The sequence below is a fragment of the Homo sapiens genome, chromosome 6 (genome assembly GCF_000001405.40).
Source record: "Homo sapiens chromosome 6, GRCh38.p14 Primary Assembly".
NCBI classification, from domain to species: Eukaryota; Metazoa; Chordata; class Mammalia; order Primates; family Hominidae; genus Homo; species Homo sapiens.
Window position 1 is genome coordinate 18,491,092 of NC_000006.12, and position 288,358 is coordinate 18,779,449.

Consider the following 288,358-nt stretch of genomic DNA (forward strand, 5'->3'; position numbering starts at 1 on the left):
ATGGGTATACTGATGGTCTGAAGGATAAGTGAAGAGCCCAGGCCAGATAGAATTCAGACGTAGCCCCAGAGGCCCTGGCTACTCAGTCTTTTCAAATACTACTGGGTGGAAACCACTGTGAGGGAAACTTTTCTGTCTAACCTTTTTTGGCTTCTGTTGCTAATGGAACATATTCTAGGCATCAAAGCCATTGTCAGTTCTGAAGGAGAAAAATGCCTCTCTTCGGCTTTTGTAAATATCCTGGCTGGGGGATTCACCATATGCAAATGCCTTAGGCATCCTGGCGGTGAGGGCACAGAACACTGTGTCCATCTGTGACTCAGCCAGGCCCCACAAAGAGCAATCACCAAACCCGCAGAGGGAGAAGGAGAATTGGAAGGAGCCTCGGCATTGTTCTGGCCATGGGAACGTATGTTGGGAATATTGTTCCAGCCACTGCAAAAGGGCTCCCAGCATTGCTTCCCAGGAAACATCATGCGTTACACTGGTGACAGTAGCAGCCGCACAGGTTGAATGACCACTGGGGGAGCGGTGGATAGATGCTCACATAGCAGTGTGGGCAGTTATGGCTTTGCAGGACACCATCCCCCTCCACAGGGGCTCAGCTCAGCACGCCTCTAAAGGCCTGAACGGAAAGAATTGTGGGTGGGAGCCAAAGGAACACATTATTTAAGAGAGATTGGTTCTTTAGTTAGAAAATGCTTAGAGATATGGCAGAAAGGATTCTAAATTGAAATGCAGTGACATTCTCATTAGATCCAGGAAGTCTTTGAAACTTTCAGACTGAGTTAGTTGCTTTTCAGGTAAAACCAGTCCCCAAGCCATAGCTGAATTGGTAGTGCAGCATTAGGCAAATAGGCAGATGTGGCATACAAAGAAATACGAAAGACAGCTATGAATGTTGGAGAAGAAAGCTTTTTTCTACTCTCTACCTTCCTTACTTCTCTGGATCCTTCTTTCTTGTCTATTAACAATGCTGTCTCTTGGCCGGGTGCGGTGGCTCACCCCTGTAATCCCAGCACTTTAGGAGGCCGAGGCGGGTGGATCACCTGAAGTCAGGAGTTTGAGACGAGCCTGGCCAACATGGTGAAACTCTGTCTCTACTAAAAATTAAAAAAATAAATAAAAATCAGCCAGGTGTGGTGGCAGGCCCCTGTGACCCCAGCTACTTGCAAGGCTGAGGCAGGAGAATCACTTGAACCCAGGAGGCAGAGGTTGCAGTAAGCCGAAATCGAGTCATTGCACTCCAGCCTGGGCAACAAGAGTGAAACTCCATCTCAAAACAACAACAACAACAACAACAACAACAACAACCTCTCTCCTGATATTATGGCAAAAAAAGAGTTCCCTGAGACTTGGTTTTAGATACAAATGAACAAATGAAGTAGTAGGGATTCTGTTCAATCTAGTTCAGCATCCTCTGTTGAATGTTCACTATGGGTGGGGCATTGTGCTATGGATGAAGGTCAGGGGAGGTGGTAAAACAAGACACAGTCCATATTCCCAAGGTGCTCACGGTCTATGGTGGAAGACGGGCATCTTTTAAAGTAAATGTTACACAAATCAAACTGTAGTAAGTGCTCTAAGAAAGGTATAAACAAGATAGAAAGACAAGTGAAGGTATTCTGACTAGAGACATAGGAGAGATGCAGGAAAGAACTGAACTGGGTAGAAAGATGGAGTAAGAGGGAGTGCAAGAGCAAGATGGCAACAGTGAGAGATAGACAAGGCACTAGAATGTTCTGAGAGTAAACGTCCCCACATAAACACTGCTGGGTTGGGTGGCATGGCAGAGAGCCCCCCATGAATAACTTGCTTCTCTCAGGGTATTGGAATTGGGACAGTTGCTCTTCCATGTTTAGAAAAGTTTAACACCTGACTGAGAGTCTGAGACAGGCTAAAGAAGGGCTGCTCCTCTTTGGGGATGGGGGGGTTCCCCAAGAACAGACTAAACACAAAGGCTCCTCTGACCTTTCACAGTTAAATGACTGTGCCAGGACAGGAGAAAAGTAAGAGTTTTTCCTGGTCTGTCTTTCCTTAGTTAATATTTATCAAGAGTCTTTCCCGGGTGCTGTGGAAACCCCCTGATCACAAGGAATGTGAAGTAAGATGGAGGAGATACAGAAGTTGGTTTTATCGCTTTAAATATGACACTGATGTTTTTCAGAGACCCTGGAGATCCTGAAACCATTCATCTATCAAAGCCTTTCTCTTAGGCCTCTATTCTGTGCAAGCCATGAAAGAACAGGCCTTCATGAAGTCTTGCTTTATATATTTTTTGAGACATGCATTTCTGAAAACTGGACTAAATTATATGCTTGCCTGATTTTGATTCAGCGACTGCCTCTAGAGATGATTGGGTTGGAGTATTATGAGGAATTTTCACAGTCAACAAAGCCCAGCCTAAGAAAAGTGGAGAAATGCAGGTGCCAACCCACAAGTCCTACAGAAGACGAGGGGTGGGGTGTGGAATGTGGACAGGGCAGAAAGTCACATTTCTTGAAGAACTTTATTCACCAGGCACTGTGCTAGGTACTTTAGAGGCAATCCTTAGTCTCCACTGTGTCCTGAATGAAATAGGTGGCGTCCCTATACAACAATGAAGAAACTGAGACCTGAGTGGTTAAGTAACTTGCCTAAGGCTCATCTACTCAGCAACGATGCAGCCATTATTTGCAGGCCAGAATCCAAGACTTACTACCTGCTCAGCTGCCCTGGGGAGAGAGATGCTCTATCAGAAAACAAACAATGCTATTCTTTCATTGTGCTAATACCAGGAAAGGAGGAAGTGCAAACAGTACTACCCCTCCAACAATCTTGCTGCTGCTAGGGCAAGACTTCTCAAACTTTTTTGTCCACCACTGTAGTAAGAAATACATTTTAAAGGAAGACCCAGTGCAGTTGTATATAAATCTTCACATTTTAATATGTGGAATTAAATGAAGCAAGTCTTATGTTAAGTAAGTGGGTAGTGCTCTGACTTCTATTGAAGTAATTTGATCTATTAGTTCATAAAAAAATAAAATGCTGATCCTGATTCTGCAGGTTGGGGGTCGTCTGCACAGTAAAAGCATTCTTTGGGTGTAACAGATTGGAGATTTGTTTGCACTTTTGGACAAAGGAATTTTCACAGCGTCTTTCCTCTTTTGCATTCATTTCTCTGGCTAAGGACCCAAGGTTAACATTTTATGACTTATTTTTCCCATAAAGGCTGTTTGGTTCTATGATCTCCAAGAGCCTTTCACTCTACTTGTGTGTAGGGTTACATCCCATAATATATGCTACATCTTCACGTTCCTGAGAACGAAGGGCGCTAGTGTAGCCCTAATCTGTGGACGACATTCGCACAGACACAGCTCTGAGGGTGTGTGCATATCAGGCAGGTTAACGCTTGAGGAGGGCTCCCTGGTCCTACCCCTACTGTGGGGCATAGACTATTTTTAGATGCAAAAGGTTGGAAAAGCAGTTGCTCATTCCTGTTAAAGTATTACATCAATTTTCTTTTTAAAGGAACAGCTAAACTATATTCTCTAATGTGTACACAATCATAGAGGAATTTCGAATGTGAGAAAGTTGATCATGTCTGCTTTTTAAAAAATTTTCCATTATCTAGGTTAGGTTATATAGATTTCCCCCTTAAGACTTCTGCTTTTTAAATCAGCAATTTTAAACTTCATCCACTGAATTTTTTGCTAGAGTTGGTGGTCCCTGGTGCCATCCCACATAGTGTTGAAGAGGGTTGGGGAGAGAGGTGGTGTTTGATGAGCTGGGCTTTATGGTCTATAAAGGGGACCCCATCTGAATATCATGCTTCCCAGATTTGTGGGAAGGAACCTGCAGGCACAATCTTTTTGAAGCAACTTTGTGTGCTATGACGTGCCGGGCAGATAGAAGCAATGATCACTATTAGATGTGGCGCTAAGAGAAACGCTCTTTATCCTGATGGTAAAAGATGGCAGGCATTTCCACGGCGCAAATGAGGATTGTAACAAGTTGCTGCTCTATACCTGCTCACAAAACCTGTTACTCTATACTTGACCAATAAATCAAACATTTACTGATTCCTTATTATATACTAAGCATTGTGCCAGGTTTTTGTGGAGGCTGAAAAAATACGAGATATGCTCTCTGCACTTTAGGTGCTTATAATTGAGCTTCAGGGAGAATATAAATGAAAAAAAAAGGGGGAAAGTCCATCATTACAGGATGGCATGTAATTTAGTGCTAAATGGTGTGCTGCAGACCATGAGAGAAAAACTGAATGGTCAGAAGAGTCCGAGGAACTCAGACCTGCCTCATGGTCTGTGAAGGAACATCTGTGTTGGAAACCAGAGAGAGGAATGAGGAAGCACCAGAGGTCTGTTTATCTGAAAAAACTCTACTGAGTAACCTGTAACCCTTGGGTTTTATCTGAACTTCTTTGTGGTGTGGATTAAACTCAGGGCTCAAGACAACCCATGCACTATAGCACCGACTGAAGGTCTTGGTAAATAACTTAATTGAAGGACCATGACTTCTGCATCTTGGTGTCTTAGTCTGCACAGCCTGCATAACAAAATGGCTGAAACAATAGTAATTTTATTTTTCCCAGTTCTGAAGGCTAAGGAAGTCCAAGATCAAGGTTTTGGCAAGGAGGGTTTCATTCTGAAGACGCTTCTCTTCGCTTGTAGGCAGCTGCCTTCTTGCTGTGTGCTCACATGACCTCTTCTTTGAGAGAACTCTGGTCTCTTTCCTTCCTATAAGGGCACTGATCCCATCATGGGGATTCTACCCTCATGACCACATTTAAACCTCCCAAAAAACCCCACTTCAAAATATCAATACGTTGGGGACATCAACATATGAATTTTGGAGGGACACAAACATTCAGTCCATAACACTTGGTATGCTCAAGTTGTATGATGGAAAGGAGAAAGGGAGAAGCTTACCAGAGGGTCCACTTCCTCAGTGAACTTTGCTACAGAGAAAGTGCATCCTAGCTACTCTATCCTTATCATTTGATGTGCTCAGTTCTTTCAAGGGCACACTGATTTCAGCATCTTCATCACAGTTGAAATCAAGGCTCTGAATGTTAAATTGGAAGGCTGCTGTGCACCAATTTTTGTGTTTAGTATTAAGGCCTCTTGAATGCATGCTTTTGAGAAATGTATACTGCTCTGTGCAAATCATACAATTTATCCATCAGCTTCCATCATTAATTTAACATATGGGTAGCAGAGAAGCCACTACTCACTCAGTTCTCAACTGACTGCCTTAATGATGCTTTCTCCCCCGTCCTTGGTTCTTCCACTTAGTATTTCTAGTGTCATCTTCCTCCTATTTGATTCTTCTTCACTGCTTCTTCCTCCTTGCTCAGGAAGACATGAATAAAGAAGCAGTGAGTTGTTTGTTTCTTTATTTTCCTGCCTGTGTACTAGAAGGAGCCAGACCTGGTACATTCATTTGAGATAAGCAGGGTTGGGTTGTAGTTAAATGTTTGCAGAGAATGTTCCAAGGAAAACAGAGTATGGGGGTTTAGATGGGGAAAGTGCCCTCTGAGTCAGTATCAGATGAGGCCTCTGTTGTGGTGCTGGGAAGGTGGTGCTTGGGCTATGGAGAAACAATCCCACAACCTGAATAATAGCCTGTGGCCAACAGAATTCTGTGTCTTTTCTTCCAAGTAAAGCCGGCTACTGGGCAAATTCCAACTCGGGTGATCCCATTGTTTTCAACATTAATCATTCTCAGAAATATTGAGTTTTCTAAAGTGTTTTGCCAAGGCGGCCCTTGGAAACCTGTCTATGCTTCTGGATGAACCAACCTAAGTCACATCACTCCAGATATCATGGAGGATATCCATATGGTTATATGGAATCATAGAAACTTGTGGACGGAGGAGACTTAGGGATTATCTAGTCCAACCTTCTTGATTTCAGGTAAGGAAAGCAAAGCTCCCTGGCTGGTATCTTTTGCCAAGTGGCAAAAGAACTGGGCCTCTATCTGGGCTTCCTGACTCTCACTCAATTCATGGTTCTGTTGAATATGCCCTGGTTTGGAAAGTCTATGTTTTGTTTTGTTTTTCTGTTGCGATAGGCTTCCTTTGAGGATTGCCTGGTATTTTAGCAAAATGCTGGGAATTTTACAAGCTCATGGTTTAATAGCCAGGGTTGGCATTGATTTCACCTCTAGCAGAGCTAGTAGCGGATATAGAGGTGATAAATAAAGCTTAGAAAATGTGCTGGGATAAAATCTGTTAAGTCAACAAAACTAAAGCCATGTTTCATTCAAGACTGAATTTTGTTCTTAATTCATTCTGGGGTCAGACTGGAACATAGGCTTTCCCTAGGCAGTTTTCACGGGCAATGGTATGAAGAGCTTCTCTGTCTTTAGGCATTGCGATATATATTGAGGGAGGGGAGGGTATGGTATTAGAGAGAAGGAGAGAAGGAGAGAGCAGTGTAGCCAGGAAGGAAATGACATTTATGATTTGTGTCAAGAAACATATTTTTCTTCTCTATTATGGTCTTTTTATTGAAATACAGGTTATCTAACATCTTAAGGCTTCCTCTGATAAGAAGGAAAATAAAGATTAATTAACAATGTGTTTTATGGCAGGTTGTGTGTTCATAAAAGGTCTTTTGACGGGAAGCCAGGAGACCAAGTAGCCTCAGCTGTACCACTAAGAAGTCAAGAGCACCCAACAAGTCATTTCTACGCCTTGACCTCCAGTTTTGATTGTTTTTTTTTTTACTATGTTGCCCAGGCTGGAGTGCAGTGGCACGATCTCGGCTCACTGAACCTCTGCCTCCTGGGTTTAAGCGATTCTTGTGCCTCAGCCTCCTGAGTAGCTGGGACTACAGGTGTGCGGCACTATGCCCAGCTGTTTTGTATTTTTAGTAGAGATGGGGTTTCACCATGTTGCCCAGGCTGGTCTCAAACTCCTGGCCTCAAGATCCTCCTGCCTTGGCATCCCAAAGTGCTGAGGTTATAGGCATGAACCGCCGTACCCAGTCAAACCCCAGTTTCTTTATAGTGTCATGAAGAGGTGCATTATTAATAGATGACTTCTTGGGTTTTTTTCTAGCTTTGAAATTCTAGATTATCACTTAGAGCAAGAGATCTTGTTCCTGAAACCATTCTGATTGGGTTGTGTATTCTGCCACACAGAGCAACGGCTGCTAATGCATACAGTCCAGAATTGCCTGGTTTGCTCATTAGCACCCTGATGATCATGAGTCCAAGGCTGCCTTCCTTCCCCTACCAGAAGCTGATTAGGAAGCTTTCATAATCTGGAGATGGATGGGATGTCCCAGAGACATCTTGTCCAAAGGATTCTTTCATCCCTTGTCTTGAAGGCTTGTTGTGCTGCAGGCACCTTGCTCAGTGTCTGCCCTGGGAGGGTAGTCCCCTTCCTCTCACAGGACCTCTCACCTGGTAGAGGTCATGAAGTGCTCTTGGCAAGTATTTTTGATTGTTTGAGGCAAGACTCAGGTGGTGTTAAATGAAACTGGCCCAGGGACATTCCCTAATGGCTCAGTGCTCAGCCACTTCACTTTTGGGCCACAGATCAGCCTTTTCTGGCTGCCCCTTGGAACTGCTGATTCCCTCAGGCTGCTACTTCAGGTCTTAGGGCTAGCCCTTCTTTCAGGGAGTCTCTAACACTTGCCCAGCATGTACTCTGTTCACATAGCGTTCTAACTACTCGTCTACATGGCATCCAATGGTTTTTGGCCCCAATCTTACATCTTAAACACACACACACACACACACACACACACACACACACACACACAGACACACATACACACACACACACACGCTTTTTTATAAATTTTAATTTTTTTGTTTTTGAGAGACAGGGTCTCGCTCTGTCACCCAAGCTGGAGTGCTGTGGCGTGATCACAGTGTTTGCCACCATGCCTGGCTAATTTTTAAATTTTTTGTAGAGATGGCATCTCACTGTCTCACTATGTTGCCCAGGCTGATCTTGAGCTCCTGGGCTCAAGCGATCCTCCTGCCTCAGCCTCCCAAACTTCTGGGATTACAGGTATGAGCCACCACACCTGGCCAGGAATGTGAGTTTTCTTGGGTCATAGCTTGGTAGAAAGGTGGTGAGGACCCCTGAGACTATGAGAGGGAGGATAGCAGGAAATACCTCTTGGATATTGAAACAAAGAAAACTGTTGATGACAAAAACAAACAAACAAAAAACAAAAAAAACCCCAGAATCCTCTAGGGCAGAAACTTTGAGAACAACACTGCCTAATACTCAATGGTAAGTTTTGTTTAGGAGCTGTACTCTTCTATTAAACCTAAGGTTTTAGTAAAAGTTTGTTCCATGAGGTAGTAGTGATAGTGTTACTTTGAGTGCTGAGAAGGAGGAGGGAAGGTGGTGGCCAAAGGTGTGGGAATGGGATTAGAAATCAGAGCAGTATCCACAGGAAGCAAAGTGAGAAGTAAGACTGAGAAATCAGCAACAGCAGGAATTTGGAGTGGTATGAACCAGGGGAACATGTCTCCTGGATGCCTGGAAAAATTAGGGAGGGTATTGGATGGAAGATGGCAGATAACTGTGAAAAGGGTGCCCTTAGGTAGACTTGGGGACATTTGGTTTATCTAACTGGGACATCCACACACACAATTGTGTGCAAAATGATCTGGCATCATGCAGTACATTGGATGAGGCTGTGCACTCCTGAACCATCTAAGTCCATGGTTGCACATTAAAATGTCATGTTGAGCTTTAGAAAATACTTTGCCCTGTCCCTTCCCAGAGAGTCTGCTCTAATTGATCAGAAGTGAATCCTAGACACTGAAGTTTTAAAAAAGATCTCAGGTGATTCCTAGTGTGCAGGTAGATTTGAGAAAAATCGACCAAATTGTAATTTTAAGGTGAGTTGCATCCAAGTGATTTTTACTCATTTCTAAGTTTATTTCAATTATAGAGACTGAAGGGTAATCTGGAAGGTATTGTCAGCAAAAGTAATTCCCAAGATAGGTTTATAAAACATCAAAAGTTTATACTCCAAACTATACAACATTTTAAAGCAATATGTGTCAGGGACATGAAGATATGAATAAAGCATTCAACCTAGAGTTTCATTTTGATTCAGACCAGCACTGTAATGAAAGTTTAATTTCCTTATCTGTCAAATAGAGCTAATCATGGTATCTGCCCAACCTCACAATTTTGGAACTAAACAATAAAGTAATAGATGCAAACCTATTTGATAGATTTAGAAAGTTTTATTTCTAATACTGTGGGGTATTGTTGTTTTTGTTTTTATGTAGTCCCAGTCATGAAAGATTGTATATGTGTGTATATATATGTACCTATACATATTTAAAGGTATATATGTATTTTAAAAATACCTAATTATATAAATATAACATATTTATAAATGTGTGTTATATATCAGGTATTTATATGTATACTGATAGGTACATTTATATACACAGAAATATATAAAATATATGTCTACATATACACATGTGTATGTATATGTATACAAGGTAGCCACTGGGCCTTTGGAAGCAAGGCCTTTGGAGCCTAAAGAGTGCTATGCCATGCACAGAGAAACCACTCAATCACAGGTGCTGATAATTCCCAGGACTACCACCAGCCTCGCCTTTGTGCTGACAAGACTTCCTGATACGTCCTCAAGGATGATCAAATGAACTTCATGACTTGTTTCTGTTTCTGCCCTTGGACGACTTCTGCGGAAATCATCTCTAGGTAAGGGATTGTTATAATTTAGGATCTTTGAGATGAAGGGCACCGCTTCATTGATTAGGGGGACACAAGATGGAAATAAAGATTTTATTACTTACAGGTACTGGAGGTTACACGTCATGCCCAGAGGGCACACACTGAAGGCAGGGAGCACACGAAGACAGAGAGAGAGAGAGGAATCCACGCACTAATGACTTTACTGGGTCCAGGGTGTTATCCAGGCAGGTCTCCAGTGGGAGTTTTACATGGTGGGTTTAGCGAGCAGGCATGAGTTCAGGAGGTCATGCTGCGATGAGCGGTGGTCGCTGTGACACATCTGCACAGTCTATGTGGGCTGTGGGAGTCAGCAGGGCCTGCCCAGCAGGCTATATCTAGCTGTCACTGGGCAGGGGGTCACCAGGAGGAAGTTGTATAAGGCAGATATCTAGATGGACCACACTGGGGGACTGGGTTTGGGAGTATAGAACTAGAAACTGCACCAAGAGTACCTAAGCCCTGCTTCTGGTATGAGAAAGTTAAATTTATATTCAAAATGCATGTTGAGGCAACATAGAATAAGAATTCACTTCAGGGATATAACCTGGAGGTTAGCATGGGGAATGGGATGCCCTGGAGAACCACGGCCACTTTCCCAGCTCTCAGACAAAAGCATTCACATGGATGTTATAGAGTTTCTTAGAAGGGCCACTGGCAGGAACGGCCCTCCCTGCGCCCCCGCGAAGCCCCCCTGGTGCCCCATGAGGAATGGCCCTTCTCAGTAGCTCTTTTCAATTCCTCTCCATCCCAGGTTACCTCTACGGCATTGAAATTCTCAGTGACAGAGAAGTTCTGGGCTCTTCATCCCTGTTTTGGGGCAGGGAATCTCTCTTTTGGCCTTGGGCTGTCCCTAGTAAGGAAGGAGCTCTAACAAGGCTTTTGTGTGTGTGTCAGAAGACGGCCCGCCCGGCAGGAGCACAGCAGCTCTGTTGTGGGCCCAAGAGGAAGCTCTGTAAGAACAGTCTAAGGGGAGGAACAGGGGTTGGTGGACGTGCTGCTAAGTCACATTAGGGGATTCCAGTAAACACAGGAAAAGAATGTGGTGGTTCCCCTTCTTGCACAACAGCCTAGAATGCACTTTCCATACAGTGCATCCTCAGGAAGGATTAAGAAATAAGGAATTAAGGACATGGTTTTAGGCCCTCATTTCTTTGCTTCTTAGAGCTCTTCTTTCCTCCCTTATCTTGGGGTTTTTCAAGGTATTCAAAGTCCAAGGTTGAAGCTGGGATTTAGGAAGGTCACTCTGGGTTTTGTTCAGCTCAAGGTACACCTTGTCTTAGGTATTCAAGGGAGTTCAAGAGAGGGCAGTGGCAATGGGCTGAGAGAACATCTACCTTCATCCTCATTCCCCTGTTGCCAGCAGCGAGATGACCAATGCTGGCTGTAGATATGGTTACCTTTGGTCCCCATGGAAGGTCTGCAGGCCTGGAGGTGCAGGTGTGGGACATCAGGGCACCCCCCTGGCACTACCATTTTGTTCTTCAGGGCTCCTTTTCCACAGCTTCTGGAAAGCTCTTAGTGTTAGAAGGGAATGGTCTTTGGACCACTGAGAGACAGAGGTCTGCATTGAAGTCTGAATCCTGCTTCTGGTTAGCCCTGGGACCTCAGGCCATTTCCGACATGTCATCCCCTCCCATTCCCCTGTTTACCTGTTGAATGGAAACACTCTGTCAATTATAAAGTATTACACAGAGTTAAAATATTATTGTTAAGATTTGGTGATTACATGGAGGTTAGCTTGATTTCTATTGAGCACATGTATATGTGGTGGGAGAAGAACTTCAACAGGGAGTTAAAGGTCAGAAAATGTAGTATATGTGCTGTGGAAGCGAGCACAAGTTCAGAAAATTTAAAAAGGCGGCTGCTGGCCAGGCGCGGTGACTCACGCCTGTAATCCTAGCACTTTGGGAGGCTGAGGCGGGTGGATCACATGAGGTCAGGAGTTTGAAACCAGCCTGGTCAACATGGTGAAACCCCGTCTCTACTAAAAATACAAAAATTAGCTGGGCATGGTGGCGGGCGCCTGTAATCCCACCTACTTGGGAAGCTGAGGCAGGAGAATCACTTGAACCCAGGAGGCAGAGGTTGCAATGAGCTGAGATTGTGCCACTGCACTCCAGCCTGGGCGACAGAGTAAGACTCTGTCTGAAAAAACAAAGATGCGGCTGCTGACAGGCATAGAGGGAAAAAAGAGCAGAGTGGATACTTTTCACAGAGTGTGATCAGTTATATAGACCAGAGGGAAGAAATTGGGGGACAGAAAGGGGGAAAAGCTATCTGGGCCTTAAGTTAAAATCTATGAGAGATGACTTTTTTAGTGGGAGGAGCTGGTGACTTAAAAACTCTCTCTGCCTACAGGGGCTCCCATTTGACTGTTAGAGACTTTTTCCTTTGGATGAAACATGGTTCTTTCACCACAATTCTCATTTAAAATATAGATATTTCTTGAAGGGGTAACATGTTAAGCTATCTGTTCCTTTTCCTGTTCATTTTCCTACTGACAGGGGCAGCCTGGGTAAAAGTGATGACACAGAATTATCTGGAAAGGGAAAATTGAAATCAGGATGTGGAACAGAGGACTTTAGAGACTCTTCTTCATCACTTTGCTTAGGTTTTAGTTTCACTGGGATTTGCTGAGAGGACAGGGAATGAGTGTCCCAGGGTGTCTGCCTGAGACTGGAATTGAGGAAGGGGTGAAATGTTAACCAGAGAGCTGGGAGGGCAAATCCCTGGTATCCAGAAGCTGAATAGCACTTCTGTTCCCTCACTGTATGCTATTGAGTGTGTTGGCCCAGCATGGTGGAAACACCGCATTCCCAGGCTGAGCACCTCATGCTTCTGCAGAGAAAATGCTTTTCCGCCTCAGCTTGTGTCACGCCAGATGCACTCTGATCTCAGAGGGAAATGTGTGCTACTGGTAATTAATAAATAACCTATCACAGTTTACAAAAACCTTTCAAATCCAGCACGGCATTTGGTTCTCATGTGTTCCTCTCAGGGTGCTAGATGAAATTCTGACTCTAATTCCTCTAGTAGATGAGGAAATGAGAACACGGAGTTTCTTAAGATTACTCACTTGGAAAGTCATGGAGTTACCCGGAAGCAATATGGCTCGCCCTTGCACCAAATCTCACTGTTGACAATGACGATGGTGGGTGCTTCTCTTACTAGAATATCAGTTTATTTCTCCAGCTCTTCTCTGAGGAAAATAATACCCCTGAGGACAAATTTGAGGCACTGTTATGTGAAATGCTGACTCCCTGAGAAGGAAGGGAACGTTGGAAGCCGAGAATGCTTGTGCAGTTCCTCTCATGCTGCAGTTTTCTGGTGCCATCTGCTGCTCTGTTCAAGTAATGGCAGACGAATGGCTCTTGGTTGAAGGAAGGCAATGGTTGTAGTGAAGTGCGTCTTTAGGGTAACAGAATTGAGTTTTTATCAAACTGGGGTGTGTGTAGGTCATTGTACTCATTTCAGTGGTTTATGAGGACTTTTTAAAAGTTGTCTTTTCCCAAAACACTAGGATTGCAAGGAAAGATCTGATGTGCAACTTATGGTATGCTATGCTATTAATTATATCAATGAATAGTTGCATGTTAAGAGAGATAGAGAGAAAGAACAATAATTCATTCCAAAGGAGGGAGCCCTCCAGTAGACTCTGAGCTATTTGAGGGTAAGAACCAACTTAGTTATCTTCGTACCACTAACCTACCAAGTGCCTGCCACCAGTTGTGGGCACCAGTGAAATATATGCTCATTCTGTCACTGATGGTACAATTTTGGGTACAGTGGCATATGCATGAGACTACGTACATCCGCCCTGGCCAGCAGTCTTCTCAGAACATGAGTGAGTTAGGGAATTCTTCTCTTATTTCCACAGAGGCAGGTAGCCTGAGCATGGGGGATATACACCTTTAAGAGACAAATACCAATCCAGTTCTTTACAAAGGACAGGGCTGGATTTTGTTTTTAGAGGCCAGTTAAGGAATGTGAAAAGATGACAGCATTTAATCCATAAAATGAAGAGAATGTGACATAATCCATTTGTAGGCCCCATTCTTAATATCCACAATTAGTATTAGAGACAGGGACTCTAGCCGAGGGATGGGGCAGGAATAGGTCCTAAGTTTAGGAAAGTTTCCAATGGGGCAGAGATTCCCAAGATATATCTCTTGCCTCTAATGAGAAGATACAGAAGGGAGACTTGGAAACAGTTTGTTCTTTGGACATCTTGCTCCTGCTAACCACCTGTGTAAGGCATCGCCAGGCGTCCCTAGCCCTAGATTTCACCCAGCTACTTCTTGTGGGCTGTGGGGAGGGTATGGAGCAGCATCTGCTAATGTGGAATCTAACATTCACGTAGAATGGCTTGAGGCCTTTCTGTTAGGAAGTGGGAGTATCTCCGAGGAGGCAGAGTCTACAAGCCTAAAATGAGAGTGAAGATATTTCCCCTTCATTTTATTTTTACACTTAATTCAGCAAACAGCTATGTGCATGAACAGGTGTGTGAGTTAAAATATGCCTTTACATGTGACTATTTAAAGGAAACTTAATTCTTTTGAAAAGCAAAGAATCTTTTTGCAAAGTAAATAATCATGACACAATTCAATTGATAATCTATGAGTTAGCTAGGATGTATTCATTAAAAGGTCTTTGTTGTTACCCACATTTTATATGTTTAAGGGAATATAGAAGGACATTTAGTCTTAGACCAATAAATGGATTAGCTGGTAAGTATTGAGGCAAAAATACATGTTCTTATTTATAAAATTATAAGATTATCTATACAAAATTATATAATATTAACATTATAAATATACATTATAAATTGGTTTCCAGATCAACTCTCCAAAATCAATTAAATCTATGATACAGATGAAATCATAACATTTGTAACTAAAACAAGTAAGAAGAATGCTGATAGAATGTTCAAAATTATAAAGGAGATAAAAATATTGAGTAGAAATATGTGTTTAGTTCTCGTTAAGATGTTTGAGTAAATGTTTGAGTATTAAAAACACAAGAAGAGATTTTTGTAAAGCTTGAAGAACTCCAAGAATTTGAGATGTTGGTGCCTTGATTCTTGTGGCTAATTCAATCTAAAACCGTGTAGCTTTCCTGTCTGGGTAGATATATATATTAGCTTTTACTTATGAATTAGGCAATTTCTCTCTCAGAATTGAAACAGAGGAAGTAAGGAGAGATTTCCCTGGACTTACTAGGTAAGATCTAGAAGACAAAGATGGAGGAATAGAGTTGGACAAAAATATGTATGGGTGTGATCTTGGTCTGTGAGTGATGACTGGCCTGTAAGTGGAAAAATTAAGAAAATCAGCTCATGAGAGTTTGCATACTTCCCTGATTCCTGAAAGAAGAGAATCTTTATCTGCTGGAGTTTCCATGTTGACTGACAGTCATATATGTTAAAAGGAGAACAACATTTTACATGTTTAATGACTTTTGGAAAGTCATTTGCAAAGTTTTTTTTTTTCTTCACACAGCAACATTATACAGTGGTTTGGGAAAGGAATTTCAATTCAGGAATTTTATTTAAAATCAAAATTCAATTGCCTTCCCTAAACTCCTTTAAAGTTGCTATTTTTTATTCTGATACCACCAGTGAAGGGCCTAACTCAGGCTTCTCAGGATGACATCCCAATAAAATCCCGTGGCAACCAAGCTCTTCGCGACAAGTACTCAGCCGCCTTTCTATCTCTGTGTGTGTCGAACAGGCAGACAGCCGTGAGTCATCAAATACACACTGGGGTCATTTGGGAGCTAATCTTTATAAAGATGAAAACTGCATCTGAATGTTTATTGTTGTCTTCACTTCAGTGCAAGATAAAGAAGCTCCGTCAAGTAACGCAGTGGGCCCTCAAAGTGTGGTCCTGGGACCAGCCATGTCAGCATCACTAGAAAACTTGTTAAAAAAGCAGTTCTCCAATGAGCACACATGGACACAGGGAGGGGAACTCACGCACTGGAGCCTGTCAGGGAGGCGGGTTGCGGAGGGAAAGGGAGAGCTCAAGATAAATAGCTAATGCATGCTGGGCTTAATACCTTAGGCAATGGTGAAGCGGCTACGTTACCTGGGGTATATATCCTGGGGTTCGTTGTGGTGCGCCAGGAAAATTTAGGACACAGACACACATGAGGAGTTTAGGAGCAGAGGTTTAATAGGCAGAAGAGAAAAGGAAGATAAACAGCTCTCTCTATAGGGAGAGGGGTCTCCGAGCGGAAAGGACCCAGCCAGCGGTAAATGTGCCAGGTTTTACAGTCAGATTTGAGGACGTGGTGTCTGATTTACATAGGACTCACAGATTGGCTCGATTAGGTACGATGTTTACATAGTGCATGGGGAAGGCTGGTTCCCCGCCCTAATCTTATTATGCAAATGGGCTTTCCAGTTCATTGGGGACATCCTGTCTGCTCCTCACTGTACACATGGCTGACAAAGAGAAGGGAAGATGGAGCTGCCATCTGAACATGTCTAGTCCCTAGTTCCTGCCAGGATTCACCCATGCAAGCTCCCAGCTTGCTTATTTATGTCTGCAGCTTGACTTTACAGGCTACTCTGTTAGAACATGATTTTGGGCTGCTTTTCATTAAAAAAAAAAAAAAGGTCTTACCGTGGACTCCCATAACCCTTACTATCTGCCTAAGTGATTTCTTCTTAACTCCTATATCAATGGGCTGACAGGTGCAGCAAACCACCATGGCACACGTTTACCTATGTAACAAACCTGCACATCCTGCACATGTATCCTGGAACTTAAAATTAAATTAAAAAATTAAAAAAAAAAAAGCAGTTCTTGGGCCCCATTCCAGACCTCTTGAATCAGAAACTTGGGAAGGAGGGTTCAGTAATCTGTGTTTTAATACATCCTCCTGGGGATTGTGATGCAAGCTCAGTATTGAGAACCACCGAGTAATGTGTGAATGAGGTCAGGAGAGCTAAAGAAGTAGGCTAAGGGGAGAAGTCAATTCAGGCTAATTCACTCCAAAACACCAACGTTATTATATATCTGAAAGAAAATTGAAAGGAATCTTAAGAATGATCTTCCTCAGGGTTAGGAAATAAACTAAACACAGCCTGAGGAACAGTGGGAAAGGATGGTGGATACTACCACCAATTTTCTCTTGGGGTTGAAGCTGGAAGTGTTAATCAGGTCTACCATACCTTATCTAAAATTTCAACGTCACCAAAGCTCTGGCAACTGAGAATTTTACTGTAAGTTTGGTACCAAAACTCATTGGTGGCAAAATCTAACCAGAGTTCATGTGAGGCTTTACATTCATCATATTTATCCCACTTCGAGTGAATATTCATATTTTGCTTTAATTATCAACTTAGTTGTAGGATAGCTCTGCTGGGGAGGCAGTGGGTCTGAGAGCCACTACTAAGGAGGAAGTTTAGCCCTTCTCTGTCCAATGCTCCCCAGATTGCAGTTTCCTTGGGCACAAAGCCATAGCTTGAACCACTTTGAGGCCCAGTAGCTTAGACGGAGCCCTGTGTGCTGAATGAATGGGAAAGTTCCTATCATGAAAAGGTGTCATCAAGGAGGTCCAAGTGACCTCCAGTTTTCAGAGTTGAGGAAGTTACCTCTGCCGTCATCACACCAGGCCACTGAACTCTCAGAGCAAAGACCAACTGGAAGTGAATGTAGAGATTACCCTTCCCCTCCTTAGAAAAAAAAAAAGATTAACTAAACTCTATCCTTTATTTCAGTTGCATAGTTTTTCTGTAATATCCTTTCTCCACTTAGTCACCATGTCTCCTTAGACTCCTCTGGGCTGTGATAATTTCTCAGACTTTCCTTGGTCTTGATGACCCTGACAGATTTTTTTCCTTTTAGTTGGCATGTAATAATTGCACATATTTATGGGGGTACAGAGTGATATTTCAATACCACTAATTTCTTAATTTTTCCACTTACAGACCAGTAATCTACTCACAGACCAAGATACCTGCATCTGTATTATCACACTCAGCCATAATTTTGTCCAACTCTATTCTTCCATTTTTATCTTCTAGATCTTACCTAGTCAATCCAGGAAAATCTCTCCTTACACCCTCTGTCTGTTTCAATTCGGAGGGAGAAATTGCCTAATTGGTAAGTAAAAGCTAGTATATATATTTATCTACTCAGACAGGAAAGCTACATATTTTTTATTATTTTATTTTATTATTTTTTTGAGACAGTCTCATTCTGTGGCCCAGGCTGGAGTGCACTGGTGACATCTCGGCCTACTGCCACCTCCGTCTCCCAGGTTGAAGCAATTCTCCTGCCTCAGCCTCCCAAGTAGCTGAAATTACAGGTGCCCGTCACCACACTCCGCTAATTTTTGTATTTTTAGTAAAGACAGGATTTCATCATGTTGGCAAGGCTGGTCTCGAACTGACCTCAAGTGATCCACCCGCCTCGGCTTCCCAAAGTGCTGGGATTACAGGTGTGAGCCACCGTGCCCGTCCAGAAAGCTACATGTTTTTAGACTGAAATACCCACATACATTGTGTAGCAATCAAATCAGGTTAATTAGCATATTCATCACCTCAAACATTGATCATTTCTTTATGTTGGGAACTTTCAAAATCCTCTCTTCTAGCTTTTCAATATATGCAATAAATTATTGTTAACTATAGTCACCCTACAGAGCTACATAGAACATTATAACTTATTTTTCTTTTTTAGCTATAATTTTGTTTCTGTTAACCAACCTCTCCCTATCCTTCCCTCCCTCTATCCTCCCAGCCTCTAATAACCATTATTCTGTTCTCTATTTCTATGAGCCCAATTTATGTTTTTAGCTTCTAGATGAGTGAGAACACGTGGTACTGATCTTTCTGTGCTTGGCTTATTTCACTTAACATAATTGACCTTGACAGTTTTGAAGGGTAGTGGTCGGGTATTTTGTAGAATTCCCCTCTATTGAATATTGATGTTTTATCCTCTTGATTAGACTAGGATCATGGGTTTTTGGAAGGAAAACCACAGGTGGAATGCCACTTTTATCACACCATATTAGGGGTTATCCTTGACAGGGCTCTCCTTAGCTGAGGTGGTGAACTGGTTGCTATCTCATCATTCTCTGTATATCAGGACCCCTGCCAGCCTTTGATGCTCCAGGGTTATGCCTATTGCCACAGAATTCAGAGTTGAGTTTTGGCTGGCTCAGCTGTGCTGGCCTTGCCAGTGGAAAAAAAAATCCAACTCAAACCAACTCAAGAAAGGAATTTCTTGACTCATGTTTCTATAAAACCCAGAATACTGTTTTTAGGCATGGCAAGATCCAGGAACTCAATCACAAGCATTCAGAAACTCTCATGTATTGGCTGTGGTTTTTCTTGGGTTTCATTTTTAGGTTGGCCCTCTCCAAATTTTAGAAAAGATGATTCCTAGACATTCCGGAATCTTTGTGTGATCCCAGAGCTAGGCTTTTTAGAGAAGAAGAGCATGATAATATGAAAGCCCAGCAGAAACCCCAGGAAAGCACCATGCTCAGCTCAGGTCCAATGCTTATTTCAGGATCAGCAGCAGGAAATGCGCCACTCTGATTGGTCAGGTGTGAGTCATGTGCCCACCCCCCTGCCCCCATCTAAAACCACGAGGACTGAAGAAGAAGAGCAAAGGGAGAGAAAGCTGAATGACAGTACACATATGATGTCTTTAGTGACATCCAAAGTCCTTTGTTAAAATGGAATTAGTAATATGTATAGGGGGACTTTTGAGAGCAAAAAGAGAAAATTTACATAATGTTACCTACACTTAGTTCCATGGAAAGCCAGGTGCTTTTCTAAGCATTTCACATATACCAACTCACCTATTCTATAGAACTGCCCTAGGAAATAGACACCTTTATTAACTTAATTTTACAGACAAGGGAACCCAGGCACAGAGAAATTAGGTAATTCTCCCACAGTTATATGACTGATAAGTGGCAGAGACAAGACTTGAACCCAGGTATTCTCACTCAGTATGTTCTTAACCATCTTATGATACTGTCTACTGAGAAAGTCATATGGGAGGGGACAGGGAAGTGCTGGGTAGAGAAGGGGTGGGTCCCTGGTGAGGGCTCCACCCTCGGGCTTGTGCCCACAGACCTAAGTGAGAAAAGGAACTTCTGTTTTTGCGCCAAAATGTTGCATTTTCCAAGACCACTCTGGCCTGCCATGCCCCCCACCCTGTGCCTATAAAAACCTGAGACCGTACCAGGCACAGGCACAAGCGGCTGGACATTGAGAGGAGCAGAGGAGCAGAAGGCTCAGACACCAGCAGGTGCCAGCAGGCCGTAGATGGCGGGAAGATGTGGAGTTTGGTTGGGGGTGGTTGGAGGAGAGTCTAGCCGCTGGGTGGCCCAACTCCAGGGGAAGACCACCTTACCATTCCATCCCCCTTCTGGCCTCCCCATCCATCTCACTGAGAACTACTCAATAGAACCTTGCACTCATTCTTCAAGCCTACATGTGATCCGACTTTGCCGGTACACTAGGGCAAGAATCCGGGACACAGAAAGCCCTCTGTCCTTGTGATAAAGCAGAGGGTCTAATTGAGCTGATTAACACAAGCTGCCTGCAGATGGCAAAAGCTGAAAGAGCACACTGTAACACGTGCCAGCTGGGGCTTCAGGAGTTGTAAACAGCCAACCATAGATGCTGCTGTGGGGTCGGAGCCTAAAAAGGCTCCCTATGACCTGCCGGTCTGCATGCTCCTCCTAGGGGGTCACTGAAGATGCAAGCCACACCCCTGTCGCATGCCCTGCGTGGGGGATAAGGGAACTCTTCCCGTTTCAAAAGCATTGGACAAAGTTAGTTTGCTGGATGTTTCCTTTGGGACCAAGGCCCATATGCAATTGCTGGGATTGTTGGCTGTTATTAGTTCAGAGCTGAGTCCTCATCTGAATGGAGCAGCCGACCCCAGGGTTCACTCCATTCTTGGGGACAGCCTCCATCCAGTGACTGCCTGATGTGGAGATCAAAGGCCTGTGCTCCTGGTCCCTGTAGGGTCATCGCGATGCCAGAGCTTCCTATCAGACCAGTCAACATGCCCTTCAACCTCTTACAGGTATCATTTCTGGGACCACTCCCAGTAAAACTTTTTCTTGCATAAAAATCTCATTTTAGAGTCTATTTTCCAGAAAACTCAACTCAAAGAAGCCAACTGCTGTTCTTCATACTTGTTCATTCCACAGGGTCTAGCATAATGAAATCGCAAATTGACTCCAAGATGAATGAATGAATGAAGATATATAGGCATTTCTCAGGAGGTGTTAAGATGAGACATATTGACCCCATTCTCTTCCTGATAAAAGGGCCTCAAAATACATAAAATATTGACTTAAGCCTTTGCTTAAGGGTCACTCTACTACAAAGCCTTTCCTTATCAACTGGTATAAAATTCCATCCCCCCTCTATTACTCTCAGTCCGTCTTACTCTGCTTTATTTTCTTATCATAACATTTATCACCAAGTATCTTCCTCTCTCTTTGTATCTCTGTCTCTCAATTTCTCTCTCTCTAAATCTTTCTTTCTCTATATCTATTTCTAAATCTGTATTATCTCTATCACCCATCTATATCTATCTTTAAATCTCTATTATCTATCTATTGATAAATATCTATAGATCTCTCTCTTTAAATTACGCGCGCGCACACACACACACACACACACACACACACACACACCCCTCCTTCTGCACCCAATGAGATACAAGATTCAAGAGAGGAAGAATTTCTATTTTGTTCATTTTATCCTCAGTGCCTACATCAGTCTCTGGCTCATAGTGGGTGCTCATTAAGTATCTGCTGAATGAGTGAAAGCTGAAAACAAGGAGATTAAAGTAAGAGAGAGGGCCGGGCACAGTGGCTCATGCCTGTAATCCCAGCACTTTGGGAGGCCGAGGCAGGCGAGTCACCTGAGGTCAGGAATTCAAGACCAGCCTGGCCACATGGCGAAACCCTGTCTGTACTAAAAATATAAAAATTAGCTGGGCATGGTGGCAGGCACCTGTAATCCCAGCTACTCGGGAGACTGAGGCAGGAGAATCGCTTGAACTCGTGGGGTGGAGGTTGCAGTGAGCTGAGATTGCGCCATTGCACTACAGCCTGGGTGACAGAGGGAGACTCCGTCTCAAAATAAATAAATAAATAAACAAACAAATAAGAGAGAGGCGAAAGGGCAACTCACAGAAAGAATAAGCTGGTAGCACAGAGAACACCAGCAGCAGCCCTGCTGAGACATGTACCATGCTCTGAGGCTCAGACAACAGCTGTGATCTACACAGTGCACCCCTTTCCTCCTGGGCACAGGCTTGTACTCTGACCTTGAGTCTATTTTCTTCAGACTTCCAAGTCTGGATCCTTTTCCACAGGCAATGTCGAGCCTGCTAATTACAGAGTGTGTGATTTTAGACAAATCTCTTCCTCTTTCAGCTTTAATTTTTCTGTCTGTAAAATGAGAATTCTGTGCTTCTTACCTGATAGGGACTAAATGCAATACCTTACATAAAGCTCTTAGGAGAGTCATATACACAGTATGCTCAATAGATTCTCTGATTGATTGTGGTATTTGTGCAATACTAGGAGATGTATGATCTGTTGGGGGTTTTACAGAGGGGATTTATGCTCTGGACTGGAGATTAGACAAAGATTAGACAACTTAGCTTCACTAATTCTAAGTTTGTGGTTTGAGGTGACAATCTGAATGGAAACGAATTTGCTTTTTCTAACCAGAGCAAAGCTCACTCTGTTTTGATCTGAGTAGGGCACTTTTCCTTAGAAACATACATACGTAGTTTTGCAATACAGCACAGGGCAGTGGTTAAGAGCATGAACTCTGGAGCCAGATCACTTGGGTTTAATTTTTGGCTCTATAACACAGTAGCTATGACACTGGGCAGTTATGTAACCACCTTCTCCCTTGATTGTTTTAATCTTTAATATGGGGATAACAGAAAAGGGAGTAGGTCTACTGCACTCAATTTTTCTTAGATCTTATAGATACCTGTTTGAGCCTGCACATGGACGGGTCTTGTCGCAACTGTCATGTGATGGCTAATTTATGATTGAATGTCTGGACAATAAAGCAAGATGATGCCAATGGGATTGTAAGTAAGTGCATTAAGAACTGGATGGTAGGCTGGGCATGGTGGCTCATGCCTGTAATCCCAGCACTTTGGGAGGCTGAGGCGAGCGGATCATGAGGTCAGGAGATCGAGATCATCCTGGCCAACATGGTGAAACTCTATCTCTACTAAAAATACAAAATTTAGCTGGGCATGGTGGCACGCGCCTGTACTCTCAGCTACTCGGGAGGCTGAGGCAGGAGAATTGCTTGAACCAGGGAGTCGGAGGTTGCAGTGAGCCCAGATTGCACCACTACACTCCAGCTTGGCGACAGAGCGAGACTGCGTCTCAAAAAAAAAAAAAAAAAAAAAAAAAGAACTGGATGGTAGAGCCAACTGATGTGGCTAACTAGTGTTAGTTTTTGCAGCCATATAAGGCAATTATTCAGAGCTTCACAGTGGCAGGCCTTCCGGCAATCTGGCAAGATTTCTCCTTGGATGGCCAGAATACCATTGCCCCTGACCTGTGCATAGCTCCTATCAGAAACCAAGGACGCTTGCAAATTCCCCCTCCCCACGCATCACCCCAGTTTGATGTTCTCTATAAACATGTGATGAAAGTGTATCCTTTGAGCTCTGTAGTAAATTGTGGTTTTTAAGATTTTTGTGTCCAGGTACCCAATTCTATCAGGCCTCTAACCTAGTCATTCATAGAATCGCTTCAGTTCTAGGTAGTTCTGGAGTGAACATTTCTTGTTTCTCTAATCACCTTTTACTTATCCTCTCCAAAGGAAGATAAATTGCTGATGGTTGAGTATGAATCTACTGGGCCATGTACAACACAATGGCTAGTTACGATGCCGCCAAAGTGAGAATCTGACTCGACTTTCTCTTGTGCTATAAATCTGTAGGAAGGGAGAGGGATTTAGCACTGCCATTCTCTGGGAGCTAAGTGGACTGAACAGGATCTGCTTGTTTACCAGTGCCTGATGGCATATATGAGGGAGATTTTGACTGCAGGCTGTCAAGTACAGACTTGGCGTTATACCCTGTTTTTATTTTATGTTTTTTTCAAAAAGATTAAACATCAGCCATTAGTGAAGCTGCTATTGCAATTGCCACTTGGGCTGGTGAACTTTGTGAATGTTCTGATAGGTTAGAATTGTGAGAAGTGAAAGTGAGGCAGGAGGGAATATTGATTCCCTAAACTCTAGCACTTCGAGATGTACAATTAAAAAAAAAAATTTTTAGAAGTGGTGAGGGAAACACAGGTTGCTGAAATGATTTATTGAGAGGTAAGGCTAACTACACAGGGACATAGAATGTGGAATGATAATCATTGGAGACTTGGAAGGCTGGGAGGGAGGGTGGGGGATGAGAATTTACTTAATGGGTATGCTGTATGTTATTTGGGTGACAGATACACTAAAAGCCTAGAATTCACCACTATGAAATATATTCATGTAACAAAATTGCACTTGTACTGCTTAAATTTGTACAATTAAAAATTTTGAAAATAAAGGCAAATGTAAGCATGCTTTCTTTAAAAAATTGGGTGTTTCATTGAAAGATAGAAAAATTCTGCATCTTAAAAATTCCAGTTGGCCTTTTAGTTACTTTGTGGTCAATGATATTGTCTCACCTTTCCAATATCCATTGGAATAGTGATGGTATCTAGGAATACACAAATATAAATGATAGGAATGCCCTGATCCAAGGGGCAGAGGTCTGTGAATGGCTCACAGCCACCTTTCATAGTTCAGGATCTGAAATTCTGTGTGTCAGGGGCATGTGGAAGTGGAAAGCACACATTTCCCTATCTGTGAAGTGTCTCTCTTTCCCTTGACGGGTCTGTGACTTCTCTTGGACTCTCAAAGTTCAACCAATCAAAGATGAATTGATTCTCAAAGTTCAATCAATCAAAAATGAATTAATTCAAAGTCATTAAGTTTGTAGCTTGTGCTATGTCTTTAGGCAACACTTGGGTAGTGAAAATAAAATAAAGAAAAAAAGCAAAAAGCAGTGCTTCTGAAGGGTGATATTGTTTCAAGAGATTAACAAAGATTTGTCATGCATTCCAGAGCTGTGGGGTGGCAGTGCACTGCAACTTGTTGTTAGAGCCTGCTTGTTGCTGCCATCAAGGTCAGGCTGTCTTTGCCACCCCTCAGTGCCCATCAAAATAATGCATCGATAACAAAAGCTGTAGCAGCTTGACTGACTTCTGCTGCACCCAGAAATTTTGGGGATAAACTACAAGGGGAAGCTTTGAATTTCTCTGGTGTGAAAGGATACCCTCCATTTCCTGCTAATTAAGCCATATTAGGAGGAGGCAAAGATTTGTGGCAGATGAAATCAAAGCTGAATTGAGAACATTATTAACGAAAATTAATCTCTAAGCTCTCCTTCATTCCCTTTTCTCTAGACTAGCATGGTTTCTTTCTTTCTATATAGCCATTTTAATATTCAGGCACAATTTTCCTCTTAATATTCAACTATTGTTAGCATGATACTTATATTTTTTATAGTATTTACAAGGTCTTTTAAATTAGTCTTTTTCACTGAACATTTATTTTTAAAATAATGTTTTTATTATGAAAAAATTATATGATCATTATAGAAAATTTGGAAGCAAGTGGCAGTGACAAAACGTAATAATATATTAAGTTAATGATAGATACGAAATTTCTATAGCCCAGTTCAGGCCTCAATTCATCAAAAAGGTTGCTTAGGGCCCAAAAGATTTTTTATTGTAGGTGTATTGCTATTATTGCATTTACCATGTTTTAAAAAATCAAATCATTACCCGTAGTCTCATTCAAGAGCAGGTGCACTTTCTTACTCATTTTTCTCCGTAAGTTTCTTTTAATCATCAGTTTTTTGCAGCTTCTTTGAGGTATAATTGACAAATATTAAAATCCACATATTTGTTTATTTTTATTTTGACTTTTTTATTTTTTAATTTATTTTTTCTTTTCATAGGTTTTGGGGGAGCAGGTGGTGTTTGGTTACATGAATAAGTTCTTTAGTGGTGATTTGTGAGATTTTGGTGCACCCGTCATCCAAGCAGTATACACTGTACCCTATTTGTAGTCTTTTATCCCTCACTCCCTTTCCAGCTTCCCCATCACAGAGTCCCCAAAGTCCATTGTATCATTCTAATGCTTTTGCATCCTCATAGCTTAGCTTCCGAGTGAGAACATACGATGTTTCAAATCCACATATTTAAAGTGAACAATTTGATGAGTTTGAAATACATTTATATGTATCTGCGAAACCTTTACCCAAATTGGGTTAATTATCACCTGCTTCTCGCTTCTTCAGGCAACCACTGATTTCTGTCACTATAGATTAGTTTGCATTTTTGAGAATTTTATGTGAATGGAATCTTATTTTTTCTAACCTCTTTCTCTCAGAATAATTTTTTAGAGATTCCTCTATGTTGTTTTGTATATTTATAGCTCATTACCTTTTTTTTTATTTGAAACAGGGCCTTGTTCTGTTGCCTCCACCTCCCGGGTTCAAGCAATTCTCCTGCCTCAGCCACCTGAGTAGGTGGGACTACAGGCACGCACCACCACGCCTGGCTAATTTTTGTGTTTTTGGAAGAGACGGGGTTTCACCATGTTGGCCAGGCTGAGCTCATTCCTTTTTATTGCTGAGTAAGAATATGCTACAATTTTTTATCCATTTATCTATTGATGTACATTTGGCTTGTTTCTAGTTTTTGGCTACTACAAGTAAAGCTGCTATGAACAGTCATGTATATATTGTGTGGACATATACTTTCATTTCTCGTGGATAAATAGCTAGGAGTAGAATGGTTAGGTCATATGGTGACTGCATATTTACATTTTAAGAAATTGTTTCTCAAAGAGGTTGAACAATTTTACATTTTCACTAGTAGTGTATGAAATTTCTGGTTGCTCCACATCCTTGAAAACACTTGATATAATCAGTCTTTTCAATTTTAGCCATTCTAGTGGTTATGTAGTGGTGTAGTTGAACATTTTTTTCATGTGCTTATTTGCTATTTGTATATCTTTTTTGAAGTGTTAATTAAAATATTCTGCCCATTTTTAATAAAATTGTGGTGGTGGTGTTAGAGTTTTTAAAAAATGTATTCCAGATATCAGTCCTTTAACAGATACATTATTTGTAAAGATTTTCTCCCAGTCTAGGGTTTCTCATTTCCTTTTTAAAATAGTGTCTTTGGATAAAGTCTAATTTATGGTTTCTTTTTATTCCTGTATCCAAATCTTTGCCAAACTAAGGTCACTATGATTTTTTTTCCTATTGTGCTCTAGAAGTTTTATAATTTTAACTCTTGTATTTAGGCTTATGTTTTATTTTGAGTTAAATTTTGTATATACTAAGCGGTAAGAATCAAGGTTCATTTTTGTGCATATAGATACCAAGTTGTTCCAGAACCATTTATTGAAAAGATTATTCTTTCTCTTTTAAATTGTCCTGGCACCTTTGTCAACAATCCTAAATATGTGGGTCTATGTTCTATTCTAATTCATTTATTGATCTATTTTTATGCGAATACCACACTGTCTTGGTTAATGAAACTTTGTAAAAGCTTTGAAGTTAGGCAGTACGAACCCTCTGGCTCTTTTTTCAAAGTTGTTTTTCCAAAGAATTTTCTACAGAGTCAGTCGTGTTATCTGCAAATAAAGCCAGTTTTATTTCTTCTTTTCAAATCTGGATGCTTTTCAATTTTATTTATTTATTTCCTATTGCATAGAATAAAATCTCCAGCACTGGATACACATGTTCTCTGTCATAAAGAGAGGTTATAATTCTCAACTAGAGGAAAGATTTATGAAATGTTCCTTGGTGTATAGCATTTTAGATTTCAGTTATAGAATGAGATTGTGTGCTCAGGATTACCTGTCTGCAATGCCTGATATTTTCCTCTTGGGCAGGCATCCAACTAGTATCTGAGAGGGAAATCCAGTAGCCAGAAGGAAGGAATCTGCTTTACATTAATTCTCAGGACAATATTATTTGACTATATACAGATAGGATAATGATGACATGATAATTATAGGCAGGAAAGCTATGAAAAATAAAGCTTGAAGTAGGATCTGAACACCTCGTTTTTGAAGGGTATCTCCAAATATTTTATTGGAATACCAGATATATGAATTTCTCTTAAGTTCATAGGCTTCAAACGTTCTAACAAAGCACAGTCCTGAAAAAATAACTTGAGGGGCTTCACCGAAGAAGATATACAAATGGCAAATAAGCACATGAAAAAAATGTTCAACCACACCAAACATTAGGGTAATGCAAAGTAAAATCACAATGAGACATTACTACATACCCACTAGAATGGCTAAAATTAAAAAGACTGACCACATCAAGTGTTTTTAAGGATGTGGAGCAACCAGAAATATCATACACTACTGGTATGTAAAATTGTTCAACCTCTTTGAGAAGTAGTACACATATGCACAGAGTCATATTAAAATGTTACCTATGCAACTGTCCTATACATTAAAGTTATTAAAAGATCTGAACACTTAGGAAAATAGGACTGAATAAGCAATTAAGTATTTTTTTTCTTTTCCTGCAGGTGAAATTTCTCAGGATTAAAAAATTCTCTAAAAACATCCTAAAGGAAATTTTTTTTCAACAATTTTTCTTCTATGAATTCACTTTTCAGTTCACATTTCTGGAGAAAAAAACTCAGTGAAAAATTGATGAAAAATGTTCATCTAAATGGCAAAATATTCTAAGCTAAGCAAAAAGCATTTTTTAGATGCCAGTGATTGAGTTACCAAGGGTGGGTATTGGTTGCGTAGGATGGAGTGAGCCCAGGAGGTCCCGGCTAGGAGAGTATCACTACTGACCCCAACATATGCTGGGATTGTTGGGTTTGCCTAAGAGCAGCGGGGTTTCAGTTTATAGTACCTATCTCTCCCCACCCCAATCCTTTTGTGATCAATAGAATATATTAAAATGACAGCTTGCAAACTATGAAAAAGCTTGCAAACCTCACAGAAGAGAAGTCTTTAAAAACTATTAAAAATTTTAAAGACACAGGGTCTTTCCATGTTGCTTAGGCTGGTCTCAAATTCCTGGGCTTAAGTGATCGTCCTGCTGTGGCCTCTGTGTAGCTGCTGTGCCATTGTGCATGGTGAAGATAAGTTTTTTAAAATTATTATTTTTGTTTTATTATACAAGTAGTATGAGTTCTTTGGGAAATCAATTTAAAAGCATATTTCGCTATCCAAGTAAACATAAAAATATGCACTTTATTTTTATTTTTATTTTTTTTTTGAGATAGAGTCTCACTCTGTTGCTCAGGCTGGAGTACAGTGACGAGATCTCAGCTCACTAGCAAACTCTGCTTCCTGGGTTTAAGCGATTCTCGTGCCTCAGCCTCCGGAGTAGCTGGGATTACAGGCATGTGCCACCACATCTGGCTAATTTTTGTAGTTTTAACAGAGACAGGGTTTCACCATGTTGGCCAGGCTGGTCACGAACTCCTGACTTCAGGTGATCCAACTGCCTCAGCTTCCTAAAGTGCTGGGATTACAGGCAGGAGCCATTGCGCCTGGACTACATATTATTTTTTTTAACGTATAGATATCCATATATTTTCTAAAATATGGGAATCAATATATACGTATAGATTTATCCTTAAACTTGTTTTATAACATACAATTTTCCATATACTTAAATATTCAAAATCACAAATATTAATATTTTATAACATTATTTCATATGTATATAATTATTTAATCAATTCCCTGTATTTAACAATTAGGTTGTTTCCAATTTACAGCATTACCAGGATTGCGGAGATTGATATTTTTGTGTTTATTTAGATTATTTTTCCATAATAAATTCTCAGAAATGAAAATATTGCTGAAGGATCAAAACACTTTTGAGATTTTTGCACATTTTGACAAATTTTGACCTAACAGATTCCTAGTAGCAGTGAGTGAGAGTACTCATTTCATCATATACCTGACAGCAGTGAGTATTATTTTAAAAGACATACATGCCAAGTTGAGGGAATAAAGTGTTATCTCTGCTTCATCTTTCATTTCTTTGATTACCAGTCATGTGGGACTTTTAAAACATAACTGTGTTAATGGTCATTTCTATTTACTCTTTTGTAAATGATCATTCTTTTATTTGATCAATACTTATTGATTGCCCACTATGTGTGAAGCACTGCAGAAGGTGTAACATTCAGCAGCAAATGAGAGAGAGACAGCCCCTGCCCTAATGGAACATAAAGTTTTTTTTTTCTTTTGAGGACAGAGTCTCAGTCTGTTGCCCAGACTGGAGTGCAGTGGCACAATCTCGGCTCACTGCAACCTCTGCTGCCTGGGTTCAAGTGATTCTCGTGCCTCAGCCTCTGGAGTAGCTGGGGTTTCAGGCGTGTGCCACCACATCCGGCTAATTTTTGTATTTTTAGTAGAGACGGGGTTTCAGCAGGAATCACTGCTGACCTCAGGTGATTCGCCTGCCTTGGCCTCCCAAGTTGCTGGGATTACAGACGTGAGCCACTGCGCCAGGCCTTTTATGGTGGTTTTTGATGTGAGTAAGTGATATACAAAAGTGTAGGAAAATTGGTCTCCCTCTCTTTCTGGTTTATTTTTTCCTTTATCATTGATTAGAAAGATATTTGAAATTCTAGATTATAAATTCACATATTTATTATTTCTTCTGGGTCTCCTGAGTGTAGTTTTTACACTTAATAATTAAATCCATCCAAAATGTACATTATTGTATCTTGTAAGGCAGTGATTTATCTTCTCACTGAAACAGTTAACTCTCTATTTTAACACTATTTATGAAATAATCCTTCCTCCTCTTGAATGATTAGTCATCTCACCTTTATCATATACTAAGTTCTTTTTGAGTAGATATATATTAGGATCCATTTCTGGGCTATTTGTTTCTACCATCAATTTTTATGTGTGTACTACGTTATTGTAGTGTCATAATATGTTTTATTATCTGGTAATGTAAGTTCACTTAATTTATGTGAGAATCATTAATTAAACTGGTTTTAGTAGCTGCTGGAGTTCAGCCTGACTGATGAGATTGCATGGTTTTTATGATGTCGTATAAAGATATATAAAAGCAAAACCTTTTCTTTTTTTCATATGGACTTTTTTCCTTTGACTATAATGTAGCACATGTTGTAAAACTTTGGATCTTCCAGAAAAACACAAAGGAGAAGATAAACATCACCCAATTCTGTCACCAGAGAGAGCCTTTTAAAATATTTTGAATCTTATACCTCTGGCCTTTTAGAGATGCACATGATACATATTATTTTATATTATCCTGCAGGGATTGTGCCTTTTATTTCTAACGATATCTCAGTGGAACACTTTCTATGTCATTAAATACTCTTAGTCTTTTAAAACATTAATTTAATGATTTCATATGACATGTAGAATGTATCATACTATATTTAACCATCCTTAGGTTTATTTGCAGTCTCTATTTTAAATGGTGCCACGATGAACATTCTTAGGGAGTAGGTTAGAGGTTTTTTTCTCTTTTTCACTCATTTTTCTTCTTTCTCCATCGTGTTTGGAAAGAGGTATTTTGGTAAACTGGAGAACAGTGATAGCTTTGATATGCTAAACGCATCAGACTTATCCCAAGGAAACCTGTTGATATGGTTTGGCTGTGTCCCCACCCAAATCTCATTTTGAATTTTAATTCCAACAATTCCCACGTGTCGTGGGAGGAACCTGGTGGGAGGTAATTAAAACACGGGGGGTGGGTCTTTCCCGTGCTGTTCTCGTGCTAGTGGATAAGTCTCACGAGATCTGACGGTTTTAAACACGGGAGTTTCCCTACACAAACCGTTTCTTTGCCTGCCGCCATCCACGTAGAATGTGACTTGCTCCTCTTCGCCTTCTGCCATGATTCTGAGGCCTCCCAGCCACGTCGAACTGTAAGTCCATTAAACCTTTTTCCTGTATAAATTATCCAGAGTTGGGTATGTCTTTATCAGCAGCATGAAAATGGAGTAATACACCTGTTAAGAGTAGCAAGGAATGATGCCATGAGTAAAAGATGGAATCAGGCGGGGCGCAGTGGCTCAGCCTGTAATCCCAGCACTTTGGGAGGCCGAAGCGGGCGAATCACCTGAGGTCGGGAGTTCAAGACCAGCCTGACCAACATGGAGAAAGCCCGTCTCTACTAAAAATACGAAATTAGCCGGGCGTGCGGGCGGATGCCTGTAATCCCAGCTACTCAGGAGGCTGAGGCAGGAGAATTGCTTGCACCTGGGAGGCAGAGGTTGCAGTGAGCCTAGATTGTGCCATTGCATTCCAGCCTGAGCAACAAGAGTGAAACTCCGTCTAAAAAAAAAAAAAAAAAAAAAAAAGATGGAATCAGCTGCCGAGTGTGGTGGCTCACGCCTGTAATCTGTAATCCCAGCCCTTTGGGAGGCTGAGGTGGGTGGATCACAAGTTCAGGAGTTCAAGACCAGCCTGACCAATATGATGAAACCCCATCTCTACTAAAGATACAAATATTAGCCAGTAATCAGAAGTTAAAGCATTCATTCCTTAATCTATTCATCAAATGGCTAAGAAGTTTCTAAAATGCTCTCTTCTATGGAATATGAAGATAAATGAGATTTGACCCCTAACTTCAAAGAACCCGTGATCAAAATTTGTGTCTATGTGTGCGTGTGTGTGTGTGTGAATGAGGGAGATACACAACAGGTAATTATGATATAACACAATAACTGATATACAGAAACATGAACATTTTGCTTGATCCATAATTAGTCAAATCACTAATCTGAGTCTCTTGTTTTTACCCACTATTCCATGCTCCTAATAAAAATAACATTTGAAAATATCAACAGGGATATCTAAATAGATACACATTCATGTCCTATGTTTTGCAGTATGGTGTGCATCCTACATGTACAGGGTCGATTTTTCTACCTCCCTGAGATAAGCTCCCACATTAATCTGCTATGGTACTACTTTCCTCCCTTTATCAATGATTCAAAGAATAACAAGCCAGACATCCTTGGCAACTGAAATCATTTCAATGTATTGAAATCATAAGGTGTACTGGTTAGCTATGGACTGTGCTGTCTCTTAACCCATTCAGAAAGATGAGGGTAGCCGGGCGCGGTGGCTCAAGCCTGTAATCCCAGCACTTTGGGAGGCCGAGGCAGGCGGATCACGAGGTCAGGAGATCGAGACCATCCTGGCTAACACGGTGAAACCCCATTTCTACTAAAAATACAAAAAATTAGCCGGGCGCCTATAGTCCAAGCTACTCGGGAGGCTGAGGCAGGAGAATGGCGTGAACCGGCAGGCGGAGTTTGCAGACAGCGCCACTGCACTCCGGCCTGGGTGAAAAAGAGTGAGACTCCGTCTCCAAGCAAAAAAAAAAAAGATGAGGGTCACCAGCAAAATTTCTTTCATTTTACATTGTTGATATCTCTGTTTTAATCCGTAGTCCTTGTGGAAGGTGGCTGTTGCCTGTTATACCTTGTGAGGGGGCTTAGCTAATCAACCCTTATTAATTAGTCACTAATATGGGCTATGTACCAACAACTGTTTTCACTAAGTGGTGGCAGCACTAATTGATGGGGCATAATGAGCCCCTCCCGAATTACGAAGAAACATTGCTCCTTACCCTCTGTAGATGATCCCTTATAGATGAAGGGCTACCAAGGGAAGGCTGGAACAGGCATGGGATGGCAGGGTCTAATTTGTTTTTAACCTGCTTCTAAGAAGTTGCTTAATTAATATAGGATTAGCACATTTGAAGGCTTGAACAGGTGCAAACACACACTTGTAACCAGCTGTGTAATTGACCGCAGTGCAACAAGCCAGGTCTGAGCATGCAGACCTCACTAATCACCTGCTGACCTCCTATCTGTGGCTGTAAAAAGACCTGTTCTTTTTAGTGCAGGATTCCCTGAATCTATCTGGAAGGCCATGTATGTTGGGATGAGTTGAAATTTTTGGTTTTTGAGCAAACCTTTGTAAATGGGTTCATCTCCACATATGATACCCCAGAAACATTGCTGCTCCCCTTTTCTTGGTTTGTTTCTGTGGCCTTACTAACAATCTGGGGAATCTTGTGGATGTTGTACAGATGCTCCTTGCCTTCGAGGGGTTACATCTCAATAAACCCATTGCAAATTGAAACTATTATAAGGAAAAATGCATTTAATACACCTATAGGTTTATCAAATGTCATAGCTTAGCCTAGCTGACTTTCAACATACTCAGAACACTTATGTTAGCCTGCAGCTGGGCCAAATCATCTAACACAAAGCCCATTTTACAATAAAGTGTTGAACATCTCGTGTAATTTATTAAATAACATACTGAAAGTGAAAAACAGAATGGCTGTATGAGTACTCAAAGTATGGTATTTATTGAATGTGTATTGCTTTTGCACCATTAAAAATGAAAAATAATTGTAAGCCAAACCATTGTAGTCGAGGATCATTTGTATATGCTGTGGTAAATAGGTCTCCAGGCTTAGATCTCAAAGAATTCCAGAGTTCTAGGAGCCTTTAGGAATAGCTACCTAGTTCAGGGGTTGGGAAACTGCAATGTGGAGCCAATTCAGCCTGCGACTTGTGTTTATAAACCAAATTTTGTTGGAAAACAGCCATGCTTATCTATGTATTTATCCATGTTGCTTTTGTGTTACAATGGCAGAGGTGAGTAGTTGTGTCATTGAGCATATGATGTGCAAAGCTGAAATTATTGACTCTCTGGCTCTATACAGAAAAAGTTTCCTGACCCTTGAGATCAAGGGTCCAATCCATACTATATTTTTCAGCTTTTGTAGTAAAATTAAGTAAATTGCCCTTTATAAAAAGTTTTCAAGGAGCTCACTGTCTAGCAGAGGAGATGAAATACCCAAAATATGTGTAAATTCCTTCCAAATTGCTATTTCTCGTACGTGAAATCTGATTTTTAAAAACTTCACTTCTCATTATTTTTTATTTTCCTGCACAGTAGATTGGGATCTAGGCCTAAATCTAGTTCCTATTCAGTCTGTGTCACCATACCTGGCATCAGTGTATCATATATTTGTTAATTTGTTTATTATCTGTCTTCCTCTATCACAATGCAAGCTTCACAAAAGAAAAACTTTACATTTCTTATTCACATATCCCTAGGGCCTAAAATAGCAACCTGAAATATACTGGATACACAAAAAAACTGTGTTTTATGGAATCTAAGAAGCCATCGGTTGTAAGTTGTACCATTATTTTATATACCACTAAGAAAGAAAAAGCACTGGCAATTAGTCTGTAACACATGCTGAGTCTCCTTGATTGAAAAATACATCCTTGTTCCAGAATTGTTAAGATGTGAAACAATATGCACCTTAAAACCAATGAAGAAGGAGAATTGTCAAGTAGGTGGGAGAAGTGGCGATCTTATAATGATTTTCAAGGCTTAGCTAACATTTTGTCTCAAACCAAATCACAAATATTTATTGAGTAATTGCTTTGTGCAATATTCTGGCCTGGTGCTTCCTCCAAATCATCCCTTACCATAGCACCTTGGGGAACTCCTTGGCGTGCATCCCCCAAGCTGTAGAGACTCAGAGTCTGACGAGCCAATTTAGGACTTAATTATATACTCCTTTTATTGATCACCATTGTTTCTAATGACATAGTCTTTTCTCCACAACTAATTGGTAAGCCCCTTGAGCGCAGGAACTGGTTTTTTAAAGAATGATGTATTCTTCACAGTGCTTTCCCTTTCTGTTACCCAGGGAGCACATGGCAATATAAGGGCTCCTGGGATTGAATCTTAAGTACAGAGAAAACCTAAGAATGCTTTTAGATAGACAGATAAGAGACCAGTAGAGAAGAGCAGATTGAAGGTATGTGTGAGAAACGTTATGTAATGAAAAGATAATTGATGACACACACTTCCAGAGGGTGCTGGCGAGATTGATTCAAAAGCACACGGCTAGGGCACTGAGTAACGAGAAAGAAGTTGCAGATGAAGGATAAATGGACAGGAATAAGAAAGGGCTTCATCATTTAAGAATCTGAAAGAGACAAAAAGGTAAGGAAGGGACTAAATGGGAAGAAAGGGAGAAAACAAACCTTTTCTAATCTCATTAGCTTCACTCTTCCAATGTCCTCCCCACCTCTTCTCAAGGCTCCAGAGAATTTGTCTCCAAATGAAGCCCATTCTCTCTTCTTTCTTGTTAATACTGCCTCCTCTTCTCCCTCTCTTCTTACTACTTTCCCTCCTTAGGCCTACTTACATCTTCTTTCCTCATCAATTCAAAGCTTTCAATTGGTCTTTCTTAGTAAGACATCTCTTTCTAGATTTAGACATATTTTAGGAATTATGAGGACAGAAAAGCAATGCAGGGGAATATGGGGAAGAGGAAGGAACCTGTAATTTATGAATCACTTTTTTTTTTTCACATCTCCTAGGATCTTTACCTAGACCTTTCATTTAATCACAGACACCTTCCTTTAAAATTTTAGATACCCGTCCAAGGGTTCACTAGCAAAGCTGTCGCATGAATTCCAGTCCTCTGGTTTCAGAACCCATATACTGTGCTGACTTTTTTATTTTTATAACATCATGTTGCCTTTCTATAGAGGTAGTTCCTTCTTCTAATTATGAAAGGCTCGTGCTTATGTGTATTCTTATGTTTAATGCCTAGTTTTCATTACTTGAAGAGATTTTGGCAAGATTTAGTACTTTTTAAATATATTTAATTGCACAAGTAATACAGGTCCACAGGAAAAACGATTGAACAATCGTGATAGGCAAAATGAAGAAAATGAAAAATTATCCAGCATCCTTTGTGCCACGGCTTTCAAAATCAGTAAGATGAAAACCAATCCTCCTTCATTACAAAGTATTTTGAATAAGAATATAAGCTTAAGTGCTCATTCAGCAGCAGACAGACATGGGCTAATAGCTCAATGGCCTAACATTTCATCCCCGGACCAAAGCATTAGTTTTAGGCCTTCTTGTGTGGGATCTGTGGATTGTTTTATTTTCTTTCCTAATGAGCAATTGGACTAAAGGATCAGGTTTAATTATAACTAGAGTCCCTTTCTGTTTGTACATCACTGCAGACCTAATTGTAGGCTGGCATCCCTGCTGCGGCCTGAGTGGTCATTAGCTTGCTGATAATGAACTATGCTTGTCAACATGGCCTCATTAACCATTGTTTTTTTTTCAGCAACATGGTTGTAAGGGTTTGAACTTGTGATTGAGGATGTGCTGGACTCATCGTGCTGAGAGAAACTTGTCCAGTTACGTGGTTAGAACCAAAGAGTTTTGGCTCAGACAAGTGATGCTATCCAAGGATAACTGGATCTATGCTGCAGCCTCAGGAATGTGACATGTCAGGAAGAACCCTGACCTGAGAGTTAGAGAGTGAGATTCTTATCCCAGCTCTGTGCTGTGTAGCCCTGTGACTTTGGGCTAATTGTATCACTTTCTGTCCTCTAGTTTTCTCACCTGAAAATAAGAAGGTTCTACTCAATGATTGGTGAGATAACTTTTTGTCAATAAAAATAATTTTGCATGATGCTTGTGCAAACATTTTTTTCCTTTTTTTTAATCAGTGATTTTATCTTCTTAGGTTATACACTAGAGGGCAGTGGTACATTAATATTATAAACTATGAATGCACTTGGTACTGCATTCAGCTGAAAGTCATAGACATTTGAATTAGGAAGGGATCTTATCTATTTCTCATTCAAAATATAGGAAGCTGTTCTGTAGTGTCCCCAACAGATATTCTTCATGACCCTGTTGAACATTCCTAGTGTTGGGAACTTTGCTACTTCGCAAGGCAGCTTTTTTTTCTTGTTAGTTCTACTTATTAGAAAGTTATTTCTTCAATTAGTGAAAAACCTGCTTTCCTATAACTTTTATCGCTGGTCTTGCAACATGGCAGAAAACTGTATCGCCTTCTTGTAATGGCATTTCACATCTTTTATAGAGTCGTATTACTGAATAACTGTATTTACCATTTATTGGTAATTAGTAATTGTAAATTATAATTTATTGAGTATCAACTATGTATCAGCATTGCACCAGGCATCTTATTTACATTATTTTATTTAATTCTCACAATAAGCTCTGAGGGAATTTTCATCTTTATTTATCTGTATTTTACAAAGGCTCAGATCAAAACCACGTAACTGGTAAGCCATGTAGGTGGGATTTGAACCTAAGTCTGATGAAAACCCCCTGCCATTGCTCACAAAACAACACCTCCTTTTATAAAGGTGAAGACATAAGACCCAGAGAAGGGAAGCAACCTGCTTGAGATCACACAGTAAATAGGAATAGAGTAGGAACCGGATTCTAGATCTTTGGAGAACACATTCAATTTTTCTTTGCCGTACAGCACAGTGCACTCAAGACCGTTGTCATTTAAGTCCCAAATCCTCTTTTCTATATGTTAAATGTTCCTGTTTCCCCTCATTGTTATTCCAATGGTTTCTTTGCTGTCCTGTCATGTCCTCTGAGTGTGCTCTTAATTTGCTGCATCCTTTCTTTCTTTCTTTTTTTTTGAGACAGGGTCTCACTCTGTCACCCAAGATGGAGCGCAGTGGTGTGATCTTGGCTTACTGCAGCCTTGACCTCCCAGACTAAGGTGATTCTCCCACCTGAGCCTCTCGAGTAGCTGGGACCACAGGTGCACTCCACCATGCCTGACTAATTTTTTGTTGTTGTTGTTTGAGACAGAGTCTCGCTCTGTTACCAGGCTGGAGTGCAGTGCCACAATCTTGGCTCACTGCAATCTCTGCCTCCAGAGTTCAAGTGATTCTCCTGCCTCAGCCTCCCAAGTAGCTGGGACTACAGGCATGCCACCACGGCCAGCTAATTTTTGTATTTTTTGTAGAGATGGGGTTTTGCTGTGTTGCCCAGGCTGGTTTCGAACTCTTGAGCTCAAGCGATCCACCTACCTCAGCCTCCCAAAGTGCTGAGATTAAAGGCATGAGCCCATTCTTTCTAAATTATAAAACTCAGAATTCAAAACAGTGCTCTGTTTGAGTAGGAGAGAAGTCACTGAGACTGTATTTCCTGTCATTTGGACTTAATTTTCTATTAACATTGTCTAAGGTTGCATTAATATTTTAATATAATGTTGGCTTATTTCAAATATAAGGTCAAACATACCTCTTGTTCCTTTTAGTTTTATTTTTATGAAATATAAGAACAAGACAGAGTGGTCCTGTTATGTTCCTATCGATAGAAAAAAAATCCTCCCTATCTGATGAAGAGTCTTTCTGAATTGATAGTAACCTAGAATAAATTTCTGGGTTCTTAAGATATTCAAGGCATATGAACATGAAAATACTTGCATTTCTGGGATGATGATTGGATTCATTTTATATGTCAACATCCATGGTTGTTTTTGCTTTCCTATCAGAAATGCATGCTTGCTGTGTGTTGTAGACATTCATTGCTGTTTCCTTCCTGCCTATTATCTTTTGTCATAGCATGACTTTGACATCCTTTTAAAAAAGGCTATGTGCAGCCCAAGAGGAGCTGTTGATCAAAGGGGCCCTGTCCTTGTCTAGCCAAGAGTTGGGCATACGAAGCAATGCTCTTTGCCTCAGGACTAGAAATCCTGATTCTAGTGGTATGGAATGGAGAATTAGCAGTGACTGATTCATCCTGGTAACACCAATGCCTGACTTTTCAATATTTCCTTTGATCTGTGAGCCAATAATTTTTAAATATATATATGCATATATATAATTTTAAAAGTTAGAATCAGTTTCTGATGATTGCAGCCAAAGCAATCCTCACTCATACATCAATCTTTGGGATATATTTACTTTTTTTGAAATAGCCTTATCAGAAAGTTCTACCTTTTCATGACATAGCAGAATAGCTCATCTATCCAACAGAGTTTGTTAACCTATCTATCATAGAAACTTTTCAAACAATTTTTGGGATGACAGTTTTTAAACTATGTTTTCCACATCTAATACAATGGATGTGTGCTGAAAAACTAGTGAGAAGTGAAATTTCATAAACTGACTTTCCTAAGGGCAATTGCCGGTCAAAAAAAAAATCAACGTTGACATCCAATGTTGAATCATTTTGAATGCTAATCATCCATCTGTTTTATAAATTTAAAATTTGATGAATTTAGCTTTCTTTTTTTCCAAGAGGGAAGCATTCTCATGTTTTTAGTTAAATGCTAATTCATGTTTGAAACCTATTAATATATAGTTTTGGTGGCAATATTATATCTTTATTTAGGCTGTGTATCATAGGCATTAAACCATCATAGCAATGGGACCTTTTCAATTCTGTTTTTCTTACTGTGTTCTTATCTGCACACTGGGCATCTCTTTCATGTGGGAAAATTCCAAATTCATTTGTAGTTTTATTCCTGACTTTCTGAGCTTCAGGTTCACATTCTCAACTTTTTGCATGAAATATTCATTGGATTTTTCTAAAGGCATATACAGTTCCATGTGACATCCTCAAACCAAGTTCTTTATCTCAAAGGTCAGTATTGAGAATATCATTTGCTACATTATAAATCACCTCTTTGATGGTCCAAGGTGGAATTTTCTCCCTGTTTTCAGTACAGAGAAGAAATGAGCTTTTCCTAAGTCACTGACTTGCTCAGTTCTCACGGACCCTGTGGCTCTTCCAGAGTTGTGACTATTAATACAAAGACTCTTTGAGCCAAAATCATGGCCTCTCTGGCCCACTTGTGGCTTCCACTTACTTTTCTATCCCTGTTTTTCTCTGGCTTCATTGTTTTCTTTCTTTTAAAAATTTTTTATCTTGTTATTTTACCTTACTGTATAGTATACATTTTTGGAAGCTTCTGTAAATCTTTTTATTTCCCACTGGATAGTAAAAACTAACCACATGGATTGGTGCCTTTTTTCCACCTGTCTTTTTCTGTTGTTTAAAATTCATCTCTTTGTTAAAGGCATCTTTAAGCTGCCTACCTCTGAGGCTTAAAACTTGGAGTCATTTAAAGTGCTCTCTATCCTTCATTCTCTGTGTCTGGTTGTCCTGTTCTCAGAAGTTGTTCAGTTGTGCTTCCATAATATCTCTTGCAAACTGGAGAAAAAATGGAAAGGTGGTCATCTGTCTGGAAAATTAGGGGACAGAATTTGAGGAGATGTAATGATCTCCATCCCTCAGATCACTGATCTTTTGGTAAAATCAGCTGCTTTCCCCCCAGTCTGTTCTATCTTTTACCTTCTTACTATGATTATTCTACCTGGATTAATTAATTCTTCATTACCAGTCATCTGGATGACTAAAATTATTATATAATTGATTTTTTTTTGTCTTTAGACCAGTGATTCTCAAACTGGAGCATGCATCCACATTCCCTGAAGGACTTGTTAAAACACAGATTTCTGGACCACACTTCCAGAGTTTCTGATTCAGGACATCTGGGGTGAGGCCCAAGGATGCGCATTTCTGGCATGTTCCTCGGTGCTGCTGCTGTCCTGGGGACCACATTTTGAGAATCACTGCTCTAGACTGTCCCCTTCTCCATGCTACACACTGCTCCCAGGGTATAGTTCTTGGAGGAGTGCTACTTTTCTCAAAAGTTTTCATTGCCCCTGGATTGTTTATTGAATTTATTTTCACATGTCAAATGTCCTGCCTTGTATTCAAGACCCTGAATGATCCTAATGCAACTTGTCACTTTCATTTCCTGGTGTTTCTCCCTAGTCTTGTAATACTTTTTCTCTTCCTTTCCTAATCTCTGCTTATTGATGATCCACTCGTTCTCTAGGGCTCTACTCAAATCACATCTACTACATGAAGCCTTGCCTGATATTGCCAGTTGCCCACTGAAGGTCAGCCTTCTTTTATTCTCTTACAGTGTTTTCAGCATTATGCCTTTAATTATTAGTGTAGTTGTCTTCTCTCTTCTACTGAATTTAACAGACTCCAAAACAAGAAGCAGGGACCTCATGCCTTATACACGGAAGGTCTTTAATAAATTCACTTGAATAGCTGCTGTATAGAGGTTTTAGGGTAGGGACATAGAGGATGAATGTTACTATAAAACAGATGTACAGTTTTCCTGAGATCACATTTTTGTGCTAAAAATCATGTCATTGCCCACTGTCAGTAATACAAGTGAAATATTTCACAAAACATACGATAAGCAATTAAGACTTAAAACCCCAAATTATCTCATCATACCATGAGATTTCAACTGAATAGTAATTTTTGTCTCATCTTGACTATTGCCAAAGTTTATTAATTAAATATTATGACCAGTTTATGGACCAAATTATATAGATGAAAGTCTGTCATAGGAGTACACCCTGCACTTGCCAATTTGTAAATAATAAAATGTTATCTTTATATGCAGAAAAGTGAATAACTATATTAAAATAGCCTGGCCACAAAACACTGTTTCTGGTGTATTAATAGGTGCTGTATGTATAAGGGGGTTTTCTATTATATCAAATACTTTTAGAAAATTCTAGATTAAACTATGTTAAATCTTATTGAAGACTCCTCAGAGTCCATATGTGCTAATACGTTGTAGGAATCTTTAGAAGGGGGCATATAATATTTACCACTTTTTAAAGTTCTTTTTTTTTTTGGTTCTAATTATTTTATTGTACATGGCTTTTTTTTTTTCTTTTTGAGAGGTGAGGTCTTGCTATGTTGCCCAGACTGGTCTCAAACTCCTGGCCTCAAGTGATCCTCTCACCTTGGCTTCCCAAAGTGCTGGAATTACAGGTGTGAACCACTGCAACCAGCCTATTTTATTTTATTTTAATTTGCAGAAAAGCTCATCATGATAACTTTCCTTACATCACATTTTGGGAAGTTAGGTACAAAACTGTGTTTGTTTGGAAAACAGGAATTGCCATTGCAATGACCTGAAACAGGTAGCACTGAGCCTTAGATGTGTACCTGCCTTCACCCATGATGAAAATGAATCTCATGGTAACAACCCTGGGTGCACAGTCAGTGGATTTCTTTTCTTTTTTTCTTTTTTTTTTTGAAACGTAGTCTCGCTCTGTCGCCCAATTTGGAGTGCAGTGGCATAATCTCGGCTCACTGCAAGTGTGTTGTTCCTGATGTCATTCCCTGCATTCCTTTGGGGGGTGGGGTTGTAGGAAGGTGGGTATGTGGATTGGTATTAACGCAGTAATGCATGTCTTTAGCCATTTCCTACTGGTTTTCTGAATTATCTGCTCTACACCTAGATTTTCTACTCTAAACCTCATCTCCTTCTATCTCTTTTCTGGCTGTCAAAGAGAAGAAAAATGCTTTTGCATACTGTGTAAATCTTTGATTAAGAGGGCAGCAGCAAATTCTAATCTCTTTGATCTCTTTACCTTTAACCAGTCTTTTTGGGAGCATTTTCTGCGTCTGGTAGCATCTTCTTCTTTTTAAATCTACAGGTTGAGTATCCCTTATCCAAAATGCTTGGGACCAGAAGTATTTCAGACTTCTGTTTTTTTCAGAGTCTGAATACTTGCATATGTACAATGTGATAGCTTGCGGATGGAATCCACGTCTAAATACAAAATGTTTCCTGTACACTTATACACATAGCCTGACAGTAATTTTGTACAACATGTTAAATAATTTTGTGCATGAAACAAAGTTTTGACTGCATTTTGACTGCCACCTATCACATGAGGTGAGGTGTGGAATTAGCCCCTGTGGCATCAATGTTGGTGCTCAAAAAGCTTCAGGTTTTGGAGCATTTTGGACTTTCTTTTTCTTTTTCTTTTTTTTTCTGAGATGGAGTCTTGCTCTGTCACCTAGGCTGGGGTGCAGTGGTACGATCTCAGCTCATTGCGACCTCTGCCTCTCGGGTTCAAGCCATTCTCCTGTCTCAGCCTCCTGAATAGCTGGGATTACAGGTGTGCACCACCACACTTAGCTAATTTTTGTATTTTTGGTAGAGACAGGCTTCACCATGCTGGCCAGGCTGGTCTTGAACTCCTGACCTCAAGTGATCTACCCACTTCGGCCTTTCAAAGTGCTAGGATTACAGGTGTGAGCCACCATGCCTGGCCTGGAGTTTGGATTTTCAAATTAGGGACACTCAACTTGTGCCAACGTCTTCTTTGATGTTGACTTGCTTCCAGTTTGGATCTGGAATTTACTTTACCATTGTCTTAAAATAAAATGTAGTGTGGTGAAATATTTTTGAACTGTTTGTTGTCTGAGTACCCAGAAATGATACTATATCTCTTTCCAGGAATATTGTCTCACAATTTTGCTAATTTATTATCCTATATCCCCTTGCCATTGCTGTACTTGACTCAGAGATCTTTTTTCTGAATCCTACAATCAATGTCCAGATGACCACTACGATGTATCTGTTTCCCTTAATCATGGGGCTAAGGAGCATTTACGAAAGTCTTATAATTATTTCTTCTGACCTAGACATGAGGTCCTCTTTCATCCATGTTCCAACTGCTTTTATCTCTTGTTGGGGGCACACACACTTGTCTTGCTGATTGATATTTGAAGCCCTAGGCATTAAATGTCCATAGTGAACACTTTCTTCCAGTTTGGTGAAAAATGACCAAACATTCTTGAGCTCTGCTTGTAAATCCATGTCCTAGCCATAGTCTGAGTTTTAAAATTGCTCAACTGGGGATTTAAAAACTCCACCAGATTCTCATTTTCCTTTCAGATTTTTGTAAGGTTCAAATGATCTAGTAAATGTGAAGCTACCTTGAGATCTCATATACTTTTCCCCAATATTCTGGGTCTCACTTAGCCTTTATTCTTTGGTCCTTACCTTGGGGTGCCTAACTTTGCAGCCTGACAAACTAACTTCAGAGTAGATCTGCCTCTTGCTCCGTTTCCTAGCAATGATAAAATGGTGGATGGGCCTCAAAATGATGGAAGATTTTTCTATTCGAAACTGGAAACAACAGTGAACCTGTCAAAGTGTGGCTAACGTGTCACTGTCTTCATGACATACAGACAGAAGAAGGAGATGCCAGTGACAAGCAAAGTAACTCCCCCACGGCATGGGAAGAGCCAGCATCTGCTGCTGTCCAGGAATACAGTCTCACTGCTGCAGTCAAGGAAGGCCAAAGAAGCCACCGGGGAAAACCAACCCATCCCGGGGACACTGGAGGCTCACTCCTTCCTCGCTGCATTCTGAGGCTGCTGCTTTGGAGTGAGAGGTAGAGAAACTCTCCTTCTGTCTATAGCTCTTCTAAGAACAACAAAACATGATGCTCCAGGAAAGCTACTTTTGCATCTTTTCTAAGAAAGCCTCCTTCTGGCTCTGTTTTCTCCTAGATTATCCTCTGCTTCTCCTGAAAGAGAAGGTGATATGCCCAGGACCCTTCCTGAGTAAGATGTGTTCCTCAGAGGTTAAAAAAGAAAAAAAAGCCCCAAACCCCTGAAACCAAGAAATCAAGACAGCTCTGGTGGAGAAGCTTTTGGGAACTTGCTGGGGCAGGTGAGGTCTTTCAAAGCTTAAATCAGTCAAGAGGTGAGACACTTTCTCTCTAGAAACTCGGGTCATAGCCACCCCTCTGAGATATTCTTCCCTCTGCTGATGTCATGTGGTGTGGAAACCCTCTTCTCGTGGCTGAAAACAATCCTAAAGAAAGTCAGCCTCATCTGGGGAGGGGGTGCAGCGGGGGGAGAATGGGGGAATGTCCCTGGCCAGGAGGCCGGAGGTGCCCCAGGAAGCTGTTTCCTCTGAATAGTTAAATGGCTGCCTCTCAACTTGCACAATGTCACATTGAATTTGAAACAGGGAACTTTTTATATTTTTTCCCTGATTGTGCTGGCACCTGGCAGATGCCTATTTACCACAGGCATCAATACACATAGTAATCAAAGGAAATCAGAGGCACAGATTAGCAACAGCTGCAAGTCATTAGTGACAGACACGGGAAAGCACAATTCTGCACCCAACTTTGAAATAACCAATATGAGTATTTCAGAGCACGAGGGTTACCGCAGGGCACTCGCTAACATGAGAGCAGCCAAACAATAGCTGGGCTTGTCTCTCCAGAGAGCACTCTTCTCAAAGGCAGCACCACACACTCCGTATTATAAACCAATCAATCACATGATATTGGTCCACTGAACGTTAGCCCTTTGCAGAGTCCATGTGCTGATCTGATCTTCTGACCAAAGGTTGTTGAACTGAAAAATAACCTCTGGCTGGTGGAAAACTTTGTTATCGCCTGTCATAATTTTAGTGGTGGGAGTTTGAGTGTATTTCTGATGACTTAATTATATGATTGACCTAGTTGGAAAGGGGCATATAGAGGGGAAAACAAGACATTCCCCTTTCGCATTTAATCTCATTTTTCCCCAAATTTCTATTTGAAAATCAGCTATGATTGATAGCCGTTCTCTTGGTAGTTACATATTTTCATTGGCAACACTAACCTTAGCCTACTCCAAAAAATACTATTCAATTTTTAGCTTTTCCCTAATCAATTCATTCAGTGCCTCAGTGGAATACAAGTTGGTCATTTAAAAATTTCTAGCTGTTGCCTGATATGTCCCAAAACAAATTTAGCCAGCATGGGTTTCTATTTTAGACCATCTCTGGAAATGCAGATTTACTGTACAACTGGGTAATGGCTTAGAGATAAACAGACACAGTGAGCCGCTGTCTGATTAGCAGGACTGGGCGAAATTTAGCATTATATATATACTGCAATAATTGGACCATTGCACCATAGGATGTAAAGTAAATTGTTCTCAGTGCCATACGTGGGCTCTTCTTCTTTTACTTGATACTAAGGTTGGATTATTTCATTCTGTTTTAGAAATTTCTCCTTTTTCCCTGCTCTCCCTACTCAAAAATTATCTTCTGAAGGTTTTTCTAAAAATTCTTCTAAGTAAGTTGTTTTGGAGATTAGGATAAGAAGGGAGAAAATGCTGCCTTTTATCTGGTGCAGAGCCAGCCATTAAATATCAGCTCTTTAACAACAAGCAAAAAGCTATTATTTTAGAAGAAAGCTGCCAGAGAACATGGATCCCATAGGGCATCTGCCACATCATAGGCATTCAGATGCATGTTGTAATAGTCATATATGTTGTTTCTTTCCACTGTCAGAGTCAACAGATTATTTTATACTTAACTAAATACCATGATCTCTTAGTTTAGGGAGATTTGATTTCTTCAGGTCATTTTGTAAGAAAGAAAAGGTATGGTATTCATTCATAATTTTATTTACTAAAGTCAGCATATATTTTCGGGATGTCTACTATGTCTCAGGGAATGTTTTAGGCACTGTGGATACGGTAGCAATTTTTTTTTTTTTTTTTAAGACAGTGTCTTGCTTTGTTGCCCAGGCTGGAGTGCAGTGGCTTAACTTTGGCTCATGGCAACATCTGCCTCCTGGGTTCAAGTGATTCTTGTGCCTCAGCCTCCCAAGTAGCTGGGACTATAGGTGTGTGCCACCATGCTCAGCTAATTTTTTGTATTTTTTTTCGTAGACATGGGGTTTCGCCATGTTGGCCAGGCTGGTCTGTAACTCCTGACCTCAAATGATTCACCCATCTCGGCCTCCCAAAGTGCTATAGCAGCACAATTAATGAATAACTTGGTTATAATGTGCTCAACTGATGGTGAGGATATAGGCAACTTACATATGAGGTGATAGTTTGACTACAATTGTTCATTGCTTAGATCTTCTTTCCCTCCCTCCTTCCCTTCCTCCCTCCCTTCCCTCCCTCCCTTTCTTTGCCTTGCCTCTCTCCTTCCTTCCTTTTTTTTTTTCCTCCTCCTACTCTCTTTCTTCTCCTTTATTGGTACTTTGTGATTTAGACTTCAGAGGGACAAGGACAACCATTGTTGGTTACACAGGATTATTTAATTAAATAAAATATACAGTTTTGAGAATTAATCTGTATAGTTAGGATAAAGCTTCTGTAACAAATAAAGCCCCAGATTTCGGTGATAACACAGTAGAAGTTTATTCCTTGCTCATATAACTGTCTAATGAGGGTGTCTCCTGCTGAAGGAGGCTTTTGTCCATGCAGTAACTCAAGGTCTTCGACTCCTTCTGCCTTGTGGCCTTTCCAGGACCTGGAATCCTCTACTTCCCATTGGTGCAAAGGGAAACCGAGTGTGGAAAAGGAGCCATTCTTAACCAACTTGGCCTGAAAGAGGGAAGCATCACTTCTGTTCTTATTCCATGGGAGAGCTGCCTAGATGGCCCTATGTAGATGATAGAGGGTTTGGGAAATTCTTAGTCTTATGCTGAACAGACACTTTAAGGTGATGATTCTATGCCATGGAAGCAAAGAACAGGTTTGAATGGACACAATTATGAGTCAGACACTATGCTAATTTCTGGAAAAAAAAAAGTAGGCAAATCATCATCCTTTGGGGGGGTGAGAACCACATAACATAGGTACTCAACTAACCAAACATGATATTCAAGTACTAAATTAAGCCATATGTAAGCACAGATGTAGGAGCAAATAATTCACTCAGAAATGAACTCAGGGCAGAAGCTGTTGAAGGAAAGCAGAGAGGAGGAAGGAGAGAGTGTCCGACCTGAGCTAAGGCATGAAGCTCAGAAGATGTCTGATATGTCCAAAGACTGGTGAGCTTCTCGATGTGTCAGATGACCAAAAACTTGGGGATAGATGGGACTAGAATAGAGAGGGCCTTGTGGGCTATGCCTTGTGCAGCAAGAACTAGAATTGAAATGATAATATGTATTGTGAGCTTGAGGCTGCAAATACAGGTCTCCTGACCCCAGTCCTTTTTTTGGATATTTTATTCCATATGTGGAAGGATACTGATTTGTAAAACTCAAAGTCATGTGTGACTTTTTATGATCAAAGGTGTTTGGTCTCTCACTGCATGTTCTCACTTATAAGTAGGAGCTGAACAATGAGAACACATGGATACAGGGAGGGGAACAACACACACTGGGGCCTATCCAGAGGGTAATGGCGGGAAGGGAGAGCATCAGGAAAAATAGCTAATGCATGCTGGGCTTAATACCTAGGTGATGGGTTGATAGGTGCAGCAAACCACCATGGTACACATTTACCTATGTAACAAACCTTCACATCCCACCCTTGTATCCCGGAACTTAAAAAAAAATGTATTTGGTTTCTAAGAACAAAAATATATTCCTGGCAGCCATGTTATTTACTGGGTAAGAATATGTCATCTTATAAAAGAGGCACATTAAAATGTATTAATTACCTCATCTGATTTCAAGGTTAATATTTCATCACATATTTAAGTTTCCTTTCCTTTCCCCCCAATACTTGCGGTAGTGAGTGTGCTTTCTTATCATGTCAGAGAGAGTTTGAAGTTCCAGGTAGCAAAAGAGGCTGAGGTTGTCTCAGTTGTTGCAGATGGAGATAATCTTGCACCATTCTGAGTAAGCCTGGCCTGGGAGATGGACCAAAAACTGTGTCATCAGAGGATGAAGGTGGGTGACCAGTGGCAGGACATATACATTACCTTCCCCCAAAGTTTTAGTAACCAGAATCAGGGGCCTGGTTACGAGGTGTTGATGTTCCTGTACCCATGGCTTATGCTGATCTATAGCATCATTAATTTTGTAATAAATATTTGCTATCCTTTTTTTTAGGTGATCTCAAGCTAGTTAGCCAATATGATCACTCTTTCCTATACTAATTTATTTTATTTTATTTTTTTTTAGAGACAGAGTCTTGCTCTGTCACTCAGGCTGGAGTGCAGGGGTGCAAATGTAGCTCACTGCAGCCTTACCCTCCTGGGCTCAAGCAATCCTCCTGCCTCAGCCTCCCGAGTAGCTGGGACTGTGGGCATGTGCCTTCATGGCCAGCTAAATTTGAATTTCTGGCCTCAAGTGGTCTTCCTGCCTCGGACTCCCAAAGTATTGGGATTATGGGCATGAGCCACCACACTGGCCTCTAGTCATTTTTATATAAAGAGAGACCAGCATAGTGAAGTAAATTTATATGCTTTTTGTTAACCTAAGAAATATTTAATGAACATCTATTAAAAATTGAGACTCTATCTGGACCTTGGGGTGGAGAGGAGAGAGAGATAGAAATATGAGTAAACTGAGGTTTTTGCCTACATCTGGTAGAGAAGAATACAGCTGTATATAAATCATTCCTAATACCACAAAGAGTGTGAATGTTTCGTAAGAAGGAGTGAATAGAAGGGAAAAATTGTAGCTGGAGAAAATCAGGAAAGGCTTAATGGAGTAGGTGCCCTGGGAACTGGGTCTGAACTTCTGGTGGAAGGATGTTAATCTAGAAAGAGAGGCTGGAACTGGGGCACAGAGATGCATACGTACAGGAGGGAATGTTTATGGATCAGGAGTCAGGGCTGCATTACACGGGGCAGGAGGAGGAGGGAGGAGAGGGCTGTCCAGGATGTTGGCATTGGAACCAGACTGTGTAGGGTCTTGAACACATGGCTAGGAAGCTTGGATCTAAAATGGGAAAGGTCTGCCTCCAAGCTTTCAAGCAAAGAAGGGATTACCCAGATTTTATTGGCAAGGGTTCTGAAGCTTAGAGAAGTTATCAGAGATAGGTCCAAGGTTACCTGGCCAGTTACAGCATAAGGAAGAAGTGGTTCAGAAGAAGTGGCTCATTATGAAATGAATGGGGTTTATGACACTGGTCATAGAGAAGGTTTGAGGACAAAGGCCAGAGGACATGAGCCCTTGGCTTTGTACGAGGACAGCACATTTTTCCCAGTGTAAGTCAGCCAAGTGTGAACACATTTAGGGCTCTTTGAAAAAAGAGATGCCCCCACCCCCTCCAGACCCCCAACACAAAGCTTTGGCTTCTGATTTTTGTTTGTTGTGTTTTTCTTCTGTAAATGCAGGTCCAATTATCCTTACTACTTTGAGCATCAGAGAGAGTTATATGGGTTAGAAGGACTGCTTATAAAATATAAACACAGTGATGATTATCAGAAAAAACCTTTTGAGAGAATGAAGAGGCAAAATTTACTATAACTTCAAATGGATAAGTGCTGTCCAACTGGCATTTTATTTTTTTAAGCTGAAAAATATAGAATAGGAAATGCTGGAAGATTTCCTTTTTAGAACTTGGTAAAAATTATAGCAGATGAACACTAGGCAAAATCAAGGGGGGATTTTGCTCACATATGAAAGTTTATAAGAAATCTAGTTGAGTCTGGTTTCAGTATTTGCTGAAGTTTGTGGCTGTGTCAACAAAGATGGGTTAAAGTAAGCATATTTTAGATCCTAAACAGAGCAGCCTCATAGTCTGGAATAGAGAGTAGCTTTAAAATGCTTTAAAATGGGTTTCCTTTTCTTTCCTTCCAGCTGTGCCTAGAGCTAGGGGAAGATAAACTGGCATGTTCTTTGTTACATAGCAACATCTATGTTGCTATCTCCACTACGCCAGGCTAGGGAGGTGCATAAGAGCACTAAGTCCTTTCAATCAGTTGTAGTGGAGTTGAAGAAAACAGATTGGGAGAAGCTGTGTAACTGTTCAATATGGCACTTTAATACCCGAAACATTGTAGCCAAATTTTCCAAAATAGAACTGACAGTCTCATGGGTAAAACTGGACCAATAAAATGGAGCAGTAATTAAAGTACCCTCACTGACATTTGCTCCTGAATCTTTTGGTCTGACTTGGCTACTGCTATTTTCCTAATACTCTGAATATTTTGAATAGTGTGGAAAAGGGCATTAATATCCATGAACTTCTTCATGTTACTTTTGTGCCTTCTTGATTTTGCTTATCACTCTCTACCCTGATAAGAATGGTCTTTATGTTATTTATTTGACTAGTCTTCTGAGTACCTAGGACCAGGTGACCCTTTAATAACCCAATATCCCTTCGTTATATATCTATTTTCTTCCTGATGTGAATTACATTTCCTAATGACTAGAGAAGAATTTTGATCTTCTCTTTATAAAGTGCTTTGCATTTATTGTGCTTAACAATTATTGTAATATAAATTGTTTATGAGCTTAAATCTAATACTGAAGTTTTCTTGAAATGTTTTGTTTGTTGTCTTCTTCATCCTTATGGTTTGAATTAGAGGAATTTTGTAAAAAATATTTCAGGTCCCATAAGAACAAAGCCTATGCTTTCAAAGCAAAGGATTTTCAAATAGTCTTAATAGTAGGAAAACTTATTAACATTAACATAAAAGTTAATTTCACAGACAGAATTCTGGGAAGACGGTGGTGTAGGAAGGACCAGGAATCTGTCCTCATCTACACAACAACCGCCCTGGCAGAATCTGTCTGATGTAACTATTTTGGAACTCTGGAGTCTCTTAAAGGCTGGCAACTTCCAAGAGAAGGCATGGGTAGTAAATTGTGGTTAATTTCAGCCAATTTTATCTCTTAGCACAGTAGCAGCTACCCATTCCGCACACCCAGCCCCATGGCAGGCAGCCATGCACTAGTTCCTGAAGGGGCTTGTACACAGCTTGTAGGAGCCAGGGTTGGCAAAGAGGACTCTGTCCTCCAAAAATCAGGAATTCGTGCTCTGATTTCTGATTGCAGCTTCTGATTATACAGGTACAGACTAAGAGACGACAGCCATTGTTGTTACACCTTCCCGCATTGTTGCAAGTCTCTCCCTCGCTAGCTGAAATGACTTCAGAGCCCTTTCTTCCCTTTTCATTTTTTTTTCTTTTCCCCTTTTGGAGCCAGACATTAAAGAATAAAACATTTAAAAGTAACTGTATATACAGGAGAAGTCTAGAAAGTGACCATGCATACCCAGGGGAAGGTACAGGCTCAGAAACGACCTGAGACCTGAGAAAACTTTAAATTTACACCTCAGGCTGATCCTTGGCACACAGACAGCCTATAACAATACAGACAAAACCAAAAATAACAACAGCCAGCAAATCCTGGGGAAGAGGGATAATCTGATTTACAGAGGTACCACATTATTAGATCCAAATGTCCAGTTTTCAACAAAAAAAATCACAAGGCATGTAAAGGAATAGGAACATACTTTTCATTCAAGGAAAAAAAAATAAACCAATGGAAGCTGTCCCTGAACTAGACCTAGTGGTGGATCTACTAGACAAAAATTTTAAAATAACTATCTTAAAGATGCTCAAAGAACTAAACAAAGACATGGAGAAAGTAAAATGACAACAACAGCAACAACAAGAAAAACAATGTCTGAACAAAATGAAAATATAAATGAGAGAGAGAGAATATAGAAAGAAACCAACAAGAAATTCTGGAGCTGAAAAAAACAATAACTGAAATAAAAAATTCACTAGAGGGATTCAAAGGCAGATTTGAACAGGAAGAAGAAAGAATCAGCAAAATTGAAGAGAGGACAAGAAATGATTGTGTCTCAGAAAAGGAAAGATTAAAGAAAAGTGAGCAGAGCACAGGAACTGTGAGACACCCTTAAGTGGACCAGCATACACATGAAAGTCTCAGAAGGAGAAGAGAGAGAGAAAGGGGAAGAGAGAACACTTGAAGAAATAATGGCCAAAAACTTCCCAAACTTGATGAAAGCTATGAACATAAACATCCAAGAAGCTCAACAAACTTCAAATAGGGTGAATTCAAAGAGACCCACATTGAGACACATCTTTTTAAAAATCTTTTATTTTGGCCGGGTGCAGTGGCTCACGCTGGTAATCCCAGCACTTTGGGAGGCTGAGGCGGGCAGATCATGAGGTCAGGAGATCGAGACCATCCTGGCTAATATGGTGAAATCCAGTATCTACTAAAAATAAAAAAAATTAGCCATGCGTGGTGGCAGGCACCTGTAATCCCAGCTATGCAGGAGGCTGCGGCAGGGGAATTGCTCGAACCCGGGAGGTGGAGGTTGCTGTGAGCTGAGATTGCGCCACTGTACCACTGCACTTCAGCCTGGGTGACAGAGTGAGACACTGTCTCAAAAAAAAAATCTTTTATTTTAGGTTTGGGGGTACATGTAAGGCTTTGTTACATAGTTAAGCACGTCTCATGGGGGTTTGTTGTACAGATTGTTTCATCGCTCAGGTATCAAGACCAGTACTCAATAGTTACTGTTCCTGCTCCTTTCACTCCTCCCACCCTCAAGTAGACTCCAGTGTCTGTTGTTTCCTTCTTTATGTTCATAAGTTCTTATCATTTAACCCTACTTATAAGTGAGAATATGCGGTATTTGGTTTTCTGTTCCTGTGTTAGTTTGCTAAGGATAACATCCTCCAGCTTTATCCAAGTTCCCACAAAGTACATGATCTCATTCTTTTTTTTATGACTCCATAGTATTCCGTGGTGTATATGCACCACACTTTCTTTATCCATTCTGTCATTGATGGGCATTTAGGTTGATTTCAGGTCTTTGCTATTGTGAATAGTGCTGCAGTAAATATTCACGTGCATATGTCTTTATGGTAGAATGATTTATATGTATTCCTCTGGGTACATGCCCAGTAATGGGATTGCTGGGTTTAATGGTAGTTCTGCTTTTAGCTCTTTGAGGCATTGTCATACTGCTTTCCACAATGGTTGAATTAATTTACACCTCCATCAACAGTGTGTAAGTGGTTCCCTTTTTTCTGCAACCTCACCAGCATCTGTTATTTTTTGACCTTTTAATAATAGCCATTCTGACTGGTGTGAGATGGTATCTCATTGTGGTTTTGATTTGCATTTCTCTAATGATCAGTGATATTGAGCCTTTTAAAGTATGCTTGTTGGCTCCATGTATGTCTTCTTTTGAGAAGTGTCTATTCATGTCCTTTGTCCACTTTTTAATGGGGTTGTTTGTTTTTTTCTTGTAAATTTGTTTAAGTTCCTTATAGATGCTGGATATTAGACCTTTGTCAGATGCATAGGAATAGGCAAAGGTTTCATGACAAAGACACCAAAAGCAATTGCAACAAAAGCAAAAATTGATAAGTGGGATCTAATTAAACTTAAGAGCTTCTGCCCAGCAAAAAAAAAAAAAAAAAAAAAAAAAAAAAAAAGCTATTAACAGAGTAAACAGACAACCTACAGAATGGGAGAAAATATTTGCAAACTATGCATCTGAGACAAATTTTAACTAAACTTTTGAAAGCTTAGTTTCAAAAAAGACAAAAAAAGGAGCTTGAAAGCAGCAAGGGAAGTGACTCATCACAAGCAAGGGAACAATAATAAGATTATCAGCATATTCCTCATCAGAAACTTTAAAGGCCAAAATGCAGTGGGCTGATGTATTCAAAGTGCAAAAAGAAAAAACAAGAATCATTTATCCAGCAATATTGTCCTACAAAAATGAAGGAGAAATTAAGACATTTCCAGATAAACAAAAGTTGAGGGAGTTCATTACCACTAGAACTGCCCTGCAAGAAATGCTAAAGGGAGTCCTGCAGGTTGAAATGAAAGGACATTAGACAGTAACTTGAAGCCATATGAAGAAATAAAAATCTCAGTAAAGGTAAAGAAGGGCGATTATAAAAGCTGGTGTTATTGTAACAATGGTTTGTAACTCTGCTTTTTGTTTCCTCCATGATGTAAGAGACTGATACATTTTTTAAAAGCAATTATTAGTCTAAAACCTAGTAGTGTTATAATTTTGGTTTTTAATTCCACATTTTGTTTCTCTATAATTTAAGAAGTTAATGCATTAAAAATTATTAGTTTATGTTTTTGACACACAATGTATAAAGATGTAATTATGTGGCATGAACAATTGAAAGGAGAGTGGACAGAGATGTAAAGGAGCAGTGTTTTTATGTTATTGAAGTTAAGTTGGTATGAATCCCAATTAGAATATATAACTTCAGGATATTAAATACAGTCCCTATGGTGACTACAAAGAAAATAGAATATATACAAAAGGAAATGAAAAAGGAATTGAAACTATGCAAAATTTCACTATAAAAATCAACTATAAGGTGTAAGGAAGGGGTCCAGTTTCAGCTTTCTACATATGACTAGCCGGTTTTCCCAGCACCATTTATTAAATAGGGAATCCTTTCCCAATTTCTTGGTTTTGTCAGGTTTGTCAAAGATCAGATAGTTGTAGATGTGTGGCATTATTTCTGAGGGCTCTTTTCTGTTCCGTTGGTCTATATCTCTGTTTTGGTACCAGTACCATGCTGTTTTGTTTACTGTAGCCTTGTAGTATAGTTTGAAGTCAGGTATCAGGTAGCATGATGCCTCCAGCTTTGTTCTTTTGGCTCAGGATTGACTTGGCAATGTGGGCTCTTTTTTGGTTCCATATGAACTTTAAAGTAGTTTTTTCCAATTCTGTGAAGAAAGTCATTGGTAGCTTGATGGGGATGGCATTGAATCTATAAATTATCTTGGGTGGTATGGCCATTTTCATGATATTGATTCTTCCTATCCATGAGCATGGAATGTTATTCCATTTGTTTGTATCCTCTTTTATTTCGTTGAGCAGTGGTTTGTAGTTCTCCTTGAAGAGGTCCTTCTCATCCTTTGTAAGTTGGATTCCTAGGTATTTTATTCTCTTTGAAGCAATTGTGAATGGGAGTTCACTCATGATTTGGCTCTCTGTTTGTCTGTTATTGGTATATAAGAATGCTTGTGATTTTTGCACATTGATTTTATATCCTGAGACTTTGCTGAAGTTGCTTATCAGCTTAAGGAGATTTTGGGCTGAGACGATGGGGTTTTCTAGATATACAATCATGTCATCTGCAAACGGGGACATTTTGACTTCCTCTTTTCCTAATTGAATACCCTTTATTTCCTTCTCCTGCCTGATTGCCCTGGCCAGAACTTCCAACACTATGTTGAATAGGAGTGGTGAGAGAGGGCATCCCTGTCTTGTGCCAGTTTTCAAAGGGAATGCTTCCAGTTTTTGCCCATTCAGTATGATATTGGCTGTGGGTTTGTCATAAATAGCTCTTATTATTTTGAGATATGTCCCATCAATACCTAATTTATTGAGAGTTTTTAGCATGAAGGGTTGTTGAATTTTGTCAAAGGCCTTTTCTGCATCTATTGAGATAATCATGTGGTTTTTGTCATTGGTTCTGTTTATATGCTGGATTATGTTTATTGATTTGCATATGTTGAAGCAGCCTTGCATCCCAGGGATGAAGTCCACTTGATCATGGTGGATAAGCTTTTTGATGTGTTGCTGGATTCGGTTTGCCAGTATTTTATTGAGGATTTTTGCGTCGATGTTCATCAGGGATATTGGTCTAAAATTCTCTTTTTTTGTTGTGTCTCTGCCAGGCTTTGGTATCAGGATGATGCTGGCCTCATAAAATGAGTTAGGGAGGATTCCCTCTTTTCCTATTGATTGGAATAGTTTCAGAAGGAATGGTAGCAGCTCCTCCTTGTACCTCTGGTAGAATTCGGCTGTGAATCCGTCTGGTCCCGGACTTTTTTTGGTTAGTAAGCTATTAATTATTGCCTCAACTTCAGAGCCTGTTATTGGTCTATTCAGAGATTTAACTTCTTCCTGGTTTAGTCTTGGGAGGGTGTATGTGTCGAGGACTTTATCCATTTCTTCTAGATTTTCTAGTTTATTTGTGTAGAGGTGTTTACAGTATTCTCTGATGGTAGTTTGTATTTCTGTGGGATCGGTGGTGATATCCCATTTATCATTTTTTATTGCATCTATTGGATTCTTCTCTCTTTTCTTCTTTATTAGTCTTGCTAGCGGTCTATCAATTTTGTTGATCTTTAAAAAAAAAACAAAAATTAATTCAAGATGGATTAAAGACTTAAATGTTAGACCTAAAACCATGAAAACCCTAGAAGAAAACCTACGCAATACCATTCAGGACATAGGCGTGGGCAAGGACTTCATGTCTAAAACACCAAAAGCAATGGCAACAAAAGCCAAAATTGACAAATGGGATCTAATTAAACTAAAGAGCTTCTGCACAGCAAAAGAAACTACCATCAGAGTGAACAGGCAACCTACAGAATAGGAGAAAATTTTTGCAATCTACTCATCTGACAAATGGCTAATATCCAGAATCTACAAAGAACTCAAACAAATTTACAAGAAAAAAACAAACAACCCCATTGACAAGTGGGTGAAGGGTATGAACAGACACTTCTCAAAAGAATACATTTATGCAGCCAACAGACACATGAAAAAATGCTCATCATCACTGGCCATCAGAGAAATGCAAGTCAAAACCACAATGAGATACCATCTCACACCAGTTAGAATGGCAATCATTAAAAAGTCAGGAAACAACAGGTGCTGGAGAGGATGTGGAGAAATAGGAACACTTTGACACTGTTGGTGGGACTGTAAACTAGTTCAACCATTGTGGAAGTCAGTGTGGTGATTCCTCAGGGATCTATAACTAGAAATACCATTTGACCCAGCCATCCCATTACTGGGTATATACCCAAAGGAGTATAAATCATGCTGCTATAAAGACACATGCACACGTATGTTTATTGCGGCACTATTCACAATAGCAAAGACTTGGAACCAACCCAAATGTCCATCAGTGATAGACTGGATTAAGAAAATGTGGCACATATACACTATGGAATACTATGCAGCCATAAAAAATGATGAGTTCATGTCCTTTGTAGGGACATGGATGAAGCTGGAAACCATCACTCTCAGCAAACTATCACAAGGGCAAAAAACCAACACCTCATGTTCTCACTCATAGGTGGGAATTAAACAATGAGAACACTTGGACACAGGAAGGGGAACATCACACACCAGGGCCTGTTGTGGGGTGGGGGAGGGGGGAGGGATAGCATTAGGAGATATACCTAATGTAAATGACAAGTTAATGGGTGCAGCACACCAACAAGGCACATGTATACATATGTAACAAACCTGCACGTTGTGCTCATGTACCCTAAAACTTAAAGTATAATAAAAAAAATAATCAACTAAACACAAAAGATAATAATGCAGGAAATGAAGGTTAAAAAAACCCTTTAAGGTATGTAGAAAACAAACAGCAAAATGACAGAAGGAAGTGCCCCCTTATCCATCCACCTTAAGAAGGAAGGAAATTTTGACCTATGCTACAACAGGAATGAACCTTTAGGACATTATGCTAAGTGAAATTTTCCAGTCACAAAAAGACAAATACTGTATGAATTAATTAATATGAGGAATTTAGAGTAGTCAAAATCATAGAAACTGAAAGTAGAATGTTGGGGGCCTGGAGGTAAAATGCTGGGGCGGGGGAGAAATGGGGAGTTAATGCTTAAAGGGTTTAGAGTTTCAGTTTTACAAGATAAGAGATCTGAAGATGGATGGTGCTGATGGTTGTACAACAATATGAACATGCTTAATACCGCTGAACTGTACTCTTAAAATGGTTAAGACAATAAATTTGATATATGTATTTTACCACAGTACAAAAAATTGGAAAAAAGCTAATGTATTAACGTATTGTTTAGAGCTTTAACATTTTCCAAGTGCTTTTCTATCTCTGCCCTATGTGAGGGCAGGAACCTTGTCTAGTGTATCTCGGAGATGTATCCACAGTGCCTGCATAGAGCCAGGTGCTGTGATAGACATAAAAATCATTGTTAAATATTGCTGAATGGGCATATTTTCTTATTGAAGCATTATACCTGCTTTATGAGACCATATAGAACACAGCTAGTTCTGTGCTCTATAAAGTCATCGGGAATATTGAATTAGTGAATAGTGGATACTGAACCCTTGCTCTTAGGGTAAATACAGAGTGAGGTTTCTTTGAGCCTCTGGTCACAACATTTTCATCAATTAATAAATAACCTTGTGCATTTCTGTTTAAAGATGCCTTACTTAATATATATTGTTGATTCATGAAGATCGAACTCACAGCCAACAGCGCTATAACTCATGCCTGAATGAAGCTTATCTAACACAGGCGTTTTCTCTGTAGGGTACATCACAGCCTTCTTGTGCTTAAAGACGGTAGACAACACTTCAGTGCTATGGTTGGGGGCCATTTTAAACAGCAAAATCACCAAGAAAAAGCACAAAAATGTGAAAAGGTGGCACTAAATAGAACACAAAAAGTGCACCTCTTTTCAGTATCAGGGCTAAAAACAGAAAGCACGGTGTCACCTTGTTCTCCCTCAGCTGAGCACATTCATGTCAGATGACTTCGATTTTTTGCCTCTCTGCATATCTGTGAATGATCATGAAAGCATGGTGAGTATTGATTTTTTTTTGGGGGGGTTATAAATAAATATTAGGGAGTAAGGGAACTTGCAGATACAGAATCTGTGAATGATGAAGATTTGCTGCATGAATATGTCCTTTTTGCATGTTTAGAAAATCCAGAAAGAAAAGTTTTTCAAGTTCAAAAAGATGTGTCTGAGGTCTTACGAGTAGAACTGAAACCTAAGCCTTCTGACTTCTGGGTCAACATCCATGCCAATATCCAATGTTGCCTTCTTAAGAAGTGGAGGGGGGCGTAGGTCAAACTCATGATCATACAGATAACACCTATTTTTGAACAGTAGGTAGTATCTGTGCTTAAAGTTATCAAGTTCTATAATTTGAAATTACATTGATATTCCTACAAGTTATCTATTTTGTAACTTACGTTACTCATTTGTAACAAAAACATACATAGTCACTGAATCCTACTATGACTGTAAAAGGAAAAGTAATTGGGGCTTATTTGTCTCAGATGTGCATTGCACGAGTGCAATGGGAACATCATGACTCACTGCCTTGTTTGTGGTGGATAGCCAGCCAGTGCTTGTTATATACAAGATTCCAGTAGTAGGAGGAGGCTGGAGAAAAGATAAAGAGGAGATGGGCAACTGCCTTCAAAAATATCTTGGGGTTATTCTGTGTTGTTTTGGTGCTTTCATCTTCTATAGAGGCCAGCTAAGTCAGGGTGCTCAGCTCTAAGTACAAAACCCAAATTGGTTAGATTAAGTACTTAATTTTATTTTCTTTTTCATTTTTTCCAGCTTTATTGAGGTATGATTAACAAATAAGAGTTTTATATATTTGTGGTGTACAACATGATGTTTTGATACATGCATATATTGTGAAATGACTACTGTGATCAAGCTCATTAATATATCCATCAGCTCACATAGTTACCCTTTTTGGTGTGTATGTGGTGAGAACATTTAAGATCTACTTTCTTAGCAAATTACAAGTATACCATACAGTCTTATTAATGATAGTCACTGTGGATGATTTTAGTTTTGGATCCATAACACCAAGATGGCAAAACACAGCTGTGTATTCTAATGTTGGGAATGAGAAGGCAATAACTATTCCTTGTGGAATATTAATTTTATGCCACTCCACATATTTTCCAAAAACACTTTCCAAATTGTATTCTGTAGGACATTAGTATTCCATGAGATCTTAAAAGATACACTATAAAAAAACAAAAAGTTGTTTAAGGTGAAGAGAGTTTGGTAAACATTGGGTTAAGCAGTTTTTTTTATTTTTTATTTTTTTTATTATACTTTAAGTTCTAGGGTACATGTGCACAATGTGCAGGTTTGTTACATATGTATACATGTGCCATGTTGGTGTGCTGCACCCATTAACTCGTCATTTACATTAGGTATATCTCCTAATACTATCCCTCCCCCCACCCCACAACAGGCCCCAGTGTGTGATGTTCCCCTTCCTGTGTCCAAGTGTTCTCATTGTTCAACTCCCACCTATGAATGAGAACATGCGGTGTTTGGTTTTTTGCCCTTGTGATAGTTTGCTGAGAATGATGGTTTCCAGTTTAAACAAACAACCCCATCAAAAAGTGGGCAAAGGACATGAACAAACACTTCTCAAAAGAAGACATTTATGCAGCCAACAGACACATGAAAAAATGCTCATCATCACTGGGCATCAGAGAAATGCAAATCAAAACCACAATGAGATACCATCTCACACCAGTTAGAATGGCCATCATTAAAAAGTCAGGAAACAACAGGTGCTGGAGAGGATGTGGAGAAATAGGAACACTTTTACACTGTTGGTGCGACTGTAAACTAGTTTAACCATTGTGGAAGACAGTGTCGCGATTCCTCAGGGATCTAGAACTAGAAATACCATTTGACCCAGCCATCCTATTACTGGGTATGTACCCAAAGGAGTATAAATCATGCTGCTATAAAGACACATGCACACGTATGTTTATTGCAGCACTATTCACAATAGCAAAGGCTTGGAACCAACCCAAATGTCCAGCGATAGACTGGATTAAGAAAATGTAGCAGTTTTCTTTAATGCAGGTTTCTTGGAACCGCTAGTAAGCTTGTATGTGTGTTCACTCTCTCAGAGAATGTAATTGTGGGACACCCAGAAATATCTCTTGTTCTGCAGATCGTCGTTTGGACAATGCTGTTGTGCAGTATTGTATACAAAATTCCAGGGAAAGTGAGAGAAGAGAGAGTTAAAATTTTCATTCTGCTGAGATGGAAAAGTCAAGTGAGATTGAGTTATATTCTCTACCTTACACTACTGGAGAATCTTAGCATGTGAAACTACATCTCTGGCAGCAGTTATGGAGAGACAATGTCTGTCTGCCTCATGCAGTATATAATGGGCAAATCCAGTGAATCTCTTTCCTGAACCTAGAGGGTACTGTGGAGGTTGCAGGAAAGATTTCCTCTACAACCAAGAGTCAAGCCAGGGCTCTTAGAAGTGTGGGGCTTGTAGTGGGTTGAACGGTGGTCTCCCTCTACCCCAAATTATATGTCTAACCAGAACCTGTGAATGCAACCTTATTTGAAAATAGGGTCTTTGCAGATGTATTTAAGTTAAGGATCTGAGATGAGACCATCTTGATCTTGAAATCAAGAAGAGGAAAACAGTGTTCTACATGCCAATCTTCTAGTGTAAGAAAGAGTTTATCTAGATGGACACTAAATCTAAGGATAGACATCTTTATAAAAGAAAAGGCAGAGGGAGGTTTGAGACAGAGAGAAGAGTCTGTGAAGATAGAGGTAGAGATAGAAATTGTGCAGCTACAAACCAAGGAGCTCCTGGAACCACCAGAAGGTGGAAGAGGCAAGGAATGGATTCTCCTCTAGAGCCTTTAGAGGGAGCATGGTCCTGGCACGGTGGAAGAATTGACGGGAAGGTGAACATGGACTGTCTGGAGAGCAAGGCCACCATGGAGGTGGGAAGGATGCTCTACTGCATGGTAAAGGGTTAGAATAGGGCAACTCTGGGAGAGTACTCTGGCAAGAAAATAAAATACATTTCCCTTGCCTTGGATAAATCAGTTGGGGGACTTGGGGACAGGTTCAGAGTGAAGTCAGCAGGAAGCAAGCATAGTCTCTGACTGCTGCTGAGTCCCACATCTTTCAGGACAGTGGAGCACTCCCGGGACACTGCAGTGTGAATTTCAGGAAAATGCACCCTAGTAAAAAGACATTCCACATATGCAGCCGTTGCAAATGAAACAGAAAAAAGTTGCTAACAAAAAAATGTGTTACTGTTTCTACCTTCTAGGAGAATGGCATAATATATTATTTCCAAGGTAGTGACTCTATTGCTTTCAAATAGCCCTGATGGGACTTTTGATTGAGAAAAACAAAACTTCCTAGGCATATTGAGGATGAGTCAGGATGAGACAGATATAATGTGTTACTGCTCTCATAATAGAGTAAAATAGATAGAGGGGGCTAAGGTCTGTGAATGGAAAGGGAAGGGAGGTGTGAGGAGGATGGAGTAAGAGTGAGAGGTCCTAAGAACATGGAGGGAGGCTGTGTGTGATCGATGGAGAAATATGGTCCTGAGAGATTTCTTGTAGTCAAGAATGGCCAATACATGTCTACCTTTAACTGGTATTGGAAGGAAGTAGTTTCCTGCTCTGTGCTCTAAATACTCTCTATTACCCTCAAGATGTCAGCAAAATGTGATACATAGCAATCTTGTGTTAGAGATGCTTTAGGAATTGCAGAAAAACCATGCTATCAAGTGGTAGGGAAGTGAGTGGCAAGAGGATGTCTGTCACAGAAACTAGGGATAGAGGGGCTGGCAATGGCAGAGATGCAGGTGGAGTGGACTGATTCAGGGGAGGCAGAGGCAAACCTGAGGAAGGTGCTAGGCCTCTTGCCATGTGTGGCCTGGGAGCTTTATCTAGATATTAAAAAGAGGGTTCATCACAGAAGAATGGGGGGTCATTCAGACTGAGGGTATCTGGGCTTCTGAGTAAAGTCAGATGTGCTCAGGACTGGGGTGTGGGTGGGTAGAATTTGGGTGTGCTTAATTGAGGCGGATTTGTGAGCTTATACAAACTACTGAGTTCATCGCTATAAGTGTTGAATTTAACATAACTCTTTGGTAAAGCACCTGCCCTATATTTAGAATATTCTCACGAGGCTGTGTATGTCTATGCTTGGATGGTAGATATTTAGGATGGGGAAAGTGGAAGGAAGCTATGCCAATTAGAAAGTGCCATGAAACCAATGCCTTGTGGAAAACTATGCAAGAAGACTGATCCTGGTGGTGCAGAAATATAATCTCATTTGAACAAGGAACAGAGAGAAATGGAAAGGCAGAATGACAAAGGTATTGGTTCAGTGGGAACCATTGAAGATGACTGCAGGAGGAACAGAAAGTTATAACCTAGTAATATCCCATTCAGTATTGTATCTGAAGTCATTCTGAGAAGAGAAAAGTGATTGGTTTGAATCTACTTGGTAAAAACTAATCAAAGTGATAATTGATGTTATGTGTGTTCAGTCTGCCATATTGCCATACTTGTTATTCTTAGATGTAAAGGTTTTAAATATCCAATAATAGGTAAGGGTGAAATATCATCTAAGACTGAGATTCCATTTCACCCAAGGCTGTCAAATTTGTGTGAGTAGAAGTTAACACAAAATTAAATATTACTGTTTTAGTGATTATAATGATATGCTGAACAAGGGCTACTTTGGGAAAAAAAGAGCCCGCTTGTATATAGAGTACTTTATTATGTCTTCCCACATGATTAGGTTGATGTCTGGGTTTCCGATTCCTTCTGAGGCCTGAGAGAAGATTAGATCACTCATTCCCAACTGGTCATTTCTCTCTGTAGATGGGAGAATCAGTGCTAATTGATACTTTTTATATTTAATTATACTTAATTACTTCTGTCTGGCTGCCCTGAAACCAAGAAGAGGAAAACAGTATTCTACATGCAAATCTTCTAACATAAACATTTCTTAACCTTATTTGCTTCAAGATTGGTCCAAATATAAAATCTTTAAGATAAAAGCTGTTTAAAGTGGTTTCTTATCTGTATTTTGGTCCTGTCTCTGGAGCCCCCCGTTCTGGAAACCATTTGTGAGATTTCTGTGATAGGGAATTTGCTCATTTTCTACTTCCCTGGCACCCGACTCTTCTGTATTAGGTCTTAATGTATTCATTTCCTAGTCTTTTTGTTAGCTTGCCTAAACTGCATCCATAACCTTTAGGTCCATCTTTCTCCCTTTGAACCATCAGATACAGGTCTTTGGTCACAGTGCTCTTCCCAATGGCTTGAGAATATCACCCCTCTTTCAAAAGGAAAATGCTTTCTGTTTTTTTTTTTTTCTGGATAAAATTCCCTACCTGGTCCCAGTGTACTGTTCCCAGTTTTCTGCTATTCCCCTGTGCCAGTCAAGTTGTTTTATTTGTCCTCTCCTGATGTCCTACATTTTACCCATCTGGAACCCACTCTTTTCACTCCTCTCTGTCTCTCTGAATCCTAACACCTCTCAAGGGGCAGATCCCATTCTCCTGCTCTGGATGCCTCCCCTGACCAGCCCAAGTCTGATGAGATTTTTGCCTTCTTTAATATCCTAGGAGTTTATTGTCAAGCACATTGATTTGGAAATCTAGAGAGTCACCTAGGGAGTTCAATAGAAAGGAGGCCTTGGCTGGGCAGGTGGGGTGGGGGAGAATTCCAGTAAAAACTCTGCTTCTTACACGTATAAAGAGTTCAGGTAAGTTTACTAATCTTCATTGATTCTCTTTTTTTTATTGCTAAAATGGAGACAAACTACTCTGTCTACTCTTCTTGGTTGTCTTGAGGATTAATAAATGTCATGTATATGTAAAAGTCTTTGTAATCTGGAAAGGGCTACAGAAGTGTAAATTATGGTATCTGCTGTTAGAGATCTCTGTTTTTGAACTGACTCCCTATCAAAACCTTCCTTTATTATTTAATGCCTCCCATATCTATGTTTAATCAGTATAATCCACTTCACCAGCCAGGGTACAAATATAGTAACACCACACAATATTTTTCTAATTAATTTCTTAACTTACTCTCTACCCACTCCTCTACCATGCCTACCATGATTAACAGGAAGTCTGTTCCCTCCCTCTCAGAATTCCCCAATACCCACCTTCTCCAATTGTTTAAGAACTAAGGTTTTACTCAGCCCCCAAAGGCAAGTCTTGTTTTTAAAAGAAAGGCAGAGAGAGAGAGGACTAGAATTCCATTGAGTCCACTGTTGAACATTGGTTTCTCCCGGCTTGGTAGATACTTCTGCATTCAGAAATAATCCTCTTGTCTGGGTGCAGTGGCTGATGCCTGTAATCCCAGCACTTTGAAATGCTGAGGCAATAGGATCACTTGAGGAGTTTGAGACCAGCCTGACCAACATGGTGAAACACCATCTCTACTAAAAATGCAAAACTTAGCTGGGCATGGTGGCATGTGCCTGTAATCCCAGATTCTTGGGAGGCTGAGGCAGGAGAATCACTTGAACCAGGAGGTGGAAGGTGTAGTGAGCCCAGATCATGCCATTGCACTCCAGCCTGGGTGACGGAGCAAGACTGTCTCAAACAAACAACAGAAAATAAATAATCCTCTTGCAGGCCCTGATGCCTATATAGGTGGAAGCCGTGGGTCCCCCAGTATGGCAGCATGGCATTCTGCCAGTGTCTCTGGCAGCCATGGAGGTGACAGCTCAGATCTCCTTCCAGGAGAACATGCTGCAGACAGCAGAGCTGACTGAGGGCCTCTACTATCTCACCTTTAGATGGGGTGGAGGTGGGAGTAGGAGGCAGTAACCAGAATCAGGACATTTCTGCCTAATACAGGTGCTTCTAGCAGGCAACTTCGACTCAGACATTTCCCATGAGCCTGGTAGAGACTTCCTCAGAGCTTCTCTGTGCTCTGGGGCTCTTCCCACCTGACCCACCTTGCTTCCCCTTCTCCTTTCACAGTGTCTGTCCTGCAGCATGGTCTGAAGGCTCTCCACATCATCATCATCATCATCATTTTTTTTTTTTTGAGACGGAGTCTTGCTCTGTCTCCCAGCCTGATTGCAGTGGCACAATCTTGGCTCACTGTAACCTCCACCTCCCAGGTTCAAGCGATTCTTCTGCCTCAGCTTCCTGAGTAGCTGACATTACAGGCATGCACCACCACACCTGGCTAGTTTTTGTATTTCTAATACAGACGGGGTTTCACCATGTTGGTCAGGCTGGTCTCGAACTCCTGGCCTCGTGATCTGCCCGCCTCAGCCTCCCAAAGTTCTGGGATTACAGGAGTGAGCCACCGCACCTGGCCTCACATCTTCTTTTTTCCCCCATCCACTTTTTATTCTATAGGAACATTTCTTCTGACAAATCTCTTCCATCTCTAATCCTGCCTTGGTATCTATTTTTAGGAAGGTCTGAAATGACACAGAAGGGTCTCCAGCCTCACTCCATACTCACCAGAAAGGGGCTTCATGCCCTTTCTTTCCAGGAAATCTTCTCTCTGGGACTCCCCTTTCTTGTCAATGGACCTTGGGAATGGCTACTCTAGTTGTTCTTCACAGATGTTCCATTGTGAATCTCAGGGAGCTCAGGTTGAGGTTCCCAAAAAATCCTCAGAAGACTTCAGATTTCTTTCTGCAGATTTTCTCACCCCATCCACAGAGCTGAGCAACATGGGGAGAGACATCTTTTGTGTCTACCTCCAGTACATAGGTCTTGTTACATGCTCTTTCCAGAGAAGGGGGTGCCCATCACCCCAACATTTTAAAATTCAAGGCAGAAGCAGTTTAAATTACTTTTTCTAAAAATGAACAAACAGAAAACAAAAAGCTGCCCCAGGTGACTTGCTATTTCCACCCTTAGATTTAATAGAGGCTCACGTGGTTTTAGGCATCCCTTGGTCAGCATCCTTTTCATATATTTTGTCTTCACCATATTGCAAGCTTCTTGAGAACTGCTTTTTGGGTTTCAGATTGTTCATTTGTAAAACTGAGGGCTAGATTACATTTAAAGATCCCTTTTAGTTGTGTGATTTCCAAGGAAGATATAATATTAGAGATGGGCTATTAAGTGATTTTCTTCCTTTAGATACTGTGTTTATTCTGTTTGATAATCTATCTTACACATAGCATTTTCTGATTTACTCACATACATTGCATTGTTTGATCCACATACGTAACTTGTGAAATGGCAGAGTAAATATCTGCTGCCTTTTACATGTCAGAAACTTGAGACTTGTTGAAGTTAAAGGACAAGCCCAAGATCCTGGAGGAGGCTCTGGGTTTTGTGCCTGTTGTTGACTAATCCTCTAATCGAAATGCCTTATGATTTTCTTTTCACATCCTGCCCTATAACTATAAACACAGCACCCTTCATGCAGCACCTTTATGTTTCTCTTATTCTCACACATCTGTATTTGGAGGCAAGGGGCAAGTAAAGGTATTACAGATTCAAATGCCTGAAAGAGCCAGGCAGGATAAGATAGTGAAGCAGGGTCAGGCTCCTGCAACAAGAGGGCAGGGGACTACGGCCAACTGAAGAGCACAGGTTCTGTCCAAAAGGGACAGTCCCTGTTCAGCACTACCTCACTGTTGACACTAAGGAATGCTGGCCCAAGGTTGCCAAATTTTTAGTGCTTCAGGAAAGCTGGAACTATATATATCTTAATATGAAATTTGCATTTTAAGATATCAAAATAATTTTAATTTTTGTTTAATTTTTTATTTTAAAGTCAGGGTTGTGCTGTGTTGCGCAGGCTGGAGTGCAGTGGCATGATTATAGCTCATTGTAGCCTGGATCTCCTGGGCTCAAGCGACCCTCCTGCCTCAACCTCCTGAGCAGCTAGGACCACAGGCATGCATCACCACATATGACTAATTTTTCTACCTTTTGCAAAGATGAGGTCTTGCTATGTTGCCCAGGGTGGTATCAAACTCCTGGCCTCAAGTGATCCTCCCACCTCAGCCTCCCAAAGTATTGGGATTACAGACGTGAGCCACTGTACCTCGACAAAATAATTTTAAAAATATTTTAAACCCTGTGAGTCTCAACACACACACATATATAGATGGTGTTTGTTCCATAGATATCCAACTTAGATACTACTGCTTTGGAAGTATGAACTATGTTTAATTGACTTGGGGGGCTGAGGCAGGAGGATTGCTTGAGTCTAGGAATTTGGGACCAGCCTGGGCAACATAGGTAGACCTTGTCTCTACAAAATATAAATTAGCCAGGCATGGTGGTGCGTGCCATGGTCCCAGCTACCCTGGAAGCTAAGCTGGGAGGATTGCTTGAGCCTAGGTGGTTGAGGCTGCAGTGGGCCAAGATTGCACCATTACACTCCAGCCAGGGTGACAGAGAAAGACCCTGTCTCAAAATCAATAAACAAAAACAAACAAAAAAACTAACTTGGCAAGTTTCCCTCCAAAAAATCCTATGAAATGATTTGATGTATTTTGCTACTTTTATTAAAAGTTTGATATAAATAGTAACAAATAAGAATAGCTACCGATTGTTGGATGGCTGCTATGTTCCAGGGAGTATGCTTGATGTTTGACACGCATCATTCAGAATTCTTCTAGTGACCTTCTGAGATATCTATTATTATCCTTATTTTACAGACAAGGAAGCTGAGGCCCAGAGCTGACCTAATTTGTTAGGGGTACATAGTCAGTAAACCCAGATTTCTGGCTTTTTATTTAGTGTGTTCTTGCTTTTTATTTATTACATCATATTTCCAATATCCTCAGAGAAGACAGAAGGAGTGAAATGAAACGTGTGGTAATTCCCCTATTTTGAAACAAATCAAAGTGGTTTCTATATGGACAACTTAAAAGACAGAGTCTTCTTTTCTGAAATGGAAGAGATGTCCTTATCTTTGGCAAAGGCGGAGGAAGGGGAAAGAAAAAGAGATATCTCACAATGTAATGTGCTCTTCTTTTCTTTCCAAAACTCTAAGCTAGGAATAGACAAGGCCCCCAATCAGCTAGTGTCTGTTGGGCTGTTGCATTCAGACTGTCTGTCTGCTTTGACCATAATGTTCTGTGAGATGTCCACTGGCTTACTCCTGCTATCTTTTCCTTCTATTTCCAGAAAGCAAACTTCAGAAGAAAAAAAAAAAGATCTCTGTTTAGGGTCTGAAGTCAAGTCCAAATATAACAGGATCCCAATAACTTCCCCCACCCGCTAGGGTTTAAAACCACATTCCCTCTGCCCAGATGGCTGCTGCAGAAAGAGGCAGCATTCACCCACTGCTTCCTCCTTTTGTTGGCTGCCCCCTGATTACAGCTAATGACTCCCAGCTGTACTGCCTCCAAAGACTTGGGAAAGATGAATCTTTAAAAAATAATCTAATAACTAGACTCCTCCAGGGATGGGCGGGGTTGATGCCAATCCCATTGGAACACTGCCTCATTCAGAATCTAGCTGGGTGGTGTGGTGTGTGCCTTGGAAAGGGAGGAGAGTTGCTATGTGCATTCTGAAGACCTCTTGATGTTCCCTGTAAGAATCTCATTGACTCTATTTTCTCACCTTAGTTGAAAAAAAAATCTGCGAATACTTAGAAAAAAATTTAATGTGTGTAACACAGACTTTGGCTCCTATACAGAGAATCTGACGAAATGTGTTTTAGAGCTATGACTATCCAAACTGGGTGTACTTAAGGATCAGTATCATGGAGAATTTTTCAACATGGTTATATCATACAAAAAAGTAGATATCTACGAAATTTTAAAACTTGGCATTCTGGAGTTTCCATTTGTCTTTGAAATGTCAGGTTCTCTGAAAAGTTGACTTCAAATACAGGGATCCATCAGAAAGAAAAATCAAAACTCAAATGACATCAGTCATGAAAACTATCTGGAATAGATTGGTAGAGATTGATAGGTCTTTTCTTCTTTCTTCTACTTCCCCTCTTCCTCTTTTTCTTCCTCCTCCTCTTCTTCTTTGTTCTTTTCTTCCTCTTTTTTCCTCTTTCTCTTTCCTCCTTTTCTTTTTTTTTTTTAACAACAAAAATAACAACCTGAAATGCTGGGTGAGAAAGGCAGGGAATGAAATTTTACCAACTTGAAATTTGATAGTTTTTCTCAAACCATTTTTATAGAAGTGTTTGAAGCAGTTGTCCCCTAAAACTGCAGATATAATTTATTCCATATGCCCATATTGAACATCTCTGGTGAACTAAGCCAGGTGCTGAGGTTAGATACATAAATAACTCATTGGTTTCTTCATGTTCTTTCAGAGTGCTGATTGAATAAATCACATTCTTGAGCAATTTATGACTCTGTTGTCTAGTTCTGTAATGATTTCTTTGTGGAACACCTTATCTTCCTGGAAGGTAATGTCTAAAAAGAGAGTGAGCTTTGGAGTCAGTGATAAGCTTGAATTGTGACACTGCCCCTTACTGAAACTTTCTTTCTTTCCTTCTTTTTTTTTTTTTTTGAGATGGAGTTTTTAATTCTTGTCACCCAGATTGGAGTTTTTAATTCTTGTCACCCAGATTGGAGTACAGTGGCACAATCTTGGCTCACTGCAACCTCCATCTGCCAGGTTCAAGCGATTCTCCTGCTTCAGCCTCCCAAGTAGCTGGGATTACAGGCATGCACCACCACTCCCAGCTAATTTTTGTACTTTTAGTAAAGATGGGGTTTCATCATGTTGTCCAGGCTGGTCTCAAACTTCTCAGGTTATCGACCCTTTTCCGCCTCCCAAAGTGCTGGGATTATAGATGTGAGCCACTGCTTCTGGCCCCTTACTGAAACTTTCTGAGCTTTACTTTCATCATCTGTAAAATGGAACTTGGAAGATTGCTGTGAGGAATAGCATTCTATTGCGGTCCCGGCAGGCTGTTTAAGTGCATCCTATAGACCTCCTTTTAAAAACCTCCATGTGTTGCTTAATGACGGGGGTGTGTCCTGAGAAATACATCTTTAGATTATTTTATCATTGTGCAAACATCATAGAGTGTACTTATGCAGACCTGGATAATATAGTCACTATACAACTAGGCTACATGATACAGCCTTTTGCCCCCAGGCTGCAAACCTGTACAGCAGGTTACTGTACTGAATACTGTAGGCAATGGGAACACAATGGTATTTGCGCATCAAACATACCTAAACACAGAAAAGGTATAGTAAAAATACAGTATTATAATCTTATGGGACCACTTATGTATACATGGTTCGTTATTGACAAACATCATTACATGGTCCATGACTGTATTTTTATTATGGTCTTTATTATTATACTCCTTATTCATTCTGGATTTTCTACCACAGCCCCAATTTTAGTTAAAATTTTTTTATAGTGGCAATTTGTTACAAATACTATCTAAAATTAATTATTAATAAATAGGTATGTCAAGAGGAAAAGTAAAATTCACCTGATTTGCATCCTGATTTTTGATTCAGAAAATATGATAGTATTTAGCACAGTTTGTTTTATATTCTATCACAATATAATATGGTATAGTTATTTAATATATTTGTATGCTTATATAACACAGAATACTATAACTCAGATCATGTTCCCTAGTCTATTAGGAAATGCGAGAATATTTCATTGCACTTAAAGATCCCTGTGATCCTCAACGTATTTTACTCAAAGAAGATGCTCAATACATATATGTTAAATTGAATTGAATTTGTGAATTGATTTATCAGCCTATTTCCAGGCAGCAATGGAACACACAGTTTTTGGGACTCTTTAACCTGAGAATTAATTGCCCCGTGGAAGCTAAGCTTCATTTTTATCTTAAACATACACATACTTGAATTAAGACTTTGTGGCAATGAGCTTTCATTCACTTCTTTTTCAAGGGATTTAAATGACAAACACAGCGTAAACAACTGTCCTAATTTATCCAGAACTTTTCCAGTTTTAGCATGAAAAGTCCTACTTCTCAGGAACCCCCTCAGTTCCAGACAAATTGGGATATTTGGTCATCTCAGTGTAAAGTGAACTTGCTTTTCTTGAAGATATGCTGAGATTGTCAGGGAAAGTGAAGTACCATGTTAGGATTAATTATCCTGCAACTACAGGGGACAAGGGTTGTTGTTTCTCATTTGTAACTAACACAGACTTTTTTAAAAAAAACACCAAGGTGAAGCAGAGTCTTGAGACTTATTATATACATATATAAAAACTTTCTACATATATACACATCTCTCTATATAAAATACACTTTCTTTGACTGATTTTATATATATGTATAAAATATATATCAACATATAAGAATGTTTCTATATTGGGAGGCTGAGGCGGGCAGATCACAAGGTCAGGAGATCGAGACCATCCTGGCTAAAATGGTGAAACCCCGTCTCTACTAAAAATACAAAAAATTAGCCATGCGTGGTGGCGGGCACCTGTAGTCCCAGCTACTCGGGAGGCTGAGGCAGCAGAATCGCTTGAACCGTGAGGCAGAGCTTGCAGTGAGCTGAGATCACATCACTGCACTCCAGCCTGGGTGGCAGAGCAAGACTCCGTCTCAAAAAAAAAACACAAAAGAATGTTTCTATAAAGATAAGTGTATTAATAAAGACATCTATACTTATATATTATAAATTTATTTAAGTATATGTTTATATATGTATAATTATATGTATAAAATCATTCAAAGGAAGTTTTTATAGTGCTGTCAACTGGCCTAGGGAAAAGAGATAGGGGAATGTGGAATTTCATTATAAAGTGTTTACAGTTTTAACCTTAATTTAATTTAATTTAATTTTTTACTTATTTTTAAAATTTTTGTTTTATCTTATTCTTCACAGTAATCATGAGAGATAGATACCATTAAATTATTTTAAAGACAGGAATTAGGGTTTTAAAAGCTGTGGCTTGGAAGGCATAAGTCCTTTCCAAGGATCAATACCTTTGGAGGATTTTCCATTATTTTCATATTATATAAATGATTAGAAGTCTACAAATTTGAAAATTTGCTCTTCCAGAATTTCTATTTCAGCTTTGAAATGTCAGATGTTTTGAAAGGTTGGTTTCTAACACTTGACCGATTCAGCGTTCTGCTCTGTTCTAGAATACACTTGAGCATGCGTAGTGTAGGCTAATGCACAGGGTCAGCTGAAGAGGCCTGCTGCTTCTTTACAGTTACTACCAAGGCTAAACCCTTAGAATGCTGAGAAAATCATCAGCCTGATTCAAGGGAGGGCTCTCCTGGGAATGAGTTCAATGAAAGCAAAAGAGAACTTACTATGAGAAATTTATTTAAGATTCTGACTTCAATGGAATCTCTTCTTTCTAAATGTGTTATGAAATCCAGAGAAAAATGTTGCGTAGTATTATGAATGGCTACTATTTTTGCCAGCTTACTAAAGGGACAGATACAGAACTCAGCAATTCCTTTACATGAGTAGCTTCCTGCCTCCCTTTCTCCCTCCCTCTCTCTCTTCCCTCCCCGATTCCTGCTTTCCCCACTTCCCCATTCCCTCCCTTCCTCCCTTTCTTCCTTTCTCTTTTCCTCCTTCTCTCCCTTCCTTCTTTCCTTTCTCCCTTTCTTCCTTCCTCCTTTTCTTCCTCCATCCTCCCTCCCTTTTTTCATTTCTTTCTTCCTCTCCCTCCCTCTTTCTTCCTTCTTTCCTTTCTTCCTTTTTCTCTTCCTCCCTTTCTTCCTCCTTCCCTTCTTCCTTTTCCTTCCTTCCTCCCTCCCTCCCTTCCTTCTTCCCTCTATCCCTTTCCTCCTTTCCCCCTTCCCTTCCCCTTCTCCTTCCTTCCTTCTTGCCTTCCTTCCTTCTTGCCTTCCTTCCTTCTTGCCTTCCTTCCTTCCTTCTTGCCTTCCTTCCTTCTTGCCTTCCTTCCTTCCTTCTTGCTTTCCTTTCTTCCTCCCTCCCTCCTTCTTCTTCCCTCCCTCCCTCCTTCCCTCCCTTTTTTCATTTCTCTTTCTTCCTCCCTCCCTTCCTTGTTTCCTTTCTTCCTTCTTCCTTTCCTCCCTTTCTTCCTCCTTCCCTTCTTCCTTTTCTTCCTTCCTCCCTCCCTCCTTCCCTCCCTCCCTTCCTTCCTTCCTCCCTTCTTCCATCCCTTTCCTTTCTCCCTCCTTCCCTTCCTTCTTCCTTCCCTCTCTTTCCTCCTTTCTCCCTTCTTCCCTTCCCTTTCCTTCCTTCCTTCCTTCCTCCCTCCTTCTTCCTTCCTTCCCTCCGTTTTTCATTTCTCTTTCTTCCTCCTTCCCTCCCTCTGTTCCTTTCTTGTTTCCTTTCTTCCTTCTTCCCTTCCTCCCTTTCTTCCTCCCTCCCTTATTCCTTTTATTCCTCCCTCCCTTCCTTCCTTCCCTCCCTCCCTGCCTCTCTTCCTTTCTTCCTTCTTCTCTCCCTCCCTATCTTCCTTCCTTCCTCATTCCCTACTCCCTTGCTCCTTCCAGCCCCTTCTTTCTTCCTTTTTTTTTTGTTATTTGGGAGGGTTGTGTGCCTCACATACCCCTTCTGTAATTAAAATCTACTCCCTGATTTTAGGGGGTGTGGGCATGTGATCTAGATTAGGCCAGTCAGATTCTTCAAACAGGAATTTGAATATTGACATCAGGGACAAAAAGCAACCAGTGCTGGGTCATGGGTGGCTGGGCCATGGGTGGGTGGTTTATGGAAGAGCTTCTATGCTGACCTTTGGAGCTGCCCATGTTTTTTGCCCTTCCTAAGTTCTAGTGGTCACATCGTCCATAATTTGGTGAGATATCTCAGTATCTTTCCACTACATTAATTGCTTTGCTTACCATTAGTCAGAGTTAGTTTATGTTGCTTAAACCAACTCAAATAACCTAAACTGACTAGATATCCATTATCTATCTTAGCCTCTGCACTAATCCTACATGGTAAGCATTATTTTTCACATTTTACAGATGAGAAACTGAAGCTTTGTGAGGTTAAGTAATAACTGTATGATCTTAATATGGTTAAGATCATATAGTTAAAAAGAGGCAGAGCTGGTTGGTGGTCATGTTCAACTTAACCTGATGCCTCAAAGCAATATTGCATCTACTATGCTTTAATGGCTTAAAACGGAAAGAAAATGAACAGTTGGAAAAAACATTCACAATATTTGAGACAATTAACAAAGTTTAATGGCCATAAGATATAAAGAGCCTTTAGGAATCAATAATAAAAAATTTAACATGCTAATGGCAAAAATGGGCAAAGGACATGAATATCTATTTTCAAATAATAACCAATAATTTCTCATACATATGAAAAATGTTTAACCTCACCAATAATACAAAAAAGCAAATTAAAACAATTGCATATCATTTCAACTATCTTATTCATTAAAAAAATTGTAAAACCAAGTTTTCACAAAAATTTAGTGAAAACTTTTATTATATAGGTTAAAGTAGAAAATGGTGCAAACTTTAGAGGGAAAAATTTGTTCAAATACATTTAGAGTCCCAAATTTGTTCAAAGCCTTTGATTTAGACATTTATTCTAAGAAAATAAGAATATACTGAAAGATTTATGTATAAGGACACTTATTTATAATAGCAAAAGTTGGAAGTAAACTAAATGTCTAATGATATAGAAATGAGAATAATTTGGAAAAGCTTATGATATGATGTTAAATTTTTAAAAAGCCAATATTTCACTTTCACCTTCCTCCTCCTCCTTTCCTTCCAGCCTCTGGTAACCACCATTCTACTCCCTACTTCTCTGAGTCAGCATTTTTAGATTCCACATACAAGTAAGATCATGCAGTATTTGTCTTTCTGTGCTGGCTTATTTCACTTAACGTAATGTCCTCCAGGTTCATTCATGTTATTGCAAATGATAGAATGTCCTTCTTTTTAAAGGCTGAATAGGATATCATTGTATATATACCATATATTTTTTTTTTTTTTTTTTTTTTTTGAGACGGAGTCTCATTCTGTCACCCAGGCCAGAGTGCAGTGGTGCAATCTGGGCTCGTTGCAACCTCAGCCTCCCAGGTTCAAGTGATTCTCCTGCCTCAGTCTCCCACCCCGCTCAGCTGATTTTTTATATTTTTAGTGGAGACGGCGTTTCGCCATGTTGTCCAGGCTGGTTTCAGACTCCTGACCTCAGGTGATCCGCCTGCCTCAGCCTCACAAAGTGCTGGGATTACTGGCATGAGCTACTGTGCCCACCCCCATTGTATATATGCCACATTTTATTTATCCACTCATCTGCTGATGGACTCTTAGGTTGCAGTGTCCATAGTGTTTAGTTAGAATGGGGAGAAAGTACATGAGAGAAAATCTGGAGATATTTGAACATGGTTGAATCTAATAGAAAAGAAGTTGACCATACAAGAAGACACACTCAATCAACGAAGTCCTTGACCAAACCAGAGGATGGAATCTGGAATGCCAGTGAAAGAAATGTTGATGTAGGTAGGGATGAAAGGCAGGTATAAATGTTTTTTTGGGAAGCTGAAGGAGTTACTGTCTGATAGTTTCTACTTCTCCAAGAGGTCATCTGCTAGATGATAGAGGAAAGATTGATGGTAGTGGGATGTTGGGAATACTTGAGAATCTGTGAAATTGAAGTGGAGAATGGGAAAATTTGATGATAGGGATGATAATGTTTTGGGGCAAATTTCAGGGGCCAGGTGAAGTTATTAACCATAAATTTATGGTGATTCCAGTCAGCCTGGCTGGGCAAATTCCTCTGGTAATACTTAGCAACTTGTGAGACATTCATTGAGATGTAGGATATTGAATTCATATAGGTTTGGGATTTTGTTAGGCAGGTGCAGCTAGAAGATAGTGGAGCAAGAAAGTTCCTGAAGATGAGCAAGAGAGTGGTTGATATTATTAACCACCGAATTGTAGATAAGAAAGGAAGAAAATGAAGGCTAGAAGGTGTGGAAAAGAGAAAGTAAAGTGGGAAGTGCTCCAGAGGTTTCTATAGGACTGATGACATGTGTGTTGAGAATAACTTAGGGCATAGGTGGAACAGTGGTGGTTTGTGGCCAAAGCTGCCTTATGCTTATATTAATAAGTAGCTTCAGAGATGGTGCAGTTCAACAGTTCTGAGTGATGTCAAGTATGGGAGGGTGGCTAGGTGCAGTGGCTCATGACTGTAATCCCAGCTACTCTGGGGCTGAGGAGGGAGGACCACTTGAACCCAGGAGGTCCAGCTGCAGATCACATCACTGTACTCCAGTCTGAGTGACAGAGCCAGACCCCATCTCTTAAAAAAATTTGGGAGGGTGCTATAGACTGAATGTTTGTGTTCCCCCAAAATTTATATTTTGAAATCTTAACCCCCAATATGATGGTATTAGGTGGAGGAATTTTTGGTAGGTAATTAGGTCATGAGGGTGGAGCCCTCATGAGTGGGATTAATGCCCTTATAAGAGATGCCAAGCTAGGTGCAGTGGCTGACACCTGTCATTCCAGCACTTTGGGAGGCCAAAGTGGGAGAATTGCTTGAAACCAGGAATTTGAGACAAGCCTGGGCAACATAGTGAGACCCCATCTCCACACACACACACACACACACACACACACACACACACACAGACACACACACACACACATACATATACACGCACACTTAGCCAGATGCAGTGGATTGCGCCTGTAGTCCCAGCTACTCAGGAGGCTAAGGTGGGAGGGTCACCTGAGCCTGGGAGGTTGAGTCTTCAGTGACCTATGACCGTGCCACTGCAGTACAGCCTGGGTGACAAAGTGAAACTCTGACTCTAGGAAAAATAAAAAAAGAAAAAAAAAAGAAAAAAAAAAGAAAAAGAAAGATACCCTGGAGAATCCTTTGCTTCTTCTGACATGTGAGGAACACAGTGAGAACATTGTGAACAAAAGCAGGCTCTCACCAGACATCAAAACTGCTGGTGATTTGATCCCAGACTCCCAACCTCCAAAACTGTGAGAAATATTTTTTTCTTATTTATAATCCATGCAGATTATAGTATTTTGTTATGGCAGCCAAAATGGACTGAGACAGAGGAGGTAGCCAAAGTGAAGTGGAAGAGGAAGTTTCTGAAGCCATGAAGTGAGACTGGCTATGAAGATAATAAAGTCACTCAGAATTTAGGATGAAGAGAAAAACTGCAAGCCAGTTACCAAAGAAGTCAGTGAATACAGCCAATATAGTGAAAAAAATGTTGAAATTTGAGTCTGGAGTTCTGGACTATAAATTCTCCAATCACATTCAGTACTGCCTTGATCTTCCTATATTTACCACCTTGAATTATATGATAATAATTTTTAGAGTTTCTCCTTTAACTGATTATAAGCTCCTTTGGGTTCAAAGGTGGTGCCTTGTTTATTGTGTATAACTCAGATTACTTGATGCCAGATGTGCAATACATTTTATCTTGGTTAGATGAATAGAAGAAAATTAAACAAATAGGTGCCATTTTGGAGGATAGAGAGGACATTCCTATTTCCCTGATTGGAGTTTTAGACTATGACAGACCTTGTTCTCCTCCTCTCCTTAATTCCAGTGTAATCAGTTAGGCACATATGTTTAAAAAACTAGAACATTTACAGCTTTGATGAAATTGAATAAAAGTAAAAAAGGCCTTCCTCTTATTTACCTTTGATTCCTTGCTTCTCATTTGCTCTGCCACCTCTCAGCATTGTAACTCAGTTTCTTAGTATCAAGTATAAAGCTGCGAAACAGAATTTAGGGCGACTCAGATTTTAAAAGTCTCATCTTGGATTCAGTGTTCATTCCCCTCAAAAGCCAAGAGGTGGCTAAGAGAGAACAAAATCAGTAAAGAGAAACATTAAAGTCTGCTTCATCTGAATTTTGTTTTACAATGCATCCATCTTCAAAGTTTGTCCATGTGATGATTAAGCTTTTTAAGGACAAAAATTGTTTTTCCATATGGTCTGATTGGTCATTTCCTTAGCATCTTTGCTCATTTAACAAAAGCGATATTAATGCTCTGTACTTAAGAAAATTGTGAAATGGAGAATGACACAGACACACACACACACACACACACACACACACACACATCAATCATATGAGGTCTTATAACATTTGTAAATATGAGTTTTCTTCCTTAAATTTGAATGCTAGAGACAAAAAGAAAGATGAAGATGGAGTAAACTGAGTGAAGGAAAGGCAACACATTGTGGCCTAAAGATACAACCAGGGCTTGATTTCTATTGGATGAATTGTGTTCGTACTTGACATAGTCTCATACTCCTTTTTGGGATAAAAGAGTAAGTTGGCTTTGACAACCGTCACCACATTGGTCTCTGAGGATGACCTTTCTGGACAGGGGAATGTGCCTCTCTTTCTTTGCTATTCATGTGTGTACCTCCTGAAGCTGCATGTTCTATTGAAGAGGATAGCCTTTAATTCAATGTTTAGTTCAGTGCATACAAATATCTCAACACACCAGTCAATATTTCTCATACCTTCCTCTATCTACTAGTACCTCTGCCCTCCCTTCTCCCGGGTTTTCAGGATTCCTTTGTAAACTTTTGGCTGCCCGAATTCCAGTGTTTGGATGCTTCATGAAGTCTTTCTCTTCTCCAGCATGATCCATGCTTTGCATGTAATTATCTCTTTCCCTTCCAAGCCCTCCCTTAAAATTTCCCTTTTCTTGTGATCAATGAATTGATATATGTTAAGTACTTGCTCTGGATTATCAGTTTGGCTCCAATGCTTAAAGAACTTATTCTTTTGAGTCAGAGTTTACTTGCATAAACAATCACAAAAAAGCAGTTGTGGGTCAAATTACATCACCCATAGAAGTAATTTTTTACAGAAAAAAGAAGTCAATATGGGCTAATGCAGTTAAGAGAAAGTTTAATGGAATCCAAATGCACAAGTATCTGGAGATAAAGGGTTAATGTTTTATTTCCCTACTGAATAAGTTATTGGAATAGTTAGAACTTAGTGAAATTAATATTTATGCACTGCAGGGAGGTATTAAGTTGGTGCAAAAGTAATTGTGATTTTTGCCATTAAAAGTAACGACAAAACTGGCAATTACTTTTGCACCAAACCTGGTATTTTTGATCATAGCTACATATGCCCTTCAAATATCACTTAGCTTCCTAAATGGTGCAATTTCCTTCTGTTAGCTGAAGTGCTACAACCCTCAGTCTCTTCCGATTTATGGGGGCACTATGCAGAAGCTAAGAGCTAACATGAACACTGGGGTCTCTATGAGGGTTGACTGAGATGAAGATGATTCTGACGATGCCATCCTGACCTGAGTCTTTGGATGCCTTGTGTCTGGAATTTGGGAAGGGGCTATGGGCTAACGCTTTCAAATGCTTGAAGCTTCTCTGATTTTAGTAGTTTTTCAGTGACATGAAGAAACAGACTTTCTTTCTACAAACCATTTTCCAAGAGTTAGACCGGATACTTCTGTTCCCTCTGGCAGACCAGTTATCCTGCCACTCTCTCTCTCTCTGTGTTTTTTAACTTAAATTTGATTTTTGAAGGATTTAATCTCATTCCCTATCACAACATTGTTTTTCATAACAGCAGGAAGAAATTTGATAAACCATTCTAGTTTCTTACATTTGTGAATTTAGTTCCCACTTCGTCAAAATGGGCTCCTGTCGAGAGAGGAAACCAGATGCACGAGGTTGTTGGAGTCTTAAATGTCTCTCCAGCTTCTTGAAGCAATTGCATTAAAAATCTTAATAAATATAGTTGCTGACTTTCTTGCTCCCTCTGTGTTCCTGCTGCAGTTATACTATTTACACTTGAGTTTTTGCCACAGCTGGTTCGAATTCAATGATTGTCTGCTCCACTCTGCCTGTTTTAAGTTATTATCTCCCTCAAGGTTTCTCTTCCATGCATGGAGCTTCTTGTAATTCCTTTCTTTGATTGAAAAGAGATGGAGTGGTGTAGCAAGAAGAGTATTGGTGTTGGTCCCAGAGATGCTCAGGGTTTGCATCCTACTTCTGGCATTTACTTGATGCATGATCTTGAGTATTTTCACTTTTTTGACACTCATTATACTTACCTTGAAGAGTTGTTAGGATCATATAAAATAACCCATGCAACAGCATCTCCCACAACGACTTGCATAGAGGAGCATTTACTCTGACTATTTCTTACACTTATCTTCATGAATTTGGCTATAATCAAGAAACAGAAATTTTGTATTCAGAGGGGGACTATTCTAAACCTAGTGTTGTATTCCATTTGCACCATATACAGGCTGTTATTTATTTTTCATTCTGATTTTTTAGTTATCAATATTCCTATAGTATTAATATTAGTACTTTATATTGATATAGTACTTGAGGCTTATAATGTGCTCTTGTGTTTTTGTGTATCTTCATGTGCTTTTGTATCGTGCAACATACACAGCCTGAAATACATCTTGTTGGTTCATCATTCTCTATGGGGTATTACATACATGGTCTGCTTATTCTGAGCACCATAATCATAACTGCAGAGTTTACTTGGTTAAGAAAGTCAATTATAACAGAAGTGGAGCTCTTTAAACTGGAACTCCATGAAGACAACTGAACACATCTCTTGAGCTCCAAGGAAACGTGGTAGTGGCCTAGTCTGAATTGTGCCACTTCTCCTCTTGGAAATTATACAGAACAATAAATCAAATTTTAAATATCTACAAATTCCATTTTCAGTGAAACTAGGAGACCCAGAATATTCTCGAACTACAAATTATGTGTACATGCTGCCCCAAACACCTGAGGCCAATGGAGGCTGGCAAAAAGCTGCATGGTAAATGGTGATGGACAATGGAAAGGAGGTGAGGATGCAGCAGCTGTGGTGGGAGTCTCAGAAAACACAGCAGTGTTCACTTCCAGAGCAGAGGGCCCCATCTGGGGTGGCAGCTCCCGTGAACAGAGATGAAATCAGAGTGACCAACTCTTCCTAGTTGCCTGGAACTTTACTGGTTTTAGCACTGAAAGTCCTATGTCCTAGGAACCTCCCCAAACCTGGGCAAACTGGGACGCAGCTCACCCCAGATGAACTGGAACAGAGTGGGCCACCAAAGGGAGATGGCAAAGGCCTGGGACCGCACGGGTGGCAGAGTATAAAAAGTACAAGTGAAAATAGATCAACAAAAAGTGAGGATACTCCCGTGGAAGGTAAGAGATGTGTTCCAGGTGGCAGTGGCTTATAAAGATACTGTGATGTCACATGGGAAGAAGCCATTCTGAGCCTTTTAAAATTTTTTCTGTCTTTTAAAAAATTTCCAATTTTTAATTCTTATGGGTATATAGTAGGAGTATGTATTTATGGGGTACATGAAATATTTTGATACAGGCATGCAATGTGTAATAATCACATCATGGAGAATGGGGTATTCATCTACTGAAGCATTTATGCTTTGTGTTACGAACAATCCAATTATACTCTTTTAGTTATTGGAAGGGGAACATCACACTCTGGGGACTGTTGTGGGGTGGGGGGAGGGGGGAGGGATAGCATTAGGAGATATATCTAATGCTAAATGATGAGTTAATGGGTGCAGCACACCAACATGGCACATGTATACATATGTAACTAACCTGCATATTGTGCACATGTACCCTAAAACTTAAAGTATAATAATAATAAAATAAATAAGTAAAATGTAGTTACTATTGACTATAGTTACCCTTTTGTGCTGTAAAATAGTAGGTCTTATTCATTCTTCCTATTTTTTTGTACCCATTAACCATATCTACTTCCCTCTCAACCACCCACTACCCTTACCAACCTCTGGTAACCATCCTTCTACTTTCTATGTCCATGAGTTCAACTGTTCTGACTGTTAGAGCCCACAAATAAGTGAGAACATGCGATGTTTGTCTTTCTGTGCCTGGTTTATTTCACTTAACATAATGATCTCCAGTTCCATCCATGTTGTGGCAAATGACAGGATCTCATTCTTTTTCATGGCTAAACAGTACTCCATTGTGTATATGTACCATATTTTCTTTATCCATTCATCCATTGATGAACACACGTTGCTTCCAAATCTTGGCTATTGTGGACAGTACTGCAAGAAACATGGGAGTGCAGATATCTCTTCGATATACTGATTTCCTTTCTTTTGGGTATATATTCAGCAGTGGGATTGCTGGATTATATGGTAGCTCAATTTTTGGTTTTCTGAAGAACCTCTAAACTGTTCTCCATAGTGGTTTGACTAATTTATATTCCCATCAACAGCGTACAAGTGTTTTCTTTTCTCCACATTCCACCAGCATTTGTTATTGCCTGCCTTTTGGATATAAGCCATTTTAACTGGGGTGAGATGACATCTCATTGTAGTTTTGTTTTGCATTTCTCTGATGGTCAATGATGTTGAGCACTTTTTCATATGCCTGTTTGCCATTTGTATGTCTTCTTTTGAGGAATGTCTATTCAAATCTTTTGCCTATTTTTGGATGGGATTATTAGATTTTTTTTCCTATAGAATTGTTTGAGCTCTAAACTATAGAGCAGTTTGCAAATATTTTCTCCCATCCTTTGGGTTGGCTTTTCACTTTGTTGATTGTTTCCTTTGCTGTGCAGAAGCTTTTTAACTTGATGTAATCCCATTTGACCATTTTTGCTTTGGTTGCCTGTGCAACCAAACTAATGTCCTGGAGATTTTCCTCAAATTTTTTTTGTAGTGGTTTCATAGTCTGAGGCCTTAGTTTTAAGTCCTTAATCCACTTTGATTTGATTTTTGTTCACAGCGAGAGATAGGGGTCTAGTGTTTATTCTTCTACATGTAGATATTCAGCTTTCCCAGCATCATTTCATGAAGAGACTGTTTTCTCCCCAGTGTATATGTTCTTGGCACCTTTGTCCAAAATGAGTTCACTGTAGGTGTGTGGATTTGATTCTGGGTTCTCTATTCTGTTCCATTGGTCTCTGTGTTTTTATGCCAGTATATGCTGTTTTGGTGACTATAGGTGTGTAGTATAATTTGAAGTCAGCTAATGTGATTCCTCCAGCTTTGTTCTTTTGAGCATTAAAGGCAAAGAAAATGTGGTTGCACAGAGGCATCATTTTTAAAGGAAATAGTCTGTTGTAACAGAGGAGGATGCCCATTATCTGTGAAGCTTAGAACACTGGATGTCCTCAGTCCTTCCCTTCTGTGCACTAGAATTCTTTGTCTAGCTGGTTAAGGAAAATAAAACTCATTCAAATATGAGTAAACAAAAAAGAGCTGGCATAGCATTTATACAGAGATCTATTAAATTGTGGAAAACAATAGAAAAACGTTCCTATAGAAGAACGAAATGCACCAGAAAGCTATTGCCAAGATGCAGATAAAACTTGTAACTTAACATCCCATGAATTAAAAATAAAAAACTTAATGGAGTAATAACTGTTATTATTATTTTTAAATTAAATTAAATGTAATTTAATTTTAAGTTCCGGGATACCTGTGCAGGACATGCAGGTTTGTTACATAGGTAAATGTGTGCCATAGTGGTTTTCTGCACCTGTCAACCCATCACCTAGGTATTAAGCCCCACATGCATTAACTATTTATCCTGATGCTCTCTCCCCAACCCGCCCCACAGACAGGCCCCAGTGTGTGTTGTTCCTCTCCTTGTGTCCATGTGTTCTCATTGTTCAGCTCCCACTTATAAGTGAGAACATGCAGTGTTTGGTTTTCTGTCCCTGTGTTAGTTTGCTGACGATAATGGCTTTCAGCTTCATCCATGTCCCTGCAAAGAACATGATCTCATTCCTTTTTATGGCTGTATAGTATTCCATGGTGTATATGTACCACATTTTCTTGATCCAGTCTATCATTGATGAGCATTTGGGTGGATTACGTGTCTTTGCTATTGTGACTAGTGTGGCAGTGAACATATGTGTGCATGTATCTTTATAATAAAATGATTTATATTCCTTTGGGTATATACCTAGTAATGGGATTGCTGGGTCAAATAGTATTTTTGGTTCTAGGTCTTTGAGGAATTGCCATACAATAACAGTTATTTTAATGAAAGTATACAAAGCAGAAATATGAGGACTCAGGGCTGGACAACAGAAAATGAGGAACAAATTAAAGGAGAAGGTAAAATGGGATTTGGTAGAAACCATGAAAGAAATAAAAGTACAAATCAAAATTATTTCAGAAGTAAAGACTAATAAATTAGATTCAGCACAAGGAAGAGTAGACACCATTGAAAGTACAGTGAGGGACAAAGGAGGTAGACATGAAATGAACGAGAAATACAGAGATAAAGAGGATTAGAGTCAAAATTATAGGAATAAAGTACGAGCAAAGGAGATCAAATACATTCACATAGAGTCTACCAAGAGAAAACCGAAACAAAAAAACAGAACAAATATTTAAAAATACAATATTTAAAAATACAATTCAAGAAAACTTTTCAAATATAAAATAAGGCATGAATCTACGTATTTAAAGAGCTTATAATGGACCAGAAAATTGCTCTAGAGAAGTCAAGACAAATCCTAAAATGATTAGAATAAAGAATGAATATTTTGAATGAGCCTGTAAAAATATCAAGTCACTTATGATGGGATGAAGTTGGGCAGGAGTCGGACTTCTTTAAAGATATGAATCTACCCTTAGAAGATTTTTTTTTTTAAAGAATGAGCCAAAGATTTTATATGTGGTTAAAATATCTTTTACATCTGAAAGATTCTAGAAAAACAGATTTCAATGTGCAAGAACACAGGAGACATTATTCATGTCAGCCCATTTTGAGGAAATGATTAGAGGAGGAACTCCCGCCAACCAAGCAACGGCTGGGGAAATGTCAGTGAAACTGGCAGTGAGAATTAAGGCAGTAGATTTAAGTCCCAAAGCAAAGAAGGGGAAAATCCAAGGGGCAAAGTCTGAAAGCAGTGAAGGGAGTAAGCCCCAGCATATATCTGAAAGGGCCAAACCTTGATTGGCAATGACATGCCTCCTTCATTGGACAAAAGGAAGTAGGAAAAGCTGATTAGATGAAGGAAGACAGTTTCTATTTTCTCTGTGATGTAAAGGTTAAGTCTGTTCACCAAAATAAGGGGCTAGGACTGGGGTAAGGGTCAGCAATGTAAAGAAAAAAAATGTGTGGAAGAGAGTGAGAGATCAAGCTTCCAGAGAATTATAGTAGAAATATGTATAAGCAGACTTTGTTGCTTAAAGAAAATCTGCAATGAATCTCTTAGTTATAGCATACTATTTATTATGAGGTATTTGAATTTATTTATCCTGTAAATTGGATGTTGAATAGTGTGCAGAAGTTTGAAGTAGAATTGTATGTTATTTTGCATCTGTTGATATATTTCTTTCCATTTTTAAGTGCAAATCCATTCACTTAGTTTCATTTTTCTACTGTATTACAATGCACTGAGGATAAGGGATATCTTTTCATGGCACCCAACTCAGTACTCTGGTCACTTCATGTGTTCATTCAATAAATATTTGGTAAATTAATAAATGAAACACAACTATAATATTTCATTCTGCTTAATATTTATTTTCTAACACTCGTCTTTAAAGATCCACATGAAATTAGTCTTACTTTTAATAATAATTTAATTTTCAGGCTCCGAGAAAGTAATATATAAACTTGAAATTCCTGGTGAAGGTTAGAATAAAAATTGCAATGAAATTATAAATGTTAAGCTGCATAAGCTTCTCACTTGATTCATTTGATGGATTAAGGTATATATATGTCTCAATATCCCTCGTCTGGTTTTTTTTGTTTGTTTGTTTGTTTTGACAAGAGTCTCACTCTGTTGCCCAGGCTGGAGTGCAGAGTGCAATCTCAGCTTACTGCAACATTTGCCTCCCAGGTTCAAGTGATTCTCATGCCTCAGCCTACCAAGTATCTGGGACTACAGGCACATGCTACCTTGCTCGGCTAATTTTTGTATGTTTAGTAAAGGAGGGGGTTTTGCCATGTTGGCCAGGCTGGACTCGAACTCCTGACCTCAAGTGATCCGCCCACCTCGGCCTCCCTAAGTGCTGGGATTACAGGCACGAGCCAGCACACTTGGCCTGAATTTTTAAATAAAACAAAAAGTCATGTATGGACTTTATATACAAAAAGTATATGAAGCACTGTGTTCATATAAGAATTGTTCCAGATAAGCCAGCCAGGGAGGGATTCAGTAGCAGCTACGAATTAAAAAAGGCCATTTGCCTGGTAATTTCAGGATGGTTAAACAATCAAGCACCACACAACTGTAGGACTACACTATCCAAGGGTGAGAATAAGAATTATTTTCTCTGGGACCTTTAGATGAACTAAGATTGAATTGTTTGCTTACTGGTGTGGGCAAAGCATTTCCAAGTCTTCTTTTCTAGTTTCCCACAGACCCGAAGAAGATTTTCCAAAGATATTCTCTCAATCCAATTGCAATCAAGCCAACATATACTAGACGCTGTTTTTCTTACAAAATTTGTAATATACATTTTATTTTGTTGTTAATTTACTTTGAAAATGTAATTATTCAATAAAGCACACTGTTCACAATTTTGTGTGAAACAGAAAACACTTGAGGATTAGGCAACATCAAAGATAATTTATAGCTACCAAATTATTGCTTACATAAGCAAAAGGAAGGCTGAGATGGTGAAAAGTAAGCCATACGGGGAAGAACTGAAGAAAGTGTGGCTATGCATTGTGTAATTTATGTCTTTAATGAGGAAAATTTCAGAATGATAATTGAGAACATCTATAACAATAGCTATGGCTTGGTATGAAAGGATTCCACAGCTCAAGAGAAAAGGATGGTCTGATTCAACATGAGACAGCCCTTTCACCTTGACATCTTGTTATCTGACTCTTTAAGAAGAGCCCCAGATCTACTATCCACAGCTTTAATCACTGCATGTTTTGAGGAACAAGACTGTGCTATAGTTGAAAGAGAATACACTTTGGAACCAAGAAGAATGGGGTCCCAATCTTCACTGCAGTATATACTAAACATGAGCCCAGAATTTGACAATACCTTCTCTGCAGAAGTGTTATTTAATATTACCAATAATGTGAGCAAAGCACTTAGCAGAGTACTGGGCACATAGGAAGTCTGGGATGAATGATAACTACTATTATTACTCTTTCATGGAGAGAAATTTTATTAGGGTTAAAAAAAATCTCAGAGTAACTAAACATCCACAAATCTCAAACAGCCATCTGTTTTGAGCAACATTCATATTATGAAACTCCAACTCACTGAAATGATTTAGATACCCTCTTAAAACTCACCATAATGAGATTTGGCCTGCACCAGAGAAAAGTCGTTAATGACCTAATTGTGAAATCTGATGGCCTGTTTTCAGTCATCTTTTTATTTATCTCCTCTGTGGCACATAATGCTATTGACTATTCTTAATTCATTCATTTGGATTCCTTAACAATGCTCTCTCCTGGTTTTTCTCTGATTTCAGGCTCCTTTCCTGGGGCTAAGATTTCACAGAGGACTTTTCTCCACTTCCTGATCTCATTTTCTGTGAAGACTTCACTTAAGTTTGCTGGGCAGAGTCAACACAGTTCAACAAACTTTTATTCAGTAGCTACTACATCCTTGCCTTTCTTTTAGGTATTGGAGTAACAATGACAAATGAGACTGGAGTGATGCAGACTTCCTATGCTCAGCCATATTGAATTCTTCTCTCCTTCCTGAACACACTGGAAGGTTATGCCTCTCAGCCCCTTGCAGGAGATGAGGCCATGCAGCCAGTTCTAGCATGAAATGTGAATGCAATGATGTGAATGCAAATCCTGTGCAGAGGTATTAAGAGCCACGGTGCTGCTTTCTCACTCTCTCGCTCATGGCACCGTGACTGCAGAAATGATGTGTTGAGCTGACAGTGTCACAGTGTGGAGGGAGCCTGGACCTAGGATTGCCAGATGGAGGGAATTCCTACCGACTTGCATCCAATTTTGCATGATTGAAAAATAACTTGCACTAAGCTGCTGAAATTCAGTTTATTACCACACTCTATTCTACCCTATCTGCTCCTAAACTGCTAAAATACAACATACTTGGAGGAGATGTGTATATGTGTATAAGCAGATACTACCAAGAAAAAGTGCTAAAGGCTATCACAGAGTGATCACAGTATATTTTTGGAACATTGAGAAGGGGCAGTGAGCTCATTCTGAGGGAGAGTGTTTAGGGAAGATGTGACTTCTTGGTTCTAACTCATCTCTTTCTTCTCATTTTCCCATCCCTGAACCCAACTTAGAGCAGGTGTCAGGGGAGGGAGGGCCACTCTGGGCAGCAGTTTGCCTAGATTATTATGAGCCAGAAACCTAAGCCTGAGCATCCATTTTTTCTCAGTGCAGGTTCCTGTTACTTGAGGTTTTCTTACAGCCATGATGACTGAAAAAACCAGATGAGATAGTGAGGATATGGAGCTTCATGACTTTTTACTTAGCACTGCCCAGACCAAAGTCAGCCAGAGAAACAACATCGAGCTGAATCTGAAAGCTCTCTTGAATACACAGTCTTTATGGATGGCTTATTCTTTTAATTTGTTTCTGCATTCTTCATCTGTGTTCCTAATACCTCACAAATTTCCTTCCAGATCTTCCCCTGTGGTAGAGCTAATTGGAAAATGTGCAACTTATAGCTATCCTGTATTCATTTACATGGATTTTTTTCTTGTTGTAATGCCATCACTATAAGGTTTGGATCCTATTGCCAGGGAAAATCTTAGTTTAAGCCCTAACCTAATTTATACCTCATTCTATAGTAATGATTTTTCTCTTTGTTCTCATTCTCTTTTTCTCTCCTCAAGGTGTTTCCTTCCTTCCTTCCTCCCTCCCTCCCTCCCCCACTTCTCTCTCTCTCTTTCTTTCTTTCTTTCTTTCTTTCTTTCTTTCTTTCTTTCTTTCTTTCTTTCTTTCTCTTTCTTTCTTTTTCTTTCTTCTTTTTCTTGGTCTCACTCTCTCACCCAGACCGGACTGCAGTGACACAATCTCAGCTTACCACAACCTCTGCCTCCCAGGCTCAAGCTATTCTCCTGCCTCAGCCTCCCAAGTAGCTGGGATTACAGGTGCATGCCACTACTGCCTGGCTAATTTTTGTATTTTTAGTAGAGACAGGGTTTCACCATATTGGCCAGGCGGGTCTTGAACTCCTGACCTCAAATGATCTACCCACCTCTGCCTCCCAAATTGTTGGGATTACAGGCATGAGCCACTGGGCCTGGCCTGTTCTCTAGTTTCTACTGGATTTATTAGTGAAACTCTTCAGTGCCTTCCCCACTTCCTAAAGCTACAGGTTATATGGGTGAGGGGACACTTGAGATGAATATGGAAGACCTAGTATTATTTAGCCAGGTGAACAAGAGTTAAAATATCAATTCAGACAGAGCATGGGCATGAAATACTATGGAGGTATTAACCCTTTCTTCCACTTAGAAAAAAAATAGTGCATCTCATTGCCAGCTCTCATTTAATTTTACATAAACACACTCTTTGAGGCTGAAGCAAATCTGACTGATTTTCAATGTAAAAATAAAATATAAAAACTGTTCTTAAAGTTATTTCTAAACAGAACAAACATCAGAATCGTCTGAATCATTGGGATCGTCTATTTCGGAAAAATCGGATTCATCAAATGAATATTCGGCCAACGACCGCTTGAGAACGATGTTAACATCACGTGTAGGAATGTTACGTTTTCTAGGAGTTGACATTTTCAGCGATCGAAAATTACTATATTTTGTAATGGAAATACTACTACTAAAACCAGAATGCTGTAAATAGAATGATGTCTTTTGTTGCCAAAGTCAATATACTAGAGTGATGTGAAAATAATAATAAAGGTGAGATAGTTCATGGCAAAGTTATCTTGGAGTAAATGCTGCAGCTGCCATACTGCCAGTGACTCTGGGACCATGGGGAAAGTAAGGGAAATACAGGTAATTTGATATGGAGAGAGTGTGTATTTGGACTGGAGGTGTCTTAAGGCCTCACTCCTGGGTGCTGGGGCTGGTTTCCTTGGCTGTTGGTTGAGTTACAACGTGGAATAGAATTGTAAGGGTTTCTAAGAATTAGTGTAGGATGTTCATTCCCAAAGCAAACACAAAATCCAAGAACTGGGGGATTAATCTAAGTCAAAGTCAGTTAGAAGAAAGTCTAGATTTAACAGAAAGATAGACTCTAGACACCAGACTCAGAAGGCCTGAAGTGGGATCAGGTTGGAGTCATAGAGCCAGGGGAAGAGGAGATTGGAGCAGAGTCAGGTATGGATCAGGTAAGAGGGCTGGGGTTCATCCAGAGAGAGAGCTCTAGAACCCAATGGGTATTTGTGTCTTGTCTTTATGAACTGGTGGATTCAAAAAGGGACCATGGTGGCTGGATGTGGTGGTTCACACCTGTAATCCCAGCACTTTGGGAGGCCAAGGCGGGTGGATCACCTGAAGTCAGGAGTTCAAGACCAGGCTGGCCAACATGCTGAAACCCTGTCTCTACTAAAAATATAAAAATTAGCTGGGCATGGTGGCACTCACCTGTAATCCCAGCTACTCGGGAGGCTGAGGCACAAGACTTGCTTGAACCCAGGAGGTGGAGGTTGCAGTGAGTCCAGATAGTGCCACTGCACTCCAGCTTGGGCGACAGAGTGAGACTCTGTCTCACAAAAAAAAAAAAAAAAAAAAAAAAAAAAAGGACCATGGTGGGATTAGGTTGGGTTACTGGCCTAGGGCAGGGATATAGGAGATAAGACTGGTAAGAGAGCTAAAGATCACACCATGGAGAAGTTTTGGCTAAGGGACTTACAACTTATTTTATAGGCCATGCATATAGAGTAAGTAAAGGATCTTAAACAGGAATGAGGAATGGTCTGATTTACATGGATGGTGGCCTTCAAGTGAGTGTAGGGAGACTGGACTGGAGGAGAATGAGACAGGAGGCAGGACAGTCCACTGGAGAAGAGGCCACTGCAGTTGTGTAGGTGAGAGAAGAGGGAGCCAGCCCAGGGCCGGTGGTGGGATAATGAGCATTGAACATTTACTGGAGGGCGGGGAAATTGATGGTACTGATATGTACCCCCGAGGGTGGGGTAGATTCAAAAGCATCTTTGTCTTGTTGTATGTATGATGTGAAGGGAAAGCCGACTAATAGATTTCTAGGTGGTTGGTGTTATCAGCAGCAGAGGCAGAGAGGTCCAAGGGGGAGAAGTTTTCCTGAGGAACATGTTGAGTTTAGCTTTGGACATGATACTTTTGTGGCTCCCACAGGATAGCGAGGTGCAGAGATTGGCAGATCATTGGAACTGCAAGTCAAAAACGACAGTAGGGGAGAACACAGAGATACTGATTTGATGATGCTGTCAGAGAAGAGATGCTCTAATCCAGAGAGAACATAGTAAAAACAGGGTAAAGATGAATCCCAGAGGAGAGTGTTTAGTGTTATTAACCCGGATTTTAGGTTAAAGATATGAGAGAAAACATCTGGAAAGAAGGAGAGGCAATGGCACCAAGGGCCAGAATGGATGAATTGGTCTTGAATGAGAGAGGAAGCACCTTCATCTACTTGGTTTACAGAAACAGGTATATACTTTAATAGGTGCTGGGTCAAAATGTTGAGGGAACTCATCACATAAGTAAGAAATGTTGTTTTTTACCATTCACTAAAATAGGGGTAAGCAAACTATTTTTCTGAAAAGCTGGATAGCCAATAGTTTAGGCTTTGTGGGCCCTAGAGTCTCTGTCACAACTTACTATTCTCGTTATAGCATAAAAGCAGCCATATACGTTAAACAAATGGTGTGTTCTAATAAAACTTTATTTAAAACAGGTGGTGGGCTGAATTTAGCCTGTAAGCCAAAGTGTGTTGACCCCTGTATAAGAGGGTTGAGACCTGGGCTGAAGGTTTGAAGTGAGTGTCAGAGGTTTGGCTTTGTCTTTGCAAAAAAATGGGAGAGGGTGAGTGCCAATCAGAGATAAGGAAGAGGATAAGGTGGAACGGCCGAGTGACATTAGAAAGGATGGGTGGGCTGGGACTCCATTTACATTGTTTGCTAGTCTCCAGTGATCCAGAGTTACTCCCTCTCTGCAATCCCAGAGCATTGCTTATATTTCTGGCTAATCAGGGGTGTCCCTCCCCCTAAACTGTGGGCATTTTGAGAGCAAGGTCCTTGTTTTATGCATTTTTTAAATAGCCTGATTTTCCTCATTTTCCAGCTTAAAGATCACTTTCTTTAACTGTAGACATTTGTCCCTCACTTCCCTGGGACACAGTGAGAGCCATTTCCCAAACCTGGACTGCAAATGCCAGGCCTCTCTCACTTCATGTTGAGTCCACCCAGGCTTGTGTCACCCTTTGAGGGCTGGTGACTAATGTGGTGACTGTTAGCCAGTCAGAGAAGCTGAAGTCATGTAGCAATTACGGCTCTACACACACACACACACCCCCACTGTTTTATCTGTCCCCCTTTATCTCCCCCCATCTTCCTGTCATTGGAACAAAAAAATTTTCTGACTTCACATGGCCAGCACAGCTGTCCAACTGACTGAACACACAGAAGCAAATGAAGTCAGTGGAAGAATGAGTCACCACACAGCAGTGTCTTTTACACTCGCCTCCACCCTCCCCCACCTGCTCCTGACTTGGGATTGACTGCTCCGGAACTAGCACTTCACCCCCTCTCCAAGGGCAATGTGCACGGAAGAGCCCTTTTGAGAGAGGAAGTAACTCACTTGGCAAATTTGTTGTTCATTCCTGGTCCACCTAGTTCAGTAACATCATTAAGATCCAATGAGGAGATAGTGGGGCTTAAGGGGCATAGACAATTGAGCAGCCTAGTGGTGTTTAAATATTTTCTAGAAAAAAGACAAACAGTATACAATTTAAGAACCACATCCATACATTTAGTTATAGCCTGATAATGTTTCTTGAGTCATCACACGGAGTGAATCTATAACCAGGAAAACACATAGGAACCAACGCTAATCTTATTCCTGAAGTTGTCCGTATGAATTCATGAGAAGTCCTGAAAGTAAGCATCTTGCAGGGCAAATGGCACTGCCTGATCCTCTAAGCTGAGGTTGGTAGTTTTCATCATGATGGTTTTATTTGGATCAGTGTTGGCATGGATTTAAAATTTATGAGTCTAGATCTTCAATAATAATAATATCAATGATATGATTAACAAGCAATTTCTTTTCTTGCTGCGATCCCTGTTTTTCTGTTGTGAATTTCTCCTATCTTGAGGATGATGTGATCACAAAATGGGAACCTTAGACTGGTTGATATTTGTCTTATTCTCATGTCGACTACATTTTCTGCTTTTTTGTGCCATTGGTCAACCATCTAATCATAGCCCTTGGATCTTCCTCTTTCAAAGTTCTCTTTCCTCTTCTTTGTAATAGACCTCCCAGGGGACTGTGCTTGGATTCTCAGGCCAAGGAGGAGAGAAATAGACAAGACTGAAGCTGGAGGAGCAGCTGCTGGTTCACCCGCTGCCAAGACTTGGCAGCAGGTTCCTGGGGAAGCAGTAGGCACCTGGTTCACACAGGACCAGCACAGCTGGTCCAGCTTTTGACTGGCAGAGCGTGGCTTCCTTCGTCACCAAAGTGACTGGCCCTGTGATTTTGCTACAGCCTGCCGAAACCGAGAGGGACACAGTGAAAGCCGTACACCTCCGCGAAGCAGGTGCAAGTCACATTTCACTAATGAACAATGGGCACTTTGCACACAGGAGGCTTTGATCTGAATGCTAAAAAGCCCTTCTGTTGGACAGGCTGTTGGCTGAGGTAGGCAGCAGTGAGAAGCATTGGGAAGGATTCTCTATCCAAGAAAGTTGGTGCAAGAGCTGTCATCAAATAATACTTGCAGAGGCAAACACTCTCATTCTCAGGAATTTCCTTGGAGGAAAGCAATGTGTTTATGGGGGTAAAATGTTCATGAAACCATAGATCCCCATGATTGACAGATATAGTCCAGACCTCCATTTATGCCCCTACCACCCATGACCACCATATCAGTACGATCTCTTTGCCTACCCCATGCTTAAATATTTCTGATAAACATGGATCCTGGTAATTCTATTAGTCCATCAATCAATGGATTCTATATTTGGACCATCCCCCAAATGAATAAAATATTTCTTCCATATTAAACTTAAGTCTGTCTTCTACCTATTAGTTTTAGTTTTGTCTCATGGAGTGATACGGGACAATTCATCTTGAGAAAGAGGGCATCCATTTGGGAGCCTTTCAGGTATTTGAAAGCCACTCTCGTGTCTTCCAGCAAATGTTAATAGGGTATCTTTTAATAAAAGAACAAAAGTAAATACATTTATAAATAGAAATAAAATAAGATAAATGGGTACTTTTATGTACTAAATGGTACCTTTCCCCTCCACAGTGATTTCAAAGGCTCCATCCAAATATATTGTCTCCTCCCCTAAAAAAATCAGCATAATTGCAGGCTTTTTACAATGCAAAAGATCTTAGAGATCATCTTGTCTAAGCCTTCATTTCACAGATGGGGACCCAGAGGCTTATCAAGGTGACAGTAATTTAGAGTTGAGACAAGAGGCCAAGCCAGCATAGGGGTTGTTTCTGTAGGTCTTGTTGCCCTGATGATGTCTGTGATCAAGTGCAAGAGTGACTCTGATTCCATGCAAATTATCCATTCCACTCTTTAAGCACATAGGACTTCCATTGTCTCACTTTACTTTCTCTACAACCTGCTCTCAAAGGATAATCTGATCTGAGGCATCATGTGAATTTCAGCCTATGGGTTTCTATTCTTGTGAATATTTGAATTCATTCCTCTCACTTTTCATTGAGAAGTGTAGTGTTGAGTAAGGGATTTGAGGCCTCGTAAAGCAGACGAGGGAGGGGCATTTAGGGAGAGAGTAAGGAGGGTGTGTCTGTACGAGGATTAGGTCTTCTTGGGGCAAGGACCAGGGTATTTCCAAGTCTGTAAGGACATATTTGGTATTACCAATGCCAGATAAACAGGATCGTATTTTGTCCATGTGAATCCTATGGCCAGTACTGACGAGTCTAGAGGCAAACCCCAAAGAAGGACCAGCACAAGCAAAATATTGTTCAAAAGCTGACTATGGGTTGGGTGTGGTGGCTCATACCTGTAATCCCAGCACTTTGGGAGGCTGAGGCGGGCAGATCACGAGGTCAGGAGATTGAGACCATCCTGGTCAACATGAAGGAACCCTGTCTCTACTAAAAATACAAAAATTAGCCGGGTGTGTTGGCGGGCGCCTGTAGTCCTAGATACTCAGGAGGCTTAGGCAGGAGAATCACTTGAACCTGGGAGGCGGGTGTTGCAGTGAGCCGAGATCGCACCACTGCACTCCAGCCTGGGTGACAGAGACTCCATCTCAAAGAAACAAAACAAAACAAAACAAAACAAAACAAAACAAAACACTGACTATGCTGGAGCCAGAGAGGTTCAAGGCAGTGAGAATAGAATCACATGGTCATCGTCCATGGAGCTGTATAGCAGAGCAACATGGCTACAGACACTGCACCTGAGCCCAGTAAATATCATGCCAGAGGCAGAGGAAAAGGAGGAAAAGGCCTAACTGGACATGTGCAGTTGAGAGACGGTTATTCAGTATTGAGGCTTACAAGGAGAAGGGTGTGCGTGTGGAGTAGGAAAGGATATATGAAGATACCCTGAAGGAAAGGTAGAGAGACATGGGTTCAAAGCCTCATGTGGGAAAGCTTTGAGCCATTGTGTGAGCAAGGATCTTTGTGCCTGGGAAGGCTTTCTGTATTTCCATTCTTGGGTAGGCCCAGAACAAGTGGGAATATAACATTTCAGAGAGACAAACATCACTGTTTTCCAATTCTGGATCAAATCTTGGAAGATAAACTTGTTTGGGTGGATAGTCTACAGTAGACTGACTGACTCCAGTGGTTACTCTGCCACCTAATGAGCTGCTTCTCCTCTTTGGAGCTGGCTCAGGACCCAAACAGCATCAAACCCAGAGCTATCAGGCCTTTGAGAATTAGCTGAACAGGGGCTAGGAAAAGCAGGGAATGATATTACAGGTGTTGACAGCTGCACATTTTCCTATTTTTCTCTTTTTCTCACCTTATCAAAACAGATCTGTCCTATGCATCATAATCCCTGGACCTAGCTGTTTGTTAAGGAACTAATCAATTAATTTTGCAGGAACATTATGACTAACTAGAGTATAATGTCATTATCAGAACACATTTGGCATAGATGTGGGAATGGAAATGAAAAGTGAATTTACTCAGAGGAATGGGAAAACGGGATCAGGGTGTATGTGAGTGTGCATGTGTGTCTATGAGAGGCAGAGAGAGAGGGAGAGGGAGAATTAATAAACTTAAGAAAATGATTCCTCCATAAGAACTGGAGTTCTGGAGTTCCTCTGGCATGATACTTCCTGGGCTCAGGTGCAGTGTCTGTAGCTATGTTGCTCTGTTATACAGCTCCATGGATGATGACCATGTGATTCTATTCTCACTGCCTTGAACCTCTCTGGCTCCAGCATAGTCAGTTTTTTTTGTTTTTTGTTTTGTTTTTTTTTAGATGGAGTCTGTCTCTGTCACCCAGGCTGGAGTGCAGTGTCACGATCTCGGTTCACTGCAACATCTGCCTCCCAGGTTCAAGGCTGAAGATATATTACAGATCTCTCTCTGTCTCTTCAAGCTCTGCACTCTTCTTTACCCCCCAGATATTATTGCTCTCCAGGGGTTTGCCATGGGAATAGATTTCCCCACTGCTAATAGGTTTCATGACTGCCCTACCCCTTAGCGATCTTCTTTTGCCTAATCAATTACATTTGATCGGGGGATTATATTTTTTATTTTTATTTTTTGTTTGAAATTGCCATTTTGAATTCAGTTGATATTTGCCTCCGTTTAAAAAAGAAATTTTTGGCCTGGCGTAGTGGCTCACACCTGTAATCCCAGCACTTTGGGAGGCTGAGGCAGGCGGATCGTTTGAGTCCAGAAGTTCGAGACCAGCCAGGGTGACATGGTGAAACCCTGTCTCTACCAAAAATAGAAAGATTAGTCAGCTGTGGTCGTGCACATCTGTAGTCCCAGCTACTCGAGAGGCTGAGGTGGGAGGATCACTTGAGCCCAGGAGCTGAGATCGCACCACTGCACTCCAGCCTGGGTGACAGAGTGAGATCCTGTCTTGAAGTAAAAGTAAATAAATAAACAAATATAAAGGAGAAGATTTTGAGGCTGTAAACTTTCCCTTCACTAGTTTTAGCACTTTAAAAATGCATCACTGAGTCGGCAGTGTGCAGTTTTGCTGTTTCCTTTTATTTTTGGAGTGAACTCTGCTCTTCATTCAAAATTGTCATAGTAAATTTGGGCCCATGAACTCCTAAATATCTCTGCTTTTCTACCTCTTGGTGAGTCACATGCACTGCTTTCTTAGACTTTAAGTTGATGAATGCCAAATCTTTTTCTCCTGGTTTTCTCAGAGAGATTGGGAAGGGGTGGGAATGGTGTTTAGATGTCCTCACAGATTTTACTTTTACTGCTAAACTTTTCATTTCAAAATTTTCTGCCACTTGATGTTACTTCATCCATTTTTAGGGGGTCTCTTTCTCAATTATTTTTATTTCTGCTTTGCTATTGTTGGAAAGTTTGCAGGGGGATTTTCAACCTTTATCCTGATGTTTTGCAATTGGTATTTTTATATTGTTTTGAAATTTGTAATTCGAGTTTTGTTGCAATCCCAAGTTGCATAAATGGCATCCAGCCCTCAGGATTGAGGCTTACAAATAATTTAGATTCATGTTTTGAGCCAGTTCACCTTCATTTTCATCAGAGAGCTCATGGGTTCAAGTGGGTAAGCAGATGAATGCGCCCAAAAGTCTTCCTCATTCATTTTGCACTCACTGGTCAGTTTCTCATTCTTCCTTCAACATGGTTCTGCTTGGCTCTGGTTGCCCTGACAGAGAATTTGGGGACAATTAGAGAAGAGCCCTGAAATCCATTGCATGATGAAAGCAAAATTCCAGGAAGAGCATATTTCATTTTCATGGTAAAGTGGGGAGTGGGTGAAGCGAGTCAGAGTAGAGTGAGGTCGATTGCCCACCCACTGAGCTCTAGTCTCATGTTGTACAAAAAATTATCCTCGGGTTTTTGAGCTTTGAGGTGCCTCCCACCCCAGAATCCCTCTAGCATTTATTGCTCATTTCTCTCCTCTGTTAATTGGAATGTTTTCTATATTCTAGGCTCCAATCAGCTTAAAGTCCTTGCAAAGAAAGAAATTGTGCCCTGTCTCTCAGCGTCGACCATAGCAGAGAGCCTGGGACATGAATGGGTGTCATTATTTATCTGCTGAACAAATAGGTAAATATGTTTCTTTGTTCCCAATGCAATATATGGTAGGCATTCAATAAATGTTTATTAACAATTACTAATAACATATTTAAACCCACTGGCCATTTATACAGCTCCACACTTTTTTGTTCCATGTGAAGCCTGCCCATTTTTCCTTGATTATTCATAATTCTTGATTTTGTTTTTTGGAAACAAGTAAAAAACAACTGGGATTGTTCTTTTTTTTTTTTTTTTTTTTTTAGCAGAGCTTATGAGAGCTGGACTGACAGGCTTAATACCACATTGGGGATGTATTTACTAACAAACTTGGCTAAGATAAATATTAGCTCTGAGACTGTTAGGAGGAAGACGGAAAGTCATCAGTTTATTGTATGTGTGCCAAGAATCGGCTTACCTTGAAACTTTCTGTGATGTGGTCCCATTCATTGATCAGTTAATCAGGCAGCTCACTGCTAGAATTTCTGTTTTACTTCATGTCGTGTAGACCCAGAAAAGGTATGTTTTCTTGCCTATCTTGATAGTAGGTAATTCAGGCTAACTCAGTGTTATCCTTGAAAATATCATGATCACTAGAATAGAAAATCATAAGATGAGCACTTTATCTGAGGTTCCCAAGACTTGTTTACTGGAAGCTAGATGGTGTAAAATGCAGTGCTTTGGAGAATTCTGTTACGAGGTAATCTCCTTGTGTTTCAAATGGTGACACAGCTGCTGTTCTTATCTTTTAGTGTACGTGTCTCCCCTTTTCATTTTGTGTCCCCACCTTCCCCAATCAAATCCTCTTTCAAGCAAAACCTGAAACATGGCTGTCATCTTCTTGGATGAATTTGAAATTCAATTGTAAATTACATCATTAGGCCTATCTGTAGAATTTTGGGTTGTGGGAATAATGAAGAAATAATAAAGAAGTAGTACTCTGAGTACCTGGCACATAGTAGGCGTGCAATAGCTGTGAGCTTCGTAAATGAATATTCGTGCTGAAAACACAACTATAGAAACATAGGCAGCAGCCAAGAATCGTTACCTGCAGACCAAATTCAAGTGCCTCCGTGACACGAAGGATTAAAGGTGACAAAATGCTGTGTGTAGGAAGTAATCCCAGATTGATGAAGGCGGCCCTTCTGAAACCCAGAGAGAGTCTTCCAGAATACATGGAGCTAAGTGGACTCCATGTGAACTTTAAGTAAGTAGTGGTTATGGCTGGAACCATGCAAAGGACACACTGATCTCAAAGTCTTGTTCATCTTTTTTGGCCAAGCTTTTGTTCTTCTTTATATTAAATGTTTTACAACCTTGAGGAGTAGAAAAGCAATATTTTTCAGGAAAATGAGCGCTGAAACTAAAGCATTAACCAAGGATCTCCTCAATTTTCTAATGGTCTCATTGTGCTCTCACACATTGCATCTAGTTTTTGTTGTTGTTGTTGTTGTTGTTGCTATTTTTCTCTAGATTATTTAAAAATCAAGTGAAAAACTAACTTTGCTTTTTTTAGGCGGAGAGGAGTGAATCCCTCGTTCTGATGTTATATTTCTTCAGTTGATCAGTGGAAGATGCTCTCACTCTCCTGCCCACCAGTTTCACTCAAAACCAGTCTTTGCCATTGCTAAATAACAAGTATCTTCATTGTAATTGTACAGGGCCAGATAGAAAGATTGGCTCTGGACCTTGTGCCCCAAGGACCAATAAAGTTGCAGTCATTCAGAAATAGTTCCAGAGCCAAAGCTTCCCTATTTAAAGTGCCTACATCCAATTCTTTAGAGTTAAGCTTGGTACCATTAGTTGAGTCTTCCTGTCACCTCTCAAGGGACAGTGGCAAGCTCTTATGTAGCATTTGTCCTAATTTTCTTGCTGGTATCAATGTCCCCAGAACTTTCCCTTCAGTTGTGTGGGAAGGTACTTCTTTCTTTGTTCTGCCTCTAGTTCCTGGAATGATTTGAACGTCTGTTGCATGCACAGTATGGGCTTTCTTCTGAATCAGGCTTTTTCACCCTGACTTTGTTCTTCTTTTTTTTTTTTTTTTTTGAGATGGAGTCTTGCTTTGTTGCCCAGACTGTAGTGCAGTGGCATGATCTCGGCTCACTGCGACCTCAACCTCCCGGGTTCAAGTGATTCTCCTGCCTCAGCCTCCTGGGTAGGTAGGATTACAGGCACATGCCACCACGCCTGGATAATTTTTGTATTTTTAGTTGACATGGGGTTTTGCCATGTTGGTCAGGCTGGTCTTGAACTCCTGACCTCAGGTGATCCACCTGCCTCAGCCTCCCAAAGTGCTAGTATTACAGGCATGAGCCACCACACCTGGCCTGTTCTTTGTTTTAAGCAGTGGCTACAGAACACTATACAAATAGATGGAAACATTCAGCTTGATTCCAAAATTACTTGTCCATTCTCACTTCCCATTATTCCCTTTCAAGCAGGATTATTTTTTCCTGTCTATGACTCTCAAATTATCGTCTGTGAATTGGAGCCTTTGCTCACATGGTTAACTCTGTCTGGAAGGTCTTCCTCCAACTTTGCATGTTTAAGTTTCTAAACATTTTACAGTGATCAGCTACTAGCCCACCTTCTCCATGAAATCCTTCTGGATGTTTGTAGCTGGAGATACACTCTCCCTTCTTTGCACCCCTACATCTATTCAATAGTATGTTGTGCCAATAGTGTTTATGTCTTGGTGGACCTAGGCTGCCACATTTTTGGAGGCAGGACTTTGCTTCCTTGAGGTTGGTTTCCAACCAAGAACCCTCTTAGAGAAGTTGCTCAAAAAGGTTTATTCAGGCCAGGTGCAGTGGCTCATGCCTGTAATCCCAGCACTTTGGGAGGCTGAGGCTGGTGGATCACCTGAGGTCAGGAGTACCAGACCAGCCTGGCCAACATGGTGAAACTCCGTCTCTACTGAAAATACAGAAATTAGCCGGCGTAGTGGCAGGCGCCTGTAGTCCCAGCTACTTGAGAGGCTGAGGCAGGAGAATCACTTAAACCTGGGAGGTGGAGGTTGCAGTGAGCTGAGATCAGGCCACTGCACTCCAGCCTGGGTGACAGAGCCAGACTCCATCTCAAAAAAAAGAAAAAAAAAAAAAGAAAAAAAGAAGCAGATGTGTTTGTAGGTGCATGTCTGTGCTTTGGAGAAAACTTAAGTTGAAGTTTTGGAAACTGGTTTGAAAAATAACAGTAACCTCATAGTATATGTAGTCAATTATTTCATGCAAAGTATTCTATGTCCTGGGAATAGATGTCTTGGTGTTCTCTAAAACCTGAGAGATATGTCGCCCCTCTAAGTTTTGCTTCAATTCAAATTTCCTAGAGTTACAGCTAGGCCCCTCAGGAGCTGACTCATGATTGCTGTTCACCTTTATTAATTTTTCTGGCACTGAAACATGTACTTTGAGTTTTTTTTTTGTTTCTAAAAGTACATAGTCACATCAGAGAACTTTCTCCGACTTCTTTCCCCTCAGTATCCTCTGTTCCAAAGTATTTTCATAGTGGAAGGTAGCAGTTCTATACCCTCAAAGTTAAATTTAATTGCTATTTCATAAACTTCCAATGCAATTCTCTTTTCTTCTTTGGAAATAGGGGATCTTTATGGCACAAACCTTTCTAGTGATTAGCAAAATTTCAGTAGTAAATTTACATATAAATAAATTTGATTCAGAAAAGCCATGCACTGCACATAATAAAGTGATTTATAACAGGAAAATCTAAAGAACTAAAACACAGACTCTGCCCTCAAGGAACTCAAGGCAGCAACTATGACAGATACATTTTTAAAAAAGAAACATAGTCCTGTGTCATATGTATACAATATAGCTATTAATAAAGAATATAAAAAATGAAGCATTTAAGAGTCTCACAAGAATATTGTCATAATTAGTGAGATACTGTGGAGACACCTTCATGAAACTGAAGGTCCATTTCTGTTTAATGGGGATATCAATGGTCATTGCATAGTAGGCCTCTTTTATGAAATAAATAAGTTAACAGGGCTAAGGCCTTTAAATACTGGCTGGTACATGTTAAGCTGTCAATATGTGCTAGCTACTTTCAATGGTCATTTCTTGTTGCTATGAGCTATTTCAAAGCTCTTCATAAATAGATGATAATGCCACCATTTCCCAAGTAGGGAGAAAGACTTGGTAATAATAGTTATTCAAACTATATAGAATACGTTGCAATAAAGGATTATGCCACCTAGAACTGTGGAGTTATCACTATTGAGAAAAAGAATTCCGGGTCTTTTTTTTTTCCCCCATTACAACTCAACTAAAAAAAGAGACCCTTAGTGTAAAACATGTAGCCTGCACACAAAAACATGTCTGATTGACTTTCAAAGACTCACATAAATTAAACATCTCTTGGATAACATCAAACCTAACCAGTTAGTTCCCAGGTCTCTATATAAATTGCCACATAACTTTGTGCCAAAATGAATGATGGTGGCTGTGTCTCCTGGATGACCAAAATCAGACTTAAGGAGTGAAAAAATAAACTGAGCACATTCTTTATTGCCACATCAACAAAATGAAACAAAATGATTACTTATTTTTGGGGGGTTATGTTGATGACAGATATTGTAGGCATATCCACTCACTCTCAATTTATTTTTAAACACCCAGCACAGTCGGGGTTACACAGTGAGGAAAAGTCCAGCTGAGTGACCTCGGAACAGTTGCTACCAATGCCAGACATCAATTTCACCCTCTTAGATCAGAATATACCTCTCTTGTTCCTTCCTGAACTAAAAAGCTACCACCTAAAGAACGTAATTATATTGTGGATACAATGATTTGGCATTCATTTCAAAGTTTCTTTTAAAGGAATAGTTTAAAGTGTGTGTGTTACAAAGTGCAGAGCATTGCTCAATGTTGATTTGTCAAACGATGACAATTTAGCCCTTGAAACAAACGTTTCCCAAAATAACAGCATTTGGGAAACTTTGAGCTCTATTTCAGTCCTTTCAGAGAAACTGAGAGGTCTTTCACATTCTGAAGGCAGAACACTGAGTAATAGAAGAAACGAGAAGTCCTCTGTCTCCATCCCTCTGCCTGGGGACCCACTGGACTATTATTAGCATGGGATACAAAATAGATTTGGTAAATATTGGAAAAGTCTTGCCAAGCAGCGTCTCAAAGACATATGGTCTTTTGTAAGTGCCATGATCATTATAAACAAGCAAGATGTTCTAATTAAGGAAAAGTCTTTGTAAGGCAACTTGTTTTACAACTTAGCATTGAGGTTCCAAATTAGATAGGCAAAACTTTGGGGGTTGGGTAACCCCTATTCCTTCTTCCAGGCGGACTCTTTAAGACTGAACCAGAAAGCTGCCATCTCTACTTTGACCACTAGAGGGAGGGCAACTACGTGAAATTGCTCAGCGAGGAGGCGGTTTCTCCAATCCACGCAGTCACCCTTCCCTTCTCTCCTCTGTCTTCCCAACAAATCAACCAGCGGTAGAAAAAGATCTTTAGCTTTTTGAGAGAAGGAGAATGTAGGGAATGTGTTTCATCAATGCATATCAGCCCTCTCTTTCAACTTTAGTTGGGGTTATAGTGTGGGTATTACTTTTTCATTTTTACAAACCTCTCTAAACAAAGTACAGATTTGGTGGAATGAGGGAATAAATGGCCAGTCTTCTGAGTCCTGTCTTGTGGAGTGTGCCTGGATTTTCTACTATAAAATGATCTCTTTTGGGTTGTCATTAATCTTTATAATGATTTCATGGGATAAAGGTTGGACTAGAAGAACTTTGATAACTCTTGCAAGCCCAAAATTCTGATTCTGTATCCTTCAACTGGGGTATGAACTTGTCAAGGGTAAGTAAGTAAGTAAGGGTAAGTAAGTATAAGTAGGTGTTACTTATAACACCTACTGCTAAGGCCAATCCCTTATCAGATGCTCACTAAGGAGTCAATGATTGATGAGACTGGTCGGTTTATATGATTACTTGCCATCTAGAAGCACTCATAAAGAATGGGACATAGTTTTTATGCTCAAGATGTATATTGTCTCAAATTTTTTTTTAACTTGTTGAAGCTTAGGACAGTAGTGGTTAAACAAAATGCTTATAAATAGTACTCCTTTTCTTCTCTCTGTAACCTCCTCCCCTGGTATGTACAAATACATACCCATCACAGGCAATATACCCCACACACCAAATACACACACATGAGCACACACACATTCAGGTTCTAAGGCAAAAATCTTTCCCAAAAGACAGTATGCTAGAAAACAAGCAATTGTGGGGACGATAGTCTTCCTTATCCTCCTAAAGCAATAAGGAGTACAATAAATAAGAAAACAGAACTATTTATGATTCACTACAGAAAGAGGTGTTTGTAAGTCTTTTATAGCACCATATAATTATAATCATAAAAGGCAGAGACTTAGAAATAATTCAGAGATGATAGTGATGTTAGAAATCAGCCCTCCTCTTTGGGTTCTTGTTTCTTTGAGACAGGGTCTTGCTCTCTCACTCAGGCTGAAGTGCAGTGGTGCGACCCTAGTTCACTGCAGCCTCGACTTCCCAGGCTCAAGCAATGCTTCCACCTCAGCCTCCCAAGTAGGTGGGACCACAGGTGTGCACCACCATGCCCTGCTAATTTTTGTGTGTTTAGTAGAGACAGGGTCACACCATGCTGTCCAATATGGTATTGAACTCCTGGGCTCAAGTGATCCTCCTGCTTGGGCCTCCCAAAGTGCGGGGATTATAAGTATGAACCACCACACTGGCCTTTTTTTTTTTTTTTTTTTTTTTTCTTCGAAGCAGTAAACCGATGCTGAGGAGCTACACAGGTAGTTATTGGTGTGTGGGGACCACAATGTAGGTCTTTTTGCTCCAAGTCCATTCTGTTATATTTTGCAGTAGAAATATCTGTGCAAGGCCGGGGGTAGTGGCTCATGCCTGTAATCCCAGCATTTTGGGAGGCCGAGGAGGGCGGATCACGAAGTCAAGAGATCGAGACCATCCTGCCCAACATGGTGAAACCCTGTCTCTATTAAAAATACAAAAATTAGCTGAGTGTGGTGGCGCAAGCCTGTAGTCCCAGCTACTCGGGAGGCTGAGGCAGGAGAATTGCTTGAACCCTGGAGGTAGAGGTTGCAGTGAGCCGAGATGGCGCCAATGCACTCCAGCCTGGTGACGGAGCGAGACTCCATCTCAAAAAAAAAAAAAGATCTGTGCAAGCTGTCCCTAGCATTGAGAAGCTGATCTTTCTATTAGGTTCTGAAAGCCAAACTATATAAGTAACAAGAATCTGGAAAGGAAGTTCAGTTGGAAAATATTGCCAAATAAAAAATGAACTAGGACATAAAAAGTAAGCCTTCCCTAAAGAGAAGAATTCTAATAGGAACAAAAAAATGCCTAAAAATAAACTATGAAATGGCTTTATTGTTACTAATTTAGAGCCATTAGTAACAAACATGTAGACACTAAGTAAATGCATGGTTTATATCTTGCTTTTGATTGAACCACAGGAAGAACTATGAATGAGGACATAGAACAGGCTTGAGGCTGCTGTCTTTAATTTGATACTGCCCCTTTAACATAAAGAATGTAAAAATTATCAAAACCTACCACAGTAATCTGAATACTAATAATAGAGTTGCTGTCTGTGTTTGGTGAGACTACAAATTCAATTAATTCCAATGCTGGTTCCAATAAGCTCTTTATGAGTCTAAAGGGATTATTAACACTGTGAAGTCTGAAAGATTGAATCACAATAACAATTTCTTGCAAGATTTTTGAAGCTTTGAGCAGGCTTGCTTTCATGGAAATAATAATCTGTTAACCTAATGCAGTAGACGGAGCAAGCAGGAGAGAGGGAGCAAAGGAATGAGGGATAAAAGGTGGAGAGGGGAATCACATGTCTCATTCTGATTCATCTGCCAAGTCAAAGTCTGAGCTCAGTGCCAATGTCAGGTTTGTTTGTTTGGTTTTTTTTTTTTTTTTTTTTTTTTGGCTGACCCCAAAAGGATGAGTTTCGTTTAGGATCCATTTTGTAAGACTGGGATATTTGACAAAGACTGAATAAGGCTGGGATCTTTTTGAAGTCCACGTGTGCAACTGTAAATAAACTGACTTGGTCTCTATCTAGGCACCTAGACTGGGCAATGTGTCTAATTGGCAGACATGGTGCTGGTGGTGGTGGCACTAGTGGTGGCAGGGAAGCGTCATTCCATAATCTGGTAGTAGAAAAAAAATAACAAATTATTTGAGAATGCCCTTCAAAAGAAGTAGGAGCTAAGTCTCTACTGGTTTGTTAAGTGATTAATTTAGGTCTAAATATTACATTATCATGGGCAAAATACTTCCACACAGTCAGGGTTCAACACAGTCTTCACTCATTTATGGCTAGAGGCAAACCTCATCCTTAGCCCGAGTCTGTACTTTTGTTTTATTTAAAATACATTCAAGGTTTTCATAAATTCAAGGCCTGAATTGAATGACTCTTCTATTTCACCAGAAGCTATGGGGGCCCATATTTTTCCAGTGTCTTATTACGTGGTGTTAGAGTCGTGCTATCCTTGCTATAAAAATACCTTCTCGGCCTGGCACGGTGGCTCACGCCTGTAATCCCAGCAGTTTGGGAGGCTGAGGCAGCTGGATCACCTGAAGTCAGGAGTTTGAGACCAGCCTGGCCAACATGGTGAAACTCCGTCTCTACTAAAAATAGAAAATTAGCCAGGTGTGGTGGCGCGCACCTGTAAACCCAGCTACTAGGCTGAGGCAGGAGAATCGCTTGAACCCGGGAGATGGAGGTTGCAGTGAGCTGAGATCATGCCATTGCACTATAGCCTGGGCAAAAACAGCAAAACTCCAAAAAAAAAAAAGAAAGAAAGAAAATACCTTCTGCAACCATATTGTCACATTTCCTTCTCTCAGCCTTTGCAAATGTATAGATCACATCGCCCTGGGCTGGGATGGGGTTTCTCCTGCTCTACTTTTATAGGAGTCTGAGCTATTTCTTTAGCCCCCTGGTCCCAAGGACAGGTCTCAGGGCATGCCTCCACCCTGGCTGACTGGCCACGTACTGACATAGTCATTGGTCCTGTCTCTCTTTTCTGGTCTTGATAACTCTCCAGGCTTCTCTACCAATACTACCAATTTGCCACCAATTAATCTGTGCCCAGGGTTGAGATGACCCCTCATCTGCTGCTCTGTGGACGTCTCGTGTGTCATCTGTTCTGATCCACAATGTCTGGGAACTGCTCCTCAGTCCACTGGAAACTGTTGGGAGTTTCCTCCCCTAGTGAGGGAAGGGATGGCAGAGCCTGCAGGCAGCAAGCTATTTGAATGACCGTTTCTTAAATACAACAAGCCCTTTCTTTACGCCCTTTCCTGTTTCTCTGCTTCCCAAAGACTCCTTTGCTGTATCTATCCAGGATGAAAGTGTTGCCTCAGGCACCTCAAAGATCATTAAAGTGAAAAGCCAGGGAGGGGAGGGGAGCTTTGAAAATCCTATTGCTCCACCCTTCACTCTGGCCAGTACTGTGGGTCACACAGACCTCACTGATGTCCCTGTGTTTTCTCTCCCATCATCTGTCTTTCTTCCTGGTGTGGGGCAGTCATGGAGCTGGGTGGGTCGGCCAGAGGGAGTAGGAAAGCATTGCCCGAATGTGGAACCGCTTTCTTACAATGCCTTTATTTTGAGCCATAGGGAGGGTTATGGGAATTAAAAATACCCACTATCCCTTGTAAGGTAGAAATGTTATATTTGGGCAAGTTTGACAAATGATGAGAAGGGAAAATGAAAGTGGGGATAGTAAGAAAACAGACTTCTTGGCACTAAGATTTCTTGGGTCTTGGGCAGCGCAGTTAGATCAGCCTGCTTTGCTAGGCTGTGGGCCTTCTGGTTTCTCATAGGAGAGTCAGCTTTTGTCACTGCATTTTTATTCTGGTCCCAGGAATCAGAGAATGGAGGAGGAGAATTGCTCACATGCCACGTGGGCTCCCTCATTTTCATCTGGAAACAGTTGTAGGAGCCATTTCAGCATCTCCTGGCTCTTGTTCGTTCAAAGTCCTAGGAAGAGAAGAGGGAGGAATATGAAACCAGAGGGGGAGACTCTGTGTACCCCCAGAGGCTGCCTGCCCATGGAAGGCTGTCCCATGGGCAATGCCATCCATGAGTGATCTTCTCTGCACCCTTAACTGAAAGATCCTGGAGTTGAAAAGACCCCAGCATCATGATTGTTGGGAAAAGCATGAACATTTAAAGTGTCCAGAAGGCCAGGGGAATATATGAACTATGTGAACAATAAAGTCAAGAAATAGAGAATTGAAGCAAAAACTGTTTAGGCAATCCCTGAAGCCCACCTTCGAAAAAGCCGTTACTTGGAATGACTTGACTACCCATTGCTGTCTACCTGGTCTTGAGCTGGAGTTGCTCTCAGTGAGCCAGGAAAAGAAATAACCTTAAATCCGGGGCAGAGCATAAGTTGTGTGCTTGGTCTCAGCCTGGCTGGTGATTCCAGTGGCCAAGAGGACAGGACAGAGTTTGGAAGAGAGGAAGAGTGCCGAGTAGGACGGGGTGCCAAGGAGATGCTGCTGGCGATGGAGCAGCTGGCATCTTGCTCTCACTGAGATTGTCTGGCCCAGGAGGATCCTAATTACAGCACAACTGCTGCCTCCATAATCACTGTGACAGGAGCAGTGTGGGCCGGAAGGAGATGTGAGATGGAGCTGGTGGCTGCTGAAGAGGATGTTGGAATCATTGTTCTTTGCTGGGGCTTCAAAGGGGGCTGCTGCCAGCTGCCTGCTAAGGTTGAAACAGCTGCCACCAAAAAAGGGGCCAGCCCTTCCTGCCTCATCTCCAGAGGATGCACCAGCTCCAGCCTGCAGGTCTGCCTCCGGGCCCTCTGGCTAGAGGGGGATGGCAGGCTTCCAGATAGGCCTTTGAGTAGTTCTGTTTATGGGAGGCTAGAGGGAGAATTCAACAGTATGGTGAGGGGGTTCCGAAGAGCTGGCTGGGAAATGAACCCAGGTTAAAAAACAACAAAATAATACACTTCTATGGAATTATCCTCAAATCAGAGAAAAGAACTGTGAAATTAATCATTTGAGGATACTGTTTAGGTGATCTTCTGGAGTCGTGTCATCAAGGAAAAACAAATCCCTTCCTCAGCCCTCATGCTTCATCTGAGATTTTTTTGTTTGTCTGTCTGGCAAAGTCCCAGGTTTAAGGGTGAAAAGTCTCCTGAATGGTGACACGAACAGTACCCTTGAGGCCACCTTTCCAATGGAGTGTGAGAATTAGCTGGGGGCATCAGAGATAAACCAGGGGTGTCAGAACTGGGGTGAAATGCATGCCAGTGGGAAGGGAGGCAATTGTGGAGACGGATGTATGCCCTGCTTTGATTTGCCTGTTTTGCTTGGCTTTCAGAAAAATACCAAGACTGGCCCCTTTCAGGGAATTCCAATAAGGCAGTGGTGTTCTCTGCAAGCTTTTACCAGGTTTTTTGACTTTTGATACTAAGGAAACTTCTGGAAGAAGAAAAGGCATAATGCATTTGTTGGCCAGTCATGTTCCCCTTGGGAGACAGGCAACTGGTTACAATGGCGCTGACATGTGGAAGAGTGAGCTGCTGATGCTCAGAATGGGCTCGCTAAGGGAGAATCCTTGCACAGTCCTAGAATTTAATAGCTTCTTCCTCCACTTGATTCAGCACAGCACCCATTTTATTGAGCCTCTGGTTCCAATGCATTACATCATCATACTATTTCCTATTGCAGTATGTTGGGCCTTCAGGCTCCTGTGTGTCAAGCCAGTCATTCTCATGTAGTCTTTTCGGGATCTGGGATTTAGCTCTAGATTATGGCTCCTTTTCAGTTGCTTCACTAGATAATAGAACAAAAGTGGCAAAGCTGGGAGGCTGAGATGTCCACATCCTAATTCTTTGTATAAAAAGCTACTTTATATTTTGAGGGAGGAAACTTTTGTTTCCCAGGCTTTTCTGTTTATTCCTTACAAATCCTTTTCACTTAGTTTATAAGACCAAATGTGACTCTAATAACCATTCCCCTTGAAAAGCAGCCAGTGACAGCATCTCTCACATGTTGTTATCAGAGACTGCAATTTCACCATGAACTTCTAGTTGAGCCTTTGGAGAGCATTTGGAAGAAAAGGGGACTCAAGTTTCTTTTCCACACTTCTGGTAGTATTGTAGACCCTGATTTTTGACATTCGCGGTAGCCATCAGAGAGATTTGGGCTTTGGATAGGGAGGTGGAACTGGAATTTGGAAAGGGGTAGAAGAACCATTTTAATGTGCTGTCACTGCTATAACATTTCATATATCTTCCAGCTTTAAAAATTACAGAATCATTAGAATGATGATATATTAGGCGAATTGGGCATGGTTTGACTGCAATATGTTAGGCTGCATGGCAGCTGGTTTTTCTCTTAAATGATAATCGAAACAAAGAATCTCAAAGAAGACAAGAATAGAATGGCTGTTGGCATTTTAATGAGTGTCGTTTTGGAAACAATAATTAGAATCTTTGCCGCTGTATTCAGGGGGCAAAGATTAATTGAGTAAATAACACCATATACATATATATAGCTTATGGCTGGCCCCAGTGCACCATGAATCAGCTACTATGTGTTCACACATGGAATCATTTATGGCCCTTCGAGTAGGGGGAATGGAAACCATGCAGCCTGGATGGTGTGCTGTTGACATGAACCATTGGAAAGTGTTATTTTCTTCCTCTGGGTATTAGAATCTCCCCACCCCCACACTTGCCCAGTATGGTTTTGGCATTGACTACTAAGGATGGGGTTGAGGATAGAGGTGGATGTCTCCCTGTTCCCCAGATTCACATACAGACCACTCAGACTAATTTAGTTTCCTATAACTTCAAAACTTTGTTTTACATCTAGGCTAAATAAATTACGTAAAGAATTATGTGATTACTTATTGTGTTGTTTTGTTGTGCTTTAATTGGCTTTGTACATACATCTTAAATGTGTGTATACACATTTTTATCATAGCTGATCAAACAGTTGATTTAGTATGGTGTTAACTTGATATTTAATATAATCAAAGTGTTGAACAATAGGTGAAGTTATATAAACTAGTGTATACACATGTGGATTAATATATAGACATTACTACTAATATTTATGAATGCAAAAATGCTCAATATATGACATTAAGTACCAAGATGAGAATACAAAACTATATATTACAGTGATCTCATATCTGTCAAAATATTGCAGAGGAAACAAACATATAGAAAATATGCCAAAGTATGAATAGTGGTTATCTGTTGGTAGTGAGATTGCAGTTGATTTTTCTTTTCTGAAAAACATTTTCTACAATAAACACAATTTTTAAAATCAGAAAGGTATTTTTATTCTAGAACTTTCTCTTGGACAATTTTTAATAAAAATATTTTTTATAATAAAAATAGTTATAACATGGATTTTTAAAAATTTATGTAGCATTGAATATAAGTATTTCCTTTACACCTGCTCAAAGAGTTGACTGAATATATCTAAATAAAATTGGGGAACCAGGCTCTGATCAGGAACATACCACTATTAGAAAATAGTTTCTAAAAAAAATATGGTCTGAGGATATTTTTACTCTCATTGCCTTCTGTAGGCACATAATCTGCCAGGAATTGGGGGCCTGCCAGGGGGCTTAACAAATGAGGTTTATAAGCCTTTCTTCAGTTCATATTGGTAGCACTTCCTTACTAAGATGTAAATACCATGGCTGGTGAAGTGGAGCCGTTAGCATTGCGAAGTATATTGGGGGATTTGAAGAAAGGGTCAGGAGAACCATCATGGGCTATGATTGCAGATCAAAGGCAGGAGATGCTCTTTTCTCCATCCTCTGAAAAGATAGGAAATATTAGCTGTTCATAGGTGGAGAAGAGAAAATCCTCTTGCTTTAAGAGCTGACCACACAATGTCTTTTGTAGGAAAGTGCTATTGTTTGGCTTGACCATTTTGCTTGGGTAAAGAAAGCTGTTATGGCCAGGATGATCTGAGCAAGAGAAGTCTTACTTGAATGACTCTCAGTGAGAATCAGATGGGACATTTGGAGTATAGGAGCAAGTGTAGTAGGGAGGAGAGAGAAGGAGGAGGAGATTAGGGGTGTGGGTATGGTTAACAATGTAGAGTCTTAATAGAAGACAAAAAATTCTGTAGTCATGATAGAGTGATGGTGATATTTGACAGCTGCAGGACTTTTAAGAAGAGGAGCAGGAATTTCTCTTCTGCTAGTGTGTGCTACATTATACAGAACCATCCCACCTCCTCAGCCAATGTGACCTAGAATTTTCAGTAAAGAGTCTGCTATGTGCCATGGCCATGTGTCAGTAGTCGTTTTGCAAAATAAAAAAGAAGGGGTTGCATCCCATGAATGAGTTGACATAAAAAAGAGAGAGGGGGATGACCACAAGAAGAGAGACATTAGGATTTTGGTATAGAATTGGAGCCAAAGACGTCAATATAAAACATAAGCCTCCCGAGGGTCCCCAGAAATACTGAGAGGCTTGCTGGGCTCCCTGCTGCATTTAGAATAAGGTTTGAAACAATTTGATCAGAATCTCAAAGGCAGAATCACCCCAGTTGACATCTGTGTTACATTTGTACTTTTGCAAAAGCAGATATTTAATAGGGAATACTTTCAGGTTAATTGACTAATTGATTTTGGCTAACCAAATGCCTAGTTCAGGAATAGCTCAGTCCAAAGTTTGGACATTTATCAGGTCCAAGTAGGTTTAGTCTTTCACTGCTTGGTTTAAGTGATACAATTTGTAGTTGAGACTTGCAATTGTCAATTATCTGTTCTCCTGGCAATATTTTAAAAAGCAGGCATGGGAAGAAAATAACCATAAAGACATTTAATCAGTTAGAAGAATGGGGATTATTTCTCCCTACTGGGTGATGTTTTCCAAAAAGTCTTCAGAGAGTTTAAGCTGATTAATATCTGTCACATCAAAACCGCATAATTGCAATTCAGCCTATTAGAATGCCCATATCTTATGGCACAGGGCACAGCAATCAACTTGTCACCAAAATTCCATTCGTTTATTACTCAAACAAATAAGAGAGCAGAATTGGATATTATGCATGCTGGTAGTGATTTTTGGGGCTTTTATTTTTCCCTTAGTAATTGAAGTGTTAGATCCGGGATATTTCCAAGTGTAAAAGCCAAATCCATGAGTATGGCAATGGAACACATCCTGGTATCAGCTATTAATCAAGGTACTGAAAAGTGATGGCAAGAGACCTCATTTTGGACACTTCAGTTTCTTATTCATGAATTCAGAGGATTTTCTTTTTTTAAATGTCTTTTTCCCCCCTCTGTCCTCTGTTTTTTATTAGATGATCTCATTTTATTGGGACCAACTAGGAAAAATGAGTACATAGGGATTATCTGTGCTTAAAAATGCACATTTATGGAAGTGTAATTTCAGGTTGAAGTATTATTAGACAAACTAAATATGGCATACTAAAAAAGGAGTAGAGAGTAGGAGGTTTGGCTTTAGTTTATACTTTATTTCTTGCCAGCTCTGGGATGTTGGGCAAGTCACTTAGCTTTTCAGTCCCTCACTTATCTAATCTACTGGATGGGGATAATGATATATGTCCTACCTGCAGACACAGGATTGAACTAAATGACAACCTCCCTGCCCTATCTATACAGCACTTTCCCTCCAGAGCTCCTTACCCCACTTTATTTTTATTCATAGCATTTATCACTACCTGACCTTTTACTATGTATATGCTTGATTTTTTTATTATCTGTTGATCCAAATAGAAAGTCAGCTCCATGAAAACAGAGCTCTCTCTGTGTTATTGCCAGTACTAGCGCAGTGACTCACATATAGTGTATGATCAATAAATATTTGCTGGAAAGACAAATTCTAGCTCTAAGACCTAGGATTATAAAACAGAAAACAGAATCCGGTATAGTCTGGTGGTTAAGCTCAGTTGTCAAGATGCCATAGTTCAAATCTCAGCTCCATCATTTCTGGTTGTGTGACCTTGGGTAAGTTACTTAGCTCTTTAGGGCTTCAATTTTAGCTTTTGTCACAGGTAATATGGACCTAATAATATGCCTCATAACTCAAAGTTGTTAAATAAATACAATAATTCATGTAAAGTAATCAGCACAGGATCTGAGTTTAGGTCACTTGTTGCTATGCGTGTCTGGGTTCACAAAGCATCGACTCACCTTTTCCAAGCTAGGATGAAAAAATTCAGTGGTATCCCAGAGAAGACTTACAATGACAAATGTTTGTTGTTGTTTTATAATGATACCATCTCCTAGTAATCCAATTTTTAAGATGTAGTTATGTTTGCATTTTTGAGGTGGGAGAACAGACTGAAAGTTCTTTTACCGGATGACCTCCTGTCACTATCTTATGGTCTTACTGCATGGTTAAAGTGACAATCAGGATGGGGACAGGCCAAGTTGAAGTAGGTTATGAATTATTTTGAGGCCTGTTGGCTGTTCTTGCGTTGCTATAAAAAATACCTGAGACTGGGTAATTTATAAAGAAAATAGGTTTACTTGGCTCATGATTCTGCAGGCTCTACAGGAAGCATAGTGCTGGCATCTGCTTCTGGAGAGGCATCAGGAAGCTTACAATCATGGAAGAAAGTGAAGGGGGAGCAGGCATCTCACATGGCAAGAGAAGGAGCAAGAGAGGAAGAAGGGAGAAGGGGAGGTACCACATACTTATAAACAACCAGATCTTGCAATAACTCACCACCAAGGAGATGGGCTAAGCCATTCATGAAGGATATGCTCCCATGATCCACTCACCTCCCACCTGGCCCTACCTCCAATACCTGGGATTACAATTCAATGTGAGATTGGTGGAGACAACATCCAGTTGATATCATTCTGTCCCGGGTCCCACAAATCTCACTTCCTTCTCACATTCCAAAATACCATCATCCTTTTCCAATAGTTCCCCAAAGGTCTCAACTCATTTCAGCATCACTCAAAAGTCCAAAGTCCAAAGTCTCATCTGAGACAAGGCAAGTCCCCTTCCACCTACAAGCCTGTAAAATAAAAAAAACAAGTTGTTTACTTCCAAGATACAATGGGGGAACAGGCATTTGGTAAACATTCCCATTTCAAAAGGGAGAAATGGGCTAAAAGAAAGGGTCTACAGTACCCACACAAGTCTAGAACCCAGCAGGGCAGTCATTAAATTATAAAACTCCAAAGTAATCTCCTTTGACTCCATGTCCCATATCCAGGGCACACTAGTGTGAGGGGTGGGCTCCCATGGCCTTGGGCAGCTCTGCCTCTGTGGCTTTTCCATGCTGAGCTTGCAAGCTGTTGGTGAATCTACCATTCTGCGATCTGGAAGGCAGCAGTCCCTTTCCCATAGCTCCACTAAGCAGTGCGCAGTGAGGGAGTCTATGTGAGGGCTCCAACCCCACACTTCCCCTTGGCACTGCCCTTGTAGAGTTTTTCTGTGAGAGTTCTTCCCCTGCAACAGGCTTCTGCCTGGCCACCCAGGCTTTCTCATAAATTCTCTAAAATCTAGTTGGAGACTGCCAAGCCTCCTTCACTCTTGCACTCTGTGCACCTGAAGACTTAACACCACATGGAAGCCATGAAGGCTTATGGCTTGCACCCTTTATAGTGGAGCATAGGCCTGAGCTCCTTTGAGCTGCATCTGGAGCTGGAGCAGCTGGGATATGGGGAGCAGTATCCTGAGGCTGTGTAGAGCAGTGGGGCCCTGGGCCTGCCCTCTGAAATCATTCAGTCCTGCTAGGCCTCTGGGACTGTACTGATCATGGCTGCCTCTTCGATCTCTGAAATGCCTTCCAGGTCTTTTCCCCATTGTCTTGGATATTAACAGTTGGCTCCCTTTTAGTTATTTAAATCTCTCTTACAAGTGATTGCTCCATGACCTGCTTGAGTTCCCTTGGCAATAATGCTTTTTCTTTTCCACATGGCTAGGCTGCAAGTTTTCCAAATTGTAGGCTCTGCTTCCCCCTTAAATATAACTTCCCACTTTAGATCATTTATTTGATCCCATATCTGAACATAGGCTGTTAGAAGCAGCCAGACCACATCTTGAATGCTTTGAATTCAAGGATTGATTGAAGATTAAGTCAGATGGCCCTGAGCTTGTATGGGACTTAGCAGGATGAAGCTGTGCTTCTGCTCAGACCCAATTTCATTCCTCTGCTGTCTTGAAACCACGGAAACCCCAATAGCTGAAGGAGATTAGGGAGGAATAAGGAAGACAGGAAAGTAACATTTACTTAGCACCCCCTATTTGTCAGTTACTGTTCATCATTTTAAAAAGTGGTTATCTCATCTAGTCTTTATAATAATTCTTAAAATAAGAATTTTATTTATTTAATAAAGACCTGAGGCTGAGGAAGGTTAAATAACTCACTCAGCATTGATAGCAAGTAAAGGCCTGTACAGAGGTTTGAATTTAGACTTTTCTGACTCAAAAGACTGTGCTCTTTCAATGTAATAGTCTGATCTCCATAGAGAGGGACAGGACCAGGTGGGCTCAGCACTTAGATCTAGAAGAACTCATGCAGAGCATCTGCAGCAATGGGGAACACTGAGTCAACCTGCTTTTTAGGTGGCTCTTCCATATTTCCCTCCAGCTTAACATCTGAACTGGACATAGCCTTAAGGTAAAATCATATAGGCTGATGGAGAAGCAGAGTTTACAAACTCTGCTTCGTCCTGGCCCCTCACTCCCCAAGACTATGCAGATTTAGGTACTTTTCCTGTGCACTCCTATATGGTACTTTGTGAATGCACCCAGCTCTGTAGTTGACTCATTGTTTTCTTTCTTCTTATGTGTCTGTCATCTGCTCTAGTATGTGATATCCTTGAGTGCAGGGGAAGTAGCTTAGTCATCATTTTGTCCTTTCTGCCTAATACACTGCCTGGCACAGAGTTGGTATTCATGGCTGCTGAAACTTTGAGTGAGGTGAGTGGATGGGAGTCATAGTTGGAGTTGGCCCTGAAAATGTCAGCAGATGTTGCTTTGCTTCTGTTATGATGACTCTGTTTTAGTATTTTGGTTCCATGATCTTCCTTCCTGTCTCTACTCTTTCTTCCTGCAGACAGGAATAAAATGGGCAGCAGTGGTTCTAGAAGCAAGGGCACTCTTCTTTCTGTGGGAGAGTGTGGGAAGAAGCTGGTGGTGTTGAGCCAAGGCTATTTCATGCACAATTTGTCTATCTTGGGCTAGGTCAAGAAGTTATGCCTTGACTAGGAATGGTTTGCCAGAGTTGAAAAATACTGTAGAAGTCACTGATTGGAGAGATGAAGGTATGTAAAAAACCACAGATGGTACCCATGGGAAGGAAACCTATTATGGTGTTGTCTTTGGTCAAGCATCGTATTTTAATTGAATACCAGCAATTTTTATGTGTACAATGTAAACTTCTGCCCTGAAGCTAGAGAGGCGGTTTAGTGGAGTAGTTACATGAATGGACTCTGGATCTAGTCTGCATTCGAACCTGGTTCTCATACTTACTGGCTCTGCTTGTGGTAAATGTTGGTAAGACCCATGTTTTAGTTTCCTCATCTGTAAAACAGCAATGTTTAGATGATTACATACATTAATTTATATGACACCCTTAGAAGTATGTCTGCCACTTTGGAAGCATTATTGAATACATTATTATTATGGGATTGTTCAAAACTTTATAGAAGGATTGTCATACAGATTTCAAAACTTTGAGGATTTGCCTGTCAAACTGGACAGTGTGCGTTGATGCTCACTTTACGCTACAGTTTGCAGTACTAAAAAATCAAAGAAGCAAATGATGGGTAAATAACTAAGTGTAGTGGAACAATCACTAGAATCCACTGGATTCAGAATTGAAAGTCCTGCCACTAATAGCAGCATGATCTTGAAAAAGTCCCTTGATCTTTTGGTCTCAATGTTCTTTTCTTTTATTTGAAATGAAACTGTTGAATTAGATCTGAGATGGCAGGTAAGTACAAGTCAGTTGCTAGTCCACCCACCTGTGGCCATGGAAGGCATGGCTAATAGATATCAGCTCACTTTCCTACTGCTTGTAATGTGGCTGTAGACTGCAGGCCAGGAAGCCATTACCAGTTGATTGGTGTGGGCAAATAAAAAGACGGATTTTCCACTCATCATATCATATGTTCTTGAAGGTCCCTTCTTGCCCTATACATCTGTGATTTAATGACTCAAAAATGAGTGAATATGTTAGAAGTGGATTTTTACAGATTTCATATAGCTAGCATTGGGAGATTTCCAGAAGGCTGAAGGATTCAGGGAGATTGTAAAGCTTTCTTCAAAGTCAGGATAAGAAAATGTTCTCTGATTGTTTATCATGATTCTTATGTTTAAAGGGGAAATCTTCGAAGTAAAAGAAGACCCAGTAAGGAGGAAGTCTGGATGTTCAAAATTCTTTCTTTCTGGTATTGCCCAAACCTGCTTTTTGGAAAGGACTGCATATGTTTTCAGGTAGGCAAGGTGCAGTCACTTTGCCCTTCTGACGGAAGATGTTTGAAGGTACTAATGATAGATTTTGATGCGTTTAAAATGGAGAACTTCCCATGAAGAGGGCTGGCTTCAGATCTGTGAGTTGAAAACAAAGCAACACAGGGGAGTAATCAGAGGCCAACCATCTTTCCTGGTTTCTGTGTATGCTTCCTATAGATATCGTAATCAGATTTTTGACAAGCAACTGATAACCTTGGGTAGAGCCTGGCTTTGTGACAAGGTGCTGTTTATTTGGAATTAAAGTTTGGGACCCTAGCCTATTTGTATAAATATATTTCAAAAAAGTGGTGATGTGGACATCTTTCAGAGAATGGTGTACATTTCAGAAAAGGCTTTGGTGTTGAGTTCCCCTCTGACCCTCATGTTGCTGAAATCTCATTTCTCCTCTGCTTTTGGAGGAAAACTCTGGTGCACGCATTCCTGTTCTTATAATTTCTGAGCTAACAGTTTCTGCATATCTGAGACTGGTAAATAGCAACTGCTGAGAAATCAAGAAATGTAGAACTGAAGAAAGTCACTGTCATCGTGCATTTGGGCTGCTACAACAGAATACCTTAGGCTTCATATTATAAAGGACAGACATTTATTGCTCACAGTTCTTTGATCTGTGAAGTCCAAAATCAAGGTGTCAGTAGATTTGGTGTTTAGTGAAGGTCATTCTCTGCAAAGAATCCTCTAGTATTGCTGGAGCAGTTTTGGGCTTTCCTGAAATTTACATTTGTGGATTTCTCTCACGTGTGTGTGTTTTTTTAAATAGAAAAGTCTTTTCGAGTTTCTTTGAGATGATTGGTGAAACTAGAGCCGAAAATGGTATAAGGAGAAATAGATAAAGTGAACCAACTATTGGAAGGTGGGGATGGTAGAGTAAGATAAGTGAAGTGTGTTTTGGGGACTTTCTAGTTCCATTAGTTTTGTTCACAAAACTGAAGGTTAGCATGTTTGTGTGTCCTCGTTGCTAACTTTGTCAAAACTTTGCTTTCTTACTAGCTCTAAAATATAAGGGACTGGTTACTCTTAAAGTTTCTCCTTGCTTGGACAACATCCCCTCTATTATTCTGAAATCACTCTGGGAGTGATTACCAACCACGATAATCATACCCACAGTGAACACTTTCTGATCACTCATTATGTATTAGGTGCTGTTCCAAGCACTTTCCATGCTGTCTCTCACATCATCCCCCCACTTCCTTATGTGTTTGGTGTAAACTCTCATCACTGTCTTATGGATGGAGCATGTGAGGGCTATCAGATAACTTGCCGGGGCTCACATAGCTAATACGTGGTGGAGCTGGGATTTCAACCAATGCACTATCAATAATGTTCCAGAAATTTTTTCTCAGGATATCATTTGATCAGGGTTGTTTGATGACATAGTGAAATGTTGCAACTGATAAGGAGAAAATGAAGTTGGCTAAGTATTTTGTATGGACCATAAATGAATTATAACCTGTGTGCTTGGTCTTCCACTTTCAATGGGTTCTCCTGGCAAATGTGATAAGACGTCTGAGAACAAAGCAGTCATGGAGAAGACAGGAAATCATGATAGGCTGACAGTCATTGTGGAAATAAAACAAATGTTGAGGTGTCCTTAAAGTCTAATCACTAGTCTTATACTCTAAAGGGAAACTTTGATACCAAGCATGAAGAATTTAACCCTCTTCATAATTCCGAATACTGGGCATATAATTTGTGTGGGGATTACAACCTGAATCTTCTTAGGTACCTCCGGTTTCTGACACAGCAGCAGTCTTTGAATCACGGAGTGTTTTTTCCCTGCCGCTTAATCTTTGTAGCAGCCAATTTATAGACGGGAGGAGTTTTTACTTTATCTGTTCCAACCACACTTCCACTTTATACTTTTGTACTGGGAAGCAGCTTTGGCTGTCTGTGGCTCAGTGTAGGTGTGCCAGTGTGAGTGCACTTTCCTGTGTGTGTATCTGGATATTCCTAAAGATGTTGGAAATAATAGTGAACAAGTAAGGGAGGGAGAGGACCTTTATTGTGTAACAAACTGAAGGCACCAAGGAGGCTGCATTTGTTGTGAGTCAAAAGGTTTATACAAAGATTTTCTTAGTAATGTCTAAGATTTTAATAGGGTAATTAATCTTTTTAAATGTTAGTGCCAGATTATGGGATCAGCTATTATCCCTGGCTGCAGAGTGGTCCTTTGTGTGTTGCTATGAACAGGGCTAAGTGAAGAGAATACTCAGGTTGCCAAACAAAGATATGGCTGCAGCTAGCTTGTTTAGGTTTTTAAATGCATTTTCTTGTGCAGTTAAAAGAACTCCTGTTTCCGTGGGGCTATCATTGCCCTTTAATAGCCATTGAGTTGAGGGGAGAGATAGAGGAATAAAATACAGGCTTTTTGCTTTTTACTTCTTAACAACCAATTATTATTATTTTTAAAATAATGATGGGTATATTCATTCGAGACCTTATTTTAAGTCAGGAGAAACAATTTAACAGAAAGAAAGCTCTAAAAGAATAGGAGTGAAAGGTTTTCATCTGATTTAAAAGTTTGGCCTGTTTCTCTTTCCTTAACCTAAGTTTAGTGAAAATTGCCAAGCAATCCAGCAAGCCAACAAAAATGAAAGGGAAAACACAGCAGCTAATGAGACTTGGCTGTGGCCTTTAAGCAAGAGTGATTATTTAACATAGCTTATCAAAATATTGATTAAAAATAGATGGCTTGTTTCTTTCAAGTTTCGATACATATGAAAGAAAAAAAGTTCAGAACATAGGGCATCATGTAAAAACCCTGTAGGTATAATGATATTGTTGCAGCCCAGCCATGACCTCTGCTCTGGCTTTGCTTAAACTACCCCTTGGCTTCGACTTGGATTTCTGCTCTCGCTGTCTAAACGAGGCAGTTTGTCAGAACCACATGTCTATTTGTTTGGCAATTGATTGTAGTTGCTGCTTATTTTCCAAACTGTTCCAACTATTTTGTTTACATGAACTATTGTGATTCTCAGCTGCTAAATACTGCTGTAGACAAGATTTCTCTTTTGAATTGTAGCTCTTCCCCTGTCCATGGGGCCACACCCTTTGTGTTAGCTCCTGTATTGTAACCAGCTGTGTACCATAGGAAAGATTCCTAGGTTTGTTCTTTCTTGCTCCTTTCCCTTCCTTTCCCTTCCCTTCCTTTCCTTTCCTTTCCTTTCCTTTCCCCTTTCCCCTTTCCCCTTTCTTTTCTTGGAGTCTCACTCTGTCGCCAGGCTGGAGTGCAGTGGTGTGATCTCAGCTCACTGCAACCACCGCCTCCTGGGTTCAAGTGATTTTCCTGCCTCAGCCTCCCAAGTAGCTGGGACTACAGGCACTTGCCACCACACCCAGCTAATTTTTGTATTTTTAGTAGAGACAGGATTTCACCATGTTAGCCAGGATGGTCTCCATCTCTTGACCTAGTGATCCGCCTGCCTTGGGCTCCCAAAGTGCTGGGATTACAGGCGTGAGCCACCGCGCCTGGCCGGTTTGTTCTTTCTTGAATAACATCTGTATTTGGGGCATTAAGTTCTACTTATGTTTGAGGTACACCAGAGGTTGCTGGTGGACAGTGGGAAGACATTCTGTAATTTTCTTGCCGTTTATATTGAAGTGATATGAGAATGATGACTTACACAAGATGTATCCAAGTATTCTCCTGTGTAGAGCAGAGCGGTGTGTTTTACGCAAAGTTTTGAGGAGTAGGGGAGAACTTGGACTGAATGTTTTAGTGGTCTTAGAGTCATATTAGTGCCTTAAACATATCTCTAAAGCAGCAGTCAGTCATCTCTCCCTATCAAACTTACAGTACCTGAGCTGGTGGGAGGAGGGCCAGAGGAAGAGGGAAAGATGCTCATGAGAGTAAGAGGATGGTTGGGATGCATGGGCATGTCACACAGCCTACATGCCAAAAAATGGGTCATGCAGCAGCCTGGGGTGGGGGTGCATGCCAGTGTAGCCCATATATTTTAGGTGATACTTGCAAGTGATATTCCCAGACTGTTGCTGCTCTTGAGGGAATATTACCCAGAGACTTTCATAATATTATTCAATGATGGTCAAATAAGAAATTATGTTTCTCAACAAAAGGGATTTAAAAATGCTCTTCTCATTGTCACACCATGCAGAATGTTGATTATGCTGGACAGGTGAATCTAAATAGTACATGCAAAAAAGTGTGTGAGTGGCTGCAGCATCTGGCAGTCATTCCTGTTAATAACTAAAAGTAACTGCCAACATTTTGCACAGCATATATGTGGGAGAAAAGCATCCTGGATAAATCAATAATACTGATTCAGGATTTAAAATGAGTATTAGCCTTTGTGGATGAAAAGCCCAAGCTTTTGGGGCAATTCTTAGGGATTAGCATACTGAAGCTATTCAAGAGACAGGAAGAGGGTCAGCACTGCCTGGAAGAATCCCAGATGGAGAAGAGGAGAGACAATTTGTTAGATGAGGAGGAAGTGGATATTGAAGTTAGGAAACACTGTATACTCCCTATTAGTGGTTTTATATTAGTGTGTGCACGTAGGTTTTATTTCAATGTATGGCTTGTAACATATCCTTTTGTTTTACTAAAACTCTGAATGTTGTTGAGTATTTGGTTGGGTGGACTGTTCTTGACTTTTCCAGGCAAGATTCTGGGTCCCATATTGGCTCAAATGGAGAAGTAGGAGCTCAGATAGAAAGCTGCCTTGATAAGCCTTACTTCTGAGTGAGTGTGCTCAATGCCAGTATAAGTGAATAGTCACAATGGTAAAGTAAATAAGAAAATCCTCATTTAGATTGCATTTGAAATGTTGCTAAGGACATGCTGTCAATGTGGATAGGTAAAAATCTTTCTATGGCTTTTTTTTTTTTTTTTTTTTTTTTTTTGCTGGCCATTGTAGAGGTGAAAATAATTGAGGGGAAGAAGTGATAAGGTGAGATCGAGAGAGAAGGTGAGCTTCATTCCCCTCGATGGAGAGCAGGTTAGAGTAATACTTTATTCTGTTACAGCCATTTGTCTCATTAGGTCAAGTATCCACAGGTTGGAACTCAAACATTTTTTTTCCAGTGCTTTAGTGGGTTCATAACAGCTCTAGCATAAGTCACCAGGAATAGTGAAAAGCAAGCAGAAATTCAACCTGTTGGTGGGAAGAATGACTACACTTTCATGTAATTTATCATAGTTTCTCATGTTCTGGAAAATTCCAGATACAGAATTGTTTTATGGATGTCAATATATTTATCAACTCAGTTTATGAGAGTCCTAGAGCTTTTTTTCACATCAAGCAGAGGGAAATAATAAATCTCTTTTATGTAGAGACTTTATTTTCTTTTTAATATCTTAAAATTGGGTTTTAGGCTAATTCATGGCCATGGCAAAAAAATCAGAATTAACAAAAGCATATAGTTAGATGTAACAAAATACTGAGTTCTTTTTATTTTAATTTTTTTTGGCAGAGAGTTTGTGTTGCCCTCTTGCATTTTCTAAATAAATAGAAATCACAAATATATGCTTTTAATTTGGAAGCTTCTTCTTTTGCTGTGTTTTATTTTTGTTTTAAAACTCAAGTGTATTGGTTAAATTGGTTTACTTCTTAAGTAAATCGAATCTTAGAAACTCTTCTGTGATCTTGGAAAATGTCCATCAGGTGAAGCTGGAGTTGGGGCCTAATGGGAGGTTATGTTAGGCTGTTCCTGGCATTGATATAGAGAAATACCTGAGACTAGGTAATTTATAAGAAAGTGGTTTAATTGGCTTACAGTTCTGCAGGCCACACAGGAAGCACAATGCTGGTATCTGCTTCTGGGGAGGCCTCAGGATGTTTCCAATCATGGTGGAAGGTGAAGGGAGAGCAAGTGTCTCACATGGTGGGAACAGGAAGGCACAAGAGAGAGATAGAGGTGTCACACACTTAAACAACCAGATCTTGCATGAAGTCACTGACTTTTTCAAGGATAGTATCAAGGAGATGTTGCTAAACCATTCATAGAAATCCACCCCCATTATCAATCACCTCCCACCAGACCCCACCACCAATCTTGGGGATTACAATTCAACATGATATTTGGGTAGGGATAAATATCCAAATCATAATTCTGCCCTGATCCTCTGAAATCTCATGTTTCTCCCATTTTAAAGTACAGTCATCTCTTCCCAACAGTCCCTCCAAGTCTTAACTCATTACAGCATTATCTCAGAAGTCCAAAGTCCAGTGTCTCATCTGAGACAAGGCAAGTCCCTTCCACCTATGAGCCTGTAAAATAAAAAAACAAGTTATTTACCTCCAAGGTACAATGAGGGTCTAGGCACTGGATAAACATTCCCTTTTCAAAAGGGAAAAATCAGCCAAAAGAAAGGGGCTATAGGCCCCACTCAAGTTTAAAACCCAGCAGGGCAATCATTAAGTCTTAAAGCTCCAAAATAATCTCCTTTGACTCCATGTCCTACATCCAGGGCACACTGGTGTGAAGATTGGGCTCCCAAGGCCTTAGGCAGCTCTTCTCCTGTGGCTTTGCAGGGTTCAGCCCCTGCCAGCTGCTCTCATGTTGTCGAGTGTATGCAGCTTTTCTAGGTGCAGGATGCAAGCTGTTGGTGGATCTACCATTCTGGGGTCTGAAGGATGGTGGCCTTCTCACGCTCTACTAGGCAGTGCCCAAGTGGGGACTCTGTGTGGGAGTTCCAACCTCACATTTCCATACCACACTGCCCTTATAGAGTTTCTCTGTGAGGGCTCTTCCCCCATAACAGGCTTCTGCCTGGACACCAAGGCTTTTCCATATATCCTCTGAAATCTAGGCAGAGACTCTGTGGCTGGGATGCAGGGAGCAGTGTCCTGAGGCTGCACAAGGCAGCAGGGCCCTGGGTCTGGCCCACAAAACTGTTCTTCCCTCCTAGGCTTCTGGGCCTGTGATGGGAGGGGCTGACATGAAGGTCTGTAAAATGCCTTTGAGACCTTTCTCTGAGTGTCTTGTCTATCAGCATATGACTTCTTTATGGTTATGCAAATCTTGCTAGTAAGTGGTTGCTCCACAGCCTGCTTGATTCCTCTCTGCAAAATCTTTTCGTTCTTTGTCACATGACCAGGCTGCAATTTTCCAAGCTTTTACCAAGCATTTTCCAAATGCTTCCTTTTTAAATACAAGTTCCAACTTCAAGCCATTCCTTTGCTCCCACATCTTCACATAGGCTGTTAGAAGAAGCCAGGTCACATCTGCTGCTTAGAAATTTCTTCTGCCACATACCCTAGGTTATCACTCTCAATCTCCAACTTCCACAGATCCCTAAGGCATAGACACAATTCAGCCAAGTTACTTGGTAAGGCATAACAAAAGTGACTTTTGCTCCAGTTCCCAATAAGTTCCTCATTTCTATCTGAGATCTCATCAGCCTAGACTTCACTATCTGTATCACTATCAGCATTTTGGTCAAATCACTATCAGCATTTTGGTCACAACCATTTAATCATTCTCTAAGAAGCTTGAAACTTTTTCTCATCTTGTCTTCTGTTGAATTCTCCAAATTCTTCCAACTTCTGCCTGTTACTCAGTTCCAAAGTTGCTTCCACATTTTTAGGTATCTTTATAGCAATGCCCCACTCCTGGTACCAAGTTTTTTGAGTTAGGCCATTCTTGCATTGCTATAAAGAAATACTTGAGAGTGGGTAATTTATAAGAAAAGAAGTTTAATTGGCTCATGGTTCTGTAGGTTGTACAGGAAGCATAACACTGGTATCTGCTTCTGGTGAGGACTCAGAAAGTTTATAATCATAGTGGAAGGCTGAGGGGGAGCAGCTGTCTCACATGGTGGGATTAGGAAGAAGCAAGAGAGAGAGAAAGTGAGGTACCACACACTTTTAAACAAGCAGATTTTGAAAGAAGTCACTGGCTTTCAAGCAGACAGCAAGAAGGGAGTGGTGCTAAACCATTCCCATTCCTGAGAATCCACCTTCATGATTCTATCACCTCCCACCAAGCCCCACCTCCAATACTGGGGATTATAATTCAACATGAGATTTGGGCAGGGACATATAGTCAAACTATATCAGAGATGTCCGGGTCATGGGGATGGATCCCTCATGAACAGATTAATGCCTTCCCTGAGGGAGGGGAAGTGAGTGAGTTCTCACTCTATTAGTTCTCATGAGAGCTGGTTGTTAAAAAAAAGCCTAGCATCTCCCCGTGCCTCTTGCTTCTTTTCTTACCATGTGATCTCTGCACACATTGGCTACCCTTCACCTTCTGCCATGAGTGGTAGCTTAAGCCCTAAGAACTTAGGCTACCTGCCCAGGGTCATCAAAATATGTTTGTCAGAGCCATGTGCAAAACCCAGACTTTGGACACCCTAACCTTTCCCTATTATAACACTGCATTGTGTGTTTGTTTGCATGTCTTTTAGCCAACCTGATTTTGAAAATTAAAAACAGAAAAACAAAGAATGGTACAAACTATGATCACCAATATACCAATATACTCTTCATTATTTGCTAACATTTTGCCACATTTGTCTCTCTCCATATGTATACATATGTATGCATGTTTCTATATATGTATATGCATATGTATATCTTTTCTACACTTTCTTTTTCCTTTTTCTCTAACCTATTTGAAAGGAAGTGGCAGCTGTCACCTTTATATAGTTCAGCATGTGTCTTCTAACAACAAAGGCATTTTTTTCTCCATAAGCACAATAAATGATCACAACCAAGATTTTTAACATTGATACATTATTATTATTATATAATATTTAATTTCTATTCCGATTTTCTAGCTCATCATATAAGTCCTTTAGTTTTTCTTCTTCAATTTAGTGATCTGAGTAGGGATCACACCTTACTTTTAGTTGTCAGATTTGTTTAGTTTCTGTTAATCTGGAATAACTCTCCTGTCAGCTTTTTAAGGGTCTTTTATAACACATTTTTGAAGAGTTAGGCCCTGTTGTCTGGTTGAATTTGGGTTTGTCTGATTGTTTCCCCATGATTAGATTCAAGATAAGCATTTTAAAGGCAAGAACACCCCATAGGTAATGCTATTTTACTTCCCATTGCATTACATTTATACACATATATAGTTGGATTGTCCCATTATTGGTGAGTATAATATTTACGTTTCTTTCTAATAAATCTGTACGAAAAAGACATTTTAGGGCATGAAAAGCACTATGAGAAGAAAATAATCTCACCCAGATAATTCTATGTGTTTGTAATAGAAAAAGTCACACAATCAACACAGACTTAGAAGTAAATTTTGAGTTACTCAAAGCAGTGTGTCTTGCATCTAGGGCATTTAAATCTGATGACTGTTGCTGTAGTCTAAATGTTTGTGAACTCCTCCAAATTTATATGTTGAAACCACAACCCCCCAAGGTGATCGTATTGGGAGATGGGACATTTAGGGGTTGATTAGATGATGAGGGCAGAGGCTTCATGGATGGGATTGGTGCTCTTATAAAAGAGGCCCAAGGGACCTTTTTTCCCCTTCTACCATGTGAGGACACAATTAGAAGACACCATCTATGAATCAGAAAATAGGTCCTCACCAGACATTGAATCTGTTGGCACCTTGATTTTGGATTTCCCAGACTCCAGGACTGTAAGAAACAAATTTCTGTTGTTTACAAGCTATTCAACCTCTGGTATTTTATTACAGCAGCCTGAGCAGACTAAGACAACTGTGTTCCAAGATACCGATTTATCCAAAATTCTCGAATTAGGCATAATTTGAGAACTACACTAAAACTACACTCTCAGCTGTACTAATTCTGGCATTAGCTAAACCCTTAATTAGAAGTTGTCATTCACAGTGGGAAGCAGAGTGGAGTCTGGGGGCAGGGTCCCATAGGAGAAAGATCATGAAGAATTGGGTAGTACTGGAGAAGAGAAAGTAGTAAAAATATTTACATGGGCTCAGGCAATCCATAGGTTTAAAGTTCATCCTTTATTCCTTTGATTAAAATGCAAGTTAACAGTCACTTATCACTCAATCACTGGAAGATGAAATGTAATGAATGGGTCTTTAACATGTAAGTCATGCATTTTAGTTATTTCTCCTAAGTCCAGTATGAAGTCTTTATGGAATACAAGAGAAATCCCTCTATATTATGGAAGAAATTGAATGAATGTGCTACCTTTCCTGGAGTCTTCCACATTACCACCTCTAAGCTTTGTGCCTCACTTTGCTTTCCAGACCATGCTGTCCATCAATCACTTTTTCTTTGACTCATTGGCCAGTTCCATGCAAGTTATCTTTTCCTGTCTTCTTCCATCCTCATTTTACTTCTTTGGCTTGTAGTCCTCTCAGACATCTTTCAGAGAAATCCCCTCTGTGCTAACTTGCCTCTTCTCATATACCTTTTACTCTTACAGCCTTTATCTAGCCCTACAGATAGGATCTGGAAAATTGCCTTAGTTTCTAGAAGTGTGGCATCTGGGCTTCAGTCACCTCACTGTCAATATATAATACTTTTATTAATAAATATCAGATGTTGTGATCACAGTGCAATCTGAGTTTCTCTTTTCCTTCTATATAGAAATTGCTTTCGTTCTTACCTCATAACATGGATTTCTACATTTAAAAATATTGAACATCTCATGTCTTTTTATAACTGGATAACTGTAGGAATACTCAAGGATACCTTGAATGTATTATAAACCCCAAGTCAGAATAGCTTGGCTCATTCCTGCTAAGTGCAGAATGGCATTAGTCCTGAGAGCATGGTTTTCATACAAGGAATACAAAGTGTTAAGGGTGTATTGACATGTACTGCATTCACATGAATCCTGTGTTCAGAACTCACAGGGATGCATTTCAGAAGTGAAGAGGTTGGCTACTTTACATATGGTACCTTGTCTTCTCCTTCTATGTCCTGCCCCCAACAAAATGGATCAGTCTTGGAAGCTGAAGGCTATGCTATCAGCTAGCTATGGCTTAATCACTAATTCATAACTGAAAATCTTGAGTGCTAACCTTTTGGGGAGTAATTACAATGTCTTTATGTGTGGCCATAAAGAACCGGTGGTAGAACACAATTAGGAAGGTTTTTTTTTTTTTTTTTTTGTTTTTTTTTTGTTTTTTTTTTTTTTGGTAGGGGAAGTAGACAGGAGGAAGGCTTTCATTTTGTTTTGTTTTGTTTTGATCTTACAGATCATGTCATTATCAAATAACTTGTATCTCCCTCCCTCTCATATTTAGAATTGAGTATCTGAAAATGTAATTCATTTCATGATTTTTCTTGACTATCTAAATGGCTATTATAAAAAAGATGCCCAAACTCTGTTGATTTTGAAGAAAAAGAACTGCTCAACCGCATTTCAAAAATAAAACCTATTGCTATTCTTTCATTTATAAAAGTCATTCAGACTTTTTATAAGAAATTTTAGAAAATATAGAAAAGCAGAAGGCAGAAGAATTATCATCTAGTCTTTTGCAACCACAATAGTTTTGGTGTATTTGGCCTTTTTTTTTCAGCAAAGAGTTTTGCTGATTTTATTACATAGTCGTTACTATATAGAATATGTACATTTTCTTTTTTAAACAAAACATTATAATTTAAGAATCTATCATAGCAAATTCATAGTAATTATTATTTTAATGGTTGCATAGCCTTCTATTATAATCATGAGCCACAATTTATTTAATATTCTTGTTTGTAATTATATAGTTGCTCTCTAGTCTTAATTATGGGTAAATCTACAATAAAAATCTTTGTAACTAGATATGTTCCTGCATTTTAAACATTTCTTTGGGGTGTTGTGAATATTGATACATAGCTTTGCAAAACAGTAGGGACAGATCATATTTCTGTTATCAATATCTGTCATTACACAATGTATGCATATGTGAATAGATAGGCAATAACTTTACCATCAACATTGTATATTATGTTTAGAAAAAGGCTTTGCTAATTTGATAGACAAAGCTTCCATAATATTGGAATATTATGAAGTTATAGCCTTTCCCATGTTCTGTAATCCAGGTGTATTGCCTTTTTCATGAATTATCTATTCATATCTTTTTTCATTTATCTTTTGGAAGTTTTGATGGTTTAAATATCAAATTTTATTACTTTTTAATAGAACAAAGACAAAAGCCGTTTGTCTATTTTATTTATTATAGACAATAATTTTGTCTTGTTATTTGCCTTTTTACTTCACCCGGTTTTAACTCTATCTTCTCTATCAAGCAGAAAAACATTGTCACTGGAAAGACTGAAACTAACATGAGTGGAAAAGAATTGAAGCTCAAGAAGGTGAGAAGCACTTTGCTTCTTCAAATGAGAGAAACTATTCATTCTTTGATCAAGTATTTTGTAAGGTAATGAAAAAATATGAAAATAAGTGAAATCAATATGTCGAAGAGATATCTAACATCTGTGTTCACTGCAGCAGAATTCACAATAACTAAGACAGAGAATCAACCTAAGTGTCCATCAGTGGATGAATGGATTAAAAAATGTGATATATATACACAATGGAATACTGTCCTGCTATAAAAAGAAGGAAATCCTGTAATTTGTGACAACATGGATAAACCTGGAAGACATTGTGTTAAATGAAATAAGCCAAGCGGAAAAAGACAAATACCTCATGATCTCACTCATATGTGGAATCTAAAAAAGTTGATTTCATAGAAGTAGAAAGTAGAATGGTGATCACCAGAGGCTGGGACAATTGGGAAGAGGTTGGGGAGTTGCAGGTCAAAGGCTACAAAATTACAGTTAGATACGAGGAGTAAAATCAGGAGATCTATTGTACAGCATGGTGACTACAGCTGATCATGATTTATTATATTCTCAAAAAATGCTAAGAGAGTGGGTTTTAGGTGCTCTCACCACAAAAATGATAACTATGTGAGGTATTGGATATGTTTGTAAGCTAGAGTTAACTATTCCACTATGCATATATGTACTTCAAAACATCATATTGTATACAATAAATATGTACAATTTTATTGTCAATTTAAAATTAACTAATGTAAAAAAATTTGTAGATGTAATTAAGGAAACAATATTTCTAATCTTTAAGGAAGAACATATTTTTAAAACCACATAAAAACATGAGATCTAAGCTCAATAAGACAATAATTTGATGGCATTGTGGCAAAATTCTAGGCAAACTGTTTATGAGAACTCTTTACAAGAGCAAACACTGATGAGTTAGGGCCAGAATGCATCTTTAAACAACAATTTATGTTAAAGTAACTATTTTTGCATGGGTTATTAGACTGAAAATAGGAGAAATTTTGTGAACATAAACTATTTTATTTCTGCAAGGCATTCATTGGAAAGTTTTGTAATATTCTTGCAGGCAAGATGGAGAAGTATGGGCTGAGTGATAATCCTGTTAGGTGGATTAACAACTGGTTAAAGAACTCACACAATAGCATGCAGATTGATGGGAGCCTCAAATGTGTTCAACAGGGCTCCAATATGAGCTATAGTTTAATGAACATTTTTCTGATTATGAGGATAAAGAGATCAAAGCCTTCTTATCAAATATGTATAAGCCACAACCTGGAAACCTTAACGAATATACTAGATGAAGAAAACTTGTTCAAACATATCTCGATTGATGGAAATCCTGGTAGTAGGCATGCATGTAAAGTATAACAAGCTTAGTTTAAAACAATGAATTGAGCAAGTATCAGATGGGGAGTCTTCATGAAAGTAAAAGAACTGAGTGCCTTCATTGCCTGAGAGCTCCAAGCAAGGAGCAAAAAAGTATCACCTATTTTTATTTGTATCAGTCAGGATTCTCCAGAGAAAAACAGAACCAATAGGTGACACATATACACACACCTGTACACACACACCTATACACACACACACACACACTAATTGGCTCACAGGATGGTCAAGGATGAAATCAGGCTGGCTGGAAATTCTGGCGGGAGTCAATATTGCAGTCTTGAGATTGCAGGCAGTCTGGAGGCAGATATCCTTCCTCTTTTGGGGACCTCAGTCTTTTCTTTTAAGGCTTTCAACTGATTGGATGAAACCCACCCACAATATGGAAGGTAATTGGCTTCACTCAAAATCTACCCTTCACAGAAACATCTAGGCTGGGATTTGACCAAACAACTGGGCACTGTATCTTAGGCAAGTTGACACATAAATTAACCATCACAATATTATTCATGGAATATTGAGCTGCAGTGATATAATTATTTTATCCAGATTAGTAAGGTCAATATTTATTGTACTGCTCAGAGGACATTTTATATTTAGTTCTGGATAACATAGTTCATGAAGCTCATTTCCAGTGGAGCAAGTCAAGAGATGAATTGATTGAGATGGTGAATATCTAGGAATACTTGCCACTTAAAGAATAATTGGAGAAACTGTGATGCTCCTTAGGAAGGATAAGACTGAGATAAGCTCTATTAGTCAGAACTCTTTTGGTTGGAAATGATTCATATTGACTTAAGAGAAAAGGGAAATTGATTGACTTATGTAACTGAAAAAAACAAAAGTAGACCTGACATCAGGCTCAAATGATATCCGGTTATCAAACCATGTCTTATCTTTTTCTTCTATCTCTTGGCTTTGACTTATTTGGTTTTATTTTCAGGAAAATACCTCTGCATGAGGTGATGCCTGAAATTCTGAGCTTGTATCATTCTAAAACTTTAACCGTGAATAAGAAGAGAGATTCTCTTGCTGAAGGGCTTCATAAAAACAACCAGAATTGTCACTTTAAAAGGATGACTCACCATGATCAAGTGGGATTTATCCCTGGGATGCAAGGATGGTTCAACATATGCATGTCAATAAATGTGATACATCACATTAACAGAATGAAGGACAAAAACCATATTATCATCTTAGCAGATATAGAAAAAAACATTTGATAACATTCAACATCCTTTTGTGAAAAAAATCCTCATCAAATTAGGTGTAGAAGCAATGTATTGCAACACAATAAAGACTATATATCACAAGCTCACAGCTAACATTACACTCAATAGTGAAGAGTCAAAAGCTTTTTCTCCAGTATAAAAAATAAGACATAGATGCCCACTCTCACCACTTCTATTCAGCATAGTACTGGAAGTCCTAGACACAGCAATTAGAAAACAGCAAAAAAAAAAAAAAAAAAAAAAAAAAAAAAAAAAAAAAGGCTTCCGAATCAGAAAGGAAGAAGTTAAATTGTCTCTGTTTGCAGATGACTTGATGTTATATATCAAAAGCCCTAAAAATGCCACCAAAAACTGTTAGAACTAATAAACAAATTCAGTAAAATTGCAGGATACAAAATCAATATATAAAAATCAGTAGTATTTCTACATACTAACAATGAACTATCCCCAAAAGAACCTAAGAAAACAATACCATTTACAATAGCATAAAAATATTTAGCAATAAATTTAACCAAGGGCATCAAAGACCTATACTCTGAAAACTCTAAAACCAATAAAACATTAATGAAATAAATTAATGAAGACACAAATGAATGGAAAGATATCTTGTGTTCACAGTTTGGAACTGTGAATTATATTGTTAAAATGTCCAAACCACTCAGAGCAATCAACAGATTCAATGCAATCCCAACAAGATTACAACGAATTTTTTCACAGTAATAGAAAAAAAATTATTAAATTTGTATGGAAGCACAGAAGACCCTGAATAGTCAATGAAATCTTGAGCAAAAACAACAACAACAACAACAACAACAACAACAAAAACAAACAAACAAAAACAAAGCTGGAAGCATCCCAATGCCCTGATCTCAAAATCTACTAGAAAGCTATTATAATAAAGACAGCATGGTACTGGCACAAAAACAGACATATGGACCAGTGGAACAGAATTAACTGCCCAGAAATAAATCCACTTATTTACAGTTAAATGATCTTTGACAAAAATACTAGGAATACACAATGGGGATAGGATTGTTTCTTTAACAAATAGTGTTGAGAAAACTGGGTATGAATATGTAGAAGAATGAAATTGGGCACATCTTACCCACATACAAAAGTCAACTCAAAACAGATTAAAAAATGATTTCAGTGTAAGGCCAAAAACTGTAAAACTACTAGAAGAAAACACAGGAAAAATCCTTCTTGATATTGGTCTGGGCAGTGAATTCTTGGATATGACCCCAACAAAAGTAAAAATTGACATATGAGATGGTATCAAACTACAAGGCTTCTGCACAACAAAACAATTAACAGAATGAAGAAACAACCTACAGAATGGGATAAAATATTTGCAAACTGTACACATGATAAGGAGTCAATATCCAAAATATGTAAAAAAACTCAAATACAAAACCTGATTAAAAATGGACAAAGGACCTGAATAGATATTTCTCAAAAGAAGACATACAAATGGCCAACAATATATGAAAAAAATGCTTAACATCACCAACCATCAGGGAAATGCAAATTAAAACCACAATGAGATATAATTGCAAAGTTGTTAGAATGGCATTTATTAAAAACAAAACAAAACAAAAGATAACAAGTATTGCCAAGAATATGGAGAAAAAGGAACTCTTGCATACTGTTCATGAAAATGTAAATTAGTGCAGCCATTTTGAAAAACAGTATGGAGTTTCCTAAAAAATATTAAAAATAAAACTACCGTATGATCCAGTAATTCTGCTCTTGGGTATATATCCAAAGGAAGTGAAATTAGTATCTTGAAGAGATGAGGTACCTTTACTCCTGTGTTCATTGTAGCATTCTTCACAATAGCTAAGATATGGAATCAACCTAAGTGTCTTTAAATGGATGAATGGATAAGGAAAATGTGGTGCCGTGTGCGCACGTGTGCGCATGCACACACACACACAGACACACACACAAAATGGAATACTGATCAGTCTTTAAAAGAAGGAAATCTGTCATTTGCAACAATACAGATGAACCTAGATGACGTTATGCTAGGTAAAATAATCCAAGTACAGAAAGACAAATTCTGCACTTGTATGTAAAATTTTAAAAAGTCGAACTCAGAAGCAGAGTAGACTGGTGGTTACCAGTGTCTGGGTTGGATTAGGGGTGGGTGGGAAGAGGGATTGGGGGGCTGTTGCTCCAGGGCACAAAGTTTCAGTTAGATGGGAGGAATAAGTTCTAGAGATCTGTTTTACAGTGTGGTAACTATAGTGAATAATATTGTATTATATACTTGAAAATTGCTGAAAGAGTAGATTTTAAATGTTCTAACCACAAAATAAAAAATAAGGAATAATATTCTCATAGGTATGTGGTGTAAGGTAACCAGTGTCCTGCCCTAGAAGAAGAACCCTCAATCCCTGCAAACTACCACATGGATTAAAATGAGAAAAGTGTGGCGCTAAAGGAAAATTTGATATCATTACCAGCAGGGAGATGAATGGGTTCTGGCTAGGGAAAAATGGCATTGTTCACTACAAAGGACTTGGTATCTATTTTCAAACATTTGTGGTGCTATAATATATGGAAAAGATTAGGATTTTTCTAGGTACCCTCAAAGGGAAGAACTGGCATCAATGGGAAGAAGTTAAGGGGACACAGATTTGGCCTGTACCTAAGGAATAATATTCTCATAAGTATGTGGTGTAAGGTAACCAGTGTCCTGCCCTAGAAGAATTTAAGGAGAAATCTGATGGATATTATAGAGGTTTATTCCTGTTTTGAACTCAAGAATTGCCTAGATACATTAGACAATTCCTTCTGTTTCTACGACTTCTCATTCTGTTCTGCCCACATACATGTGTGTCAAGGCATGCACACAGCTTCGTGTTTATTAGATAACTTAAGAGGGATATTTACTCCAGTTGCCTGATAAGGGTATGATCTAATGTCAGTTGTTTTTGAATTGTTACTTCTGTGCTTGCTGACTTGTCTCCTTATTTTTCAGTTCTTTTTGATATAGGCTTACCCAAGACATAAGTAGCTTCAGATGTGGCATGTGAATTTAGTGCTGATTAGGAGAAATGGAGTGGAAAGATAGACGGGTGGGGTTCACTTTCTCCCTGTGTACAGGTGACTTCCACAAATGAATACAATATTCAATTTCCATTTTATATTTTAGATCTGGTACCGAACACTGAGAGAATGTAGACTATAAGGAAGAAATAACACTAAAGGGAAGCCCTCAAAGATAATTCCATCATCCATAACACTAGGCGCTTCCTGGCATTATGACTAATAAAACTCAGCTAAAAACATGTTCTAAATATTTTTATGTGCAAAAAATAGAAAACTGTAATAATATAATGGCTGTTATTTTAAACCATGATTATAAAATGCCCCCGGGACAAAAATGCCTAATTATGAAATAAAACAACTTTTGTATCCCTCAGGCAATGTTTTCAAACTATTGCTGTCTCTACAGTAGTCACTATAATTAGTCCAATTCCCCTGAAGAAATGAAAAGTGCAGGGGATTTCCTTTAGGGCTGTAGTGCGGGGCTGTGTCTTGGATTAGGACCAAATGGACTAGTAAAAAGTTAGTGTGAAATAAATGTAACAATATCAGGGGTCAGAGGAAAACTTCTATCAGGAATTAGCTAATATTTCTTTGAGTTGTGATATTCATATGTTTGCCTTTCAAGCAGGTGAGTGCAGAGTTATGAATTCTAGAAGCTGAATGACCTTTGGTGAAAGTTTATTCCCAACACAATTTAGCTGTGCCATCTCTCCATGCCTCAGCTTTCCCATCTCACAAATGGGGTTAAAAATGTCTCTGCCTATTTATAAACATGCAGACTTAAAAAACATCTAAGAGGCAAGAATTGGAGGGAAACCTTCAAGATTGCTTCTGTGTTTCTCTCTGAAATATCTTACTTACAGTGCTATAGTATTAGATGGGGCAAATATTCTAGAATTATGATCATCATTATTAGGACAAATTTTTAAAATATTGCTACCTGGAATTTATTCCTACTGAATTATTTCTAAAGATGCTTATTTAGAATTATTTTGTGTATTATTTGTTACAATATATTGTATAATTTTTTTTCTACTCTAAAGTCAGGCAATGCAGTCCCACATTTTAAAATGAGTTGGATACTTTCTAGCTCCCAGAGATCATTGCTGTTTTCTCAAGCTAAGGTGCTGTGCCTTCTATGTGGGTTTCCTTTAGTTGACTTTGGATCTGTAGCTGTTTCCCTTTCTTAATTTGTTCTCAGAATGGTAGTTGAATACAGTCTATGTGTCAGTTGAGGTCCTGGAAGGAAACTGGGTAATTTGAACAGAATTTCACAAAGGGACATTTTACAACAGTGTGTTCAGATGGTAGAGAAATGACAAGGTATAATCCAGAATGATTGAAAGGAGGAGTTCCCAGAGTCCCGAGAGAGAGACTTATATGGAGAGAGGGTTGCCTGACAAAACCTTTGACCTTCAGTCTAGAGACAGAGCCAGCCTGTAGTGACACTGCAGAGAGGGAGCTGGATGAATGAATACTGACCTCCATCTTTTCCTCTCTCTGATTTCCTGTCTACTCTAATGAGCTCTTCTCACTGGAGAATCCAACTGGCTGCCTGAATGGAGGAAGCGTGCTGATGTGGAAATCCATAGAGGTCAGCCTCCCAAGTACCCAGAGGGGAAGAGTGCACAGTGAATTTGGATGGGGCTAGCAGAAAAGGTCCAGTGCTGTCTATAGTAACAACCACTTTTCAAAAGCAGAAATGGAATAATAGGCCGCTACCATATTTGACTAGGTTTGAAATGAAACCTCAGAGGTGGCTATAGGAGAGTTTCATTATCCTATTAGAGAATAAAACACACATTTAGATCTCTGGTCAAGGGATGTAGCCTGAGAGTTTATCAAGCCATGGCTTGTTGCAACAAGCCCCCCACAAGATCCAGTCCTCAGTTTTCCTGCTTGCTTCCTTCTGGTTCTTATTTTCATCTTCTGCAACATGAAAGAAATTTGCCTGGATTTAGAAATATCACATATTAGAAAGGTTTGAAAGATAGGTGTCTTACACTGGGTCAATCATCAAAACTGGCTCAACCAGTTTTCAAAAGACCATGGAGAAGATACGGGAATATTAGACACTGAGAGCACTATAGGTGACAGCTCAGAATATGAGATGATTTAAAAGGTTACCTATGGCAAGAAGGCATATCCAGGGAGATTTTCCCCTGTCTTTCCCCACCCCTTAGCTAATCCTATGAAAATGAAACATTTTTAAGAGGGTAATACTAAGTCCAGAAAACCAACCATCTTATTCTTTTCTTTTTCTTTTTCTCTTTAAAATTAGGTAATTCATTTCTTAGAAGGATTTTCTCTACTTGTTAAATATTGGCTTTACTCAGAAAGGGTAATAATTTCAATAATCATTTTCTTTTTCTTTTTATTCTTCTTCTTTTTTTTTTTTTTTTTTTTTTTTTTTTGTGAGATGGAGTCGTGCTCTGTTGCCCAGGCTGGAGTACAGTGGCGTGATCTCCGCCCACTGCAACCTCCACCTCCTGGATTCAAGCGATTCTCATGCCTTAGCCTCCCCAGTAGATGGGATTACAGGCATGTGCCAGCACGCCGACTAATTTTTGTATTTTTAGTAGAGACGGGGTTTCACCATGTTGGCCAGGCTGGTCTCGAACTCCTGACCTCAAGTGATCCGCCTGCCTCAGCTTCCCAAAGTGCTGGGATTACAGATATAAGCCACCACATGATTATAAGCCCAATAATGATTATAAGCCCAATAATCATTTTATAATTATTATCTGATTATATTATGTTAACTATTATATCACTTATGTTAATTTTACAAGTAACAAATATCTTCAAATAAAATATCTATTTTAAAGGGTCTCCTTAAACACAAAGCTATGTCCATTATTGTTTTCTTCAAAATTTTTATTTCCTCTCTTTCACTTATCTTAAATCTCAAATCTGGGGAACATGGTGTTGACTCACCCATGGTTTCAAAGTTTTCACAATTTACTCTTGAGTCATAGATATGTTTTGAGAATAAATAAAATCATACCTGTAAAAGTATTCTGAGCCTTGATGGAGAGGAGTTATATGAATTCAAGGTGGCATTGTTAACCAAAGAAGCCATTACTCTCCACATAGGAGTACAGGCAGAGCATAGGAAGATCCCTGGGAGGGTGTCATCTTTCAAAACCTGTAGTTCATTTTACAAATAACAAAGTGAATGAGCACTGTCTGAATTGTAGGGTAGATGCCTGCAGATACGAGAGACATCTTGTGTGTGATGCCTTATTTGACAGAAGGGAACAATATAGAAATGCATCTCTAACTCTGAGATTCTTTCCAAGAAGATAAAATAGGATTTGGTCTACTAGAGTGGACATCTAGTTAGGCTATGATCATGATTTAAACTTTGAAGCTGCCCAGGACTTGTGAATTCAGAGATTAGCCCCTGGATTGCTCATCAGTTATGAGTCATAGGACTGTGACCTTTCTCATGTTGTCACGACCAAGAGGTCACAAGAACCAGAAAAATCTAACTGGAGGTTAGTCTTAGCCAAATGGAGACTGACAAACTCATAAGGGGAATTGAGATCAATATTTCTCTTCATGTGTTTAGTTCTAAGAGCTTCAGAGAAAAAAGGTTTATTAAAATCTCAGAGCATAATTGGTCTTACGAAAGCTATCAGTACACTGAAAATCAAATTGTGGAAGAGAAGTTAATTCATTTCCCAAAGTTAGCATTCTCTCTTGCTTAACCTAAGTCAGTAGAAAAGTGTGACATTGGATTGGTATGAAATTTATCTTCCTAATCAGACCAGTGGGTTATTTTGAAAGCTCTTTTGACGTGATGTGGTTGATATAGCATCATTGGAACAGAATTTTTTTCTGGTTCATTTTCCTTTTTTTTTTTTCTATATTTGGAGAGAAGATGCTGAAATTATAAGCTTGTGGCTTAAAGTTTTTTGAATTTTATATCTGAAGGTAGAGCTGTATCTGTAAGAAATTTATGTGTTTTAAAAAAATAAAAAATAGAATGATTTATAGGGACGTGAATGGAGGTGGAGGCCATTTCCTTAGCAAACTGACACAGGAACAGAAAACAAAATACCACATGTTCTCACTTAAAAGTGGAAGCTAAATGATGCGAACACATGGATACATAGAGGGGAACAATAGACACGGGTCCATCAGAGGGGAGGGAGTAGGAGGAGGGAGTAGGAGAAGGGAGAAGATCAGGAAAAATACCTGATGGGTACTAGGCTTAATACCTGGGTGATGAAATAATCTGCACATCAAACTCCCAAGACACAAGTTTACCTCTGTAACAAACCAGCACTTGCACCCCTGAACTTAAAAGTTAAAGAAATAAAAAAAATTTTAAAGTGTGTGGCTATCTAGTTTTGAGAAGATGTAAACCTGAGTAAAGAGATCAGGAGTAGTTGTGAAAAGGGAGGGGAAGCAGGAGATATTATAGAAGAGAATTGCCTGAGTGTTGGGGTGGGGAGGCAAATCAGAGATAATTCCAGGGCTTTGTGTCTGGGTGCCTGAGAGAATCCCATTCACATGAATAGAACAAGGAGGTTTGAGGGCAAATTGTTTCTAGAGGGTGAAGGTAAGATGGGGAAAGAATATACAGTAGAATCTTGACATTCACAGATACAACTTTTACAGCATCTATTCCGTAATGACATTACAATGTTTCATGATGTGTTAGCTTGTAACAGTGATGGTAACTCCCTTATTGAGTTGTGAGGATTAACTGAGACAACGTATATAAAGTGTTTAGGGATGATGATTATGATCATCATCATGGCAAAATGTTAAGCAAGTATTGAACAATGATTATGTGCCCAATATCGCTGTAGGATTGTTGCACATAATAACTAATTTAATTTTCTGATGGCTGTAAGAAGTAGACACTGATAGTATCTCATTTTACAGGTGGGGAGATGGAAGCATAGTATGAGGTGAAGCAACCTTGCTTGAGATTATATTAAGAAGACCTCAGACTCAATTCAGGTAGTCTGACTCTAGAATTCAGCTCCTAATCGCTCTCTTCTAGAGACTCCTGGGCAGAATTTGAACTGACAATTCTACAAGACTGCAGAGCAGTAGCAAATTTTCAGGAGCAATCCTAGCTAATAGCCCTGCATTTGTATCTCAGTTAGTAAACTCATGAATTTGAGGATGCTCAAATGATCCGGGGGAAGTCGATGGGCCTATGAACATAAAAGAAAAGGCTTCAGCACTTTGGCAAATTTATAAAGACACCTAGTCAATTCTTTAAAATACTCAGAAATAAAAGGGTTCACAGTAATGTAATCATAATTTCAGCTCTCTTGGTGTTAATTTATTTGACAAATGTTTTTGGAGCAGCACCTATTGCAGTGCTAAACACTATGGGGCATTTCATGGTAAAGAAGAACATGCTTTCGTTTAGCAAGCTCACTGTGTAGTGGGAGAGACCGATGAATGAAATGCAAATACAATCTTGTGATGTAATGAATAGGTGGAAATAAGTAGTCAACTAACTTGGTCTTAGGAGGGTCAGATGTAAAGCTTTCTGGAAGGAATGATGTAAAAATCTGGAACTTGAGGGATGAATAAGGGATTAGTGCAGGCAAAATGAGAAGGGAAGTGGAGAACTGAGACAGAACAGGCTGTGCTGTGCTTTTGAAACTAAGTAAGTTCACTGTGGCTGAAAGATACAATTTGCGGGGGGTGAGCATCAGATAAAGCTGGAGAAGTGCGCAGCAGCCAGATCACGAAGGCTTTCGAGGATGCGGTGAGGAGTTTGATATCTATCTTGAGAACTAGTAGAAGCTGCTGATGTGATTTAAGCAGAGAAGTGCTATGGTCCAGTAGCATGCTTGCAATATATCCGAAACACACAGATATGCTGGTCTAGTACTAATCTTGCAGGGCCTTTGGAGAGTACATTATTATTTATTCCAAACTCACACTGAGAACTCTTAACATCTATAAAGAGCTTGTAAACTCTATGAAAGAAAGAGAAACCTGCACCTAAATCTTAGCATGCAGCATGCCCTCATTTTCTAATCAGCATATTTTCATTCTGTTGTAAACAGAAGAAAAAATGTGAACAGTCAGATTGTTTCACTGCAAAACCACCAGCTGTTTGTCCGGAGAGGTGATTGAACTTGATTTCTAGCCTTAACTGTGCTCTGTGACATTGGGACAAATCAGTTAGCCATCTTAGGCCTTGGTTTTCTTATTTGCAACATGAGAAAGTTGAAGTGAATGACCATGTAAGTTTTCTTTAAATTCTAAAATTCACCTACTGTGGTTTGAAACTTCCCAAACATCACAGTCACGTGGAAAGGGAATATTTTTTATAACATGCTGCTCTTTTCATTGTTTCTTCCTCTTCCTCTTGGGCGGTTTCAGTGGTGGTTCTTGTTGCAGAAAGGAGCTGAAATGACAATAGGATATTCAAGCTAAACATAAATTTAGAGACTGTCTTGTCCATTATTACATGTGATGGGCGAGGACACTGAGGCTCCTTATTAATGTCACTTATACAAATTTCAGTAGTGGGTCAGCGACAGAGTGAAGTCCAGAACCCCAGAGTCTTCTGACCGCTACCCAGTCCTCTTTCGACTCTTGGGGATCACGTTCCTCACCTCTGCTAGTGATGTAGGGTGACATTGCAGGTAATCAATTCGGAATAAAGTTGGGTGCCATGGATGATTTCAGCTGCTCTTAAGTAGAAGTGACCGTATCACTGCCAGTTAGGGCTGCTGTTCATTTTTCTGGCTTCAAGTTCCTTAAAATTTTTTTTTCTCTCTTAATCTTGATGAGTGATTTTTCCTTTTGTGCTGTTATCCTCTCTAGTTTCTCTAAAAGGATTTTTTTTCTCCTCCCCTCACCCCCAGTTCTCTTACATCAGAAACAGAACGATCTCCCTCTTAGTTGGGGAAGCTGGAAGCCTCCAATCTGCAGCCTTTAGATAACCAGCTAATTAAGGGAAAGCAGGTGTGGATGAATCTATTCAGCCTGTAAATAAGTGCCAAAAATTAAAGTTATTGGTCTGTGAGTGCTAGCAGGTGGAAGCACTGCTTTATACCTTTAATAGAGGAGGGGAGAAGAGGGGGTTAGAAGGCCTTAAGTGTAGGGAAGAAAAAAATTACTTTTATGACTAAAAGCTCTTCAAAAGAGAATGCGTCTATTTCTAAATCATTGTCTTGTTTGGGATTAATCCTAAAGACATATAATTGCCTGCCCTAAGAGTGTAGTGTTCTCTGAGCAGGGCTCCATGAACTGCATGGCTTGAGCAGAAATAATTCATAGTCTCAAGCTGATACTCACTAGCAAAACCCACGATTGACTACAGACCTAAGTGCCTGTGTTCTTTTGTGATTTCTCTTCCCAATTTCTTACATATGCTCAGATGCCCAAAGTTCCCTATCTGCAAAACCCCTCACTTAAATGCTGAGAAAAATGATCTACTGTTGCATTACTTCATGCATTACTTAATAAAGCAATTTGAAAATAAAATTTATATGAGGAATTGAGTTCCTGGGAGCATACTTCTCCCTTTGTCATTTCTTTTCTATTCCTGATTTTTTCTCTTTTTTCCTCCTCTGTGTTTAATAATTTATTTCAGCATTTTGAAACTGGAGGACATTTTTCAGTAGGGTGTTATGGCAGAAGACCACAAAAGCATCATATATCACGCATTTGAAATACATTAATATACGGCTGAAATGCTAACCCGCACAATGGAATAATTATAGTGTATCTTCATTGAAATTGTACACATGGCTTTGTGATCATGCTCATTAATTTAGATCCAAATGAAGCAAAATTATTCTGCATAGCTGCTGAGTTAATTTATGTGATATAAGTATAAAGTTAAATAAAGTGTGGTAGAAAATGAGATTGAGGCTCAGCAATTAGGTTCAGAAGAAGAGGTTCACTCATCTCCCCAGGCTCCCTGGTTCCTCTTTCCTGCAAGGATTATTCATGTTATTGCAAAAATTTGTCCATTTTAATACTGTATCTTAGAATGTCTTGATTGACATTCTGAAGCATCTTCTTCACAGCTAATCTTTTGGGAGGAGGAATAAAGCACCAGTGTGATAGACGCTTTTGCTTGGGACTATTCAAATATCCAGGTAAAAGAACACAATAGTTTTTCTGTTGATGTGAGCCTGAACTCCTGTCAGGATGGGGAAAATGCTGTGCTACTCTGAGTGTTAATTTTAGGGGCTTGAAAAACTTATAAGTGAAGTGCATGTGTGTCTTGTTTCAAAAGACAAAAAATAGGCCATTTTTTAATTTAAAAAGAAACTGTGTCACCACGATTTTCTACTAGGGCAATAATGTATGTAGGACAGGTCTTATAAAATGCTACCCCATTGCTTTCTATCTTCTTCCAGCCCATTTCAAGGTACTTGAAAGTGATAACTAGTTTCAATTTTGTAATCAGTGGAAAAATAATTTATCTTACAAGATAGAGGGGTGATTATATTTCTATACATAGAAATGAGACCGATTTTGAATCTGAATACCATTTAAAGGTGGCATCCACAAAAGCCTCTATTCTTCATTTCTCTGAGAGAAAAGCAGACTTAATTCAATTAGAAAAACGTTCATTGGCCCCAATTCTGGAGATGCAAAGATAAATAAGACATGGCCTGTACCTGCCTGATTGCTTGAATCTAATAGATCAAAAGAAAAGAAAAGGACATGCAAATAGTGAGCAAACTCCTGACATAGCCTGGAGATGGTTCAAACGGCAATAGAAATAGTCAAAGAGAAATACTTCAGATCTAAGTGGGGTGAGATAAGGACAGGCTTCACGAAGAAAATGACCTTTGGTATTGACCTCTAAGGATGGCATGGGCTCTGATAGGCAGATAGGACACAGAGACTGGGGACAAGGGGGACACATAATGAGGCAAAGTAGTCAAGAGTCCTGCAAGTTGTTGGAGTACAGGGTCCGGGGTGGCGAAGCAATCATGAGAAGTGATTCTAGAAAGGTAAACTGGGATAGCACTGTGGTGATTCTGAAGGCTGGGTTGAGGCATTTTTATTTGACTTGGAGGAAAGGAAGAGACAGTGAAAGTTTGTGAGTACGTAAGTACTGTTAGTGATACGGGGGTGGATTAAAACAGATACTTTGGAAGCTGGGAGGTCATTTGGAAATTATGGCAACTCCTCAGGCAAGTGGTGGTGAAGCTAGGAAGATGTCAGTGGGAAAGATACCAGGGAAACTGTGGCAAGGGGATTTGCAGACCCAACTGGTTGGATGCTGGGGGAGGGGAAATGAGAAGAAAGGGCTAGATGGCGGTACTTTAACAGAAATCCAAAGGAGTTGCAGATTGTGGTGGGAAGGTAAATTCAGTTGAAAACTTATGCTTTTTGAGGTGCTTCTGGAACATTTAGGAACGATGTTTAGGAGTCAGTTGGAAGTTCAGGTTTGAGCTACTTTGAGAACTTGAGCCTAGAGGGACGCTTGGAAGGTCAAACACATAATGATAATGGTTGAAGCCATAGGAGTGAACGACATTGCTCTGGAACAAAAAGTAGAGTGAGAATAAAGCAAGATGTAATGACTTTGGAGGGAGATTAATTCACGTAGGGCAAGAAGCAGAAATGGAAGAACAGAGAGGAGTCATCAGAGACACAGGGGACCATGAGGATGTTGTAACTTCAGTGAGATGTGAGAAGAGAATTTCAAGAAGGACAAGGTGAAACAGGGTGGCTGATGAGGAGGACCACAGAGGCAAGACTATTGAATCTGGTATTCCAAAGGTCATGGTCACTTCAGTGTGATGATGGAGATGGAAAACAGATTGTAAACTGCTGAGGAGCAGACTGAATGAGGAAGTGGAGCAGTGGCTGCAGGGTGCCACACCTTCAAGGTGAATAAAGAATGCTGAGATCCACCTAGAAAAAGGGTTCTTTTGAAAAGACTGGATGTAGATCTTTGAGCCTTCTCTGATAGATTTCCACTGAAGTCCCCTGCTCCTTTGGTCATGAACTCCATCCCATCATTGATTCTCTCATCATTTGCTAAGATTATCTGGAGTAGGGAGGTCGTTTCTCAGTAAGAACCCTCTCCTCTCATATATCGACCATGAACATCTTTCTTATATTAAAAGACTTCATTTTCACATCTACATGTTGCTTTTCTGCCATGTTTCTGTAGAATCTCCTGCCATTGGTAAAGTTGAGGGTCATGTTCTGGAATATGGCAGCTCATACAGGTAGGAGTGCATTTAACTGCCACACAAAGATAGAGAGCCAGTTAGCCAAGAACCAAATTTCAAACCTACTCCCACTCTTCTGGAGTCTTTTTCAAGAGTTTGCCTTCCATTCAGTGGGGTTTTATGCCTCAGTCTACTTTGGAACTCTTAGATCTGTTCTCTCACAGGGACCAGTTATAAAGCCTGTATAAAATTTGAGTAATATTTTGATCGGAGGAATAGGAAGGAAAGAGGGAGAAAGATAATAAGGAAAATAATTAAATGGAATAGAGTAAGTACAGATTCCAAATTTATTTGACAAGCGTCTCCTTTCTATTGTTACCATGAATGGAGCGATTGTCCATTGCCTCTTTTGCCTTTCATTCTATCACTCTATTGACAATGTTTGTTGTTAATGCTGCTTTACTTAATGTGGAAAGTACAATGTCAAGGACTAAAAAAAAAAATAGTCAAATCTTCGTTCCCAGGAGTCTAAAGATAAATGGCAATACTTTCTGGCACTAACTTTTTACTTTAACCCTTTGGAATATTTTATTTCTCATTCTATTCTGTGCCACATGATTTATTTAATTATTGCCTTGGTTTAAGGCACTTGAAAATAAGGTCCTCTTTTGCATCCCAAGCAGTGTACAAAGTTTCAAGCATTCTCTCAGATATTATGAGATTACTCAGGGGAAAAGTGCTGCCTCAGCAGAAATGTTGTAGCTGTCACTGATTTGTGGAGACATCAAAAGGCAATGAAGGGAGACCAAAGACTGAATAAAGCAGTCATTTCAAGTATAAGTAATCCCAAGAACAAAGTTTTGCTCATTTATAGTTTCTACAATTTTAGAAAGTTAGTGCCTGGGGATTTTCCTTGGCCCCTTCTGTTTGTGTACAATTATCTTGAGATTGATTTTCTAGCAAATGATATGCTCAAAAATGAGAGTAATTCATGAGAATGTATTTATTCAGTGACTCATTAAAACTACATTCACATTTTTACTAAGCTATACAGTTTTGATTTTCTATGTGAGCTGCTTGGCATAGCAAATATATATATATATTTTTGCTTTGGAATGTTTATATTTAATTTTTATGATACTTTGGCCACTATTTCCTTTAAATTATCAGTCTAATTTTAACTTTTTAAAAAAACCTTAATATAACTCCCTTCCTCTATCTCTGTTCCCTTCTTCAATTAGCTGTAGTTCCCTATCCTCCTCTTAGGAATTTAAATGCCTCCTTTAGCAGCCTAAATTTGCCTACAATTAAAAATTCTGCCTCACAAAGCATGGTTTGTGCCCACTCACAATTCCCTGTGCTGACTCATCACTCTTTTGCATGACCTCTGTATCACCCTATATCTCTAATGTCTTCCTGTGCTGACCTTCCACCCCTGACTCGGATATACTTTGGCTTTAGGTTTGGGGAGTCCATGATAAGTATTTTTTCTCTGTTGTGAGCTGAATCATGTCTCCTCAAAAGGTATATTCAAATCTTAAGTACCTGTAAATGTGGAAATAGGATCTTTGCAGATGCGAGCAAGTTAAAATGGTCATACTGGATTGGGGTGAGTCCTAGTCCAATGATTGGTGTCCTTGTAAGAGAAGCACGTTTGGACACAGACAGATACACAGGGGGAACACTGTGAAAACAGAAGAAGAGATTAGAATGATGTACCTACAAGCCAAAGAATGCCAAGAATTGCCAGAAAACCACCAGAAATTGTTTCTCCTTTCTCCTAGGGAGAGAGGCATGAAGCAGATTCTTCTTTAGAGTCTCCAGAAGGAACCAACCTGGCCAGCACCTTAGTTTTATAATTTTAGCATCCAGAGTTGTGAGGGAATAAATTTCTTTTGTTTTAAGTGATCCAGTTTATACTACTCCTAGGACAGCAGCCCTAGGAAATGAATACACCTTTCTTCTATATATTTATGACAAATTATTTAATGTTAACAAAAATAAAATTAGGCCTCTGGGTAATCAAAGAATGGAAACTGATGTTTGCCATTTTAACTAGAAATAGAATGTATTGGGATGATGGAATCAGCTTATGGAATCAACAAGAAAGCTGGAGAACTGGGCTGGAGACCAGGGCACAGAGGCAAGCCATGGATCAGTTTTGAGGCATCATGGCTACTGAACATACCCTATCACTGTGGCTGAACTCCTTTATCTTCACAGTAAAATCCATCTATGATTTTGCTGACTGTGAACTTGAGTTAGCCCTTCAGGGGTTCATCTACCAGTGAGAGCGTTACAGGTTGAGCCTCGGCCATGGGTCTGTGCCTTGGCTGGGAAGGGGTAGGGACGCATCTCTTGTGACTCCAAGAGTAGGGAGCAGTTCTTTCTGGTGACTCTTATCTGAACTTGTCTAAGAATCTGTGTAAAAAAAAATTCCCACTGGACATTTGTTAAACATGGCAAGACAGATTTTATTCAAGCTATTGCAGCAGGGGAGAAAGATGTCAGGACTTAGCTGAGCTCAATTCTAAATACAGCAAAGACAGCTGGGTACTTATAGCCGGCAAGCAAAGTGAAGGGGTCAGTGGATGAAAAATGACAAGAGGAACTTGATCACATATCAAAAGTGGCGGAACTTAGTAAACTGACTTTAACAAGGAGTCTTTGCTAAAAGTGAGCTCAACGAGACAAAGTTGAGGCCTGGTTGAGCAGAAAGCTCCAAGGAGCCTGTCTAAAGTTTGGCCAGGGAGAGAGTCTTCCTCACCTGTTCACACCCAAGAGATGTGAATAAGAAGATAATGGCCTAGTTGTCTTGATAGTGATCTATTAGGAACTTGAAAGAAAGAGGCAAGCAGCACCTTTTAAAGGGAATCTGCCTTGACTTGAAAATGAGTGTTAATTGTCACTAGTTGGAGTCCGAAATAATGTTGCTTTGATATTATTTACCCGGCATGATTCAGCCCTTACTTAGACTCTCCTGTAATTTGTCTGGTTGGGGGAAGTTGTGTTCCTTTTTGATGTTCCCTTTTTCTTTTAAAACTTCCAACCTTCTTCAGCACCTAAAGAAGAAAGGATAAACCTGTCCCCTGTGTGGGTTTTTCTCCATTTTCCCAGACCAATTCTCTGCCATCCTCTCCCAACTTGTTTCCTCAGGAGGCTCCTCTGCCTGGACTGGCTTCTCACTGGGGTTGACCAGTGGGAGACACTGGTAAATTGAAGGGCAGAGGAGAGAGAGGTCTTGGCTCTCTACTTTGAGGGCATGGTTCTGGCAGCAGTTATATCTTCTGTGTCCATGGCTCCTGGCAAGGATCCAGCTTTCAATGGAGCCCCATGACAGCTTCTTCCATTTACTCATTCAGTCTAAGTATGGAAATTACTTCTCTCTGGTTCCCTTCATCCTATCCATAACTCTGCAAGTAATCTCTTCATTAAAAATCTCTTTTGTTCAGCCATCAGACCTGTATCATTTCCTGTAAACCCGCTGGGCGCTTGGCCCAATTATCTTCATACTTAGCTATTCTCTTCTCTCAACCATTCTTTCTCAAAAATATTGAGAACTATTCTTTCTCAATAGAAAGAACAGAATATTCTTTCTATTCTTCAAAATTCCAATCAAAACCCATTTTCTCTTTAAAGCCTTCCCAGAAAGCCTTGCTACTTCCAAAACATTTTCAATGGGTACACTTTCTTTTGAGATATTTGTATATCTGTGTATTTTTACTTCCAATTTGCTCAACTCTATAATTAGATTTCAAGTGCCTCAAGGTTGGGAACTGTGTATACTGTTTAATTTAAAATACTCTTTTTAAAAATTACCCTGCCCAATAGGCCTCTACAAGATCTTGCATGTGCTGTATGTGGTAGGATAAATTGACTGAAAAAATCAAGTCCAAGAGTATAAAAAGTCACATTTTTGCATATTGTAGTTGTGGAATATGTTGCATTTAATATTTATTATAGGAGATGCTTTGAATTTCTAGAAAGCAAAGTATAGGCAATTATATTCTCAAGGATTTTTATGATTTAAGGAAGTGGGGAAAAAAGTTTGTTTGTTCTTAAGTCAACTACTATGCCCCTTTTAACTAGCTGTGATGAGTAAGAATCATGAAAACCTACAATATAAGGAAAATGCCAGTTCCATGGCAGGCAAGTGTTGCACTATTAATAGTGGATTAGAAAAAGAAGCCAGAGCTTTGTACTTCTCTCTTAGTGCAAAGGCAACCTAGCATGGTAGAATGTACATAGACCTTGGTATTACATAGACTTGAGTTGGAATCCACTTTCACAGTGTAATACTTAGAAGATTTCCTAACTCTCTGGGTTTCAGTTTCCTTACTGGTAAAGGGAGGAAATCCATCTACTTTTCAAGACTGTTATGAAGAATAATGAATCATAACTTAATGTCCATAGACATCTGGCTAATGGAAGGGCTGGCAAATATGTTTCCTTCTCACCTCCTCTTTCTGCCTATGCAACCAGTCAGTGTAATTTCTCAGCTGTCTGTGTTGGGCCCTTGCATTGGGTCAAGTTCTTTGCAAGATGGTTCCTGGTGTCTAATAAGTGATTGTATTATCCATGGGCTGGTGCATGTCAAATGACCCTTTTCACTATGGTAGTGGGAAACTAAAAGAGGGGAATGATTATGTAACAGAGCTTCCTATGAATGTTTGGAGAAGCAATTTTTATGTAGCTTGTTGTACTTCTTCCTTGCTTAGAATCACTGTTGAAGCCTCACTAGAAATGGAAAGTTAGCTTGGGATAGTGGGGAGAATAGCACTTTAAGTCCGAAAGTTTATTTTGAAGTTCAAATGGGATACACACACACACATACACACACACACACACACACACACACACACACACACACATACAGGTTGAGTATCCCTTATCCAAAATGCTTGGGACCCGAGGTGTTTGGGTTTCAGATTTTTTTTTTATTTTGGAATATCTGCATTATACCAGTTCAGCATCCCAAATCCAAAAATCTGAAATCTAAAATGCTCCAATGAGCATTTCTTTTAAGCCTCTTGCCAGTGCTCAGAAAGTTTTGGATTTTGGAACTTATGGATTTTGGGTTTTCAGATTATACACACACAAAGAGTCATAAAAGGAACTGAGGAGGGAAACAGCTGACTATGACAGAATGACAAGCTTCCTGCCATATAACATATGAAGATGAAATCTTAAGCTACTAGCAGTGTGACTCTGGGCTAGTCATTTGTCCCCCATGAGACCCTAATGCAGAGTCTTTGCTCATTTGAATTCAACATGTATTTACTTAGCACCTGACTCATTTAAGTCACTCAGCTAGAATATGAACTCTACCTTATGTCAAGGCTTTCATCCTACCAGGTGGTCTATTGAGTTAATTAGCCATCTTGAATCCTATGCAAATACTTTTACTGAACTCTTATAAAACAAACAAACAAACAAAATATCCTGCTTAGACTGGAACTATGTAACAATAATTTACTTAAGCGTATTCAGATACTTTCTAATTTATGTACTTACTTTTCTTAGTGAAATGAAACAGAACTCTAACTATGTCCTTTCGTTGGATTTCCTTAGTTCCCATAATAGTTGAAGAAATAGTCCCAATCTCAGGAAGCATGGCCCAAGAAGCTCTACTCAGAATCAATTTTCTTGGTTAGGTGGAATTGGTTAGCACAATCTCCACCTCCTACTACCACGAGTCATGCTATGGGAAAAGGAAGTTGGCAGATAGACTTTAGGATGCCCCTCTCTGCTGATATGCACATCCTTATATATTTCCTCTTCTTGAGTGTGGGTGGAAGCTGTGACTTGCTTCTGACCAATAGAATAAAACAAAGGTAATGGATGTCACTCCTGCGATTATGTTATAAAAGATTCAGTCTTACTAATAGTCTTTCTCTAGAGACTCTCTCCCCTAGCTGGATTTGAAAAAGTAAGCAACCATGTTGGGAGGTACATGTGGCAAGTAACTGGGATAGCCTCTACTTGCTGAGGGTAACCTCCAGCTGACCACCAGCAAGAAGCCAGGACCCTCAGTCCTATGCTAAGGAAAAAAATTCTGCCAACAATCTGAGTGAACTTGGAAGTGGATTTTTCTCCAGCTGAGTCTCCAGAGGAAACCTCAGCCCCAGCTAACATCTTGAATAGCTAAGACTTTACAGCCCTGTAAGGCCCAGAACAGAGGACCTGCTAAGTTGTGCCTAAACTCCTGTTCTACAGAAACCATGAGATATAATAATAAGTATGCATTGCTTTAAACCTCTATGTTTGTGGTAATTTGTTACCCAGCAGTAGATAACTAATACAAGAAAGTAGGTAGTCTATATTATGCAATTTGTTATATAGCTGTTTATGATCAGAAAAATACACTGGGAATCTAAATTTCTTCAATATTTTAGAGTTACTTTCTTTTCAGTATAAGAAGCCAATAAGAAAATAATAGCTTCTTTGCAAACATTATAAACCACCCTTTTAAATCTGTTTTAGTCCTTTAAGGATACAAAACAGTTGTGAACTAGGAAAAACATGTTTTCTTCTCTATGCTTATAGTCTGATACACAAACATTTGGGATTAGGAGGGAAAGAAGATATTATTAAATGTCCATTGATGAGTGTTACATTGATTGCATGTGGCAATTTCCCTTCAGCAAAATATAGTGCATCAACCATTTGGAACTTTATTTAATATTTTTTCTCATTATTGATGCTTTTAGTTTGATGACACAGATACATTGGTAAAAACAGATGGTTTGGCAAAAGTCTGGGCTTTTGAGGCCTTATGAGCAAGGCACTGCCCTCATACAGCATCAAAGAGCTTCCATGGGCAGGAACCTTTCTTTTTAGTGATCCACAACAACCTCCCAGAGATAGGAAGCTGGGGCCCAGGCACTAAAGTCTAATGAGCCAGTCATGCAGCAGCAAGGAGAACTAACTCCTCAGAGGCTGAGAAAATTTCTCCTTCATAGCACAGTCACTTAATAAGAATATGTAAAAATTCCCTTTCCTTTTCTTCAAGAGAATGCACAGAATTTATCAGAATAGAGAATATACACTCAAACTCAGAGTGTTTTATTTTCAAATAGTATATCAATGAATATAACCATTTGCCAGTAGCCACAGTACATTTTATCAATAACAAATACTAGTGAGATATTCAAATCTTGTTAATATGAGATATCATTGCTCTGGGAATTGCCATAGGAAGTCTTTGAGCACTACATATAAACCAGTGATTCTCAGTCTTAGCTGCATACTGGAATCTCTGCAGAGCTTTAAACATCTCAATGCCCAGGTTACAGAATTACATTAGAATTTCAGGGGGGATTTGAAGCCATCACAATTTTTTAAAGCTCCCTAGGTGATTTCCAAGGTGATGTAGTATTGAGAACTACAGAGACTTTATAGTTATATTAACACTTTCCCTGTGGTCACACATTTAATGATTTGAACTGAAAGGTAACTCAGGTAAAAATCAGGAAATAAGCAAAAGCACATAAACAAAGCAACAAAATCACAAGAACAAAGCAACAGTAACAACTATAAACTTTTGTTTTTTTACTCCCAAAGGCGCATTTTCTCTTCCATTACATGCTTACTGAACACTTAATTTATACATTCTGCTAAGGGCTGGTAATCAGAACAATGACCCAGACCCTAACCATGTAGATTTTTTTTTTTTTTTTTTTTTGAGACAGAGTCTTGCTCTATTGTCCGGGCTGGAGTGCAGTGGTGTGATCATGGCTCACTGCAATCTCGACCTCCCCAGGCTCAGGTTGATCCTTCCATCTCAGACAGGTACGCACCACCACACCTGGCTAATTTTTAATTTTTTAGAGATGGTGTTTCACCCTGTTGCTCAGGCTGGTCTCAAACTGCTGGGCTTGAGTGATCTGCCCACCTTGGCCTCCTAAAGTGTTGGGATTACAGGTGTGAGCCACTGCACCCAGCCTGAGGTAGAATTTTTAATCTGTTGACCGATACAGATAAGTTAATAATTAGAACTTCAATAGTAGAAAATTTTTTGCATAAAATAAAGGGTGTTGGATAAACGCAAAGGAGAGGGACATAGGCCTAGGGTGTGCAAAAGCTTATTGAATTAGTTGACACTTTATTTGAGTCTGAAAGAAAGGAGATTGATGGAGAAGTGTGGACAAGAACTACAGGCTAAGGGAATAGGATGATACAGACACAAAGGCAAGTAAGAACATGGTCCCTGATGTAGGCCCCTCCCCTGTCTCCTGCAAGATGTCCACGTCCTAATCCCTGGAACCTGTGGATATGTTATGTTACATGACAGAGGAGATTGAGTTTCCTGGTCAGTTAACCTTAAAATAGAGAGATTATCCTGGATTATTCAGAGGGACCCAATATAGTCACCAAAGACCCTTTAAAGTGGAGGAGAGAGACAGGGGAAGGTCAAAGTCAGAGAGAGAAGTAAAATGCTATGCTGCTGTCTTAGAAGACAAGGGAGGGGGCCAGGAGCCAAGGAATACAGTTGGCCTTTAGAAGCTGGAGAAGGCAAGGTAATGGATTCTCCTCAAGAGCCTGCAGAAGAAACATAGCCCTGCTAACACCTTGGTTATAGACTTCTGACCTCCATAACTTTGGGATAATATAGTTGTGTCATTTTAAAACCATTAAGTTCATAGTAAATTGTTATAACAGCAATAGGAAGCGAATACAGTTCTGCTCAGGGAAATGCAAGTGAGGATATGTCTGGGATAAAGTGTTAGTAAACCATTGAATGACTTTTGGCAGGGGAAGAAATGAAGCAGGATCATATTATAGAAAAGCCCTACTTACAGCAATATTGATGATAGTTTGAAATAGGGTCAACTCCAGGCCAGGTGCGGTGGCTCAAGCCTGTAATCCCAGCACTTTGGGAGGCTGAGGCAGGTGGATCACGAGGTCAGGAGATGGAGATCATCCTGGCTAACACAGTGAAACCCCGTCTCTACTAAAAATACAAAAAAATTAGCCGGGTGTGGTGGCGGGCGCCTGTAGTCCCAGCTATTCGGGAGGCTGAGGCAGGAGAATGGCGTGAACCTGGGAGGTGGAGCTTGCAGTGAGCAGAGATCGCGCCACTCCACTGCAGCCTAGGCGACAGAGTGATACTCCATCTTAAAAAAAAAAAATAGGGTCAACTCTACAAGGCAGCAGGATATGAGGGAGGAAGATTAGAGAGGAGACTGATGTAGTAATTTGAGTAAGAATAATAATAAAAAAAGGTAATAGCTGCTTTTTATTGAAGGTTTATGCATAACCCTGTATTTTATAGCTTAAATCTAATCTTTTATTCTTAAAAAAGTCTCAAAGGAAGTATTAATACTCATATTTTATAGAAGAGGTAACTGAGGCTTGGAGAATTTAATGAAGTTCCTGAAGATTATGCAGCTAATTAGTGATGAGCTAGGTGTGGGATCAGGTCTGTTGACCTTAAAGCACGTGTTCTTTCCACTACATCACTGTGCCTGAAAAGAAAGACAGATAGCAGCTCACCGAGGAGTGAATGAGAAAATTTTTTAAAGTGCAAGAAATCAGGGCCATTGGAAACAGTCTTCAGTATCGCAGAAGCATTTGAAGGTTTCAGAATAATAACCGAAGTTCAAGAAAGTGAGCCTAAGTCATGAAGGAAAAATAAAATGTTAAATATTGACTTTCTTTTTCTGTTAAATTCTCAAACCCTTTATGACTATGCCAATAACTTTTACCAATGTATAAAAGATTCGCTGCCATCGGTATCCACACTGGTGCTGTCTGATGGGTGAGAGCTGAGCTGATACAATCAGTGTAGAGTGAGAGGAACTCTGTGTGATAGGTAATAGGCAGAGTGTAACACCAAATCCAAATCAAGAAAGGTGGCTCACTTTCTGGGAAAATGGAAGAACTTTCTGCAGGATACTAAAGGAGATGTTGTTGTTGTTGTTGTTGTTGTTGTTGTTGTTGTTGTTGTTGTTTGAGACGGAGTGGTGCTCTGTCGCCCAGGATGGGGTACAGCCATGGTGTGATCTCGGCTCAATGCAACCTCTGCCTCCCAGGTTCAAGTGATTCCCCTGCCTCAGTCTCCCGAGTAGCTGGTACTACAGGTGCACACCACCATACCTGGCTACTTTTTTTGTATTTTAGTAGAGATGGGGTTTCACCATGTTGGCCAGGATGGTCTCGATCTCCTGACGTCATGATCCACCTGCCTTGGCCTCCCAAAGTGCTGGGATTACAGGCGTGAGCCACTGTGCCCAGCCCTAAAAGAGATCTCGATCAGGGATGCTCCTAGCTCGCTACTCAAATACCTACCTAATTCTGAAAGACAACTAAGTGTATAGTGGATAAACTCAACTTCTTAAGTGTGTCATCAACATTCAAATATTCAAGAGTGCTCATCAAAACTCAAAAAGGCTGAGAATTACTGGAATATGTTTTGTTCACCTCTGTCTCCTCATGCCTAATGGGGGTCATGTTGATATTTATTGACTTCACTAAATGAAACATGTTCAATTTTCATTTTTCTTGTTGTTGTTACTGGTTTGGTTACATATAGTGCCAAGATCTTAGCTCTAATCAATTATAGCTCCTGCCTATTCATTAATGATCTCTAAGGAAAATCCAAATTCTTAGGTTGTACTATTAATTCATAATGAGTATTGTCTGAAGTAAGGGTGCCTTTGATTAGGTTAAGCTAGAATCTTTTCTTTTATAATCCAAGAAGATTTTCATTAAATGATTGTTTCAGTGTGATATGGTCTGTGTTATTGCTATCATATTTGGCTTGAATGTGATTTGGCTCACAAGACCACAAATGTTTTCCTTTTAAAAAAGATTTATTTATTTTATTTTGAATGTGCTCTATTTTTTGAGCAGTTTCAGGTTTAGAAAAAAATTGTGCAGGAAGTATAGAGAGTTTCCATATATCCCCTCTGCTTCCACCCTCTAGTTTCCAGTATTATTAACATTTTGCATTCCTGTGGTATATTTGTTATAATTGATGAACCAATATTGACACATTAATATCAACTGAGTATACAGTTTACATTAGGTTTCACTCTTAGTATTGAACATAATTCAGGTTTGGACAAATGCATAAAGTCAGGTATCTACCATTACAGTATAATACAGAACAGTTTTGTTGCCCTAAAATTATTCTGCATTCCACCTATTCATTCCCTACTCCCAACACCAAGCCTCTGGCAACTACTGAACTTTTTACTGTCTTCATAGTTTATCTTTGTCCAGAATGTCTCACAATTCAGATCATACCAGTATGTAGCCTTTTCAGACTGTCTTCTTTCACTTAGCAATATGCATTTAAGGTTCCTCCTCATCTTTTCATGTCTTAATAGCTCATTTCTTTTAAGTCTGAATAATACACAGCTATATTCTATGGGGGTCATACAAAGAATTAATAAGGAACATCTGAAAGGGGAGAAAACCGCAAATAGGACTTCACCATTGTGGTCTCAAAACTGAACACACACCAATGTGAAGGTGGACAGAGACACAAAATCCCCACAACCATAGAAGGAGAGTGAAATCGATGAGCAGACTTAGAAAGTGCAGAGCAAAACAAAACAGTGCAGACTGAAAAATAGAGAAGCCGTCAATAGGTCAGAGGCTGAGAGATGCTGAGTTAAAGAGATATGACAGACTACTGAGATGGAGAAATTCTGCTCACTGATTGCATGGATCAATATGAGAGACGCTGCTAAAATACCTCCTCCATGTCACGTTATCATAAATCTGTCCAAAGAGAGGCTCCCTTCAATCCCCAAGCTGTTCATCTTCATCTTTCAGATACCAATTTTACTATCAAGCTTAGCTTCTGTCATATTTCCAGTGTATATGCTTTTAGTCTCGGGTTTGCATTAAGTATTTATGAAATGTTGAGATTAATTGAATTCTCTAATTGTTTATATTTAGGGCAACTGAATACATTATACCAGTTTCTGGAGGTCCTTTAGTTCAGTGGTCCCCAAATGCTGGCTCAGAGATTAGCTGTGCCAGAATCCTCTTGAAGGAATATACGAATGATAGCTTTGTAGCTCTTGCCTCTGGAGAGTCTCATTCACTGTGTCTGATGGTGCCCAAGTATCTGTATTTTTACAAAGTGCCTCAGGGGACTCTAATGCGGGGATTTGTGAGCTGAGCTTCTTCTGTAGAAGGCAAGAAAGTGAGTATTTAAGACATTGGGGCTACATGGTCTTTGTTACCACCACTGAACTCTGCCATCTTAGCATGAAAGCAAACGCAGACAACACATAAACAAATGAGCAGAGCTGTCTTGCAATAAAACTTTATTTATAAAAGCAGGTTCCTTAAAAAGTTAAACAGGCCAAGCTCTGTGGCTTACAACTGTAATCCCAGTACTTTGAGAGGCTGAGGTGGCAGGATCACTTGAGCTCAGGAGTTTGAGACCATCCTGGGCAACATAGTGAGTCCTGTCTCTACAAAGAATTAGCCAGGCTTGGTGGCACATGCCTGTGTTCCCAACTATTCAGGAGGCTGAGGTGGGAGGATCACTTGAATCCAGGAGGTGGAGGCTGTAGTGAGCCATGTTCATGCCACTGCACTCCAGCCTGGGTGACAGAGTGAGATCCTTTTGAAAACAACAGCATAAAAAGTTAAACATAGAATTACCATATGGTCTAGAAATTCCACTACTAGATATATACCCCCAAATGATTGAAAGCAAGAACTTGAACATATATTTGTATACCAATGTTCATAGCAGCACTATTCACAATAGCCAAAAGGTGCAAGCAACACATGACCATCAGCAGATAAATGGATAAACAAAATATGGTATACACATACAATGGAATATTATTCAACCTTAAAAAGGAAAGAAATTCTGACGCATACCACAGCATGGATGAACCTTGAGGATAATTGCTAAGAGAAATAAGCCAGACACAAACAGACAACTATTGTATGATTCCACTTATATTAGACACCTAGAATAGTCAAATTCATAGCAGGAGAAAGTATAATGATAGTTTCTAGCAGTTGGAGGGAGTGGAGAAGGGGCAGTTGTTTAATGGGTGCAGTTTCAGTTTGGGAGGATGAAAAAGTTCTAGCGATGGATGGTGGTGATGTTTGCACAACAGTGTGAATGTGCTTGATGCCACTGAATTGTACACTTGAGGAAGGCTAAATGGTAAATTTTTTGTTTTGTGTATTTTACCACAATAAAAAATAAACTAAAAAACATGATTAAGAAGGAGAAAATAGAAACGAAAAACAAATGGAAGGAGGCATGAATTTGGCCCATGGATGTAGTTTACTAACCTCTGGTCTAATGAGCAGCCAGGGTATGGAATCACCAGCAAGAGTTCATTTCCTCTTGGAGTTAGAATGGCAGCCAAGTCCACCTTTATTTTCTTTTGACTGGGAATTATTTCTGGAGATGGAAATCCCTGGTGTTTAACAGCATGCAATCTTTGCCAACTTCCATGGAAAACAAGGGACTCTTAGTGTCATATTCGGATCAAATGGCATTCCATATGACTATGTTCTACTCCAGTCCTCCAAAATCTACCTGGCACCAAATACCAGATAGGGCTTCTCATGAGGAGGTATTCCAAGTGCATTATTTGCCTTCAGAAGTTTTTTATTCCCTGTACATCCCTCTCTGTCTCTGTCTCTCTCCCTTGATTCTTGTGTCAGTTAAATTGCTTTTCTTCCACACAGAAAAACAAGTGAGCACAGAGAGACCTGAAGGGTTTTTCTAAAACTACTGTCTGTTGGCAGTGGAATAGAAGTCCTCATTTGTGGAGACAGGAGGAGTTTGATGACAACCATTCCCCTTCCAAATGCTATTAATTTACTTATCTTTTCCCAATGATAGTTTAATGATCAAACTGTAGCAAAGTGCCTACTCAATTACAAATCTGGAATCAGTGAATTAGTACAAATTAATGAGATTTTATCATTTATAAAGGGATGACATTACTTTTATATATAAAACTAGAATGATATTTAAAATGAGGCAACCATAGACGTTTTATCTATAGAAGTTTCTTTAATTCAACAAAATTTTGTACTTTCAAGACTGAAGTGAACTAAAACTGGTTTCCTTATTCAGAACAGTTTCCTTTGCCCCCTTAATTTTCTGATCAGACATCTCAGAGAAGTCACAAAATGGCATGTCCAATCAGGTTGGTAAAATAATGCACTTATTAGCTAGGGCATAGATTAATGCTTAAAGGAGTATACTTTTTAGGTTCACAGCAAAACCTCATTTTAAAACTAAACACTGCTCTAAAAATGAAGTCTACTGAAAAAAAAAAGAAAGTTTATTGGCTCAATTGATAAGTTTTTATCTTTATCTCATTGCTTGTTAACATACACTAAAGTAGTTTCTTTTTTCTATTTTTGTCACTGAGGCTTATACACCTCAGGTGCCCTTAAAAAAGTGTAGAAGAACAATTAATGGTGGGAGTAAGGAATTAATGGAAGAAGGTGTGTTTGTGTGTGTGTGTGTGTGTGTGTGTGTGCTGAATATGCAGTTGTTGTAAAGCAGCTTAGTGTAAGAGGGGTGGAAGTTTACATATCTTTCCATGTATTACATGAAGTAAGTTTCTGTAGTGCTGTGATCTGAATGTTTGTGTTTCCCCAAAATTCCTATGTTGAAACCTAAGGCTTAATGTGTTGGTATTAGGAGGTGGGACTTTTGGGGTGGTTAGATAATGGAGGCACAGCCCACATGGATGGGATTAGTGCCCTTATAAGTGGCTGGAAAGACCAGAGGTCTTCCCTTTCACCATGTGAGGACCTAGCAAGAAGGCACCATCCGACAAGAAAGTGGGACCTCATCAGATACCAAATCTGCTGATGCCTTAGTCATAAAATTCTCAGCCTCCAGAACAGTGAGAAATAAATATTTGTTGTTTATAAGCCATCTAGTTTATAGTAATTTGATAGCATTTTGTTATAACATCCTGAATAGACTAAGACATCTATCTACCTGGCCTAATCGTGTTCCTACATATTATTTCAGTTTCCCTGAGGGATTTTAAAATGGCATACTATTTTACAACTCTCAGGTAGTCCTCCCAGAGTTGGCTGTTGTTTCAAAACTCCTTTTCCTGAGGAAAATATCTATGGTGGTAGTCAGGCCATCTGAGTGAGCTGTGGTCTACACAAATTTACGTGCTTAAGCACAGGTACTGATGTGCTTCATTCATTCACATGTTTATGCGACAGCAAGCACTTCCTTTGTCCAAGTAGGCAATGTGGTAGAGCTGCCAGGGATGGGGACACAAAGAAGGCATGATTGCAGCAGTAAGGGCCCTGACCTAGATCAGAGGTGGGAAAAATAAAAAAGAGCAATTGAAATAAGGATTAGAAACACAGCAATGACCTCACAGATAAGGAGCTCATCCTATTGGCCAATCCCATGAAAATTGCTTAACATACTCACATTCTTTTAGTTCTTAGCAACACCATGCAGGTCCTATCATGCCCATTTTACAGGGAGCAGGAATAACCATCATTACTGGTAGAACTGGAATTCAAACCCAGTGTTTAATTCTAGAGTCTAAGCTCTTAATCTTATGCTCTTTAGCAAAATGCTGCCATTGTCTTTATATACTTTGGATGGGCAAAAAAATGCCACTACTGGTGGTGCAGGAACTAATGCCTTAAAAAAGTGACAACATAAGGATATCTAGCATGGCAGTAGAGTGAAGATTGGCTCTATGTTCTAACTCAAGGAAGCTTGAGTTACGGTCCATGGGAATATTGCTTAACCCCTCCTGTTTCTCATTGCTTAACCTCATGCTCCTCAAGTGTGATTGGATGTCAGCTATATAGTTCATAGGATTATCATAAGAATTAAATGAGATAGTGCATGAATAGTGCCTTGCTCAGTACTTGGCAGAAAGAATAGGAGTTCAATAGAAACTGCTCTGTTTTGATGATGATTAAGATGAAATGTGCCTGGCTAACTCCATATTCCAGAGTTACTCTGCCATTGATTCTGTATGAGTAAATGATTGGTAATCATTGTTCATAATTTTTTCTATGGGATACTTATTTGTTTGAATAAGGGCCATGGAATTTGGAAGCTGAAATCAAAACCAATACACTTAAAATGAAAGAAAATCAAACAACGATTGAGTAATCTATCTAACCCATCACTGAGTTTTGTTTGGTAACAATGATAGGACATAAAGAGCATACTTAAATTGCATTTCAAGTCATGGCAAATAATTCTTGGTGTTTTAGAGAGCAGATCCCCTTCCCAAAGACTTCTGAGCATGTGGCTGAAATTTCTTAAACATTCCTCAAATGAGGTACAAATTATGGCCATCCTATTTCTCACCTAGTGACTGTGTTGTCCTGGCAAGTCTTTAGTCTACATTCGCTATTTCACTTCATCAAATAAAATAAATAATATTGTTAGACTCTAATGAATGAAGAATATACAATGTGGCAGCTACTTAGTACACATTCAATAGCAGTAAACTTCACCTTTCCTGTCACCTCAAAATAATATCCAATAACAAAAACGTTTTCTTGGGTGGGGTCAAGATGGCCAACTACAAACAGTGGTGATCAGAGGCTCCAACTGAAAAGAACCACAGTTAGCATGTGAATCCTTCACCAGCAACCAGGGTATCCAGATTCTCTCATCAGAACTGACTAGGCAGCTGGCGTGACCCACGGAGAGGAAGGAAGAGCAGTGAGGTGTGGTGGCCCACCTCAGAGCCACAAAAGGCAGGGGAGCCCCCACCCTCTAGCTAAGGGAGGGGGTGAGTGAGCATGCTACCCAGCCAGGGAAACCATGGTTGTTCCACAGAACTGTGCAACCCACAGATTGGAAGATCCCACTCGCAAACTCACGCCACCAGGACCTAGGGTCCCAACCCTGGAGCCACACAGATTCTTAATAGCCTCTCAGCTGGAATATGCCTAAGCCTGCCAAGCTCCTGGGGGAGGGGCAACTGGCACCACAGCTGTGGCTGCCTGCTGCCTAGGCCATTTGAACTCCTTGGGGGAGGGGCAGCAGCCAGCACTGGGACTCATAATTGCCTAACACGCTAAGCTCCCTGGGCAGGGGAAGGGCAGCATCCATCCACCAGGCCGTGCTTTTCCCCTCCTGGAGCCAGGGAACCTGGACGGCTTGGTCCCCAAGAGGTCCCCACAGCCCAACACACTGGCTACGGCAGACTATGGCCAGAGCACCTCTTCAAGCCTGACCCTGACACATCCTTCCTCACTGGGCGGGGCTTCCCTGCAGGAACTCCAACAACTCTAGTCAGAGGCTCAGGGACAGAATCTGGATCTCCTTGGGCCTGAGCCCCTAGGGGTCAGGGTGGCCACAGTCTCTGCGGACCAGCAGACTTAGCCTTTCCTCCTGGTAGTTCTGAGGAATCTGGGCAGCCCAGAAGAGTGGGTTTTCCCCCAGCAAAGCACACCCTCCTCCACCAGGGGACATTCAAAGTGCTTTGTTAAATGGGTCCTGTTCCCTGTGCCATCCAACTGGGTGAGATCCTCCAACAGGGGTTGTCAGACACCCTATACAGGAGTGATATTACTGGCATCAGGTTGGTGCCCCTCAAGGTCAGAGATCCCAGGAGAAGGAGCAGGTACCCATCTTTGCTTCTTTCCAGCCTCCTTGAGTGACATCTCCAGGTATGAGAGCAAACCAGATGAATAGGGCCTGAAGTGAACCCCTGGCAAACTGCAGCAGCCCTATAGAAGAGAGACCTGACCATTGAAAGAAAAAAAACCCAAACAAACAGAAAGCAACAACAATAGCATCAACAATAACAAAAAATCTCCATAAAAACCCCATCCAAGGGTCAGTAGCCTCAAAGATCGAAACTAGACAAACTCAAGAAGATGAGAAAGAATCAACAAAAAACATGCTGAAAACCCAACAGGCCAGAGTGCCTCTTCTCCAAATGATCGCAACACCTCTCCACCAAGGGTGCAGAACTGGACGGAGGATGAGATGAATGAATTGGCAGAAGTAGGCTTCAGAAGATGGGTAATAAAAAGCTTCACTGGGCTAAAGGAGCATGTTCTAAACCCAGTGCAAAGAAGCTAAGAACCTTGATAGAATGTTAGAGGAGCTGCTGACTAGAATAACCAGTTTAGAGAGAAACATAAATGACCTGATGGAGCTGAAAAACAAAACACGAGAACTTCGTGAAGCATAACCAAGTGTCAATAGCTGAATCGACCAAGCTGAAGAAAAGATATCAGAGTTTGAAGACAATCTTGCTGAAATAAGCTATGCAGACAAGATTAGAGAAAAAAGAATGAAAAGGAATGAACAAAGCCTTCAAGCAATATGGGATTTGGTAAAAAGATTGAACCTATAATTGATTGGAGTACTTGAAGGAGACAGGGAGAATGGAAACAAGCCAGAAAACAAACTTCAGGATATTATCCAGGAGAACTTCCCCAACCTAGCAAGACAGGCCAACATGCAAATTCAGGAAATACAGAGAACACCACTAAGATTCTTCATGAGAAGATCAACCCCAAGACACATAATCATCAGATTCTCCAAGGTCAAAATGAAGGAAAAAAATATGAAGAGCAGCCAGAGAGAAAGGCCAGGTCACCAACAAAGGGAAGCCCATCAGACTGACAGCAGACCTCTCAGCAGAAACTCTACAATCCAGAAGAGACTGGGGGCCAATATTAAACATTCTTAAATAAAAGAATTTTCAACCCAGAGTTTCATATCCATCCAAACTAAGCTTCATAAATGAAGGAGAAATAAAATCCTTTCCAGAGAAGCAAAAGCTGAGGGATTTCATTACCACCAGGCCTGCCTTGCAAGAGCTCCTGAAAGAAGCACTAAATATGGAAAGGAAAGACCAGCCACTGCAAAAACACACCAATATAAAGACCAATGACACTATGAAGAAACTGCATCAACTAGTGTGCAAAATAACGAGATAACATCATGATGACAGGATCAAATTTACACATAACAATATTAACCTTAAATGTAAATGGGCTAAATGCCCCAATTAAAAGACAAGGACTGGCAAATTGGATAAAGGGTCAAGACCCATTGGTGCGCTATATTCAGGAAACCCATCTCATGTGCAAAGACATACATAGGCTCAAAATAAAGGGATGGAGGAAAATTTACCAGGCGAATGGAAAGCAAAAAAAAAAAAAAAAAAAACAAAAAAACAAGAAAAAAAGAAAAGCAGGGGTTGCAATCCTAGTCTCTGGCAAAACAGACTTTCAACCAACAAAGATCAAAAAAGACAAAGAAGGGCATTACATAATAGTAAAGGGAACAATTAAACAAGAAGAGCTAACTATTGTAAATATATACGCACCCAATACAAGAGTACCCAGATTCATAAAACAAGTTCTTAGAGACCCACAAAGAGACTTAGACTCCCACACAATAATAGTGGGAGATTTTAACACCCCACTGTCAATATTAGACAGATCAGTGAGACAGAAAATTAACAAGGATATTCAGGACTTGAACTCAGCTTTGGGTCAAGTGGGCCTAATAGACATCTACGGAACTCTCCACCCCAAATCAACAGCATATACATTTTTCTCAGTGCCACATGACACTTATTCTAAAATCGACCATGTAATTGGAAGTAAAACACTCCTCAGCAAATGTAAAAGAACTGAAATAATAACAAACAGTCTCTCAAACCACAGTGCAATCAACTCAGAACTCAGGATTAAGAAACTCACTCGAAACCACACAATTACATAAAAATTGAACAGCCTGCTCCTCAATGACTCCTGGGTAAATAATGAAATTAAGGCAGAAATCAAGTTCTTTGAAACCAATGAGAACAAAGACACAATGTAGCAGAATCTCTGGGACACAGCTAAAGCAGTGTTAAGAGGGAAATTTATAGCACTAAATACCCACATCAGAAAGCTAGAAAGATCTCAAATCAACACCCTAAGATCACAATTAAAACAGCTACAGAGGCAAGAGCAAACTAATCCAAAAGGTAGCAGAAGACAAGAAATTACAAAGATCAGAGCAGAATTGAAGGAGATAGAGACATGAAAAACCAGGAGCTGATTTGTTGAAAAAACTTAACAAAATAGACCATTAGCTAGAGTAATAAAGAAGAAAAGAGAGAAGAATCAAATAGACACAATAAAAAATGAAAAAGGAGATATCACCACTGACTGAAAGAAATACAAACTACCATCGGAGAATGTTACAAACACCTCTATAACAAACTAGAAAATCTAGAAGAAATGGATAAATTCCTGGACACATACACCCTCCCAAGACTAAACCAGGAAGAAGTCAAATCCCTGAATAGACCAGTAACAAGTTCTGAAATTGAGGCAGTAATTAATAGCCTACCAACCAAAAAAAGCCCAGGGACTGATGGATTCACAGCCAAATTCCACTAGAGGTACAAAGAGGAGCTGGTATTATTCATTCTGAAACTATTCCAAACAATTGAAAATGAAGGACTCCTCCATAACTCATTTTATGAAGCCAACATCATCCTGATACAAAAAAGGGGCAGAGACACAACAACCACAAAAAACTTCAGGCCAATATCCCTGATGAACATCGATGCGAAAATCCTCACTAAAATACTGGCAAACAGAATCCAGCAGCACATCAAAATCTTATCCATCATGATCAAGTTGACGTCATCCCTGGGATGCAAGGCCGGTTCAACATATGCAAATCAACAAACGTAATCCATCACATAAACAGAACCAAAGACAAAAGCCACATGACTATCTCAATAGATGCAGAAAAGGCCTTTGATAAAATTCAATATCCCTTCATGCTAAAAACTCTCAATAAACTAGGTATTGATGGAACATATCTCAAAATAATAAGAGCTATTTATGACAAACCCACAGCCAATATCATATTGAATGGGCAAAAGCTGGAAGCATTCCCTTTGAAAAATGGTACAAGACAAGAATGCTCTGTCTTACCACTCCTATTCAACATAGTATTGGAAGTTCTGGGCCAGGTCTATCAGGCAAGAGAAAGAAATAAAGGGTATTCAGATAGGAAGAGAGAAAGTCAAATTGTCTCTGTTTGCAGGTGACATGATTTTATATTTAGAAAACCCCATCTTCTCAGCCCCAAAACTCCTTAAGCTGATAAGCAACTTCAGCAAAGTCTCAGGATACAAAATCGATGTGCAAAAATCACAAGCATTCCTTTACACCAGCAATAGACAAACAGAGAGCCAAATCATGAATGAACTCCCATTCACAATCGCTACAAAGAGAATAAAATGTCTAAGAATACAGCTAATAAGAGATGTGAAAGAACTACAAACCACTGCTGAAGGAAATAAGAGAGGACACAAGCAAATGGAAAAACATTTCATCCTCACAGATAGGAAGAATCAATATCATGAAAATGGCCATAGTGCCCTAAGTAATTTATAGATTAAATGCTATTCCCATCAAACTATCATTGACATTTTTCACAGAATTAGAAAAAAACTACTTTAAATTTCATATGGAATCAAAGAAGACCTTGTATAGCCTAGACAATCCTAGGCAAAAATAACAAAACTGGAGGCATCTGACCTCGAACGATACTACAAGGCTACAGTAACCAAAACAGCATGATACTGGTACCAAAACAGACATATAGACGAATGGAACAGAACATAGACCTCAGAAATAACACCACACATCTACAACCATCTGATCTTCAACAAACCTACAAAAACAAGCAATGAGGAAAGGATCTTCTATTCAATAAATGGTTCTGGGAAAACTGGCTAGCCATATGCAGAAAGCTGAAACTAGACCCCTTCCTTACACCTTATACAAAAATTAACTGAGGATGGATTAAAGACTTAAATGTAAAACCCCAAACCATAAAAACCCTAGAAGAAAACCTAGGCAATACCACCAGGACATAGGCATGGGCAAAGACTTCATGATGAAAATGCCAAAAGGAATTGCAACAAAAGCCAAAATGGACAAATGGAATCTAATTAAAATAAAGAGCTTCTTCACAGCAAAAGAAACTATCATCAGCGTGAACAGGCAACCTACAGAACAGGAGAACATTTTTGCAATGTACTCATTTGACAAATGTCTTATATCCAGAATTTGCAAGGAACTTAAATTTACAAGAAGAAAACAACTCCATCAAAAAGTGGGCAAAGGATATGAACAGACACTTCTCAAAAGAAGATATTTATGCAGACAACAAACATTAAAAAATCCCCAACATCATTGATCATTAGAGAAATTCAAATCAAAACCACAATGAGATACCATCTCATGCCAGTCAGCATGGTGATTATTAAGAAGTCAAGAAACAATAGATGCTGGTGAGGCTGTGGAGAAATAGGAATGCTTTTACACTTTGGTGGGAATGTAAATTAGTTCAACCATTGTGGAAGACGGTATGGGGATTCCTCAAGGATCTCGAATCAGAAATACCATTTGACCCAGCAATCCCATTACTGGGTATATACTCAGAGGAATATAAATCATCCTACTATAAAGACACATGCACATGTATGTTTATTGCAGCACTGTTTATAATAGCAAAGTCATGGATGCCCAAATGCCCATCAATGATAGACTGGATAAAGAAAATGTGGTACATATTCACTATAGAATACTACACAGACATAAAAAGGAATGAGATCATGTCCTTTGCAGGGACATGGGTGAAGTTGGAAGCCATCATCCTCAGCAAACTAACAGAGGAACAGAAAACCAAACACTGCATGTTCTCGCTCATAAGTGGGAGTTGAGCAATGAGAACACATGGACACAGGGAGGGGAACATCACACACCAGGGCCTGAGGGTGTTGTGGGGTGGGGGCAGTGGGGAGGGAACTTAGAGGATGAGTCAATAGGTGCAGCAAACCACCACGGCACACGTATACCTATGTAACAAATCTGCACGTTCTGCACATGGATCCTGGAACTTAAAATAAAAAAAAAATAAATACAATAAAAAGTTTTCTTTATTCTTTTCACAAAGCAAAAAATGTTATAGAAGCCTCAATGTCTGAGTCTCTTGCTTGTCATATTGGTCTTGAAGAGACTCTCAATATACTGCCCAATTGCTTTTTTCAATATTAGTGGTTCCAGCACCTTAATTAGGAATTTTGCTTATAGATTTCATGATTCTTAGAAAAGGAACATGTTTTCCAGTTGAGAGGAAATGTGTCTTACAGCTGGTAGCTCAGCTGTACTAGGGAAGGTATTGTTATCTTGCCCAAAGCAAACTTCTAGGGCCATCTTTGTACCTTGGGGATGGGATAGCCAATGACTGGAAGCCAAGAAAGCAGAGGCAGGAGGAGCTACATTCAGCTTTTTCCAACCCTGGAAATCGGTCAACCCAGCCCAAGCATATTGTTGGTGTTTTATTAAAAGGGTTGATTTGGGGAATGTTGTGTTTGCCATGCAATGTCATGCCTCAAAGCCTTGGTTTCCAGCCTTTATTTATATGCTTAATTGTTGCTATGGAAATTCAATATTTAAAGAGGTAATTATTGCTGATCTTGTTGCATGTGTCCATTTCTGATGTCCAGCTGTTAGCTCTTTAGCTCCAGTCTAGCAGATTAATTACTGCTATTGATTACTTTGAGCTTCTCTCTTCACACCTGCAGTCTGTGTAATTAGCTGGTGGCCTCCTCTGAAAATTAGGAGCAGTTTCATTCTGGCACTTTGCCATTTCCCAGCCATGTGCACTGCACTGATGAACAAAAGCAAATCTATTTTAAATAGAGATATCTGGGTAATGAACTCTTTGTGTTTTTGAACTATCCGTGGATAATTCAAATTACCCTCTGTTAGCAAATATTGTACCTCATTTGATGACTATCTGCAAAGAAAAAAATTCCAAAACACTAGTTTTTATTCCCATTTCCACCTTGCAGAAATTTGCTCCTGTGTGTGGTTTAAAAAAATCAAAACAACTTTCTAATTCTGCTGCTGAGGGTATTGGGGTACTGAAATAGGCTTCCTAATGGAGCCCAGTGGAAGCAGCTGAGTTTGCACTCTGAGTATTGCAAACATCCAGGTATTAATGTGCATCCCTTCATTAGATTCACACTCCTAGTTTGAGAGACAAATCGCCATTCTTGGGAGTCACTGATATGCATTGGGAATAAAAAAGTTTCCTATTAAAAATGATTGAGTCAGAGACATGAGAGAGATATTTGATATTCTTCCCAACTTTGTTCCAGTTAATAAGATTTTTTTTTCCTCCCTGCTCACTGGAAACTGAATCTGGAAATGCCAAACATTCAAATCTAGAGTTCTGTGTCTGATGTCCTGTTTCGATACTTCCTCATCTGTCATGTGTTACTGCCTAAACACTCAGGAAATACAAGTTGGTGGTAGAATTGGGAGTGGACTTCCCAAGTAATGGTATGCAATGATTACTAACATGGCCAGCTGTTCCTTTCCATGCTGACAGGGTCCCACTAATGTTCCCTTTAGCTATTTAACTTGTGTTGAGTTATTATCCTAAGGGTTATTGCTTATTGTAGGAAAAAATAAAGTGTTTTCTTCCTGCCCATGGCATGCATCTGCCAGCTTTCATTTGAAGCTTTAAGTGAGTAAGTACGTCCCAAAGCCCACTCAGCGCATGGAAGGAAAAAAGTTCAGAAAGTTACCACTTGTCAGAATGATAAAAGTATCATTCCACTACCACAAGCACAAATGTGTTTAGTTGGATCACAGCAAACTGGGAATGTTCCATCAGCTCCAAGACAGCCTCTACGGAAGCAAAGAAAGATGACCTTCTGAGGTTCCAAGCAATCAGGTGGGCGATGGTATGCAGCAGAAAAGAGTAGAGAGATAAGGGGCACTCACTCGTCAACTCAATGAAGCTTTGGGGCATCTAATCGGGAGGCTGAACACCGGCCCTCAGACCAGAAGGTCCCCAGCTGGAATCTCATCATTTCCACCGCTTCCAGATTAAAATTTAAATTGTGTGCTGCCATTTGGAGGCCTTCTGGGCAGGGTCTCACAGAGTCACCAGTTATTAGGAATGCCTCCTATTATCACAACCCTAAAAGCTATTTGAACAGCAGCCTAATGTGATTGTGATTTCCAAGGACCATTTGCTGTTATTGCAGCTCTGCTCGGATGTGAGTGGGAGCGACTAACCAAAGTTGCCTTCTCATAGTACCAGAGAGGAGAATCAGAGGCACCAGAGAAAGATTTAACTGGCCATAAATGTAAATTCATCCCCAATAAACAATCTTTTGTTCCCCCCATTTAGGCAAGGTCATCTCTCATTCTGGCAAATAGCAATACTCTTTCCCGTACAAGAGTGTAAACTTTAGAAATTCATATTAATTATAATTTCAACTCCACTGGAAATATGAAAATTATGAAAACATAGTTTTAAAGAGGTACTATAGTAAAATACGAAGGGATAGTTTTACATAATATTCCATACTTATGGGTGATAGACAGGGATTTAAACATGTATGTAGTTTCTCTTTGAAGCCAATGCAAAAATTAAACACACTAACCTTATGAATATCTGAGGCTACGCACAGTATATGTGGTATAATGTTAGACATGCCACAGATCTCTGATGTATGGAGTTACTTCAGTCATTGGTTTTTCACCACCAGCAGAAGAAAAATGCAAAATATCTAGTTTAGTTTTTTAAACCTGATGTTTAAAACCAGCTAAGTATTTTTTTTTTTTTTGAGACGGGGTCTCACTCTGTTGCCTGGGGCGGAGTGCACTGGCGCGATCTCGGCTCACTGCAACCTCCGCCTCCTGGTTTCAAGCAATTCTCCTGCCTCAGCCTCCCGAGTAGCTGGGATTACAGGCTTGCACCACCACACCTGGCTAATTTTGTTTTTGTTTTTGTTTTTTGAGATGGAGTTTTGCTCTTGTTGCTCAGGCTGGAGTGCAATGGTGTGATCTTGGTTCACCACAACCTCTGCCTCCCGGGTTCAAGTGATTCTCCTGCCTCAGCCCCCCAAGTAGCTGGGATTACAGGCGCCGACCACTACTCCCAGCTAATATTTTGTATTTTTAGTGGAGACGTTGTTTCACCATGTTGGCCAGGCTGGTCTCCAACTCCTGACCTCATGATTCGCCCACCTCGGCCTCCCAACGTGCTGGGATTACAGATGTGAGCCACTGCGCCTGGCCAAAACCAGCCAAGTTTTTAAAAACATGATGAAGAATACGTGTGTGCATGTGTGTGTGTGTTCAAAGTTACTGGGAGTATATAACCTGTACTCCATTATACCACCATAGGCTGTAATAAAAAGTTACCTGAAATTACAATTGAGAAATTATCTAGTGAATAATAAAAATAGTGCAGCAGATAGGTATGCAGTACATATTATGTGCCAGGTATTGTGCTAAGTGCTTTGAATAAATCACCTATTTTAATCCTTGCAGCAAATTATCTGGATTTTACAGAGGAAGGAGGACATTGAAGATTAGAGGTTGCATAGCCTGACCATGTTTACATCTAGTAAGTGACTTTTTTTTTCTTCTAAGCCAGACTTTTATCTACTTCTGTTCATTTTATTCCAGTTTTGTAGCCTTGATGATGTTTTGTAGAGCCTTGATTCATTTATGTGAATTCTTTAATATTTTAATGAAATATCCATTCATAGATGTGGTGTCTTTGGGCCTAACTAATATTATATAAGGCTTAGTCTAAAACGTAGTTTTTGCCTTAATTTATTTTTACTTATTGCAAGAAGTTGCATAAGAAGTTCCAAGGTCCTGTTATCTTGTCTATGAGGAAAGAGCCCATTTAACCAAATGGGGAGAGAGCAGAACTGGGCACCTGTGCTACTGTTGCTTGACCAGGGTCAGGAAGAACACTCAGTGACTGTCATCGGTTCTCCCGTGCAGAAGCCTTTTTGCTGGAAGAATGCAGATTATTATTGATTCCATTACTGGAAATGTAGGGAAATCTTCCCCCACAACCTTGCTGCTGTTTCTTTCTTGGTGCATACAATTATTTTTGTTTCACTTGGATGCTTGAAAAATTTATTCCAAGAAAACAACCAAATAATGTCTCTTTTTATTTATGTGTAACACATATGTATGATATGTTTCACTTTTCTACATATATATGGAAAAACAAAAATAGATATCATTATATATAAGTATATATAAAATATATTTACTATATATATAAAGTAAATATAAAATATATTTACTTTATATATATAAAGTAAATATATAAAATATATTTACTTTATATATATAAAGTAAATATATAAAATATATTTACTTTATATATAAAGTATATATAAAAATATAAAATATATAATATAAAATATATATCTGTGTGCATTGCTGTTCCATACACCATGGACACACAAGTGCATGCACAACACACATACACACAATTGCAGTTCCATGCAGTGTTTCTAAGATGTTTTCTGGCAAGGGCCTTTGAAAGAATAAAGGGCATAGCCTTCTCAGTGTCAGTACATGTGTAAATATCTTCAGGTTCTATGAAAACATCTTCAGTTTTTCAATAATAGATTGTTTGGAGGGCAGTTTTATGATCTATAGTACACATTAGATAGCCTTCAAGGAATTCTTCTGCAAAAACAGAGGAAGTCAGAATTTTTTGATCTTATTTTTTCCCTTTCTATGTCTAAAAATGTCCCATCTCCAGAATCAACTCTTGCCCTAATGAGCTGAAACTACATTAGCAAAGTCTTAGGCAGATAAATGGACTCAAACCTTGGTTTGATGATCCTACTTAAGACATTCAATTAATTCTGTTTTGCTACAAGCTAATTTATGACTTTGTATTTATTCAAAAAATGTTGAACATACAAAGCAGTGGGAGACAAAGTAATGAATTATTCTACCTTCCTTCATGTGCTCTCCTGTGTTCACTACAGTAAGGGAGGAAGAGAAACAGGAAAGAAATGCTTTTGATGTAAGATATGTGGGTATTTTCTTGTCATACGAGGCAGCCTTTCTCTGATAAAAACACATATACAAGCCCTCTAGGAGATGCTAATTAATACATTAAATGTTACTTTATTAATTGCTGTTACAATTTTCTTTATTTACCCTGTAAATAGTTTTTTCTCCTTCCTTTCTTACTTTCTTGATTCCTTCATTTTTTCCTTCCTTCCTTCCTCCCTCCCTACCTTCCTTCCTTTTTCCCTCTTTCTGTCCCTCCCTGTTTCCTTCTTCCCTCCCTCCCTGCCTCCCTCTCTGTCTTTGTTCCTTTTCTTTGTGATAAGATTTAGTTTAACGTGGTCATAGAACTTGCTTGCTTTATGGTGGATCATGAGTGGCAGCTTGATAAAACTGTGATACATTAACAGATATTATGATCCACTTTTCTGTGGCAAAGCTTAATAATTGATCTGTATAATTTGAGAGAGAAGAAAAATCTGAGAGCTTTAAAGTAATTTACAGCCCCATGCCACACTCGGTGTGTTTTTAATGAGCTTCTCTAGATCTACAGGTAGTGAAAGTTTTCTCTGCTGATGTGCAGGGCAACTTGTCAAGACATCCTGCAGGGAAGTGTGTTCAAAGAAGGTCAGCCAGGGAATGGAACTGCATGAGGTGATGCTGTGGTATATAATTGACTTCCTGTTTCTCTGGAAAGTGATAGAAGGTGAGGTTGAGAAGAAGCTGCCCCTTCTCAATTCCCTCTCCCTCTTTCTCAGTTTATTAAAACTGCTTTTCTTATCTCCCCTTCTACTATTTATCTTTCCTCTTTGCATTCTGCAGCCTAAAACTCTAATCGCAACCCATGTTGCTTTTGTTGCTGAATTAAGAATATTAAATATTTCTTATAAATGACCCCATATTTCCAGACTGCTTTGTTTTAGAAGGCTTATATTTTTCATCTATTTTTCTGAGGGCAAGCAAAAATCATGTTCCTCTCCCCAGCATGACAGGCAACGTTATTGTGTGAGATGAGTTAGTCTTGCTATGTTGCAAAAGAGAGTCATATTCTTCGGGACTCTTTGCTGTGATATTTTTTGCTGTGTCCAGTCCTGTACTCTGGAGGACTAACTATCTCCACCTATCTTGACAGACTCCTCCTCACCCTCTAATCAATGACCATGCACAAAATATACATTTGTCAAAGTCATTTGCCAAAGACTTTCTGCTTATACCAATATTTCTGCTTATACCAGTTGGAAAAATAAGTGCTTAAAATGAACATATTTCAGTCAATTTAAAATAAACTTCATCTTCATGGTATGAAAGAAAGTAATTGTAGAGTACCTTTCTTTTGTTGCATTTAAAAAATGTAGTTCTAAGTATCTATTATGTTAGACAGCATTCTGTGAACCACTTGCTTTCTTCTCTCCAGAGAATTTCAGAGAGTGAACTTGGATAGAATCAGTCATATGTCAATTGCCAGCAGGGTGATATAGGACCTTGACAATGCTGGTAAAAAGTACAGGCAAGTGAGGATAGTATATGCACAAGGATAGCCAAGGAACTGATCCCCACCCCCCTTTATTCTTTGGTGTATGGAGAAGGCTTCCAACATTCTCTTGCCTGGCTGTGTTTATAGAGGGGCTGTGTGGTGTTCTTGCTGGTCTGGCTTTCTCTTGCATTTTCTTGTTAGGACTTCTGGAAAAGAGAGCTTTCCTCGGTTGTTCAGAGGAGGGCAGAAACCCAACATTCTTTCAGAGCTGTCCAAGGTGAAAGGGGTGTGGAAGAACAAGAACATCGGTGCTCAGCATGAATCTGCCCCATGTCACATTGGAGCTCGCCATGGGAACTGAGTCTCCTATCATATCCTGGTTTTCCAGTTGACAAAACATGGAGTGAATGAGGGGTGCTTCTGATGAGGTCTTAGAAGTCATCAAGACATCAAGGAAGATGTGTCTCAGGTTTTGGCTCAACATTTCTGATTATCTGGATGTTTAAAACATTGAATGTTTGAAAGATTATTTTATAAAGAAAATGGTGACAAAGGAAAAGAAAACATTTTTTTCCCCCAGAGATTCCCTAAGGGATGTGCACGTAGATCTTCTACTCCAGGCTGGATTGCTCTGTGGTCAGTAGAGATAGCATGAGATGGAACAGCAGATGCACCGTGTCCAGGTACTAGGAGGAGCTAGGACACTGGCATCATTTATCTGTACAGCTCACTTCCTGATTTTACCCTTCCGTAATCACACTGAACAACTAGGTACTCACATTTAAGTGCCGTCTTAGGAATTGGCCAAATTAAAAAGATACAAATTTCCCATCTAGGAACCAAGACATTAAATTGCTAATACCAGATGAGGCAAACTTCCATGGGCTTCTATATTGGGTAAGTTTTTATGGATCCCTGACTGGCATTCTTTGGCACAGTTGCATTTCATGTGAATCAAGCTGTGATGACTATGCTACTCTCCAAGGGTATTCAAACTGCTGTTCCTTGCGTAGCTCTCTCAGGCCCCAGTTTTTGGACCCTCTATTTTGGAGACACTGTTTTGCCTGTTGAGTTGAATCATCAAGATGGACTTTTCTGACTTTCTAGATTCACCTTATATGCTGTTTGATCTTTATTACTTGCAATATGAAGCCATACTTTATTTTACCATTTAAAATGTAGCCATAGGAATAGATCATATTTTAGTCCTGATGTTAATCTAGACTTCTCCATAGAGGCAGTATTTTTTCTTCATGGGAACTCCTGCAAATTTTCACAGTTATATTTTTATGCATGATTTTAAAACCCAAAACTTTGAGTTAATGGCTATTCCAGTTATTTCTAGTAAGGAAGATAATGACTATAATTATAAATTATAGGCTGAAAAAAAGTTCATTTTAAGGTGAAACCTTGGGTATTACCTGAGTTCTAAAGTGACCTATTTAAGACTTGGTCTTCAAACTGATGTGTCTAAATTTAATATTATAGTAAACTAGCTATTCTAAAACATGGCCAGGGAATGGATATTTGAGTTAAACAAACTTGGCTCTGGAAAGGGCCATGTAGCATGAATGGTATAATTTTGTGTAGAAGAAAATAATATATACTTCATTCTAAATGTATGTTAAAAATAATTTAAACCTTCTTTAGTTTATAAAACCTTCCTGGAATTTTGCAATGCTTAAGAGTTATTAGGCACAATAATTACTATATTGAATTATAGGGAATGTATGTGGAATGTATATTGAAAGACTTGAGTATTTCTCTATTTAAATAGTTGGGTATTTGTACAAGGCAGTGATGTATAGTGAGAGTCTTCCTTTTTTCCTTCCTTCCTTCCTTCCTTCTTTCCTCCCTTCCTCCCTTCCTTCCTCCCTCCTTCTCTTCCTCTCTCCCTGTCTTCCTCCCTCTATCCCTCTCCTCTCATACCCTATCCCACTTTTCTCTCCCCTCCCCTCCCCTTCTCTCTTCTCTTCTCTTCTCTTCTCTTCTCTTCTCTTCTCTTCTCTTCTCTTCTCTTCTCTTCTCTTCTCTCCTCCATTCCTTTCAGAAATATCAACCAAATGCCCTCTCTGAGCCAAGCATTATGTTGTGGAGATACACAACTAAGACATGTAAGTCAATTACTATCTGCTTTGTCTCTTAAACCTAGAACATAAAAAGTAATTCTTTATTCCTTTTTTTTTTTTTTTTTTTTGCTCTGCTTACACAGCTGTCAGAATGCTTGTTGACTCTACCTCCAAAATATATAACCCGGATCTGCTACACCAATCAACTGCCATACCTACCCACCTTAGGGCCATGCCATCATCACTTTCACCTCATCTATTACAGTTGTCACCTAGCTGGTCTCCTGGCATAGACGGTTACCTTCCTTATCATTTATCTTCTAGTAGCCAAAGTGCTGTTTAAAAATATAAATCCTATCGTGTCGTCTCTCCGCTTTTTGTAACCATCCAGTAACTTCCAATGCTTTGTATTTGATGATGAGTTCTTAATTCTTTCCTTTGTCCTTACATGGCGTGACCCCTTCTACCTCCCTAGTCCCTTGCTGGTAACTCCCTCTCTTGCATACTGCTCTCCAGTGATACTCATGCACTCTTTGATCTTCAGAAAGCTTGTGCCTGCCTCAGAGTCCTTGCCCTTGATTTTTCCTCTGCCCAGAGTGATCTTTTCCTCATTGCTATGGCAGGTTTCATTTCTTCATTCATGCCTTAGCTCAGATGCTAGCTTTCTAGAGAGAACTTCCATCACCTGGCTCCAGTCTTCATCACTCTCTATCACGTTGCCTTACTTTATTATTCTCATGACACTACTGCTAACCAAAATTACTTTATTAATTTATCTGTTTGCACAGTTTTTATTTACGTTTCCCACTAGAATGTAATCTCTATGACAGCTGGTCATTTTCTGTTTTGTTTGTGACTGCATCCTTATTCATGACTGTATCCCCAATGCTGAGGCCAGAGTTTAGCATATTCCAGCGGCTAGTTTCTTACTTTTCTTTCATAAATCTTATGAAGGCTGATGGCTTCTATTTAAAAAACTTATATTAGTCCTTTTACAAAATTTAAGTCTAATATAACAAGGATGTATCAGTCTGCTTGGGCTGCCATAACAAAATGTCACAGACTGGGAGGCTAGAAGTTCAAGATCAAGGTGCTGTCAGGGTTGGTTTTTCATGAGGCATCTCTTTCTGGCTTGTAGATAATTGCCTTCTCCCTTTTTTCTTCTCTGTGCACACTCAGGGGGACAGAGAGAGAGAGGGAGAGGGGTGGATCTATCTGATATCTCTTTCTCTTCTAACAAGAACAATAATCCTATTGAATTGGGGCCCCTTCCTTATGACCTTATTTAACCTCAATTTCCTCCTAAAGGCCCTATCTCCAAACACAGTCACATTGGGGGTTAGGACTTCAAAATATAAATTGGGAGATGAGGACACAGTTCGGTGCATAACAAAGGATGAGGAGAAAAGTCCTTTTATTTTGGTTGTCTAAACTATAATGAATTTGTGCAATCTACACAGGAACAATCTGAGAATTTGGCATCTATATTTTGGCCAAAGTATTGCTTGACTTGTAGTTAGTATATCTCAGTGTATGTTATGTCACAAATTGTATATTTTAATGGGATATTTTAGTGAGCTTCTCCTTGATATGCACAGTGGGGCATAAACATGCTGATAATTTAAATTGTGATTTTTTTTTTCAGAAGGGTTTGGCTAGGTAGCATGCTTAATTGTATGGAGCTCTTCTTCTCAGGAGTTTGCCTTCCAAAACTCCTTGAAGCTTCATGCTTTCAATGAGCATTAATATTATGATGTGCAAAAATTTACCATGGGCCAAGCTTAATTCCATAAAAGCCAGATAGAAGGCTTCAAAAAAAGATAGAAAACAAATTATGAAAAAACTCTTTTTCTTGTCTTCTCTCTTTCTTCTCACCATGTTTTCTCTTTCTCCTCATGCTTTCTTCTTTAGAAGGAAATCTTGGGTGAGATATGATTTCCTTAATTCACTTTATTGCCTATTTCCCTAGGCATGAATATTTAGGAGATACCTAAGGATGGTTTCTAGGCAGTGACAGAAATGGAAATTATTTACCCTGGGAACTCTGCATGTATCCTTGTTAACTCATTTGCATACTGTTAAATGAATAACATATTGGTGGGACCAGAAGACTTGGAAGCTCTCCATCATCCACACTCCATTTTTATACTCTGTTTTTAGAGTGACAATCTTGTTTGTTTACCTAAGTTGCAAGATACCCCATATCTTATACAAATGGGAAAATTAATCGGGCAGATTCATGCATGAATTAAGTTGTTGCCTTGTTTTGTATTTTCAGGAATCTCAGGTGAAATAAATGGGCTTGCAGCAATAATGAGGAGTTTTCAGTCGCTGAAATTTAAATTTCTTATTGAATGATTCAGTTTTCAGTGGCTACATCATTCAATAATAAATTTAAAACATTACATAAATATGGTGTGATTATTATGTGCACACGATAAAACCCAGTACATTTTTAGAATAAGTCAAATTCAGATAAAATTGGAGGGGGATTGCTTAACCACTGAGAAGCTGCTAGAGCATTTGATTGTAGATTGGAAATTTTGAAAACCTTCACATAGACTGTGATAAACTGGCTGCTCTGCTGTAAATGAGATAATATGGGGCAACCACTTGATGTTACTTTCAAATCTAACCTAAGAAGCTATACAAATATTGGGGTGTATAGAGGAATTATCATATGCATATCTCCGAGGCATATAAAACTAAATTTGGTACTGAAAGTGATTTGGCTGGGATGTGGTGAAAATGTTCACCAGGTTTAAATTTTTTTAGGAACCTAAAGAAAGAGAAACCTCATGTTTTATGAGATCTAATCCATTTATTTGGGGGTGGATTTAAATGAATGAGCATCTTATTTAACTGGGCAATCCTGTGTATTCCAGCTGCAGATGAAGAGATTGCTTCGCTTCAAACCTCCTGACTGCCATGGAACCATCTGGCACATACACGTGTGTGGGTAGGTGAGACTCCAGCTAACACTAATTTACCACTTCATACCACATCTGGGTACAGAGGCAGAATTAAAACTCATCTTGAGTCCTTTCCAGCCACCTTAAAGCTCATTCTTTTCTACTTTTTAACTTATAGGAAGCTATCTATTCTTAGATAAAATAGTTGGAATAGAAAAAAATAGCAATTACAGTTGACGACATCTAAACTGGGCAAGATTTTATTTCATTTCATTCACACTTATTGCTTTTAATCAAGGGGAAAAAGGTTTGCATGTTTTTCCCCTACATGCTACTTTGAGCAATATTCATATGTTATGTGAAATGATTATGCTAAATGTATGTGAGAACTTGAGTCTTGGTGTGGATATATATTGAGTCTATGGGACCCAAAAGAGAACAACAGGATGAAGGTAGCAAAGTCAAGGGATTGTGAAAAAATGAAGAACTAGTAAGCAATGGGCAAGTGGGGACTTGAATGAGAAATTGGGTGGTTTGAACAGATTGTGTATATGTTTTCCTCTCTGAGACCCATAAGATTCCTTATATATTGCATGGGGAAAAATAATCTTTGCCTTCTTTTTAACCTCTTAACAATGTACTTTCATCATTGCTGTACATTCTTTTAAGCTTAGCTCAGAAAAGAAGGGGTAATATAATACAGGAGCTCAACTGAAAACTGGCTTTAGATCTCTCCCTAGCCAGGTAAGACACAAAGGAGGTCATTAGTAACACATGTTTTCTTGTTAAACTGGATGTATTACTACAGTTGAAAAGAGTGGTATAATGCCTAGCACATCATTTTCCCTCTTTTTTTTATAAATCATTCCACAAAGAGAAACAGCATCTTTAAGAACCAGACTGTCTGGACATGTGTCTTATGGTGTAAAATGCAGACAAGCATGGCCTAGGGGCTTCTTCTGTCTGGTTGCTCTTCACTGGAGTGCTGGTAGTGCCTGATTCAATTAGTAATCAGAGATGTAGTCATTGCTATTTTGTGACTTTAAGAGACTTGATTGTGAATTATATTCACAGATTGCAAATTTATTTCTAAATATGGCCCTTTGTATTTGAGGACCTCAAGAATCTTACAGTCTGTGATAAAATCTAGTTTCCTCCATATAATAATACATCAGACATCATTGTATTCATCAAGATTTTGGTCAATAGATCCAGGCAAAATCCATGTGTGTGAGTAATTAATTTGCCAAGATTTTGTTTGTGAGAATAATTTTGTTAGCTATCCTCCTCCTGCCCTACCCCAGCTGAGATATCTAATGACTAACACATATAATTCCAAAATGGGAACATCTCAGGTTTTAATGTCTGAAGCTAATTAGTCCACAAAAGTTGAGCCTGCCTTACTGATGATACTGTGTTGTATCTGATGGGGCAACCAAAAAGATAAGACATATTATTAGTCCTGAAGGAATTTTCAGTGTTTGGGAGGTCAAGCTGTATACAGATTTTAAAAATAACTAATTTTGAAAGTTTTGTTACTAAAGTGCCAAGTACATGGTACCTATTAAGTAGTTTTTCTATGAAGGCTTTTTTCTTCACTGCAGAGTTTAGAATGAACTTATCTTAAGGTGGATTTAAGTGTTTTTACCATGCAGTTTGAGAGCCGTTCTATCTATGAACTCGTATATAAACCATTCTGTCTATAAACCAGACAACTATGGAAGGTTATTAAAAGCAAATACCATATTTTAGATGGACACTGTGCTGAAAGTTAAAGAGTTATTAAAGACACCGTGATAAAAGTGGATATTTAAGTCTTCCTGTCTAAAAAGACCCAAGTAACAAACATTTAGGCATTTCCACACTCATGGCATCATTGGCATATGGTCTCATCAAGTGATTTATATTCATAAACACATCAGAAGTTGGAGAAAAGCTGGCAATTTAACCCTTTTTTAAAGTCACTGATTTTGTTCTATCCCGTAAGAGAACTTTGCCCATCAGAAAAACAGTTAAGACAGGTTTTGCCTATTTCTCTCCTCCCAGAAAATTTAGTACATAATTCCCATGCTTAAAAAAATGCATCAAAGAAAGAAACACCAGCTTGCTGACACCCTCATAATGGAGTATGGCCAATGCAATTGTTGATCTCTTACAGCTTTTTGAAGCAGTTAAGCTCTGAATAGGTCCACCCTTCTGTTATTTAGCCAGCAATCTGCTCCCTTCCAATGAATGAAATAAAAGCTGAGAGGCAGGATTTCATTTCTGTTCGAATTAGAAACCTGTCTCTTTAGGACCTGAGTCCTTTCCTTCTCCATTAAATCTTCTACTACCAAGGAGAGAGAGCGAGAGAGAAAAAAAAAGATTTTGGATATGCAGCATAATGATCATTCCATCAGCTAGTAACTTCACTTTGTGAGGGTTTTTTTTTCTTTAATTGAGTACTAGGAGAGCCAAAATGTGAATGCTATAAGCAAATCCATTATTCTTAGTACTGCTACCTATAATTAACACCGCCCAATGGAATTTAAAAAATATTTATAAAAAAGGCAACAGAGTAACAATTACCATTATCCCCAACTAAACTCCTCCTCCTCTATGTTTTTATCAAGAGAGTGGTGTTGTTACTTCAACAGGCACAGTGTTGTGGTGACTTTTGTGATACAAATAAAGCAAGACTAAAATTTTAATTGTGAAATTTAAAAGGAAAGTAATTGCTTAGTGTTGGCTAATTCCATCTTTGTGCGATGACAGCAGCTGCGTTTCCCTGCCTTGTGTATTTTAACAGATGGCATTATTTCTTATGGAGTGTTACAGTAGCGACCGAGGTGACACTGAAGGAAAATTCTGTGACAGTATGTTAAGTAAGATATTACTGACAGCCCTGCTGAGCGGCGATGCAGAACTGCATGTCGTGGATCTATTCTCACCTCTTCAGCCCCCACCAAATGGTCTCCATTTGTGGCATGTGGATGCAGAATGGAAAGATGAATGGAAAATCATGTTCTTTTTTTCAAATTCACTTGTTTGCATTCCATTAATAGGGCTGGGATGGAGGCTCAAATCTGGCATAAAAGATGCATTTATCAATCATGTATCATACTGTTGTACCTTTCTACCAGAGATAGGAAAATGGAGAGGAACCAATAGGCCCACGTTCTAGGCCAAGATCTGCCACAAGTCACTTTTCTCTAGGATTTGTTTCCTTTGCATAAAATGGTGGGATTGGACTATGGCAACACAGTCCCTAGGGCCCTTTTCAGCTCCAACTTTCTGTGATGCTGAAAGTCCTGTGCTTTGTATTTTAATGGCACAGAAGACAAAGCAAAATGCAGGATGGGAACTAGATTTTGCACATAGAGAAAAGATCAGTGGGTCATAGGTCAGGATCTCTGGTCATGGTTCAGCCACGAAACAAGTCCCTGAGCCCCTTAGTGTCAGCGTCTCCACTTCCTTCCCAAGGCTGCAGTCAAGAGCTAATGGGATGCTGCTGCTGAAACATTGCACAGCTGACCTGTGCTAGACACTGTGCCAAGGACTGGGGATTCAAGGGTGGGTAAAGTGGGGTTCTCATTTTGGAGGAGTCTATCTGATGAAGGAGACAGATATGTACATGGATAATTATAGTAAGTGTAGTAGAGGCTTTGATGGGCACAAATACAGGGTGATAGAAAAAAATATGTGGGAGTTGCAGCTCACCTGGTAGGGGCCATAGAAAGCTTCCAGAAAGAAATAGGTTCTAATTTAAGGCAAAGCATAGGTAGAGGCAGGAAGAACACATGACATAACCAGAAGATTCTTGAGTCAGGGTTCAGAAATCATTATGGTTTGCTTTTCCTTCTCCACTGGTCTTAAAAGTAGGAGCCTACCAGCATCTTGGGTCTTGAAGATCAAGGAGTGCTGTTATTTAAATATTCTGCCTCGTTTCTGAAACAAATGGGTTTGAATGTCTGAGAAATGATATTTAAGGAAATACCACCTGTGACTCTCAGACTCTAAATGTGAACTTGGAACATCCTCTCCAGATCTTTCTCTTCACAAATGCTTGTGTGAGGCCCCAAGAGTAGTACAGTGTGCCTTGAAGGCAGGTAGGATGGAGCTACTTTGATTGGTAGATGGAGAAATGATGGTGGCTTTATATAATATGAAGTTTTGCCTTTTTAAAACAACCTTTTCTAAGAGAAGAGCTACCAACCTTCTGCTCAGTGACAAATAAACCTACTCATATCCTCTCCCTATAGGCTGCCCCTCCTCCATACTAAAGTTTGACATTCTACAGTTTAATTAAGATCACCCTCTAAGCAGCACACCAGGAAGAGAATGATGGATTTTCTTCCTGCAATATGATAGGAAGGGCAATTCACCAAGTCTGCCACTGTCTGTGCCACTTTCTGTGGAGCTACTTGAAGACGTAAGAGTGACATCCTTGGTGAGAATGTGGTCAAGTGGGTGATGATATGATTTGGACGTTTGTCCCTTCTAAACTTCATGTTGAAATGTGATCCCAGTGTTGGAGGTGGGGCCTGGTGGGAGGTGTTTGGATCATGGAGATGAATCTCTCATGAATGTCTTGGTGCTGTCCTTGCAGTAATGAGTGAGTTCTTACTCTATTAGTTCATGTGAGATCTGGCTGTTTAAAAGAGCCTGGCACCTCCTCCTCTCCTTCTTGCTCCCTGTCTTGCCATGTGACACTCCTGCTCCCCCTTTGCCTTCCACCATGATTGTAAACTTCCTGAGGTCTCACCAGAGGCTGAGCAGATGTTGGTGCCATGCTTGTACAGACTGCAGAACTATAAGCCAAATCAACCTCTTTTCTTCAGAAATTACCCAGATTTTTTGCGGGGGAGTAAAAACTCACTGTGGGATAATTCTACACCAACTCACTATACCACATAACTACTAATGATGAGGTGAAATCAAAAGGAGCACCATGACTGCACAATAGCATCTCTAGAAGACATGACTGTGGTGGATGCAAGTGGATGTGGTGGATGTAAAGTGGCTCTCGTCAAGAGCTGATGTGTATTTCCCTGTTCTGTGAATCTAAGCTGCCCCTGTAACTGATTTTAATCAGTAGATCATGGAACAAGAGTTGTTGCAAAATATCTGAGGCTGGGCTTTGAGGGACTTGCAGTTCCCTTTTAGACTATTTCTTCTTGGAAGCAAGTGGCTTCAGAGCTACTACTGTTCCCTACGGTAGCTTTCTGGTCTTTCTGAGGCCATAATGCTGCAAGTAATCTCAAGCTAGTTACTTGGAGAGAAAGAAAGGCATATAGAGGTGCACTGGGGCACTAGACATGTGAGTGAGGACTTCTTGGACTTTTAGCATAATACATTCACCAACTGAATGTAACCAAGGGAATGATATCAGTCAACATTACCTGGAGTAGAAGAACCACCCAGCTGAGCCCTGTTTAAAATATTGACCCATAAAATTATGAGCGAATAAAATGTTTGCTGGTTAAGTCATTAAATTTTGTGGTAATTTCTATGACGATATGAAGGTGAAAGGACTAAGCCACATGGTTCTAGAAAAGAGGTTTTCAATAGTTCTGTTGATATTTGACCATCAATACCATAACTACCCAAAGGTATGATGGACTTTACATGACACAGACTTCATTACTTCTATGATCACTTCAGAATTTTTAGCAAAAATTAACTGTTGTAATGAAAAAGAGAAAAAAGTCACTGTATCAAGACTTACTATAAAGCTATCGTAATCATGGCAGTGTGGTATGGGGGTAAGAATAGAGAAATAGATCAATGGAACAGAATAGAATACCCAGAAATAGATCCACATAAGTTTAATCAACTGTTCTTTAGCAAAATGCAAAGATAATATAATGGAAAAAGATAGTCTTTTCAACAAATGGTGCTGGAACAACTGAATATCCATATGCCAAAAAAAAAAAAAAAAAAAGAGAAAGAATCTAGACACATCTTTCACAAAAATTAACTCAAAATGGATCATAGACCTAAATATAAAACACAAAACCATAAAACTTCTACAAGAAAATATAGGAAAAATCCTAGATGACCTTAGGCATGATGATGACATCAGATAAAACATCAAAGCATGATCCATAAAAACATAATTGATAAGCTGGGCTTATTAAAATTAAAAATTTCTGCTGTGCAAAAGACAGTATCAAGAGAATGAGAAGACAAGCTACGATTGGGATTAAATATTTGCAAGACATATCAGAAAAACAAATGTAATGCAAAATATACAAAGAACCGTAAAAATTCAACAAGAAAACAAGCAATCTGGCTGAAAATATGGGCCAAATTAACAGACACTTCACCAAAGAAGACATACAAATGGCAAATAAGAATACGAAAAGATGCTCCATATCATATATCATTAGAGAAATGCGAATTAAAATACAGTGGCATACTACTACACATCTATTAGAATGGCCCAAATCTGGAACACTGACAACAGCAGATGCTCATCAGAATATGTAGCAAAAGGAACTCTTGTTCATTGCTGGTGGGAATGCAAAATGGCATGTCCACTTTGCAAGAAAATTTGGCAGTTTCTTACAAAGCTAAACATACTCTTACCCTATGATCCAGCAATTACACTCCTTGGTATTTACCCAAAGGAACTGAAAACTTATGTTCACCCAAAAATATGCATGCAGATATTTATGGCAGCTTTATTCATGATTGCCAAAACTTAAAAGCAACCAAGATATCCTTCAGTAGGCAAATGGATAAATAAACTGTGGAACATCCAGAAAATGAAATATTAATTAGTGCTAAGAGAAATGACTGAGCAAGCCATGAAAAGACAGGGATGAAACTTAAATGCATTTGCTAAGTGAAAGAAGCCAGTCTGAAAGGGCTACATCCTGTATGATCCCAACTACATGACATTTCTTTAAAGGCAAAATTATGAAGATAGTAAAAAAGATCAGTGGTTGCCAGGGGTTGGGTGGTAGAGAAGAGGAATGAATAAGTGGAGCATAGAGGATTTTTAAGACAGTGAAAATACTCTGTATGGTACTATAACTGTAGACACATATCACTAAATATTTTTCTAAACCCAGAGAATGCACAACACCAAGAGTGAACCTTAATGTGACCTATGGACTTTGTATGAAATGTGTCAATGTAGGTTCATCAGTTGCCACAGACATGCCCTCTGGTGGGGATGCTGATTATTGGGGAGGCAATGCATGTGTAGGAGTTGTGGGTATATAGGGAATCTCTATACCACCCTCTCAATTTTGCTGTGAACCTAAAGGCACCCTAAAAAATAAACTGTTAAAAACAACAAACAACAACAACAACAAAAGTAAACATTATAGTAAAAACTATAGTCCTGATATTAAGAAGCTATATGACAAAGTGGAAAAAATAATGAATATTAGTGTAGTCTTTAGGGTTTACTCAGCACATTTCATTTAATTCTTCTGACAGTTCTCTGAGGTAGACCTTATTTCCGTTTCATAGATGGGGAAACTGATTCTCAAGGGCCACATAGACTCTATATTCAAAGCCATGTATTCTTCTTTTATTTGTTGCTTCCTAAGTAAGTTTGAAATCAGTCAAGGCAAGTCTTGAAATATCTCCCTATTAGTAATTTAACAGTTGTTGAACATGGAGTGGCAGGAACTAGGCAAATCTCTCTCAGTGCTTCACTGAAGCATATCCCCTAATCTATGCTATTGTAATCTGACCAGTTGCTTGAACGAGAAATGGCACAGGTAAAATTGAATCCTTGAATCAAACTAAGTAAATTCAAAACTACTGCCAGTATCTAGCTTGTCTGAAATTTGTGTTCCAAATAATTGGCTCAAAAATTCGCAACAGAGGTTTATGATGGAATTAGTTCTTTAAAAAGAAGCCAGTCATAATCAACAAAATCATCCTCTGAATTTGGAAGAAATTATGATTTCTTAACTAAGGCTTCTTAGTTACTTTTCATGTTAGAGAAAAACATATCTTTTTTGGATCATGCTCAATAATGTGGCATGTACAATTCTACTTTATTTTTATTATTATGATCAATTTCAGATCAAAATATCTTCCCTATCCTAAACCTTGGGATGAACAATTTCTAAGTACGTCGCTTGTAGTGTGACCTAGATAATGTGATGACAGCCCTTTGGAATGATGTCAAGACTGCTCCATGCATGTGCCCTTTATGAGCAGGCATTGCAAAATGACAGATTGAATTACACACAGAGTTTTTCTTAGTTTGCTATATACCCAAACATCTCCCAAACCCACTTCAAAACATGGATCAATCTGAGATGCTTCCTGCTTAATTATACAATTTGACCAACTGGGAAAGGCAGTAATCTTAGATCAAATCTCTGAATGAAGGAGACAAGGCAATAGTACTTGAGAAGTCAAGTAAGTCGAGCCATCATGTGCAGTAGATATGAAGACAGCACTCAATGGCCATTATAAATACGGCATGCAATTCAGTCTTCCCTGTGTGCAGCATACAAGAGGTGTTGACTTGTGATTATCAAACATTTTAATGGCATATCCATAAAGAGCACTGTGGAACTTCTTCACTCTAGCGATGCCACTATTTCTACACAGTTTGGTTCTGAAAACTGTCATTTTAATCAAAGTTAACATTAATAGATTTTAATGATAAACATGTAATGCCTATATTCAAATGTATTTATCTGGCTTCTTATTGTTTGGACATGTAACATACATTCATGATTTTAAAAATATATTTTCTGTTGAAAGCAGTGTTATATTAGCATTTGTAAATAAATTTTTATGTCTGCCCAAGAATTTCTTTAGTGGAAATTTCTAGAATTAGAATGGCTGGGTGAAAGTGTTAGGCATTTGAAATGCATTGTCATAAAGAGTATATATTTAAAGTGCCTGATATTATTTAGGATAGTCATTATCTTCCATATTGGTTAAATTTGCCCAGTAAAGAAAATAATCCAGATTACCATCAATATTTAAGGGCAGAGTTATGGCCCAGACACTAATGTAAAAGACAGCTGACCTCCTTGAACTAACATTAGAAATGAAAATAAGACCTCTAGGATATTTCTTAAATCTTAGAGAGATCAGGATTAAGCATCATGCAGTGCTTCGTGAGGGAAACAAACCTGGGTCAGTGTTGGAACAAGTCTCTGACAATATTAAGGCACCAATAAATATTTAACTTTAATGCTCATCTCAGTGCCAAATATTGCACCTGGAGGTAATATCTGACTGGATTTGGACCAAAAGGATAAATGAATGAGCACTGGCTATGAACATTTGATTTACTTAAATAGTTCTTTTGGGTGGCTCTTCCAAATTCATTCTATCCTGTAATTCTTGATTTTGAATTTTCAATCATTTTCTGTTTTCACCCTTCCACTTAGCATGTCTCATGGATTCCATTCCACCTCCTCATGCTCAGTGCTTTTTATCTTGCTTCCTTCTGCCTCTTTCCCTTCCTTTGCACGCCACACTAATGCTTTGCTTGAACACTAGTGATCCTTAAAACATATCGATGGCATATTACTTTTACCTTCTATTTTGTCTCTTTGTAAATATCCAAAAGGATGCTGACCTAAAATGAAATTCAGTTACTAAAACCATTAAAAAGAAAATGAAATAATGGTTTTATATTTGGATTATTATCAAATTCTTCCTGCTTTCTGCTTCTCCTCTGTCTCTTCCAAAGTGAAGAGGGAAAGGAGTAAAGACATTGATCTTAATAGAAACACAGCTCCAAGAAGACATGTTTTTATGTGATCACTCACATACTATTAAATTCTCATCTCATTGGATGACTCACATTTAAAAAGTAGCTTTATTGCTTTAAAACAGAGACATGCTCATTATTTTAAAAATTCAAACTATTAGAGAAGTATAAAGGTTAACGTAATAATAATCACATAGAATTTTTTCACCAAGAAATAACCACTGTTAATACACTGGTGAAAACTCTTCTAGATACCTCTTCATGCATGCACACATGCACACAGGTGCCTACACACCCAATGTTGTATAATTGGGATCACAATATTCAAACTGTCATACATGTATATATACACACACATACATACTTATAAATAATAATGTGTATATATTTATACAGATTTTGAATATTCATTCATGACAAAATATTTTACATGATCATTTTAACAGCTGCACAGCATTGCCTTGTTTATTTCACAATTTACTTAACATTCAAGAGAAAGAATATTTATTTTTTATATTTTCTTCCTCTCTCTCTGCCCTCCCTCTCTCCTTCACTCACTTTCTTCTCCCTTTCTTTTCTCCTTCTCTCTTCATTCCTGCGAGGAACCTACCGAAATGATCTCTAGAATGGGCATATTAATTGAAATTCTCGTCAATAAATCACGTGTCTGATTTTCTGTTCCCTTTTTAATACAGATTTTGATATTATTCACCTTTGCCAATCTACTGGTATAGATATGGTTGCTTTTATTTGCATTTCTTTGATTATAAGAAAGAACATCTTTTTGTGATTGCTGACTATTTTAAAGTTTTTCCTTTGGGTAATTGCCTGCTCTTGTCCTATTACATGTTTAAAAATCCCATATAATTTGTTTGAACTCTTTAAATATTAAGGCTAATAATCCTTTGTCATATGTTTTACAAATGTCATTTCCCAGTATGCATTTTTATTTTAAAAATTTGTTGACTATGCTTTATTTTCCTCTTATAATGATGTTTTAAGTTTATAGGGTCAATTTATTAGTGTTTTTGCTTTATGCTTCTGAGATTGTATGATCCGTCCTAAAAGATATTGCACATTGTACGATTTTTTTTTTTTTTAGAGTCAGGGTCTCATTTTGTTGTCCAGGTTGGAGTGCAGTGGCGTGATTACAGCTCATTGTAGCCTCTAACTCCTCGGATCAAACATTCTCCCCCTTCAGCCTCTGAAGTAGTGAGAACTATAGGTGCATGGTGCTGTACCTGTCTAATTGTTAAATATTTCGTAGAGACAGTGATCTCACTATGTTGCCCAGGCTGGTCTCAATCTCCTGGGCTCAAGTGATCGCTTATGACCCTAATGACTTTGAACAATGACTGGAAATAGTTTTAAACTCCATTTTGCCAAGTTTTCAAAATTATTAATTTGAAATTTTGAATGGGCATTTGAATACATCCCTAAAAAGTTTTAACTGAATTCAATATAAATTAATTTAGAAGTATTTATGTTTTTATAATGTAATATCTATTCAAGAGAACATTAATTCATTTATTTTTTACATTTTTTTCTGTTGTGTCCTTTAGTGGAATGTTACAGGCTTGCTAGTAATTTTGTCAATTTATTGAGATGATATCTAGTTGCTTGTTTATTTCTTTGATAATCAATGAGAAAGAGCATTGTTGATATTATTGTGGATCATTTTCTTTTTTCTTTGTGGACTTGCTGGTTTATGTCCTTTTGAATTAAAAAATAATTTGTGAGAATTATTTGCATATTAAGGTTGGTAACTCATTGGTATATGCTTTGTAAATATTATTTTCCATTTTAATTTTTGTTTTTAAAATATGTTTACAATGCTTTTAGTTTCCCACTATATGGAAGTGCTTAATTTTATATAGTCAATTTATCAGTCTTTTTGTTTAGTGATTCTTGATTCTTATGACAAAAGAACATTAAGTTTATTCTGTATGGTGAGACCTTTGAATTTCAGCCATCCTAGTGGATATGTAGTGGTATTTTATTGTGACTTTAATTTACAAGTCTCTAATGAATAATAATGTTAAGCATCTGTTTATATGTTTATTCCCATCTGCATACCTTCTTGGTGAAGAGTGTGTTCAAATATTTTGCTCAATTTTTACTGGGTTGTTTGTCTTCTTATGATTGTGTTGTACAGCATTATTATACATTCTAGGTTACTAGCCTCTTTGATGGGTATGTATTTTGCAAATTTTTTTCTCAGTCTGTGCCTTGCCTTTTCATTTTCATTGTATTATTATTTGAAGAACAAAAGACTTTAAACTCAATTTATCAGTTTTTTTCTTCCATGGATTGTGATTTTTGGTGTACTACTTTAAAAAAATCTTTGCCGAGCTGAAGGTCTCTAATACTGTCTATGTTTTATTCTATATGTTTTATAGCTTTAGCTCTTGCATTTGGTTCTAAGTTCTTATTTGAGTTAATTTTAAATATTTTGAGACTTAAGAACGAAATTTCATTTCATTTTTGCACATAGCTATCTAATTAATTGTTCTAGCACCATTTGCTGAGAAGATTATCCTTTCCCGTGTTACATGTTCTTGACATGTTGTCAAAAATCAATTGACCATTTGTATGTGGATCTATTTCTGGGTTCTATTGATCTTTGTGTCTATGTTTACACCAACACCATACTGTCTGGATTACTGTAGCTTTTATAGTACGTCTTGAAATTAGGTAGTGTAAGTCTTCTAGCTTTGTTCATCTTCTTAAAAATTATTCTAAGACCTTTGCATTGCCATATAAATTTTAGAATCAGCATGTCTGTTTCTCTAAAAAGTCCTGCTAGAATTATACCAGTTCACATATTGTATAACAATCCTACAACCATATGCTTCTATTCCCTTCTTCTAACCTTTGTGCTACTTTTGTTACACACTTACTTTTACATATGTGATCAACTCATATTTTACAATTTTTGCTTTAAACAATTATCTTTTAAGCTGATTTAGAAAAACACAAAACATCTTTTGTATCCACTTTTATATTTACTATTTCTGGTGTTCTTCACTCCTTTGCTTAGATCCAGATTTCCTTATCATTTTACTTGAACTATTTTGACATTGTACCTTTTGCTTGAAGAATTTCCTTCAATATTTTTTATAGTGTTGATCTGGTAGCTATGCACTTTTTCAGCTTTTGTATATGTAAAAATGTCTTTATTTTGCCAATGACTTTGAAAAATATTTTGACTTGAAAAATATTTTCCCTGGGTATACATAGGATTCTAGGTTGACAGATGTTTTCTTTCAGTACCTTAAAGTTGGTGTTCCACTGTGTTTTGGCTTGCATTGCTTCTGATAAGTCTGATGGCATTCTTTTCCCTCCACAAATAATATAACTCTTTTTTCTCTGTATGCCTTTAAGATTTTCTTTGTTCCACTTTTTTGAAGCAATTTGATTATCATAATCTTTGATGTCATTTTCTTCACCTTCCGCATGCTTGGGGTTTGTTGAGATTCTGGAAACTGAGGATTTGTAGTTTTCATCAAATTTAGAGAATATTTGACCATCATTTTTTTGAATATTTTGTTTCCTTCCTCTTAACTTTCTTGGACTTCATTTAAATGTAAATTGAAATAATTGAGGTTGTCTTACATTTTTCTCATGTTCTCACAATTTTTTCCCTATCTTTTTTTTTATTTTTCATTTCATGTAGTTTCTTTTGTTATGTACTCAAGCTCACTAATGTTTTCTTCTGGAATATCTAATCTGCTGTTTATCCCATTTGAAATATTTTTAAATCTTGTAAATTATATTTTTTCATTTTTAGAAATTTGTTTTGTTTCTTTTTTATATTTTCTGTATTTCTGCTTAGAGCACTTATGCTTTCCTCTCCCTTATTGAACACATGCAGTATATTTCTAATTGTAGTTTTATTATATTTTCTATTCATTCTGTTATCTGTGTCATTTCTGGGTCTGTTTATATTGCTTATTTTTTTTTCACCATTATGTGTTGTATTTTCCTACTTCTTTGCATTCCTGATAATTTTTTTAAAAGCTTTTATTTTTTATCCTTTTAAAAATTGCATTGACTAGGATCTTCTTTTTCTCTTCTTTTTTTCTCTTTTTCTTTTCTTTTCTTTTCTTTTTTTTTAAGACAGGGTCTTGCTCTGTCACCCAGGCTAGAGTGCAGTGGGGCGATCTCAGCTCACAGCAACCTCTGCGTCCCCATTTCAAGCGATTCTCCCACCTCAGCCTCCCGAGTAGCTGGGATTATGGCCATGAGCCACTGTGGGCCCAGCTGCATGCCTGATGATTTTTATTAGATGTCATATATTGTGAATTTTATATTATGGGTTCTGATAGTTTCATATTTCTTTAAATATTTTGGGGTTTTTGGACTTATTTAAGTTACTTGCAAGGAGGTTTTGAGGTTTACTTTTAAGCTTTGTTAATCAAGACCTACATTTTGACATGAATTCTTTGACACCAAGGGGTTGTCCTACAGTTCAATCCAATTCTGTCCTACAGTTCAATCCAATTCAGTTCAATCCAATTACATTGCTATGTAATGTAATGTCACACTGTGGCTACACATGAGGTCCACAGGCTACCTGAACTTCTTCCTGACTTGGCTACAAATTCAGGGACTCCCATACCTCCAACCCCCCTCATTCCCAGGATCGATAATTAGGTAGAAAGACAAAACTCAAGATACTGCTATACTTACTATTACAGTTTTATTAAAAGGGCTACAACTCAGAAATAGCCAAACAGAAGAGACACATAGGGCAAGATTGTGAGGTGGGTGGTGCAGAGCTTCCATGCCCTTTCCTCAGGGAATCAGATGCGTCATCTTGCCAGCATATCAATTTGTTAACCAGGAAGCACTCTAGAGCCTTAGTATCCAAGAATTTTCATCAAGGTTTCATTGCTTAGTTTGTATCTTAGGTAGCTAGGGCTGCTATAACAACATGCTGTGGACTGGGTGGCTTAAGCAACATACATTACTTTCTGACAGTTCTGGGGGCTGGAACATCTAAGATCAATGCGCTAGCAGATTTGGTTTCTTGTGAGAACTCTTTCTTGGCTTTTTGACAGCTGCGTTCTTGCTAGGTGTACCTATTCTACTTTACCTTTCACATGACCTTTCCAGGTATGTGTGCCTGGAGAGAGGGAAAAATTTATGTTTTTTGTTTTTTCTCATAGGGATACTAATCACATCATAAAGGCCCCACTGTTATGATATGATCTAAAGCTAATCACTTCCCAAAGGCACCACCCCTAAACACCATTTCATTGGGGTAACCAATAAATATATCCCATACATTAAATGAGGTAGAGGAAAGCATAAGTGCTCTATGTAAAATTGTGAAAAATATAAAAAAGAAACAAAACAAACTTCTAAAAATGAAAAAACACAATGTTTGAGATGACATGATCATCGTTTAGTAATGATTCATCAGTTATTATTTTAGTGTACTGCTAGATTTAACCTGCTAATATTTTATTTACATTGCTTTTGCATCAATCTATGAATAGGATAGGTCTTTGTCAAACGCTTGATGTATACATACATAAAAATTTCATACACAGTACTTTATTGTTAGATAAATTAGCACTCTTCATTCTGTTTCTCTCCCCACCCCAGACCACTGTATTTCAGGCACTGTGTTGAGCAAGAGGCATTCAAAAACAAATACCCTGGTTTCTCTCTGGGAGGAAAACACAGTCTGGTAGGAGAGAGAAAAAAGGAAATACATATTTACAAAATCATGTGAAAGTGCAGTAATAAAGGCCTATTCCAGGTGATCTGGGAGTACAGGGAAGGATGTTTTTGGCACAGAAGTTGTTCAATCAATATTTGTTGAACTGAATTCACCTTGTTTAGAAGAGGATTTTTAGGAGAAATTTCACAGAGGTGTTGACTTTTGATATTATTGATAAATAAAGAAATAGAAGCCAAGTTTTCTCCTCTGAGAAAAGTGAACTACTTGGAGAAATAGGAGGTAGAGGTACCTGATTTTAATGTATCTTTCTTTATTGTAAGCAGTATCTGCAATTTCAAATAGACTGATTGTTTTTCTTTCATGAATTTGTCATGAGTCATAGTTAAGCGTCTGAATTGTCTCCCAACCCTTTACTAAAATCAACTACACATGGCTATTCTATGAGTTCAGCAGAATATTTTGGAAAATCGTTTAGTCTTTAAGTAATTTGAATGCCAGAGAAATTTAGCTTCAAGATTCTTCTTACCCATTGATTATTGGAAATGATTTAGATTGAAAGAAAGGATTCGCATGTTCTTGATATCATATGCTCATATTTCCTAGGATGTCAGCCTTTATTTCTACTTTACCTATTTCTTTTATTCTTTTTTTCACTGGTCATATTTCACAGGGCAGGAAGGGGGAGAAAAGACTGAACATGTCTTGATGTCTGTCTTGTGCTGTACATTGCCGGGCAGGTCACAGCATCCCTATGAAGGACGTATTCTTGTTATCCTTATTTTCTTAGCTACATAGAGGCTTTGGGTAGCTTACCCATGGTCATATGACTTAGTTTTGATAAAGCTGGACTTCTAATGCACATGTGTCAGAGTCCAAAGGCTACAGCCTTCCTACTATACCATAGAAAGAATTTTTTCAGACTGAAATATGCATTTCCATACATTTGTGACATACTTAGGCTTTTTAAAATCCATGCAGGTCTAACAACTATTTAGCTGAAATGTAAGACTCACTTGAGGGAGTTTGATAGAAATGCATATTACAAGACTTCATCCTCAGAGACTCTGATTCAGTTAATCATCTGTGATGCCCTGAAATCTGCATTTTTAAGAAATTCTCCTAAAAATCCTCTTCTAAAGTTCCTCAGTTGATTCTGATATCAGGCCAGCTTTAGAAATGAGAAATTTATGCCACTGCCCCCCGTGGCTGAAATTACACTGTGAATCTGAATTCATTAGTGCCTTGCAGCATGATTGCTGCCCTGAGAATGATCTATAGAGTTCATCCATGTGAAGCACTGAAATAGAGAAGGTAAATGTCTCTATGAAGGAAAATGTTGACTACTTATGGCACTTGAGGATCTTTGTGGGAGAACGCAATGTAAAGGTGTTATTCCATAGTTGGGACTCCTGTTCACCATCTTCTAGGACAGGGCTCTCAACCCAGGCTGCACATTAGAATGACAACGCCTGGGCCCCAACCCAGTTCAATTAAATTGGAATCACCGCAGTGGGGCCTGAACAGCAATAGATTTTAAAGCACTCCAAATGATTCTAATGTACAGTCAGGGCTGAGGACACTCTTCTCTCAAGTAGGGTAAAGTGAGTAAGTACGAACTCTTTTCTCTGCTGGAAATTGGAAAAATTCCTACTTAAAAATGCTGACTACTTTCTTCTATTTATTTATATTATTGAAATTTTCAGTATTAAAGGAGTCAAGGATAAAAGAATGACCAATAAAGTAATATGTTTGACCTGAGCATTTATTCTATCAACTTTACTCATCTGCAATGAACACAAAACCATTCCCATACTTTTATACGTTCTGAGATATGTCTTAGGTTTTTTAAAAGGCAGATTATAGGTAATCTAGAAGTAATTTGAATGGCTCTATAAGGAAAATGAAGTTTATATCTGCCAATTTAGGCTTAAATTGATCAACTCAGTATTCCCCTACTTGTGTATTCAACAAATAGCTCATGCCAACCATGAGATAGACACCACTGGGTCTTGGGAATGACTGGACACACTGTACAGTTCCTGCCTTCATTGCTATCTGATGGAACAGACAGAGACCAATGAGATAAATGTCACAGGAAGGTAACTAGAGGATGTTATGAGAAAACTCGGGAGGAGAACCTCACATGAAGACATTTCAGAAATCTCCAAAAATCTATTATCGTGCATCTTCTGTGCAAAGGCTAGAGAAGGAAGAGAAAAATAAAGTGAGCATTTCTCTGTGACAAAGGAATAACACACACACACACACACACAGATACAAATACAACTCTCAATGTATGTGTGTGTACATTCTTGAAAAGTGTCCTGATAATTAATTTCTCTTTGCTGTGGTAGGAATCTTTGTAATGATTTTTAGAAACTATTTTTCGTCTACCTGTACCACGGTTTAATATGATACGATTATCATTATTCCTTGTATACAGATAAGGCAAATAAGATGCTAAAATTTGCACTTATTTTCCTTTCTTTCTCCCCCTTAATCATCTCAAGGGTTGGCAGGTTGGAACTAGAATTCTCATTCTCTGAGTTTCAGAGTTGGGACAAAGCTCACTGTGTTACCTTGACTCACAAAATGCAGTGTTAGGGCCCCATTATTATGTGAATAAATGTCATATGTTTATTTTTATGGTGTGTTCTCTTTTATTTCACACCTGCTGACTATCTATACATCAAAGATACATTGGATCACTTATATTTTAAGTGATATTTGAAGATAGCTATACTAAATGATATTTTCTAAGCATTCCAAGTATCCTTCCTTTTCTTTCCAAGTAAAGCAATTGCCCTTTGTAACACAAAATTCTCATTAATAACCATTGAAATGTCATTTTTTCTCTAATTATTTTTCTTGGAATTTTGAGTTCTGCTTATTGACTTAAATTTTTTTTAATGCCCTGAAGATTTCCCTTTATAATAAAAAAAGAAGACCACATAACAAGGATGGCATTGTCTCTATGAATACCTGTGGCAAAAGAATAAAGTCAGTGTCAGGATTATCATTCTTGCCAATATCCTTTCAGTTATATTTTGTAGGATAAATTGAGAATGAAGGACAAACAAAGGCTGGAAGTCATAAGCACATGTATTCCTTTTTGGCTGAAGATATTTCAAACTAACTAGAGCAGAATTTTATCCTAAAAAAAGGTTTTTCTGATAATCTCTTTGGGCAAAGATAACCTACCAAATGATACCAAAAAGCTTTTTATACTAGATGGGAGTGGAGTTCTCACCAACGCAAAATGAAAGAAAGTATTTTCTCTGAAAAGGCCTTCATATACATACTCTTTGGAAATCTATTTGGGTATCCAGATAAATCTGTATTAATTTTCTTTCTCTTTTTATCAATAAAGATATCATTACAAATTAAACGGGGAAATTCTATGGGGGGAATATTTTGTTGAGTTATAAAAAGTAAAGCCTCTCCTACTCTTCTGATAGGTTTGAGGTAGATGCTTCTAAAATAAAGCATTTTGAACACACACAAGATGCTTAATTGGTTTTGTTACATTGACTTTAAGGATAAAAGGATATTTATTGGACTGTGTTAAAGAGGAAATAACTGTTAGAAATGTTTGCACCTCCATCCAAAATTATATTTTCAAAAATTATTCGACCCCCAATCATGTTTGTTTGTTAAAAATTTATCAAATCAATTTGTCTGCTGGCTTAAATCTCCACACATCTTTTACTTTCACAGCACGATTTTAAAAAAAGTACAAAGGGATTTTTTTGTGATGCTGCAATTATGAAATGTTCTACGGTAAGGAGTTATCGATTGTGGTGAGTCATACAGGGACCACTAGGTTATGACTCTTTTCCAGCCTTCCTTGAGATTTCCTTTGATCTGTCCTCATTTAATGGAATGATACCATCTCAGCATGGACACTGCAGACCGACAGAGGTGGCTACCTTTCCAACCTCTCTGCCTGATTCACACCCTGAAGGGGAACAGAAATGTTGTATAAATAGATTGAACCTCAGAGTTTGCTCTGAGAGAGCAAAAGTTTACAATTGTCACAGCAAAATGAAAAAGTATGAGAGATAGTGAATGCTGGGTGCTTGGAGGTAAGTGCCACCGCCCCCAGTCTAATGGGTAATAGAGTCATTAATTCTGCTGATTAACTTGGCCTTGGGGTTCATGGAAATGACATTCATCTCTTTTTTTTGTTATAAGCGCACACTGTGGAACGAGGAAGCATAAAAAAACAAGCTAATTAGGGAGAAATCAGGAGAAAAGAAGCAGAGAGAAAAGAAAGACAGTTTGAGCATTAATGAGACTTGTTTGGGGAGAGACTGTGACAGGCTCTTCAAAAGTATTATTGTCAAATGTGTCACTGTTTCATAGATGGCTAGAGCTACCTTTGAGCTTCATGCTGATAGTTAATGATTTGAAACTATAAAAAGATTGAAAAGGTAAAAGGGAAAACGTCAGACTCAACTGGATTTTAATGAGCTTATTATTATTTTTTCCTAAGAAAAACAGTGCTGGAAAGTAGAGAAGGTCCGCATTCTTTCTATCCCTTGCTCTCTGGATTTCCATTTCTTTCTTAGAGGTACAGTTGGCAAAGGAACAGTAGGAGAGGAATATCAAAAGTCTAAACTCAAAGACCTGGGACGTTTCACTCTTCTGTGAGGATGGGTGGTGATGAGGGCAGCGGCGGGGTTTGGATGACAACAATAACGAAAGATTGATGGAGAGGACAGCAATAGTGCTTGTTTGTTTTTTGGTGACGTGCTGAGCGGAAGCCATCTTCACACTGTGAGATGTAACAAAGAAATCCAAAGTGATTATGCAGGTTCATTTGTCAGTATCACTGCTCCAGCTATTGCTGTGTGCAACAATGAGATGACAAGGCATTTATGGCTGATGGTTGGTTATTAGTGGCATTATAAGAAACATTAGAGCAGAGTAGGATCCATAGACCAGGGAGACAATAGCTTTCTGGGCTCTGAACTCAGCAGGGTAGCCTTGTCATTAAATTTGGTAGTGCCAATTTAATTTTCTTTTAAATAAACCTAGAAGAAACTTTGAAAATGAATTCTGTAGCCCCATTTTTACCTTAATAGGAACTGTCAGGATTTCAGTCCCTGGGCTCTTAGTTATGTGTTAGTAGGCTGAGCACATAGAGAAGACTCACATATTTTCAAAAGAATTGAATGCTAGTGGAAAAATCAGGACCAAATTTCAATTCTTTTCTAGATGATTTTCTTGTGGTCCTTGAAACATTAAATTCTGATTTTAGTACAGTACCTAGGAACAAATTACTAAGCAGGTATTAGGGTCAGACCAACATTCTTACTAATGAGTTTCTGATGAATTCTTTTCAGAAATAAGACACCTGGTTTACAGACTTAAAAGTGGGTAGCCCAGTTCATTGCGAAGCAAGGGGGCTGCATATAAAATAGAGACCTGAATTCCTTTGTGTTCATTCAGAGTTTGTCAGCCAGATTCCACTGATGCAAATAACCCTGAATTCACTGTGCGCATATATCTGGGCTTGGTATATGCAAAGGTGTATTTTTTTGATCCTCATACTTGTAGAAAGATTGTAAACAGAATAGAAATGAAAATACTCATCTGAAGAAGATCTTGGGTCACCCTAAGCCATTGAGAATATGCAGGAGAGATTTTTTTTTCCAAAAAGTTACTTCTTTTATTGACATTTTTATTCTAGAGCACTGTTAAAGCACTAATTAATTGTCAGACCAATTTCATTTAGTAGAAATTAGTAAGATAATTCTGCTGTTGGGCAAAGAAGGCATGGTGGTTTAAATAAACGTGGACAAGTTTGTAGTCATTAGCTAACTTACGACTCACAGCTTGGAAATATATTTCAGAACTTCTCTTATTTTTGCTCAAGACATTAGGTGTACACTCTTATTAGTTTTCAATGGCTTTCCTTTATACTACTGTGGACCATGAAAATAAAGTTTCTGCAATTACAAGGAAGATGGAGACACATTAGGCATCTCCTTTGAGAAGAAGATGGTCCCTAGAAGAACTAGAAGCCCTGAAAAAGTAACGAGGAAGGAAGAGAAGATCAGATAAGTGTGCTGTCTTCACTGGCGTATACCTTGTTACCTGCTAGAATTCAGGGTTCTGTGTTTTTATCTATCTTTAGGCAGGAGGCTGTAGAATTGACTGGGCTGGTAGAGTGAAGTGGCATGGAGCAAATTACCTTCATTTTGAGATATTCTTATCCTAACAACTCGAGTGTGAGATGACATCGATGTATCACTTCTCTTGCACCAGCAGCATTCTTAACTTGTTGTGTTATTCCCAGATTACACATATCTTAAAAGTCAAATGTTCTCCTGATGGCAGAAAGCTTGATCTCTGACTTCCAGAAAAAAAGCAAAGGATTTTTTTTCCTTTTTGCTATAAGAGAGATGTGCAAATACCCAAATACTTTTGATTACCTTAAAAGAGTTAACACCTGGAACTGAACCATTGTGTTCACCGATGCTGGGCATAGAGAAAGTCTACATGAATTATAGAAGATATTTTTACAAAGTTTATTGGAGGAAATAAGAGATGGATCTAACTGGAAAGTGGACTCTTTCTTGGGGAGTGCCATTTCCCTGAGGGCTCAGTTTAGGAATTTCCTCTTTTGGAAGCCCTTCCTGATTCCTATGAGCTGGATTATAACTCTTTGCACTTTTCTGTGATTGCACTTAGTACATTTTATTATAATTATTTGTTTATATGGCTGTGCCCTTCTATTTGAGGACACAATAATAAGAAAAGAAAATAGGTACAAGTGTTTAAAATGGTTGTTCTTGTGAGCACAGCTTTAAAATAAGAAAATGATTTAAATAAATCAATTTCAATCTTTTTATTATATTTTTCTTGTTCATCTTTTTAAGCTTCCTTCATTTTCTCCAGTTTTTCTCTGGTCTTTTTTTTTTTTTTTTGAAATGGAGTCTCATTCTATCACTCAGGCTGGAGTGCAGTGGCTCTGCTCACTGTAACCTCAACATCCTGAGCTCAAGCGATCCTCCCACCTCAGTCTTGAGAGTAGGTGGGACTACAGGCGTGTGCTACTAGGCCTGGCTAATCTTTGTATTTTTTGTAGAGATGGAGTCTTGCTATATTGCCCAGGCTGGTCTGGAACTCCTGAGCTCAAGTGATCCACCAGCCTTGGCCTCTCAAAGTGTGGGATTACAGGCCTAAGCCACCGCACCTGGCCTCCTCTGGTCTTATTCACAGAAAGTCTTAGAGACCTCCTCCACCTGTCATTGACCTTTAAGTGACTGATATCTAAAGGATACCAAAGAAAAGGTTTGTTTGTAGGAACAAAATTTAATGTTTCATCAGTCTTTTGTGTTTCAAAGTCATGCTATATAATATTATGAGAAAGTTTTTTGGGAACAGAAAATACTTGATTTTAGAAGTGACCAAGGTAAGTCCCTATAAGGAAGGAAAATGGAGACCCACACATTGCCACTTTTTGGAATTGCTTTCATGGGGTTTAAAATAAGATCCTATTTTAGTTAAACAACTTGGATGGCATATGTGAAGTGCTGTGTAATTTACAACCCCCTCCATGTATATTTCATTAGATTTTTTTTTTCCCACAGCAATTCTATGAGCTAGATAGGGTAGGGAATATATTCCTATTGTGCAGAAGTGTAACCTGAGGTATAGAGAGTGTCTTGTCTATGGTCAAACAGGCAAGCAGTTGCTAAGTGACTGGGCCAATGCTTAACCTCTAGTCTTCCTGCTCTAGTACTGCCATTCCAGATGCCAAAATGAGCTTTTCTATTTGCAAAGAGTTTACTAAATGTTATGGCATTATTATAATTGCCACATTTTGCATTAGGAATTCCTCAGAAAAGGGAACTACATTATTCCATGAATGAATCTCAAACCTTGCCTTTTTAGTGCCTATTCCTAAAAGTAGACAAGCTTTTCTAGAGATGTACAGATGTTAAATGGAAGAAATAAAGTCACATTCATAATACAGATGACACTGGATTCAGGAGGAGCTCAATAGGCTGGATATAAACCTGCATGTAATTTCAAGTCAGAGAACCAAATAAAAATATTTCTAAAAGTAGTTATAAATGAAAAATACTGCCTTGACCATTCTGAAGAGAATGAGTTAGTGGTCTTAAGGATGCAAGTGCAAAGCAAGTTGTGTGTGTGTGTGTGTGTGTGTGTGTGTGTGTGTGTCAGCTTTGCCAAATTTTTGCCAGTGGTTCTAAATAGGAGAGTTATTGAGCAATCACAGTGAGGGTTCCAGCGTCCTACAGCTGGAATCTGTGCAGGTGCAGCTTTCTGGTTGCAGGCCAGCATTTTTTTTGCACTACTGCTGGCAGTAACCATTTTAAAATAGAAACATGATTGTACTTTATTTTAATATTTCTCCCTTCCATTTTTTCCCCTACTGTAAATCAATTCTGCTCTGAGCATAACGTCCTTGCCAAGGTTTCGGGTAACAGGTTAAGCCCACTGGCTGAGGCTCTTTTCAGCAGTTGGAAACACAATGAGTAAGTATACTGCCAGTTGGTATGGTACACGTGACTGAATGAGAAAATGTTAACCACACAAAGCAAACTTTTCTTGGGCTTTTGTGACATTCGGAGATGAACTATTTCACTACTCCCAACACCATGGCAGGTAGCAGGCATATGTTAACTACGTGATCATAGTTCTCCTGGTTTGCTGTCTTACCCTATGGGTTCTGGGAAGATTGTAATATATATGAAGTCATTGGGTGTCAAACAGATCTCTCTGCAGAATTGTAATTAAAGAAGCTTACACTTGCGTAGCACTTATCTGTTCCAGACACTATTCTAAAATCTTTACATGTATTAACTCATTAAATCCTCGCACCAACTCTAAGAGAAGGTACTATTCTTATGTGATTTTTATAAATGGGGAAACTGAGGCACAAAGAAATCAAGTAACTTGCCCCAGGTCCTATAGATAATAAGGGCAGGGGGAGCCAGGATTTGAATTTAGGGAGTCTAGGGTTAGAGTCTGTGCTGCTTACCACGTGGCTACATAGGATTCCGTTTTGGAATTTTAAGGCTATCTAATTTCACAACAAGCCAAGGTCAACTTCCCCACTCCCTTCAGGTGCTGTTTGTATACATGTCTATCTCCTCGAGTAAACTGCGAGCTGTGTAAAGGTAAAGGCTGGGCTTTTAATCTTTATATCTGCTCTTGCCATCTAGAACTAGACTTTTCTATAATAAGTATTCAACAAGATACCTGAAGCAGACATTTCAGGGATTCGAAAAGAATATGTGCCAGAATGTTTGATTATAGTACAGAAGATCAAAATAATTAGGAGATTTGTTTTAAAGTTCAAATACAGTAAGTTCAGCATCAAGTGAGTGTCAATTTGTAGCACATTTTCCCACAGGACCAGGCCTCATGTAGTTTCCTACCGGATCTTAAAAAGACACAACCACATTTTCTGTTCTTTGTAACATACATACAAGCCAATTGTTGCTATGCAGGAGTAAGCATCCTTAGCGGTGTTTTTTTCCTGTTGGATGACATGGTCTTTGCTTTTGAAATAACCCTGTCTTCAGTTAGTCTCCTTAGAGCCTGGCTTTGTCAATAAGGACATCTTGACTTAGTTCTTTGGAATACTTATAATAAACCCCAGTTACCCATAACTGATAATAGTTTTCCAAAACAGCTAGTTTTTGCTCCTGGTTCTGTGACCTTAGGTATCGGTAGAAATGACTGACCTTGCATGTTCCTAGAAGAGGTCACCAGGTCTGCCCTTTTCTGGTAAGCCATTAGAGATGCCAAATCTCTATTAGAACCCATGTATTTCATTTTTCTGTCAAGTTTTATAATTGGAGAATACTCATTGAAAACTAAAGGTTGTAAATGGAAAGTCTTGCTTAATACTGTAGAAGACAGACAAAGCAGTGAATTGGGAACTTAGAGTTTGTGATTTCAGTTCCAGATTTCTGGCTAAGTGGCTAGCCAGGGGACCCTGAGCAATCAAAATGAGATAAGTTTCCTCATTACACTAGAGAGTGAAATTAGATAGCGCCTTTTCAATTCTCTTCTTCTAATCTAGTCTGTGTAAGAAATCCCGTCTTCTCTGTATCCTGATCACCATAACTTTCCACCGAAGATCTTGACGGAAAGAGAACTTTAATAGGAAGTGTAAGTTTGTTTTGGTAAGTAAAATCCTTACCATTGACAAGTTGAACCATGACAAGTGTTGAAACTTTCAGGAAGCTGTTGATGGATTTCCCATGAACAAATTTAGATTTTGGATTTTACTATTAGGTTGGTGCAAAAGTAATTGCAGCTTTCGCCATTACAGTATTTACAGTACCATAAATTAAATTAATTTTAGAATTAAAAGTTAAAGGAAGGTTTCTTCCTCTACTGGTAACTTTTTGAATGATCTTAAGAATGTGTGCATGCTTATGGTTGCTAAGGAAGCTTCTAATTCTGTTTATTTGAAGCAGTACTAATATTACTGTGACTCCACTTGGAAATGGACACCGTCTACCTTCACATGTTTGTTCTCCAAATCTTTGCTACTCAAAGTGTGATTATAGACCACCAGCATCAGCATCACCTGGCAGTGTGTTAGAAGTGCAGAACTACTGAATCAGAAGTGGAATTTTAACAAGATCCCTAGGTGATTTGTGCTCACATTAGTGTTTGAGATGTGCTGCTCTAAATCACTCAGATTGCTGAAAGTTTTTTTCTCTTAAAATCTCACAATGTTCTGTTTAATGTGGGGCTACCTGAATCAAAATTTATTAGTATGCAAGAAACTCCGATCTTGAGCTTGATTTCATTACTGAAAGTGTGCGTGTGTGTGTGTGTGTGTGTGTGTAGTAGGAGGAGTAGTAGTAGTGGAGAAGAATATAGCATTATCTTCAACCCATAGAAGGATGATGGTTTCTCAGATTGGCACAGGCCCACAGGAACATTTGGGTTTAGGGTGTGTTATCACTCAGTCTATTCAAGTTGCACATAGAGAGGCATAGCCAAGAAAGTAGAACTGTGGAGGAAAGCTGTGTATATGAGGGGCCATATGTGATCCAATGCTCAGCATAGGGTTAGAGTTGAAGAACTATTCAAAAAGTAAGGAGCAATTAAAAGCCATGGTCACCCATCCTGCGATGTTGTAAATCTTTCATTGTTAATCAGCTAGCCTTATAGAGTATTATTTCACTCTCTTAATTTTTGTAGTTAAGGCTTTTACAAAGGCAGTGTACTCTCATGAGCCATGGGGTGTGTTCTGACTCCTCTGCTAAGTGAGGAAAGAACAATGGGAAGGCTGCCTGCCCATTAGCATACTAGGTCCTTTTTTTGATGACCTCCTCACTCCAGTTTCAGATTTATCTTTTTTTGTTTCTTTTTTGTCACTGCTTTGACAGATATTCAGTCTCTCTTGGTGCTCCTGAGACCTGGCCTTACCTCTCAGGTGCCTGCTGCTTGTTCTCTCTTTCACTCCTCACCATTCTTCCACCCTTAAAGCTCACTCTCCATTTTCTCTCAAATTGTGATATGCAAAGTGACTTGCAAGGCTTGAGCATCTCTCTCTGTCTCTGTAATATCTGAATTTGGACAACAACAATTAAAAATCTTGACTTTCTCTAAGTAATTGCCTCTGCTGGGGTCTTTCAGGCATTAATACAGGTGAGTGGAGGAGATAATATTAAGGGAGAAGGGTAGCAGCCTGTTCTCAATGCCTCTTAAACCCTCTGCCTGGATGTTACCCCCTTTGTGCCGGGCCCAGGTGTCTGATATAGCCAAACAGAGAGTGGGAAGCTTGCTTCATGAAAGTTAAAATGTAAGGTCTTAAGAGCATAAGAAACACTAAGTTTACATTGAAGACGGTCACTGTAGACTATGGATATATATCTTTGACCACACTTCGTATTGGAACACTAAGATAGAAGAGCATTAAGTGGAGTAGGCTATGGACCTAGGGCAAGTTGGCCTCCGAGGATGGTGATGAATGAGAGGCTGAGAAGCAATTCAGTGACTCCTGGGGATGGACTCTACTCTCCCACTGACTGGTGCTCAGTTGGGCTTGAGGATCAGAAGTAAGATGTATATTCATTATTTCCATTAATAACCTAGAGATGGTTTGTATATGTCAATGTATGTTTTCTTCCTTTGTCCAAAGCAGGAAAAGGCTTACACAATCTGGCAAAACCCTTCCCTGAGCAGGCAGTGAATTGACGTGAGTCATTCCCCACTAAGGACTCTGGAGTCCAGGGAAATGGGCTGTGTCTGCCTTTTCCCCCTTTGGCCATGTTACCCCAATACATTTCTAAACTTGAGTAGATAAATTGGGGTCTTAATCTGATCTTGCAGTGAAGTTGTGTGTGTGGCTTCTGCCTGACATTCATGGCCCATCTGAGATGCTGAACTCTTCAGTCTTGAAGAGAATTATTTGGCTATGTACATTTAGAAAATATCTACATAGTTAAAAGATAGCAGACACGTATTGAGTGTTTACCAGGTTGAATACTATCTGAATTATTCGGCACAGCTTCCATATGAGGCAAATACTACTTTCCCCATTTTACAACTAAAGAAGCTGAAAGAAAGGTTCAAACTTGCCTAGAAATCACCAGGCACAATAAAGTTGTTTTACTTAGCCAGATTGTTTTACTCCAAAGCCTATGCCTTAAACATCTATGCTACTCAAATCAGAAAATGATCTTGTGTAACTTTCCTCTGTTGGTATAGAATATTTTTCTCCTTATTATATGGATTACATTAAGACACTTGCAACAAAAATTCTTAGCCCTCATTATTTTAGTTCACTCTAGGGTCACTTCTCATTCAATTCTTCATATGTCCATCTCTGGGCATTTCTATGTCTGAAAAGTTTTCAAGAAGGTGACCTATGCTGTCAGGAAACCTCCCCCTGCTCTTTCTTTTCATTTTTGGAAGCAATTATACCTTTCACTCAAGGCTAACAAAGTTAATGTAATTTATTTTAAATGGTTCATTTGGCTTGGAAACCACTTGGATATTTCTATTGAATACATTTCAGAATAAACATATTTGGAGAAAAAAATCTACATTCAACAAGTATTTGAGTTTCTACTTTTTTTTTTTTTGGTAAGACCCTGAGTTGAGAACTATGGAGCATGCAACATTCAGTACAAAGTTCTGTGACCAGAGGTGTGATGATAAATTTTGTGTGTCCACTTGCCTGGCCCACAGGATACCCAGACGTTTGGTCAAGCATATTTTGGGTGTGTCTGTGAGGCTATTTCTGGATGAGATTAACATTTGAATCAGTAGACTGAATAAAGAAGATTGCCCTCCCTAAGTCAGTTGAAGATCTGAATAGAATGAAAAGGCTGAGGAAGAATCTCAAATTGGGCATCAAAGTAACTGATGCCCAATTACTTTGAACTGGAACATTGATCTTTTTCTGCCTTCAGACTGGAACTACTGTTTTGACTCTTCTTGGGTCTCAAGTCTGTAGACTTTTTGACTGGAATGACACAGTTGGCTCTCCTGAGTCTCCCATCTGCCCACTACAGATCTTGAGACTTCTCAGCTTCTATAATTGCATGAGCCAATTCCTTGTAATGAATCTTTGTTTACATTATACTATGATGATTAAATTTATGTATCAACTTGACTAGGTTGAGGGATGCCCAGATAGCTGATAAGACATTATTTCTGAGTGTGATTGTGAGAGTGTTACTGGAAGAGATTTTCATTTGCATCAGTGGACTGAGTTAAATAGATCTGCCCTCACCAATGTGAGTGGGCATCAATCAATCCATTGACTGTCCAAATAGAGCAAAAAAGCAACAGAATGGCGAATTCTCTCTCTTCGTAAGCCAGGACATCCATTTTCTCTTGCCGTCAGACATCAAAGCTTCTGGTTCTTGGGCTTTCAGACTCCAGGATTATCAGGCTTTTGGCCTTGAACTGGGAGTTACAATATTGGCTTGCCTTGTTGTTAGGCCTTTGGACTCTGAATTACAGTGTGGACTTTCCTGGTGTTCTAGCTCACAAACGACATATGGTGGGACTTCTTGGCCTCCATAATCATGTGAACCAATTCCCATAATACATTTCCATATATATATATGTATAATGTATGTATATGTATATATATATATATTTATTTCCTATAGGTTTTATTTCTGCAGAGAATCCTGACTAATACACCAAGTGTTGCCAAACACACTCTCCAAACACATCCTTTTCTATGGAAATTGTCTGTGCTTGGAAGTCAACTTACCCAAGATGGATTAGATGAATTTCAAATAGGTTTTGTTTAATGAGTTTTGTAGGTATAAATCATGTAACAAGTCAGTCTGGGGAAATATACAATATCAATAATAATTGGACATACTTCAGTTGGTACATTGGACAAAAACCTCTTCATAGGGATCTTTCTGTAAGAGCTGTGACAAGTCTGAAAATCGGAGACAGTATTTCTATTGTTTTCTGAGCTTCAAAAGGAAGGAAGATGTTAAATGCCAAGTGTCAGGCCCCAGAGGAGGAATCATTGTTGACTAACTGATTGCAGGCCAAAACTTCTCTGGTTTGCGAAGATGATTTTTTTAATGTCTCTGAGTATGACTGTGATAGAGTTTCCATATAAGAAGTATAGAAAAGAAAACGTGTTTTCCTATGGACTTGGAGGCTGATTTTTCTAATGAACATAAGCCTTGCCTTTTCAGAATTATCAATTTCATTCTAATATAACTTTGGTTTTAATTCAGTGGAATTCATACAACATAAAATTAACCGTTTTAAAGTAAACAATTCAGCAGCATTTAGTGTATTCATCTCTATCTAGTTCCAAACATTTTCATCACCCCAAAAGGAAACTCCATACTTCTTAGAGTTGCTCCTGGTTCCTACCTCTCCATACCCCAACCCCTAGAAACTCTATGGATTTATCTATTCTAATCTGCTTTTAAAATAGTATTCTGTACAAAGAAAAGCTCACAGCATAGAACATAAGTTATGTAATGGAAGGAGTATATTTAACTTACAGATAGTTTTAATATTTGTTACAGGTACTTATAGAATTTTTATTTTTATTGTTTAGTTTCCTTTTTAAATATATGACTGACAAGAAGTAATTGTACAGGTTTATGGCATACAATGTGATGTGATATTTTAATACATGTATAAATTGTGTAATGATCACATCATGGTAATTAGCATATTTGTCCTCTTAACCATTTATCTGTTCTTTGTGATGAGAACATTTAAAAAGCTCATTTCTAGCTATTTTGAAATATACAACATATCGTTAACTCTAGTCACCTTACTGTGCAATAGACCCCCAGAACTTATTCCTGCTATCTAACTGTAGTTTTGTACCCATTGACTAATCTCTCACCTTCCCGCTTTCTCCCCTCCATCCTCCCCTCCACCATTCTACTCTCTACTTCTATAAGAACAACTTATTGGATTCCACATATAAAGGAGATCATGCAGTATTTGTCTTTCTCTGTCTGGTTTATTTCACTTAACGTAATGTCCTTGAGGTTCATCCATATTGCTGCAAATAACAGAATTTCTTTCATTTTTATGGCCGAATAGTATTCCATTATGTGTATGTACTGTGTATGTACCACATTTTCTTTATCCATTCTCTATTAATGAACATTTATGTTGATTCTGTATCTTGACTATTGCGAATGCTGCTGCAATAAACATGAGATGCAGATATCTCTTCAACAAACTGATTTCATTTCCTTTGGATGTGTGCCCAGTAATGGGATAGCTGGATCCTATGTTAGTTCTATTTTGAGTATTTCGAGGAATCTTCATACTGTTTTCTGTAATGGGTGTACTAGTTTACATTTCTACCATAAGTCCATAAGTGTAGAGTTTTATCTACACCCTCATCAATGCTTGTTATCTTTTGATTTTTTTGATAGTAGCCATTCTAACTGGAGTGAGGTGATATCTCATTGTGGTTTTGATTTGCACCTCCCTGATTAGTAATGTTGGGCACTTTTTCATAAAACAACTGTTGGCCATTTGTATGTCTTCTTTTGAGAAATGTCTATTCAGGTTTTTTGCCCATTTTTAAATTGAGTTAGTTAAATTTTTGTTGTTGAGCTGTTTGAATTCCTTGTATGTTTTGGATATTAGCACTTTATTAGATGTATAGTTTGCAAATATAGTTGCCCATTCTGTAGGTTATTTTTGCTCTGTTGATGGTTTCCTTGCTATACAGAAGCATTTTAATTTGATGTAATCCTACTTGTCTACATTTGCTTTTGTTGCCTGTACTTTTGAGGTTTTATTAAAAAAATATAATTGCCTGTACCAATGTCATGGAGGTTTCCCCTAGTATTTTCTTCTAATAGTTTCAGCTTTTACATTTAAGTTTTCAATCTTATTATGAGTTTTGTTGTAAGTTGTCATAGGTAAGGGCCTAGTTTCATTCTTCTGCAGATAATATCCAGTTTTCTCAGCACCATTTATTGGAGGCCATTCTTTCCTCATTGTGTGTACTTGGCATCTTTGTAAAAGATCAGTTGGCTGTAGATGTGAAGATTTATTTCTGGGCGCTCTGTTCTGTTCCATTGGTCTGTGTGTCTGTTTTTATGCCAGTAGTGTGCTGTTTTGGTTACTATATAGCTTTGTAGTATGTTTCAAAGTCAGGTAGTGTGATGCTTCCAGTTTTGCTCTTTTTGGTCAAGATTTACTTTGGCTATTTGGAGCCTTTTGGGATTCCATATAAATTTGTGGATTTTTTTTCTATTTCTGTGAAAAATGTCATTGGTCTTTTGATAGGAATTGAATCTGTACATCATTTTGGGTAGTATGGACATTTTAACAACATTAATTCTTTCAATCCATAAGCAAGGGATACTTTTCCATTTTTGTGTGTGCGTTCTATTTCTTTCATCAACATTTTAGTCTTAATTGTAGAGATCTTTAGCTTCCTTGATTAAATTTACTTCGAGATATTTTTGTGGTTTTTGTAAAAAAGATTGCTTTTTCAGATAAATTTGCTATTGGCATATAGAAATACTACTGATTTTTGTATTTTGATTTTGTATCATATATCTTTGCTGAATTTGTTTATTAGTTCTAACAGTTTTTTTGTCAGAGTCTTTGAGGTTTTCTTTACATAAGATTATGTCATCTACAAACAGAGACAGCCTCTTTTCCAATTTGGATACCTTTATTTCTCTTGCCTGGTTGCTTCGACTTCCAGCCCTATGTTGAATATAAGAGGTGAAAGTGAGCATCTTTATCTTTTTCCAGATCTTAGAGAGAAAACTTCCAGCTTTTCCCCATTCAGCATGATGTTAGATTTGGGTTTGTTATATATAACCTTTATTATGTTCCTTCTATGCCTAATTTGTTGAAAGTTTTTGTCATGAAGGGGTATTGAATTTTATCATGTTTTTCCTGAATCTATTGAGATGATAATATGGTTTTGTCCTTCATTCTTTTAATGTGATGTACTATGTTTATTGATTTGTATATGTTGAACCATCCTTGCATCCCAGGGATGAATCCCACTTGATCATGGTGAATAATCTTTTTGATGTGCTGTTAGATTTGATTTGTTAGTATTTTGTTGAGGATTTTTGACTTTATGTTCATTAGAGATATTGGCCTGTAGTTTTCTTTTTTGTCGTGTCCTTGTCTGGTTTTGGTATTATAGTAATGCTAACCTCTTCAAATGAGTTTGGAAGAATACTTTACTCTTCAAATTTTTGGAGTAATTTTAGCAGAATTGGTATTAGTTCTTCTTTAAAAGTTTGGTAGAATGCAATAATGAAGCCATCAGGATCTGGGCTTTTTTTTGATAGGAGACTTTTTATTACTGATTCAATTTTGATACTCATTATTGGTCTGTTCGGATTTTCTCTTTCTTTGTGGTTCAATCTTGGTAGGTTGTATGTGTCTGGGAATTTATCAATTTCTTCTAAGTTTTCCAATTAGTTTGCATCTAGTTGTTCATAATAGTCTTTAATTATCTTTTGTATTTCTGTGATGTCAGTTTTAATTATTTCTTTTTTGTCTCTTATTTTATTTATTTGTGTCTTTTTTTCTTATTCTGCTTAAAGGTTTTTCAGTTTTGTTTATCTTTTCACAAAATCAGCTCTTTATTCTGTTGATTGTTTTTGTATTTTTTAGTCTCTATTTCATGTATTTCTGCTCTGAGCTTTATTACTTCTTTCCTTCTACTTGTTTTGGGTTTGGTTTGTTCTTGTTTTTCTAGTTCCTTGGGTTGTAATGTTAAGTTGTTTATTTGAGATCTATTTTTTTGTAGGCGTTAATTGCTATAAACTTCCCTATTCACACTGCTTTTGCTGTATCTCATAAGTTTTGGTATGTTGTTTCCATTATCATTTATCTGAAGAAATTTTAAGTTGTGTTGCTTAATTTCTTCACTGACCCATTGGTCATTCAGGAGCATGTGATTTAATTTCCATGTATTTGTGTAGTTTCCTAAGTTCTTCTTGTTATTGATTTCTAGTTCTATTGCATTGTGGTCAGAAGATAATTGATATGATTTCAATTTTTGAACATTTATTGAGACTTGTTTTTTGACCTACCGTGTGGTGTAGCCTGGAGAATGTTCCAGGTGTGATTGAAAAGAATGTTCCTTGTGCTGTGTCTTCCGCAGCTGTTTGGTGAAATGTTCTGTAGAGGTCAGCTAGGCTGATTTGCTCTAGGGTGCAGTTTCAATTCCATTGTTTCTGTTTGTTTTTGTGTTGGATGATATGTTATTGCCGAAAGTGAGGTGTTATAGTTTCCTAATACTATTGGATTAGAGTCTATTATCTTTCTTTAGGTCTATTAGTATTTGCTTTGTATGTTTAAGTGCTTTGATGTCAGGTGCATAGATAAAAGACTAACTTCATATGTGAACCGAGCAATCTCCACACTACAGCACAATGTGAGTTTGTAAGGATTTCTCAACAACCCCTGGCAAGACAGGGAGGCTGCAGTTGGAGCAACTCTGGCAGGTCCTCTCAAGAAGAAAATACAGGGAAGAATGCCCTTTTGGCATCCTTCTTGGCCACATTTTGGCTGCCAGACACGTCAACATACTGCACACAAGCTTCAGGATGGGATCCACTGCTTTCCAACCATTTCAATTTTGATTAGTACAGAACCGAGAAAGTCTGTGCAAGGACTGTTTTCTATTTCTGATAGACTCTTCTCATGGTCTCTTTTCTCTTTAGCCATCAGTTATCATAGTTGTGGTTTTGGCCCATTATCTGTGTACCTTTCTTTTCTCACTTTAAAATATTCTATTCAAAACACCTAGAAATTTGACTACAAAAATCACTGGTATTTTAATATATGTGGATTCTTGGCTGTGATGAGCTCGTTGCTCTATTTTCCAAGCTGAGGTGGTTATGTATAGATGAGGGATGTCCACTTATTTACCTCATTTCACACCCTAAGTGTGAGGGGCCATTTGTAGTTGGTGGCAATTTTCCTAGAACCAGAGAAAAAAGTTGTTGAAAAGTGGAAATTGCCCAGTCTGGAAAACTATTTCTTGAAGATTAGGAAGGGAAAGCACATATGCTTCACAGGCTTCACAGGCTGTTGGATGGCCATTTAAAGGGTGATGTTTGTAACTCTTGACCCTCTCTACAGATTCATGTACAGGAAAAACTGCCTCACTCAAATAGGGAGAAAGATCTTATGCTGTATAGGGCTGTGCATTGTGTACGCTCTGCATCTCTATTATGGGCCTTTCAACAAAGAATTGATGTCAAGGGCTTCCTCCCAAGATTACCAACTCTTTTCTTTCCTTTTCTGTACTTAAACCTATAATATATTATATTTGAAAAACCACCAGAGATGTTTATAGTCAGTTTCCTAACCAGTTGAAATCTCCCTCCATGTAGGGAGGGAGACAACCATCTGTCTGGTTGTCTTGGTTCTTTTTTCTGCATGGAAAGAGGCAAATGATCTGTCCTAATTAATTTGGGCTGCTGTAATAAACTCCCATAGACTGGGTGGCTTATAACCAGCAGACATTTATTTCTCCCAGTTCTGGTGGCTGGGAAGTCCAAGATTAAGACACTGGCAGATTCAGTTTCTGGTGAGGGCCCACTTCCTGGTTCATAAAGGACCATCTTGGTGCATCCTCACATGGTGGGATAGAAAAAAGGTGTGCTCCCAGGCCTCTCTTATAAAAGCACTAATCCTATTCATGAAGGCTCCATCTCTATAACCTAGTCACCTCCTAAAGTCATCACCTCCTAATAACATCACCTTGGCTGTTAGGATTTTGATATAAGCACTTTGGGAAGACACAATCATTTAGTCCATAGCATGATGCTTCTTCATTGCCAGTTTTCCAGACTTACGAATATAAAAATCATGTCCTCTGAGGTCCTCTACAGGTGTTGCCTAACCAGTGAGGATGAAAAAATAATCACTTCTCATTGCTATTCAATCGGGCAGCATGGCTTTTGCACTAGTGACATCAGGAATTGATTCCCTCCTATTGGGTAGTTTAGTGAAACCTTAAAGGTCTTGTTTCAATTGATAATACTATCTCCTGACTTTTCCTTGATGCTTTACAGTTTACAAAGTATTTTCACATGTCTCATTTGGCATCAAAAATAATTCTGATGCAAGCAGTGAAGATGTTAGTGTATGCATCTTATTGACAGGGAAACTAAGCATCAGAGAACTTCAGCTGCCAGGGCCATATCACCACCACATCCAGTGCTCAAAGAACAGGTGGTTTCTAAACTTCTGTATTATTTTTAATCAGGAATCCACTTTGGGCAACTGTTGTCCAAGTCAGGTCCCCCTAACTTGTACTCGTGCAGTTGATTTGCTGGAACTAAATGCATCCTGTTAGATTTTAATGACAATTTTGTAATGCAATAAAATCAAGGAAACAAGTCTGTGTTTTCCAGAACCAAACTTAAAATTTACTTTAGAAAACAACATTTGTCCTTCTCCAGTCTTCTTTCTTATACTATTTCTTGAGATCACAACTACATAGATTTGTCCTTTCCTCTTTTTAAAAAAATCTGGGCACATTAATTAATTAGCTAATTAATTAATTAAATTATTATTATTTTTGAGACAAGGTCTCTCTCTGTGTCCCAGGCTGGTGTGCATTGGTGTGACCATGGCTCATGGCAGCCTCAGCTTCCAGAGTAGCTGGGACTACAGGCACACACCACCATGTTAATTTTTAAATTTTATTTTTGTAGAGACAGGATCTCACTATTTTGTCAGGGCTGGTCTCAAACACTTGGCATCAAAGAATCCTCTTGCTTCCGTCTCCCAAACTGCTGGGATTACAGATGTGAGCCACTGTGCCCGGCCCACATTAATCTATTCAAATAACTGATTTATTCATTTCAATTTCCTTACTTCTTTTGCATTTCTATTTTTTCCTACCTCTGTTTGTTCTACCTTTCTGAGTTTAAAGGCATAATCTGCATTAAAATGCATCAACATTGATTCATCTTTTTCCAGATGCCCTGTACACCCACAGAGATTTTCACTCTTGTTTCTCTAGTTTCCCCCCTCATTCCAATCCCCCTACCCATGTTTCCAATATCAAATTCATGGCTTTTTATACATGCATGTATCTTCTTTCCATAGAGTGTACAACTTATAACAATGAACTCTATTCAAATCTGATAGCATGCAAGCTAGATTACAATAAAAACATATGTTCATATGAAGAGGCCACAGTCTTGAGGATTTTAGAGTGATTATTATGGGACTGCAGGCTTCTGTTATTAGATGAAATGTTAGGTAAGTTAATTGTATATTTTAAGTCTTATTTTGAGAATAATTTATTTGATGTCATTTGAAAAAACTTGAACACGAAAAAACGATCTGAGAAGATAAATGACACGTTTACAAGTTGGTTTGTAGGAAAAATATCTATTTGCTATGGATCTTGAAGGCCAAAAGTATGTAGTTTCAGACGTTTGGATTTAAACTCTGGATTCAAAAGTTGGGGCAAAACTGAAAGCTTTTGAAGTTTGTGTGGTTTTGGCTCCAGAAATGTTGAGTTTTGCAAAGTATATGGTTTTGCTCTTATTTCCGCTAATGTCCACACTTATTACAATGAGAGGACAGAAGAATTTTATCTTCTTACCTAGGCTGCCAAATACTTTTTAAGAAAGATATACATTTCTCAGGAAATAATGCTTTTAAGTTAAGGGAAAATATTTTGCAAATATCTTTACCAAAAGTTGATGATACCAAAATTTACATAGATAAATGTCTTCATACCAATACTCAAGATGTGTGGTTACATAAAATACCTTGACTAAGTTCTCATGTAGATTATTGTATTCCTTTTAATCTGAGCAGTTTCTTGCTTAATGTATTGTTTAATGTGTCTGATAAATGGCGAAAAGGTCTTACAATCAAATTATGTACCATTGAAAATTGTCATTTTATTATAAATATAGTCTATTACATATAAACTCTACAAGGTAGGCGTCATTCGATTAACCAACTTAAATGCTTACATCATTCCCTAGAGTATTCAGAGTAAGTGTTGGGCCAGGGCTTCAATGTGTGCCCTTTTTCATTTTTAAGGAGTCTGCATTTTCACACTGCAAAGGATTTAATTCTCTCAAGTATTTGTGTCGGGCATCTCTACTTTGAGCTTACAACAGACTTGACATCTCTATTAAGAAAGGAAGTCAAAATACAGCACATGGAAAACAATTGATGATGGAGAATAGCAAGTGAAGAAAAAAAGGCCACACTCTGAGTTCTAATGAACAAAATGCATTCTTATCAAACACATTTGCAGAATGTCCATGACTCAATTTTTGGAGGTTTGGTTGCTATCTTTGCCTCCCTTGCCCCAGGTGGAGACTGTAGTCTCTTCTAAGCTAAGGGAGAAGGGAGAATGTGGGTTAAGACAGCCCCGAAGCCAGCAAGCAGCCTTTATATTCAGGTGTACAGCATGCACTCTGAGTTCTTATTAGAGGACATATCTAATATGTATTTTTTTCTCTCATAAATTTATATTTTCCTTTCCAGGAGAAAAGCAAAACTGCCACAGTGATGTGCAGATAAAAGAAAAACATTGTTTGAATAAAAACTGAGTTGTTCTGGTGGAGGCCGTTGCTCATTCATCTTGACTTTAGACACTTGACTAGCTTGCAAGCCTCTGCTTTTTTGTAATTTGATCAATGATTCAGGCTCCCTCCAGACCTTCTCTCTCCTTCACCTCCTGCTTCTGATTGCTATTGATTGCTTTCTCCCTAATGCATTGGAACAGTATCCAATAGGACTTTCCAATTTGATGTGGAGCCTGAGCAGGCATGCTTCAAGAACTTCCCTCTGTGCGTCCCCAACTCTCTCTGGTTCCTCTCTCCCACCCTAACTCTCTTCTTTAGTATCACCCAGATTTGTATTTACAGGAGCTCACAGGCTGTTCTGCAAGCTGTCTGTCTGCTGCCTCACCCCTTTATCATAGCAACTACTGCCACACTATTTCGTTAAAACGATGCTTGGAAGCCAGGCCACTCGAGTGTGCAGTAAGTTGAATTGCAACTGCTTCCTGCTGTTCCTGTGATAGATAGTACCATAAAATGGAAGTGATGTGGTTATTAGGCTGTGATTCGGTTCATACTGAGCTGTATTGATTGGTGTTGGTTCAGTGCTTGCTATACATTTTATCAATTGACCTTCTAGATTGTATCCTGCCTTTGCTTCTTTTACCTCTAATTCTACTTTATCTCCAGTTTTGTGGCTCCTAATTTTCTTTTGGCTGATTTCTTGTAGTATTTCTTTAGTTTTCTATTACTCAGAAAGACTTTTCTAATGAAACCATATTTTCCCTCTCACCATGCTTATTTACTTATTTATTTATGTAGCTGAGTCGAGTCAGTCTTTGTTATTCTGGGATACCATTTCTGTCCTTTGAGTTTCCAAGTTTTAAAATATTTCTGACTGCACACAGGACTTTTCCTGAAACTTTCCAGTCCCTCAAACTAGCTGGCAGAGCTCAGCAGAGGACGATTTGATTGCATAGGCTCGAAGTCCTATTTGCAGTTATTCTCCATAACAAGCAGTCAGCCAGCCTTCTTTTGCCCTAGTGCCATCTTTTCATTTTGAAGTTCTTTCTTTCTTACTTTTTTTTTTCTTAGTGAGGGTTCTGGGAATTTCTTCAAGTGTTTGTATAAAAATATTAGATAATTAAGCAAAGATAGATATGGAACATAGGAACTTTGTCTGCAGAGAGGGGAGACACGAGGAGAAAGGGGGTAGAAGACGGAAAATGGAGGAGAAAAAGGAGGGGAAATGTCAAGGGAAGAGGAGCAAGCAAAGCTGTTTGAGAGAGTGGGGACCAAGACAGATGTGACCCCTGTGTAGGAGGCTGGATAGAGTTATTTTTGGAATAGAAATATATATGTGAAGATAAAGGGACAAGAGTGAAGGTAAAGAGGGGAGGGGTTGATGAAGTCAGTGTTGGGAAAGTGAGATGAGCATATTTTTATAGATTGTAAACCCATCAGGGAAAGCACATGTTTAGTATACTGCTGAGCACCTTGTCAGGTACCTTATAATTAATAATAATTGCAGCCATTATTTTAAAAAATCACGGAGAAAAATTTGTGTACCTTGAGGAACAGTGTTGTGACACTGCATTACCTACAATCAGTAATTTTTCAAACACTTGATTCTTATGTTTATTGCTTTTATTTTTCATGGAGGCAGGAATTAAATAAAATATATGACCACTTGTTGCCTCTGACACCAGGCAAATATTATTTGACCATTTTGTTTGAAAGGAAATGAGATTTTTATGGCTAGTTTTGTTTACTATGAACCAGGTTGGTTGTGCAAAGTAATTTCCATCTGAATAGTTCTTAGTGGCCCAAGTGGAATTAATATATCTCTTTGAAGACCAACACCTGCTTACCTGAAATTAATTTCTAAATAATAATTTACTAGTCCCTTGTATAATTTACTAGATACTAGTTCCTTGTATCAACCACAACAAAGTGGGTAAGGAGTGATGTCATGAAGCCAAAGGGTTTTCTGTTCCCAAGGAAGCACTTAAAACAAAAAAAAAAGACTCATTAGTATTTATTTATTTATTTATTTATTTATTTTTAAATTTCCAACTTTTATTTTAAGTTCATGGCACATCTGCAGGATGGGCAGGTTTGTCGCATAGGTAAACATGTGCCATGGTGGTTTGCTGCACAGATCATCCAATCACTTGTTAAGTGATTGGTGTTAAGCCCAGCATCCATTAGCTATTCTTCCTGATCCTCTCCCTCCTCCCACTCCCCACCCTCCACCAGACCCCAGTGTGTGTTGTGTCCCTCCATGTGTTCTCATCATTTAGCTCCCACTTATAAGTGAGAACATGTGGTATTTGATTTTCTGTGCCTACACTAGCTTGCTAAAGATAATGGCCTCCAGTTCCATCCCTTCAAAGGACATGATCTTGTTCCTTTTTATGGCTGCATAGTATTCCATGGTGTATATGTACCACATTTTCTTTATCCAGTCTATCAATGATGGGCACTTACGTTGATTCCATGTCTTTGCTGTTGTGAATAGTGCTGCAATGGACATATGCGAGAAGCACTTAAAAAAAAAAAGACTAAAATAGTCCCGAAATAAGGCAACATCTCCTGTGTCTTTATCATAACACATGGATGCACAAAGCTGCTTTGCAATGATCAACCCACTCCATGTGTGAAAACATGTGTAACTTTATGTTCCTTCATAATGTGCCTGTGAAATGGTTAAGGAAGAGTCTCTGCTTTATCAATTGAGAGACATTTTAACCTCCTGTTTCATTGACTGTTCCATATCAAGGGACTCAAATGGGGACCTGGGACACCAATGGATGGCCCAGATATTTCTAGTGTTTTTTTGAAATTGGAGCTATCCTTGGGCTTTGCAAGCACAGGCCACCTCAGTGCACTCCTGCTTTGGTCAGCTACAAGGGGCTTTCTTTACCTGGGCCTTTGACCAGACATTCATTTGACACTCTCCTTTTCATTCCATGAGCATGGAGGTAATGACTTTCTCTGTTTTCTTCCAATTAACACCCCATGAAAAGAATGGGGTGGCATCAACTTTCTTCCCATTCTCCTCCGAGTTTGCTTATAATTGGACTGGATCATTGTATATTTTTGTCAAATTGAAGAACTTGTTTATGCTTTCAAAATAATCCCCTTTTATTATTTACCACAATGACCTCTTTTGCCCTTGAAACTGAAGGCAAACAGCCTTTCTTAATGTGTGAGAACATAGATGTCATCTTGGTGAACTTGACAATTTGTTCAACTGGGATGTGGAACCAACTATAAAAAAAGCAACAATAAGGCCTTCACTAGCATTCCCTCATTATCAGGTCTGGCTTGTGGAGGGCTGAGGCCTAGCAAAAAAAATAGTTTGAAGCATCTAAGTTGTGCTTCCTCCAGCAAAGTCCCTGGAAAGGGCCAGATTACAGAACTGCTGGACTTCGGGGAGGTACCAAGGGATTTATCATAACACTCAACGAGGAACTGCAAGCTTAGAAAAGGGCCTTGTTTTTACCCTGTCTGGGGAGGGGAGATTTGTAGACTACTGTGGAGGGTTGGAGGACATTTATTCATAAAACCCACCATGGTTTTCGTTCCTCAAACTGTTGTTGAAACTCCATGTTCAGCAAATAGAGTCATTCCTGCTAATAACCCTTGGGGTACAGCTCAAGCCTAACCTCCATTGTCTTCATTCAAACCTATCTGAGGATGTACAGGCAAAGAAATCTTCTGGTCACTCATTTTAACTACATGCAAGTTAATCTTGCTGAGAATTCTGGAACTAGCCCACCACATGACTTCTTTCTTGCCTTTATGGCTGAAGTCCTCAGGTTCATGTGTGAGTGAAAAACTAAGAAATATACAGACCAGGGTGTATTATATTCTCAAATTGCTTCCTTATATTTCACTTAGATTTTCTAGTTGGGCACCATGGTAATTGAAATGGGGTTTGTTCATAGTTATTTTGTGATAATGAGGGAATGCTAGTGAAGGCCTTATTGTTGCTTTTTTTATAGTTGGTTCCACATCCCAAAATATTAGAATCCTTGGAAGAAAAATAGTCAAAACACAAATAAAAGAGATTTATACTTTAGTAGTATGAATATAATGCTGCTGGTACACTTTTACTTCTCAAAACTATCTGTTTATTTTTAAATAAGTGATAACATTATTACTAGTTAATGCATTTTTATTGCGGAGATAAATAATTCCTTAAAATGTGATGGGAGTACTGCTGTGAGTTATTCTCATGCCAAATATGATATCACAATACTGACATGATAAGTTGGAATCCCTACTAAGGAAGTTGATACAATTTTTTAAGGAAAAGACACAGACAATGGGCCTCTGCATCCTTTCTGGATCTTCATTCTGAGGCTCAGGCCAGAACCATCATTTGTATGTCTGAGACAGAGTCAATAGTAGGATTCAGTATCATTCCTTGAAGTCACTGTATACTGACATTGCATAAGATGTCCTATTGGTAGCTGAAATTGCTGTTTAAGATCTGATTTCACTCCATGTCATGATGGCTCAAACATTCATAGAGAAGAACCTCAGTTGTTTAAAAATAACAGTTTTCCCGGGACTCGTGGTGGAGTTTCTTAGGCTTTTCTGTAGAAAAAGTGTAACAATGCCTCTCACACTGTTTTTGATTTTAAGAAATTATCACTATAATATAAAATATTGAGATGATTAATTTTGTGTTAACTTAGCTAGGCCACAGTGCCTAGATATTTGGTTAAACATTATCCTGGAACTTACCGTGAAGGTGCTTTTTTGGATGGAATTAACATTTAAATTAGTAGACTTTGAGTGAAGCAGATTGCCCTCAAAATGTGGGTAAGTCTCATCCAATCAAATTGAAGGCCTCATTAGAAAAATATTTACCTCCCTGGAAGAAGAGGGAGTTCTGCCAGCAGACTGTCTTTGGACTTGGACTGAGTACGTCTCTGGGTCTCCAGCCTACTGGCCCACCCTGCAGATTTTAGACTTGCATCTCCACAGTCGTGTGATCCAGTTTTAAAAATACCCCCTCTCTCCATACACATATATGTGTACACATATATACACATATACATCTTGTTGATTCTGTTTCTCTGAAGAACTCTACTAAAACAAGTATTATCAAAATTAAAAAGGAGCTTGAAGTCATGTAGCCTAATGTTCTTCTTTTTAAAGATGAGGAAAAGAGATATTCAGAGAAACAAGTGAATTTACCTAAATTACCCAGCCAAGGAGTTACACTTCCCATATATCATATTTATTGCATATATAAGTAAGCAACAACTTCTCTTCTTTAAGCAACAATACTTAAAGCAGAGAGAATATATGAGTATAGGTGACTGTCTGAAGTTTTTATATAAAGATTGCTGTTAGTGGGTAGATTTGATGAGTGATCAAATACGGCTTACTCTAGTGCTGTTTGTCCACCATTGAATTTAGCACAGTTATCACTGGTTGTCCTTGAAGAAAAGCAAAAAATTAGAAAAAGTTAACCTGCACTAAACTCTGACCTAGTTCAGAAATGCCTTCGATAAAACTTAACAAAACAATTACTTCAAGCATGTATCTGAGGGAACTGGCTTCATTTCAATTTATTTAGGGTTCTTGAAGTACTTTAAAAGTATGCCTTAAAATCCCATTTCAATTATCTTTAATAAGATCAACTTGTCTGATATAGATGCAATATGAGAGGCAGAGCAAAAAATACTTCCCTTTTCAAATAATTCTTTCTAAAACGATTACGGTCCATTTTCTTAAAACCACCTCAGGGTGGTGAGTCATGTTTGTCATTTTAACTTTCTTCTGTCTTAGGAAGAACTCAGATGGAATATCTCTTGGCTCCAAGATGATTTCTTTAATGAATATCTGATGGTGGGAACTTGCTAATAACACTATGATAAAAAGGCAGTATTTTTGTCCCAATCTCAAGGATATATTCCTGGGAGTAACTTGAGAGCATTTTTGTACATGATTATTATTATTACTTTTAATTTTGTAATAACTTTAGATGCAGATAAAGCTTGGAAATATAGTGCAAAGAATTTCCTTAAACCCGCCATTCAGGAGGGATACCAATGTTATAATATTTTTCCATATTTGCTTTATTTCTTTCTGTCTCTCTCTGTCTCTGTCTCTCTCTCTCTCTCTCTATCTGTGTGTGTGTGATTTTTTCTGAACTCATTAAGAGTAAGTTGCAGACATAAAGCTCTTTTTATCACTAAACATTTCAGTGCATATTTCCTAAAATAAAGGCATTCTCTCAAATAACAATAGTATAATGATCAAAATCAGGAAATTAAGCTTGATGTAGTAATATTATCTAACATACAGAGCTTATTCAATTTCATCAATTGTCCCACTAATGTCCTTTATGGCAAAAGAAAAATAATTTTGGTTCAGGAGGCAGATTGAGTTTTAAACTTTAACAATGAAAAAGTCAATGGTTAAAGGTTTGGGTGGAAATTAACCATATTCCTTCTCCCCCACTCCAATTCTACTCCCCCCATATGAATCAGGATCAACATTTCTGTATTCTTCAGTGTTATCTATAGTCATACTCCTACACACATGTAAAGTGTATTTGTTTCTTTTTGAGTTTGTGAAAAATAAGAAATTTACCACAAGCATTAATGCATCATGGCTTTTTCATTCAGTTGCACATTAGGAACATCCTATGAGAGAAACAGATCTATGTAACCCTGTTGTATTTGTTTTTAAAGATCCTTAAAATCAAAGTAATATACACATATTGTTAAAGGCACATGTCATTAAAGGCTTATAATTAAGAACACTGGTATCTTTCTCCACCAGTCTCACTTCTAAAAGAAAAATAGTTTCAATTATTTTGTTTATATCAATTTTGCTTATATTTTGATATATGCTTATATCAATTTTGCTTATATTTTGTTTATATTTTGATATATATTTATATCAATTTTCTTTATATTTTGTTTATATCAAAATAATTGAAACTTTATTATAAATGATATTCTTGTACTACTATTGCTTGGGTCACCATTTTTAGAGGTATTTTATCCACTTCTTTCTACAGTACTTGAGAATTTGGTCTTTCTCTCTCCTCTGTCCCTCACCCTATTTGCTGCCCTTCCTTTCCAATGTAATTATATTTCAAATTTTTTTATTAATAATATTGTTAAGTTTACATTTTATGATTATAAAATAGCATAATATTTCATGAAATATAACTTACTCCAAGTCACATATTAAAACCTATGTCTGAGGATTTTGTCTTCTAAAACATTTGTTTTCCTGCTGTTAAAAATTGTCTCAAATTTTTTGTTTGCTTAGTTCATATGACACTGATTCTAATTCTCCTCTTATTCCCAATGACTTCAATACAACTACCAGGTGAATGGTTAGATCCTTATTTTTCCTCTTTTGCTTTCTTTCTCACTTGCTTCAACCTGGACAGCTTTCTTTCAGGCATCCTGCACAACTGCTGTCCTGGGACTTCCTTTTGCCTTCATTCAGGAGATTATCTTATCCTTTCTCCCATATTGAATATGCTCTTACCCGGGCCCAATCTTCCTCTTTATTGATTTACTCTCTCATTTTGTTGATGCACAACTTTCAATAGCTTTCTTTGTAGAGAAGCTTGGTATACTTTTTGAAATACTTCTTGTTTCGTGTCTAAAATTCTTTTTAGATAAGCAAATGTTAAGGGAATTCATTATCACCAGACCTGCCTCACCAGAGGTCCTTAATGGAATGCTAAACATGGAAAGAAAAGACCATTGTTAAGTCAAGTTTAGCCTAAAGCTGCCTCCTTACATACTTTAATTTTGGGCTAAGAGTTTCTCTGTACATACTGAACTATAACAAGCAGAGGTATAAACAGGCTAGCCTACACTTGTGCCAATCACCGAGTTTTGGCCAATCAAATGTAGCCCACTGTTCAAACCATGTTCACATAAGCAAACGAGGAGCTGTAACCAATCCAGTTGTTTCTGTACCTGACTTCCATTTCCTGTATGTCACTTTCCTTTTTCTGTCCATAAATCTTCCACCACGTGACTGCACTGGAGTCTCCAAGCCTGTGCTGGCTGGGAAAGCTGCTTGATTCGTGAATTGTTCATTGCTCAATTAAACTCCTTTAAATTTAATTTGGCTGAAGTTTTTTTTTTTTTTTTTCAGGTGGCGTCAGAAGTGGGATCTGAAGTAGAGCTTCTAATGACCTCTAGGAGTGCTGAGTGACCAAGTGAGGTACCTGCAGGACCCTTTTGTGTTCAGTGATCTCTTGGAGCAGCTGGGGATCATGGTAAGTTCTCTTTCAGATTTTGGAGCTCCACAGGTTTGTGTTTTGAGCTCTCCAAGTTTCTTTGAGCAAATTTCTGATCCAAACTGGGTTTGGAAGTCACAGTAGAAACTAAACTGGATCCAGGATTGGATTTAATCTGGCAGTTAACTGGCTTGGATCCAGTTAGAGGCTGCTTACATCTGACTGGGTCAGGAAGAAGCTGGTAGTAAATGGTAATATTGCAGGGGATATAAAATTTGGCTTTTGGAAATTCACAGGGATTTTGTGTTCTACTCCTTTGTTTCATTTTTCTTGCATGCTTAGGTAGGAAAAAAAATCATTGGCTAAGTTAATCAAGGGAACTTGAGAGCAAAGCCATTATCTTAAGTAAAAATGGGATTCTTAATTTCTGAAGAGCTGAGTTCCTTCTGGCTTATACATGTGTGTTAGGCCCCAGAAGCAGTGAAGTCTTACAGAAATGGTAAAATCTTACTAAGGATAACTTATAGTGGAATGTTCCAAATGAACAACAAAACACTGAAGTGCATTTGAAAATGAGGGCTCCCAGATTAGTTTCATCTAGGGATGCCTATTGATATGCAGAAGCTTCTAAAAGTATTTCAGTATTTTTATTTAAAGACTTTACGAAAGGCAAGTATAAAGCTTAAGCGACGAATTGATTACAAAAATTAAATCTGCTAACCTTTTAGCTTAGTTACATCTAAAGGAAGTAGACTGCAGCAGCAATTGGCTAACTTTGGGTAAGTAATATGGTACATTTTACCTGGGTAAAGGATGGGATTGGGTTACTGGCCTGCCCCTAGGTAAAGTCCCTTTTGGTTAAAAATGGATTTGGCACTATGGGATGTTAACCACTATTCTCTTTGAATTAATCTGCCTTGCCATCTTGATAGGATTAGGCATGTACAGGATCATGGGACATAGGGAACCTTTTTTTTCCCTAAAGGGGAAGCTTAAGAGCTGGTAGGACTGGTGGAAAAGATCCCTGCATGACTGACAAGTGACAAGTGGCTGCCTGGAGTTTTGATTCAGTATCACTGCAATGAGTGGGTCTTTCTCTGGCCACCCTGAGTTTCTTACCTTCCCCACCCTGCCACAGGCAATGCCTTTTTCCCTTTCTCTCTTTTCCTTTTCTTATCTTTTCTGTTACCCAGGGCAACCATCTTGCCCAGAGTCCACATGTTGAAACTCCTTTATCCACTTTGAATGGATTAAAGATGACAGGACCCATCTGGGGGCAAGTTTGAGTCTGGCCAGTTTGATATTGGGCACTAAGCAGAGTGGCTAATGTCCATGTTTTGTCACACATATTTTGCTCTGGCTGGAATGGAAAATGGTAATTTGCTTACCCCATGCAACCCCTTGGACAGCATCTTACAAAACTGAGAGACTGTTGCCTGTGGTTCCATGAAACAAACAAACAACAAAGATTTTCTTTTGTCTTGCAGCTTGACCTCCACGGCTATAGTGTGGTGAACAGGCTCAGTAGGGCTGCTCAGAGAAAGGGAATCCAGAAGCCTGGCATGCTGGCAAAAGGGTAAGAATTTCTTACCAGTCAGACTTCTCACCTCTCTCTTTCTGTGCAAAATGGTTGGATGAATGGTAAAAATCACTGTTTATCTCTTCTGTAAAGTTCTAATTAATATGAAAAAAGGCTTCTGAGGCTAGACCTAAGCTGTAGCAAATGCGATGTGCTTTGTGTGTCTTCTGTATGGTTTTGTCATAAAGAGGAGTATGTTAGGATAGAACATGGGCTTAGGACCCCATAAGCTCACTATTCAAGATGGCCCAGCAAGCTGGTCAGTAACAAACTTTGTTGCAGTTACCTGAAACAAACAAAAAACTGGATGAGGTTTCCATCTTGTTTTATGTCCTTGGGAATTTGACCTCATAACCATGTGGCAATACTTTCTCTTGGTCTCTGCCATGTAAGGAACAGGAATTGGGGGATTCATGTCATAGCCCTAAAAATTATTGAACAGTAAAAGCCTTTGTGACCACACCACTGTACTCCAGCCTGTGTAACAGAGCAAGATCTTGCCTTTATTAAAAAGAAAGAGGCCTGGTACTGTGGCTCACATCTGTAATCCCAGCACTTTAGGAGGCCGAGGCTGGCACATCACTTGAGGTCAGGAGTTCAAGACCAGCCTGGCTAATATGGTGAAACCCCATCTCTACTAAAAATACAAAACTTAGTATTGGGCATGGTGGCACATGCCTGTAATCCCAGCTGCTCTAGTGGCTGAGGCAGGAAAGAACCACTGAACCCAGGAGGTGGAGGTTGCAGTGAGCCAAGATTGCTCCACTGCACCCCAGCCTGGGCGACAGAGCGAGACTCCATCTCAAAAAAAAAAAAAAAAAAGCTTTTGTGAGCTCAAAATTAACTGCTCTACTCTAGGCTCCTTCTGGGAAGAGCAATGGAAACTACCCAGTTTTGTACTTTAGTAGCTAAGGCTTTGCCTTTTCACAGTGGTAGCCCGGGTTCAGTCTTGGCTTAGGGAATGAGTCTTTTTTGGTGATGTCTGCATGACTTTTACCATTTGTTGAATCTCTTCCCCTCCATGAACCGTCTTGAATTTTCCTCTCTCTCAGCACCTAGAAGGTTACCTTTGGTAAAATTCAAAAGCCAGAAATATTGGCCATTTGGCCTGGCTAAAGTCAGGTAATAAGAGGATTTAAAAGGACTTTTAGAGTACTATGGTTAAAAGCGGATAGATCCCTCTCAAAATTTAAAGCTCTGTTTTGTTTTACATTGCGTTATCTGACAATTTTTGACTTTTGGGGGTATCTTTGCATTATGAGAAAGCTTTGGTGTATAATATATACTTTTGGGGATAGCTAATGGCAGTTGGGGGGAATACTCAACTCTTTGCACCTTTGAATCACAGAAGCATGCTCTTGGCCACCTAGAAAGTATGGAAATGTCCCTACCCCCACTGAGATAAGACTCCCATGGGGGATGGGTTGATCACAGAATCGGCTGATTGGCTTTGGGTTGCTTTGTAATAAAATGCATGATAAAAGCATTGCATTGTCTTCTCCCATAGCATTTCCCTCTTTTTGGGGATCCAGGATGTGATATAAAAGTGGGACCCTTACTTTTGGAGATCTGTTTTTGTCTTCCAGCTGTGCCCACTTATTAGGCTGTGGAAACTGCATGATTTCCTGATTCTGTTCCTCCAAGGGCACCACCCTAAAGCCAGTAATCCAATTAAGAAACTGGTAAACTAAAAATCTTACAACTACTGGATCTTCTGTCTGTCTGTGTATTTATATGTATGTGCTGTGTGTGTGATGTTTATATGTAAAAAAGCTCTGATTAGTTGGCTTAAAAATAATAGGTGTTTAAATCATATATTGTCAGAAAAGTAAAAAGTGTAATGCCTTTTAGTTCATGTGACTTTAGTAATCTTTGGAAAATAAAAACAATTTTAAAGATTATTGGTAAAATAAAGACATTTGGTCTAAATTACACAGGTCAGATATTAGGTTTACTCAATGCTTTAATGTCATAAACCGCTTCTTTGGCTTTTGAAAATTTTTCAGCTTGTCTGCTTTACAGCTAGGTAAGACCTGGGGACATATGGAGTTAGCCGTTAGCCATACCCCTAGCTATGCTGGAAAAAGTCAGACCTTACCTGCACTTCTGTCTGGTGTTCTAGGCTCCAAACCTAGTACATAATTAAAATTGCTTACTAACCATTTTTTCAAAATTGCTAAGAGTTAATAATGTAGCATGTAATTGAGACTACTGAAGAAACAGTTTTACATGCAAGGTGTGTAAGGGAAGTGAAATGTGTTTTTGGTGAAAGCGTATATGAAGGTATGTTAATGTGGATTTTTTTTGACCTAGATTAAAGGGTTAAAGGATTGCTTTTAGTTGGGATAAAGCTGAAGGTTTGAGCTAGTTATGGAAGGTTTGTGAAAATCGATCTCGTAAAAGAAATTCTGTGTGTAAACACATTGGCTAACATTAAAGGAGTATTATTCAGTATTTTCCATAAATTGAACATTGGAACAAAAACACAACAGGGTTTTCTTAGGGCACTGACTTGCTTTTTAACAAGAATTTGTAAAGGGTTATAAAAGGTTTATGAGAATCTCACCTTTTGATGATGAAGGCTGAATAGATTTATCTATAAGGTTTTATTAAAAATTGAGATTGACATTAATAGTACCCTAATGCAAGGGTGAAATTTGACTTTCTCTCTTGAATAAGATTTTCATGTAATATTAAGTGATAATAAAAAAATTTTGTTTCCCTTTTAAATAAACTACCAAAAATAAGAAGGAAAAGACAAGAGACGTATTGTTTGGAAAGCTAAGTCTTCCTTCTATCAATGAGTAAAGGTTTTTGCCTTTTTAAAATTTTTGAGTCATCACTTTGGCTAAATGAATGGTGACCTGGAATTCTATTTCATAATATCAAGTGTTTTAAACCTTTAACGTATTTAATAGGCTTTCAAAAATCAAATTTCACCTTCAAAATTGTCTTTTCTAACCTCTAACCTTGAGATGCTGCAAAGGGTCCCGAAGCATTCAAAAGAGAGGTCAACAGTATTATTTGACATGTTAAATTACACGGGAAGCATTGCCAAAATAAAAAATAATGTTTAATGTTCTTCAGGTTATGTTTTAGTGAATGATATTAATATATGTTCCAAAATTATATGGGATTTCTAAAATTCTAACATGTCTGAGCATATGCTATCAATCATAATTATGATTATTATGTTAAGTTATTGTAGACCACAGAAATGACCATATTTTTTGTCAATTGGGTTTTTAACTATGACTGTTTAAAGTCATTTCCACAGTTAGATGTTTAATGCTGATGCAGTTTCTGCAAACTTCACAAGCATGTAAAATCCTAGAATATGGTATCTCCTAAGAGGTTCATGAAAGGAAGGAAAGGAAACCTGTATTCAAAGCACTCTTGAATACAGGTTTCTGGTAACTTTAAAATCATCGTTTGGACTGTGTAAGAATTCCAGTCTCTAATGAAAAGACTGACTGGTTTATAAAACTGCTAACCCAAATAGAACAAAAATTAATTGAATACCAAGAAAATACTTAGCTAGATTTTTATGCTAAGTCAGCTGATACTGAAATTGTTTAGATATACAATTTGAATGAACTCCATGGTCTAAGTCAAATTACCTATGATAACCTATCAGTTATCAGTACTATGCACCTAAATTGGAGAAATGACCGGTATTCAAGAGAACTTAGATCCAATGTTAAGCATAGACTCATGGAGAACCAGAATGGCTGCCTTGCCCTTTCTGAGTCCTTAAAGCTTTTATTATTAAAGGTTCTGCATTCCATGACTCATCATGGAATAGATAAAATGATCCAAATTAAATATATATTGGTTCGGTGACTTCTAAATTGCTAAAATAGTTTATGACCAATGTTTAGTTGGTTAAACCCATATTCCTGGAAAGACAATCAAAGCTTCAGTACATTTGGCTACCTGATGGGCCATTTAAAAATTTATAGAGGGATTTCATTCAATTGTCATTTTCAATACATGTTTTCTGCTTGTAAAAAAGCTTTCCCATGCAAGAGGGCTGATGTTATAACAGTAGATTATTATGCCATAGACTATTTTCACCAGGTAAAGAATGCTTTTTATGGTTCACTGACTGAGGACAATCAGCTCCTTCACAGTCTAGAACCCGACGATTGGATCTTCTGAGAACATCAGAGAAAGACTGCTCTTGCCATCCACACTGCAACAAAACTTTGGGACCTTGAACTTTGGGTTCATAATCTCACAACTGAAGAGGGTCCCTCCACATTCTTGGAACTGTACACCCATTGGAACCCTTAAGGTAAAACTAACCACATAAATTTCTCCCCAGAAAAGATGGCATCCCTGATGTGAACAGCTTTTCCCAAGGTCATGGATCAAGACTTCTCTACTATCATGAGACTCTTATCTTTGAATATTTTACCCTTTCTTATTCCTCTATGAACAATAGAAGTGAAAAGAGGGTCTGTTGTTTGCACTTATAGAGTATACTTTTATCTGTGAAGGGTTTTACAGCCAGCCTTATACATATGTAACTTTATACCTTGATAAATAAAAGACGAAAGCCCAGTGTAGGTGAGAAACTTCAATGGTACATACATTGCCTCATAGTTGCCAGGAACAGAACACTGGTTCACTCCTCTTAGCCTCCATCATGGGTTAAAGAGAATGCTGCCAGAAGGTCTTCATTCTTCTAGAAGGGCCTCATTTGTTAGGTCCTTTTTCTATGGTATGGAATTAAAGAGGCAATGATTAAAAATGTATCCGTCATGACAGACTCTATAGCAGATTCTACTGTAAAGGCCATGGTTACACAACACACTTTAAATTCTCTTGTGAGAGTTATGCTAAATAATAAAATTGCTTTAGATTACTTACTACTAAATAGAAGTATCTGTGCAGCTGCTGGCACTTGTGGCCTGTGGAGAAAACATTGGATAGTATAGAGATTCATTTGTAGGAGATTAGCCAAGAGACTGCTTAGTTAAGTGAGTAGACCCTTTATCTAGCTCGTTCTTTGATCTATTGATTTTAGGTGGTTTGGTTATAGGAACCCTGGGTAAGAAGCATACTTCAAGCTCTTGGTATTATCCTCCCAGTAGTCATAACAGTAGTCTCCCTGGTGCATTGTATTCTCTCAGAAGTTTTGAATGTTTGCATACAGCCATCGCTAGAATGTCAAATGGTTTTTCTTCAACTGGAATGACTAAAGCTGAAATAAATATGCAACCATGAAGACACTGTAATTTATGAATGACATGCTGAGACCAGAAACCCAAAATGATGGTAACTGAGAGTGGCACTGAGGCCCCAAGTTTTGGTCACGCTCTCACTTAAGTGAGCTCTCACTTAAGTGAGAGCATGACCAAAAAAATAGGGATTTTTTTAAAACAAAATTTTGAGAGGCTATTGTTTTGGACTGAACTCATGCACTAGGCCCCAACAGACCAGACCGAAACAAAATGGAGTCGCTCGTGCCAAATGTGACATGATCAAAGTAAGACTTTAAGGAATCACATAGATTCTAGAACAGACCAGGTTTTGTTTTTCTCTAGGAAAAACAAACAGGACATTCCAGCATAAGGAAGTACCCTCTACTCAATCCTTGTTCCAGCCTTGCAAAACCCACTGTTCTACTGTTTCCCCATGGGTTTTAAAACCAAATAGATACATTTACAATGGTGATAGTAACACCAATGACTAAAGTTTTGGTCAATCTCTCAAAGTTGAGAAGATGGCCAAAGGGGCCAATTGTTAAATCAAGTTTAGCTTAAAGCTGCCTCCTTAGATATTTTACGTTTGGCCTAAAGATTTCTCTGTACATCGTGAACTATAACTAGTGGAGGTCTGAACAGACAGTAGCCTACACTTGTGCCAATCACTGAGTTTTGGCCAATCAAATGTAGCTAACTGTTTGAACTGTGTCCAAATAAGGCAAACACCAAACTGTAATCAATCCAATTGTGTCTGTACCTCACTTCCATTTTCTGTACATCACTTTCCTTTTTCTGTCCATAAATCTTCTTCCACCCCTTGTCTGCACTGGAGTCTCCAAGCCTACTCTGACTGGAAAAGCTGCCTGATTTGCAAATCATTCATTGTTCAATCTAACTCCTTTAAATTTAATTTGGCTGAAGCTTTTCTTTTATCACCATTATTGGCCACCACAAAAACACAATGAAATACATAGACCATTGATACTCTAAAGTAACTATGCAATCAAGTCTAGATAACAACCATTTAACAACATGATGACAGGATAAAATCTACACATATAAATATTAATCTTGAATGTAAACAGGCTAAATGCCCCACTGAAATGGCACAGAGTGGCAGGATGGATAAAGAAGCAAGACCAAATTGTGTGCTATCTTCATTCCTATCTCACATGCAATGACACCTATAGGCTCAAAGTACAGGGATGGAGAAAAATCTGTCAAGCAAACAGAAAACAAAAAAGAGACAGGATCACTATTCTTATTTCAGCCAAAACAGACCGTAAACAAACAAAGATAAAAAAGACAAAGAAGGGCATTACATAATGATAAAGGGTTCAATTCAACAAGAAGGCAAAACTATCCTAAATATGAATTCACCCAAAACTGGAGCACCCAGATTTATAAAACAAGTTCTTAGAGATGTACAAAGAGACTTAGATAACCACACAATAATAGTAGCAGAATTCAACACTCCAGTGACAGTGTTTGACAGATCATTGGGGCAGAGATCTAATAAAGATATTCAGGACCTATACTTGACACTAGAACAAACAGAACTAACAAACATCTACAAAATGCTCCACGTAATAACGACAGAATGTACATTCTTCTCATTTGCACATGGTACATCCTCTAAAATTGATGACATGCTCAGCCATAAAGCAATTCTCAACAAATTAAAAAAATCTGAAATTACACCAGCCATAATCTTGGACCACAGAGCAAAAAAATAGAAATCAAGACTAAGAAGATCTCTCAAAACCATACAATTACATGGAAAGTATACAACCTGCCCCTGAATGACTTCTGGGTAAATAATGAAATTAAGGCAGAAATCAAGAAATTCTTTGAAACTAATGAGAACAAAGATACAACTTACCAGAATCTCTGTGACACAGCTGAAGCAGCATTAAGAAGAAAGGGTATAATGCTAAATGCCCACATCAAAAAATTAGAAATATCTCAAATTAATAACCAAACATCACACCTAGAGGAACTAAAATAAACAAGAACAAACCAATTCCAAAGCTAGGCAAAAAAAAACAAACAACAACAACAACAAAAAAAAACAAAACAAAACCAAAATCAGACCTGAACTGCACAAAATTGAAACATGAATGACAATACAAAAGACTAACAAAACCAGAAGTTGGCTTTTTGAAAGAATATACGAGATTGATCGACCACTGGCTAGACTAATACAGAAAAAAGAGAGAAGATCCAAATAAACACAATCAGAAATGACAAAGGGAATATTACTACCAATCCTACAGAAATAAAAAAAAAAACCCAAACCCAGAGACTATTATCAACACCTCTATGCACACAAACCAGAAAACCTAGAAGAAATGGATAAATTCCTGGAAATGTACAACCATCTAAGATTGAACCAGGAAGAAACTGAAACTCTGAAAAGACCAATAACAAGTTCCTAAATTGAATCAGTAATAAAAAACCGATCAACCAGAAAAATCCCTGGGCCAGATGTATTTATAGCCCAAATCCCCAGATGTATTTATAGCCAAATTCTACCAGACATATAAAGTAGAATTAGGCCAATCCTACTGAAACTAATTGAGAAGTAGGGACTCTTTTCTAACTCATCCTATGAGGGCAGCATCATTCTGATACCAAACCCTGACATGGACACAATAAACAAAAATTCAGGCCTGTAATCTTAGCAGTTTGGGAGGCCAAGGTGGGCAGATCACCTGAGGTCAGGATTTCGAGACTAGCCTGACCAACATGGAGAAACTCCATCTCTACTAAAAATACAAAATTAGCTGGGCATGGTGGCACATGCCTGTAATCCCAGCTACTCGAGAGGTTGAGGCAGGAGAATCGCTTGAACCAGGGAGGTGGAGGTTGTGGTGAGCCAAGATTGCGCCAATGAACTCCAGCCTGGGCAATGAGAGTGAAACTCCGTCTCAAAAAAATATATATATATATATTTCAGGCCAATATCCTTAAAGAACATAGATTTAAAAATCTTCAACAAAATATTAGCAGATCAAATCCAGCAGCATATCACAAAGCTAATCCACCACAATCAAGTAGGGTTTACTCCTGGAATACAAGGTTGATTCAACATATGTAAATCAATAAATGTGATTTCATCACATAAACAGAACTACAAACATAAACCAATGATGATCTCAATAGACACACAAAAGGCTTTTGATAAAATTCCACATCTCTTTATGTTAAAAACCCTCAACAAACTAGGCATCAAAGGAACATATCTCAAAGTCATAAGAATTATCTATGACAAACCCCCAGCCAACATCATACTGAATGGGAAAAAGCTGGAACCATTCCCCTTGAGAACTGGAGTAAGACAAGGACACCCTCTCTCACCGCTGCTTTCAACATAGTACTGAAAGTCCTAGCTAGAGCAATTAGGCCAGTGAAAGAAATAAATGGCATCCAAACAGGAGAGAGTAAGTCAAACTATTTTTTCTTTGTAGATGATATGATTCTATACCTAGAAAACACCATAGTGTCTGTCCAAAGGCTCCTAGTTCTGTTAAGCAACTTCAGCAAAGTTTCAGGATACAAAATCAATGTATAAAAATCAGTAGCATTTCTATACACCAATAATAACAAGCTGAGAGCCAAAACAATACTATGATCCCATTCATAATAGCCACAAAGAGAACAAAATATCTAGGAATACAGCTAACCAGGGAAGCAAGTGATCTCTACGATGAGAATTACAAAACACTGCTGAAAGAATTCAGAGATGACACAAATAAATGGCAAAACATTCTATGCTCCTAGACAGGAAGAATCAATATTGTTAAAGTGGACACATTGCTCAAAACAATTTACAGATTCAAAGTCATTTCCATCGAACTACTAAGAACATTTTTCATAGAATTAGAAAAAATTATTGTAAAATTCATATGGAATTTAAAAAAAGCCTGAATAGCCAAGGCAATCCTAAGCAAAAAGAACAAAGCTAGAGGCATCACACTACCTGGCTTTAAGTCCAGAGTAACCACAACAGCATGGTATGAGTGCAAAAACATGTACACAAACCAATGAAACAGGTTAGAAATCCCAGAGATAAAGCTGCACACTTACAACCATCTGATTTTTGATAAAGTTGACAATAAAAAATAATGAGGAAAGGAATCCCTGTTTATTAAATGGTCTGGGATAACAGGCTAGTCATATGCAGAAGATTGAAAGTGGACTCCTTCCTTTCATCATATACAAAAATCAGTTCAAGCTGTATTAGAGACTCAAATGTAAAACCTAAAACTATAAAAGTCCTAGAAGAAAATCTAAGAAATATCATTTGGACATAGGCCCTGGCAAGGATTTTATGATAAGGACTCTAAAAACAATTGCAACAAAAACCGAAATAGACAAGTGGGACCTAATTAAACTAAAGAGCTTCTGCACAGCAAAAGAAACTACCAACAGAGTAAACAGGGAACCTACAGAATGGGAGAAAGTATTTGCAAACTATGCATTTAACAAAGGTCTTATATCCAAAATCTGTAAGGACCTTAAAGAAATCAACAAGCAAATAACCACATTAAAAATGGGCAAAGTCCATGAACAGACACTTCTCAAAAGAAGACATACATGTGGCCAACAAGCATATGAAAAAATATTCAACATCACTAATCTTCAGGGAAATGCAAATCAAAACCATAATGAGATACTGTCTCACGACAGTCAGAATGGCTATTATTAAAAAGTCAAAAAATAACGGATGCTGGTGAGGTTGTGGAGAAAAGGAAACACTTACATACTGTTGGTGGGAATGTGCTGGTGAGGTTGTGGAGAAAAGGAAACACTTACATACTGTTGGTGGGAATGTTCTGGTGAGGTTGTGGAGAAAAGGGGACACTTAAAAACTGTTGGCAGGAATGTAAATTAGTTCAGCTACTGTGGAAAACAGTTTGGAGAGATCTGAAGGAACTTGAAACAGAAGTAATATTCGATCCAGCAATAACAGTACTGAGTATATACCCAAAGGAATACAAATCATTCTACCATAAAGACATATGCATATGTATGTTTATCATAGCTCTATTCACAATAGCAAAGACATGGAATCAACATAGGTGCCCATCAACAGTGGACTGGGTAAAGGAAATGTGGTACGTATATGCCATGGGATATTACTACTATGCAGCTGTGAAAAGAAAGAAGATCATGTCCTTTGCAGCAACATAGATGCAACTGGAAGCCATTATCCTAAGTGGACTAATGCAGGAACAGAAAACCAAATACCACATGTCCTCATTTATAAGTGGGAGCTAAACCTTTAATACACAGGGACCCTAAGAAGAGACCAATAGACACTGGCACCTACTTGAGGGTAGAGGTGGTAAGAGGGTGAGCATCAAAAAAACTACCTATTGGGTACTATGCTCATTACCTGGGTGATGAAATAATTTGTACACCAAACCCCCAAGACACACAATTTACTCACATAACAAACATGCACCTGTGCCCCCAAACTAAAAGTAAAAGTTGATAGGATAAAAATCATGAAATGTTCCATGTATCTCCAAGAAAGTCTTAGGCAGCAGCCAGATGTGCTACTACTGTGCCAATATTGGTTTCTATTACAAGGTTGGGAACACTGGCCCAAGGCAAAATTACAAAGCAGGTGAATTTATTTTTTGTGATTGACACCTATCTTTGTACTACCGTCATGATCCAATTCCTCCTTATTCCTAGCAACCCATGGACTTTATGTCACATCTCACAACATTCTCTTGATTTGCCTACTTTTTCTCAAAGTTCTCTTCATTTTTTTCCTCTTCTTCCTTGCTGCAAATCAAGTGTCTGAATTACTTAAGTAGTTACTGGAAAGAGAAGGCTCATTGGCACATCAGAGTAATTCCATTTAAAATGTTAATGCGAGCACTTAAGAACTTCAAATCTTAGCCTAGTCATTGCTGGTAATATGAACATTTAAAAATCCTTTAACCTCTTTATAATCATTAGTTTCTTTATCTTTGAAATAGGAAAAATTGTTATGGAAAACCAATAAACTTCTTGGCACAGTGCCTGGAAGATTGAAATCATCCAAATACTATTAACAGCTGTTGCCATTATTATTATTATCATCATTATTATTAAAGATAGGTGAGGCACACTTGCCAGAATATTTTGTATTAAGAAATATGTTAATACCAATAACAATTTGCTGGGGAGAGACTCCTACATGTAATGTTCTATACTGTCTAACAGAAAATCAGGTGTCAGAAAGCTAGTTTCTGAGCATCTGTTCAAAATACTTTGAAGTTATGTTACTTGGTGCATTCATATCATGGGTTGTTATGTTCTCCTGACTTTAACATATTCTGTGTGTTGAAGTCTTTTCCTGATAATAATATAACCATACTTTTTGGTTTCCAATTGTTTGGTATAACATTTTTTATTGTCTTACTGTCAGTATATGTGTCTCATATCTGTGATATATACTTACTAATGTGTTTCCTGTACAAAGCATATACATTTGGGGGCCTTTTTTTGTGATTTAGTCTGACAAACTCTGGCTTTTTATAGACTGTTTATTTCATTTACATTTAATGCAAATGTTGAGTTAAGTCTACCATTTTTCTATTTATACTATCTACTTTTGCTTTTTTTTCTGGTTTCTGTGGCAGAAGCAATTGTGCTTCATGACTTTCTATATGTCATAGTTAGATTCCTGGCACTGGAATGAGTATTTTGATTTAGAAAAAATTTTATTTTTTTCTCAGTGATATGTAAGCCTTTTAACATAATTCAATGAATTCCTTGTTTCAAGCACTATTATGTCTTAAGAAGAAAAGTTGTTATTGATTTTTGACCAGATTTTTCATAGTTGTTGACTAGAGAAAAATTCTCCTGTTTCTCCCAGTGTCCATTTAAAACCAATTTATCTCTTTGGAGACCCCAACTTCAAGTTATTTCCTAGGTTTTATGCTGCAACTATTTCCTTCCTTCCTTCCTTCCTTCCTTCCTTCCTTCCTTCCTTCCTTCCTTCCTTCCTTCCCCTCCCTCCCTTCCTTCCTTCCTTTCTTTTTTGGAGCAAAGTAGTGTTAAGAGACCATGTCTTTACTTAATGGGCATCTATTGGAGTCTACCCAAAACTAAAAAGATTGTGCAAATATATTATAATATTCCTGTGGAACAGATGATGAAATGTGAGATGTATAGTAATGAAACAAGGTGGTTTCATGGGCAATTCGGCAGCTTCATCTATTGTGTTCCCATAGAGATTGAGGTCAATCTGGACAGAGTCCTCTAGCTAAATGCCACTGAGCTTCTGTCTGGGTATGTCCCATTCATTATATTTTGAATTCAATAAATTAAAACAATACTTTAAAAAACATGTTTTTTTTTCTAACCTGTGGGAAATCTACCTGCATTTTAGGGGCATAACATGCTAGTTTAAAGAAATTTTTTTTGTAGGTACCTTGCATAGCATTAAAACTGATACTAAAAAAAGCAAATGCAAGTACTTTTCCCCTAATCATGTTCATCTTTACTCCCATTGGCACCCTTGGTTTTTGGGCTCAAGATTCAAAATTATTTTAATAGGTAAGAGGAATTGACATTGACCAGGTAAAATTTAAGTAGAAAAAGATAAAATTTGATATTTAAGAAATTATCTATGTAAATATTTTTAGCAAATGTATAGAGGTATAGATATAGAGAGAAATATGTAGATATACTTGCATATGCATACACACACATGTGCATGTGCACACACACAGAGAGATGCTTATCAGAAATACCTGAGATTTGTAGCTTTATCCAAATAAAAATAATTGGTTTGCAATCAAAACCAAACATGGGATTCAAGAGTTAAAAAAATCCTAATAAAGTGTTACAATGCACACATAAAAGCATACATAGTTCAGATCATGCAAGAATATCTGGGAATACCTGGAGTATTATAGCTGCCCTATTACTTTTATTTTATTGCAAAATGGAAAGTAAATAAAAAAGTAAGACTGGGATAGTTAAGACCAAAATCTATGTCATATACAGAATAATTGGGGAAAATAAAAATACTTATTGTGACAATCAGAAAACTTATAGGGAACATGAAAACATTGGAAGCCAAATACACGGTTTTATATAGACTATGCAGGCATGTTTTTTCCTGCTACTTTAGATGAGAAGTGATTTTTAGATTTTTCCCAAAGTATTCTTAGTGATACTTGTCAAATTTCTTTGAGAAGTCATATTTCATTAAAATATTATCCGAATTGTTTCATTCTATACCATAATGTGTTTGTGTTGGTATAATGTAAGAAATCTTTTCTCTTCATTCTCTTCATATCTTCAGGGCAGGGCATTTATATTTATCCTGTGCCATCAGGCATAGTCTCTGAAATGCACAAGCAAGTGCACCTAGGTATTCATACTATAGGGTGAGATGTGACCAATGGGCATGCATTCCCAAGAGTTATATTTTTTCATTTATTATTTTAAAAGATCATTCAAAACAAAAACTGAAATATAATTTTCTAAATATTGATTGTGTTTACTTGAAAATTTGAAAATGAGAGACCAGAGCCTGAATAGCCATTTTCACATTTTTTTTGATCAGGTGTAGAAAAGATTCCTACAGTAGATTTAACTTGTAATAGATAATTTGTGAGTTATTTGAGTCTATAATAGCTCTAAGATTGGAGATTACGTATGCTACTCAGAGAAAGAAAAGAAGATGGGAGAAACAAGAAACCTGAAAGATGTTCAATTCAATTAAATGTCAAGTATTAAAATTTTAGCCTGAAGGAATGAAAATTTCAGGTTATAGACAATGATGGAGACCTCCAGGTAGCCCAGGAAAATGACTGTTATTGAATTTGGATCTCTCCACACATCCTCCAGAAACCTATACAGACCAATAAGAAACATAAATGCAACCCACATAACCCCCAATGTTAACCAAACCAGAAGAAGAATAATTCCCCAACTTCAAATTACTTGTTAGTAGAAAAATATAGGCTGAATTTCAGCAGAACATTCAACTTAAGCTCTAGCCACAAGTCTTTGAGTAGAGGGAGCAATATTCCAATTGCCCCACCCCATCTTGTCAAAGTACGTAAAAGAGGAAGAACTGAAGGGCCAATATTAAACCTGCACATAATGAAACGATCTGTTAAACTCTTGAGTGAAATGGCAAAGGCAAAGAGAAATATAGAATTCTTAAGACATAATAATAATGAAAATATTACATATCAGAACTTACAGAACACTTTTAGAGTAGATATCAGAGAAAAATTCATAGAACTAAACACTTTTATTAGTAAAATAGTGAAAATAAAGTAAATTCTCAGCTGAAAAGTTAAGAACCTCTCCCCAGCAAAGTAAAGAGAATTAAAAAACCAGAGAAAGAAACAGTAAAGATAAAAGTAGAAATTAATGAGCTATATATAGAAAGATAGTAGATCTAAGATACAATTAACTTGTTAAAATTCTGTTTCTTGAAAACAATTGGTACATAGAAAAAACACCAGCTAACTTAGTCAAGGGAAGAAAAGGAGAAAGAATACACATACATAAACACAAATAAAGAGATGGTAAGGGTGAAATAAACATTGAAATCAGAAGAAAATAAAAAAACAAGAGATATTATCAAATATGACTTTTTCACACTTCTAAGCCAATAAATTTGAAAACTTAGATGGATAATTTTCAAGGAAAATTTTATTTACCAAAATTGGACTCAAAGAAGACAGAAAGCTTAGAAGGATGCTAGGAAAATGCAATAGGCTGATAGGCTGAATGTGCAGGGGAAAAAAAGAACAAAAAAAAAAAAATTTAATTATGTAACAAGATAGTTGACCTCACAGTAAAAAATAACAAATAAATTTTAAAAATTGAAAAAAGTGTATAAACCATGAGGTTACCAACAATACTAACTGTCTCAGTAATGGCACTAAATATATATTTGTTAATATAAAATGCTCATATTAGGTTTTAAACTAAGCTCCATTTGTAAGAGATTGTTAAAACAAAATAACCAAAATTACTTCAATAGAAAAATGAGGCCGGGCGTGGTGGCTCACCTCTCTAATCCCAGCACTTTGGGAGGCTGAGGTGGGTGGATCACCTGAGGTCAGGAGTTCCTGACCAGCCTGGCCAACATGGTGAAACCACGTCTGTACTAAAAATACAAAAATGAGCCAGACATGGTGGCGTGTGCCTGTAATCCCAGCTACCCAGGAGGCTGAGGCAGGAGAATCACTGGAACCCGGGAGGCAGAGGCTGCAGTGAGCCAAGATCGCGCCACCGCACTCCAGCCTAGGTGACAGAGCAAGACTCCATCTGACAAAAAACAAACAAACAAACAAACAAAAAACCGGGAAAATATATATCAGGGAAATACAAACAAAAAGAAATTATGTGTGCCTCTACTGATTGTTAACTGGCAAGCCACCCTTCGTGTTTCTCTCCTTTTTCTTTAATTCTTACATTGATATCCAATAAAACTGATATTAGTTAAGTTGTATTTAAGGGATGCAAGAATGATTTAGTATTTTTTAACTATTAATGCATCAAATTAATTGATTAGAAGGGAGAAACAAAAAAGCTTACAAACACATTCTGAAAAGGTATTTATTAAAAGTCAATATATAATCCTCATCTTTAAAAAATTTTAGCAAATTAGATACCTTGACATTAAGAATATGTCCATTTTAAGCTGAAGCTAATATAATTCGTAACAATGATATGCTCTCAGAGAGTTCAATAACCGAGGTAAGGATACCTACAATTATTATCATTATTTTACATTATTCTGGAAGTTTTCATTAATGCACTGAGGTAAAAAACCATAGTAATTAAAATACCTATGGGAAAGGAAAGTGCAGAATTCTTACAATTATAGGTGGTAGAGCTAGGAATTCCAAGGAAATAAAGTGCTAATCAAATAGAAAGACAGCTCAGATATTTGACCAGATTGAAAACCACACAGATATCAGTAACTTTTCTATAAGCCTGAAATAACTATTTAGAAAATCTAATAAAAATCTTATTCTGAATAGTAGCAAATATATAAAACATATGCAGGAGTGAATTTCTAAAAAGGTAGCAAAGCGAAAAGTTTGCTAAATGACACAAAACAAAATTTTAATAGAGTAAAATGGTGTGGTAAGGACTGATAAAAAAGTGGACTTTTCCAAATTTACTTATTCAGTGAATACAATTCCAATAATAATCGAAGCCTGAATTTTTAAATAGGCAAAGGACTTAAATTGACCTCCTCCAAAGAAAAGATACAAATGGCCAACAAGTAACTGAAGAGATGCTGAACATCGCTAACCATCAGGGAAGTGGAAATCAAAACAGCGGTGAGATATCATTTCATACCTTTTAGGATGGTTATTATAAAATAAAAGATAATAAGTATTGGCAAAGATCTGGAGAAACTGGAACCCTTGTACATTATTGGTGGGAATGTAAAATTGTGCAGCCTCTATGGAAAACAGTATGGAGTTTCCACACACAAAAAAATAGAATTACCACATGATCCAGCAATCTCACTTCTGGGTGAGGGAGGGAAATGGGGAATAGTTCAATAGGTATAAAGTTTCAGTTGTACAAGATGAGTAAGTTCCGGAGATCTCTACAGCATAAGGATTAGAGTTAATAAGGTATTGGGCACTTAACCATTTGTTAACGGTGTAGATCTCATGTTTTGTTTTTACTACAAAAACAAAGTGGCACACACACAAACGTTTTGAAGGTGGTGGATATGCTTATTATCTTGATTGTGGTGATCGCTTCACAGCCATATGCATATGTTCAAACTCATCAAATTATATACATTAAATATGTGCAGTTTTTAGTATATCAATTATACCTCAATAAAGCCATTAAAAATCTAGGCATGTTTTTCAAACAAAATACTTTCTATGTATGTATGATGTATGTACGTGTGTATCTCTCTCTCTATATATATGTGTATATATATATGTGTGTGTGTGTGTGTGTGTGTGTGTATAATTTATCTTTTTGAGACAGTCTCACTCTGTCACCCAGACTGGAGTGCAGTGGCATGACTGCTCACTGCAGCCTTGACCTCCTGGGTTCAACTGATCCTCCCACCTCAGCCTCCTGAGTAGCTGGGACTATAGGTGCATGCCACCATGCCCAACTAATGTTTGATTTTTTTGTAGAAACAAGATCTTGTTATATTGCCCAGGCTGGTCTTGAACTCCTGGTATCAAGTGATCCTCCTGCCTTGACCTTCCAAAGTGCTGGGACTATAGGCATGAGCCATCATGCCCAGCCCCAGAGTATATTTTGAATAATAAATTGGAAAGAATATTTGGGAAATTCCTAGGAAAAGGCATAATAAGGATAGATTTTTCCTATAAGATACTGACATTTTATATAAAGCTAAAATATTGAAAACATGGGATTCTGTGATGTTATAATAAAATAAACATCAAATTTACTAAAAATTAAAATAATGTTCAATCCTTTTTCCTGGACTTCAGAAGGAAAAAATGCTTTTTCAGGAGTTACTGCAGCCATCCATATCAAGTGTGAAAAGTTACCTTCTAGAATGATTCTGTCCATGGTACACAACAGGAAACACCAGGGTACCAACCATTAGGAGTATCTCCTACATTTTACATACCAAAATATGCAGGTCACATGACAAAAAGAGAAATGTATTTGCAACATGACAAATGGATAATATCATTGACTTATTTGTGTTTATGTATATAACTAATACACAAAGATTACTCACAAATCAATAAGAAGAACTTCCTTTTAAAAAAGAGAATGGTCATTTCATCCTCACAATAATAACAAGTGGTTAAAAAGTTCATTTTTACTAGTAATGTAAAATAAAGTATGTTTACAATTTCTTTTCACTATTTGAAACATGAATGTTCAGTATTAGCAGTTATGGGGGAAATAGACACCTGCTTTTGTACACTGCTGATAGGAGCACATGTTTTATATATAATACGTATATATAATCCTTAAAATATTCATATTTTTTAAATTAATAAATTCTCTCTAAGAGTTATTGAAAGGAAAGAATAAGAAAAGCCAAAATGTTTTTATCTTTTTTAAAAAAATGTATTTATTGAATGTCTTCAAATTATACTAATACATTTCTGTTGTAATACATTAAATGATACAATATGAAAAAGTATAAAAACAAAGTTAATTATCTCTCCCTGCCTTCCTTCTACCTATGCTTCGCATTCCTCAGTGGAAACCAATTTTAGTGGTCTGGTATGTACCTTCATACCTATCTCCTTGTTGAAATGAATATATATAGCATATTATCTAAAGGGGTTTGGTTGGTTGATTGTTAGTGCTGAAATGAACTTTAAATACATGCATTATTCTGTAGTATGCTTCTTTCACATGTCAATATATTGTGGGCATTTCTAGAAGTCAGTAAATACAGATCTAAGCTTGCTTTACTAACTTCCTGAGGTAGACAAAAGCAAACAAATATTATATATCATCATAATGGTATAATCATTTCTGTATTCAGTTGTATCATAATCATATGATTATGTTATATTTTACATACATATTATATATTGTATCATACATAATTATACATATTACACATATTTATATATAACAGTTAAAGTAAATTCATGAATTCTCTTTTTTATCTTTTTTCCTCTCTGTCCATTCATTGAGGAATTATTTAGAATATCAAACATCTACAAAGAGATAACTATCCAATAAAAGCAGAACTACTGTGTCATTTGTGGAATACATTTTTATACATTTTTGTGTAATTTGTGATGGATTACTAGGCAGCCACGAAGAAGCCATGTCTTTTGCTCCATGTTTTCTTAGATTCTGTATTTGACATCTGCTCATCACAGGGCAGATTATATTAACTATATTTTCTTATTTTCTGTACTTTTGATACCCTGGCATTTCTCGCTGAGTAGGGAGAGACTGCCCCTCCCAGGGCTAGGCTTTTCCTAGAAATAACATAGGGCTGGCTGGGTGTGGTGTCTCACGCCTATAATCCCAGCACTTTGGGAGGCTGAGGTGGGCAGGTCATGCGGTCAGGAGTTTAAGACCAGTCTGGCCAACATAGTGAAACCCCATCTCTACTAAAACTACAATAAATTAGCTGGGCGTGGTGGCAGGCACCTGTAATCCCAGCTACTCGGGAGGCTGAGGCAGGAGAATCGCTTGAACCCGGGAGGCGGAGGTTGTGGTGAGTCGAGATTGTGTCATTGCACTCCAGCCCAGGCCACAGAGCCAGATGCCTGAAAAAAAAAAAAAAGAACGAACACAGGGCTCAGTCTGGGAGCGTGTTTTTTATATGCAATCCAGCCAATCCCCAACCATTTTTCAGCCATCTCCTTATCTAATTATCAGATACCAAGCCATGTCCCTGGCCCTAAATTATTACAGGGCTAGGTACCAGGCAACTAGACATCACCCCAATGCCCCAAAGCCCGGTAGAATTCTTTAAGCTAGCCATTCCAAAGATTTTTCCTCTGTCCTGCCTTGCCAAACCCCAGTCAGTGCTCTGCCTAGACTTTCCTCTCACTCCTGCTTCTACCTCCTGACCACCCCAGTGTTTTCTCCTGGGCCTTGTGTGGCATGCGGTAACCTCCGCCTCTGGAACCTGTAAGGATAATAAACTTCTTCCTTCCAAGACTCATTCTCATCTTCTCCTGTGGACACACTGACTTCACCATATCAAAGCCAATGTTTACATTCTTAAGACACTTTTCAATGATATTTGCGTAACAGGCAAATTACACAAAACAGTATAAAATGCAACACTCCAATTTCTAATGAATACATGTGTTTGCATACTTAAGAAAGATGTATTAGAAGGAATTACACCCAAATGTTAATAGAGATGATCAGGGGTGGTGTGATACAAGATAACTTCAATGTTTTCCTTTACATTTTAACCTATTTTCCAAAGTTTTACAAGTTTCATTATAAATGTAAATATGTCCATGTATATGTGTCTCTGTCTCCATCTATCTATTATTTTACATGCACAACACTGAATTAAAACCAGCTTTCTAAGTTCCGGAATCTATTTCATATAACAAAATTTCAAAGTGAAGACTTTTAGAATGGCTTATATGTCATGCCATTGTCTTATCCATCCTAGATTCGATTTTTTTTTTTTTGTATTATGACTCTGACTTCCCAAATAAATAAAAGGGCAAAGAATGACACATATCTCCTGGCCTCTTTGATGCAGAAAAGATACCATTGTGAGTATGGTTTTTGTCCAGTGAACTCAGTTATTTTCCAAAACAAAAACTGAGTAACAGCAGAAAACATTACAAGCTCCAATGCAAGGGTTATGACTCAGTCTTTTCCCTCTCTGCAAAATGTACTCTTTGTAAACTACTACCCATGAATGTTCAAGTACTTGGGAAATATTTTCATATGACTTCTGATTTAATTTTGACTCATGCTTAGTGATTTTTCAGTCCACAATGAGGTAGAGTCCAGTGGCGAGTGGATGCCTGCTGTGGAAAAGGGCTTTATCATTTTAATTGCAACCAACTGAAATAGAAACTTTAATGGACTCTCAAACTATTTGCTATCTCATGCCTAAAATGAACATAATCAAGACTTTTATAGATAAACATAGTAAATAATTTTATGCCACATTCATAATATAAACAGAAATTTTTAAAAAATGATGAACTAACAAATTGTGCCAAACTAAGGAATCTGGAACAGGGTGTACAGGGGATGTCTTTGTAGTCTCCCTGGTCATAGGAGCTCACTTCTTGAAAATCAGAGGCCAGGATATTTTTTCTATCATTTAAAATATTCATTGAATATGAGTCAATGAGAAATAAATGTATACAAAAATGTCAAATACATGCCAATATCAGTCTGAATGTGAGATTCTATTTTAGTGAATTCCCAAAAGATATATATACTTCTTAATAAATTTGCTTTTTTATACAAGAATCTAGGGGTGTATGTATTTGTACATATTTATTGCAATATACAGTAGTAGAACTAATGAATAGAAGTGGGAAAAATAATCTTTGGTGATAAGTCAAACTCTTATAAAAATTTCTTTAATTTTTTTTGTAAAAACTCCTATCAAAAAATAATGTTTATCTACCTCAGGCAATTTGTAATCTCTGGTCATAGTGGTTGGTTTTCTATACATAAAGTTATGTTTCCTTAAAGGAAAGATCTGTGATTACAAGTGTTCTGTGTTTGTGAAAGAAATTGGAAATAATTTATAACACTTATAGAATTATAAGCCAATTATCTGTAGAGATGACCTGATTAAAGAAAAATCAGTTTTAAAAATTATAGAAATATGGATATGCTTTGTATTAACAGTATAGGAGAAAAGTAAACATATATTGAAAATATTCATTTAAGATTCATATGATTTTCTGCTATAATAACCTAAATCTATCAAGCTAGATATTTTAAAATGCATCCTTCTAGGATATTTATAACCTAAGGAAAAAATAAGTATATGTAATTCTTTACAAATGAACGCAGTTAGCTTTTTTCTTCTGAGTACATTTTTTTTCCACCATGCAGTCCTTCTAGTCTCTCTTTTAATACCTTGAATATTGTCAAGAACTATGAAAGTTCTAAGATTTTAAGTCTACTTGCAAGCTAAGGAAGTAGATTAAGTAAGCTTGTTAGTTTGTCACAGTTTTATGGATGCTGGTGGAAGACATGAAACTCCTGGATCCAAGACAAAGGATAGTTCATTACTCATAGCAATAATAGTAGCCAGTCTCTCACCATGTTTGGTCAGTTTCCCCTTGCTTCCATGTTCCATAGGGATGAAGTGAATGGACCCAGGTAGATGTCTTATTCACAGTGAGCTTTATTCCAGGAGAGGAATCCTGACTCGGGAAATCTGAATCTTTTATAATGGCAGGAAGTATGCTTGCCCTTTGCTTTGGAAAGAGGTATAATTATTATACAGACTAGTAATCAAATTTGTTCTTTGCTCTGGAGGAAGACACAGTATCTGTCTTTCAAGGTTGTGTGTGCTACAATTGTCCTTGAAAAGATAGTCTAGAACAAAGGGTACCTCTACTTATAAGGTGCAGAAATGGAACAAAGCAGTAGGTACCTATGCTTATAAGGTGCAGAAATGAGAGACATGTGGAGAATTGCCTTCCAACAAATATGTGATGATTTCCCTAAGGAGTGGGTTTCCCAGTCCTAGGAATTCTAGGCTAGTTGGGATTAAGAATTGTGTGTTAAATACCACAGATGCCTCCTATGCACTACCTCTGTGAATCATTGTTTGTCATAAAATACATTGTTGCCTTCAGCATGGAAAAGCTGTGAAGAGATGTGGTAGACAGACTTCTCAGATGATTGCCAATGATTCTCTCCATCATATGATCCTCCAGTTTAATGTGGGTGGAACTTCTGAATACTATGAAATTTCACTCCAGTAATTGTTATATTTTTTAAAAAAGAGCCTGAGCTAATCAGGTGATCTCTTTAAAAGCTTAGAGTGTTTTCTAGGGCTATTCATAGAGGATGTAGTCTGAGAGAAGGAATACCTCCTGGCTTGGAAGAAAGCAAACAACCATATTGTGATTGTCTTTGGGGGCCATGTGGCAAGGAACTGTGGATGAACTCTAGCTGCTGAGAGCAGCTCCTGACCAATAGCCAGCAAGGAACGGGCACGTCAATCACATACTGGAAGGAGCTGAATTCTGCAGTGAGGACATAACACTGGAAGAAGAACCCAGCTCCAGATGAGAATGCAGCCCGGTCAACACTTTGATTTCAGCCTGTGAGAAACTGATCAGAAAACTGAGCCCTGCTTGGACTTCCACCCTACAAAACTGTAAGCTAATACACAGGAATTGTTTTAAGCCAGTATGTTTATGGTAATTTGTTAGGCAGCTTTAAAAGGCTAATATAAATGAGAAACTAGGAAGAGAATCCCTGGTTTATTGCACATTAACTATAATTTCCTGCTTCTTCACTGAATATTTTGTTATATAACCTATGGTGATGATTCCAATCAACTACAATCCTTTTTGTAGTCTGCTCTTGACTTTTACTAAATTGCAAATTCTTGATCAATTCCAAATAAAGCCACCATTTATTGGACTTCTACTTTGTCATAAGCACTAAGCTTTTAGACATAATCTCATTTAAACCTCACAGCAATCTCGAAAGGGAATGTCTCTATATTTAAGAAAAAGAAACTGCAATTTTGAGGGCTAAGAACCATAATCAGAATCACGCAGACTAATGAGTTGTGAAGTTGGGATTCTCACCTCATTGTGTCTGACTTCAAATCGTATTTTTTTTTTTTTTTTTTTTTTTTTGAGACAGCGTCTGGCTCTGTCGCCCAGGCTGGAGTACAGTGGCGCGATCTCGGCTCACTGCAAGCTCCGCCTCCTGGGTTCACGCCATTCTCCTGCCTCAGCCTCTCAAGTAGCTGGGACTACAGGAGCCCGCCACCGCTCCCGGCTAATTTTTTGTATTTTTAGTAGAGACGGGGTTTCACTGTGTTAGCCAGGATGGTCTCGATCTCCTGACCTCATGATCCACCCGCCTCGGCCTCCCAAAGTGCTGGGATTACAGGCGTGAGCCACCACGCCCGGCCCAAATCGTATTTTTATGTGCTGCATGGTATTACTTTTCAATACTGAAGACAATAACTTATGGTATGCAGTTACTGATCTCAAGTACTGCTCAGATTCAAAGTACAAGTACAGGGATTGTACTTCCCTGCCCTCTTGAAGTTAGGTATCATCATGTAACTAGCATTGGACAATGAAATGTGACACACATCACTTCTGGGCCAAAGCATTTAACTGCGGGTGCTTGATTCCGCAATTCTCTCTTTTCCTGCCAGAACAATCCTGGAAGCCAAGAGTTAAGATATGGCCCACATTAGCCTTGGTTTCTAAGTGGGTCTCATGAGCAGAACTTTCCATATTGGATGTGTCATATGAGCAAGAAATAAACATTTGTTGTTTTAAGCCACTGAAATTTTGAAGTTGTGTTGTTATTGCAGCACAACTTTGTCTTTCTGAGCAGTGTACGTGAATCAAAAGTTATAACCAACAGTGCCTGCAATTCTTACTGATAAAGTTACACTTATTTTTGGCACTCATTACTCATACACTATGCTTTAACTTTATTGACCTGCTTGCAGGTCCCTGAATGCTTGGTGTTTTCTCATATCTCAGCACATTGAACACCTTCTTTCCTCTGCTTGAAATAGAAAAGATTTTAGCATAGTGGGTGGTTAAAAATGGGCTATGGATTCAGGCTAGACTAGATTTATATCCTGACCCTTTCACTCTCTGTCTGTACTGACTTGGGCAAGTAACTTAACCCCTTTTTACCTCCACCTGCTTATCTGTAAAATGGATAATAATAGTACATTGATCATGGGGCTGCTGCAAATATTAAATATTTATTCATAAATAAAAAATATGAAATATTTTTTATTAAAAAATAAATATGAACCATTTAGAATAACAAGGTTGTTATTATTACTACTATTGTTAAAAACTCCACTTAGCTATCACGTTTTCCAGGAAGCCTTCCTGATACTTCCAGGTTCAATTAGGTGGCCCTTTGTTGAGCTGCTGTAATAGATTGTCGAGACATTTATCCGATTACGTCATATACTTGTCTGTCTCTTCTCTAAGGTGTACACCTGAAAAATATGGATTAAAAATAGAACAACATTGTATTCCTAGCACCTAGTAGTCAATAAATGTTTTCTGAATGAATAAAGAAATTTAGAGTCAATAGCTGTGGGCCTAAGCTAGTAATTACTAAGGAAATAATTATGAGCCTCAAGTAAAATTAATCTTATAAATGAGAATTGCATGAGTTAATCTAGTTACAGAAATGTTCTTTTAACTAACTTGATTGATTGAAGCTTCGTTTTTCTAGAGTTAGGTTAAATAGGATGTTATTTTCAAAAATTGAGATCATTTTTGATTTTCTCAAATTGCTGAAAGCACAAAGTTTGTATTACAAACAGTTTGAAATATAGCTGATCATTCTGTCATTAGCACCCTGGATTATGTTTAGAGAGGTACTCTACCCATCACACTTGATAATAAATGCCAACAGTTAGCATTACTGTTTGTGAGCACCCCAAATTGCTGCAAAGCAGAAATAAGGCTTAAATGTATCATCTTTATCATCTAAAATAATTGACGTTTTTGCGATTGTCCTATTTACAGTCATGGATTGATTTAGACATTTGGGAAAACTGACCCCGTTAGCTTAGTGAGAAAGAAAACCCCCACATTTTTGGTTTTGATAAGTTTGTAATTTCTCAAAAGAAAATTGCCAACTTTTTTTTTTTTTTGGTATCCAGTTCTAAAGTTGAGGACTTACCTTCTAGTATCATCAAACTCTGTATAGTCAGTGATGCCTCCCCCGACGAAGTTAACTGTTCTAACAATGATCTTCCAAGTTAAAACTTTTGAAACATGGGAAATACATTTTATCCTGGGTGTGAAACCTTTATCACATTAAAGTTGGGAGACATTTGTCATTAACGATATTTAGAATTTCTACCCCCACCATTGCAGAGCTATGTTTCCTATTGTCTGAACCCTGCATGCAGAGCAGGAAGCTCATTTTCTTGTGGTTGAGCAAAAATGAAGGTTCTTAGTGGAGATAAGTAGGTTTTCCTTTTCAGTATAGAAATAAATAACAGTAGTAAATAAATTGAGAGGAGGAAGTGAAGCCAAGAATGAACTCAGGAGATGCCACTGTGCCCAGGTGTGCCCTTGAGGAGGAGGGACAAGGGGTCATAGCCTCAGGACTTCTTACCTGTTGGCAGGGAGGGATGCTCATGTGGCTTCATTAACTGTTCTTTCTTGGGTAGAAGGAACAGGTCTGTGTATGGAAAAAAGAACTTCAGAATTTGTTTTTGTTCCCCCTCTGTTACATCTGTGCCTCTGATTTCTGCCACAACCGATGTGTACGCATTCCCTTTCTCCATCACTGAGCTTCAGTTTGGTTGTATGCTCCAAGATTGCTTAAAAGACTTTCAATGAACCTAATTCTATTCTCTCCTAAAGCATCTCTTTGAATAACCGTTTAAAGGAGCTTACAGCCTTATTATAGCAGAAAGCCATTGTTGGTGAATTCAACAAGGTGGGAGACCACTGTGTTTGTTTCAGTAGTGCAGGGCGGTGGTGTTAAGCCCCTGGAAGGCACTGAGCTCTACACTGGTGCAGGCTAAGGAGAAAAGATTAGGAGCTGGGCTTGAGAGCTGCTCTTCTGGGTCCTTGCAGCGTGCGCTCACAGCAGGCAGTGGAAGTGTTATGTCTACTCCTGGGCAGAGGGGCCGTGGCCCTGGCTGCAGGTATTTCTGGTAAATGCAGGTTTGAGGGCATGAGGATGATGCTTTGAGCTTCCTCTGAATGTTTCTTTCCGCTTAGCTAACATAAATGTTACACATTCCAAACTTTTATAATAGAATGAGTGGGAGACATTGGCAGTTGTCAATAAAACAATTGTCTATGGTACTCCTTATGTAACAAACTGGATTTTTAAAACTTATTTATCTTAAATTTTATAATATTTTAACCTGTGGTTTTTCCCTCTCAAGACATCCAAATGGCTAAAAAATCTATGAGCAAATTATTCAATCAGTCAATAACATTAAAAAAAGTACACATTTTAAACCCCTTTTTATGGTAAATATGTAAAATGCCAAAGCACACCGTGTCTTGACTTGTATGTTCGGTTGGGATTTATATGCAACTTTTAAAAAGTGTAAAGAAAAGCAGTTTTTCTTTTCTAAACTTTCTTCTCAGTTAGGTTCTGCAAAACGCTCCCCCAATTCTCATGAAGTCTAACAGCTGCTATTAAAGCTTACTTTACATGCATGTAGTTAGCAGATATGTTGAAAACGTTTAACAAGTTAAAATGCCAGATATAGTTAGCATTTGTAATTACAAGTATTTTATTTCTCCATAAATAATTCCAGGATTGATTAAGTATAAGGTGACACTAGCCAGTTTTTGGTCTTTGTTTTTTTTTCTCACGATCCTCAACCTTCTTTCTTTTTCCTTGATTTCCTTATTGTCTTTCACCAGTATTTCCTAGTTCCATTCCTTTTTCTTGACTTTGTTCTTTTCTATATTCTTTCCTTTCCCAATTTTTCCTCTGCTTTTTAATTTTCTAGTTTCCTTTTTCCCTGTTTTTTTATTGTTACTTTTCTTTCTCCTTTGTTGTATCTTAAAAGAAGGAAGAAATAAACTGTCCACCAGAGGGCAATCTGATCCTGCGCGCGCGTGCGCGCGCGCACACACACACACACACACACACACACACACACACACTCTCTCTCTCTCTCTCTCTCTCTCTCTCTCTCTCCCTCTCTCTCTCCCTCTCATACACACACACACACACACACAGCCATTTTCTCTCATTTTTTTTCTTTTAAAACTTCCTTCCAGAGGAATATGATGGTTCAGAGAGTAGGTGGTAAAAAACCCTTTTATTTATAAACTCCTTTCATTATAGCTTCTGTGTGGGTGTGTAGTCTCAATGATTTGATTTGTGAAGACTCAAACTGTTGTAGGTTTGTATAAGGAGTATATAGACCCTTATTCTAACAGCCCTAAGAAAACAGTGTAATTATTTGGGGTTATCTTAGAAGCTGCCAAAATACATGGTGAAAATGAAAACTTGAGCTGTGAGATTTTGGATGTATAAGACATGGAAAATCAGCAGACTAATTTCTCGGGTGCCTTTAAATATATGTCACTCTAGCATTCAAGAATTTTACACTCTCATTTAAAAAAATGTGAAAGTCATTATTTTTCTATATTTAGCCATGAAAATGTGTAATAGGAATTAATACAACATTGAACAATCAATTTGTGATGATCCTTATGAATAGCGGAGCTACAGGTAGAGTTGAATTCTGGTTAATAAAATACGTTTTAAAAATATGATTCCTAAGTAGTTGCAGAGTGGCTTAATACAAAGTGATTTTCAACATCTTCCAGGGCCACCTCTGCCTCTTGAGCTCGGTCCTGCCTCTGTTCTCAGGTAAGCTGCTGCAATTCTGTGAGCCTCAGTTTACTTCCTTGTAAATGGAAGTATTTTCAACTCAGGTCCTCATAAGCTCTTTATATGTTAATATGTAGTGGCAGGTCAATGTCAAGAAGAAACGGTTTGAGTCAGCTCTCTTCCTGACCTCGCTGACCTGCACATGTCCATGTCACCTGAAAATGCCATTCTGGATCCCTCAGAGGTTTGAGTAAAGAAAAGAAATTTTCTGCATAGAAGCTTGGTGATTTTTCATCCCAAATGTGAAAGAGAGTCTGTTTTAACTTCATTATCTAATGCAATGAGAGGCAAAATGAGGGGCTATATAAATTCTCTGAAGAAGGACAGGTGGCTGGGTTGCCCACTCAAACGCTGAAATGCTGCGGGCAGAAAGGAGAAGAGAGTTTCATGGTTTGAGTTTTAGTTTCTCAAAACCTAGGCTATACTGTGTGTTCACAAAGACAAATGCTGAATTATCCCGGTGAGTGGGCTTAAACATTTACTGGCCTGTCGATACTCTTTGTCTATCAGCTCACCAAGTTCTCAGTTTTCCATTTGCCAACATCATAAGCAACTTGGAATTACAGCTCTGTGGTGTGAGAAGAAGCCTGAAACTATTATAAAAGCTTTGAATGAGGGCTTCAACTTTTACTAAAGCTTTTACTTCTCATTGTCTAATTTCATATGCATTAGCTGAGTCTAAAGGAGAAAAAATGTGTTTGGAGTTACCCCTATTACCTCTGAAGAAACATTTCCAGCAATAGTATTAGACCTGAACAAATCAGTAGACCTAAACCACGTGGATGGAACCATTTTTCTACATGCTCCGTTTTGCCAGTCCTGATTCAAGATATCTTCTAAGAACACTTCATGTCCCCATGCTTCTAAAAAGTTGGATTGGACTCAGTAATCCAAGGCTTGACTAGCAGTCTTTCTTATGTAATCAGCATAAACTTTGAAATGTATTGAAAGCTCCCAACGAATTTGATGGGACAGAGTATATTTAGAATTCACTAGTTTGAGATTACTAGGCTGTTAATAAATTTGGCCATTCCAATATTACATCTGAATAAAGTAAATGGGAAAAGTATCTATGAAAGTAAATTTTCAGTTGTATTTGAATGTAATGCCCTCCTAGCATTCTTTCCAAGAATTTCAATGGATAATTTCTGCCATTGGTTTAATTTATCAGTAGATTTGATCTTTATGCCAGGTAGAATGTGACCTTTTTCCACTGCATGACTTATTCTGGAAGTTTCTGGGAAGGTAAACATTTTGGAATGTGAAATGTGGTTGGGAACTTTTCCCTGCAGAAACACCGAGTACATAACAAGTTAAAAGGTATTTTCAATTTGGTGCTGATCCAGATTATAAAATGTGCTAAAGGGACTGAGCTCAGAATTTAAAGAGTTTACTTCTAATCGGAGTGTCACACCAGGTGCTAAACATGTTGACTCAAGTAGAAAATAGGGATCCATGTCATGAAATTTTAAAGCTAGAAGGAACCAGGATTTTTAAGTGTATTTCCACATCTCACAGATGAGTAACTGAAGTCTACATAGATTAAAGCAAGCTATTCAATAATCGTAGTGATCATGCATAACATTTGGTCCTGAAAACTTTTTAGATAAATCAAGAGCTAAGATACCTAACTAATCTGTAACATAACCACACATGCATAGTCAACTACTTCAAATATTTTTTAGGTCACTGTTTTATGGTTCAGCTGATGGCTAGTTATCCTTCATTCTATATAAATTAAGATTAAGTTTATTCAAGTAACAGGGTGGCATTAAAGAGGTATATCCTTAGTGAAGAGAGTGCTTTTTACTTGGCAATGAACTCCTTAAATATTCTTACACTAAAGAATTTACTACAAACCCCCACATATTATTGTGATTAAATAAGACATTGATGTTAATGTATATAACGTTTCACGCTCATGTTTCAATGACTGACTTAGGTGATCATAGGTAGCATATCTTTGTTTTAAATGGCAAGGGGTAATTATTTCTTTCGGGCACTCTACCTGCAATTTGGGTAGCTGCCTCTGGGAAGGCGATTATGTAAATATAGTTGTCTCCCATTCATCAACAGCATCAGCATCACCTGGGAACTTGTTAGAAATGCAAAATCATCCAGTCCTACCTCAGACCTAATGAATCAGAAACTTGGGAAGAAATGGTGCGAGCCCAGCAATCTGTGTTTTAACCACCCTCTATATGACGGTGATACTTACTCCATTTAAAAATCACTACCCTGGGAGAATTGTGGTGGTGGTTTATGAGAATAAAAGTCTTCTGACTTTGATATTTTAGACTCTTTTCTGCTAAATGAGTGATTTTTGCAAAGGCTCAAACAGTTTCTTTTGTAAGAGAAAAGTGTGAAAACTATGAAGACAGTTCCCTTTTCAGATTTTTAAATTCCTTCCCTTTGTTCCTTTATTTGTGGATTCAAAGACTGCTTGCTCACTGCATTCTTCTTCATATGGATATGCACAGACCCCTATGTAGACAGGCCAGGCTGTGGGGTTGCTATCCCGCATTTATTTTGCTGCTCTCCTAGCTGCTGTCTATGGCTTTCTTACTGGGAAACTGTCCCTCTCCCCTTCTGCTTCTGTGGCTGGTTCTGCTACACACAGCTCTCAGCAAGTCAAGATTGTCCTGTTCTAAGAAGCCTGCAAAGCCTTTACCCAGAGACTGGTGTCATCAAACTCCATTATTAGAATCTTCAACATTTCTTCCTATTAGTGATGTGAAATGTAAAAAGCCTTACTTGAGTTTCTTGAAGCTCAATAATGAAGCTCTGAAGATATAGTCGAGGGATTGCGCTAATTAAAATGCAGCTGGGTACAGAAGTAGAGGTAACTGCGGCTCGCTACGCCATGTCCCTGGTAATCAGCGGTCCCCGGTCTCCCCACAATAATTGACAGGAGATGCAGTGCTCCTGAGTGCACACACAGCGCACGCTAATGGAGCCGACACATGCTGCTCTTCCTGCCTGACTCCTCTCATTATCGACCTTGAACTGGCAAAGGTCAGAGGACGATGCTGCTTTCATCAACATGACAGGTGTCTGAGGAGCTTCCCTCTGTAGTCTAATAATTTGGCAGTTGTCTTATCCTGTACATGAATTAGTGATCTGATGCTTGAGATATAATGGATAAAAAGAATCTGTCAGCTCTGGGCAGGGGATATAGCTCTGGGCATCTGTATTAGTGCCATCACTAACACAGACTGGAAGGTGTATGTTGTAAGGGTGCCTTTTTGTCCTCTGCAGAGAAAGAATAAGTCTGTTTGTGGCCATTACATCAAAAGAGCATTTTTCCAGAAAATTGTTATCTATGGAAAAATGTTTCACCAAGGTATTAACATTCACAAGTCAATTTCTTTCTACCAAGTACACATTGACATCTGACAGTTTTCCAGTGTGGGCATAATGATAATGATAATGAATGTTCTTTGAGAAGACTTAAAATCAATTAGTAATATCTCCTGAGCATCCCCATGTGCTGGAGATGATTGCAGAAACTATGTGAGGGTACAAAAGAGACAAAAGGTGGTAGATGCAGTGAATATATGTGTACCGTGTTGTATACACACCACACACTGAGATATGCCAAACATAAACATATTGCAAAAAATAAAGACTGTACTCAAAGAAATATATGTGTAAAGGGGATAATGAAACACAGCATCTTCACTTGGCAAAATCTAACAACATTTATAAGCAACATTCCAGTGAAATACCTTCTTGTGGGTGAACTGCAGACCAGAGGAGTGAATTGGAAGGGCAAATGAATGAATATAGACATGGGTTTTCATGCGCGGCCGTGTGAAGAGACCACCAAACAGGCTTTGTGTGAGCAACATGGCTATTTATTTCACCTGGGTGCAGGCGGGCTGAGTCCGAAAAGAGAGTCAGCAAAGGGAGATAGGGGTGGGGCCGTTTTATAGGATTTGGGTAGGTAAAGGAAAAGGGGGGTTGTTCTCTGGTGGGCAGGAGTGGGGGTCACAAGGTGCTCAGTAGGGGAGCTTTTGAGCCAGGAGAAGGAATTTCACAAGATAATGCCATCCGTTAAGGCAGGAACAGTCCATTTTCACTTCTTTTGTGGTGGAATGTCATCAATTAAGGCAGGAATCGGCCATCCGGATGTGTACATGCAGGTCACAGGGGATATGATGGCTTAGCTTGGGCTCAGAGGCCTGACATTCCTGTCTTCTTATATTAATAAGAAAAATAAAATGAAATAGTGGTAAAGTGTTGGGATGGCGAAAATTTTTGGGGATGGTATAGGGAGATAATGGGCGGTGTTTCTCAGGGCTGCTTCGAGTGGGATTAGGGGCGGCGTGGGAACCTAGAGTGGGAGAGATTAAGCTGAAGGAAGATTTTGTGGTAAGGGGTGATATTGTGGGACTGTTAGAAGAAACATTTGTCATTTAGAATTATTGGTGATGGCCTGGATACAGTTTTGTATGAATTGAAAAACTAAATGGAATAAGAGAAGGAGAAAAACAGGTATTAAAGGTCTAAGAATTGGGAGGACCCAGGACATCTAATTAGAGAGTTCCTAAGGAGATTCAGCATAGTCCTGTCAGCAAAGATTATTTATTTACTTCAAGAGTTAAGAGTGGCGGTTTGGGGATAGCACCAGGAGATATCAGCTGTGATGGCTTGGGGAAACAGTGTAAACCGGCAGTGTAAACAAGAGCAGGGCATGTATGAGTAGCTGAGAACGGTGAATAGGAGTATGACTAGACAGAAGATAGAAAAGATGACAAGTTTTTTGGGGCACAGTCTAAGTTGGTCTGGTGTCTGGAATGAGACTGGGGCCTAATAAAAAGGAGCATCTATACAGGAGCTCAAATGGGCTGTACCTTGTAGCATTCCAAGGACAGGCCTGAATTCTGAGAAGGGAAAGTGGTAAAAGTATTGTCCAGTCTTTTTTAAGTTGGTGGCTGAGCTTGGTGAGGTGTGTTTTTAAAAGACCATTAGTCCGTTCTACCTTTCCTGAAGACTGAGGACTGTAAGGTATATAAAGGTTTCACTGAATACCAAGAGCCTGAAAAAATACTTGGCTGATTTGACTAATAAAGGCTGGTCTGTTATCAGACTGTATAGAGGTGGGAAGGCCAAACTGAGGAATTATGTCTGACAGAAGGGAAGAAATGACCGCGGTGGCCTTCTCAGACCCCGTAGGAAAGGACTCTACCTATCCGGTGAAAGTGTCTACCTAGACTAAGAGGTATTTAAGTCAATTTGCCAGTCCTGGGCAGGGACAAATCTTCGAGCTTGATGTGTAGGAAAGGGAGGGGACCTGAACAATCCCTGAGGGGTAGTAGAATAGCAGATGGAACACTGAGAAGTGATCTCCTTGAGGATAGATTTCCATGATGGAAAGGAAATGAGAGGTTCTAAGAGACGGGCTAGTGGCTTGTACTATAGCATAGCCTGCCTTTGCTGGTGTGTGGCGATTAGGCCTGGTGGAACTGCCATCAATAAACCAAGTGTGATCAGGATGAGAAACAGGGAAGAAGGAAATGTGGGGAAATGGGGTGAACGTCAGGTGGATCAGAGAGATACAGTCATGGGGGTCAGGTGTGGTATCAGGAATAATGTGGGAGGCCGGATTGAAGTCTGGGCCAGGAACAATGGTAATTGTGGGACTTAACAAAGAGTGAGTACAGCTGAAGGAGCTGGGGAGCAGAAAGTATATGCGTCAGGTATGAGGAAGAAAATAGATTTCGGAAGTTATGAGAAATGTAGAAAGTAAGTTGAGGATAGTTTGTGATTTTGAGGGCCTCTAAAAGTATTAGGGCGGCAGCAGCCGCTGCACGGAGACATGATGGCTAGGCTAAAACAGTAAGGTCAAGTTGTTTGTACAGAAAGGCTACAGGGTGCGGTCCTGGCTCTTGTGTAAGAATTCTGACCACACTAACCATGCCTAGGAAGGAAAGGAGTTGTTGTTTTGTAAGGGATTGAGGTTTGGGAGATTAATCAGACACGATCAGCAGGGAGAGCATGTGTATTTTTATGAGAATTATGCTGAGATAGGTAACAGATAAGGAAGAAATTTGGGCTTGACTGAAGTAATGGGGGCTGTCTGTGAAGCTTTGCAGCAGTAAAGCCTAGGTAATTTGCTGAGCCTGATGGGTGTCAGGGTCAGTCCAAGTGAAAGCGAAGAGAGGCTGGGATGACGGGTGCAAAGGAATAGTAAAGAAAGCATGTTTGAGATCCAGAACAGAATAATGGATTGTGGAGGGAGGTATTGAGGATAGGAGAGTATATGGGTTTGGCACCATGGGGTGGATAGGCAAAACAATTTGGTTGATAAGGCATAGATCCTGAACTAACTTGTAAGGCTTGTCTGGTTTTAGGACAGGTAAAATGGGGGAATGATAAGGAGAGTTTATAGGCTTTAAAAGGCCGTGCTGTAACAGGTGAGTGATAACAGGCTTTAATCCTTTCAAACTGTGCTGTGGGATGGCATATTGGCATTGAGTGGGGTAAGGGTGATTAGGTTTTAATGAGATGGTAAGGGGTGCATGATCGGTCACCAAGAAGGGAGTAGAGGTATCTTATACATGTGGGTTAAGGTGGGGGATACAAGAGGAGGACGCAAAGGAGGCTTTGGATTGGGAAGAAGGGCAGCAATGAGATGTAGCTGTAATCCAGGAATAGTCAGGGAAGCAGATAATTTAGTTAAAGTGTCTCGGCCTAATAAGGGAACTGGGCAGGTGGGGATAACTAAAAGGAATGGTTAAAAGAGTATTGTCTAAATTGGCACCAGAGGTGGGGAGTTTTAAGAGGATTAGAAGCCTGGCTATCAATACCCACAACAGTTATGGAGGCAAGGGAAACAGGTCGTTAAAAATAAGGTAATGTGGAGTGGGTAGCCTCCGTATTAATTAAGAAGGGGACCGACTTACCTTCCACTGTGCGAGTTACCCGAAGCTCAGCATCCGTGATGGTCTAGGGGGCTTCCGAGGTGATCGGGCAGTGTCAGTCTTCAGCCGCTAAGCCAAGAAGATCTGGGAAGGAGTCAGAGAGCCTTAGGCCAGAGTTCCAGGGGCTCTGGGAGTGGCTGCCAGGTGAGTTGAACAGTCCGATTTCCAGTGGGGTCCCGCACAGATGGGACGCGGCTTAGGAGGAATCCTGGGCTGCAGGCATTCCTTGGCCTGGTGGCCAGATTTCTGGCACTTGTAGCAAGCTCCTGGGGGAGGAGGTTCTGGAGGAACGCCTGGCCACTGTGGTTCAGGCATTTGGAAGTTCTTGTGTGCTGGAGATGTGGCTGGGGTTTGTCTCACAGTGGAGGCAAGGAATTGCAACTTTTTTCTATTATTGTACACCTTGAAGGCGAGGTTAATTAAATCCTGTTGTGGGGTTTGAGGGCCGGAATTTAATTTTTGGAGTTTTATTTAATGTTGGGAGCAGATTGGTAATAAAATGTATTTTGAGAATAAGACGGCCTTTTGAACTTTTAGGGTCTAGGGCTGTAAAGTGTCTCAGGGTTGCTGCCAAACGAGTCATGAACTGGGCTGGATTTTTATATTTGATGAAAAAGAGCCTAAATGCTATCCGATTTGGGATAAAGAAAAAGGAGCATTAACCTTGACTATGCCTTTAGCTCCAGCCACCTTCTTAAGAGTAAATTGCTGGGCAGGTGGGGGAGGGCTAGTCACGGAACGAAACTGCAAGCTGGACCGGGAGTGAGGAGGGGAGGTGATAAAAGGATTATAGGGTGGAGGAGCGGAGGCTGAGGAAGAATTGGGACCTAGCTCGGCCTGGCGAGGAGCAGCCTGGGGAGGAGGGGAGAGGTCAGATGGGTCTGTAGAAAAGGAAGATTAGAAAGACTCAGTGACACTTGGGGTTGGGACTGAGGGGACAGGTGGGAGGGAAAGAAGGAAGATTTGGGATGAGTTGCGCTGGGCACAGAGACTAGGGAGGGACCGATGTGTAAAAGAATGCCTGGACGTCAGGCATCTCAGACCGTTTGCCCATTTTACGACAAGAATTATTTAGATCTTGCAGGGTGGAAAAATTGAAAGTGCTGTTTTCTGGCTATTTGGAACTACTGTCAAGTTTGTATTGGGGTCAAGCGGCATTGCAGAAGAAAATAAAGTGCTTAGATTTTAGGTCAGGTGAGAGTTGAAGAGGTTTTAAGTTCTTAAGAACACAGGCTAAGGGAGAAGAAGGGGGAATGGAGGGTGGAATGTTGCCCATAGTGAAAGAGGCAAGTTTAAGGAAAAGGGAGAGTAGAGACATGGAGGGAAGCGGTTCGGGGGTTCTTACCCTCCAGAAAAGCGGGAAAGGGGTTGGGGTGCAGAGATACGAGGTTGGGGTGTGGAAATAAGGGATCAGGGTGCAGAGATATAAGAGGTTGGGGCATGGAAATAAGGGATCGGGGCACAGAGATATAAGAGGTTGGGGCACGGAAATGAGGGATTGGGGCACAGAGATAAGAGGTCGGTGCACAGAAATAAGGGATTGCGGCGCAGAGATATAAGAGGTTGGGGTGCGGAAATAAGGGATTGGGGCGCAGAGATATGAGCTTGGGGCACTTGCCCCTCCTCTAGAAAAGCGGGACTTGCCACTAAGAGTGAAGGAGAAGGGGTTGGGGGTTCCTTGCCCCCCAGAAAGGCGCAGAAGGGGTAGAGACACGGAGAGAAGGGGTTGGGGTACTTGCCCCTACCCCAGAAAAGTGGGACTTGCTGCTAAGGGTGAAGGACCAAGGTAGGCGTCCCTGCGTGGTCTGACACCTCTGAAACCTGGATGAATAATCAGAGAGGTGTCCCTGCAATGATTAAACACCAAGGGAAGGCTGCCTTCCCTAGTCCGTGACCAGTGCCAGAGTTTTGGGTCCACAGATAAAACGTGTCTCCTTTGTCTCTATCAGAAAATGAAAGGAATTGAAATTAAAAGAAGGGAGAGATTGAAGAGTGGAAAGGTGAAAGTGGTTGAGGGACAGTGAGAGAGGTTGGAGAAGAGAGGAAAAAGAGGCCACTTACTGGATTTGAAATTGGTGAGATGTTTCTTGGGCTGGTTGGTCTGAGGACCTGAGGTCGTAGGTGGATCTTTCTCATGGAACAAATAGCAGGAGGACAGGGGATTGATCTCCCAAGGGAGGTCCCTCGATCCGAGTCACGGCACCAAATTTCATGTGCATCTGTGTGAAGAGACCACCAAACAGGCTTTGTGTGAGCAACATGGCTATTTATTTCACCTGGGTGCAGGCGGGCTGAGTCCGAAAAGAGAGTCAGCAAAGGGAGATAGGGGTGGGGCCGTTTTATAGGATTTGGGTAGGTAAAGGAAAAGGGGGGTTGTTCTCTGGCGGGCAGGAGTGGGGGTCACAAGGTGCTCAGTAGGGGAGCTTTTGAGCCAGGAGAAGGAATTTCACAAGATAATGCCATCCGTTAAGGCAGGAACAGTCCATTTTCACTTCTTTTGTGGTGGAATGTCATCAATTAAGGCAGGAATCGGCCATCCGGATGTGTACATGCAGGTCACAGGGGATATGATGGCTTAGCTTGGGCTCAGAGGCCTGACATGGGTAAAGAAAGTATTTTGCATGTTTCCACTGAGTAGTTTTTCCTCCTTTGTCAACTTGTAAAATTTCTATCTAATATCAAATTCTACTGCAGAATTAACCACCCTATTTAAATTTTTCTGAGCCTATTCTGAAGAACAAAGTTGACCATGGCTTCTTCTTTGACATTCATCTATGTGGCAAATATTTTTCGTATCACCTGTATTGTAGTTGGTTGTAATTATTTGTTCCCATGCCTATTTTTTATTGTGTAATACAGTGTAGTATAATTCAATATATCATGGTAAGATTGGAGACAGAGTGTGGACTTTGGAATCAGATGAACGGGGGAAAAATTAGATCTCTGCTTTTTGTGAATTGTTTGTCTCATGGTGCTTTACTTAATCTCTCTAAATCTCAGTTCTCTCATCTAAAAAATGGGGATAACAACAACTAACTCACAGAGAGATTGCGAGACTCACATAAAATGATGTATTCAGGTTTTCAGTAATGCTGGTTCCTCTCTCGGCTCCATCTTATTCCAACTACAGTATTTACAATCCTAGAGGATAGAAATAGTGTTTTGAGAAATAGTGTTTTGCTCCTCTCTATAGCCTCATTACTTAATACTGTATCTGGCATAAACAGGTGTTCAATGAAATTTGCTGAATTAAACCAAGTGGCCTAAAATATTCATGTAGACTGATTGCATTATTCAAATTTGACTCCAATTTGTTTCATGGACTTGGAAGAATTTATTCACAGCATTATCTGTTGTTCTCTTTACCTCTATTTTACTATATGTATGGTTGAGGGAGTTTTGTGCACATTTCAGACTTGTGGTTAGCCAAGTCTGAAAATAATTTATTTTGAAAAACAAATGTTTCTTCCAAAAATATGGATAAATGGAATTTGTTTTAACTTATTTGAGACAAAAATAAAAAACTTACCCCAAGGTTTCTGCTCTTATATTTAAAGGTCATTAACTATCATGTTTAATTAAATATGTGTGTATCTGAGAAAATATATGAAATAATATAGCAGTATGAGCATTGTTTTATTAATGTAGTCATATAGGAACTATATACTTGTTCCATTTATGTTTGCACATTTGAAAAATTCCTAAAACAAGTCTTTTGAAATAATATTCACAAATTGTGTAATATTTTAACTTTTTTATTGTGGTACAATGCACATAACATAAAATTTATCATTTTAACCATTTTTAGCATTCACTTCAGTGGCATTAATTACATTCACATTGTTTTGGAACCATCACTATTATCTATGTCTAGAACTCTTTTCATCTTTCAAACTGAAACTCTGTACCCTTAAACAATAACTCTCCATTCCCTTCTCTCTGTAATCCTTAGTAATCTCTAATGTACTTTATGCCTCTCTGAATTTGACCACTCTAGGTATCTCATATGGGTGGAATCATGCTGTATTTGTCTCTTTGCGACTGGCTAATTTTACTTAGCACAAAATCCTCAAGGTTGTTGAGCATGTCCTCAACATGCTTATCCATGTTGTAGCATGTGTCCAAATCATCTTCCTTATAAGACTGAATAATAATATTCCATTTTATGTTTATACCACATTTTGTTTATTCATTTATTCATTAAAGGATACTTGGGATCCTTCCAACTTTTTGGCTATTGTGAATAGTGTTGCTATGAACATGAATGGACAAATATCTCTTTGTGTCCCTGCTTTGACTTACTTTTGTTATATACTGGGGATGCAATTGCTAGATCATATGGTAACTCTCTGTCTAATTTTGAACAACTTCCCTACTATTTCCCATAGTAATTGCCCATTTTACATCCCCACCAATAATGCACAAGGGTTCAGTTTATCCATGTCTTTACCAACACTCGTTATTATTATTTTCCCTTTGATAGTTAGCTATTCTAATGGGTGTGACAGAGCTTGTATAATATTGATTACCTTCAGTGGTCTCTAACCCCCGAACTAATGGTATTAGATGGTACAGTCTTTTAGGAAGTGATTAGTTCATGAGGGCTCTTCCCTTATTAATGGAATTAGTATCCTTATAAAGGAGGCCCCAGAAAGCTGCCTTATGTCTTCCACTATGTGAGGATGCAGCAAGAAGACACATTCTATGAAACAGAAGACAATGAATCTGCTAATGCCTTGTTCTTGGACTCCCCAGCCTCCAGAACTATAAGAAATAAATTTATGTTGTGTATAAACCATTCAGTCTATGGCGTTTTCTTATAGCAACCTGAATGGACTAAGATATACTTCATATACCTTTGACAAGAGTCCAAACTATTTCAGATTATGCTTCCTTCCTGCCTCCCTTCCTGCCTTCTCTCCTGCTTTCCTTCCTGATTAATCCAGTTCAAAAGTGATTAGGTGAGGCTGAGCAAGACAGTCATCCAGGTCTGGGGGCAGTGTGCAGAGCACTCCAGCATGGCTGTCAGTGCCTGAATATGGCGAGGAGGCACCATGCTATGAGTGTGGTAGTCGGGGAGTCTCACTTGTCTTCTGAGCAGAGTGGGATGGCATCTACATGGCATTGGACCAGAGTGCAATGTCCAAGGTCAAGAAGGTAAGGAGGATGCATGTCTGCATGAGTTGACAGTGGTGGTGGTGATGAAAATTGTCCACCTTTAAAGGGATTGATCAAATAAGTAAATACATTGAGCATAATTGGAGCCAATTGCTCACCGTTAGAGAAAGGAGTTACAAATTTGGAATGGGAGAAAAAGATCATGAATAATTTAAGGTTGGATTGTAATTGATGGTGTCCGTGTGAACTTGTGTAGTATCTTGGGAACATGAACAGCCTAATAGCAATGGGCACACCCAGCATCTTCCTCATGGCTTGTAAATCCCTTTCACCACTCTGAAGCTCTCTGGAGCAGTGACTGATTTCAAGGCAGGGACAGGAAAAGTATAAGATGAGCCTGGAATATTTTGTTGTACTAGGAAGTAAGAAAGTATTCAAAGAATGTTATAGACATATCAAAATGTCACAGAAGCCAGCTTGAAAGAGCTCCACTGGTCAAGGCTGGGATGATCTGAGCAACAACAACAAATTGTGACAGATTATAACCAATTGGATAAAATAAAAATCTATGCATCTGTACTGACATAAACAAATAAAAGAATAGGATATGGGGAGAAGAAAAGCTTTTTTATGGTAGAATGCCAATGAATAAATGTAGGAAAAAATAATGGAGTTAGAAAATAGCCACTTGATAAGTAACAGAGTGATAATTAATTCAACCAAGAAACACCAGTGGATGCTAAGACTAATGGGTAAAAGTTTGATGAAGAACTGGATAATTCACAGACTCAGAGTCCCTCCCTTAACATACTTTTTCCTCACAGGAGACACACAGAAACTTTATAATGGAGAAACCTGACAGACAAGGTTAACAGCCCCGGTTACATAGCATAGCAACTTCATGTGTCACAGGTCAAGAAGCAACCAGAAGAATCCAGCTTTACTTTCATACTATTCTTGACAAAAATGCATAACCTGAATTGAAGCAGGAAGAAAGGTCTGGTAAACTTAAACTAAGAAACCTTCTGCCAATTAACTGGCCTGTAATGTTCCAAAGTGTCAAGGACTCAAAAGTCAAGGAAAAACTGAGGAACCATTCCAGATTAGGTGGCTAAGCAGACACAGCAATGAAATATGCTTTATTTACCTGGGTGGATCTTCTGTTTGGAAAGGGTCTCTTTGGCTAACCTGATGAGAGTCTGTGAATTATTATTATTATTATTATTATTATTATTATTATTACTGTGAGACAGAGTCTTACTCTGTTGCCCAGGCTGGAGTGCAATGGCTGAATCTTGGCTCACTGCAACCTCTGCCTCCTGGGTTCAAACGATTCTCCTGCCTCTGCCTCCTGAGTAGCTGGGATTACAGGCATCCACCATCACGCCTGGATAATTTTTGTATTTTTAGTAGAGATGAGATTTCACCATGTTGGCCAGGCTGGTCTTGAACTCCTGACCTCAGGTGATCCACCTGCCTTGGCCTCCCAAAGTGCTGGGGTTACAGGTGTGAGCTACTGCACCCAGCCACTATTATTATTATTTTTTATTTTTGAGGTGGAGCTTTACTCCCATTGCCCAGGCTGGAATTCAGTGGCATAATCACAGCTCACTGCCGCCTTGAACTTCCAGGCTCAGGTGATCCTCTCATCTCAGCCTCCCAAGTAGCTGGACTACAAGTGTGTGCTTCCGTGCCTGGCTTGCTTATTTATTTATTTTTGAGACAGAGTCTTGCTCTGTCACCCTGGCAGGAGTGCAGCGGCAGGATCTCAGCTCACTGAAACCTCTGCCTCCCAGGTTCAAGCGATTCTCCTGCCTCAGCCTCCCGAGTAGCTGGGATTACAGGTGCCCGCCACCATGCCTAGCTAATTGTACTTTTAGTAGAGACAGGGTTTCACCATGTTGGCCAGGCTCATCTCGAACTCCTAACCTCAGGTGATCCACCCGCCTCAGCCTCCCAAAATGTTGGGATTATAGGCATGAGCCACTGCGCCCAGCCTAAATTTTTGTATTTTAGGAGAGACCAGGTTTTACCACATTGCCCAGGCTGATCTCAAATTCTTGGGCTCCGGCGATCTGCCTGCCTTAGAAACTGTGAATTATTAATAGGTGGTCACAATGAAGCAATGTCAACTGCATGGTTGTAGTATGCTTATGTTGCAGAAAGTCCTCATTGGTAGGAATTACACACTAATATATTCAGCAGTGATGGAGCCTTATATCGGCAACTTACTCTTAAGTAGTTCAGGAAAAAGAGTTATTTCTACAATTCTTGCAACTTTTTTTTAATTAAAAGTAGATATGTAAAACTGAAAATGAAATGACGGTAGCTTCATTGGAAAATGAAGTCTGTAATGGAGACTAGTTTGAAGACAGTAACGTGTAAAATGTACCTGCTCAGATGTTTTAAAAACGTTATTTGTATTCAAATGTCGCTATTCTCTTCCTTTGTCCTTTTTGAAAGATCAATAGCTAAGGAGAAAAACCATGATAAAACAAACCAAGAGCAATCTAAATAAAAATATAACCAAGACCATCAATAATAAGTCATGTTGTTAACAAGTACCCTCTGCTAGGATGCAGTGAGAATGCCACTTCATCTCTGTAGTATTCTTCCTCTAAAACTCTAACTCCAGTCTAATCATGAGGAAACATCAGAAAATACAAATTGAAGGACACTCTGCAAAATGCCTGACCAGAATGCTCTTTGGGAGTGTAAAGGACATGGAAGACAAACACTGAGAAACTCACAGTTGAGAGGAACCTAAGGAGGAAGGTCACTAGATATGATTGTTACCCTGGCTTAGATCCTGGGATAGAAAGAGAGCGTTAGTAGACGAATTGGTATAATCTGAATAAAGTTGGTAGTTTTGTTCATAGTATTGGATGAATGTTAAATACTTAGTTTTGATAAGTTTACTTTGGTTTTGTAAAATGTGAAGGTTAGGGAAGCTGGGTATTGGAATTGTCTTACTGTCTTTGCAACTCTTCTGTAAATCTAAAATTATTTCAGAATAAAAAGTTAAAAAGCATGTATGCCCCAAAATGCAGATATCCTCTCAAAAATGCAAATATACCAATGGGGTATATTCATGTCATGAACTAGCCAAATGTATGTGTTGGCTCTACTGTTTTGAACCTACAATGACAAGAAAAGTGCACAGACTCAATTCATCACCGGAAATAACACAAGCTTAGGTTTGCCTTATTTCTTGGAAGCCAGATGATAATATAAACATTTCTGTGAAAGAAATATTTATAGGAGGCAGGAGGTAGGATCAGTAAAACGGATCTCAGTTGGTCTCCTATGTAGGGTTGAGTCCACCTACTCTGGAATTTGGCCTCCCGTGTCCATTGTTCTCTATCCTTCTTCCTTGGGATCTCTGCTTCATCCTGCTGCAGCCTCTTGCATTCAAACAAACAGGCCCAATTACTCTGAGTGCTCACATTGTTTAGACTCATAGAACAAATAAGCCTCCTAAATATATTTTTCACTAATTAAGTTTTTGTCTCTCATAGCATAACCTTGAAGCATATTCCCATTCAGGAAAATCTTCTCTTAGGAATGAGAATGAGGAAAAACAAAGGTGGTGAAGGTAATAGAAAATGTCATCCTGCCATGAGTTTGAATTTCCTTGTTGGGTAGGTGTTGGCTCAGTATTAAAAGGAAATACTGTGAATAGAGGGAAATTAGAATTGGAATTTTATTTTCGAACATAAAAACACTGCCATTAGCAACGTATACCTGAAATCAAAAAATGCAAACAGAACAGCAAAACAAAAAGCCTCAAAGAAACAAATAAACTAACAAAAAACAAAATAACAGCAAAATAACTCTGGAAAGCTAATGCCCAGGAAGCCAGACAAGAAGTTGGGAAGGATGGAGATTTGTATGGCTGGCGCTGGGGTATACTCAGTGAAACTGGCTCACACACATTGCTAGAGGCAGGGTAAAATCATTCAACGGTTTTGGAAAGCAACTTGAAAATGTGTACCAAAACTCATTACTGTGTTTGAACCTTTTACCTCAAGCATTCCACATCTGTGAGAGTAATCTAATTAAATACTAATTCAAAATATGGTAAAATACATCCATTGCTGTATAATTTATAATTGTGAAAAAAATGGAGTTAACTTGGATGTTCAGTAAAAAGTGAATAACTAAATAAACCCAATAGCATATTATGAAAGTATGAAAGATAATAATTGCAAAGTTGAAAACTCTTAGAAACATAGAAAGGTACCCTCGCAGACTGCATTGTCCAGGACGATGGCTACCGGTACCATGTGGCTTTGAGCACTGGAAACAGGTCTTGTCCAAATCGAGGTATGCTGTGAAAGCAAAAGACATTGGACACTGGATTTCAAAGACTTGATACAAAAAATGTTAAATATTTCATTAACAATTTTTTATTGATTACATGTTGAAATGATAATATTTTAGATATATTGGGTTAAATAAAATATAGTAGCAAAATTAATTTCAATCATTTCTTTAAAAATTTGAACTTGCATATTTGGCTTGCACTATATTTCTATTGAAAAGTGCTTGTCTAGACTATGAGCCCTTTGAAGACAGGGTTAACTCTTGGTCCATGGCTCCCAGTTTGTTCTCATCAATTGTTCTGTTAACCACCTGATGAATGAATGATTATAACATTGATTTTAAAATGTATGCAATTACATGTGCAGTAAGCTTACACCTATGTAAAATATTCATATTATAAAAGACAGAAGGTGATCTACAAAATTGAAGGTGTTGGTTGTCTTAGGATGGTGAGATTATGGGTCACTTTATTATTTTTCAAACTTTCTGTGGAATAATTTTCTTCTCATAATGTAAAGGATTTTTTTTTTTTTTAATGAAACCAGGACTTGTGAGGGTTTTTTGTTCGCTTGTTTATTTGTTTGTTGTGGGGATGGAAGGATACACATATGAATCATCTTCAAAGACTCCTGGCTGTGGCTGATTCCAGTGGTCTCTCTAATGTGGGGGAGGACATACCTTATATAGGGCCTGGAGGGGTGATTCTTGAGTGTTGTAGCACACCATGGCTAACAGCAGCCTGCTGTTGGTGCTGGGCAGAAATCTCTTTGGCCCAGAGCAAGCAATGAAGATTTTATATTCTTCATCTTCTGCAAGGAGCTGCAGTTGTTTCTCAAGGTCAGGTCAGAGAGCATCCTGAGGATGAGGAATAACAGTCCTCGAAGGGCTTTCCATCTTGGCAACGGTTCATACCCATGTAAAGCTGATAACAAAATAATTCCAAAATAAACAAACAGTGGGTGCCTAAGTGCCCTCAGAGATCAGTAAATCTGAGCACATGTAAGCTGCCAGTGTGAGAAGCAGATAAAACCTCCTTCTAACATCCCGATGCACTAAAGCAGATGGAAACACCATATCAGGGTGCCTAGACAAACAAAACAAGACAAAAACTTTCTTTGCCTAGAAAAGCAAACTAGCTCTTACACCAAGGCAGAGCGAAAGTCCTGACCATTTAACAAATTCTAGACTGTGACAAATTTAATTGATTCAACAGAGATTTATTGACACCCTATTTGTGTTCTAGGTATGGTTTTCAAGGCTAGATACAGCAGTAAGCAATGCTTGCAAAATTCCATGCCTTCCCTTTATTTATGTTCTTGAGGGATAAATCAAGTCAATAAACAAATGTGTAATTTAATATATAGCATGTAAGATGACTATAAATACTAAGGAAAAAATAAAGCAGAGAATGAGGGTACAGGACAGTTGTGGAAGAGTAAGCTGCAATTTTAGAGTGGGTGGCTCAATATTTGAGTGAAGAAAACTTGAAGGAGGTGAGGAAATAAAACATGTAGATTTTTGATAGAAAAACATTTCAAGAAAGGAAACAGCAATTGTAGAGCCTTGAAGTAGGAGCTTGCCTGGCATGTTTGAAGAACAACAAAAAATCACTGAGACTTAAGGAAAAGTTGGGTGCAGTGGCTCACGCCAGTAATCCCCAGCACTTTGGGAGGCTGAGGTGGGTGGATCACCTTAGCTCAGGAGCTCAACATCAGCCTGGGCAACCTGGTGAAATCCCCGTCTCTATTAAAAAAATACAAAAATTAGCCAGGTGTGATAGTATGCACTTGCAGTCTCAGCTACTGGGGAGGCTGAGGTGGGAGGATCACTTGAGCCCAGGAGGTGTAGGTTGCATTGAGCTGAGGTTGCACCACCTCACTCTAGCCTGGGCAATGGAGCAAGGCCCTGTCAAAAAAAAAAAAAGGAAAGGAAGGAAGGAAGGAAAGAAGGAAGGAAAGAAGGAAGGAAAAGAAAGAGAGAGAGAAAGAGAGAAGGAAGGAAGGAAAGAGAGAGAGAAAAAAGAAAGAAAGAAGAAAGAAAGAAAGAAAAAAAGGCTGGGCACAGTGGCTCACGCCTGTAATCTCAGCACTTTGGGAGGCCTGGGCGGGTGGATTGCCTGAGCTCAGGAGTTTGCGACCAGACTGAGCAACACGGTGAAACCCTGTCTCTACTAAAATACAAAAAAATTAGCCAGGCATGGCAGCGTGTGCCTGTGGACCCAGCTACTTGGGAGGCGGAGGCAGGAGAATTGCTTGAATCGGGGAGGAGAAGGTTGCAGTGAGCCGAGATCATGCCACTGCACTCCTACCTGGGCGACACAGCAAGACTCCATCTCAAAAAAAAAAAAAAAAAAAAGAAAAAAAAGAAAAGAAAAGAAAGAAAGGGAAAAAAAGGGCAGGTAGGCAAAGGGGAAGTCAGACTTGTGGGGCCTGATTGTGCAGTGTTTTAGGGGATTACCAGGACTTTTGGCTTTTACTGAGTGAAATGGGAAGATTACAGGATTTTGAGCATGAAAATGAGATGATTAACCTACACTTTAAGCATCTGAGTTCAGAATATTAAACTTGAAAATCAGTTTGGAAGTTTTTGCAATAAAAAAGTTACGAAGATCTAATGGCAAATGTAATCAGCGGTTTAGGTTCTGGGTATGACTTAATGGTAGATCTGATTGGCTTTTTTGACTGGCTGGATATAGGGTATGAACAAAGTAGAGGAACTGATGATGATGATGCCAGATACTTTCACCCAACTTAGTGGGAGGATGGATTTTACCATTTACTGGTCATACAAAGTGCTGGCGAGGATGTGGAGGAACTGGAACTCACACGCTTCTCGTGGGAATGTAAAATGGCACAACCACTATGAAAACCACTTTGGTAATTTCTTCTACATTTAAAACATATGTTTACTATATGACCAATCATTTCATGCCTAAATATTTACCAAAGTGAAATGAAAACTTATGTTCACACAAAAACCTGCATGTTAACATTTACAGCCGTATTATATTTAATCACAAAAACGTGGAAACACCCCAAAAGTCCCTCTCCCCAGGGATGAATTAACAAACTGTATTACATCAACACATTGAAATACTGTTAAGCAATAAAAAGGAGCAAATTACTGATTAGCATAAAAACATGGATGGTCAGTGAAAGAAGCCTGATTCAAGAAGGCTTTATGCCGTATAATTCCATTTATATGATATTCTGAAAAAGGCAAGACCATAGAGGTAGAACACGAACCAGTAATTGCCAGAGATGGTGGTGAGAGGGGGAAATTTGACTATAAAGGGGTGAAGGGGAATATTTTAAGGGGGATGGAAGCATTCTATAGCTTGATTGTGGTGATGGTTACAAGTCTGTATGCACCTGTCAAAACTTGCAGATGTATACAACAAAAAGGGCAACTTATATAGTACATAAATTATGGCTTAATTTTTTTTTTTTTTTTTGAGATGGAGTCTCACTCTGTAGCCCAGGCTGGAGTGCAGTGGCTCGATCTCAGCTCACTGGAAGCTCTGCCTCCCAGGTTCATGCCATTCTCCTGCCTCAGCCTCCCAAGTAGCTGGGACTACAGGTGCCCGCCACCACGCCTGGCTAATTTTTTGTATTTTTAGTAGAGATGGGGTTTCACCGTGTTAGCCAGGATGGTCTTGATCTCCTGACCTCGTGATCCACCCGCCTCCACCTCCCAGTGTGCTGGGATTACAGGCGTGAGCCACTGTGCCCGGCTGGCTTAATTTAAAAATAGTAAAAAAGGGAAGTAAAATTATGAGGGATATTTTTAGGTGAGAGAAATAATATCAAGGTGGAGTGTGAATGGGAAAGAAGTGGTAGAATGGGAAAAAGTAATGTTGCAAGAGGAAGAGGAGGGGATTGAGCAGTGACCTGGAACAGGTTAGAAAGGATAGGAGCTCATAAACAGGTGGAGGGGATGGCCTCTGTGGGGACTTGCCAGGGGTAGTTCACCCAGTATAGTGAGACAGAAGGCAGTGGGTATGGGTAGAGAGGATAAAGGCAGAGGTATAATTTTATAGTAGATGCGATAGTGCTGGGGGCTTTCCATTGTTTTCCTTGAACTTTGATTTTTGTAGTGAAGTAGAAAGTGAGCACATCAGCTGAGACTGATGATATAAAAGAAGTGTTGGATGTTTGAAGAGACAGGAGAAGATATGAACTAATTGTTTAGGACAGGGGTCCCCAACCCCTGGGCCATGGGCTGGTACTTGTCTGTGGTCTGTTAGGAACTGGGCAGCATGCAAAACTTCACCTGTATTTATAGCTGCTCCCCGTCACTCACATTACTGCCTGAGCTCTGCCTCCTGTCGGATCAGTGGCGGCATTAGATCTCATAGAAGCGCAAACCCTATTGTGAACTGTGCATGTGAGTGATCTAGGTTGTATGCTCCTTATGAGAATCTAATTCCTGATGATCTGAGGCGGAGCTGAGGTGGTGATGCTTGCTCTGGGGAGCAGCTGCAAATACAGATTAACATTAGCAGAGACATTTGACTGCACAGAGACCATAATGTTAAATCAATTGCCTGCAGACTCATATCAAAACCCTATCAGTGAGTGGCAGGTGACAATGAAGCTGCATCTGGTGGCAGTCTTTATAGTGGCAAGTGAGTTGATGTACTTCAGTTGTACAGCTGCATCTGGTGTCCTTAAAAGTATGTTTGAGGCAACTTCAAATCTCCATATGTTCTGGATTACAGTCAAGGCAGAATATCCCGAGATTGCCGAGATTGCCAAGAAAGTACTGAAAATCCTGCTTCCATTTCCAACATCCTAACTTTGTGAAGCAGGGTATTCTGCAGTGACAGCAACCAAAACAAGATTATAGAGTAAACTGGACATAAACAACACACTTTGGGTGTCACTGTCTCCCATCACCCCCAGAAGGGACCTTCCAGTTGCAGGAAAACAAGCTCAGGGCTCCCACTGATTCTACATTATGGTGAGTTGTATAATTATTTCACTATACATTACAATGTAATAATAATAGAAATAAAGTGCACAATAAATGTAATGTGCTCGAATCATCCTGAAACCATGCCCCTCCTTGGTTCGTGGAAAATTGCCTTCCACAGAACTAGTCCCTGGTGCCAAAAAGGTTGGGGACCACTGGTTTAGGAGAGAGAGGAATGAATAACTAGGAAAGCACTGTGGGCTTTCCAGGGGTGTTGAGGACCTCCTTGAAGTTCATCATGAATTTATAGCAACATTAGAACTGTGGTTGTGTGCTCTTTTCCAGCTATGGGGATGGAGTAGGCAAAGAGTTGGATTTAGCCAGGGTTGGGATTTAGCCAAATGAATATGTTGATAATTGGTGCAATTAATAAAAAGTAAGCCCCTTGTCCAATTTTAGGTTAAGGCAAAGCAGGAGGTGGTGGTAGTGTGACTTCTTTTTCCCCCAGATTGATTTTTTTTTTTTTTCATTTGAAGTCTAAATCTCTATTCAGAAAAAGCCTTGGGCAAACTTGAGAAATTAAGCAGATTTCTCAGCATTCTCTTTGCGCCAACTTCACCCACACACAGGGGTGTGCTGCAGCCTGCCCGTTCTTGATTAAGGTAGCTGATTGCTAAATTATCAGGAATTTTGCAAGCTAGTTGTTAAGGACAGTTTAAATTTGGTCATGGTGGGAGTATTTACACCATGGAAATCAGTAAATGCTACAAATCTTCAGGTAGTCGGTTGTTAACCATTTACTGCACACACTCCTGCCTTTCAGGCCCATCTATCTTAATCTACTGGCCTTTAAGGTTATTGTTTCATTACCTGTGCTGGCTTGGCATCCACAGGTATAAACTGCTAAGCCTTCCTCGATGTGGACATTCACTTGTCTCAAATATCTTTCAGTCCCTACTTGCTCATTCTACCTGGCTGAGCTCATTAATTTATACTATCGTGCTAAAAGTAGAGGAGGCTAGAGATGTCTCTCAAGTAATTTGTAACCTTTAAATGAGGACTTTCTGGAGACGTCACCAGTTTGACTTTCAGCATTGGTACTTCATCATGAAGAGGTAGGCAGACATAGAGTCAGACTAGTAGGGAAGAAGGCTGGGACTGAAGGAATCTTTCACCATATATCAAAACTCTTTCTCTGCTAATCTGATTCTTGCAACACAGGGCTACTTTGCACACTGGTCAATTCCACTAACAGAAATTGTTCTATTTCCACTCACTTCCTCTGTGCTCTTTGTTTTTTCTGCTCACTTATCATCAACCTCAGATCAAGCAAATGTTGATTTGCTGGGTCGTGACCACATTCAGGGAGCTAGCAAAAGGCTCATGGTGGTGCTGATATTTTGAATTACATAGGTGCTGTGTGGCTTTGCAACAAGATGTATCATAGGAGCCTCACACTGAGCTTGTGCAAAACTCTTCTCTTGATTCTCCCATTCATACCTAATTCTCCTTCAGTAGCCCACACCTTAAGGAATGGCTCCCCTAACATTCCAGGTGCTCATACCATAAACTGGAGCCATTCTTAATTTCCCTTCTCCTCTACCTATTACCTTCAATGGCTACTGGCGTTCTAGCTCCCAAACTGTGAAGTGAACTGTGTCCACTCTCTCCATCTCTGTGGTCATCATGTTAACTGAAGCCATGGTTGTCTTTCTCCTGAATTGCTGGCTAAGCCTTCTAATTGTTTTCCTGTCATTCCTTTGTATGCTCTTCTGTTATCTAATTCTAACAGCAAAGAGTATATTTTAGGAAGCATGTAAGTTTTGTCCATGCTGTACCTTTAAACTCTTACTTATTGCATTTCAAGTTGTCCCTTTGTGACTGCCCAGCCACCTCTCGAGCCACCGTAGTCTCACTGAAGATGCATCATCCCTGATGACTTTCTTTTGTTTCCTCTCAATGCCAATCTCTTTCCCGAATCAACCTTCACAGTTGATGATCTCTCTACCAGGGATGCTTTTCCCCATCCTCTTCATCTGCCAAATTCTCCTCTCCTTTCAAGTTTAAATTTACATGTTAATTTCCTCAGGGAAGTTTTCCTTGACCCCAGAGACTTAATTTAAACTGTTAACTAGTTTCTCGGGACTCTATAATCCTCCTTCAAAACATTTATTTAAATTGTAATTATACATTTATTATTTTAAGGTCTTTTGACAATGGCATCTACCTTTATATTGCTGCCCATTCTAATTATTCTTTTTTTCCCTTCTGTAATCTTAATAAAAGTAAGGACCTTGTCTCTCTTGTTTATCACTTACATCCCCAGCGCTTTGCATGGTGCATGACATTGAGTAGGAGATCAATTAATTGAATAAATGAATGAAGTACAAAGACATAAAGAGAAGAGACATTCCGTTTAATCCATGAGGGAAACAGTGTGCCAGTTAAAAAGCATTGGTATAATTAGAAAATAAAAGGAGCATATAATCGGCCCTTAAATGTGTGCTGGAGAGGAATTTAGAAATCAGCCCATTATTTTCAAAGGAGGAAACTGAGCCAAGATTGCTTGTGACTTATTCTGCTGTCACACAACGAATAGGTAACAGAATAATAGGCAGCCCGAGATATCCGGATTACAAGCCCTGTGCTCTTTTCAGTACACAATCCAGCTTTTGTAGCACCTGAGAATGCTAAATGAGAATAAAATAACTGGATTTTTTATGAAGTCCTTCATTTCCACAAGAATGTGGAGCGGGGCATCCTGAAGCAGACCCTATGTCAATTTAGCTAGGTGTTCTGGAAGCTCTAGTAGTATCTGACTCCATTTCAAAGGTGAGTTCCATGTGAATCCTCTTCCACTAACGGTTTTTTCCTCATACATTTTCCATCACTTAATATTTGCTGCTGGGCTGCTATTTGCATCAATGGCTTTTTAAATACATATTATCTATTAGGTGAATATGTTCTTCCTTTAATTGTTCTTAATTTGCACTGCTCAGGAAACAAAGGCTTAGAGAGTTAGTCTAGGAGTGTGGAAGGAGCATAGGTGTTAGATCCTGAGTTTGAATCCTTGCTCTGCCCTCCAAACACCAGTCCTTTCATCTCTAAATTGCAGGGACATTCGCGCCTACCTCCTAACTCAATTGTTGTAAGGTAAAATAAATTAATGTAGGAAAAAGCCTGACACATAGAAGCATAATCAATTAATATTAATTCTATTTCCAGCCTAGTATTCTAGATTTGGGGCACAAATTATTTTACTAATGTGTCTGATATTATTCTAGATTTTGATCACAAATCTTTGAGTTCAACCTTTTCAAATGGCAGGGTCCCAATCTCTTTAGGTTCTGTCTTGACAATGGCATCTGCCTTTATATTTCTAACCATTATAGTTGGGTTTTTTTTGGTATTATCTATGATTGATGCACCCTTATAATATATTACTCAGTACTCCAGGAGCAGGCCACTAAAGTTTAATAGGAGGTAGGTTAAAGTTTTCAGTGTCTTTGTGGATGGTTAATTACTATAAATATCAGAAGGAAAATTTCATAAAATTGATGAACTAGGGATTCATCCATTTATTTCTTAAGTTTTTATTCATCATCTATTTTGTACATAAATTAGGGCTGCCAGATTAGCAAACAAAAATACAGATGCCCAGTTAACTGAATGCCTTGCATTTTATTTGACAACTGTAACATAGATTTCATAGGGCTGATCTTTGTGGCGCAGTGGCTCATGCCTGTAATCCCAGCACTTTGGGAGGCCGAAGTGGGCAGATCATGAGGTTAGGAGATCGAGACCACCCTGGCCAACATGGTGAAACCCCGTCTCTACTAAAAATACAAAAATTAGCTAGGCATGGTGGTGCGCACCTGTAGTCCCAGCTACTCGGGAGGCTGAGGCAGGAGAATCACTTGAACCCAGGAGGCAGAGGTTGCAGTGAGCTGAGATCGTGCCACTGCACTCCAGCCTGATGACAGAGTGAGACTCCGTCTCCAAAAATAAAATAAAATGAAATAAAATTAAAAAATAAAGACAAAGATAAAAAAGAAAAAAATAAGATGTGGTCTATACACCAAGGGAATTTTTATGCAAGGTGAGAACATCAGCATAAAGTTAGAGATAGGTGGTAGAAAATGCATGGAAAGGGAGGGTTATATGTGGATGGCATGTTAGTTTCCCAGGGCTGCTATAACAAAATACCACAAATTGAGTGACAACACAACAGAAACCTATTCTCTCACAGGTCCAGAGGTTAGAAGTCTAAAATCAAGGTGTAGGCAGGGCTGATTTTTTCTGAGGTTGCTGAGAGAGAATCTGCACCATACCTCTCTCCTAGTTTCTGTCAATGGCCAGCAATCCTTGGCTTGTAGATGCACCTCTCTAATTTCAGCCTCTGCCTTCACATGGCATTCTTTCTTCATGTCTCTTCTCCTCTCTTTACAAAGCCAGCAATCAAATTGAAGTAGTGCCTACTCTAATGACTTCATCTTAACTTGATTACATCTGTAAAACCCTGTTTCCAAATATAGTCACGTTAGAAGGTCCCAGGAGTTAGGACTTGAACATATCTTTCTGGAGGAATCAAGCCAATCTATAACAGATGGTATGAGTATTTAATACCATAGAGCTGAGAGACAGGGCAATTTGTCGTGAGGTGGAATGATTAAAAACGCCCGCAGCAGTGTCAAGAATGAACAGAGCTGGACTTCAAAGGGTGGGTGGACATCGTTGGAGAGGAGGAGAAGGGCTTGAAGTAGATGATGAACAAGAGACTAGGGGAGAAACTCACCTTCTGGGGTCGAAGATACTTGCTGTAATTTACTAAGATCAATAACAAGCATGCTGAAAACTCTGAGAAAAGCAATAATAATCAAACTTCCTCAGCTCAGAAAAGCAACAGTGCCATTTTAAGGCAGATTTTATCGGTGTCCAAGATTCCTTTCATCTCTGAAGTTCAGGTTGCTCAGTGTTAATTTGGTTTTGGCACAGCCCCAGAGATACTAAAGGAACAAGCCTGGGAAATTATTACTGGCAATGTCTGGATTCCTGATGCACTGAGCCTGTTATACTAGAACCCAACTCGGGGGTTATATTTAAAATCAAACATTTGTATAAAATAAAGTGTGAATTGTAAGCAATCAGTACAGTTAGAATGTTATCATTATTTTGAGACAGGGCCTTAAATCAAACATTTATGTAAAGTAAAGCATAAATTGTAAGCAATTATTACAGTTAAAATGTTATTATTATTTTTCATTTTTTGAGACACAGTCTTGCTTTGTCACCTAGGCTGAACTACAGTGGTACAACCACAGCTCACTGCAGTCTTGACCTCCTGAGCCCAGGTGATCCTCCCACCTCAGCCCCATGAGTAGCTGGGACTACAGGCCTGGATAAGTTTTAAAATTTTTGTAGAGGCTGAGTTTCACTATGTTGCCCAGGCTGGTCCCAAAACTCCTGGGCTCAAGTGGTCCTCCCAGCTCAGCTGCCCAAATTGTTGAGATTACAGGTGTGAGCCACCACATCCAGCCAGAGTGTTATTTATTCTATAGGGATTGATTAAGCTTTCCAACTTTTTAGGATGTGTCCATTTCATAAAACTGATCTGAATGAAACAAAGACCAGAGAAGAGTTCTAAGCTTTGTTTATTGTGTGAGAAACCAGTGCAGAAGGCATGTTAAGCTGGATCTATAATGTTGTGAGTGTGTACCATGCTACAGAACACCATAGTCTATATCATATTTTCATATGGATGAACAATTTTCCTTCCCTCCTTGTTAAAGCAACCAAGTGAAATTCAATTTAAATAGCAATTCACAGAAGAAAAAGCCTAAAAGTAAAGGTACGAGCCACAAGGACCACAGTGGCTTTTGTTCCGTTGCTGAATATGAATGTAACTTCTTGCATTTTCAGTTATTAGTCAATTAAATAAACTTTATGTGAAGTTCATTTTATGTTGGTTTACCTTAGAATTGAGTACATTACTGAACTGCTATAAGGCTATAGTTTTCTTTTAGTTGATGTTTCAAAAAATTATTTGGGCCAGGTGCAGTGGCTCACACCTGTAATCCTAGCTCTTTGGGAGTCTGAGGTGGGCAGATGGCTTGAGCCCAGGAGTTTGAGATCAATCTGGGTAACATGGTGAAACCCCGTCTCTACAAAAAAATACAAAAATTAGCTGGGCATGGTGGTGTGAACCTGTAATCCTATTCGGGAAGCTGAGGTGGGAAGATCCCTTGAGCCCAGGAGGTCGAGGCTGCAGTGGGCTGTGATCATGCCACTGTACTCTAGCCTGGGCAACAGAGCAAGACCCTGTCTCAAACAAAAACAAAAACAAAAATCATTTGAAAAGGAAGAGGGAATCTAACAGTTGGGATGAACTCTTTTTGATTTACCATCTAGTTACCCCGTTCCCTGGTTGTTGCCCACTTGTAATCACTGAACAAGGAAGCTGGGCAAGTACAAGGAAGCATCGTGCAGGGAAGCTCTCACTTCCACTTCATTGTCACTTACAGTTCTGTGACATTTGTTGCCAGCAAAGATTTGGGTTTTTCAGGCTAATATCCACAGACCTATTTATTTCTTCCTAGTTACCTTCAGATTCAGATAAACTGCCAGAAGGCTGGGGTCTGGGAGACCAAAAAGCTCAGATTTACTCAGTGAGAAAACAAAGACTTGCCTGCTTTCTACTCAATGTGTCTTTTCTTAGAAAGTAAGTTTTTATTAAAGTGGTGAACATTAATATTTTAATCAATTACATTGCTGAAAATTATGAATAGCGTAGGGTAAATGTTAATCAATCAAGCAAGCAATCACAATTGCAAAGAAACCTAGGGCTGGTTACATACCTTGTTTGTAATCTGCAACTGAGACCAGAAAAGCGTCTGCTGCCTTGGTTCTTTCAGGGCATTAGTAAATCTGACTCAGTCGGACTCTCGGAGTTCTGGGACTCCCTTTGCACTGTAACCATTGGCAAAGCTCCTGGAGTCTTTTTTTTTTTTTTTTTTACCAGACACCTTTATTTAAACCATCTTCCTTTTGGAAAGAATGATTTTCCTGCTTACTGCTTATCATGTGAAAAGTGTTATTTGTCTTTCTAACTCTTCAGGACATCCTCAGGTTCCTTTCTTAGCCGCAACCTTACTAGCTCATGTGAAGACGTCACATCCCCAGGTTATTTGTGATAGATATGCACATAGCTGGCCTTCTTATCTGCAGAAAAAGAAATAGCTGCTCAGGATTGAAAAATAATTCTCTTTTCCTTACAGGACTGAAAAAACTTGTTTATTTTAGAACATCTTAAAAACATACAAAGGAGAAGGGAAAAACGACCCAGAGTACCATTACCTAAAGGCAATCATTATGAATATTTTAGTTTATATCCTTCCAATCTGATTGCTTTCTGTATATTTTATTTTGTAAAATAGTTGCACTTGCATTCTTTCTAAAATGGTGTGTGTGTGTGCATGCACGTGTATTGGCTGTTTGCTTTTAGTGCTATTCATCAAAAGTGATATAGCAAAATGGTCATAAATGTATAAATGTGAAGGCAGTGTGTGGGTTCAAATCCTGATTTCCCCATCTTTTCAAACTTGGGAATGTGATTCAGCTTCTTTAAATCTCTTTTCTCTCCCCAAATATGAGTATAACAATTATATGCACTTCAGGGAGCTATTAGAAAAATCCAATGAGTAAGTATGTTAAGCAATCACATATTATGTATACCTGACGTATAGCAGGTGCTCAATAAATGTTAACTCTTAACTTTCTCCTATCATAAAATATTCAGGAATGTAATTTTACATGACTGCATAA

General features: G+C 39.0%; 3 long non-coding RNA genes and 1 other non-coding gene across 5 annotated transcripts, besides 7 other annotated features; 3 read left to right on the plus strand and 1 right to left on the minus strand.

Annotated features, from left to right (window-relative positions):
• The first annotated feature begins 5,768 nt into the window (after positions 1 to 5,768).
• Positions 5,769 to 26,329, plus strand: LOC105374955 (uncharacterized). 2 transcript variants are annotated; one of them, XR_926549.3, is made up of 4 exons: positions 5,769 to 5,915; positions 9,574 to 9,715; positions 17,781 to 17,859; positions 26,294 to 26,329. It is a non-coding gene; the product is annotated as an uncharacterized LOC105374955 (long non-coding RNA). The 2 variants fall into 2 exon arrangements; XR_926548.3 differs by having other exon boundaries at positions 9,591 to 9,715.
• Positions 26,330 to 31,655: 5,326 nt separating this feature from the next.
• On the plus strand, positions 31,656 to 231,807 carry MIR548A1HG (MIR548A1 host gene). Its single transcript, NR_149116.1, has 8 exons — positions 31,656 to 31,744; positions 44,757 to 44,962; positions 45,081 to 45,243; positions 99,884 to 100,001; positions 174,851 to 174,926; positions 182,779 to 182,852; positions 229,340 to 229,463; positions 230,912 to 231,807. It is a non-coding gene; the product is annotated as an MIR548A1 host gene (long non-coding RNA).
• Positions 36,501 to 37,136: an enhancer, noted in NCBI's record as "OCT4-NANOG hESC enhancer chr6:18527823-18528458 (GRCh37/hg19 assembly coordinates)". NCBI's record gives its function as "activates a minimal SCP1, AML or CMV promoter by ChIP-STARR-seq in primed H9 embryonic stem cells {active_cell/tissue: H9 hESC(primed)}" and the evidence as "EXISTENCE:reporter gene assay evidence [ECO:0000049][PMID:30033119]".
• Positions 45,306 to 46,945: an enhancer, noted in NCBI's record as "VISTA enhancer hs1052". NCBI's record gives its function as "enhancer in: forebrain[7/13] | branchial arch[7/13] | cranial nerve[9/13] | other[8/13]" and the evidence as "EXISTENCE:transgenic organism evidence [ECO:0001131][PMID:17130149]".
• On the plus strand, positions 80,693 to 80,789 carry MIR548A1 (microRNA 548a-1). The gene has a single exon (NR_030312.1). It is a non-coding gene; the product is annotated as a microRNA 548a-1 (primary transcript).
• Positions 93,468 to 94,667: an enhancer, noted in NCBI's record as "CDK7 strongly-dependent group 2 enhancer chr6:18584790-18585989 (GRCh37/hg19 assembly coordinates)". NCBI's record gives its function as "activates an origin of replication core promoter dependent on BRD2, BRD4, P300/CBP, MED14 and CDK7 cofactors, with strong dependence on CDK7, by STARR-seq in HCT116 cells {active_cell/tissue: HCT116}" and the evidence as "EXISTENCE:reporter gene assay evidence [ECO:0000049][PMID:35650434]".
• Positions 165,507 to 166,006: an enhancer, noted in NCBI's record as "H3K4me1 hESC enhancer chr6:18656829-18657328 (GRCh37/hg19 assembly coordinates)". NCBI's record gives its function as "activates a minimal SCP1, AML or CMV promoter by ChIP-STARR-seq in primed H9 embryonic stem cells {active_cell/tissue: H9 hESC(primed)}" and the evidence as "EXISTENCE:reporter gene assay evidence [ECO:0000049][PMID:30033119]".
• Positions 201,898 to 203,097: an enhancer, noted in NCBI's record as "BRD4-independent group 4 enhancer chr6:18693220-18694419 (GRCh37/hg19 assembly coordinates)". NCBI's record gives its function as "activates an origin of replication core promoter dependent on BRD2, P300/CBP, MED14 and CDK7 cofactors, and independent of BRD4, by STARR-seq in HCT116 cells {active_cell/tissue: HCT116}" and the evidence as "EXISTENCE:reporter gene assay evidence [ECO:0000049][PMID:35650434]".
• A 23,789-nt stretch (positions 231,808 to 255,596) lies between the features above and the next one.
• Positions 255,597 to 266,193, minus strand: LOC105374957 (uncharacterized). The gene is made up of 3 exons (XR_926557.3): positions 266,162 to 266,193; positions 256,998 to 257,063; positions 255,597 to 255,861 (listed from the first exon to the last, which is right to left on the minus strand). It is a non-coding gene; the product is annotated as an uncharacterized LOC105374957 (long non-coding RNA).
• Positions 258,327 to 258,621: an enhancer, noted in NCBI's record as "tiled region #7591; HepG2 Activating non-DNase unmatched - State 12:CtcfO, and K562 Activating non-DNase unmatched - State 13:Ctcf". NCBI's record gives its function as "activates a minimal TATA promoter and a strong SV40 promoter by Sharpr-MPRA in HepG2 and K562 cells {active_cell/tissue: HepG2 | K562}" and the evidence as "EXISTENCE:reporter gene assay evidence [ECO:0000049][PMID:27701403]".
• Positions 268,403 to 268,903: an enhancer, noted in NCBI's record as "OCT4-NANOG-H3K27ac hESC enhancer chr6:18759725-18760225 (GRCh37/hg19 assembly coordinates)". NCBI's record gives its function as "activates a minimal SCP1, AML or CMV promoter by ChIP-STARR-seq in primed H9 embryonic stem cells {active_cell/tissue: H9 hESC(primed)}" and the evidence as "EXISTENCE:reporter gene assay evidence [ECO:0000049][PMID:30033119]".